Source organism: Podarcis melisellensis, assembly GCF_964234715.1.
Source record: "Podarcis melisellensis genome assembly, chromosome: 5".
Classification (NCBI taxonomy): domain Eukaryota; kingdom Metazoa; phylum Chordata; class Lepidosauria; order Squamata; family Lacertidae; genus Podarcis; species Podarcis melisellensis.
Genome location: NC_138537.1, coordinates 4,730,303 through 4,982,622, shown reverse-complemented (window position 1 = coordinate 4,982,622; position 252,320 = coordinate 4,730,303). Strand labels below are relative to the sequence as shown.

The following is a 252,320-nucleotide window of genomic DNA, read 5'->3' as shown; positions in this document are numbered from 1 at the left end:
TGAGCTCCCGTTGCTCGGTCCCTGCTCCTGCCAACCTAGCAGTTCGAAAGCACGTCAAGTGCAAGTAGATAAATAGATACCACTCCGGCCACATGACCCGTGCTGGCCACATGACCACATGACCACATGACCATGTGCTGGCCACATGACCCGGAAGCTGTACGCCGGCTCCCTCGGCCAATAAAGCGAGATGAGCACCGCAACCCCAGAGTCAGCCACAACTGGACCTAATGGTCAGGGGTCCCTTTACCTTTACCTTTAATATCTTGAACAGCTCCTATTAGCCAAGGTAACTTGTCTTTCCTTCTTCCAAACTTTTAAGATTCTCCCCCATCTTGTCTTGACAGTAATGGTGGACCAGCCATTTCAAGCCTCTCCCTTGCCCCACCCCCACTTTCCCTTCTTAAGGTTCTTTAATCTTTGAAATTGACTTTGACCCCCCCCCCAACAGAAAAGTTTGTTTACTGAGCAGGTTGAGTCACTGAGTGTTGTTGTTTTCCCTGCCAGCAAACAGTTAACTAGGAAGAGCTCCTGATTGGCCAGAGTTCCAAGGGAGGCAGTTGGAGGGGTGAAATATACCCGGAGTCGAGAATGGATTTCATGATTTATTCAGCTCGTAGTGGTGAGGAGGAATGGAAGTTCCCCCAGAATGTCTGCTTTATATACATTATTTACACAATGGGCCCCACGTGATTGGCTAATTCCGGGATTCTCCTGTAGGCCAATCAGGTTGCGGATTCATTTCCACCTGGAGCTGGATTGGGTGGCTCCTGTGGACCAATCAGACTGCTGCATTCTGGATCCTATTGTTCTAGGACCAATCAGACTGCTGCATTCTGAATCCTATTGTTCTAGGACCAATCAGACTGCTGCATTCTGAATCCTATTGTTCTAGGACCAATCAGACTGCTGCATTTTGGATACTATTCAACTCAGTACATAACAAGGGGAGTGAGAGACTGTATAAGAGCGATTCATGGGGTCTGTGAGGGGGATTTCTGTCAGGAGAGTTCGTTCTGACATGTGGTAGAGCTGAGGAGAGCCAAGAGTATATGCTCTCAGGTTCTGAACTGCATAACACCGTTAAAAAATAATCAAGACACAGTCCCACATGGTGTTCACAGGAAAAAGGATCCTCAGAGGGAATACAGTCATACCTCATGTTACGTTCGCTTCAGGTTGCGTCCTGTGGCGACCCGGAAGTAACAGAACAGGTTACTTCCGGGTTACGCCACTCACGCATGTGCAGACACGCAAAATGATGTCACACGCATGCGCAAATTGTGACCTGCGCACACGCAGAAGCGTGTTACATTCTTTTCAGGTTGCAAATGGGTCTCAGGAACGGATCCTGTTCGCAACCAGAGGTACCACTGTACTCTGACAGGAAAGGGCAGTAGTGGTTGATGTGTTGTGCGACAAGCACACAGAGTGCAATGAGATTGAGTGTTTGTGTGGGGGAGAGGGAGGCTTGGTTATTTTCCTTGTACACAGGTTGTACATGGACAATAAAGGTATTAATAATAATTAATTAATTATTATAATAATAATAATAATAATAATAATAATAATAATAATATTACAGGTGTAAAGAAAACAACACCATGCTTTATTCTTTGAAAGCTGAGGCTAAAGACAGCATCATCATCATTCATTAATATACAGTTGTATGCAATGAAGCCAAACAAATGAATGAACAAGACTGATGTTCCTTTGGGAATGTCCGGGGAAGCCAAGGATTTTCTAGGACCTCCCAGGTGATGGCCAGAGGTCTTTTGAAAATGAGCTTTCCAGTAGTGTGTGTGTGTGTGTGTCTTTCAGTGTCACATCATCAGCAAGAAAAGGCACGCCCAGAGTGCAAAGAGGGGTAGCGAGGGGGGGCGATGTGAGACACCCAGGCCAGGTGATCCAAAACCTTCAGTCCGGACCTGCTCAGGGCAGTCGGGGTGCCTGTCATATGGCTTGATGCAGCCTGCATAGGCCAGGACATGGGCGATGTAGTTCTGCTCCTGGATGCCGTGGAAGAGATGGGCCATGGGTCCCTGTGCCATGATGGCCACGTCCTCTCCGCCGTGGGTCTCGATTTCCAGGGGCACAGCTGCCTGCTGCCGGTAGTCCTTGTCCTCTGGGTGGGCGAGAGGCAGGAGGTCAGTCTAGACTTTTGGACAGTGGCTCGGTGGCACTGCGTGAGCCCATGGCACCCAGGGGGCACTGAGATGGGGCTCATCGGGAGTGGGGCATGGAGGGTGAAGGAGCCCACTGCAGTACCCCCATGCGCCAAAGGAGAAACAAGCTCCCTTGGCCGCAACACCTCGCGGGGTCAGGGCTGATGGAGCTCATTCATCTGAGCACCTGACGTGACCATGCCCCAGCCCCGAAGGCCAGCCCGGCTGCGGCTTCCCTCGATGAGGGAGCTATAGTGGGGGTGTCTGGTTACACCCCCCTGGAAAATGCACACAGGGCAACGGCCTTCCAGCACCCCCACGCTACACCACTGTAGTGGCACCCAAATTTCTGTTGCATAAGCTCATCCCCAGTGCCCCCTACCCTATCAAAAGCATTCTTTGCACGACCTGCTAAGGAAAATAACAGCGCAAATGGAATTCAAAACAGTAAGCATTGATGGAGTCTCTAGAACAAAGGAACTAGGAGAACAATCTGCGACTGGGCAAAGCACCGTGGGGCAGGGATGGTTGCTTGCAGAAACTCAGGCTGTGGGTCAGTCCTCAGAGGGAAGGGCTCCTAGGCCCAGGATGTGAGGGAAGGTGCAATAGAATGATCCATGTTTGAATCTACACTGAGCCAATGCAAGAAATGGTGTCGGCAAATGCGGGTACAGTGGTGCCTTGCAAGACGAAAAGAATCCGTTCCGCGAGTCTCTTCGTCTTGCGGTTTTTTCGTCTTGCGAAGCAAGCCCATTAGCGGCTTAGCAGATTAGCGCTATTAGCGGTTTAGCCGGCTTAGAGGATGAGGTGATAAGCGGCTTAGCGGATCAGCTGTTAAGCGGTTTAGCGGCTTAGCGGATCAGCTGATAAGCAGCTTAGCGGCTTGGGGAAAAGGGGGGGGGGAAGGAAAAAACCCCGCAGGAACTCGCAAGACATTTTCATCTTGCGAAGCAAGCCCATAGGAAATTCGTTTTGCGAAGCACCTCTAAAACGGAAAACCCTTTCGTCTTGCGGGTTTTCTGTCTTGCGAGGCATTCGTCTTGCGGGGCACCACTGTATAACACTGGTCCTGCTAGCTAGGGATGATGGGCGTTGTAGTCCAAAAACAGCTGGAGACCCAAGTTTGGGAAACCCTCTACTAGCTTATGCAAACCAGCCTGACCAGGCTAGCTAAGTGCAGAGCCATTAAGGAACAACGGCGAGCCAGGTACTGAGGCATAACAAACTGTCCTTCCCCCCTGGTTTTGTCACAGGAAAATGTGTCCTTTTTGAAATCTAAAGGAGTTTCTGGGAACAAAAAAACGACGTGAGCAGAGAGACTGGGAGCCATGACTGACTGCTGCTTTGGACCCAAGCTTGCTGAAGCTATGAGAGGGGCATTGAGAGACCCTTGTGGTATAATGTTCCACACCCCTTCTAGGTGTATATAGGTGTAAAATAAACCATATAGCTTAAAACACTACAGTCTCTGACGTGCCTGAATTCCCAATGGAAACACAACCACGGGTGGGCACCTGGAATCCCCTGGAATCTTGTGCACTGCTCAACAGAGATTGGGGGTGGCGTGCAACCTCTGTAACACTGGTGTCAGAAGTGGGATCCGTGTTTTCTCTGTATATACTGGCAGGCGAAACCTGCTTTCACCTGCATTTTCAGCTTGCTACCAAACCCTTTTCTTGTCTTCCCAGTCAAGAAGGAGTCCCAGCTTCTCCTATTCTGCACCTGTTTTCACTTCTCCCCCCTCCTTTGTCCCATCTCCCCTTGCACACAGACCACCCCCATGTTAACCAGTTGCATCTTCCCCATCCCACACGTCTTAACTTCTAGGAACCTTTTTCAGCTTCTGCCCTGCTATGACACTACCACCCTTCCTATCCTTGCACACCCGCCTTGCACACCCTTGCTTTCATCGGCACCCCCCTTCCCAGGCCACCCCTGCTTTTTGCAGCCCCTCAGTCCTCAAGCAGAGGTGGTTCTCCTGAGCTCCGCATCCCAAAGCTCTGCATACCGATAGCATCGGAGCTGACATCTGGGCGGCTGCCATTCCTGAGCTTGTACCCAGGTCCGTTCCCGTAGAGGATACTGGTGAATGCCCGCTTGTCTTTCGCTTGCTTGGGTGCCAGGCCTGTGGAGAAGCACAGATGATGCTCAGTGCTGGCTCTGACCTGACCAGAGTCAGACACACTTACAGCAGAGTGGAATCAATGGAAGGAGGGTCTCAGGCTGGCCGGATAAATAAATGTGCATTTATTTCAGCCCCCACCCCAAACCAGGTGCCCTCCAGATGTTTCGAACTACAATTACCAACAGCTGTATGATGCTGGGTTAATGGGAGTTGTAATCCAAAAGACCTGGAGGGCACCTGATTTATCTGTTTGTCCCTCACCATTTTTTAAAAATGCAAATATCCTGGTTTAGCTAATCTTAGTCAACTCTCCTTCCTCAGAAGGAGAGGCTTCCAGATCTGAGGAAAAGGTAAAGGGACCCCTGACCATTAGGTCCAGTTGCGGATGACTCTGGGGTTGTGAACCAGAGCAGCGCATGGAAATGTCGTTTTGCTTCCCGCCGGAGTGGTATCTATTTATCTACTTGCACTTTGACGTGCTTTCGAACTTCTAGGTTGGCAGGAGCAGGGACCGAGCAACGGGAGCTCACCCTGTCGCAGGGATTCGAACCGCATTAAATAGCCATGGTGGCTTCCCCCATGGAATTCTGGGATCTGTAGTTCATTAAGGATACCCCTACTCCCCCTCATAGAGCTACAATTTCCCAAGTTCTCTGTGAGGAGGGGTTTATTGCTTTCTCCTGCTCTAGGGAAGAGAGATTCTGATTAAACACCAAGAAGAATTTTTTAATGCTAAAAGCCATTTAACTATTGCCATGGGAGGTGGCGGACTCTCCTTCCTCGGAGGTTGGATGGCCATCTGTCATGGAAACTTTAGTTGAGATTCCTGCATTGCAGGGGGTTGGACTAGATGACCCTTGGGGATCCCTACACTTCTATGATTCTACGATTCTCAAACCACCCTGGGAATTGTGCTAGGGGGGCCTTTCGCCTCCTTCCTTATGTTTTTATCTGTGTGCTAAAATCCAATCCCTTACACAAGCCATTAGCTGAAAAGGTTTAACAGAAACTGGGTCCTTCTGGGATGTTTTTCCCCTCCTGGGAAATCATATGGGCTAGAAATTTGCTTTCAAGTTTCAAAAAGGGCAGTTCTGTTTCTCAGAAGCTATGTGATTGCTAGGGCATTTCACAACCACGAGAATTCTTGCATTGCAGGGGGTTAGACTAGATGACCCTGGGAAGCCTTCCAACTCTACAGTTCTACTTCCCCAGCCACTCTGGGCGGCTTCCATCCGAATATTAAAAACACAATAAAACATCAAACAATAAAAACTTCCCTAAACCGGGCCACCTTCAGTTGTCTTTTAAAAGTAAAATAGCTGTTTATTTCCTTCACATCTGAAGGGAGGTTGTTCCACAGAGTGGGCGCCACTACTGAGAAGGCCCTCTGCCTGGTTCCCTGTAACCTCACTTCTCGCAGTGAGGGAACCGCCAGAAGGCCCTTGGTGCTGGACCTCCGTGTCCGGGCAGAACAATGGGGGTGGAGACGCTCCTTCAGGTATATGGACTGAGGCCGTTTAGGGCTTTAAAGGTCAGCACCAACACTTTGAATTGTGTCCGGAAACATACTGGGAGCCAATGTAGGTCTTGGGGGCCACTCCCAGTCACCAGTCTAGCTGCCACATTCTGGATTAGTTGCAGCTTCCGGGTCACCTTGAAGGTAGCCCGATGTAGAGCACATGGCAGTAGTCCAAGCGGGAGATAACCAGAGCATGCACTACTCTGGCCAGACAGTCCGTGGGCAGGCAGGGTCTCATTCTGCATACCAGATGGGGTTGGTAGACAGCTGCCCTGGACACAGAATTGACCTGCACCTCCATGGACAGCTGTGAGTCCAAAATGACTCCCAGGCTGCACACCCGGTTCTTCAGGGGCACAGTTACCCCATTCAGGATCACACACCAGCCCACCCCCTGTCCCCCAAGAACAGTACTTCTGTCTTGCCAGGATTCAACCTCAATCCATTGAATTCTATTAATTCTATGAATTCTCAGCCTGGTGGCTCAGAGTATTTGGAGACTAAGACTTCCAGAAGAGGTGGAAAAGCTTCTCTGCATCAGTGCTGTAGCGTGGGGGGTGCAGGGGGCCCGGCCGCACCGGGCACAACATCTAGTGGTTAGGGTTAGGGGGCGCAAATCCACGGGTTAGGGGGCGCAAATTACTTGCCTTGCCCCGGGTGCTGACAACCCACGCTACGCCACTGCTCTGCATTGCCCCTTGCCTCTGAGATAGGGAGCAAAGTCTCGCTCTTCAAAGAGCCTGGAAACTTATTCTCACCAAAGATGTTGTTGCCCCGTGGTGTGTTGCCGCCTAAGGTGAAGACGTGCGAGTGGTCAGCTGTGACCACCATGAGAGTCTCTGAGGCGTCGGTCAGCTCCACGGCTCTCTCCACGGCCCGGTCCATCATCACAGTCTCGCTCAGGGCCAGCTTGGCTCTGCCCTTGTGATGCCCGTGGTCAATCCTGCCTCGTAAAGGAGAAAAAAGCAACATATCCAGACCTTTTTCTCCCCGCAAGAGACACCAACCCCACTGTTCCAGGCTCATGACCGAACATTCCCCCAAACATGAAAAGTAGGGTGTCAGGGAGAAAGGTTCTAGCGCAGGTGTCACCAAGCCAGGGCTCATGGGCAGCCTGGCACCCATCAAGGCTTCCAGTGCTGCCCCACCCAGAGCAGGTGACCCGGTCTCTGAGCGTTCATTTTCAAAAAGTCATCCTCTAGCCCTCCCAGAAAGAAAGTTATGAGGTAAAATGTGCAGGTAACCTATGAGAATGGTGTGGTATATTTTTCCTGGTACCAAACAATGTTCCCTGTTGCTATTAGGCAGCAGGAGCAGCAGGGTGTGAACTCTGTATGTCAGGACCAGCAGGAAATATCTGACATCCCATAGTAAGCATAAGGCGGCCAGGCTGGTTGTCTCTCTAGTTTTGTGTTCTGCCACATGTTCTGTTCTGTTTGGCTGCCATCTTGTGTTCTGACACATGCTCTATATGGCGGCCATCTTGTGCTATGCCACCTGCTGTGTATGGCAGCCATCTTGTGCTATGCCACTTGTTCTGTATGGCAGCCATCTTGTGCTATGCCACTTGTTCTGTATGGCAGCCATCTTGTGCAATGCCACTTGTTCTGTATGGCAGCCATCTTGTGCAATGCCACCTGCTCTGTATGGCAGCCATCTTGTGCAATGCCACTTGTTCTGTATGGCAGCCATCTTGTGCTATGCCACTTGTTCTGTATGGCAGCCATCTTGTGCAATGCCACTTGTTCTGTATGGCGGCTATCTTGTGCAATGCTACTTGTTCTGTATGGCGGCCATCTTGTGCTATGCCACCTGCTGTGTATGGCAGCCATCTTGTGCAATGCCACTTGTTCTGTATGGCAGCCATCTTGTGCTATGCCACTTGTTCTGTATGGCAGCCATCTTGTGCTATGCCACCTGCTCTGTATGGCAGCCATCTTGTGCTATGCCACTTGTTCTGTATGGCAGCCATCTTGTGCAATGCCACTTGTTCTGTATGGCGGCCATTTTGTGCTATGCCACTTGTTTTGTATGGCGGCCATCTTGTGCTATACTACCTGCTCTGTATGGCGGCCATCTTGTGCTATGCCACCTGCTCTGCATGGCGGCTATCTTGTGTTCTGCCCTGCCTCACAGCTGCCACTTTATACTATGCCTCAGGCCCTCCATGGCAGCCATTTTGTGACTGCCTGCCCTAGCACTCTCTCAAAATTCGAAAAAAGTGCCCACAGATTGGCAGCTCCTGTCTCTAGCATAACCTGCTAGAAGTGCTCATTTTCTAGGCGGAGGGAACCATTTTGTTTCTTCGGAGGACCACCCAGTCGCGTCAGCCTCAAGCTGCAAGCCAGAGTTGCGCAGGTTTGCTGCGCTAGCCAACATGAGGCTTGCCAGTCCCTCCTCGGTTCAGATGGGAGCCAGTGCAGGTTCCCTCACAGAGCACAATGGTCGCCATATCATCCCCGGGGTTCTCTGCTGCCCCTTTCAAGATGGGAGAAGCGGAGAACGAGGATACTCATCTTCCACAAAGAGGAAGAAGCCGTTGGGGTTCCTGCGCAGGATCCGTATAGCCTTCTCCGTCATCTCCACAATGGAGGGGTCCGTGTTGTTGTCGCGATCCAGCTCGTACGCCATGTCGTGCGGCTCAAAGAGACCTAGCGATTGGATCAGAGAAAGTGAGCGTCGCCGTGGCAGGAGCCTGACTGAGACGAGGGAACATTACGTTTTCATTATCATTGGCTATTCAGATTGGTGCGTGGGCCCAGTTGGCATTTGCTCCTTGCGGGGCCATTTCGGTGGTGGCTCCCCGTTTGTGCAATTCCTTCCCTGGGTGAAGAGAAACTGTCTCTCTCATGATCGAGTCTTGGGAGGAATCTGAAAACATTCCTGTTTACCCAGGCGTTGTGATGGGTGAAAGACAATGTTCCTGGAAACCCTCAAATCATGGGCTAGGAGAAGGTGATTGTTGCTCACCGTTTTAAGAAAACACACACACACACACGGTGCATTTGTCACCCTGGGCCATAGGTGCCAACTCCCTGGGGCCCTGGTTGCCTATTCTCCCACAAAATTCCCCATGAAAGAGCCAAACACCCACAAAACCCACAAAACACCCATAGTCGTATGACCAAGCTAGCACTCCTTTCCTGGGCTCCTTCACCCTGGTATTTTCAGATGGAGAGTAGTATGCAAATGTAATAAATTTAAAATAAATGCAAGTTATTAATATTATTAATATTAATAATAATACTATTGCTATTATTTTACATTAGGGATGGGGCAGCCCCTTTGATATGGTCCATGGCTTCGCCTCACCCCTGGCTACTACTGCCCATGAATTAGGTTGGAAAAATTGCTCTGCGGTTTTTTGTTCTTTTTTGAGAGTGGGCGTTAATGGGGATGGCGGCTGCAGAGAGAAATTTATTAGGCAGAGTAACAAGTGCAGAGAGAGAGATTGAGATGATTCCCTGCCTTGAGGAAATTTCAGTTTAATGTTGATTGAGTGGGAAATTAATGAAAGGACACCTTTGGGAAGCCTGCAGGCAGGACCTGAGCACAAACAGCAGTTCTCTCCACCCTTGCGATTCCCAGCTGCTGACATTTAGGCAGATTCTGCTTCCAACAGTGGGCTTGGACATTTCCCTTGTGGCTAGTAGCCATTGATAGCCTTACCCTGCATGAATCCGCTTTTGAAACCATCTGAGTTAGCGGCCATCACCGCATCTTGTAACAGGGAGTTCCATAGTTCAACTATGGGCTCAATCAAGATTCGGCTTGTCCCACCATTTCCCCCCAGGGAAACCTGCTGTTTACCGCTGAATCGTAGCAAATGCCAATTGGGTTTTCTCCAGATTGGTGTTTGTTTTGATTTAGTGCTCTCAGCACAGGACAAGTGGGGGTGTGGACAAGCCCTATGGGTTGTGGACTGAGGTCCAGCTCCGAGGGCCTTCTGGCAATTCACTCGCTGCGAGAGGTGAGGTTACATGGAACCAGGCCTTCTCGGTGGTGGTGCCCGCCCTGTAGAACGCCCTCCTATCAGATGTTAAGGAGATAAAGAACTATACAGAAGGCAGCCCTGTATAGGGAAGTTTTTAATGTTTAATGTTTTGTTATGTTTTTATATGTGCTGGAAGCTGCTCAGGGTGGTTAGGGCAACACAGTCAGATGGTCGGGATACAAGTTGTTGTTGTTGTTGTTAATTTCCAACATTCAGCTTCATTGTCCAAAAGTCCCCATATTATGGGAAAGGGATAAAAGCCCCCCGTCACTTCCTCCATACCATGCAAAGTTTTATCTATCATTTCTCCTATGACTCACCTTTTCCTTCCTACAAATAACTTTGGGGGTGTGAAACCCTAAAGTAATAATGATGATGATGATGATGATGATGATGTTATCATTTACAGTAATACCTCCATGAACATCCGCCTTGCCTAGTGTCCATTCCGGCGAACGTCCATGGCAAACCCGGAAGTACCGGAACGAGTTACTTCCGGGTTTGCCGCTCACGCATGCGCAGAAGCACTAAATCATGCTTTGTGCATGCGCAGAAGCGCAAAACACTCTGCGTGCTTGCGCAGGTGTGGCGCTTTGCTCTGCATCCATTTCGACTAGCCGCCAGGACTCCGGAATGGATCCCGGTCGCAAAACAAGGTACGACTGTATACCCTGCCCATCTGGCTGAGATTCCCCAGCCACTCTGAGCGGCTTCCAGCACATATAAAAACATAATAAAACATCAAATATTAAAAACATTTGAAAAGTAATGCTCCTAAGGGGCAATGGGGCAAAAAATGCTGAATCGTAGCTGTCAACATTTCCCATTTTTAAAGGGAAATTCCCTTATTCCGAATAGGATTCCTTGCAAGAAAAGGGAAAAGTTGACAGCTATGTGCTGAATAAAGGCAGAGTACACTCAATTAGGACTCAGCTATGCAGCTGCAAATATAACGTTTTAAGTGTGTTTCATGTGCATTATACAAATGTGACACTAGATGGCAATGGTGAGCTAATGGCAACTTCAATATATTTTTCAAAACTTTTTTTTAAAAAGCATTTCCGCAGTGTTTTTTTATATGTGTCTAGATTCCAACTTCGTGGCTCATCTTGTCTGCTGTTTATCTGTATCCAAACACAACCTCTCCCTGCACAGTTCACATTCCCTTGCGGGGTGTCAGGAATCAGGAAAAGTTTGCCCCCTTCCTCTGACCAGTAGGAGAGAAACAGGAAACCCCCATAGTACTCTTACCCATAAGATGGTTGGTAGTGTTTTCATTGATGGAGGCCAGGCCTGTTTTATTCCAGACATACTGAGCTCCCTAGAAATAAATATTGGGTTCATAAACGCCAGGAATCAACAGCATATTCATTACACCAGCCTTCTTGCACCCGGTGCCCTCTTAATGTCTTGAACTACAACTCCCACTGATATGAGCTGCAGTCCAGAACATCTAGAGGGCAGGGGAGGCTGCAAAAAGTGGATATATTCCCATTGTTGTTATGATTACCATTTAAAGCATGTTTGCCCTATTCTTCAGCCCAACAAAGGCTCCCAGAGTGGCATACAAAGCTCAGCAATAAGACAGATTCTGCCTTCAGCCTTAAAATCTAAAAGGAACAGCACAAAAGGAAAACGAGATTGGAAGGGAGGAAGAAGAAAGCAGGCAGTAGTTCTTGGTTACAGTCTTGAAATGGAAAGAGTTTGAGGAGAGGAGGAGTGAATGTTTTCTCTAAGCCACAACCAGGGTTTTCTCCCCCTGCCCCCTGCCCCCCACTCCATCCCGCTGGACTCCCAGCCCTTCCCCAGTTCCCATTACCATCCTGTTGCTCAACCACATTTCAATGAGGTTCAGGCCATCCTTCCTGGTCCCATTCTGTTTCGGATGCTCTGGGTCGCTCATGTTCCTAGGCATCATGAATTTCCGCCCTCCTCCGAGAATCACCTGCCAATGTGAAGAAGGCAATGTCACTGTTCATCGCCACCTCGCCAGAGTTATTTTTCTTTTTCTTTTTTAAAAATTCATTTTTATTAAATTTTCTATTCTAACAATCCAATCAAATCACATTAGCTATTCCAAATTATACATATACATATCAAATAATCCAAATATTCTGCCAAATTATAAATTTTTTAAGGGGACTTCCCATGCTTCAAGTTCGAAAGGTTCTGACCATCTCATACTGCATTTCATACTGCATTTCATAGTCACAGAGTTATTTTTCTTCAGAATTTTCATCCCGCATTGCAGGGGGTTGGAGAAGGGCCTTCTCGGTAGTGGCGCCCGCCCTGTGGAACGCCCTCTCATCAGATGTCAAAGAGATAAAAAAACTACCTGACATTTAGAAGGCAGCCCTGTTTAGGGATGTTTTTAATGTGTGACATTTTGATGTACCGGTATTTTAAATCTTTGTGGGAAGCTGCCCAGAGTGACTGGGGAAACACAGCCAGATGGGCGGGGTACAAATAAGAAATTATTATTTGTTATGTACTGAGTTGAATAGGATCCAGAATGCAGCACTCTGATTGGTCTTAGAACAATAGGATCCAGAATGCAGCAGTCTGATTGGTCCCCAGGAACACCCAATCCAGCTCCAGGTGGAAGTGAATCCGCAACCTGATTGGCCTACAGGAGGATCCCGGAATTAGCCAATCACGTGGGGCCCATTGTGCAAATAATGTATACAAAGCAGACATTCTGGGGGAACTTCTCTTCCTCCTCACCACTATGAGCTGAATAAAGAGCATGAAATCCACTCTCGACTCCGAGTATATTTCATCATCATCATCATCATTATTATGACATGAACTCTTAGGGTCCCTTCCAGCTCTACAATTCTATGATTCTATCATTGCTCCGGCCAGGCCCCTGAATGGGTCTCCCCGGCCTGCCTGGAGCAGCCACTCACGTTGATGTCTGTGTTGTGCACCAGTTGGTAGGCAATGTCCTTGCAGCCTTGGCTGGCGGCCTCCTTCGACATGTTGACGTCGCCGTACCACTCGCGGCTGGCCGAGTGGGCGTAGGCGGCAGCCGGAGAGGCATGCTGCACACGGGTGGTGGTCACGATCCCCACAGACTTCCCTGGGAGGAGGAGAGGGCATGTGGGAGGCAGGCTTGGAAAGAGGGGAATAGGAATGGGGCTCCCCCTCCACCCTCCCCACCATTCCCACTGCTGCCGGTTGGGGCACTGTCTCTTGTGCTTCACCCCACCTCAACAGCAGAGCCGTCTCCCTCGGGAGGTGGTGGACTCCCCTTCCTTGGAGGCTGATCAGCAGAGGTCAGATGGCCATCTCTCATGGATGGTGTAGCTGAGATTCCTGCATTGCAGGACTACGGGTACCTTCCAACTCTACAATTTTACACTTCTAAACTGCCATTTTGGAAAGAGCCATGTATCCATTGGCATGCCAGCATGGATTGGGTCAGTGTCATGATCCGGTTCACGGATGATTGAAGGCCCAGCTGGGGACGTCGGGACCGGGGCAAGATGGCGGGGTGGGAGCAGGAACGGGAGTCCAGGAGTCAGGAAGCCAAGAGAATGAGGGTCAGAGAGCTGGGAGTCAAGAAGCCAAGGGTCCAAGGGTCAGGAAGCAAGGGGTCAAGGAGCCAAACGCAGCAAGGCAGGAAACACGTTGAGCCGAAGGGAAATGCTGACCTTATATCCCTTCCCAGCTCTTGCCACCAGGTGCTGTGAGTTACCAGTCGGCCTCACCTGTGCGGCCGCACCTTGCCTCTCCAGAACAAACTTAGGAAGGCCCCAGTCCTGCAAAGCCCTACTGGTCACAGGGCCCGGCTCCTGCATGCACTCTTGACAGTCAGACACCGAGGAGAGATAACCTTTGAGGGGTTTAAAGTGGCAGGGAGTAGTCCTGCCGTGTGACCCAACATGCCTTTAAAAGAGACTCTTGTCATCTGTCTCCTTCATAGGAGGGTCATTGGGAAAGGCATGGAAATGGGAAAGCTAAATAAGCAGCGGGTTGGACCAGCATTCCAGCAGGGAGGCGTTTATGCCTGCTTTCCAATAATATACACGCTTTTCTGCGTGAAGAGCTACATTGCAAAATTCAGAGAAATGCAGGTTTTAGAGGGCAGTTGCTTTTCAGTTCCTGTATTTGGGAAATCAAATCAATTTTCTCTCCCCCATGTTTTATGGTGTTTTGAATATTCTGTTGGGAGCCACCCAGAGTGGCTTTTATTTTGCCCCAGATGGGCAGGGAATAATAATAATAATAATAATAATAATAATAATAATAATAATAATTGCTACTACATGGAGAAGGAGCTTCCAGTCCTGGAGAAAGGCTGATGTTTGTCAATGCCCCCCCCATCTGACCCACAATGTCTCCCTCTTTCCCTCAGCTCCTACCCGACAATGTTGCCCGATGCAGCACAGAGTGGACTTCGTTGCCAAAGGTGGTGTTGCATTGGCCCAAGGTGGCACGAGCACTCAGGCCCAGGGTTTTAGCATTGGCCTTTACCCCGCACAGGTAGGCAGTGGCGGTTCCAGCGCTGTCAGGCACCTGCCGGTCCACATTGTACGTCTGCAGATAGAAATGGAGAGATGCTGCGTTTCAGGGAGGCCTGGCAGAAGACTGGCAGGCGGCCGTGTAGCAAGGGGCCAGGAGCTCATCCTGAGAAATGTTACAGGAAAGGGATGCTTAGCAGCTGTCCAGGAGGATATGACTTTGTTAAGGATGCTGGGAATTGCAGCTCAATTAGGCCAGCACCTTTAAACTACAATTCCCAGGATGCTCCATGACTGTTCATTGGATCATAGAATCATAGAGTTGGAACGGACCTCGAGGGTCATCTAGTCCCACCCCCTGCAATGCAGGAATCTCAACTAGATTGGTCATGACAGATGTCCATCCAACCTCTGCTTTAAAAGTGCCAAGGAAGGCTTCCGGAGGCGGCGCCTATCGGCAATGGCGGATTGCCTCTAACCGGAGGGAGAAGCTCCGCGGAAATCGGGTCCACCGCTACAGCGAAGCGGAGGACCCTTAAAAAACCCGCAGGAAGACACAAGATCTACCCACTCTGGAAGAATGGCAGACGCAAGTTATAGACTATATGGAACTGGCAGAAATGACCGGCAGAATCCGAGATCAAGGAGAAGAGCAGGTGGAAGAGGACTGGAAGAAGTTTAAAGTTTATCTACAAAAACATTGTAAAATTTATGAATGCTAAGGGCATTGTAAAGGAAATGAAGGGGTTCTAGTGATTAAGATAAGTAAGAGTATAAAGGGAAGGATAAAGGATGAACTTGAATAACATGATAATTGCTGAACTAATTTTAAAGTGGAATACATGAAAGGAAGGTGGGTGGAAGCAAAGAAAATAAGATTTGGAAGGGTATTAATCTGAAACAGAGTTTTTTAATGTTGAATTTTCTTTTTATGTTTTTATTTTTTCTATTCTGTGTTTTTGTTTGTATTTCTGATGTGTGTGTTTGTTGGTTTTTTGTGATTTTAGTTAATTTTATTGTTGTTAATTTTTGTAAAACTCAATAAAATATCATTAAAAAAAAAAGTGCCAAGGAAGGAAAACCCACCAGAGTCCTACCCTTTGGAGCAGGAGAAAACAAGCTCCTTCCCTCTTTCATGTGACAGCTCTTTAGCTATTTAAAGATGACTATCATATCTCCTCCCAGTTTGCTCTTTTCCAGGCTAAACATACCCAGCTGCTTCAACCGTTCCTCATCAGGCTTGGTTTCCTGACCATCTTGGTCACCCTCCTCTGCACACTTTCCAGCTTGTCAACATCCTCTTTCAATTGTGGAGCCCAGAACTGGACACAGGACTCCAGGTGTGGTCAGGGTGTGGTCACACTCCAGGTGTGACCTTGGAAGGAGGTGGACTCTCCTACCTTGGAGGCTTTTAAGCAGAGGCCGGATGGCCATCCGTCAGGGATGCTTGAGCTGAGATTCCTGCATTGCAGAGGGCTGGGCTAGATGACCCCTGGGGTCCCTTCCGACCCGGCAGCCCTATGATTCTGTGAGCTAAGGCTGCAATTCCTAGGCACACTTACCTGGGAGAAAATCCCAGGTAAAGGCTTGATGGGAGGGAGGCCTTGGAAAATAGGCAGACTGGGCCCTCCTAAGGAACTGGCTGAGGGCGAACACAGCAGCGTGCAGCGGCACTCTCTTCCTTGGCACCGGCTCCCACCTTGGACAAGGCGACGTAGGGGAATCTCTCCATCGCCAGCACGCTCTCTTCCCCAGAGCCTCCTGCCAGCTGGCCCTTGTAGATCCGGGCGGCTGTGATGGTGGGCACCCCCATGCCTGAAAGGGCAGAAGGAGGGTCATTAGAAGAGTTGTCATGGGGCTAAACAACGGGGTGGAGCAGGTTCAGCGACTTCCTTTGGAGAGATCAATAGGAGGCACATTCTTCCACAGGGCCTACTTCCTACTATTTTGGTACCCGTTTAAGCAGTCGTGGTTTCTCCCAGAGGATCCTTAGCTATAGTTTGCTAAGGGCGCAAAAATGGCTGGCCTCAACTAGAGCCAGGGCTTTCTCGGCCGCGGCTCCAATCTGGTGGAACGCTCTGTCACAAGAGACTAGGGCCCTGCGGGACCTGACATCTTTCCGCAGGGCCTGCAAGACAGAGCTGTTCCACCAGGCCTTTGGTCAGGGCGCAACCTGACCCCCTCCTCTGGCAACCTGCACAGAATTTTGCTTGATGGTTGCCATTAATTTGATTTTAATTTGATTTTAATTAATTTTATAATGAATGTTTTTAGAATGTTGAACTATTTTGATTGTTGTTAGCCGCCCTGAGCCCAGCTTCGGCTGGGGAGGGCAGGATATAAATAAAATTTATTATTATTATTATTACTACGGTGCTTTAAATGTATGGAGCGAATGTGGCCTTTGTCCTTGCCGGAAAGAAAGGGACATATTTCATATTCCCCCCTGTTACAGAAGCACATGCAAGTGTTAAATAACTCTGAAGAGAAAGAAGCACATCATTAACTTTCACCCTCCTTAATGACACTAGCCTCCGCCAGTTAATCCACTGCAACTTAAGTTGATTAATCTACTAATCAAAGCTTGCAGCCCTGATGGTATAAATAAACACTATTGCATGAAGCAAGACCATGGTCTTGTTTAGCTGGTCCATTATTTACTATCTCCTTCGGAAGGTGGTGGACTCCCTTGGAGGTTTTTAAGCAGAGGTTGGATGGCCATCGGTCAGGGATGCTTTAGCTGAGATTCCTGCATTGCAGGGGGTTGGACTAGATGACCCTCGGGGTCCCTTCCAACTCTACAGTTCTATGATTTTTGTGACTTTGATGCAGTTTGTAGCCGTGAGTCCCAAGCATTAAAATGAATCGGTTTTAGCAGAACCAGGCACTGTTTTAAATGCAAGGGTAAATGGATTGAGAGCCAGACTCAGTTTCTTATTTCTTTTTAAATAAAAGCATCGCCGCTAAGAGGCTGAGCTAAGGATCAGCAATTCCCTTTTCCAGATCTCACCTGTGCTATGAACCCGCTAGGTGACTTTAGGCAAGACACCCTCAATCGCAGAAATGTGGGAGTCAATGGGATAATCCTGGCCCACATTACAGGGTTGGTGTTCAGGGTTACAAGAATACATGTGAAATCCTTGAAGCACTTTGTGAAATACTAAGGGTCACATCGGCAGCTGTGACATATAAACCTACAGATTGAATACATTGAAAGATAGCTCACAGGGCAGTAAACGTAAGTGTGAAGAGACTCCTGGCTGCAAGGATGTCAAGATGTCTGGCAAGACGTGTGAAGGAATTTGTTGACACTGACAGATGACTCTAGGGCCTCCTTCCTCCTTCCTCTTCAAAGCCCATGTCTGTGATATTACTTTTGCTCTTCTGATAACACTGCTGCTTAGGTACCTTTTCCTTATTGCAGGGATTAATTTCTACTGTACGTGGAGCTAAGACAAGGAAACACCTCTATAATAAGCCTGTGCAACTTATAGGGCCGTGGATTCCACTTTTGTGGTTTTCCAGCAAGTAAAAACTGTCTTATAACATTGCGGCTGGTGCATTTAATTGAAGAAAATCCACTACGTGTCTTTTTGTTGCTGAGAGTTTTGTCAAACCGCTGGACATTGAAATCTGTACTTTATTTTTTTATTTTTTAAAACTGCTCAATAAATGTCTCATTCTCCACCCACCAACCCCCACATGGGTAGAGGGGAATACCCTTCAACATCTCTCTGAAGAAAATAGGGATGTCCTGTATAATAATAATAATAATAATAATAATAATAATAATAATAATAATTATCCCCCTGCCATCTGACTGTTGCCCCAGCCACTCTGGGCAACTTCTAACATATATAAAAACCTTATAAAACATTACACATTAAAAAGCTCCCTAAACAGGGCTGCCTTCACATGTCTTCTAAAGGTTGCATAGTTACTTATCTCCTTGGCTCAGGGGTTGCGTAACTCTGATAAGAAAAGGGACGTCCTAAGGGAAAGCGGGACATTCCGGGATCAAAAGAGAAACCAGGAGGGCTTCTGTAAATCCAGGACTGTCCCTGGAAAAGAGGTTCTGGAGGGGCCAGCCTCTTGGGACGCTCCTGTGATGGCCTCAGATAACCTGGAGGCATGCAGAAGAAGTCGGGGGTTACAAGAAATGTGCAGGAATCAGTGGCCTCTGCACAGCCTTTCGCTTCTGCACGGAAGCGCATGGGCCACTGGGAGCTTTGGGTCTCCGCAGCGCTTGGCTCTCCTGGCCTCCCTCCTCCGATCCAGGAGTCTCCCCCATCTTGCCATCTAAGATAAGCTGCCAGAGGGCGGAACGACCTGGCAGTCAATGGCCTGCACTGACCCAGAGAGCCTCCCACCTGCGAGAGATGATGATGAGTGGGTCTTGGCGAGGTCTGCGGCTGCTCCTCCGCCTGCCAAAATCCACTTTGCGCAAACTCTGGGTTGAGTTATGCGGAGACGGCTCTCTGACGGCGCCAGAGGCAGCGGCCAAAGGGTGTAAATCAGCTTCATGTAGGGGAGCTGGAGAGCGGCAGGAGGGAGGCTGGGCCTCACCTTAGTGAGGAGAGAGAGACGGCTGGACCCCTGCCAGGTGGACCTTCGCTGGTGAGCCAGAGGGAGCAGAGACTGGGGAAACGCTCCCTTTGGAACTCAAGCACTGGGCCAGGGTCTTGAATCCCAGGGACACAAGAGGCTGCCTTATAGCAAGTCAGACCCTTGCTCCATCTAGCTCAGTGTTGTCTGCACTGGCTGGCAGCAGCTCTCCAAAGTTCCGGGCAGGGAGTCTCTCCAAACTCCACCTGGAGATGCCACCCCGGCATCTTCCGCATGCAAAGGCAAATGCTCTATTGCTGAGCAAAAGGTTCGGAGTGCCTTTTTGACTCAAAGCGGGGTCCAACTGTGTCCAAACAGAGATGGAAACTTGCTCATTGAACTCAGGGAGCATTGCACAAAGTTTGGTTACAACAGCTAAAGAAGTGTCCAGGTGCACAGCAAACGGACAATCAACTTTGAAGAATATATAGTAGAATTGTGTGTGTGTGTGTGTGTGTGTGTGAGAGAGAGAGAGAGAGAGAGAGAGAGAGAAATTGGGGTGGCAGCAGACCTTCCAAGTGTCCCTATTTTCCAGGGACAGTCCCAGATTTACAGAAGCTGTCCTGGTTTCTGATTAGATCATAGAGTGTCCTGCTTTTCCCTATTGTCATCGGAGAAATATTGGAGGATATTTGACCCCCAAACCATCTGAAAGCAGTCCTGTTTAGGGAAGCTTTTTTTTTAGTGTTTAATGTTCTGTTATGTTTTTATATATGTTGGAAGCTGCCCAGAAAGGCTGGAGCAACCCAGTCAGATGGGCAGGGTATAAATAGTAAAATTATTATTAATGGAATAATAATCAGAGAAATGCTGAAGGGTTTCTGGTCAGCAGATGCAAACTAGAATGTGGCTCCTGCAAGCTTAACAGTTGTGTGAAAGGGGGATTTTAGCAGCTGTCCTAACTTGTCTGGCAAAGTTGCACCTTTTGAAATGCCTCCTTGATTTTGTCCAAGGGAGCCCTCGGATTTTCCGGTAACACGATCAAAGAAAGGAATAGTTACAGGTAGGTAGCTGTGTTGGTTTGCCATAGTCAAAACAAAATTTAAAAAATTCCTTCCAGTAGCACCTTAGAGACCAACTAAGTTTGTTATTGGTATGAGCTTTCGTGTGCATGCACACAAAAGCTAATAATAAATAATAATAATAATAAATAATAATAATAATAATAATAATAATAATAATAATAATAATAATTTATTTATACTCCCGCCCATCTGGGCAGCTTCCAACAAAATATTAAAATGGTTCTGGTGGCAATGTGTAGATATGGACTGGGAAAAGATCCAAAATTAAACGTTTGCATTTGGCCTTATTATTACATTTCTCTCCCACCTTTCCTCTGAGGAGCTCAGTGTGGTATTCACACTTCTCCCCCTTTTATCCTCACAGCAACCTTGTGAGGTAGGCTCAGGTGAGAGGTAGTGACTCAGCAAAGGTCACTCAAGGAGCTTCATGGCCGAGTGGGGATTGGAACCCTGGTCTCCTGGGTCTTAGTCCATAACTCTAACTATACTAGCTTTCGCTTCACAGATTTGGAGACCCACCCACGCCCCATAGTTTTGTGCACCTATAAATCTGCCCCAAGACCCACTCTGGGTGCGCAGCCTTGTACACCCATGTGCAAACTCACCGTCTCCTAAGAAGAGAATAACGTTCTTTGCTCGGTGGTTCATGGGTTTCAGCTTGAGTGCTGATTCCAGGGTCTGCTTGGCTTTCATGTTCCAATATTCTGGGTCCTTTTCCTCTTCTAGAAGAACCAGGGGAGGAGAAAGTTACTGCTCTGTATGCCTTTGTGTTTTGGATTGGCTGGTCTGAGTGAAAACTCAGCTTCTGCTTAACACAGGGATGAAGCACGTTGTGGCTCTCCAGATGTTCTTGGACTCTAGCTGCCACCTCCCCTGGCCATTGGCCATTCTGGCTGAGTTAGATCCCCTCACATCTGGGCACAGGTTCCTCAGGCCTGGCCTAAGGCATTCAACTGTAGAATCTGAAGGAGCGTCTCCACCCCCATCGTTCAGCCCGGACACTGAGGTCCAGCGCCGAGGGCCTTCTGGCGGTTCCCTCATTGTGAGGTTACAGGGAACCAGACACAGGGCCTTCTCAGTAGTAGCGCCTGCCCTGTGGATTGCCCTCCCAACAGATGTGAAGGAAATAAGCAGCTATCTTATCTTTAAAAGACATCTGAGGGCAGCCCTGTTTAGGGAAGTTTATAATATTTAATGCTGTATTGTTTTTAACACTTGGTTGGGAGCCGCCCAGAATGGCTGGGGAAACTCAGCCAGATGGGTGGGATTTAAATAAATTATTATTATTATTATTTCTTAAGAAATTTTGAAGCTGAAAGTGGAGCAGGGAACCAATCAAGTGGACCTGAAGTAGCGCAAGGGCTCTTAGGGAAGTCTTTTTCAGAAATGTCTCTATACCTCTTGAGCTTCTGCCCACATGTTTTTGCTTCCCAAATCCCACACTTCAACTCCACGAGTCTTATCTCCTTGGCACCTTGACACCAAGGATATGCCTCTCCCCCAGCACCGGGTTTAGGGTGGCGAGGGCAATGCCACCACCGGGGTGCGAAGCCCAGGAGGCACAAAACCGAGAAGATCCATTATTGAGAAGATTCCTTTGAGGGCACCAAATTTTGGCCTCTCCCTGGGCGTCGCATTACAAAAGATTGCAAAAGTCTGCTGCTTCTCTCCCCCCTTTGAAGCTCGGAGCTGTGTATACATTTGGGAAGGAGCCGCTCGCTCATTTGACAAGGACATGATAAGCCCCCTGAGGCAATTTCCCCAAAGGAAATGGCCTCTTCAAAGACCAGAGCACCCCAATTGACATTCCTCACTCAGTCTTGGCAGCCACTAACTGGGACAGCTGTGAGCTAGCCGTGGCTAGTATGATAGCGACCTTCCACAGATGTTGGCAGTCTATCACCAGATGCCAGGAACTCAGAAGGAAGGAAGGCTACCACCATCTTTGTGACCTGATGTTCTTGTGAAGCCTTAGGAAATGAGATTCTAAAATTGCCCCATCAGCCTTTGCTTCCTGTGTTTGGAGGCAGGGGGCTTATGAATTGCCCAGGGAATTCTTATCAGCAAGGCTGCATGGGCTCAACAGATCCAGTTGGGACCTGACCTCACAAGGAGCAAAGGTCACAGGCATCAACCGCCTGGTTCCTAGCAAAACAGACCCTGCCCATTCACAACCCTTGCATGCTCATTAATCACCCATTGATCAGGGGTTCGCCTTGTAACTGATTGAGCCTCTTCGCTTAGGAGAGCTGTGCGATAGGCAAAGGAATCAAATAGGCAGAGCATCCACATTTGTTGTTTATAAAAGTGCCTGATATGAACAGACTCATTCATCCAGGGGGAGGAGTGTGGGCATAACTTATTTATTTTTAATGACAATTTCTGTCCCTTTCTCCCTCACCGAAGGACAGATAGCAGCCTAAAATGCAATAAAACCATGTTGAATACCCAATAATTAAAACGACAGTTATTAAAACTTCATCATCCATAAAGAAAGTTTGGGGGCAGGGAGAGAGAGAATCATATTCCTTCCCTTTCTTTACACACACACACACACACACACACACACACACACACACACACACACACACACCAACCAGATTTCAGATCCCATTTTATGATCCCTCAGGAAGTCTTGCTTCTCTGCCCACTTTCCTGGTGCAGCTGGCATGGAACACTGAGCCAAACTATGGTGGAGCAGGAGACTCTTGAGAGTCCCATGGACTGCAAGAAGATTAAACCTCTCCATTCTGAAGGAAATCAGCCCTGAGTGCTCACTGGAAGGACAGATCCTGAAGCTGAGGCTCCAATACTTTGGCCACCTCATGAGAAGAGAAGACTCCCTGGAAAAGACCCTGATGCTGGGAAAGATGGAGGGCACAAGGAGAAGGGGACAACAGAGGACGAGATGGTGGGACAGTGTTCTCGAAACTACCAGCATGAGTTTGACCAAACTGTGGGAAGCAGTGGAAGACAGAAGTGCCTGGCGTGCTCTGGTCCAGGGGGTCACGAAGAGTCGGACATGACTAAATAACAACAAATGGGGGAGCATGAATGAGCAAGGGAAGCTCTGCTTGCCCACAGTCCATTTTCTATGAAGCCAGGTGCCACCCCCCCCCCCAATTCCAGTTCTTTGCCTATGACCTCCCACCTACCAACTTTGGGCCAGCCTTGTTTGTGCCAACGTCCCCAGAACCTGAAGCAGATCAGCGTGCATAAGGACATAAGGAGCCCACTCATCGCACATCCATGACATTTTGCTTCCCCCAAACTGAGCCCCGGTCAAAGCGCAGGAGGCTCAACCAGGGTTGTCCTCTCAGACTGCTGGTCCCCTCACCACACACTTCCTTTCTTGAGGGTCAGCTGTTCTTTGCAACTTTGCATTGTGTTGGAAGCAGCTGACTGATTTCCTGCACAGTCTCGTTTGGCCCAGTTTGTTCCACAACCCTCTTGTGGGTATTTGCAGAAGATAACACAGGAACCATCTCAGCGGAGGTGCAGGGAGAGTGACAACGGTAGCCTCTGCTCTCAGCTGCAGCAGCAATGCCTTGCAAATCTTGCCCAACATCCTCTTTAAGCAAGACCAGACCGGACCATAAGATACCAACTGGAAGGAAGTGGGCAATTGGTTTCCAGGACACGCTCTGTGCATTGATGCAACTTCTCTGAGAAAGAAACAGCACAAATTCTGCAAAAGTAAAAACCGGAGTGGGGAGAACCTTGTGAGTTCACCTGCTGATCTTAGCCCATTTTATGATTATTATTATATGGGCTGGGTTTTACATTCTTGCCTTATGATTTGGACTAACACAACTTTCCTCCGTTTTGAAGAATGCTCAGAATACTTGCCTGCCCTCACCCTCCCTGCTTAGCAAAGGCTGGCAACAGAGCAAAGTGGGGCACAGACTTTCTGCAAACTAAGAAACCGTGGAGATCAAGTCGTACCTCTGAATTTGGACCTGTGCTCCTGTTCTTCTCGTAAGCAACATCCCTACCTTTCCTTAAGAATGCTAGATGGCCTTGCAGCTGGATCAGGCCAAAGGCCCATCCCATAAGGTATCCTGCTCTTCCAGTGGCTGACCTGCCCTAACAGCTACCTGGGGAGCAGGACCCAAATCTTTCCAAGAGTACAAACGGCAAAGCAGTAATAAGCACTATTAAAAACAAGATCAAGTCCTCAGACATTCAAATGCAACGGGACAAAATGTATAAAACCAGCAGAAGCTAGGACCCCTTAAGCTTGCTTTGTTTTTTAAGAGAAGTCAGCTCCTGGGGAAACACTCTGCACAAGCCCAGAGGCGTAATTTCCTTGGGTTGGGATTGAAAGCAGAAGCTGGTTCCTTTGCTCGGGGAGTTAGAAGTCGGGATCCCTAAAAGCAGGCATGCAGCTCCCCAGAACATGGCACACTCCCCTCCGTCCTAGCCAGAGCATCACCGCTGGGCAGAAAGCAAAGCCAGCTTGAATACTTATGTTACAGAACAGCCTTGGTTGGACTTTGAATGTCTACAGAAGACTCTCTGCTATCGTCAGATCAATCACCCACTGACTTAGATGGAGTTTATCTCCAAGTGAAGCAGAGGAGGGCCGTAACACAGTGGCAGAGTGCCTGCCTTGCATGTAGAAGGTCGCAGGTTCAATCCCTGGCTTCTGCAGGTAGGGTCAGGAAAGACTCCCTGGCTGAAATCCTGGCAAGCTGCTGCCAGTCAGTGCCGACAACACTGATCTAGAGTGGTCTGAAATTGTATAAGGCAGCTTCCTATATTCTCATTCTCTCTCTCTCTCTCTCTCTCTCTCTCTCTCTCTCTCTCTCTCTCTCTCTCTCTCTCTCTCTAAAAAACAACACTCTTTTCCAGAAACTTGGGCTGGTGGCCGATTTGGGTCCAGAAGACCTTCTTCCAAGCAGTGAAACAAAAACAGATAGCTTTGTTTCTCACCTAAGGATGTGGCAGAGAGGCAGGCACAGAAGCAGAAGAAAGCCTGGATCCTCAGGGCAGCCAGGGGCTTCATCCTGCAGCCAAGCCAAGGATGGAAAGAGTCCCTGATGAAAGAGCGCAGCTTCTGAGGCTCTGGGGTTTTTATGCTCCTCCTCTCACCTTTGGACCCAGGGGGGCAAGGGGCCAAAAGGCTGGGAGGGGTGGGAAAGGAAATGATGATGACGTCCCATGCCCTGTCCCGAGAGAAGTACCGGTAACTGCCCACAACACAGTTTCATCACAGCCTTCCAAGTCTGCAGTGGGGAGAGCATTTTTCTGCTGAATCGGCCAGCCTATCTGTAGGCTCCAAGGCTTCTCCCGGACACCTCTTCTGAACACCAGCTCCGGAAGGAAATCAAAGGCTACGGCCCTGTTGAGGAGACCACGCAGCCACTTGCAGGTTTCTGCAAAGAGATAGGGAATCTTCCTCCTGTGGGCCCGGGCAGTGGAGAGTCAGGCGGTTAGGGTCCTCTAAGACACAAAGGCTGCCCCAGAGGTCACTGCAGAGCTCATGCCTGTCTCCTTAGCTGCTTCCGCTGAACTGAGTGGCAAGGACACTTTGGGAAGTCAACACACATGGAAAAACCGAGTCCTGCTTCCTTCCATAGAACTGGGCAGATCTGGTCTGGTCTGCTGACGACTGGAAATTGCCCAGGATGAACGTTCCCTTCCTGCCCAGTGTTGCATTTACTCGCTTAAAACCAGAAGGGCAATGCAAAACGGTGTCTGAACATGTCAAACAATGGAACTTGAAAAACACATACAAATACATTGGAGTTTACAAGTCAAGGTGAATCCAAACAAGACCAAAGTACAGGGCGGAATGTAGCTCAGTGAAATGCACACACCTGGCATGCACAGGGTGCGATTCCTGGCATCTCCTGAGGGGCAGGAAAGAGTCTGGGACCCTGGGGGGCCTCTGCCTGCCAGAGTGTACCAGCCGCCCCCCAGATGGTGCCTGCCAGATGCTTCAGACTTCGATTCCCACCAGCACCATCTAGTAGAGCTATACTGGCCAGAGCTCATGGGAGTTGTAGTTTACAGCAGCTGGTGGGGAACAGCAGCCGCCTTGGAAAGTAGCTAGTCCAGGGCTTGAGAAGCTGACATTTGGAGGGCACCAGCTTGGCAGATTTAGTCTAACAGAAATGTAGAGCAAAGCCTCCTCCACCATCTCAACCAGGCATCACCTACCTGCTGGCCTCCCATCCAGATGTAATGGACTACAACTCCCATCAGCCGTTCCAGCTGGGACCGATGGGAATTGTAGTCCAAAACATCTGGAGGCGGCCAGTTTGGGGGAGGTCTGGAAACCAAGAACAGTTGAGGGGGTTAAAGGGGCAGTAAGATGCATCACACCAAAGGCAGCCAATGTGGTGGTCGGTAGTTGTTTTGGACTACAACTCCCATCCCTGACAATTGGCTTGGGTTGATGGGAGCTGTAGTTCACACGGTGCATAGTTAGACTGTGGAACTCACTCCCACAGGAAGCCGTGCTGGACTGGCTTTAAGAAATGATGAGGCAAATTCTTTTTTATTATTATTAAATTTTATTAAATGTTACAAAAAAATGAAAAGAAAAAAACAGAAACAATACATAACCAAACATTAAAACCTTCATCTACACTATTTTCCAGAATGCAGACTAGAAAAGAAGAAAGGCAAAAGAGAAAAGAAAGAAACAAGAAAAATAATGAAGAAAAAAAATACTTTTCATAATCAATTATTCCAAATTCGTACTTCAAACATTACGATATATAAATCCTAGCTAAAATATTATAAAAGACTTCCACCGCATTCACCACACGTCTCTTGGTTATCTAATTCACCTTTACATCTGTTCTTCAGTCACTTCCTTTCCTTAAATTCTTTCATAGTCTGACTAATCTTTGTATTCTCTATATTCTTCACAAGGTAGTCTAAGCACAACCAAATTTTCGTGTTTGATCCGTTTGCGTAAATATTCATTTAAGCATTCCCATTGTTTCTGTACCATAATTTTTGATTTATGCCTTATTATACCTGTCAATTTTGCTGACTCCAGATACTCACATAGTTTACTTAACCATTCCCTTTTTGGGGGATGTTATTTCCAAACTGCAGGAGGGGAGAGAGAACTCCTGTGCTCATGTTCTGCTCCCTGGTTTCTCGCAGACATCTGGTTGGCCACTGTGAGAACAGGATGCTGGCCTGATCCAACAGGCTCACAATTATCTGGATGGGACTTTCCTTGGCTTGTACTTTGAGGAAGGAAGCAAGAAGCAATGGCAGCTCCCCAGAGAAGGTCATCGTGGCAAGTTCCTGCGCAAATTTGATGGCAGCTTATTCCAGTCTTTCTGCTGTTGCAAACAATGGTCTCCTCGGTGCAGGGTGTGGTCCGAACGCACGACATGCAGCCGTCTTGCTGAAGCAAAGCAAGTCTGTGCCCTGGCAGTGCCAACTGTGAGCACCACGGGATGTCAATAAAAACAAAGAGCCTCTAGGTTGCATATGTCTTTGTGTTAGCTAGGAAGCAGGGAGACTCACAGTCTGCAAATCCTGCAATGCTATTAATGAGGCCTGACAGGGAGCTGTCTCAGGGCGCCTTATGTAGAGAGGACAGAGGAGAATTAAAGGAGCAATGTTCCCAGGTGTGTTGGGTTGAGTACCAGCGATGTGGCTGGAGCTCCACCACTTATTTCATAACAGGAACAACATCGTCATCTCCTGGGGTGCTATTTTCTAGCTGAATTAAGTTTTTCTTAGAGAGAAGCTAAGCAGGGGAAGAGGAAGAGGGCATCAGCATGCAAGGTGGAAGATTGAACCGCCTCTTTTCCCCCTGAAAAGTCCCATTATTATGGGCAACCAGAAAAATGCTACAAAATACGGAGCGAGCTTTAAAGCAGGATTTAACTCAGCTGACGCACAGGGAGCTAAATTCTGCTTTTCTGCAGTTTCACACGGACACCCCCCCCCCCAGCTCCATCCTTAGTTCAGACACGGTGATATCGGTATACCACAATGTTTAGCTGGTCGCCCAGCCCTAGCTGTGGCCTAGAATCATAGAATCATAGAGTTGGAAGAGACCACAAGGGCCATCGAGTCCAACCCCCGCCAAGCAGGAAACACCATCAGAGCACTCCTGACATATGGTTGTCAAGCCTCTGCTTAAAGACCTCCAAAGAAGGAGACTCCACCACACTCCTTGGCAGCAAATTCCACTGTCAAACAGCTCGTACTGTCAGGAAGTTCTTCCTAATGTTTAGGTGGAATCTTCTTTCTTGTAGCTTGGATCCATTGCTCCGTGTCTGCTTCTCTGGAGCAGCAGAAAACCTTTTCTCCCTCCTCTATGTGACATCCTTTTATATATTTGAACATGGCTATCATATCACCCCTTAACCTCCTCTTCTCCAGGCTAAACATGCCCAGCTCCCTTAGCCGTTCCTCATAAGGCATCGTTTCCAGGCCTTTGACCATTTTGGTTGCCCTCCTCTGGACACGTTCCAGTTTGTCAGTGTCCTTCTTGAACTGTGGTGCCCAGAACTGGACACAGTACTCCAGGTGAGGTCTGACCACAGCAGAATACAGTGGCACTATTACTTCCCTTGATCTAGATGCTATACTCCTATTGATGCAGCCCAGAATTGCATTGGCTTTTTTAGCTGCCGCATCACACTGTTGGCTCATGTCAAGTTTGTAGTCAACCAAGACTCCTAGATCCTTTTCACATGTACTGCTCTCAAGCCAGGTGTCACCCATCTTGTATTTGTGCCTCTCCTTTTTTTTGCCCAAGTGCAATACTTTACATTTCTCCCTGTCCCAGTCAGTCTATGCCCAGAAGGATCAAAATACAGATGACATTATTAATACAGATAAAGTAAATGAGTTTAACCAAGGGTAAGAAAAGTGTTGCAATATTTTCAGAATATTTTAGGTGGGGAAGTGTTTCCTGACTATACAGTTATCTCTGTAGCAAGCATGAAGCACATTCCTTGAACTGAGCAAGCTGTACACCCCCGTGCGGTTTTCGCTTGCCTCCAACTGCAAACAGTTTACGCTTTTTTTTTTTACTGCATTCAAAGTGATGGTGGCCCCTTGGCTGACTGCACACCCCCATCCCATTGGCATTTAGCTTCTTCTCAGGGTCATGAGTTCGAGCTCCGCGTTGGGCAAAACGATTCCTGCATTGCAGGAGCTGGACTAGATGACCCTTGTTTTCTCCATTTGCTGATTTCCCCACCTCCTAGCAGGTTTTTTTCTCTGGGTGGTCGTGGGGGTAGGGAAAGCTCTGACCCCCTTCCAAAATTCCCAGTCTTCTTTTAGTCCCCCTTCCACACTCACCAGCGCAGATTCAACTGGCTAAAACACACACAACCAGATTTATTGTTTGTCACCGTTGTTTCTCTCCCAGGCGACGGTGCTGTTTTTGCAGAGGATGGAGATGAGTGTGTGGGATTGAAAGAGGAAGAGAACAGCATCGTTGCTGCTTCACAACCGTTTCAGAACTTCCTCTCGTGTTGAAATGTCAAATGAGAAAATGCCAGCGAAATCAGGACAATGGAAACCTGCACAAACACACACGCACTCACGGGTGTTGTTGGCCAAGGTGTTTTTATTATTATGCCCGCACGGCCACAGCCACAAACACAGAAGCAAGGAATGCCTTAAGGCACAGGAATCCCACCACGGGCTGCTCTCAGCTCCTCTGTGTCCTTTGCAAGGGGCCTGTTTAAGAAAAGGAGGGTCTAAAAAGCCAGGAGCCGAGGAGGGTTCAGGTCCCTGCAGTAGCCGGGGGTGCCTGGAGAGCGGCCATCCCCGCTGCTGCTGGCTTGGGTTAAAATCCAGACATAAAACAAAACCCGTTCGCAAAAATTGATAATGAGAGGCCCACAGCCCGACTTTCCCCAGGAGAGAGAGAGAGTCACTGTAGGATGAGGCCCTTTGGGATGTTGCTTTGGCAGTGTCAGCTGGGCACAATCCATCTCCGGACGTGGAAGCCGGTCACTCCTCGCCGCCAGGCCTCTTCAGCACCGCACTGTACTTCAAGGGGACGTTGTCGGACCTCAGGACGACCTCCACCAAGGTGAAAACAGTAATGACCTTGAGCGACAAGGAAGAAGAAGAAAAAGGGCAGCAGGTTAGCTGGCTGGCAAGTGATTGATTCAAAAAGGCTGAGATGTCCCTGAAAGCCACTCCTTCTGGTCTAGAAAAGCAGGAAGTTCACAGAAGGTGATCTGAAGGTAAAAGGTAAAGGTAAAGGGACCCCTGACCATTAGGTCCAGTCGTGACCGACTCTGGAGTTGCGGCGCTCATCTCGCTTTACTGGCCAAGGGAGCCAGCGTACAGCTTCTGGGTCATGTGGCCAGCATGACTAAGCCGCTTCTGGCGAACCAGAGCAGCGCATGGAAATGCCATTTACCTTTCCGTCGGAGTGGTACCTATTTATCTACTTGCACTTTGATGTGCTTTTGAACTGCTAGGTTGGCAGGAGCAGGGACTGAGCAATGGGAGCTCACCCCGTCGCGGGGATTTGAACCGCCGACCTTCTGATCGGCAAGTCCTAGGCTCTGTGGTTTAACCCACAGCGCCATCCACATCCCTGATCTGAAGGTATTTGGTAGCTAAACAGAACCTCTCTACACAGAGGCAGTCTATCTTAGAATACCTGACAAGCACTACCCAGGCAGGAACGTGCAAAAAGGCCGGTGCCAAAGATTATAGTGCTAAGCCCCTTGTATTGTATTGTGTGTTTTTTTCTTCTGTTTTCTTTCCTTTTTGTCTTTCTTTTTCTTTCTTCTCCTTTTTTGTAACTTTTAAAAGTAATAAATATTATTTTTTAAAAAAGATTATAGTGCTAAGCCCCATTTAGTTTTGTGTGGATGGCAAAGGTCAACGAGGGGTGCAGGGGTATAACTCCGTCAGTATGTATAAGGCAGCTTCCTATGTCCCAGTGAATTCTTCAGGGAAGGACCATAGCTCAGTGCATGCAGAAGTTCTCGGGGGGGGGGGAGCAGGGTCTTCCTTTCTCTGGAGCTGATGACACTGGGGGCTGCGTGAAATGCAGCTGTGGGCCACAGGTACCATGTGAGCTGAAGGTCCTGGGAATTTTCTCTTCCGGCAAGAGACAGTCATATTGCTCCACCCTTTGGTTTGCAGAAGCATCTCCTCGGAAGGATTAGGGATCCCTTTGCCTTATGCCCAGCGTCCCTCGTTCCCAGCCAGGTGGCAGGACCAGGGGCCCCTTGCCAAGGACTGCAAAACAATTAGCCAGGGCGCTTTAGGGAGGGCTGCCAACTTGCGCTTGGCACTAGAGCAGAGCTTAATCAAACCCAACAAATGCCTCCCTGCGGCTGAGTTACTGATTTAATGGATGTGAGAGACACGCACAAGATAGAGGGAGAGCGATCGAGAGAGGTTCTATTAAGGCATCTGACACCACGTCGCGGGAAATCTGTTTTAGGAGCAGGGGGGTGGCATGCAAGGGTTCTTGAATCTGAGCACTGCCACGGGAATTGGAGGCAGAGCAGGATGCATGCTAGGACAGCACAGTGGGAAGAGTGGGGATCCTGGCAACAGGAGCAACAGCCTGGAAGGGGAAGGAGCAAACAATGTGTCAATTAAGTTTTTGGAAGAGGGCTTAACCAGGAAGGCATTGCAAAGAAGTCAGACAATACAGCTGCCAAGTGATGCGAATGAGCCTAAATTCCATCATTTTTATTAATTAATTTTACACCCTGTCCTCTTTCTGAAGATCACAGGGCGGTTTGCAACATAAACAGCCCTGATCACAGAAAGCTGCCTTCTGCAAAGTTGGACCATTGGTCCATCTAGCTCAGTGCTGTCTACACTGACTGGCAGCAGCTCCACAGTTTTCAGAGAGGAGTCTTCTCCCAGGCCTACCTGAGATACAGCCAGGGATCGAACCAGGTACTGTCTGCAGGTAAAGCAGATGGGCTACTATAGCCCTTACCTGTTCGGTTTGGGGGAATTGTCCCTAATGCCAGAGGAGCAAAGGGGGAACTCCACAAATTGGCAGGCTGGGAGGTAATGTGGATGGGCTTGAATGGAAGAGACAGTATTAGAGTATTTGGTTCCAATTACCCATTGAAACCCTTTTAGTATCATTAAGATTGTGAATCTTGGTTAGACAGCAGACTTGCAATCACACACACACACTGCTTGAGAATAAAAGTGAAGCAAGTTATTGTAGGAAATACATACAGCCAAACCACGCTTGTAGAATGTAGTCCTTTCTGGAAGCCCATCTGGCTTCCAAAATATTCAACAAATGAGGTGCAGCTTCTGACAGAATAGTGCCACTGTATTCTGCTCTGGTCAGACCTCACCTGGAGTACTGTGTCCAGTTCTGGGCACCACAGTTCAAGAAGGACACTGACAAACTGGAACGTGTCCAGAGGAGGGCAACCAAAATGGTCAAAGGCCTGGAAACGATGCCTTATGAGGAACGGCTAAGGGAGCTGGGCATGTTTAGCCTGGAGAAGAGGAGGTTAAGGGGTGATATGATAGCCATGTTCAAATATATAAAAGGATGTCACATAGAGGAGGGAGAAAGGTTGTTTTCTGCTGCTCCAGAGAAGCGGACACGGAGCAATGGATCCAAACTACAAGAAAGAAGATTCCACCTAAACATTAGGAAGAACTTCCTGACAGTAAGAGCTGTTTGACAGTGGAATTTGCTGCCAAGGAGTGTGGTGGAGTCTCCTTCTTTGGAGGTCTTTAAGCAGAGGCTTGACAACCATATGTCAGGAGTGCTCTGATGGTGTTTCCTGCTTGGCAGGGAGTTGGACTCGATGGCCCTTGTGGTCTCTTCCAACTCTATGATTCTAGGACTGGCTAGAGGAGCTTCCTGCACTCAAGCAGAAGCCATGTTGGAAGTTTGGCTTCTGAAAAACGTTCGTAAACCGGAACACTTCCAGGTTTTGGGTGTTTGGGAGCCGAAACGTTCCAAAACAAAGGTGTCTGGGAACCGAGGTTTTACTGTACTTGAACAGAAAAGTTCCTAGTTCCACCTAGTCTAAGCCATCTGTAGCAGAACAAGGCAGCTACACCGGCTACTTGCTCTCTCAGAGGATAGCTGCAGCCTGACCTCTGATTTTTAGGACGCAGAGAGAAGAAGGAATAAGCTGTAAGCCTGAGAAGCACCAGTCTAAACACCAAAGAGGTCAGCTCAAGAGGTTAAAGTGCAGGGATAGTCTGGGAATCTGGAGGCCCCCAAGTCCGTTTGTCTTAAGTCATGCAAGAGCCCTCTTCTGTGCCGGCTCCGTTGCACCCTAACGTACAACAGAGCGAGTGAGTGAGGGTGCAAGCAAGCGAGAGAGGCAGGAGGAGGGGCTGCAAGTGCAGTGGTAGGACACCTGCTTTGCATGTAGAAGGCCTCTGGTTCAATCCCCTGAGGGCACCCCTGGTTAAAAGGATCAGGAAGGAAGTAATAGGAAAGGCACGAGGCAACTTCCTGCATTCACCCACAGCCATGCCCCACACTCCTGGGGAAGGGAAGGACTGGGGCGGGCAGGGGGCTTTACCTGTTGGACAGGATCCTGCTCCAAGCTCTCTGGCTCCCACATCAGAGTCAGCTGCGGCTTCTTGCCCAGCTTCTGGAACTGGAAGCCCACCAGCGGCAGGGCCTGCAAGAGGAAAGAAGAGAGCAGGGGCTCTTACGGAAACATGCAGAACGGTGCGTGGGATCAGGTGCTGGTGCAGCCGTTGTTACGGCGGCCATTGATTGCGTTTACGTTATTCACGTTTATTAGATTTCTATCCTATCCAAGGGCAGGAAGCTCACAAACAGTGCAATCATCAAAACATGCCAGTCTAGGATCCTAGTACCTACAGGACCGCCTCTCCCGGTATGCCCCACAGAAGACCTTAAGGTCCATAAATAGCAACACCCTAGAGGTCCCGGGGCCTAAGGAAGTCAGATTAGCCTCAACCAGAGCCAGGGCCTTCTCGGTGGTGGCTCCGGCCTGGTGGAACGCTCTGTCTCATGAGACCAGGGCTCTGCAGGATCTGATTTCTTTCTGCAGGGCCTGTAAGACAGAGTTGTTCCGCCTGGCCTTCGGCTTGGAATCAACTTGATCCCCTTCTCCTCTTTCTTTTTTCCTTCTGTGATGGAACTCCTATTTGGGGACTTCCTTGGCTTTTTTCTGGCCCACGTAGGACCAGTCTGGAAAGTTGGCTTTAGGGAAGCTTTGACGTTTTCATCCCCCAAAAGTTTTTGATTTGAGTTTCTACTGAAATGAGGCTGCATTTTAATGTTGTATTTTAATCTTGTTTTTAAGTTGTATTTTAATCAATTGTTTTTATACCTGGTGTTAGCTGCCCTGAGTCCAGTCTTGGCTGGGGAGGGCGGGGTATAAATAAAATTATTTATTTATTTATTTATTAATTAATTAATTATTATTATTATTATTATTTATTGTTATTTAAAGTGGGTGTTCTGGTTGTTACATGATGGGACTTGTGATCCTATTCTTCTGGAAGGCACGTGAATGGTGAAGGCTGGGCTAGGCACATCCCTGGGCTCTCAGGGAGCAGAGGGGTCTGGAATGGGCCAGGTGTATCTTCCTCAAGAAGAGGCATCCCCTTGCCAACAAAGGTCCGTATAGTCAAAGCTCTGGTTTTCCCAGTAGTGATGTATGGAAGTGAGAGCTGGACCATAAAGAAGGCTGATCGCTGAAGAATTGATGCTTTTGAATTCTGGTGCTGGAGGAGACTCTTGAGAGTCCCATGGACTGCAAGAAGATCAAACCTCTCCATTCTGAAGGAAATCAGCCCTGAGTGCTCACTGGAAGGACAGATCCTGAAGCTGAGGCTCCAAGACTTTGGCCACCTCATGAGAAGAGAAGACTGACTCCCTGGAAAAGACCCTAATGTTGGGAAAGATGGAGGGCATAAGGTGAAGGGGACGACAGAGGACGAGATGGTGGGACAGTGTTCTCAAAGCGACCAACATAAGTCTGACCAAACTGTGGGAGGCAGTGGAAGACAGGAGTGCCTGGCGTGCTCTGGTCCAGGGGGTCACGAAGAGTCGGACACGACTAAACAACTAAACAACAACATCTTCCTCAAGTGTTTTCCTGATTTCACCCACCGCCAACCACCCTGGTTCTGAGAGACGGCTCTTGCCAAAGCTCAGCATACGTGCAGAACAACCAGAGAAAGGCTGGCTGCTGGTTTCAAAGGGATTGGAGCCAGGAGTAATTTACCCCCCCCTTCACTCCATTTCTGATGTTCAGGCATGGCTGCTGATGCTGATGTTGCCAAAAGTGCAACACCCACACAGGGGAGGAAGGTGTTAGCAAGCTGGAAAAATGGGGGGGGGGAGCCTCAAAATAGCCCAATGAGGAGTGGGTGGGCTCACTGGCCACAAAACACTGACTGACAGTTGGCGGAAACTGCCCCCCCCCCCCACAAAAGCCCAGCAAACCGAACCAAACAGAGGAAATGTAATGGAGTATCCAGGAATAGGGAATGGTCGACTGACTTGGACACCCAAGGGGAGCCTTTTTGCACTGCAACAATTTGCTGCAGGCACCCCTTGCTTCAAATGTAATTAAAAGGGGATGACTGAAAGTCTGCATTGATCAGATAGGCCGTCCTCATTGTGAGCGACGGCTTATAAGGCAGGAGAGTCTGCCTGTGTGCGTACAGATTCCATCTGCAATTAAAAAATAAATAAATCTTTTCTCTAAGTCCAGAGAGCTCTCTGTGCAAAGCACAGGAAACCCACAAAGCAGAAGCCCTAGGGGGCCCCCCTCTCGTCGTCCCCCCGACTCCCTTCCACGTCGCATAACCTTGTAGCTGGCAGAAGCTTCTACCTCTCACAAGTGCCAGGGAACAGCGGACCGAGTGCCCGGTGCCCCTGAGCTCCCGTTTCCGAAGCTGAAATTAAAACCAAGGTCTCCCCGTTCCCTCGTTTGAAGAGGCAAAAGCCCTCGCCACGCCGCCTCTCCTCGGTTTTATGGCTGCTGCGAAGGGATAACGACCCCCCCTGGAAGGGTCTGATGGAGGGGCAGATGGCGGGCGCAGGAGTCGGAGGCACCCTCTCGAGGCAGCTGCGCTGAGGACGGTTCATTATCGCCGAACGCCAAGGCACAAGAGCCCCCCAAACAGCAATTAGGGAAGGCAAACGTGCCGGGATGGCGGCAAAGAGGACTTACAGGGGACGGGGAAGGGAAGCTGCCTGGAGAAGACGGCTGCTGCGTCTCCAAGGATCCCCCCCAAAACCCCTCAGACCCAGCGCTTGCTAGGAATGGCAACCTAGCCCTGGCCGTGTTCGACTAAGAGGCATGCCTCTCTCCCGAGTGTGTCTTATACACCAGCCCTGTCTCACTCCCATTTCACAGATGGAGGAGCGGACACTGAGGAAACAGGCCTCAAAGAGAGCCAAGGGGAGAAAAGCGTAGCCCTTGAACCACGATGGGGCAAGACAGACTGCAGAAGCAGTTAAAGGGGCCCCTACACTTTTTTCTTTTTTGAAATCATTTTTATTTGATTTTACAAAGAACCCGGACACTGAGGTCCAGCACCAAGGGCCTTCTGGCGGTTCCCTCACTGCGAGAAGCCAAATTACAGGGAGGGCCTTCTCGGTGGTGGCACCAGCCCTGTGGAACTCCCTCCCACCAGATGTCAAAGAGAATAACAACTACCAGACTTTTAGAAGACATCTGAAGGCAGCCCTCTTTAGGGAAGCTTTTAATGTTTAATAGGTTGTTGTATTTTAGCGTTTTGTTAGAAGCCGCCCTTTTTGTTGGAAGGCAGCTCTGTTTAGGGAAGCTTTTATTGTTTGATGCATAATTATTTTATTATTATTATTATTATTATTATTATTATTATTATTATTATTATTATTATTATTATTAATTTAAACAATACCAAATATATATCCATATAAGGAGATTTCTCTGAATCTTGAGACTTCCCCCCCCATCCCCTCCACGGGTCCTATTGCCAACATTTTCTACTGTGTATTATTTCATAATCTCTATTGTATATCCATATTGTCCATAGTAACTGTAACCTTACAAGTGAGCTTCGCCCCCCCCCCCTTTAAGGCTATGCGACACCAACTGACAGGAGCATCTCTTGCACAAGGCCCTTGGAAGAAGCTACTAGCCAAGATGGTGTCAAAATGGGGAGGGGAGGTGGTTCTCAGTGCTAACAATTCAAAAAAATATATGTTCCTTGGCGTTCCAAATTCTGTAGCTGGGGGTGGGGTGAACATCTTGAATTCTTCAACCTTTATGTGGGAAATGATACTTCTCAAATAACTTCTTATGTTATTTTATTTTATTATTACAGCCATACCTCGGGTTACAGCCGCTTCAGGTTGCGTTTTTTTCGGGTTGCGGACCGCCAAAACCCGGATGTACCGGAACGGGTTACTTCCAGGTTTCGGCGGTCATGCATGCGCAGAAGCGCTAAATTGCACTTTGCGCATGTGCAGAAGTGCCAAATCACAACCCGCACGTGTGCAGACATGGAGACGTGGGTTGCGAACATGCATCCCGCACGAATCACGCTCGCAACCCGAGCATCCATTGTATTATTATTACTACTACATAAAATTAATGCACCACTTGACTGCGTTCTCCAGGGATCAAAGGGGTACCTGGGGCCTGCAAGGAGCTGCAGATGCCGCCGGCACAGGCCTGGCGGGGGATTTGCTTACAAACTGCCTCTCTGCCCAAGGAGCCCAAAGATGTACGACGCAGGGAGATGATAAGCAATCAGGCAGCACAGCACAGCACAGTTAAATCAAAAATCTATACCGAGTTAAAGACATTCAAGCCAATGTCATGATTGGATTCACGGGCGCCTGCACGGCTGGGAGAGGGACACTTACGTTACAGTAGATCCGCTTCTGGACACCAAACCTCAGAACCAGGACGTCGAATGCTTCATTGAGGACACCCATCACCATGGCCTCCGACTCCAGGGGGCCGCACTCCTGGGAGGGGAGACAGGGAGGGTGTGCTAAGCAGAGCCGACACAAGACTCTCCTTCCTAGCGGACCCTGGGATATTGCCCAGCCACACCCCAGGCAACAGAGACGGGCTGTGCAAAAGACCCAAGGAAAACGGGAGGAGGAAGCCTATAGGGAAGCCCCCGCCACACCCCCAAGGGCCGCCCCGCCTCACCTTGACAAAGACGGCAAAGAAGAGATCGGCGCTGAGCTCCTGCACCCGCTTGGAAGCCATTTTCCTGTCGTTGCAGTGCTCAGCCTGCTTCTGGATATCGGCCTCCTCCATCCTTGGGGCAGGGCCATCGCCTGGAAAAAGGGGTTGTCAGAAGAGGCAGAGGGAGCAGCAGCCTGCTCACCCCCTTTGGGGCTGCAGGGACTGTGCTGTGTCTGAGGCCAAACCAGGAGGTGGGGGCCTGCGGCTTGGATCCCAACTTGCTTTTCCAAGGGCTTGCTGCCAAACGCCTCCCCGTAAGAACATAAGCAGAGCCCTGCAGGATCAGGCCAAAGACCCATTTAGTCCAGCGTCCTGATCCCACAAGCAGCCCCCAAATAATTTTCCTGGCTGAGTTCTACAAGAGCAACCCTAAGATGCAATAAGTAGCACCACCCTGGGCAGGATGCCACCCTCGTTGGTGTGACCCAGCATGGCGGGTCATGCAGTCGCCCAGCCCCTCTCCCTTCTCCTGAGCAGCCCAGCCTGACCCCAGGGAGGGGGAGCTAGGGGCATCTCCCCAGGGAAACCCACCCAGGGAAGCAGAGAGCAGTCGGTGCACCATGATGTCCGGGTAGCGGCGGATGGGCGACGTGAAGTGGGTGTAGAGGGGCACGTTGAGGGCATAGTGGCGGAAGAGGGTCTCGTCCTCCAGGGTCCCGGCACAGAAATACACAGCCATCTGCGAGGAGAGAAAGGAGGCGGGTCAGAGCTGTTGCAAGTGGTGGGGGGGAGGCAGAACAAGGCCCAAAGAGGGGGCACGGTCACACAAGTGGCTCCCTAGGACAGAGCTTTGTGATCCACACGTGGTGGTGGAAATGTCTCCATTTCCTAATGTCAAGGAGCGAGCCGGCAGTAAATCACACCGTTCAAAGTTGGAGTTAACTCTTTATTAGCAAAAGCACAATCTCCGCAGACTTGGCTGGGTGTCAAGCCTAAAGAGGACAGCAACTCATCCCCATGAATCAAGTTGCCGAGACTGAAAAAGTCGCCTCGCCACAGCCCTCACCTCTAGGGCTTTTTTCCAAGCAACTGGAGACTGCGCCCGCGCGAAGCCTGCTGCTGCCCTGCCCTTTTCATGCCTCTTCTGGTTCTGGGAGACCAGTGGGGAGGAGAGCTTGTCACAGGACGAGTAGGAGACACCTGGGGCTCTTCACCAGCTGGACTCATCTCTGCCTCTTGGCCTCACCCCTTCCCCTTGCCTGCTTCAGTTTCTCCTTCCGAGTCTGGACTTCTCTTTGCCACCGTCATCCCACCACCACTCCCTGGGCTCTGAGCCTTCTTCACTTGGGGGTACCCCAGCTGGTACCTCTTACCAGGAGTGCCAGCTTGGCCCTGTGACTGTGGGTACCTGGGTCCGTGGGTGCCATGCAGCATGCATGGCCCTGGCACTGAAATTTGTGGGTGCCCGGTTCCTTCATGGGGAATTTTGTGGGTCCTCAGGCACCCAGGACCCCAGGGAGTTGCCCCCCACCATTTCTTTGTGACCAACCAGTCTGTGACACCTAATAGATTAATGCAGCGCTTTCCCAACCTGGTGCTCTCCAGTGATTTCATTGGCTGGGGTTGATAGGAGCTGTGGTCCAAAATCACTGGACAGCACCACATTGGAGAAGGCTGGATTAGTGCCTGGGACAGGATTCACCCCACCCCATTCTGCCCCACCAGAAAAGGGCTTGAACACCTATCTCTTTTCTGACAGCTTTTCCTCCTCCGCCGTCTTGCCGTGCTGACAACTGACTGACAACTGCCAATCAAGCATTTAATGAAGCAGAACAGCTACCGCCTCTTCCTTTCTCGACATGCCTGCTTTTGGAGAACGGACGCTCAAGGCAAGGAGGAGGCTGGGTATTGTTAAGCACTTGCTAGCTGCCATTGCTGCACTAATGGTTAGAAAAGGGAAGGGAAAAAGGAAGCTGCACGTTGCGTTCTCATCCGTGGGATTAGCAGTGGAGATGTTCACTGAGTGCAACCTCCTCTGGCTGAGAGGCTGAGTTGGGGACTCACTTCTTCATCAGCTTTGTCTTCCTTACAACCCTCCTGCAAGGTAGGCCCAGGTAGGTTCATAAGGCTGCTAATGGCTGCTAACAGTGATGTCTCTGCTCTGCTTCATGAATGTTGGAAGATTCAGGAGAGACAAAAGAGAATACAGTGGTACCTCGGCTTACGAACTTAATTTGTTCCGGAGGTCCGTTCTTAACCCCAAACCATTCTTAACCTGAGGCATGCTTTCGCTAACGGGGCCTCCTGCTGCCGTGCGATTTCCGTTCTCATCCTGGGGCAAAGTTCGCAACCCGAGGTACTACTTCTGGGTTAGCGGAGTTAGTAACTCGAAGCGTTTGTAACCCGAATACCACTGCACTTCTTCACAAAACACATCATGAGACTGCGGAACTGGCTGCCACAAGAGGCAATGATCACCACCAACACAGATGACTGGACAGATTCGTGGAGCAGGACACTCTCGTCCCAGCTACAATGGCTCTGCTCTGCTGCCCCAGGTGGCACAGGAGGGGAGAGGGCTCTTGGGCTCGGATTCTGCTTCTGAGTTACTTAAAGAAACGGTCTCCCTCCCTCAGGAACCTCCTTCCTTGGAGGTTTTTAAGCAGAGGTTGGATGGCCATCTGCCACGGATAATTCAGCAGAGATTCCTGCATTGCAGGGGGTTGGGCTAAGGACCCTTCGAGTCTCTTCCAACTATTTGATTTGATGTTCTGGGTAGCCAGTGTGAGAACAGGAAGCTGGACCAAATGGGTCATTGGCCTGTGGGGTTATTCTTGTGTTCTTAGCCCTGCCTCCGTAAATTACAGAAGGGGCGGCTGAGAAAAGAAACCCCTGTTCTCTTCACCCCTCCTTCTGAAATGGGGGTCCGGGAGTGGAGAGTAATAATGCGAGAGTGATCTACCTGACGGAAGAGCTGTTTGAGTGACAGGGCTAACATATAAATGAAAAAATAAATAAATGCAGCATCAGCAGCAAGTATCATTAGGATGAAGGAAACAGAACGTCAAAATGGGTCGTCTTTCTCCAGAGTTTTAGGCAGGCACTGTTTCTTCTCTCGTGTTGCCAAACTCAGGAGCGTGACCTCCTTTTGCAGCCAGATTTGTCCGAGGCAAAGGAGGCTGGAAAAAAGCAAAGCAGGAGGGACGGCTGGGCCTGTGAAGGGGCCGGGCAAGCCCAGGTGATGGATGGGGCAGGGGGACCAGGCAAACGGTTGAACAGATGGGCTTGCGCGTCACGGAAGGATTTCCGCTGGGGCTGCCATGGGCCTTGGAGCGAGGGAGTCGGAGCCAGAGGATCGGCCTTTTTCGGCACCCCAAATCCACCTCGGAGCGGTCCAAGGTCCCCTCGACCTTGTTTGCGGAGCACAGCTTCCCGCCGGCAGGGTTCCCGCGCAGCCACACACGCCCAGGCGCACACCTGCCTCTCTCGCCGTCCGCAACGGGAGTCATCCTTCATCTCCTGATGCAATCACTCACGGAGACCGAGGGAAGGACTTGGCACCATGCGCTTCCCCCTCCCGGCAGCTTTCGATCTAAAAATCAGCCCCGTAATAAATCAAGGCCCACTCAGCACAGACCGCCTTCCTCTGTGGAAAGGCGCAATCTCCTCGAGACGGCTGCCTAAACCGCAGGAGGTCAGGCTGCTTTGCTCTGGGGTTTTGGATAAACACAGCAAAACTCCTGCCATGGGGAGGCTTGGGCAGGAGGGAGCAGTTTCCAAACGCTGATATTCCCATGAGGAAGTGGGACACAGCCACACACCAGGAGCCGGGATCTAGACTGACCCCATTTCTGCTTCGGTTCCTGAGTTTCCCATGCTGGACAGAGTCCCCATGTTGTTGTTTTCCCCCCTACCCCACGCCCACATCCATTGGAGGGGAGGCTGGCACCCACAAGGAAGGTGTCCTTGACTGAGACCCCAGTGAGCTGTTGCCGGTCAGTGCTGGCAATGCTGAGCTAGATCAACCAATTGTCTATCTCAGTGTAAAGCGGCTTCCTAGGCTGTGGCTACCGCCACTCCTTGTGGCAGTGAGTTCCGTAAGCTAATCAGTAGAAAAATAGCCCATTTAGTCTCCACCAAGATTATTGTGGGAACTTAAGAGATGAACAAGCTTACAGAGGTGTGCACTTTCAGGGGTTGTTGAAAAATGAATCCACACGCATTGTGGGCTTGATTAGGCGCTGTCTAAAGAAACTGGGGAGGCAGAAGGGAGAGGGAGAAGACTGGGAAGAGGAGGCACAGAAGCTGAAGGGGCTACAAGGCAACTGATTTCATGGAGCAAAACCCACCAGGGATGAGCTGCTGGGCTCACTGGGCCTGACACTCAGCCAAATCTGTGCGGCAGCTAGACTGGTGATTGGGAGCGGCTGCCGAGACCATATAACACCGGTCTTGAAAGACCTACACTGGCTCCCAGTACATTTCCGAGCACAATTCAAAGTGCTGCTGCTGACCTTTAAAGCCCTAAACAGCCTCGGTCCAGTATACCTGAAGGAGCGTCTCCACCCCCATTGTTCTGCCCGGACACTGAGGTCCAGCTCCGAGGGCCTTATGGTGGTTCCCTCATTGCGAGAAGTGAGGTTGCAGAGAATCAGGCAGAGGGCCTTCTCAGTAGTGGCACCTGCACTGTGGAACGCCCTCCCGTCAGATGTCAAGGAAATAAACAACTATCTGACTTTTAGAAGACATCTGAAGGCAGCCCTGTTTAGGGAAGTTTTTAATGTTTAATAGATTATTGTATTTTAATGTCCTGTTGGAAGCTGCCCAGAGCGGCTGGGGAGACCCAGCCAGATGGGCAGGGTATAAATATATTATTATTAATTATTATTATTATTATTATTATTATTATTATTATTATTATTTCTGCTATAAAAAAGGAGTTAACTCCAACTCTGAACTGTGCGAGATTTACTTTTGCTCTGTGACAAGGATGTCGGTGGCAGTGACTGCAGGCCTCCCACTTACTTGCATGGGGCGGGAGAACATGTTGGTCAGCACCTCCTTTCTCGCTTCGGCATATTTGTCCTCTCCAAAGGTTTTGTTCAGGCTTTCCTGGTGAGAAGAGAAAAGGAAAAGGTCTCAGATAGCAGATGTAGCACAATGTCTAAGCCTGGGGGGCGGATGACCACAGGCCCTCCAGAAGTTGCCCGACTTCTCTCATCCTTCCTGACCCTTGGTGACACCAGCTGCTGGAGGGCGTCAGGTTGGGGAAGGCTGGTTTAAAAGAATGAGCCTGGGATCAAGGGAGTCCCTCCCTTAAGCCTGGCCTCTATTATGAACTCAAAGTAAAGGTAAAGGTACCCCTGCCCATAGGGGCCAGTCGTGTCCGACTCTGGGGTTGCGCGCCCATCTCGCTTAAGAGGCCGGGGGCCAGTGCTGTCCGAAGGCACTTCCAGGTCACGTGGCCAGTGTGACAAGCTGCATCTGGCGAGCCAGCGCACCACACAGAAACACTGTTTACCTTCCCGCTTGTAAGCAGTCCCTATTTATCTACTTGCACCCAGGGGTGCTTTCGAACTGCTAGGTTGGCAGGCGCTGGGACCGAACGACGGGAGCTCACCCCGCCGTGGGGATTCGAACCGCCGACCTGATGATCGGCAAGTCCTAGGCGCTGAGGTTTTACCCACAGCGCCACCCGCGTCCCTATGAAACTCAAAAGGCAGCCTTTTATTGGACTTTTAATGGGAATCTCCTCCCCGCCACCTTGGGCATTAATACTACTAATATTAATTACACAGCGATCATCATTGCAAGCATAATAACAGGCACTGCTTGCTCTCGCCTCTCTTGCAAAACGTGTTGCCGGCAGCCATTTCTCCAAGGGTCAGGACATTCTAGAAAGCAGCACGGCACAGGGAGATTATTAGCCACTGAAAAAACCCTTACAAGAGTCATTATTACTATTATTATTAATTGATGTAGCACTTCGTGCCAAATGTAGTTTGCAAGCACGAAAACCAACCGTGCACACATTAAAATATAGGCATCCATGATTAAAATACACAATAAAACAATCGATTTTTTGAAAAATAAAAAAGTTGTCAAGTCTAGGGAGAGGCAGCCGCATTTATCCCGCCCCCCCCCCCGAGCCCGCAGAGGCCCTGGCTCTCAGCATGTCCCATGCACAGACTCACATGCAAGGCCTTGGCAGAACTGCAGTCTATCTCCAGGCCCATCTGGCTGCAAAAATCCATGAGGTCTTTGAGCATCTTGCTCTGGGGCGGAGGATGACGGCGCAGCAAGGCCTTCGACGGGAAGGAGCGGTGCATCTGGTGGGCGACGGCCATGTTTGCCAGCAGCATAAACTCTTCTACCAGCCTGGAGTGGAGAAAGGAAATCTTAGGACAGTGGCTCTCAAAGGGAGGGCGAGGGTAGCAGAAGAGGGTGGCAAGGGTGGCAGGAAGATTCAAGGGCAATCAAAGAACCATGTAAGCATTTCACTGTAGTAAAGCACAGCACGGCATAGTATAGAAATCATCTTTCTTTTTAGTGGTTTTGGGTTAAACCACAGAGCCTAGGGCTTGCTGATCAGAAGGTCAGTGATTCGAATCCCCGCGACGGGGTGAGCTCCCGTTGCTCGGTCCCTGCTCCTGCCAACCTAGCAGTTTGAAAGCACGTCAAAGTGCAAGTAGAAAATAGGTACCACTCTGGCGGGAAGGTAAACGGCGTTTCCATGCTCTGCTCTGGTTTTCCAGAAGCGGCTTAGTCATGCTGGCCACATGACCCGGAAGCTGTATGCCGGCTCCCTTGGCCAGTAAAGCGAGATGAGCGCCGCAACCCCAGAGTTGGTCACGACTGGACCTAATGGTCAGGGGTCCCTTTACCTATGTTATAAATCACGCACTGCTGGGAGTTGCTGCTTTTTATTTGCCAATGTATTTCGTATCAATCAAAAAAAATGGTGTGTCATGAGCAAATTTTTATTCTGAAAGTGTGGCCTGGGGGGACGGACGGACGGAGAAGCACTGTATTAGGAGGAGCAGGCAGCGCTAAAGAGGACCAAAAAAGCGTATCTTGAGAATAATTTGAGAATTGCCAAAGATACTGGATGGCCGTCTGTCAGCGATGATTTAGCTGAGATTCCTGCATTGCAGAGGTTGGGCTAAATGACCGCCAGGGTCTCTTCCACCTCTATGATTCCCAGAAGCCCTTGATCTCAGTGTCTTCCCCTTCTCCTTGCTTTTCTATCTCCCTTGAACTGTCACAGTCAAAGGCACTTGATGGGCAGGGTATAAATAATAAATTATGATTATTTATCTCAAAACAGAATTGCTTTTCGCGACGGCTGGCAAGAGGAGGCCCAGGGGCTGTCTCCACGTTGGAAGACGGGACTTGGAGCAGAGGCTTTGGCTTGAGGGGTCGGATCCGTCCCCACGCTTGCCGTCCTGGCAGCACCCCAAATCTACCCCCCCTCCACCCCCACCTCTTATAACCCGTTCATTTACTGGGGCTTTTTCTCAGAGCAAAATCAACATTGCCAGTGATGTGGTGCAGAATTATTTTGCCTATGCAAACAAATCCTCGCCAGGTGGCAGTGTTGCTTCCTTTATGGACGCAAGAAAATGCCCAGCGGAATATGAGCAGCCCCTCTTCCTAGGAGTAAGAAGGAAAGAACAAGACATAAAAACCAGGCAGGAGAACCTGCTCAGATTTCCACCTGCGGCACAGGAGAGAAGCACACAGAGAGTGCCTGCAAGCTCCTCGGGGCAGGGACCTGTCCTTGTGGTTTAACGCTTCTTCTCTGCAAAATCCTGTCCACATTCAATCCTGCGCTCGCCCAGTCACAGCGGGGAAAGGACACAGTCACGCTGTAGTGTGAGGGAGAAATATAGGGGTCTGCCCCGCTCCCCCTGCAATGCTAATAACAATTAATTAATTACACAGTTCACACACCAGGTTCCCAATTGCACCTGGAGTTACCAAATGTCCACAGGACTGTGGCAGCCAAGCTGCTTGAGTGTAAAATTTAACACCCACCGAAACCTAGCACTGCCCATTGATTCCTTTTGCCCAATGCCCATGTGTGGTTTATGGGAGAATGGCAGGCAGAAATGCAATGGTCAAAGGACCCCCCCTCCCCCATTTATGGCACTCCTGGCCCAGCCCCCTCCTGCTGCCCCCCTTTCCCACTCTAGCCTAGTTTATCCTTTTCAAGGTACTTCACAGTCACTTGAAATGAAGACTGCTTTTTGCAGCAGACTGACCCAACCTGTGGGCCCCAAAGTTGCTCCCTGCCCTGATCAGATCACGGACATTCCCAGAGTTTGCAGCGCAGTTCGGGTGTGCAAAAAAGTGTGCAAAGTAATCCATATTTTTTACATTTATACAAAATGCACGTTGGACAGAGATGTGCATGGAAAGATGCGTATTTTTGGGAGGGGAGCATGTGTATGAAAAAGTGCACAATTTGAACGTGAGCCTTTCCACGCATTCTTTCACAAAGCCCACAGAAAATGGATCGGAAGAGACCTGTGACTGAGCATGAATGGAAACAAGACGAGGCAGACTGAAGCTGATCTGTTCATCCCTACTCGAGGTCACCGTTGTCCCTGTTTTATAGATGAAAAATCTGAGGTCAGAATGGCAGCAGCTTGTCCCTAGGGGAGCTGAGAGAGCCGAATGCAGCACTCCTTACCCAAGTGCAGCTCCTGAGCTGCTGTGGAGTCCACTAGTTCTCCTTTCCTCTTCCAGGGGCCAGAGGTGAAAAGGGTTCAAGGAAGAAAAGGCATGTGAGGCTGAGATACCTCTTCCCAAGGTGACCCCGGGGCTGAACCCTGCACCCCAGAAACAACACAAAGCAGCATGGATAGAGCAGACCTTTCCTGCCCTGGCCTGATCTCTGGTTATCCTCCTGTTCTTATCAGGACAAAACTTTGCTGATTGGGAAGAAAGTGGCCATATCGCTGGGCTTGGAGTCTTCCTACTAGACAATCAAGGAGTGCACCAGGCAGGCTGATTCCTACTCATGAGGAGCTCACAGTACTTCAAATGCAAAAGACTTAATTTAATACGGGGGCGAGTGTAGAGGGAGAATGTACCACTACACTGGTTGGGCGGGGGAGTTTATTTATTTATATTTACCATTGCACTAATATGCCACCTTAAAGAAGGCTGATGGCCGAAGAATGGATGCTTTAGAATTCTGGTGCTGGAGGAGACTCTTGAGAGTCCCATGGACCGCAAGAAGATCAAAGCTCTCCATTCTGAAGGAAATCAGCCCTGAGTGCTCACTGGAAGGACAGATCCTGAAGCTGAGGCTCCAAGACTTTGGCCACCTCATGAAAAGAGAAGACTCCCTGGAAAAGACCCTGATGTTGGGAAAGATGGAGGGCACAAGGAGAAGGGGACGACAGAGGACGAGATGGTGGGACAGTGTTCTCGAAGCTATGAACATGAGTCTGACCAAACTGTGGGAGGCAGTGGAAAACAGGAGTGCCTGGCGTGCTCTGGTCCAGGGGGTCACGAAGAGTCAGACACGACTAAACAACAACAATATGCCACCTTTTCCTCCAAGGAGCTCACAGTAGCATCCCCTTCTCACAGTAGCATAGGTGGCTTGCCCACCCCCATCAATTACTTCCTCACAGCAACCCTGTGAGGTAGGCTAGGCTGAGAGGCAGTGACTGGTCCCAAGGTCACCCAGAGAGCCTCATGGCCAAGTGGGGATTCAAACCCTGATCTCCCAGGTCCCAGACCGACACTCTAACCGCTCTGCTGCACCAGCTTGAGTGTGCTATACTTAACTCTTAAGTTAAGAGTTGCATTTAAGGGAGGCCAGGAAGAACATGCAGCTGTCAGAATCTAGAGAGAAGCTTCTACTGGGCATGCAGAGTTCTACAGATCGGGAAATACAGAGAAATAAGACGCTGGTTTCTAGCCGCCCGGGGTTCCCAAGGAAGGACGGGGCGGGAGGGAGGGAGCTTCTCTCTGCGTTTGGTGGGCTCCAGAAGCAGCCCTGATAAGCAGGAACGTTTGAGGCACACGGCGGGGCGCTGGGAATTTTGCAACTCCCTTAGCAGCAGAGAGAGAGAGAGAGATTAAGTCAGGAAATGCTGCTTTGTGGTTCGGAAAAAGAAATGGATCATAAGGCAAAGCTGGAGCTGGAGCCCGGCTGGCAGCGAGGGGAGGCTGAGCCGGATCCTGGCTCAGCTGTTAACAGGAGCAGAGGGCCGGAGCACTCCTGCCTGCCTGCCGTCCGCTCCAAAGGCAGGAGGGTTTCTTTCTTTCTTTTCTTTTCCTGAACACAGCCGAGCTTGGCCGGAGGACGCCTGGCAGGCCGAAGTGAGAAGAAAAATATTTCATGGCACAGGGAAGCAAGAAAACAAAACCAAACCCCAAAAGAATCCCAGAGACAGAGACAGAGAGACTAGGACTCTTTGAAATCGCGCTGAATGAATCCCATGTGAGAGGCACACTCCCAGGCCATTGCTCAGGTTTCCTCCGGTGCGACTGAGCCAGCCTTGGCTCCCGGCTCTGTGGCAGATCCCACAAAGTGGTGAGACCTGAACTTTTGCCCTTCGGGGCATCCAGGCAAAGTTTCCATCGCAGCTGCCCAGAGGTGCACATCAAACAGGTGCTCAGTTTTGCCACAAGGGGACAGAGAGAGCTGCGCTCCCCGCCCCCTCCGCCCGACAGAAGGACAAAGGCGTCCAGGAGACTCTCGCAATGTGGTGTCCCCCAGTGAAGACAGTTTGACATTTTACAGGTTATTTCTGGCTTTTCAGCTGCTTGACGTAGGATTGTATTTTCCTTGGTTCGGGGGGCTGCTCCATTGCCTTAGAGGAAGCTCGGAGCTCTGGTGGCGGGAGCACGGCATTTCAAATAAATAAAATAAACAGGGCAGCAGCAGTCTTCGGTCCCAGTTGTTTTCCACATTCACAAAAATGGGGATTAATTAATTAATCTGGAGGAATGGCCGCGTCGCCAGGCTGAGCATGCTCAGTGATTAGCACGAGGAAATGACTTCATCGGCGGGCATGCGCCAGGGTGGAAGGAAATACATTTCTCCTTTTCTACCACGGAGGAAGGAGGGCTAAAGAGTGCTTTGGGTGGAACTTGCCCAAGATTTGCTCCCAGAGCCAGCATCCCCAAGTAACTTTGCCCAGACACGCTCAGGCACAGAGGCGGCCAAATTCTGTACTCTTGGAAGGCGCTCTGTGCTCCAGGCAGTGGCTCAGTAGCCAGAAAGTGCGCTTGGCCATACAAAGCGACCCCCTGGGGAGAGGTCAAGCCCCTTAATAAAGCCACGGCCATGCGGCAGGGAGCGCTTTTCACAAATATGGAGCGCAGGGGCTCAGTCAGAACATTACACACTCCTATGCCAGTGCCACATAACGTTCATTCCACACTCTCAAGGAATCAATCTTTCAGCGTGCTCTGGGTGTTCCTGCCCATTAAGATGAGGCAAGCTGAACCTTCGCTGGTCTGCTTCTGACGCCTGCTATAAACCTTTTTTGTTTAGGCTAAGCCTACCCAGCCATGTAATTTTATTACGTGTATTTGTTTTTAAAACTGTTTGATTTTATCCATATTTTGATAAGTTTCTTAAGTCTAATGTTATATAAAAAAAATCTGTTTTTAGTGCTATTTTTTAAAATAAACATTTAATACTATTTTATGTAAGTGGCATATGCGTGTGGGGGTGTGTGCAAAGTATACAAAACTTAGTTATTAAATAAAAAAGCACAAATAGATATATTTCTTATCTTACATTCTGAAGGACATCAGAGGAGAGAGGGAACGAAAGAGGGACAGAGGCCAGTGCTGCCCACGGCACCCCTGACCATCCTTCAAGGCCCCCCCCCCGGTGCCACGGCACACTGGTTGACAACCACTGCCCGATGCTATTTAACATCTACATGAAACTGCTGAGTGGGGTCATCCAGAGTTTTTGGAGTGTGGTGTCAGCAATATGGCAACGACACTCAGATCTGCAGGTGAGGCAATGGAAGTGCTATACCATTGTCTTGCCTCAGTAATGGACTGGATGACAGCCAACAAACCGAAGCTCAACCCAGATAAGACAGAAGTAATTTTAGTGGACGGTTCCCTAGAACCAGGCAGCAGCCTTCATTATACAACTTTAGGCGCCAGGCGAAAACGTTCCTCTTTAACCAGGCCTTTGGCTGATGGACATCTGATGCCCTTCAAAATTTGGGAGGGGGGGTTATTGGGTTGTCTTTCTTCCTTTTTATAATGTATTTTGTGTTTTTTATATATTGTAATTTGATGTTGTGACCTGCCCTGAGATCTGTTGTTGTTGTTTAGTCGTGTCCGACTCTTCGTGACCCCATGGACCAGAGCACACCAGGCCCTCCTGTCTTCCACTGCCTCCCGCAGTTTGGTCAGACTCATGCTGGTAGCTTCGAGAACACTGTCCAACCATCTGGTCCTCCGTCGTCCCCTTCTCCTTGTGCCCTCCATCTTTCCCAACATCAGGGTCTTTTCCAGGGAGTCTTCTCTTCTCATGAGGTGGCCAAAGTCTTGGAGCCTCAGCTTCAGGATCTGTCCTTCCAGTGAGCACTCAGGGCTGATTTCCTTAAGAATGGAACGTTTGATCTTCTTGCAGTCCATGGGACTCTCAAGAGTTTCCTCCAGCACCAGAATTCAAAAGCATCCATTCTTCGGCCATCAGCCTTATGCAAATTTAATAAACATTTAGCTTTAGTATTTTTGTAAGCCGCTTTTAATTTATTGATAAAGAAAGGTGGCATAGGAACAAACAAAGCCTTGCTGCAGGTCTAGGATGCCTCTCGCTGCCAGATCTGGGAAGATGATGATGATGAAAATTTGTATACCGCTCTAAACCTGCAGGTCTCAGGGCAGACCCGGAATGGGGGAGGAGTGTCAGGATTTGCTTAGCAAAGAGGCTGCTTGTCTCTTTGGCTCTTTACAACAATCTGGCTTTTGAAAAACAAAATCACGCCCGGCTTTGCTGCGTTGCCAGCAGCTTTCCATTAAAACGCCGCTACCGCATGGTCCATGCCTGGCTGGTCCAGCCCTGCTGCCGAAAGGCCGTTTGTCTCTTTGCACAGCCAGGGATGAACATAGTGGAGCTGAAGGACGGGAAGGGAGCAACTTTCCCAAGATTGCTCCCTCAGCTCTCACCTCGAGCCGTTCGCCGCCAGAGCTTGATGAGGAAGGCATTTTGGGATGAGCGCTGATGGTTTCCCTTGCTAATGAACTCCTACACAGGAGCGTAATGCCCTCCTCTGTCAGCGGGAGCCGCTTCCCAGCAAAGGATGCCTAGAGCAAGCAAGACTTGCGTGACAGAGCTGTCCCCCCCCCCCCCGGGAAGAAAGCGAAGGCGGATGCAGAAAAATCTGGGTGTCACTGGGAGCACCACAGACCTTATCCTAGACAGCTGGGCCAAAATGTTCGCTGCTCGTTACCCTCAAAATGGCACAGAGCACACAAGGGTTACTTAGAGGAGAACAGCCTCTGTTTCTGCTGACACGGCACACTTTTTACGCAGAGGGTCCAACACGGCCCCTCAGTGCAGGAATGAGGCACAAGAATCTCCCTGCCTCCTTCTGTTGCCACAGGAACGCAAACCCAACCAGCGTACTATGATGAATTATTCAAATCCTTTATTAGCCAGTGCCTTTCTAGTGCCCAAAGGGCCATCCAACGAAGAAAAAAGCAGAGAACAAAACGGAACGGCTTGCAAAACCAGAAAAATAATCCCCGTTTGCTTCTGTTTTAAAAAGACCAGATGGAAGGGGCATGCTTTGCAACCTCTCCTGTGTCAACCAGGGAAGGGCCGTAAGCAGAGTGGAATCACAGATCCTCATAGGAAACTACCTTGCACCCTGAGCCAATCTAGCTCAGGGATGCTTATGTCAATCAGGGGCTCTTCTCGGACTCCAGCTACCACTGCCCCTGACCATCGACCATGCTGGTTGAGGCTGGTGGGGGTTCGAGCACAACTGCCTCTGGGGGGCACAAGGTTGGGGAATGATCTACACTGACTGGTAGCAGCTCCCTTGGGCTTTGGGCAGGAGCTTATCCCAGCCTAACCTGGAGATGCCGGGAACCTTCTGTGTGCAAAGGCATGCGCCCTGCCACTGAGCCATGATCTCTGTTGCAGCCATAAGAAATGGATGGAAAAGGCTTGCTCTGTGCCACGGCAGTCCTCACTTCGGGCAACTTGGAGCTCCGAACCATGTTTGATCAGAGCTGGGGTGGCAGGGCAGTGTCAGAGAGAGGTGCTCTCTGGGGTATGCGGTACCCAGGTTGCGATAAGGGTTATGTGTAGGTTGGTTGGCAACCGTCTGCCTTGGGAATGTGCCTTTGGGGGTGAAGGCAAGCTGTTGGGAGGTTGCAGCGCCTGCTGTGGCTATAGAGGCTGATAGAGGAGAGACATGTTTTGTTGCAGCTGGGGCAGATGAAGGCGTCTGGTTTCTTTTGTCTGTGCTCCTTGCAGCAAATTAGCAGACCGTGCAGCTGGAATAAAACTGCCTGAATAGCAGCATCTATGTCCATGCACAATGAATGAAGTAGAGGACTTCATACATTTCTTTTTCTACTGCCCTATTTATGAGCTAATAAGAACTAAGCTCCTCCTCTTGATCCCGTCCACCATCACATCTAAGGAAGACTGTTTGAAATCGCTTCTTGTGGACGCAAATCCCCAAATTTCACGTGGGGTGGCAATCTTTATAGTGCAGGCTTTGAAACTCAGGGCTACCCTGACTGGGTAGTGTGTCCTAGACCTGGACCTGTTTTAATTCTTTTTATTACCTTTTAAATTTAATGTGCCGAGCCTATTTTGGGGCCATTATATGCTTTATATACATCTGCATTTTAGATTCCCGGTGCCGGCAACTAAATCTTTACATTATTGTCTTAGGGTAATTTAAATGTCATAACGCCAGTAATATCGCTTTGAATCTTGTTTGGTTGCTTGTCTCTAGCATTTTTTTTTGTCTTATCCTGCTATGGCTGTATGCTAATGCAATAAAGGTTTGATTGATTGACTAGCTGAATAGCACTGCGCTGCCCCATATCCACAAAAGGAGCCACAGTTCTTTCCTGGAACAGTGAAGGGATCGGGAAGGGTCACAAGAGCACTAGGAACAAAAGGCACCACAGGCCTCTGGTTGGAGGGGATCAGAAGAGGATTCCTGCCTGCCCAGTTGCCAGCAACTGAGTGCAAATTCTCCTCTGAAGTTCAGTAGCCACAGGAGATTTAATGCAAGGGACTTGGAGCCATATCCAGTGTAGCGCTATGGGAACATTTGGTCTGCTTATGCAATGGAATGCCCTCCTCCCCACTTGTTTTAGTGGTTCTTGGGACCCTCTAGAGCAGATTTGGGGATGGCACAAGGTGTGAGGGCATTCCTGTTGCAAATTGACATCCTTGCACTGATGGGATGCATTAGCCAAATACAACCACAACAATCAGCAGGTGGTGGTGGAGAAGAAGAGGAAAGCGAAGGCTGCTGGCAGGCTGTAGTGCGCAGCCCAGCGAAGCGCTGAGACCCATTAGGCGAAAACACAGAGTAGGAAGGTTAACAATGCCATTTGATCTTTATGATCCTTAAATGCATATGGGGTCAAAGGCACCCGTGGGGAAGGGAGACACCTACCCGAGAGCCACTTCTACATTTCAATCAACCTGTGGGCAAGCATCCTCATTACAATTTCAACAGAGCCTTTGCCCAGCCTCTTTTAACATCTTCCTGCACCTTCTCTTCCTCTGAACACCCCTCTTTCGGCTGCCTGCTTTCCTCCTTTCCTACTCGCAGGTCTCTCTGCATCTCCATCGGTTAGCCTTCCCTCTCTGTGGCCCCAAACAGGCCTACTCTTCTCCTGCAACCATCATCCCTACTGCGCTCCCCTTCAGATCCCCTTTTCTGTCTTCTCTTCTGCAGCCCGTTCCCCTCTTTCCCTCCTCCAGTCTCTGTTCTTGTCTCCCTGCCTCAATCCCTACTTGCTGAATTTGGAAGCAAAAAAGCACACAAGGATTTCCCTCTCCCAGCAATTCAGGCACAGAGGGAATTTCAGGCCCCGGAGGGACAGACAGCATGGCTGGCTGGCTGGCAAAACTGGTGCTGAGTCTATCAAAAACATCTAAATCCAGGGAAAGGAGAAGCAATGCAGAGACAGTGCCATAGACAACCTCTCACCATCACGTTTGCTATATGCAGGTATTAGAATTCCACCAGGGGCTGGAAATTTTATGTTTGTATATGGTTGCAAGCAGATGTGATATATTTTTTACGATACAGTGGTATATAAATGTAAATAAATAGCCAAACACCAGGAGATGGGGGGAAATGGGCCTTAGGAGCTCCTTTATTTTGCACCAGAGCTTTCTCCATGAAAACTGGCTCTTTAAAGCTTCCTTGGAGCAAACAGCAATCTGCTGAAAACTCGAATTGACGTTTGCTGACTGAGCACTGAAAAGTGAGTTTTTGCAGGGAAAGCTCGGGCGCAATGAAACCCACCAGCAACACCACTCGGTCAGAGAGCTTTTAAGAGCGGATCTGTGCCTGGAACAAGCAGGTCTAAAGTAAGTGTGGAAAGGGCCCAAATGTATGTTAAAGGAGCAAGTGTAAAAATAGCCTGGGCTTTCCTTCGCAACCTTTGGCATTGCAGCTGTTTTCATGTGACAAGTTGTTGCTTGAGCCATTCGTTTCCCTCTGTACAATTGTCTCTGGCCCCTCTTTTTCCACCCAGCCTCTTCTCCCATACGCATGGGCTTCATCAGTGCAACACTGAGCAGATAATGTTATCAGCAATGCAGGCAACACATTAGTATCAATACAACACCCAGCAAATACAAACAGAGAATCCATTAGGGCCGTTGGCTGGAATATCTCGTCCCCAGCCCCGTTCAGAACCTCTCTGCTGAAATGTCATGGCCCTCGGGAGACGCCTGGAGCCGATTCCCAAAAGATTGAGAGCAGCTACTGAGCCGAGGTTTGCTTGAGATGCAAAATGGCTCGCTGGAAAGCTGTGCTGTGATCCCAAAAGATTAAAAGGGATTGTCAGGGGGAAGGGACTGTTGACAGAGGCACAAAACGAGGGTCATGAGGAAGAAGAAGAAGAAAAAGATCAGCTTGAACCGGTGTCCAGGGCCCTTTGAGAACACAAGCTCGGGATTAGGCTCTAATCTGATACGGATTAGTGCCCTCAGTGCCCTCGGAGAGAAAGACACGCAAAACAGCTGGTTCAAAATGGGCAGGCAGGAGGCCGGGGGAGGCGCTGGAAGCGAGCTGTGTACACACCGTGTCTGCACTAGCAGGGCCCAGCCAACTTCAGCAAGAGAAACTGTTTTGCATCTTGCAGTCAACTCTTGCATGTCGAAAACCTGGCTCTGAGAAGCCCTCGCTTAGCCAGCGGGCAAAGCCGCTCCAAAACTGTGAACAAGCGGCGAAGGGGACGGTACCAAATCTCGAGCGCAACCTGCCAACAGAACCTGCGGTGTGAGTGTGAGTGTGTGAAAGCTCTGCTCAAAAACCAGAGCGAGGGGTAGGGGCGATTGCACACGCGAGCCACAGACCCCATGCTTGCTGGGCCACCATCGCCACATCTCCCAGGCCCTCCCAAAAGAGCCAGGAGCGTCACTGGGCATGCGGCCCCCACCCCAGCATGGCAGCCCCTCTAGTCACAAGCTTCAGCGGCTGCCATAGGATATTGTGGATATAGTGGCTGTGCCGAATTCTCACTTCGCTGCTGAGGAAATGGGGCACGTGGATGATTTGTGCCGAAGCACCCTGGGACCCAGGCTCGCTTGATACATTTCCCCTTTCCAAAGATGTTCAGAGCGCACTCTTTACAACCCCGCAAAAAACAGCTGCTTCATGTTTCAAGCTCACGCCCTTTTGATAGGGGAGGGGACGCTTTTTTGGTACAAGGCAGCAGATTTACAGAGGATGGTGAAGGAGTGCAATGGTGCCGTGTGATCTAAGAAAAAATCATTTAAAATATGGGTTGGGTAGGTCGACAAAGGGCAAATGCAGGTGGAAAGGGACTTCCTAGCTTTATAGAGCACCTTGTGAGTGTTCAGGTTATTCCAGTCGGCTCTGCAACCCCTCTGCATGGGAGGCCAGGACCGTAACCAGACTGCAGATGGGCCACTGAAACTGAGCTTCTGCCTTAATGGTAGAGGCGAGATATGTTGGAGACTGATGGATGGCAGGAAACGAAAGGGTCCGAGAACAGCCTTAGGCATACAAGGTGCTGGAATCAGGCATCCTGGGGGAAGTGGAACATCACTGGCTGACAATAGACAGGCTTTTCCTTCCGTATCTTTGAGGAGGAATCAAAGTTGGGAGTGATCTTGGCAGCTCATCGAGTTCACAGCCTTGCCAAGCACAGGATCTGCAATGCAGGTTGAAACAGGAGCATCCGTGACAGGTGGTCTCGCAGCCTCACAAGAGCAGCCATCACCTGCCGTGGGAGCGTATTCCTCTGCTAGAGAATGGCTCCTAACATTCAGGTGAAATCTGCTTCCCTGCAAATTCCACCTGTTGGGTGCTCTCCAAGCGATGGAACTCTCCCTCCCATGCTCCCCCTTTTTCTGTCCTGGGTTTTTCACAACCTTCTGCAGCAGATTTGAGGAGGGAGCAGGGTGCTGGGGGAAACCCAACAGATTAGAGCCCATTCCCACACTCCTATTTGAAAAGGCCCCTGGACACTGTTGTGTGTTTACAATCTGATCTTCTCTTCTCCTTCTGCCTTCCACCATGCCAAACCTTTGCTCCATCTAGCTCAGTATTGTCTGCTCTGACCACCAGCACCTCTCCAGAGCTCCAGGTTTCTCAATCCAACCTTGAAACCAGGTTTCTCAGTCCGACCTTTCCCATGAAAACCACGTGCTTTCCCACTGAGCTACAGGCCTTCCTGTCTGTATCACCCCTCCTTACGTTCAAAACTTCCTCTGGGTGGCATTCCCAGGCCGCAGTGTTTTGCATGCTTCAGACTGCAGTTGTCAACTGGAGCCTGAAGGGGGCAGCATGAGCAGGCTGGTTAGGCAAACAAGTAGCATGCAGTTCCCCTGGCTCTTGGTTTGCTGATTCTGGGAGGGAGCAATGAAAAAAGGTTGATTTTGAATTGCTGATGTTTTTATTGTGAAATCACTTTGATATATTTTATGGGAAGTGACTCATAAATGGAAATAAATGAATGAATTCTGAAGTCCAACATCTAGAATAGCAAGAATGTAAAATCACTTAATTGGGGGGTGGGGTGGGCGGGGGAGATCACAGGAGGCAAGAAGGGGTTAAGAGAGGAGGAGGAGGGCCATTTGGCGATGGTGAAGGGGGTGGAAGTGGAGTTGGTTTATTTGTACAGTGACTGCGCAGGATTTCTGGACAAAGTCGACTTTACGGGGCACGCAGAAAAGAGGCCAAGCTTTCATCAGGTCCAAAGATGCCAAGACGCTGCATGCTCAGCCCGGCCAACCTTTTGAGTAAAGGCTGAAGACGGAGCCTCCCCTTCTTCTTCAAGGATTCAAGTCCTACCCTTAAGGCAAGCTGACAGGCTGCCAGTATGATTTGTTGAGCGTGCAATCAATCAGAAATCTCTTGCTAACTCAACACACACAGCGTCAAATCAGCAAAGAAGCAACACTGCAGTTGAACTTAGAGATTTCATAGAAGGCTTGTAAGATAAGTGAAATCTTAAGAAGATTGCGTTTCCGTATCTCAACAACAGCTCTAGGGCTGAACAACTCAGCTTATGTACCTGACTAGGGGATGTCTACATGCCATGATTTTGCAGACCACACAGTAAGGTGAGGGTGGCACTTAGCTGCACAAGAATCTGAAGTTTAACCATTAGCTGTTTCCGGGGCCAAAACACAAGGCTATCTGAACCCAACAGGCTGTGCAAGCAGCTGTCAGCTGCAGAATTCCAGGGCTACCAGGATAATTTGAAATATCTTCTAAGGAAAATAGAAATCCCCCCCTTGTAGCCCCAAGTTTTCCAAATGGCAGCCATTCACCTCCCCTCAAATGGGACAAAAGTTTCCTTGCACAATGTATGAAGCAGGGGAAAGGGTGTGTCATTGGGAAAACCACTGTTTACGTTGCCTAACGCCAGTGGCGTAGCGTGGGTTGTCAGCACCCAGGGCAAGGCAAGTAATTTGCACCCCCAAACCCGTGGATTTGCGCCCCCCTAACCCTAACCCCCAGATGTTGCGCCCAGTGCGGCCGGCCCCCCCTGCACCTCCCACGCTACTCCACTGCCTAACACAAGTCACCTCGAGACCCTTGGTGTAAGGCAATGAATAGATTGCAACTCAGCTTGCTGAGAGAGATTTGCTTGGGATTAAAAGCAGACAGGCTCATCACTGCTCAGCCAGTTCATGCCAGAGCAGCAGGACTCGCTTGCACTGTCTAAAACAAGGCCCTGCCATCCAAGCCCTGCTCTCCAATTTGTTCCCGGAACCTCAGGGCTGTGCCTGGGCTGCTGTAGCCTCTACAGAGCGAGGTGCAGCTTCCAGGGAACGCTCCTTGCCTTGGCCTGATTAAGAAAAACGGCAGCTCCCCTCATCTGAAGCAGCGCAAAGTGTCAGCCTTTGCAGTAAAAATTTAATAACCGCCCAGCATAATCAGTTTTGCTGATCTTGCCTTTTCACAGTCAAAACTTGACACTCGGCGCTTGGAAGGCTTTGAGTGTCTTTGGTTTGGCTGCTTCTCTTCCAACGTTTGCAACGTGGGGCAGAAGGTGGGGGGAGCCGCTACCCAAGGCTGGTTCCACTAAGGTCAGTGGGTCAGATGCTATCTCTTGTCAGGCCGGTTGAGAGCCTGTCTTTTGCACAGCAGCTGCCTATACTGGCTCAGTATTTTAACCAAGGTGCCCATCGCAAACCCAAAGACAGCTCCCTGGTGGTCAGTCACTGCCAACTCGGATCCCATCAGTGTGCATGTGAAATTGGGGGCCACTGTACCCCTGAATCCAAGTCCTGGGGCCAAACAACAGTGAAGATCTACTGTCTCCACGCCTTGCTTGTGGGCTTCCTAGAAGCACCAGCCTGGAAAGAAGAAACGAGACCTTAATCTAGTGCCAGTGTGGTATAGTGGTTAAGAGGGGTGGACTCGTAATCTGGTGAACCGGGTTCGCTTCCCCGCTCCTCCACATGCAGCTGCTGGGTGACCTTGGGCCAGTCACGCTTCTCTGAAGTCTCTCAGCCCCACTCACCTCACAGAGTGTTTGTTGTGGGGGAGGAAGGGAAAGGAGAATGTTAGCCGCTTTGAGACTCCTTCGGGTAGTGATAAAACGGGATATCAAATCCAAACTCTTCTTAATCTGACCCAACAGGGTGCTCCTCATTTTCTTAGAGAGCAGGTGCTCCCGCCAGCGTTTAATCACCAGCTTCCAATACTTTGAATCCTCAGGTAATGGGGTGGCCCGTCCTGTCTCTTGCAGGCTCTTTTGCTTCAGGCTGCATGCTGTTTCCATGTTGGGGGTCACTGGGGAAAGGGATCGAAAGAAGAACTGCCAATATACAAATCTATTGCGTGGCTGCACTTGGAATACCATGCGCCATTTTGTGCTCACCATATATATATTTATAGTATTTTTATGAACTTTTTGATTCCTTTTTTTCACTTCTATTTATTTATTTATTTATTTATTTATTTATTTATTTATTTATTTATTTATTTAAAAAAAGATATTGTAGTGCAGGAAAAAGGTTTAGAAAATGGTAACCAAAATGACCAAGGCTTTGGGCTTTTTAGCTTAGAAATGGGGTGAGTGGGGCATGACACAGATGTGGGATAGACAGAGGTTTTTCTTTATCACTCACAAATCCTAGAACCTGGGACCACACCGGAAGATTTAGGAATCAGTTCAGATGAAAGAAAGTACTACTTCATATAGCACATACTAAAGAATTTGCTCCTAACAAAATGAAGCAATTCATCTTGCAGAAGAGGGGTTTGCATGGGGTTAAGACACGTAGAGTTAGGGACCTCCAGATTCCCAGACTATCCCTGTACCTTTAACCCCTCAGCTAACTTCCCTATCTGCAAATGCTATATTCTAGGCTCCACTCTCCAATCACCTCTGTCCCAAATATCTCTTTTTTTTTTCTAAACTAAAAAGCCATATAGCTAGCATTCCAAATACAGTGGTGCCCCGCAAGACGAACGCCTCGCAAGACGAAAAACCCGCTAGACGAAAGGGTTTTCCGTTTTGGAGGCGCTTCGCAAAACGAATTTCCCTATGGGCTTCCTTCGCAAGACGAAAGCCCATAGGGAAATCTCCAGGGACAGCGGGGAAGTGCAGCGCGTCTTCCCCACTGTCCTCGGACCTCCTCCGAAGCCTGGCGATGGGGCGGAGAGCTCTCCGCCCCATCGCCAGCCTCCTCCGAAGGCTTGCGGTGGGAGGAGGGCTTTCCTCCCTACCGCCAACATTCAGAATGCTGTTCTGAATGTTGGCAGTGGGGAGGAAAAACCCTCCTCCCACCGCAAGTCCCGGGAACAGAGGAGAAGCGCTGCGCGCCTTCCCCTCTGTTCCCGGACCTGTCCTGAAGGCTTGCGGTGGGAGGAGGGCTTTCCTCCCCACCGCCAACATTCAGAATGCTGTTCTGAATGTTGGCGGTGGGGAGGAAAAACCCTCCTCCCACCGCAAGTCCCGGGAACAGAGGAGAAGCGCTGCGCGCCTTCCCCTCTGTTCTCGGACCTGTGCTGAAGGCTTGCGGTGGGGAGAAAAGCCCTTCTCCGCACCGCCAGCCTGGCAAGCGGTCTCCATAGGAACGCATTAATTGATTTTTAATGCATTCCTATGGGAAACCGTGCTTCGCAAGACGAAAAACTCGCAAGACGAAAAAACTTGCGGAACGAATTAATTTCGTCTTGCAAGGCACCACTGTATACCTGCTGTCTCACTGCATCACTCAGACCTAGTGCTTTGGAAACATGCTGGAATTATTCCTAAGAGAAACGACTTTGCTGTGTTCCGATGCGGCAGAGGCTTTCTCTAGGTTTGATATCCGCCCCACCTGCCTCTGAGCACTCTGCCAATCTTTGAGGGGAGCATAAGCCCCCCTGCCCCAAACCAACAGGAAAGCTTCAACTGGAGGGTATAAGCCCCTTCTCTTGCAAAGCAATCCAGGTCTACTCAATTAGCAAAATTCATAGGGGCTGTAGAATTATGAGCTTTCTGGTAATTGATAGCAACAGAAGCAACACCTCCCACAGACAGAGCACAAAATTCAAGCACTAAGGAAACAGCTGGAAGTGCTGACATGAAACTCAAGTTGCACTGAAGGCTGCAGGGTTTGCATGGAGAGAAAGGAGAAAGGAGGGAGGGAGGAACCTCCACGCTTCCTAGACTTTCTCTGACCTAACCTGTGTGGACCTTTTCTCAGATGCTAGACTGACACCCTTGACCTCGCTTCCTACTTTCCCCTCCTTCTTTGCTCCACCTTGCAGACGTATTTCTTCTGTGTCTCTCCTCAAAAGTCATAGAGCAAGCATGGCTGTTTGCACATCCACCTTAGCTAGCTAGAATTAGCATCTTCCCAATCTACTGTGTATTGCCTATAATAAGTTCGGCTTTTTTATTTTCCAGACTCAAAAGCCTCAGTGTGATTACATCAAGGGTAAAGTCCTCTAATCCAAGCTGGAAGTTCAAGGTATTCATTTAAACTCCATCAGAAACACCAATCCTAATAATGGATTTCTAAATCTCTGACAAGGCTGTACAGTAAAAAAAATTGGGCATCATTAGCGGCCTGGAAACCAAGCCTTAAGAGAAGGAGGGAGTTGTGTTGAAAGAGTTGGGTATCTTTAGCCTGGATAAGAGGAGACTGAGAGAAGATATGATAGCTATCTTCAAATACCTATTCACATGGAAGGTGGAGCAAATTTGTTTTCTGCTGCTCCAGATGGTAGGACCCGGAACAATGGATTCAAACAAGGGGAGTCCCAGAGGTTGGACCCAAACATTAGGAAGAAGTTTCTGATGGCAAGAGCTGTTCGAATCTGGAACAGGCTCCCTTGGAAGGTGGTGGACTCTCCTTCACTGGAGGTTTTTGAATGGAGGTTGGATGGCGACCTGCCATGTCCAATCTAGTTGAGATTCCTGCATTGCAGAGGGTTGGACTAGATGACTCACTGGGTCCCTTCCAATGCTACAATTCTACGATTCATCAAAGCGCAAACCTGGGCCTGGAGCATCAGAGTTCAGAGGAGGCTGGAGGAAACAGGGCCATAAGCGTCTTGCAACTCGCAAAACCCAGCACGTGCCGGAAACGCAGGCACAGACAAAGCCGCAACCTGCAACGGCTGAGCCTGCTGTTCCTCTAGAGCACATTTTCAAAACGACACTCCATCATAATGCTAAACCCACTTTGCTCGCTGCACACCGAGATGCCAGATGCCTAATGAATACGGGCCGCAGCGTGTGGCTCTCAGTGTGCCACTTCCTTGACCCCCCTTCTGCAGCACGAGGCCCCCTTCGGTTGCCCGCGAAGCTGCTCCTCCTCCGAGCGAGCGGCGGGAGCGGGAGATGAGTAATTACGATCTGCCGTTATTAAATGTTTCCTCACTGGCCAATTTAGCAGCTAATCTTTGTGAAATGTGGGGCCGGTCCCTCAGCAGCAGCATTTGCATGGCACAGCCGAGCCCGGCTATTAAACCAGGATCTGCAACAATGGCGATGCTGCCGTGCCCCATTTGCAGCCTCTCCCCCGGTGCTGCTATAATGAGGCCTACATACACACAGAGAGAAGGGGGGGCACAGCAGCACCCTGCCCACAACAGCAAACTGGGGACAGAGAAGCCTCACCCACATTGCATCTCTGGCCAGGTTCCTGTTCTGCCTGTGTGTAACAGGAAGACATCTCAGAAAGCCCTGGAATTCTGTGGCCTTGAACCAAGGGGTTGTAGCAGCCAGGAGTTACTCAGCGTACCATCACTGCTTTTGGGTGCAACCACTAAAAAAGGCACTGCAGCTCATCAGGTGGCACAAAGGCTCAGTGGCGTCTTACCTGGTCCTGAAAGGTAGGGCTGGGAAACTGGGTCCCTCTCGCTGTTGCTAGCTTGTGGCTTCCATCAGTCCCAATCAACATGGTGGCCCATGGACATGGATGATGGAACCTGTAGCCCAACCACCTCAGGATGGCCAAAGGTTCTCCATTCTCAGTCTATAGGGACCAACAGAGTCGGTCCTTAAGCTGCTGGGAAACCCCTAGGAAGGCCACTGACCCTCCATTCCTGCTCTTGCTGACTCTGGCAAGCCTCCTCGATCTCAGCAACTCAGTTTCTTGAGTGAATGGACAAGCTACAGACTCCTGGGAACCTGCTAGTTTGCTCACCTTCCAGGCTTCTTTGCCCCCACCCCAAGCTCACCTCTCCTGTATTATATATGTATCTATTATTCCCATTTATAGACCGCTTGAGGTGGTTTATATAGACAATAAGTACAATAAAATGGCATAAAATGATTCGCATAATATAAAATTTCAAACAACACAGCATACATACACCCAATCCATTCAATCTCACTTGATTCAATCCATTTGATATAAATGTTCACTACTTCAAATATTACATCTATCAAATACCCATACATAAATCACTCACACTCAACAATATTACAACCCAAGCAGACATAAATAAGATACCACTCCTAATACCCAAAGCAGTAATGGACTCATAGCCCCAAACTGGAGCGTCAAATGCGCCTTAGCCATCTCTCATCTGAAAGGGACCCAGACCATAGCAGAGCAGGATATCACCCTGGAAGGTACATAACCCCTTCCACCCACTGCAGCATCATAACAAACCTGGTACTGCACAACCTCAACATCTGATAAAGGAACAAACAGACACAAATACCAACCTCACACTTAAAAGGTAAAGGGACCCCCTAACCATTAGGTCCAGTCGTGGCTGACTCTGGGGTTGCGGCGCTCATCTTGCTTTATTGGCCGAGGGAGCTGGCATACAGCTTCCGGGTCATGTGGCCAGCAGGACTAAGCCGCTTCTGGCGAACCAGAGCAGCGCACGGAAACGCTGTTTACCTTCCCGCCGGAGGGCTATCTATTTATCTACTTGCACTTTGTGCTTTCAAACTGCTAGGAGGGCAGGACCTCACACTTAAGACGGTTGTAAAGATCACCATAAATTCCAATTGTTGCAACCAACCAGATGACCAAAGACCGTGATTGGGCCTGCTCATGCTCCAATTGCTTTCGTTAAAGATCTTCTTCTCAACTCTACCCCACCGGGGTCTCCAGATGACCCCCACCAAACAACCCTCTCCCTCTTTTTCTGCCTACTGTGGCCGAGTTTGGCCAGAGTCGGGGGGCACTCCTCCATGCCAGTTGCCACTTGGCTCCCCCTGCCCCAAGGCAGAAGCTGATCAGCAACGCTTGGAGAAGTGCCGGAAGTGGCGCACCGTTGGCATGGCCAGAAGGCGGCAATTCCCATTTCGCCTCAGGTGGCAGAATGGGACAGGCCGCACGTCAGCACGCAATGCATACAGACTTAGTTGTTGTTGTTTTTTAGTCGTTTAGTCGTGTCTGACTCTTCGTGACCCCCTGGACCAGAGCACTCCAGGCACTCCTGTCTTCCACTGCCTCCCGCAGTTTGGTGAAACTCATGCTGGTAGCTTCGAGAACACTGTCCCACCATCTCGTCCTCTGCCGTCCCCTTCTCCTTGCGCCCTCCATCTTTCCCAACATCAGGGTCTTTTCCAGGGAGTCTTCTCTTCTCATGAGGTGGCCAAAGTCTTGGAGTCTCAGCTTCAGGATCGGTCCTTCCAGTGAGCACTCAGGGCTGATTTCCTTCAGAATGGAGAGGTTTGATCTTCTTGCAGTCCATGGGACTCTCAAGAGTCTCCTCCAGCACCAGAATTCAAAAGCATCAATTCTTCGGCGATCAGCCTTCTTTGCGGTCCAGCTCTCACTTCCATACATCACTACTGGGAAAACCATAGCTTCAACTATACGGACCTTTGTCATACAGACTTACACAGCAACAAAGAACATGGGAGGCTGCCTTACAGTGAGGGGGGGGGGCGTTGTATTTGATTCCCTGCTAAATTTGCCCGTTTGCCCTCTAACGAAGAAATGACCAGTCCATAATTTTAATGGTAGGTTTATTGTAGCTGCGAGAGACAGAATAACAACAGGAAAAAAACCCCAAAAACCCAGAAGACAAAAGTCGGAGATGGATGTGCATTATAGTGAGCGAAATAAGTATTTGATCCCCTATCAACCAGCCAGATGTCAGGCTACCTGGTATCTTCACTGTATGTAACGAGCTGAGATTACAAGTACGTGCTGTAAGGAAGAGGTCTTACCTGTAATCCCAGCTTGTTATAGTACCTGTACAAAAAATACCTATCAACAGAAGCAATCAATCCAGCAGATTCCAAAGTAGCCACCATGACCAAGACCAAGACCAAAGACCATCAGCTGTCCAAGGATGTCAGGGACAAGATAGACCTGCCCAAGGCTGGACTGGACTACAAGACTATTGCCAAGCAGCTTGGTGAGAAGGTGACAGCTGATGGGCAAGACTTGGAGAAGGGCTGGAAGTGGCACACCATCGGCAAGGCCAGAAGGTGGCAATTCCCATTTCGCCTCAGGTGGCAGAATGGGACGGGCACCCAATGCCTACAGACTTACACAGCAACAAAGAAAATGGGAGGCTGCCTTATGCAGAGCCAGGCCATTGGTCCATCTTGTTCACTATTGCCTACACTGACTGGCTGAGGCTCTCCAGGATGCCAGGCAGGTGTCTAGCACAATGTTACCTGGAGATGCCACTGGGAATCGAACCTGGGAACCTCCTGCTTGCAAGGCAGAGACTCAGCCAGCCAGCTATGGCCCTTACAAAAGAGGAGAGTTGAGAAAAGGCCAGCTTTCTTCTCAGCCTTTAGAGGTCTTGGATTGAGTTCCGTCCGTGTTTTGGCAGCTCCCTCACCTGTTTGCAACATTCCCTAAGTTATTGATGTCTGCTCTCTTCCTTTTTCTTCCCCGCCTGCCACCCAAGATGATTAACTGGTGCATCTGAGCAGGCGAGGAACCATCTGGGCTGTTGGAGGGGAGGCAGGAGGAGAGCAAACACCAGTATTTTTTTGTAATAAGCACAACCAACAGGTGAGGGAGTTGCCAGAACACTGACGGAGCTAGATCTAAAGAGAGGAGCTGCAAGGAGCCCAAAGCTTTCTTTCTCTCCAGAGTTGGGCTTCTGGTGCCCCCAGGCAATCCTGGCGCAAAGGGGTGGTTCATCAGTCATCTCAGCAACAAAGCCCCTTGTTCTCTCCACAAAAAGGGCCGCGGTCCAGAGGTGTGTGTTATGTCAAAGTCTAAGTTGTTCCTTTACAGTCGTTGGGGGGGGGGAGGGAAGAGCCAAAAGGAGCCTGTGGCTTGTTGGCTCCCAGCTGGCTCTCAGGGGAGGCTTCCTCCATTGTCTGAAAGGTGAAGCGGACCGTTCTGCAGAGGGGGCTGCCAGCTCATTTGGAGCGGTGCAGAGCATCGTCCTCTGGGACCGATGACGAAGAGCCAAGTCAGGTCATAAGAACATCACAGGAGCCTGGCATACTGGATGAGGCCACTGGCTCACAGTGACCAACCAGACGCCCATGGAGGCCTGTAAGAACAGCCAAAGTATTCCTTGAAGGGGACCTGCACAGGACTGCCCAAACCAAGTTCCTGTGTGCCCGTTGGCAAATCCAGAGGCCAGTTGGAAACCTTCTTTCACTACCAGTTTTAAAGAGTGAATTTCTAGTTCTCGTGGCTTCGGAAGGAAGCTAGAGAAATGGTGTGCTGTGTTTTCTCTGCAGAATCACAAACAGGTCCCCATCTGCTCCAATCTTGCGTCCCAAGGCAGGTTCCCACATATCAGACCTGGGAACCCTGTAGGCTTCCAGGTGTTGCTGGACTACAACTCCCATCATTCCTGACCCTTGGCCATGCTGGCTGGGGCTGATGGGAGCTGGAGTCCAGCAATACCTGGAGGGTCACATCAGGTTCACCATCTCTGCTCTTAGGGAAGTGACTTTCGCTTCGATGCTGCCACCCATTCCCACATCTTAAACACAATCCCACCAGAAAGATCTGCTGGGAACGCGTCAAAAACACTGCCCTCAGTTTCAGAGCTAAAAACAGGCTGGTTTTTACTTATTTAAAAATATACATATGGTAGCTCTGTTACTGGTGGGGAGGGCAGGGCAGAGGGAGCACAAACTAAGGAGAGTCGCAGTGCTCCAACTCTTCCTGACCTCCTACCAGGTTAGGTTGCTGGGCTGACCCCCTCCAGAAGCTCAGAGCGGGCACAGATTTGTTGCAGGCAGCCAGAAAACCTCCCCCTCCCTCTCTTTCTCTCTCTAATCCTTTTAACGCCCAGCATCTTCCCCGTGATGGCAGCTGCAATTTTTCCTGGATGTTGCCTGTGTTTATGTCTTCAGGGAGCCTCATTCACCTCTCAGCCAGAACTTCAAGAAACAGGCCTGGCTTTGTCTTCAAGGAACTTAATTAGCAAGATGCCAATGTCTGCTGGGCTGTTGTTAATGAGACACTTCTCTTTCCAAACATCCTGGGGCTGATACTCATCAGAAATGTCAACGTTTCAAATGCCTTTCCTCTCCTGGTCCGCAGTGTGTATGTGCAAAAGCACAGCATTAGCCTGGCCTGTTGGTGCCCAACACCTACGCAATATCTAAGTTCACAGCAGGGGCAGAAGGGAAGAATGTGTGCCCTGCTTTGGTCAGGGGCCAGAGCAGCACAGAATTGGGGAGAAATGGAGATATGCAGCTGCACTGCCCCAGAAGATGCTCAGTGACAATTATCACGCAGCTCAGGCACTCCATCAGCCAATGGAGGCTGCTCCATTCGGACAGATGCGGTGCTGTCTCATGAACCTCAGTCTGCTCCCAGCCAGTCCTCAGCTGCCCACCTGTCCAGGGGGTGGCACTGCCTGTGGCATCTTCCTCCTCCTCCTCCTCCTTAGTCTCAGCATTGCCCGTGTTGAAACTCAGCAGAGAGTTGGCTGTGTCTGTCAATGGCTCTGTCTCCACCTGCTGATTGGGCTCCCCACCTTCTGCCCTGGCCGCTCCAGTGGGCACCAGCCACCACACCACCCAGCCACTAACTCAGGCTGGATCTATGGAGCAGCCCAGGAAACTCCAGCGAATCTTAGGGCCACATCTCAAGCAGAGGGCTCACTGAAGTGGGCAAGCCATTTCTGGACCATCCCACTGGCCAGGTGTGCATGCCTGTACAAAAACAATTCCCCGCACATAGAAAACCAGCTTTCAAGGAGAAGCTGCAAGCCAAACCTCCTGCCTGAGATGTTGGTTTCCTATGCATCAGTATCTTGCCAGGGCTTTTGGGGGGAGGGAGTGGGTGATTGACTCTAAAGCCGAGTTGAGATTTCTTTGCCCCCTGAGCTTTTGGCCTGTATTGGGTGGAGATTTGCAGCTCAAAATGTGTTTGAAATCACTCTCCTCGTTTTGTCTTCCTTTGCTACTGCCACTTGCATTGTGATGGCAGCAGGGGCAGGTGTGTTCCCCAAAGTGACTGCTATTCCTTCCCACCTCAATCCCGTGACAAATGCCCCCCACCGTGAGATGTTTGCCAACTTCTTTCCCATCCCAAAACTCTCCCCCTCCCAAGCCAATCCTCAGAAAGTTGCAGCATGTCCCATAATGGGCCTGGGCATTTTGACTCAGAACTAAATTCCTGTCATGGAAGAGATGGAGCCTTGGTACAGGTTGACCACCTGACTGTGGCTCTGTCCCTGCAGGTGGCCTCACCACCTGCATTTTAAACATCTCCTTTGCAGCCTTAAGATGATGTCCACAGCGCAAACAGAAGCCAAGTTTCAGATCGGTCCTTGAGCCCCAGGGCAAGGGACCCTGGCAGTGTACAGAGGTTTGTGTTCTCTTGCAAGGAATCACCACTACTCTCCAAAAACTACAATTCCCAAGGTGCTTAGGGGAGGGGGGAGAGCCCAGGAAATGAAACAGGTTTACTTTTGTAGTATTTGAATCCCATTCTTTAAGCCAACAAAGTTACAGGTGGGGAACTGAGGGTTAGAGGCCGCATTTGACCCAAGTTCGCTGTCAAAGCAACGATCAGGCCAACCCCCTCCAAAAAGGCCACAGTGGAGGTTGCAGTCTCCTTGCTATGGCTGGCCCACTGGATTTCTAGTGGATTCAGTACAAACATCACTTGCCATGAATATGGGAAAGACCACAAAATGCATTGCCAGCAGCACCACCGTAAAACTCAGAGCCAGACCTACTTAGAACTCAGCCGGCAATCTGGCAAAGGAGCTCCCCTGTTTGCAAGGAAGACCACTGAGTTGGAGGCTGGGAAGGGAGCCCAGGGGCTATGCCCTGACCCCAAGACAGGATCCGCATCACTTTAACTCTGACACCCTTAACCAGCAAAATCAAGGCTGGCTCACAAGGAGCCAAAGCAAAGGGCAAGTAGCTCCGGACGACTCGAGCGACAGAGCCAAGCCACGTTCTACAGTAGAAGGGGGGGAAGAAAACACACAGCCTTACGGGAAAATGCCTTCCCGACCCCAAATCTGCTGGATCCCGAGTCTGAAGCAAGTCTACAGTTTACCGAGTCAAAATCTTTGAAATAAGCACAGGGGACCTGTCTTCCGTTGCTTCCAAGGAAGAATGCAGGTGTTCAATGCACAAATTTGGTCCGGTAAAGTCCATGGGAAGACAGAGACTAGGGCCCTGATGGACTAGACATCTTTCCGCAGGGCCTGCAAGACAGAGCTGTTCCCCGAGGCCTTTGGACAAGGCACAGTTTGACCCCCTCCTTTGGTAATCCTCACAGAACTCTAGCCCAATGGTTGCCATTAATTTGATTTTAAATTGATTTTAAAATTAATTGATTTTAAAATGCTGTGTTGTTGTTAGCTGCTCTGAGCCCGGCTTCAGCTGGGGAGGGCGGGATATAAATAAATTATTTATTTATTATTATTATTACTACCATCTGGTATGTTTCACAGGGCTTCCCCACCTAGCTGTTCACATCAGCACAGCTTCCTTAGTGTCCGATTGGTTTTCGTTTGTATTCACACCAAGGGTCGTTGATAGTGTGAGGGTATCTTTATCCCATGCATGCTCAATGTTGTCCCCAGTGCATGCTCACAGAGGTTGAGGTCAACTGAGGTACAGGAGGCTGTGGTTTCAAATGGGGCAACCAGGGGTTAGAAGGAGGCTCTGTTGCGGAAGTCAAAAGGCAAGAGCTACTGAAAAAAACATCCCAGAATCTAAGACACAAACGAAGCAGGATTAAGGTGATCTTTGTGGCTCAAAAAGCAGGTAATTTAGCTTAAGTCAATCAATCTCAGAAAACATTACAGAAGATGAGACTCAAAGGCAAGCTGAGCAGCTGGGGGACTCAAATGGACAGGAGCCCCCCCCCCCCCGCTCCCCCACTCAAATGGTGTCAGGTAGTAAATCACCAAAAGGAATTAATCCAGTGCCATGAATTACTGACAGAACTTGATTTAATAACAGGCAACTGCTGTTGGAAATGAATTCATCGGAGCAATCAATCCCCAGTAAACCGACAACAGAAGCAGGCAGAGTTAACTGAGCTGCAGGCCCTGATCGGAGCTCAAGGAAACAATCCCCACGAGGGGAAGAAACACAAGACAGCAAGCTTTAGAGAGATGCTAATGCGTTCGCACCTCATGTGAGCACAGACTAAAAACCCAACACTGGAAATGCAGTAGGTGCACAGGAAATGGGAGTGTGAACACAGCCTAAGCCTGATTCAACGGCTAATTTGGTGCAGCGTGGGGTGGAATCTGAGTGGGTGCAAGAGAAGACGTGCTGCATCAAGCTATGGGAACATCCGTCTGAATAAGTGACTTCGGAATCCTATGGCAATATGTCCTCCCAGTTGCCAGGGCATCTTTGACCTGAGCAGTCAGCAGAACTAGCAGCAACATGATAACAAAACAATAATAATAAAAAAACCATCCTACTGATAGGTAAAGGAAAAGGGACCCCTGACCCTTAGGTCCAGTCATGGACGACTCTGGGGTTGCGGTGCTCATCTCGCTTTATTGGCCGAGGGAGCTGGCGTACAGCTTCCGGGTCATGTGGCCAGCAGGACTAAGTCACTTCTGGTGAACCAGAACAGCGCACGGAAACGCCGTTTACCTTCCCGCCGGAGTGGTACCTATTTATCTACTTGCACTTTGACGTGCTTTCAAACTGCTAGGTTGGCAGGAGCAGGGACCGAGCAACGGGAGCTCACCCCGTTGCGGGGATTCGAACCGCCGACCTTCTGATCAGCAAGTCCTAGGCTCTGTGGTTTAACTCACAGCGCTACCCGCGTCCCCTTCCATCCTACTGATACATGGTGGCAATATTACAAGTTAATCAATCAATCAATCAATCAATCACCTTCAACAAAAGCATATCAAGGCAATGTACAGGCCAGGGCTGAGAGATAAGAGGCCACCTAAAGCCATCCACACTGGAGAATGCATTTGAACTGGGGCCTCCTACAGACATGCACAAGTCCTGAATAAACTACAGGAATACAGGTGTGTACATATATGCACTATGAACACAAAAACCTAGACGTTACACACAGAGTTCAATTCTGGTGGTTGTTGTGTTTTCACTTTGCACAGCAATGCTATCGGTGAGGCACCCACAGTGGCCCAAACAGTGATGAATGCATTTCATTAAAAGTTCAATTAATTGCTGCTTGCTCGGTTTCCGTTACAGGCGACAACTGCTGCGCTTGGCGTGGCAGGCACAAGCTGCGTAATTTGGAACAGACTTGCTTTAAGCCACTTTAGAAATCCATGTTGAGACTGCAGATTACAATAAGCTGCAATTAACCAATTTGATAGGAATGCCAAAAGGCCGCAGTGGTTGAAGTTTTCCATCAATGGACTCCAGCGTATTTCGGGAGGGTGGGGGAAAAGAACAGATTTTCAATGGCAAAAATATTGTCAGAAAAATACCCAAGTTTTGTGAGTATGTAAGTTGCACAAGTAAGGAAGTTGCACTGAAAGCCGGTCTGTTTAGAAGATGAAGCTCAAAGCATCTGGGGGTGTCATCTGGCTAAAGTGCTTTCCAGACCTACTGATTTGGTAGAGTTAAGCCAGGTTAGGAACATAGAAAGCTGCCTTACACTGAGTCCGACAGGTCAGCTATGCTGTCTGGTACATGTTCTCCAGGCTTCCAGACAGGGAATTTCTCCCCATCCTGCCTGGAGATGCCAGGGATGTTAAGAGGCTCAGGTGCTAATGTGAAACCTTAACTACTTGCTCTGTGAATGACCCTGCTTTGTGAATGCACAAGCTTGGGACTGCAAGCTCCCCACTTCCCACTCCCCTTCTCTTTCACAGCCAAGTGGAGGAAATTCACCTGCTTTCAAACAAGCCATGGTTCCTCATCATGCCTAAATTCAGGAACTGTAGCTTAATTAATCTTAGCAAGTGAATAAGCCCAGATCAAAAACCATGGTCGATCCTAACCAAAGTTAAAACAAACCACAGTTCCCTGACTTCAGATGCAATGAGGAATTAAGCGAATTCAAAAGCAGAAGTGGTTGCTCCAACTTCCTTGCAGCTGAAAAAACCCCAAACAAACAGGGAGGGAGGAAGAGTATGTTTCTTTCCTGCACTGTATGAGAAAGTACTTTCTGTGTGTGTCTAGTGGGGAGCAGACGTACAAGGGGCAAATGTTTTCTAGATGCCAAATTCCTTCTCCTTATAACACACAGTATTACTTCACCTGTTGCCTATGGCTAAACTGGCTCGCTCTTTTCAGTGATGTGCTGGGAATTCCCAGTTCTTGCTTTGTGCTTGTGACACAGACGGTTGTGTTGGGTGTGGAGCACATTCCCTTGTGGAGGGTGCATCGAAAGTGGGCATGATCAGGCAGAGACCATACTTCATCCTGCACCCATGCATTCAAGAGTTTCAAGGTCACACGACAGCCGCGCAATATCTCTAGAGAAGGGCAGGGCCAGAGAAGGGCGTGGCAAGTCAAGAGTCCTGAGGGCCAGACAGAGAGGCATGGAGGGCCACGCTCAGGGCCTGGGACTGACGTTTTCCACCCTATCCTGGCCTGGTCTGGGTGGTAGAATGTTTGCAAGCACAGGCAATAGCTGTGCACCTTGAATGAGCAGAATGTTTCCTCTGCCTGTATATCCCACTGTGTTCCTGTATCTGGGCTGGGTTGGCAGTGCCAATCTCCTCTGCCCCCTCGCCTGCAAGCTTCCACCCCTCAACTCCCAAATTCGCCACCCACCAGAATTTTGTCTTTCAAGAGCAGCTAATGCTGCAGCTACTGCAGGCTACCTGCAAGGAAAGCGACAACCTCTAGTTGGCTGTGGTAGTCTTCAATGTGTTCAGACCTGGGATTCATCTTTCACCCAAGCATGCAATTGGGGATCCATTTAAACAAAACAAAACAAATATTTCTATGGTGGGAGTGCTGCTGTGGCCACCCATCTTAGATCCAAACCCACCAATAGTTTGCCGAACCCCCGGTAGGGGTGCCACATTTGTTTGCCTCGGAGGACATGCCTGGGCTGAGCTGCAAATGCAGTCGTTCCGAGGTTCCAATCCACGTTTAACTACGTGGCTCGTGAGGAGGCAAACAGTCATTGCCCTAGCCTACCTTACAAGGCTGTTGCTGAAAGGCTAAACTGCCACCCTGAGTTTCCAAGAGGAAGGGTGGGATGCAAAGAAACAGAAGGGAGTCCGAAAGCCACTGTGCCCCTTACGTGCCCAAGCAGTTCTGATTCCCCAGTGCCAGTGAGAAGGGGTCAGGCTTCTGCCTTGCACTCCTGTTCCTCCTACACACTTACACACACTAGCTGTGTAGGGTTTTTGCAGGCCTTACTTGTTGCTGTCCCGATACTGATAGATGTAACATCCTTGTGGCATCCCGCTCTCCTTGTCCAAAGTAAACGAGAGTTTCAGCTGCAGAAAGGAGGAGAACGAAAGAAAGGAAGGAAGGAAGGAGGGAGGTGGGGGGAAAGAGAAAGATTTTTTTTAAAAAAACAACACACACACAACCACATTTAGGCGATGTTCTCAGCCGCGGCAGCAACCCCATGAAAGGCTGAGGGGAGAGACCAACCTCACCAAGGCTGACACTCAACCGCTGAGGCCTGGAACATAGAGCAGGGCTCCAAACCTCAGGGAAGACAGAGTCACATGCCTTGCAGAAAAAGCACTGGCTTTTTCCACTCCTTTGTTGCTATAAAGTGTTTGCGGTTCTCCCGAAATGGCGTGGGTCATGACAGCTCCCTCCCCCACCACCTTCGAACACACTCCAAATCCACCACCCACACACATCCACGGCCCTGCAAGAAGCAGCTCTGCACCAACTCTGGGGTACAGGATTCTCCCCCAGCGGCCCGACTTCCCACGAGCCTCTTTCTCTGAAAGTTTCTGCCCTGCGGACCTCCAAGCACATTTGGGAGGGAGAGAGAAAGAGAGAGGAGGAAAACCACAAAGGGAAAGGCGACAAATTCTTCCTTTGGCACAGAGTTAATCCAAAAGCCAGTTGGAAGAGCTTGCAGTTTGGCCCCATGTCCAGCAGGGGGCTGCACAGGGTGACCTGGAAAAAACGTGGGGAGCCCAGGAGGAGCTGGGAGGGATTATTTGCTGGAAATCCAAGAAAGGGTTTCGGAATAGTGGGTCAAGTCCTGTGTTATCTAAGGCCAGTTCATTTGAGGCAGGGAAAACTCATTTGGCTACTACACTGAAGAAGAAGAAGAGGAGGAGGAGGAGGAGGAAGAAGAATGGAATTCAGTACAGCTCTGCACAGATTTTGATGTAGGACAGTGGAGTTTCTGAACAAGCAACTCGCTAATAAACACACACAAACTTAGAGCCACCCTCCCAACAGCTGGAATGGGTTTGAAAGGCAAAAGGGTGAGGAAGTAGCCATCCAAACCGTGCCTGGTCTAAGGAGAGAATGAACCACCCACTGTTCCTACACTTATCGCCCTAAGCCAGGGGCTGGGGACCATGCCACTATGTGGATGTCGTGGGACTACATTTCCCATCATCCTGAGTCATGCTGGCTGCTGGGAGATGGAATCCAGCAACACCTCGAGGGACACAGGTTCGTCAAACAGATGAATCGAGCAATTGAGCCAAGCCAGACAGGGACAAGAGTGTCAGGAAGGGGGAAAATGCGGGTGTGTGCAGGAGAGAGAGAGAGCGCACCCAGATTGTCAGGCCCATTCAATCTAAGCAAATAGCCTTTCTCCAACCCAAGTATGATTCTCCGAGAGTCCCTGAGAGCAGCGCTGGGCTGGTCAATTGTAGGCATGGAGGAAGCTGCCTTCTACTGTTCCACTGAACTCAATATTGTTGACTGCGGCTGATGGTGGTTCTCCAGGACCTCAGGCAGGGGGCCTTTTCCTACCTTACTTGGAGATCCTGGGGATCGAACCTGAGATTTCCTGCATGCAAACTCCACCAGTGAGCTATGGCCCTTCCCAGAAGAGGAGGAAGAGTAGCATGTGTGTTTGCGCACGCGCAAACAGGCCATGTTTTTGAATGCTTCGCCACATTAAAATAAAAACCCAGGGACGCGGGTGGTGCTGTGGGTTAAACCACAGAGCCTAGGGCTTGCCGATCAGAAGGTTGGTGGTTCGAATCCCCGCGACGGGGTGAGCTCCCGTTGCTCAGTCCCTGCTCCTGCCAACCTAGCAGTTTGAAAGCACATCAAAGTGCAAGTAGATAAATAGGTACCACTCTGGGGGGATGGTAAGTGGTGATTCCGTGCGCTGCTCTGGTTCACCAGAAGCGGCTTAGTCATGCTGGCCACACGATCCGGAAGTTGTACGCCGGCTCCCTCGCCCAGTAAATCGAGATGAGCGCCGTAACCCCAGAGTCATCTGCGACTGGACCTAACGGTCAGGGGTCCCTTTACCTTTAATCTAGCATATCAGGGTTGAAGATAGAGCATAGCCCTTTCCCTCATCCACTAGTCTATTAAATGCAGGGAGGCTTTTCATAGAAGGGTGTGTGAGAGCACCCTCTGCGCTGTCTGCAGTGAAGCAGCCCAGAATCCTACCACCTTGGCCAAATGCTCGCCAAAGGTTCCCTACAGATCAAGATTCACATTGGCAAACGAATGCTCTGTCAAACTAAGGGTGGCACGCATTACCAGCAAGATAGCTCAGTTGATAAGAGTGTGAACTCTTAATCTCAGGGTTGTGGGTTTGAGCCCCTCGTTGGGCAAAAAGATTGCTGCACGGCAGGGGGTTGGACTAGATGACCCTCATGGTCCCTTCCAACTCTACAATTCTACGATGTGCCTGTTTTGCATGTGTTCAATTACCAGCCCATTCGGCCATGCTTTCTGAACTTAGCAAAAGAGACATGAAAACACACATTTTAAATTGCACACATTCCCCCACCTCAAACACATTTTTGCAGCATCTTTTAAAGCCGAGAACAGAAACACAAAATTCAGAGCACAATCGGAAGGATAAGCGCCTCCCAATCTGGACATTAGTCTGGAAAGCAAACACTGGAGTAGACAACTTCGCTTACAAGTGCAAACCAAGTGAAATTCTCAAATAAGCCTACTTCAATCAAAAGCCTTTCCTGCACACACAAAACTGGTATGTCAAGGAGCACGTTCCTCATTTATCTTCTCCCGGACACATTGGTCTTGTGTGAGTGGGAATCTTTCTCCCCCCCCCTTCAATTATAGGAGTCCTGTCCCCCACCAAACACTCATGGCCTCCAGGGAGACTAACTGCTCTTAGAGAAGAAGCTCTTCAGGACTGGATAACCTCTTGGCAGTCTGCCTTGTGTGAAGAGGGAGATATTCTGATCTAGCCTGATGAGGTGTGGCGGAGATGCTAATGAAAGGGTTTTCACAAGGAGGACTCCTGGAGTGAGCCGCAGGTTGCCCTCAACGCTTCTGGACATTTTGGAGAATGGACGGCAGACCTGACCTTTGCAAAGGGAGCAAACACCACAGAGAGACTGGCTTTATTTGCAGACAGTTCCTGGACCCGAGGAAAAACCGAGAAGTAAAATTAACAGCCTATGAAAGAGCAAAGGCTTTATTAAGTCGCCCTTCCACCAGTGGGCCCTTTGCACAGCCAGCATGCCGGCTCATTAGACGCTGAGCCAATTTGCACTCCCCTACAAGGCACCAAGTGGAAATCGAAGTAGCCGAGCTCCCCTGACCCTAATTAAGACTGCCCAAGGTGCAGCCGCTGCAGAGTCCACACATCTCTGCACAGGTGCAAACCTGCAATTTTATTCAAACCCGGCTATTTGTGTACCAAAGCCCAATACACCCACAAGCTGGGTTCTCCAGTTTGTTCCGATGCCTCAGCCTCATCTGGTGCAGGTCGATCAGCCGCAACTTGATGTCATGCCAGTGGGATTCGTCAGAAACCCTCGTGGGACATCCAGGCAGATTTTGCATCAGGAGCAGCCTTGGGAGGATGCCCTGTGGCGAGCTGGGCATTTGAAACCCTGCCACCCTGGAAAGCTAGACCAGTTTTCTCATGGAGTAATGTAAGCCACACCATAGGGCAGGGGGAGGGGAGGCTCACACCATCCAGTTATTCTCCAAACCCAAAATAAATATAAAATTCAGTTTAAATGGGGGGGGGGTCTGCGGCGGAGAGTAGACATGGTGGGGCTTGTGAGGTCTGACTCAGGAGGAGGAAATTTCTAAATGTTACAATGCTAAACTCGCAGGCTGCGGACCATAATGAGTGACAGCAACTGGTCCAGCTGCCCAACACCCCACCCCGTATTTGTGGGGGTCCAGGTCCAAGTGAGCTCTGACAAAAGCCTCCGACGACGCCCCTCTGTTCACAAAGGCAAAGTTTACTGCTGCTTCCGCGCTTGGGGACCGCAGGAGCATCCCGCAGAAAGGAGGGCGAGGCGAGGCCCTGCTGGATCCCGTCACGGCAAGCCGTTTCTGGGATATATGCCTGTCGTCATTTTGTTCCGTCAACTTGCCACCAGGTTCAACTTGCGGCAGGGTAGAGAGACACGGAGCTCATCCATCACCCGGCTGCATTCTTCGGAGGAGAGCGCTGCGGCGCAGAAGTCTCCGTGCCTGACAAATCGCCCTTTCCAGCTCATTGGCACTGGGCACAAAAGGGCCGTTCTTCATGCCGGGGGGCGGATTCGGTGGGAATGAGGGGGATTGGGAAGGCTGAGAACAACAGAGGCTCACCTACCCAAGGAGGCTCGCTGATAAATTAAGATGTCATAGGCCCTTGAATAAGAGCTGACAAGACGACTAGTTGGGATTTCTTGAGGGTGGCAAACGCCTTCAGCCCCAAATGAGCAGAAAAATGCCAGAGGTGGCATAGGGGGCAGCTTGGCTTGACAGGAACATAACCAACGGTGGTTAAAGTTAGTCAAACATAAGTTTCTAGGTCTCCATTTTTAAACGCTCTCCTGTCCACAGGCCTGTAACCTTGAGCACACTGTCAGAAACAAAAGGAAGTCTGACGTTCTTCCAGTTTGCATCGTCTCTGTCTGGCTGCATGGAAGAAATTCCTATCCCACTCCTGGTGAACAGGTTGAATGCCTACTAACAAACCGAGGCTCACTTCCCATGTGTTCTTACCCCAAAGTTGTCTGGTGTCATATGCTGAAGATCAGGCCCTAAAACAGGGTGCATTCCTTCCTCTCAGCTTATCCCCACCTCCTAGTTTTGTGGTCCTGTGCAATAGACCAGGGTTGGGGTCCTCATTTCACCTACAAGCAAGCATTGAGGTGGTGGGAGAAATCGTATCGCTGCCCTGACTGAGAATTCAACAGGGCCATTAAAAGGTGTGATGTGTTGTGAGAGGTATCTACCCTGTCCATCAACCTCTGCAGGGCCAAAGGTGAACTGCCTTTGCAAGAGAAATACCTGCCATGCAGCCTGTATCTCAACAGCGGGGTCGGAAGAGGCAACGGGTGGAGGAAAAAGGGATCAGCCAGGCTGCCACGGGTTGAAGATCGTTATGCATTTTGGAAGAATTTGTTCTGATTTCAAACTACTATAGGTCTCGCTAGCTCCTGCAGCAGGTTTTGAGAAAGGGGGCGTGGCTTATCTTTTGCAAAGCTCCATGCACACAGGTGGCACCCTAAGGGCCCTTGCCAAGACTCTGGAGAGCCACTTCCAGGCAGGATGGGCAGCAAAAGAAGCTTCCCATGCTCCTGGGGGCAGGGGCCACAGCTCAGGGGCAGAGCATGCACTCTGCATGCAGAAGTTCCTGGGTCCATTCACTAGAAGCATGTACTTTTAAAATGCATTTTAACCTGTATTTTAAATTGGTTTTCCCCCCTATTATGTTTTTACTGTAATGTTACTGGTGTTAGTAGCCCTGAGCCCAGCTCTGGTCGGGGAGGGAGGGGTATAAATAACATTTATTATTATTATTATTATTATTATTATTATTATTATTATTATTATTATTATTATTAGACACTGCTACTGGAGGAGACTCTTGAGAGTCTTGAGAGTCCCATGGACTGCAAGAAGATCAAATCTCTCCATTCTGAAGGAAATCAGCCCTGAGTGCTCACTGGAAGGACAGATCCTGAAGCTGAGGCTCCAAGACTTTTGCCAACTCATGAGAAGAGAAGACTCCCTGGAAAAGACCCTGATGTTGGGAAAGATGGAGGGCACAAGGAGAAGGGGACGACAGAGGACAAGATGGTGGGACAGTGTTCTGGAAGCTACCAGCATGAGTTTGACCAAACTGTGGGAGGCAGTGGAAGACAGGAGTGCCTGGCGTGCTCTGGTCCAGGGGGTCACGAAGAGGCGGACATGACTAAATGACTAAACAACAACAACAACAAATTATAGACACTGAGCTAGGCCTGATATGGTAAGTGGCAGCGTCCGACTATTCCTAGCAATTCTAGGCACAAAAAGATATTGAGCAGGGCAGCTTCTTTTCGCTCAAGATTGCAAGAGCTGCTTCTAGCCAGAGCAAGTAAATCGTTCTGCTGTCCAGCAGCTTCAACCACCCCTATCTCGATGACGATCTCCTTTGCTCCGCTGACCAGAGAAAGCTTTAAGTTAAAAACATTCTGGCCCCAAGCCTGCTTTTCACTCGGCTGTGCCTGTCTTCAGTAAAGAATGTATGAACTTTCCCCTAAGAGAAGGGGTTTTGTCACAGTAAGCTTGGCTCTGCACCCAGGGCAACCTTCTGCACTTGACAGAAATAGAAGCCTGTCTTTCCTAAAGGCACGTCAGAGTGGACACAGCAGAGCATCTTTCCCCGCATGAATGGAAAGCGAGAACGTGGCTGAGTTACAGCCCCAGGGTGGGGGCAAAACCCATCCTTTTGAAAAAAGGGAAGTGTGATGGGGAAACATACAGGTGCCACACATCGGACAGACACCCAAACACTGGGCTGTCGGTGAGCCCTGGGGTTCTGTGAGCGACACCACCAAAGCTCATAGTATAAAATTCAACACCTCTACCTCAATAATTATTTTTTAAAGCAGAGTCTCTAGTCCCTATGGCCGTGAAACCAAACATAAAATAGTGGGGATGGGATGATGAAAGTTGTAGGAAACTTGGATGATTCGGTGCCTCTTTGTCTTGCTCTGCGCTGGGCTTGAGAGCGGATTTAAATGCAATTCATTTGCATAATCAATTTGGGCCCCCCAAATTCAGCTTTTCATCGGATGGAATTTGGGTTCCCCTGCAGCTGATTTTTAAAACTTGCTTAAGCTCAGAGCACAAAGAGCCCCATTTATAACCTTCTCTTTTTGAATGTGCTGCTTCGCTGGAGATTTAACATGGTCTCCTCCCCGCCCCCCCCCCCCGCCCCCGTTCAGCGGCTGTGGTCATGGTTCACAGGCAGGATCGCAATTTTTTTGCCAAACATTTTCTTTTCCATATATATAGATATACGCGCATGCCTCCAATATAAACGGTGCTTTTAGAGCCACTTGCAAATCTAGGAACTTTGACGTCACTCTTCCTTCCACCTACTCAATCTTGACCACAACAAAGAAGAGTGGTGGGAAAGTTCAGATGGAAAACCGGCCGCCGCGCGCCAAGCCTCAGCCAGAGGAGAGGATATTTATTAGGCGATCCAGCGCAGGGCAGCAGTTTGCCCATCAGGCTGACAGAGCCCTGGGTTCAAACTCCAGCCAAAGCTTCTCGCCGGCTGCCGTGCCTGCTTTGCATCATCAGGGAGAGGCGCACGAGGGAAGAACCCAGGGGCACTGCACAGAAATCTAGGGGGACTCTCCTCCCTGGGACTCCCCAAAACATGGCTGCTTCAAGCAATCCCTGCAGAGCACCACTGGACAGTGCCACGGCAACTCACTACATCTCTTGCCTCGGCAATCCTACCTGTGAACCGGGAATGTTGGTGGCCCACCTCTCAGGGTCATCGTGAGAACCGACAGTGCAAAGGCGGCAAAGCACATTAAGCGTGCGTGAGGTTCAAATGGTCAACAGGAACCCCAAACCCTGTTACGGAGGAGAAGAAGACAAAGACAAGCCTAGAAGCTGGGTCAGGTGTTAAGACAGGGAGATGCTTCCCTGGGTGAACTCTAAAAATACTCCTCGCTGTGGTGGCAGTGGGGAGGGAGAGAGGATTCTTTGAAGGAGCTCAGCCCTGCACTCGCTCTATTCCCAAGCATCCCACGCCTTTCTGCTGGCTGGTTTCACACATCTGGGGAACTTGGTAGGGTAAAGTCAGCCTGCAATTTGGCCAGGTTCCTTTTCAGAAGTAGGTTTTAAGGAGCAGAAACTAATACCACATTTAATGGACACTCGAGCTCTCAAAACGAATTATTTATCCAAAAAGTTTATTTTATTCTATTCTAATTTTTTTTTTTAAGGAGGAGATGAACGGCTCTCGCAGCAAATTTTCCATCCGTGGTGTTTTCTTTTAAGTCTTCAACCCGAATCCCGGCTCTTGCCCGGAAAAGCATTCAAGGAGAAATTCACAGGGCGAGGGAGAAGCAGGATAATTCAGCATTAGCGGCAGGGGGCAAAAACGCCTTCCATTAATTAGCCCCTATTGCTCCTGTGAGCACTCCAATGGGAGAACAGCCTTTACCGAAGGTGTCATGGGCTTTCAAGAAGCTGGAACTCAGGACAAAAGGGAGAAACAAGCTAAGAGGAAGACACGCTTGGCAAACGCTCACCAGGATCAACTCCCGCCCGGAAACCTATGTCCCCACTGTGGAAGGACGTGTGGATCCAGAATTGGCCTCCGGAGTCACTTACGGACTCACTGTTTTAAGACCATGTTCATGGAAGACAACCTTACTCGGCTACGAGGGATCGCCAAAGCAGCAGCAACAGCAGCTCCTGCAAACCCTTCCCTCTGCTATTCTCAAAATAGCCGGAATCGGTCCCCCCCAAGGACTCAGGGCCCTCTGGGAAGAGGAACAGAGGACCAAAGTGGGTGATTAAATTAGGGGATGCATGACTGCGCCCCAATGCGAATCGTCACTCAAGCACCGGACAAAAACTGCGGCAACAATGCAAGTCTCAGCCCCGGAGGTCACCTCTAACAAGATTAGCTATGCGTGCTGGGAGAGGAGACTGACGAAACTTCCAACGTGTTTGAAACCTCCATTGTTCAAGGGAGGGGGGGCCTCTTTGAGCTGCTGGCAGACCGCAAATCCTCCATTAAGTGATGTGCCCAAGGCCACTGACAAACAGAACAAAAAAAGCAAGGGAGGGGGAGGTTTGAAGAAATAAGTGGGCATTCAGTGAGCCTCAATATACCCCAGGGAATTGTTCCCGCCTTTCCGTAGCACCAGCAGGGGTAGTTCCCCAGGGTGCCCTGATTTGACAGCCCGGGCACACCATGAATCCTCCTTCACCCCCCGCCCCACCCCCAGCTCCAAGTTGACTTTTCAACTCCATTCGGCATCAGAGGCTTTGTGCCTTTGAAACCACAGAAAGCTGCCTCTCCATCCATCACTGACACGGAGCCCTCTAAAGTCTTAAAGCGGCCAGTTCGCTCCTTTGCAGTGCGAAAGGCTGTGTGGGCACAGGGAAGGAGACGCAAGAGGAGGAGAGCCCAGAAGTTCTCTCTGCTGCCAGGTGCTGGACCTGAGAGGCTGCTGCATCTGGAACGAACCAGCTTGTGGCAAGGAGAAGGGAGACGAGGGCGAGGGGCTGGCCTCGCAGGAGTGCCCTCGCTAGGCTGAATGAAGCAACAGAGCAGGCACACAAAGTGGGCGCTACAGGACAGGAACGCTCAGCTCTTACAGCAACACTGAACCCACCAAACGTTTTCTTTTTGGCTTGAAATGCCGAGGTGTGTTTTCAATGCACCCGCCATCCGCTTGCTGGTTGGCCTGGCAAGGGGTGAGGGCCAGGGCAGAGCGGCACCGCTGCAGCTGTGCCCCCGAGGCCTAACACAGTTTAACACATTCAGCCACTGAACGTAGCTGGTGGCAGAAGGGAAGGGGGGGTGACACAAGGCCTGTTGGTGTGGAAGATTGTGTGTGTTTGTGTAAGAGAGCCCAGAAGGACCACACTTCTTGCACATTATTGTAGACCCAGTGGAGAAGCACAAACCTGGAGCTTCAGTAGCAGAAACCATAAAAGGGTCCAAGTTAGATTTCATTCTTACAAAAGTTTATCAGTGATCTCAGCAGCTATCAACATTGATATCTATAGCTGTATATCTGGACGGGATTCGACTAATGAGCGCCAGCAGCAAACACCCTGCTCAGGGTCTTCCTCTCATGCAACATACCTTTCCTTTGTGGGGCTACCTTTGAAGGTGACCTGGAAACTACAACTAATCCAGAATGTGGCAGCTAGTCTGGTGACTGGGAGCGGCCAAGACCACATAACACCAGTCTTGAAAGATCTAAATTGGCTCCCAGTTCATTTCCAAGCACAATTCAAAGTGTTGGTGCTGACCTTTAAAGCCCTAAATGGCCTCGGTCCAGTATACCTGAAGGAGCGTCTCCACCCCCATCGTTCAGCCCGGACACTGAGGTCCAGCTCCGAGGGCCTTCTGGCAGTTCCCTCACTGCAAGAAGCCAAGTTACAGGGAACCAGGCAGAGGGCCTTCTCGGTGGTGGCACCTGCCCTGTGGAACGCCCTCCCACCAGATGTCAAAGAGAAGAACAACTACCTGACATTTAGAAGACATCTGAAGGCAGCCCTGTTTAGGGAAGCTTTTAATGTTTAACAGACCACTGTATTTTAATACTTTGTTGGAAGCCGCCCAGGGTGGCTGGGGAGACCCAACCAGATGGGCGGGGTATAAATAATAAATATATTATTATTATTATTATTATTATTATTATTATTATTATTATTATTATTATTCCTTCTCCCCGCTGTGCCCCCTGAAACTTGCTCTGGGGAGGGAGTCAGAAGAACCCACAGAACAGCCTGCAGGGGCAGAAGACGTGGGATTTTTCTGTCTGGCAAGCCGAAAGATCGCTTTACCATAATGCCGAATTCCTTCTTTCTATATTTTTTGCTTCTTTGACTACTGAGCGGAAGTGAACTGAGATGCACCTGCTGGCCTTTAGGTACACAGGAAGCTGCTTTATGCAGGAGTCAACCCCCCCCCCCGTCCTCCTACACTGACTGGCAGCGCCTCTCCAGGATTTCAAGTGGGGGCTCTCCTCCAGCTCCATCTGGACATGCCAGCAATTGAACCCGGGACCATCTGCAAGCAAGGCAGGTGCTCTGTCACTGAGTTACGGAGCCTTCTAGCAGACAAGCGAAAAGGGTGAGGGTTACCCACCTGTGTCTTCACTGGTTTCTGCAGTCTCCTTCCTTGTTATACAGGAGACCGGTTTGGGAAACCCTGTCTTATTGAATTGTGGTGTGAGCAGAGAAGCCTAATTAATAATAATACTTGTGTTGTTGTTGTTGAAGTAGATGTAAAGGTAAAGGGACCATTAGGTCCAGTCGTGGCCGACTCTAGGACTGCGGCGCTCATCTTGCTCTATAGGCCGAGGGAGCCAGCGTACAGATTCCGGGTCATGTGGCCAGCATGACTAAGCCACTTCTGGCGAACCAGAGCAGCGCACGGAAACACCGTTTGCCTTCCCACCGGAGCAGTCCCTATTTATCTACTTGCACTTTGACGTGCTTTCGAACTGCTAGGTTGGCAGGAACAGGGACCGAGCAACGGGAGCTCACCCCATTGTGGGGATTCGAACCGCTGACCTTCTGATCGGCAAGTCCTAGGCTCTGTGGTTTAACCCACAGCGCCACCTGTGTCCCACTGAAGTAGATATATAGCCTGCTTAATTTGCAAAGATACTCAACGCGGCTTACAATACACGACACAAAAACAACAATGCTATCACTACTGAACTAACCGATATGAAGGGAGTCACAACAAGGAACATCAAAGCCAAGCCCCCATAACAAAATCCCAAACAGCCATTGAAGCAAAGATGCCAAAAGATGTAAACGACACGCAGCAATGCGGTGCCTGAAGCTGTGGAAGTGAAACGGACTTTTGCTCAAAAAGGGACGCCTTCTTCCTTTGGAAGCATGCCTCGGAGCAAAGCCACAGCCTCTGAGAAAGGCTCCTGCGCATGGCTGCCAGCATGTGCCCCTTTCGCAAGGCAGCGTGTGCTGCCCACACAACAGAGGGGAAGGGGAACAAGCTGTCTGGCTCAACGGGAGAGCGAAGCAGCAGTGCCACCAGCCAGTCACTAGGGGGCGCCTCACGCCCCAAGATCTCTCCCTCTTTCGTAGAGATGCACTTTTGCTCCGTGACTCAAGCCCCACATTACTCGGGGCAATGACCAATTAAGCGATCTTCACTGGTGATAATTTAAAACACACACACACACAATGTCGAGGCTGAAGGTGGCACGCTGAGTTGTTCAGCAGGTGGACCAGAGGTTGGCTGAAACTCTGCCCTTGTTTGCCTCGCAAAGGCTAAATAAAGATGAAGGCCCGTTTCCTAGGAACAGCACATTCTCTGCTGCTTGGTCTGCTTTGGAATGCAGGTGAGGCACCTCCACCACTGTCGCCCCCTCCATCTAAAAAATAGTCACTTCATTCAGAAAGCCAGCAAGACAGGGAGGTGAGGCCGCAACACTTCCCCTGGCAAGCTTGTCTTCTGTGTGCAGGGACGCATATTTATTGTTTGATGCCATGAAGCACTCCAACTTATACAACATCCCCGCCCCACTTGCAGTCTGATGTGGTGAAATCCACATACAGGGTTTATCGCCTCTTTGTGATGACCCGGCACAAGTAAGAAGGTACAGTCCAAAGAAATTTGGTAGAATCAAGCCTAAGTTCTGTTCATGCTAGAGGGAAGGACTGCGGTGACAGACTCAAATAACTTGGAGGGCCAGTTCAGATGCCATAAATTTTACAGATAGGTTGAGCTGAGGCAGATGGAGATTTATTGGTTCTTGAAAGACCTACACTGGCTCCCAGTATGTTTCCGAGCACAATTCGAAGAGTTGATGCTGACCTTTAAAGCCCTAAACGGCCTCGGTCCAGTATACCTGAAGGAGCGTCTCCACCCCCATCCTTCTGCCCGGAGGCCCAGCGCCGAGGGCCTTCTGGTGGTTCCCTCACTGCAAAAAGCCAAGTTACAGGGAACCAGGCAGAGGGCCTTCTCAGTAGTGGCACCCACCCTGTGGAACTCCCTCCCATCAAATGTCAAAGAGAAAAATAACTATCAAACTTTTAGAAGACATCTGAAGGCAGCCCTCTTTAGGGAAGCTTTTAATGTTTAATAGGTTGTTGTATTTTAGCGTTTTGTTGGAAGCCGCCCAAAGTGGCTGGGGAAACCCAGCCAGATGGGCGGGGTATAAATAAATTATTATTATTATTATTATTATTATTATTATTATTATTATTATTATTATTATTATTATTGGTTCAAGCCCAAAGTGATGGTCAAGGCTGAACCCACATCCCTTCCTTATGTCCCAAGACATATAAACTATGTTTTGCTCATTTTTTTTCATTCCCTTCGTCTATTGCACCTTTCTGTCCTTTCTTCAGGGTCAGCTATAAACTGGAAGCTCCTTAGAACAGGGTTCTCTTGCCTTTTCATTCTCTTAAAGCACCGTGCAGACTTCACCATTGTCACTGAGGTGATAACGGAGATTGAGAGCCAAGCGTCGGCATTTCTGGGCGTGCAGGAAGAAAGGTTTCTTAAACCCTCGCCTCCTTCTCTCCAGGCCACACGTCTCCTTGCAATACTATGAACTTTCACCCAGACATTTGCTGGCAGGTGAAACAATGCAGACTTTTGACACCCGGGCGTCACGTTGCCACTTCAGTCGGCCTCTGCTCACATCACTCGACACGCAGTGACTCAGGGTGACAGAAAAGAAAACAGTGGCCACGTCGGCGGCTGCAATTAATACTTGGAAGAAAATCACAAGAGCCTCCTCGAGGCCCGGCCCAGATCCACGGGAAACCAAAAGGATGGAAGGCTTTCGGACCCCTTCTGGAGGGTGCAAGTTTCATCCGATTCCTTCCCCGGAAAGGAACTCATACTCACCTTGCCATTCGCCTCTCCACACATGCGCCACAAGCATTAGGAGGGGAGCCACTTCTAACACTTCTACCTGAAAACCAAGGCCTTTTAGCTACGGATGCTGAAGGAATCTGACTGCTGTGCGGATCAGAACGCAGCGTTATCTTCCGCAACCCACACGTCTCCAAACTTTGCAGCACAATTCTGAGCTGGAGAAAAATGTACCAACTCCCCACCTGCTTTAAATGCCACTTTAAGGGAGGGTGGAGAGAGATGTTTTAGAAATGCTCACACTGAGAAAAATATAGATATGCATTCTTTTTGTACAGTTTGTTTCTTTAAGAAAAACTGCACATTGATGAGGAAGTGGGACGGAACGGGCTTATGAATAAACTTGCTGAAACCTGGCAAGAGCTGGAAACAGGCTGGTCTCCAACTTCCACCTGAAGCATCTTCAAAGGCTGGAAATGCCATGTTTTATTCTCCACCTCTTCTTTGAAACATGACACTGCGCATTCCACCCACCCAGCCTGGCATCTCTAGCCGGAAGAATCCTAGTTAGGGGTCTTGGAATGTCCCTGAGGAACTGCTGCAGCCAGAGAACAAAAATCTGGTGGCTCAGCCAGGTGTGAGTCACCTTCACAGGTGAGCTGGGAGGCAGGAATGAGCCGGTGGACAGAGCTGCAAGTTTTCACATCAGATATGTTTTCAGCTGGTTAAACTGGATTTTCATAGCATTTTAAACCAATATTTTCATATTTGCTTTTTAAAATGTACGGCCCCACTGGGACAGCACAGGCTATCCGTTCAGAAAACACACCCATACATACATACATTTAATGACCACTATTTGCATTTTAAAGAGAAGGCAAAAGCAACTGAATGGGTAGGGGGAATATTGCTTCCTTGAAGACCCCCCTCCCCCTTTCCTTTCACACACCAGAAAACTAGGCCACCCATCAAACGAATGCAGTTCCAGTGTTTGAAATCACCAAGGGGAGCAGGAGGCCAGATTGCCTGTAGAGCAAACACCACTTTGCCTCCTCATTTTAATGAAATTACTGCACAGCCCCATTTCCCACTCATCTTTCCGCCGCGACTCATTTCGAAATGCTCCACTGGCTCCCCAGTGCCCGGAGGCCGGTCTCCGGCATCACTCAGCTGCTGCTGCTGCTGCTAATGTTAAACAGCCGAGCTCGAGAGGACAGGGCATCCCATAATATCAGAGCGCTCGTGCACTTTTTGATCATGCTCAAACGTTTGGCAACGGGGCGGGAAGGATCACCGGGAGATCTGAGCAGCTGGATCAGATGACAAGGCCTCCCTCTAGTCCCTCGGTTCTGTTTCCCAGCATGGTGCAGGTGCCTCTGGGAAGTTCGTAGGCAAGAGAGGCAGGCGAGAGCCAAGGGGAAGCCTGGAAAGAAACCTTTCCAAATCCCTGTGCAGTTCAAGAGCAGTGCAGCTGAGCTGCAGGACGGCCCTGTTTGGTCTCCAAGGGGAACCCAGCACTTCTGAGAGCTCTTGGGCCATCCCTCTTTCTCCTCCCAGCAGGTGCTCTTTGCTCTCCAGAGTAGGAACTCGGTCAGCTCCCAGCAGCAAAAAAAGGGTTCTCCGTTAAATCAATCTTGTGTGGACAGGTCGGCTGCAAGCGCCTTTCAGACGCTTCAGTGCCATAGCTAATGGGAAACAATGAAAAGCCCAGAGACTCAGCCACAAGAGAGGCGACAGCACTGGGAAGAGAAACCATAAAGGGGGGGGGACACAGAGAAGCCGTCTCCCCACACGCCTTGTCTCTCGTGTCTTTATGTGTTCCATGGTGTGGGGAAAGGCAGCTTCCCACGCCACTCATGCACCAAGACTGGCCTCTGACGTTACAGGCAGCGCCACTAGCCAGATCTGCGAGTCTCACCTGCAACTGAAACACTCAAACCCTGCCTTTCTGCCCTAACGACAGGACCTGGATATCTTCTATATGGTCTGACCTTTAGTCTCGCCCACCCCATTCCTCTCTTTGCAAGCTCGTTTTCTGATGGCTTACTGGAAATGCCATTAACTAAATAAATATCCAGGAGATGTGCTGGCCTCGTGGACAGTGAGAGGTTTCCTGCCATCCAGGTTCCCAATGCATCACTACCCCTGCTTATCTGGAAAATTATGAAACCACTGCCCTTATTAGAAAAGCGAATGAGCGATGCAGTTATCTTGAGCCACAGGATGAGCTGCAAGTTCGACATGCTTAAGACAGCAGCAAAAGGCCCGGTTTTGTAGTGCTACTCAGATAATTTGCTTGTGCCACCTCTTAGACGGCATCTCCCCTCTGCCCATGGCACCAGGCAGTCTAGATTGCAAACAATGTGTCCATGGTGCCCCCGTCATCAGTTACAATAAGCAGGCAGCAAGTCTATGCAGCACACCAATGGGAATTTCTCCCCGTGCTAGTTATTCACCTAAATGGTCTTCTTCAATTATTGTCACTACTATTATTATTACTAATTGAATTCATATACTGCCCTATACCCGGAGGTCTCAGGGCAGTTCACAATAAAATCACAGTCTATAAAATAAAAACAAAAAAAATAACCCAGTAACACTCCCCCCCCCAAAAAAAGCAAGATTTTAAAAGGGTATAGGATGTCAATCAGGTCAACCAAAGGCCTGTTGAGAGCTGACAAAGAGTAATGTTTTTGCCTGGCGCCTAAATGTGTATAATGAAGGTGCCAGGCAAATTTTCCTGGGGAGAGCATTCCACAGACAGGGAGCCACTGCAGAGAAGGCCCCGTTCTCATGTTGCCACCCTCCAGACCTCTTGGAGAGGGGGCACACGAAGGAGGGCCTCAAGAAGAGGGCCTCAGGGTGCGGCTAGGTTCATATGGAAAGATGCGGTCCTCTCAACATGAGAGATAACCTTCACACACTTAGCAATGATAGCCAGCATTTATACAGTGCTTTAGACAGCACTCAAAGTGCTTCAAGATGCCTTATCGGGTGCTAATCCTGACCACAACCTCCATAAGGTAGGTGAGCATCCTTACCCCAAATTGAGAAAGGCTGAATGTGGCTTGTCTTAAGGCTAACCTAGACTGATGTGGCTCCGCCCCAATGCTGTTAGGCTACCTCCCATCATCCCTGGCCAGTGGCCGTGCTCGCTGAGGCTGATGTGAGCTGGAATTCAACCGTTTACGGAGGGCACCGCACTTGGCGCATTCAGCACTGGTAGTATTTGCTCAGACCTGCCTTCCTTCCGAGGGCCTTCCTGCAGGTTCTGTTGTTAATCCCGTTTGCGTGAGCTTGCTATTGCTTAATCATCCTCGCCATAAAGCAGGGACGCGACTGACCTGGTCTAAGCGGAGAGCCCCGTCCAGGAACCGCTGCTCACGCAGCTGCTTGGCAATCTGGTGGAGGTTGAGGACTGCCTGGCGAACTTCATCTACCGAATGCTGGGGAGAGATAGCGGGGATTTCCTCTGCCGCAAACGCCTTCTCGGGGTTCTCAATCATGCTCTGAGCATGGTCATAGCTGAGCTTTGCGCAGGAGCAGATCACAGTCCGCCCAAACCACTCGTCAAGAATCTGCAACAACAAGATGACAAACGAGGAAAAGTGAGTTGGTTAGTGCTCTTTTTCAAGTAGAAGAGATGCTCCAGGAAAATTCATTGCAGGAATACGTCTAGAAAAATTTGAAGGGTGTGGTTCTTACCTTGCCTTACAGACATGGCCATATGAGAGTCAGTGCGTTTCACATGACCGAAAAATTCACATTGTCCAAATAAGTGTCTGGAACTTTACTAAGGTTGTAAGGATGGCACCCCATGGTCCATTGTTCTCAATACTAGCAGCGTCTTCTCGTGGTCCCAGGCAGAAGCTTTCTTAGCCTCCGGACCTGAGACCATGAGGTCTTGTATACATTCCAAAAGGAACAGGCTAAAGGTCCCTCCCACCAATAACTAATAAACACAGAGGATGAGATACTAAGGAAGTGAAGGGAAAAGTGGGCAGGCAGGGGAAGAAGAGAGGCAAAAAGCAGCTCACGCTCTAGTGGAAATTTTCTGCTGCCCCCCTAAACGTCAGGCCATCAGCAGGAAAAAGAAGAAGAAGCCAAGCCAGTGGGAGACAAATAATTAGCTAGCTAATGAGGAACACAGTTCCTATCTTTTGCTCCACATAGCACGGCAAGGCACTTTTCTTCCCAGGCCCCCTCCTGCAAGCTGCTGCGGAGGAAAAATGAAGAATTGTGTTGCTGGAGACAAGCCCTAATTGCCTGCAACCATATGAACTCTCCATGAAGAGAGGCATGTGCCCTCTTAGCGCGACACATTAAACGGCTCTTAAGCCCTTCCCTCCATCTTCTCCTCACCCTTCTTAATCCCTGGCTGTCAGGAACAGCTGCATTAAGCCAAGGTCCTCATTAATCTCGACCCGCGCCGTTACAGCTCAATGCAAGACATCTCAGAGCTATTGGAAGCATTAACATTGCCGATCTGTACATGAGCTAATTCCATAAATCCAGGCAAATCTGCCTCAAAGGTGTTACTGCCTGGGCATGGGCACGGGCAGAGATTTCCCGTCAAGTGCAGCTCTCCAGAGCCAAGGGCAACCAGAGCACAGCCTCTGGGCAGGATGAAATAAATTTTAAAAGGAGGAGGGAGGATGAAAGCGGCTTCCAGCCCAACGCGAAAGCTGCAGAGATCTGAATTCAGTCCAGGTGAACTGGTTGGGATGTAGAGCAACCCTTTGGCTGTTCAGTTTGGGGCTGATGGGAGCTGTGGTTCAAAGAACATTGAGATGGCGGTGGTTTGTGGAAATGACAGGGATTGGAAGCAACTGAGATGCAGGCAACAGTTGTGGTATGAAGGGGTGGAGAACAACATTAATTCATGGAGGAAAGAGATCAGTCTATAGCTATTAACCAGGGTGGCTGAATAAAGTCTCCGCATTCAGAGGAAATAACTCCAGGCTTTTCTACCCTACTGTGCACCCCAAGTGTTTTTTCCTGGCTTAAATGTGTCCTTGAACGCTGACTTTTGACTTTGGCCCTGCCCACCGCTGGGCAGGAGGCCCCTGGAAGATTGCATAGAGAAGAATGCAGCCCTAAGGCCTAGACGTGTCTTTGAACCCTGCAATGAATCTTTGAACACCATTTGCTGGGGTGCTGTGTGAGTTTCTGGGCTTCTTGGAGACAGCTGGTTAAACCAATCGGAACCAGGGTGCTTGACAAGATGGACTTTTTGACCGACCCAACGTGGAAATTCTTAAGTTTTATGTTCCACCCAGAAATGAACTTATCTGGACCAATTTGCACACAAGAGCTCTTGTGCTTCCTAACTAGCAGGAAGCCTCCGATTCAAGTCTCCCCCCTGTGATGTCAGCGCTGTCAACTCATACCTGCACACTTGATGTTGAGCTTATCTGCTCAATCAATGGGACAATCCAAGGGGCAATGCTGAATGATATATACCTAGTCCTGCCAAGCTGCTGGGGCTTACCTTGCCTTGAGGAGTTAGCTTCCATATGACGGAGAAGGTGAGTCTGTCTGTCATAGGATTGAGACTGCACAGCTGCTCACAGAGGAGTTTGGGGAGCATGGGGATCACCTAGGAAACAAAAGTACTGTATGTGAAAATGAATTCAGTTTCCCTGAAAGCAGTATTTTAGTTTTCCACTGACACCGGTGCAAAGATTTCTGCTTGTACAAAGAGACTTTCCTCCCTCTGTTCACCACCCCAACTGCTCCAGAGGGTTGGAAGAAGCCCCAAGGGCAGAGTTAGGAGAGGAGGAGGACGCTTGGTTGCGCAAGCAAATAAAGTCCTTGCGCCGATGGAACAATTGCCTTAGTGCTACATTGGATTCCACCCATGAGCAATAATATTGTGCTTCTACTACTTTGCCGTGCTATGTACACCGATTTTATTTTTCTTACTGTCTGCGCCATCTGTGTGGCAAATTTGCGCAGTGGCAGCCAAGAATTGGGCTTTTCCAACAACATCCTACTCTCATGTGGAATCTCCTTCCTCCAAAGGGGAGGAAAGATACGGTTCTTTGATGGCTTTTAGGGAAAGATGGAACGCACACCTCCTCTATCAGCCTTCTGGGTGACAACATTGAGCTGCTTCACGCAACACACTAAGCCAAACGTTGGCTTTGGGAGACCACACAAATGAGAAGAGCCTACAGCCAATTTGCTCCCCCCTCCCCTTGGCTTCGCACAGTCTCTGAGCTAGGACTTGTGGTTAATCTCCCCCCCCCCCTTGCTAAGCTCAAGCTGTACCTAAGGTTTGGTTTCAGGTGCCACATGAACAAGGCCATTGTTCTCAGTGTTTCTTCTACAGTTGCCTTTCTGTAGTGTTGATATTGCATTGCTAGTGTTTAAACTGCTGCTTCTGATGTGATATTTTTCTCCATTTAGGGGTTCTCTGGGTAAGCACGGGCAACAGCTGCCTTTCCCTTCAGCGGGGCTCCCCATACCATTTTGGGTCACTGGCTGCATTTACACGAAGTGATGCAAAAACCTGCCGATAACGTCACCACTATTGCTAAATGAAGTAAGCATGCAGGTTACAAAAGAAGAGGAAAACACCCAGTCCCGCCAAAAGAAGTGGGGTGGAGGATGAAAAAATCCCAGGACCCTGTGTAAGTTTCACAATGCAAACATTTTCTATCTACATGCCAAGCCTTCACGGGAAAGCTCTTAAAATATTTAATCACGTTTGTGGCTTGGCACCCAATCTCTGCTCATAAATCCACTCTAATTGCCTGGCAGAGTTTGGGATAGCAGGCCTGGCTGTTGAGCCTCCAGCCAGCCGGGAAAGAAATCGCTTTTCCATATGAATCAGCAGGGCAGGCTGAACTGGAAGGTCAGGAGGGCAGCAGGGTCCGATAAGCTGTTCCTCTAGACACAAAAGGCCGCCAGCTGTGTTATTCCAACGGCAAGGGAGCACGTTGACAATAGGAGCCGGCCCATAACTCACAGATGTCCTACGTGAGGCCGGCCATGCCTCAGCCTGCTTAATGGGAGGTTATCCGCTTGAGAAGGGGCAGAGCCCTTCAAAGAGTGTCAGAAAAGCCCACCGCCAATCAAAGATGGGAATGCTAGCTGCAAGGTATTGCAATCTCAGATAACAACCGGGAGCAAGCAGAAAGAGATTAGCAAAAAGCCCAGCTGGAGCCAAGGATGCAGCTGGAGAGCGACTCTTCGTGACCAGGAGGCACCTACTAAGACTCTTTACTGGTAAAAAGAAGAGCAAAGGAGGGAAACCTCCGCTGCCAAGGTGGGACATTTGGCTACTGATCGCTCATCTAAAGTGCCCCCGATAAGGGCCAGAGCTGCATGGTAGAACTTCTGTTTTGGATGCAGAAGGCCCAAGGTTTAATCCTGAGCATCTCCTGGTCAGGCTAGGAAACCCTACCTGAAACCCTGCAGAGCCATTGCCAGGCAGAGTAAGGTAAAGGTAAAGGGACCCCTGACCATTAGGTCCAGTCGCAGACGACTCTGGGGTTGCCAGCATACAGCTTCCAGGTCATGTGTCCAGCATGACTAAGCCGCTTCTGGCAAACCAGAGCAGCGCACGGAAACGCTGTTCACCTTCCCACTGGAGCGGTACCTATTTATCTACTTGCACTTTGACGTGCTTTCAAACTGCTAGGTTGGCAGGAGCAGGGACCGAGCAACGGGAGCTCACCCCATCGCGGGGATTCGAACCGCTGACCTTCTGATTGGCAAACCCTAGGCTCTGTGGTTTAACCCACAGCGCCACCCACGTAGACACTACCAAATTAGATGGACCAATGGTCTGGCTTATTATGATCCAATATTCCTCCATTCGTCTACCTTCAGAGGTGAGGTAGGTGGGGACTGGGGAGCGGACACCATTCATGGTGGCAGCACCCATTTGGAGAGAACTCTCCCACAGGCTTGCCTGATGCTGAAAGAAAGGTCTTTCTGAACGGCTTTTTCGCCAAGGCTTTTAAATCTCTCTACTTAGTTCCATTAAATGCTGCTGAGATAATGTTAGGTTGTCCCGCTGTTCCAACTATTATTTTGCAAGTTCCCTCTTTACATGTTTGGGCTACAAATTGTAAACCTGGAAGCTGTGACTGAAACTGAAGAAGGGCAGGGCATACTGTTAAATACGCAAATAAATGAAGTTATTTGGCCACCTGCAGTGTGCCACTGAACATCCTAGCCTCTCCTTAAGGTGAGAGCACAACCTGTATAGGCCAGGCTGCACACAGAGGCAGCAATCTGACAACAATTTGTGTAAACTGAGAGAGAGCACACCCACAGTTGTCATTCCTATCACTGGTGTTGCATTTTTAGAGTTACATTACAAGAAGCCTGCTTCTTACCAGATCTACCCAGCAGAGTAATGTTTTTCCTTGTTTATTTTATAAGATTTCTTACCCATCCTTCACCGTAAGGTCCCAGCAATATAATATAATTAAAAACAAGTAAAAAGTGTAACAGTTTATATACTATTTTATATAGATATATGCACACACACACACACACACACAATTCCAAGCAAAAGCAGCACAAGATTAAACGAAATAGGAGAGGTGGATCCCACCTTGTTTCTTGAAATCACTTCTACAGCACACCATCAGCCACAAAATTTCCTGGGTGGTTTTTAATAATAACAGCAACAATAATTTAAAAATGCAGCATCACAAAACAATAACAAAACAGCGAATTCTAGTAGTATTTAAACAATTAAATATTTTAAAGGGCAGAATAGAAAGGTGTTCGCTTGTCCCCCAAAATAAAACAAGGTAGGCATCAGGGAAGCCTCCATGGGGAGCGAACTCTAAAGGTGGAGTTCTGCCACAGAGAAGGCTGTCTCTCCTTCCTCCCATGCCTGGACCGCGATGGGTGGGTGAGGGAGTAGGAAGAAAGTTTGCAGATGACATCAGTGCACAAAGAGGACAATATGCTTTTGAACTGTACAATGGATCAACCCAGTTAAGTCATATCTTTGCCCTTCTGACGGGGCAGGAAGCAGATCGGGAGCAGAAGACACGGGGTGGTGGCATTTCTGAGATTCCCAAAAAGCCAAACAAAAGAGGGCTCTGCAACTATGCAGCAACGGCAGAATAAGCTCTGGGCTCTTTAAGGACTGCAGACAGTTCTCCCAGCCTTCAGAGCCGCTGAAAAGGGAGGCCCTGCCAGTTTTCAGGCGACTCTGGTCCTTTGCTATGGCACCACCTTTCATAGCTCAGGCAGAAGAATCCATTGGGAGCTGCCCAGGGTCCTGATCTGCCTTGCCTTGCCTGGACTTGCCCTGACCTTACTGGAAGAGGACCTGGCAACTGTCATCACCTCCCCTGCAAGCCCCATGAGAACAGGATACTTGTGGGGTAGGCTACACCAAGATACAGGCCCACCCAGGTTTGGACTGAGCGAGATGAGCGGGTGTCTGAAGTCCACCCTCCTCTGCCCAAACCCACCAACTGCACCATACCAGCCTTGACCTCCAGTTTCCCCAAACATCCCTCTCTCCTGATTTTTGCCTTGAGCTGTTATGCTTCCAGACTCTGGGCTGGTCCTGAGATAGGAGGGCTCACGGTGTGCATTGTAATCGAGCTCCAGGAGGGTTTGGGGGCCACCAAGTTCAAACGCAGGCCAGCCAGGGAAGGTCCATCCCCAGCGGGAATCGCGGTGGAGAAGCCTGGAGTAGATCAGCGCGGCCAAAGGACAAAACCCCTTTTCATGGAAAGTAAAATGGAGCGCTTCCATCAAGTCCCACTGACAATCCTGTTCCCACCGCTCAACCTGGCTGTCTGCCCTCACCCACTCAGTTTGAGGGCTCGTTCAGGCTTCCCAGAACAGGCCCTCCACCAGTGGCCTTTGAATCAGGTGGAGCCATGCTTAAGGCCTGATGGCTTCCATGGCTCTGAGCCCGTGGTTTAGGGAGGGGACTCGGAGACTTAATCATGGGGTGGCCTCATGCACTGAAAGACACTCAAAGGAAACAGGCAATTTGTTTGTGAGCCAAGAGTTCCCTTTCTTTCCCTCTTACTTTCTGTATCAACACTTCCATGAATTCAAACTTCGATCACCTCTTTGTTATTCCGCTTGAAGCTATCAAAATATCAACACCCCGACAACCTGCTGGTGTCAGAAGTGAACGTCTTGAGGCCCTTGGACTCGACATGAAGACTGGCTTCCAGTTCCGATCTTTGATCTCCATTATAAAAGAGGACCAGTAAAATATTGTAGGGATTTATGGCTGACCTTCCCCACTCAAACTACTTCACACCTAAAACAACACACAGGGACGTGCCAGAAGGGAGAAAACTGTTTAGGTTTGCCTGCTTTGTAGAACCTGATACACTCATCACTAAGCCTTGCACTTTCTCAAAACAAACCATTAGCCTTTTGCACAACTACTCCTTCTCTCCCAGACAGGCAAGTTCAAGTGGATTAGTTATGCAGATCTATTTGATTTCCTTGCAAGGTTCCCCCCCCCACCACCACCACAATGTTCAACTGGAGCTGCAACACTACCCACGTCAAGCCTGATTTTCTCCAGGGCTGCTTTCCCATGATATTTCCACCATACTGACATTTAGCGCTTAGAACAAAGAAGATTTGCATGGAAAAATACACATTTCTCCATTTAAAAAAAACCTATTGCCTACTGAATAAAGAGTATTTCCTATTTTCAGCTTCTGCCTCTTGGGATAAGCACTGGGCTTGGGTGCCCTTTCCCTAACAAAGAACCATGATCAATAACTTCCATGATCAATAATCAGCAACACACAAGCAGCTAATAGAGTTCTAAACTGAAATATTCCATTTTATTGTCCCTCCCCCTTTGTCTCTCCCTAATCTGAATGCAAGGTATAAGCTCCTGGCAGGTTTTATTTACAGATAGGTAGCCGTGTTGGTCTGCCGTAGTCAAAACAAAAAAAAAATCCTTCCAGTAGCACCTTAAAGACCAACTAAGTTAGTTCTTGGTATGAGCTTTCATGTGCATGCACACTTCTTCAGATACACAGGTTTTATGTTATTCTATAAAGAGTCAAATACAGCAGCTCTGCAATTAATACTAAGAATAAAGGAATAAATCACTAATTAGCAAAACATGCCTATTCAGAAGCGTCACAGTGTTGAATTGCAGCAAAATGGGCACCTGAAAGACGAAGACTACTTTACACAATGAACATGATTAACGTATGGACTTCACTATCAATTCTGCACCAATTGCACTGGCTACCAGTGTGTTCTGGGCCCAGTTTAAAGTGCTGGTAGTAATCACTCCGGCCTTAAAGGGTTTGCGACCGAGTTACCTAAAGGACCACTGGTACTCATATAACCTGCTTGTAATCTAAGATCTGTGTCTGGGGTCCCAGTTGTATAGGTACCATGCAGTTAACGCCTGGCTTGGCATTCCAGAAGGTCTTAAAAACCGAACTTGCTGCTATGGCCCAGGCTCAGGTGAGCAAATGCAGCTCCGACTGCTGCATCCAGTTAATGTTTCCTAGTCCGCCTGCACGTTCTGTTGCTTTTATTTCTCACTGGACACCACCTTGTGGAAGGCTGGCCTCTGAAAAGCAACTGCTAAATAACCCGTATAAATAAAGAGCCTGGAGGATACAAAGCTGTCAATAGCTATTAACCGTGACAGTTGCATGGGATTTCCCATTTGGGAGCAGTAGCCGTGCCCCCTGCCAGCTTTCTTATAAAGCACAGGAAATGTTTCATTTCCACCCAGTTTCTTAGCAGAAAACCATGATCTGTTTGGACTTGTGGGTAGCATCCAGAAGAATGTTATCTGCCTGTGTTTCGCTCTGGGGCACTGATGCGAATCTCACCTTCTGCACGAGGTAGACACTCGTTGCTCTCTTGCTCGCGATTTCATCCAGGGCCGTGTCCTCCTTCACAAAGTAGCTCACATCTGCAATGTGGACGCCCACTTCGAAGTTACCTGAAACGGCAGAGGGAAGGTGAAAGGTCAGCTGAGAAAAGGAAGCAACAGAAAATAAAACAAATGCACGGCCATTCTATTCTGCAGCTGTGAGATTCTTCAAAATGCAGGAGGACCAGATCTTTTATGGTACAAAGCTCAGGCACTGGACATTCACTACGTGACCTCTTCCAGGGGCAAGTGAATTTCCCTGAATTGACTGGATGTCAGTGGTTCATTCCACTCTAAGACTCCTGTTACATTTGCACTGGGGGAGCAGGTAGAAGGGCTCATCTTCCAGCGTTAAAACTTTGATATGCCTGTTGTCTTTGTCCATGGAGTTTTCTTGGCAGGAATACTGGAGTGGCTTGCCGGTTCCTGCTCCAGGTGGATCAGGTTTGGTCAAAACTCTCTGCTATGACCTGTCCATCTTGGGTGGCCCCACACGGCATGGCTCATAGCTTCTCTGAGTTATTTAAGCCCCTTCGCCACGACAAGGCAGTGATCCATGAAGGGACCTCATGAGAAGAGAAGGCTCCATGGAAAAGACCCTGATGTTGGGAAAGATGGAGGGCACAAAGAGAAGGACAGATCCTGAAGCTGAGGCTCCAATACTTTGGCCACATCATGGGAAGAGAAGACTCACTGGAAAAGACCTTGATGTTGGGAAAGATGGAGGGCACAAAGAGAAGGACAGATCCTGAAGCTGAGGCTCCAATACTTTGGCCACATCATGGGAAGAGAAGACTCACTGGAAAAGACCTTGATGTTGGGAAAGATGGAGGGCACAAAGAGGAGGGACTGAGGGGAGCAAAGTGGACTTTCTTTCAGCCAAGTTGCCAGAAGAGAAGGATTTTCTTACTGCAAATTCTCATGCCTCAATGTGTACCAAGGGCAGCCTTGACACCCTGGGCAAGCCCCCCCCCCCCCGGTCTGGAGGTGGAGCCTACTTCCGACTTCCAGGAGGCAAGGTGGCCAGATGCCCTACCTTTACAGAAAAGCTACAAACAAAACTCACAGGGATCCCACAAAACAAGGACAATTATACAACTGCCCTCATATATCAGAGATACCACATATTTCATCCAACAGGTAGAGGGATTAAGTACTGATAATCATGAACATTTTACTACATTGGATGCCATATATACTTCCGTACCCTAGGCAAGGTCCATAATTGAATACATTTTGATTTCTTGTTCCTCAGCTGATGAATCTACTCTTTAAAAAAACAACTGCATTTGATGGACATTACTGTAGAAAAGAACTATTTAACTGAAAAGAACTCAGTTTTCTTTTCAAATAAAAGGGGTCGCTATGGCTAATTTGGTAGTGCCAAGTATTTTCAATCTCTAAATGGCTGAGCTTGAGAATGATAGTATTAGTATAGTCCCCTAAGAAACATATCAGATGTTATGGATTGGAAGCCACCCAGAGTGGCTGGGGAAACCCAGCCAGATGGGCGGAGTACAAATAAATAATAATAATAATAATAATAATAATAATAATAATAATAATAATAATTAATGCCACATAGACAATATTTTAATTTTATTCTCCACGTTATATGAGGCTGGTGACTTTTTTGGTTGGATCAATTCCGTTAATGATAATGTCAAATTCACTCGCCAAATGGACCAAATACCGTATTTTTTGCACCATAACACTCACTTTTTTCCTCCTAGAAAGTAAGGGGAAATGTCTGTGCGTGTTATGGAGGGAATGCCTACGGGTGGCGGGGGGGATCTGCTGCAGTCGTGAGCAGAGGATCCATGGTTCCCCTTCCTTCCCTCCTCCGTGGCTTGCTTTGAAACAGCAAAGTGGGAGAAGAGCCGCTGAGTGTTGGAATTCTCGCCCGTCTCAGCGGTATGTGCCTATCTGTTCAGGCACCGGCTGAATTCCTTAGACCTCCCTCCGGCGACTCCCGGCAGGATAAAAACATACTCGACATGCTTCTTTAAAGGAGCAAAGCCAGAGAGGAGAGGAGCCACTTACACGAGTGTAAGGGGCGCCTGTCCAGTTGGTTCCTTTAAAGCAAGCAGGCTCTCTGTCCCTCTCTCCTCCCCACTCAGCTCGCTAAATAGCAGCAAAGTTTTTCAGCTCGCTAAGCCGGGGATGAGCGGGGAGGAGGGAGAAAAGCAGAGCCTGATTGCTTTAAAGGAGCAAAGTGGGAGAGGAGAGGAGCCTTCTCCCCTTATACCTCTTCTGCATTATTAGCAGCATCCTTCTCCACACACCCCACGTGTGCTCCTTGTCCCTTGAGTGCTTTTCCTTCCCTCCCCACTTAAAATGTGGTTACAAAGCACAGATCCACATGGATCCTCAGGATTTTTGTACTGGGTCACCCCAAATTCACCATCAGATCACATAGCATGTCCATGGCTACATCTTGCACCAAAAAAATCACGCACCCACTGTTGCCTGAGGCCGCAGTGGTGCAAAAATGTGGTTACAAAGCATGGATCCACATGGATCCTCAGGATTTTTGCATTGGGCTACTCCAAACTCACTGTCAGATCACATATCTGTGGCCACAGCATGAAGCACAAAAATCATACATCCACTGTTTCGTTTAGAATATTTTTTTTTCTTGTTTTCCTCCTCTAAAAGGTATGTGCGTGTTATGGTTGGGTGCATGTTATAGAGTGAAAAATACGGTAAATATTTTGTTTTTGGATGTGTTGCTGCCACAACAACATCCTTTGTGTGGCAAGGGATACTAAACCCACAGACAGAAGTTTGTTATTTACATCAGGCTTCTTAAGAATAATTGACTGTATGGACACTTTTCACATTTAACAAAAGACTTCACATTTGATCAAGTTTAGAAATCTCACGCCGATCAATTTTCTCACACTTTACACAGCAGGAGTTTCCCGAAACAGATGGTTTTAGAGTCCAGGTTAAGAGCAGATAGGGTCAGCACACGATCACTCAATCCAAACTAAAAGAAGTGGGTTATTTTGGACCTTGGACTTCAACCATGTATCCCATAATATCAAACGTATTGTATAGAAACACTGGCGTATTGCTCAAGGTTTGCTAGGGTGCCAAAGGAGTTCCTTTTGTGGGATTCTGCAGAACTATCAGTTTGGCAGATAAATTAGCCAGTTCAGACATTATGCACATGAAATCTCTTGGAAACGATCAAATCAGTCACGGTAAGTGTGGTCACTGTACACGATGTCCACAAAGTCTGGAAACGAAATAGTTTTTATCTTGTTCATATAAAAAAAATATGTTTTGAAAGCTTTTTCTAATTGCAATTCATGTTGTATTATGTGACCATGTTCAAAATTATATGTTGGTCAGATCATTAGGCCTCTTAAGCTGAAGTGAACTGAACACAAGCCCAACATTCGTACTAGAAACCCCATTAACCATGCATTTTCTGGAATGGCATCACAGGACTTCTGGTTATTATTATTTTTTGCTCTAGAAAGAATTCATCCTAGTCCATAAAAAAGATTATCTTTGGACTTGCTACTTTCCCAATGAGAAGTATTTTGGATACACAAGTTATTTCCAGGTCCTCTGGTGGTTTAAATGACAAAATGGATTTAAGTGTATTTCTACGATCATTTAATAAATGATTTCTTTTTAAAATAGTAGCTCTACTCATAAGTAATTGTTCCACTCAAGTCTAATGGCCATTTTTGAGATTCACATCTGTAGGTGGTACACGGATTGGCAGCTGATTTCTATCCTCCTTTATAAGACCTCAGTTACATTATATTTTGCGCATAGAAGCAAGTTTTCTTTTTAAAGCAGTAACACAGCTACCTCTTTTTTATATTTTGAAACTTTACCTTTGGATGGTAGGCTTTCATTTTTATATCATACAAACTTTGTATGCAAGAAAGATTCACAAAAGCTATGCAACCTTTATGCTACAGTCTCAGGGTGTTATTACATTATATATTTTTACCTAGCGCAGGGACTAGTGTTGCTGTAAGAAGATTTTCACACCTCCCCCCCTCAAAAAAAATTCATCCCCAAATCTACTATGCAGGGTTGGGGGAGACCCAGAGCAGATTTAGGGGGTGCACAGGGGGGGGAGCGGAATGATATTTTGGCTAAAAACCTGTGAGCAGGTGGCTTGTGTGCCTGTTCTGTCTGCTGTCCAGGTTCAGTGTTTTTCGAATCTGACACCCAGCTATTTTGGACTGCAACTCCCATCATCCCTGACCATGGGTCCTGCTAGCTAGGGATGATGGGAGTTGTAGTCCAACAACCAATGGAGACCCAAATTTGAGAAACACTGCCTGCTGATGGGCAGCTCCAAGATCCCTGTTATGTTCTCAATCCTTAAACCAGATCTAGACAGATACACAATTAAAAAATAAAATCAAAAACATTCTAAAACTGATTAAAACAATCTAAAAACAATTGCAATTTCTTTTTTAAAAAAAGTTTAAAAGCAGTTATGGTTAAAAACATTCTTCCATCCAATTATCTTTGGGGTTGCCAAGCACATTTCTGTTTGTCTCAGGGTCCACGTCCTGGCCAGGTAGAATTTTAGTGCCCTCTTAAATAAGTGTCTGTCTGTCACTGTGTTCCAGATTCTGTCGAAAAGCAGTACAAACTAATCTTGAAGGCTAGAGCAACAAGGAATCTTCCTAAGGCAAGACCAAAAGAGCTAACCTTAGCACCAACTTATCCTTAGGAAACTCAACAGGGGCAAAAACCAGGTCTGCAATAACTCACACGGTGTTGGTGAAATTAACCCTTTATTCAGAGAAACAAACAGCTTGGGAGGCCAGGCCTAGTGGGCACAGCAACTGTTCCCGGGAGATCTTGCCGCAATGAGAGAGTCACAAGGACTAGAGGTCCCTGCCTTCCTGGAGCTCTCTAACTCTCCTCCTTCCCCAGTTCCTTCCCTAGCAATCAGCGCTGAGAAGAACAAAAAACCCACCCTCGTCCTCATTAGAATGGCCTGCTGAGAGAATAATTAAAAATGTGCAAGGGGAAAGAAGGAACCCCCATCCCACGGCAAGGGATGCATACCACAACTCTTCAGAAACGGCCTCCTCCCCGTGTTATCACAGGCTCTGAAAGCTCTTCCACCGGGAGGCTGGCGGGTCAAGCCTAAAACTACTTAGATGGTAAGCCTTAGACCAACAGCGAGAATATTGCAAGCGACGGGAGCCAAACAGTTGCAGGAGGCGAGGGAAAAAGACACCCCTTTTGAAGTCTATATTCTAATATACCGACCCTACAGGACAAATATTGATGGAAGGAAAAGGAGGGAGTCATTACATCATGGCGTTAATCGCAGCCTAATCCGATATCCAGGCTCTTGCAGATATGAACTCTCTGCCCCAAACCGAATGTTGACAAACCGAGAGGGATCCCGTTACGTGTGATAACACAACGCAGAAGCTGCCAAGAAAAACAACACCGAGAGAGAGAGTTCGTTTGGTGCTTGGGGTTCCCATCTCAGGTTCTTAAAGCGAGGGGGCAGCCTAACACCTCCTGATTCCCACCCCACCCTTCACACTTGACCTCAAAGTGGCAGATCATCTGCCTTGCATTAAGAGGGTCCCAGCTGCAATCCCCAGAACTCTCCAGGTGGGGTTGGAAGAGACTTCTGTCTGAAATCCTACAGAACCGCTTCCGGCCACTGTAGACCAGAACTTTCCAAAGTGCGTGCCACAACACGTTCATGTGAACACTTCCCGTGCTCCTTTTGGGGCTGGAAAGGGGTTAGTTATGTCAGCATCGCCCTTGAGCCAGTACCACCAACTGGACTCATGCACTTCAGCCCCGACTGGGCCAGGCGAGCTGGGTAGCACTTCCAGAGACCACCTTCTGCACAGGAACAGGTCAAAGTGCTGTGGACTCACAGCTTAGAGTTGTGAGCACCGGATTCACTTCCACAAGAAGACAGTCGTTGCACAGCAGAGTATAGCAGAGCATAAACGACTCGGAGAGCAGCTCTGTAGAATATCTTCTTTATTCTATCTACAACTATAATACAACTATATACAGAGCTTAATGAGGTCTAAACATAAATGAATGCTGCACTACACTGAGTGTCTGCAGCTGCTCTTAGCAGCAACCTTATCTCTACACACGATCACTAACACTCAGTCTCTCTCTCCCCCCCCCCCCCCGACACACTGACTGACTGACTGACTCTTTGACATGGTGCTGGAGCAGAATAAGTAGAGAGCAGAACACTGCCCCTCCTCTCTGGAGAATCAGCAGACTCATCAGGAGATTCTTGGATATGGGAGGGGTGAAATCTCCTCAAGTTATACCTCCAGTTTGCTAGTAAAACTGAATTAAAACTGGATAAAAAGTGTGTCATTGATATGAAAAGTTTGGAAAGCTCTGCTGTGGACAATACTGATCAAGACGGGCCAGTGGTCTGACTCAATATAAGGCAGGCTTCCTAAGTGTCTATGTTTGCACCACAGTCCATTATTATTAGAAGTAGACGTAGAAGTAGTAGCAGCAGCAGTAGTACCCAGTCCATCTGACTGGGCTGCTCCAGCCACTCTGGGCAGCTTCCAGCATACAGAAAAACATTAAACGGTAAAGGTAAAGGGACCCCGACCATTAGGTCCAGTCGTGGCCAACTCTGGGGTTGCGGCGCTCATCTTGCTTTATTGGCCAAGGGAGCCAGCGTACAGCTTCCGGGTCATGTGGCCAGCATGACTAAGCCGCTTCTGGCGAACCAGAGCAGCGCATGGAAACGCCGTTTACCTTCCCACTGGAGCGGTACCTATTTGTCTACTTGCACTTTGACGTGCTTTCGAACCGCTAGGTTGGCAGGAGCAGGGACTGAGCAGCGGGAGCTCACCCCATCGCAGGGATTTGAACCACCGACCTTCTGATTGGCAAGTCCTAGGCTCTGTGGTTTAACCCACAGCGCCACCCACGTCCCTTGACAGAAAAACATACTAAAACATTAAACCTTAAAAGCTTCCCTATACAGGGCTGCCTTCAAATGTTTCCTAAATGTTATATAATTACTCATCTCCTTAACATCTGATGGGAGGGTGTTCCATATGGAGGGCGCCACCACCGAGAAGGCCCTCTGCCTGGTTCCCTGTAGTTGCAGTGTGGGAACTGCCAGAAAGCCCTTGGTGGTGGATCTCAGTGTCCAGGCTGAACGATCAATCACATCAGTACAGTAAATCTGACCCAACTATCACAATGAATTAAAACCTGAGCCAAACTCCTTAGAGAATACCACATACCTCTTGAGAATACCATATCTGATCCCACTCCCTCTATCAGCTCCCACTTCAGCACATAGTTACTACTTTTGTCATTTGCCTAATTTTTAAAACATCTTTTTACAGGGTTTTAAAATCAAGGACCATGGGAATAATAAATGATACAAATAAACATACCATCTCATTTGCCTGATTAGCCCCAAAGCCCAACTAATCATGAATCACATAACAAATGGAATGCCATTATGAGTCTTCTAAATCCACCAAATTTGGTCACACGATGACATCGCAGAAGAAAAATCAGCTGAGAGCGAGAGCAATGCCTCCTGGATTATTCACACGGGTAATCTCAACCATAATTCAATTTTTGAATTATGGTGCTGGAGGAGACTCTTGAGAGTCCCATGGACTGCAAGAAGATCAAACCTATCCATTCTGAAGGAAATCAGCCCTGAGTGCTCACTGGGAGGACAGATCCTGAAGCTGAGGCTCCAAGACTTTGGCCACCTCATGAGAAGAGAAGACTCCCTGGAAAAGACCCTGATGTTGGGAAAGATGGAGGACACAAGGAGAAGGGGACGACAGAGGACGAGATGGTGGGACAGTGTTCTCGAAGTTACAAACATGAGTTTGACCAAGCTGCGGGAGGCAGTGGAAGACAGGAGTGCCTGGCGTGCTCTGGTCCAGGGGGTCACGAAGAGTTGGACACAACTAAACGACAACAACAATCTCAACCAATCAAAGACCACAGAATGAACAAGGTGGCATCCTTAAGGGAAAACAAACTGCTGAGAGAGAGCAAAAGGAGGCAATGGAAAGAATAGGCCAAACATCTTCACAGTCACTGCTGAAAATGTTTCAATGTTCCCTCAACACTGCCAAAAACATGCCCCCCAAACAGTAAGCAATTTTGGCTTCGCCCTAATCAACTCCGATGTCATATGTAAACTCGCAATGATTGAAGTTAAAAATGGCACCCATCCATTGGAACAGTTTCTTCCCATGTTACACATGGTTATACAAAGGGCTTGTTGAGATCTGAAAAAAGAATCTAATGGGTTTGAACCCATTCCAGGATGCTGTGCGTAACCCCAATCCTATGTGGCAACTGAAGGAGGAATGATTTATACAACACACCTATGAGAAGAGTTTAAAGCAAGCTGGGATTTCAACTTCTCCACTGATGACCTCACCTCCCCGAACAAAAACAGCCCAGAGAACTCAATTTTCCTTTATTACCAAAGAAATAATAATAATAAAACAGGATGAAGAAAGAGAGGGAGGAAGGGTCTGTAAGTACTCAGTAAAAGCTGCCAACGCAGCAATTTGAATCAAGTGTTCACTCTTGGAATGGGGAAACTGGAGTTTAAGTTTGTGTGAACAGCTGGAGCAGGAAGAGCGGGAAAGATACCCTGGTGGTAAATTCACATTCACTTTCCTAAGCAACCTTTTCACCATCCAGATTAAAACAGGGAAAGAGAAAATTAGCCAGTTCTGTGAGAACAGATACTGGCGCTGAAAGGTATTACAGTGGTACCTTGGTATCCATTCCGGAGCCCCGTTCGCATCCTGAATGGAACGTAAGACGCGACGGCGCATCTGCGCTGTTGGTTTCTGCTTCCCTCACTGAGCAGCAGCTGCAAGTCATGGGACTATGTTTTCATTCCACAGTCCAGATACTGTTGGATTCTCATGGGAAAGGGAGACTGGATGTGACATTCACTGGTTTCCTTTTTCTTTGTTCTGTCGTTTCTTTGTTGGGAGTTGCTCTCTGCTCTCACAGAGGCAAGATGTACATTTGTGTGTTCTCGGTATAGCTTAGAAATAAAGTTTAGCAATGTAGAACTATACCTGCTTCATCCTTTCGTTTGCGGACTGGGATGTTGGTTTCTGCTTCCCCCTTGAGCTGATACAGCTCATCTTGACTTGTGGGTCGCGTATTGCTGCTTCCGCACATGCGTGTGACGTCATTTTGAGCGTCTGCGCGTGTGCGAGCAGCGAAACCCGGAAGTAACGCTCTCCGTTACTTCTGGTTTGCCACGGAGCACAACCCGAAAGTGCTCAACTTGAAGCACATTCAAACCGAGGTATGACTGTACATCCAGCAGGACTATGAGATGCAGAGCTCTGAAAGCAGCTTGAAAGACTATCACCACTACAGAGTACGCAATTAAACCTTATTTTAAGTCCTATTTCAAGATCTGAGCCATGCTAACAGGCATGAAACAAGGATGCCATCAAGACAGAGACTTGGTTTTCCAAGGCTAACTTTAACCTCTGTTGACAAGGAACGGCTGTGGCTCAACAGCAAGAATTCTCCTGAAAGCATTCAAGCACACCTCAACTTTTCTCATATGGAGTTGGGGCCAATCCATCCTCAAAGCTAGCTATGTTTATTTATCACTTCTATAGCTGCTGAAGGCATTCACCAAGGTACCCAGAGTTTGCCAGTAGGAGACCATGGGCCCCTGAAATCAGCTGGCGTTCTGAAGGCCGGCAGCCCGGTCCCTCTTCACGCCAAAAACCATGCCAATTCATTGTTCAGGGCTTTATTTGGCTTACATAAACCTTCCTTGCCTGGCCGGGGGCATTCTGGTTTTCGCAAAGTGCCAAGGAGCGGAACGTGAATTGGCGGCTTTGTTTACCAGACCACGGTAAAACTGAATGTCACAGAAGGCAGATTCAGCCAAGGGACATGGAAGAAGGCAAGCCCATTCCATCCACTCAATGTCCCCCCCCCCAAAAAAAAACCTGAACTCAACAGTTACCAACTTCCCCCGCCCCTCACTCCTTTTGACATGAAACACTGAAGAAAAACACAGCGAGAACAAAACACCCAAAGAGAACCCAATGTTCTTGGAGTGTCAGAATCTCCAGGGGTGAGCCTCCAAAACAAAGAAGGGGGGGGCGTGTTTAGAAAAGGTCAGTCTCTCCAGGGCTTCCCACCAACTTGACCATCAAAAACGCACTTCCTCATAGCATCTCAAGGACAGTTTCCAAAATATCTTGCTTGGTGCGGAAGACCAAATGGCACCTTCTCCATTTCGCATGCAGAAACGGATCGGAGCTGCAGCTGAATCTCACTTCCACACTGTGGGTGGAATAGCATCTTCCAGCACACCTGAGGACCACAGAGCTCTATCCTCCAGCGCCCCTGAATCTAATGCCCGAGACAGCTCTCTACCCAATGGTTGGGCCGGCCTTGCTCCAGGTGGATGGGAAAACAGAGCTCTCTTTTTTTCACCAAAGGAGGGCTCACTGGGAAAACATGTTCAGAGGAGGCTCGAGGAGCTCCGTCTCCTTGCGCCAGTAAATGTATACACACCCACCCACTGAAAGCACATGGAGGTGGCCACAGAATTCCCAAGCCTAACCACGGACACATTACTGGAGCATATGCGGAGTTCCATGTCAATGAAGCTTCTCAGTAACAGATCTCAGTTTGCAGATACCAGGAAACACCTTTCTCTGAGTGATTCCCGGTCAAATCAGACAATTCGTACCTGGGTGGGCAAACAGCCAAATAGCAGGTTAGCTTCTTCTGTTCTTTTGATGAAGGGCAGATAAATAATGTTCATAACTAACAGAGGTGTATGTGGGTAAGTCACTCTGGAGTTTTGCTGTGAAGCACTGTTGATTTTTATATTTATTTAGAAGTTTGTACACTAGTATGTGCAAGCATCTGCACAACTCCGCCTCAAAAAGCAGAGTGCAAAAGAGGACACAATCTGAAATACCCCCTCTCCTCCCACTTCGGCCTGGATTAAAACGAAAACTGGGCCTCACAGGAATCACTTTTGCATGCTCACACACAGGCGTGTCACCAATTTTTCTGCGCGCGCACACACACACACACACACACACTGAATGACGACCCTGGGCCAACGTGGCTTCTGACTGTCCCCTGATCCCCAGAGTGGCTCTTTGAGAGGGATGAGGAACTAGATCGGGAGGTGGAGGGGAGATGCAGTAGGGGTGGGATCAGCCATACACACTGTGTGTGAGCGCAAAGGTTTCCTCCTTGTCCACGCAGCTCTGCATAGCCCAGCTGATGATCAGCAGCAGACCGAATGGAAAGTCACCAAATAGCAGAAATGAAAGTGGAGCTGAGGACCGTGCCTTCGAAAGACGCATTTTCAAAGTTTTCCATGAGGCACTGGAAGCCTCTGAAGTGGGAGTTGTACTGGGGGAGGAAGCCCCAACGCCGTGCATTACAAAATTAAAAGCCTGATAGGGTTACGTGCGTGTTTTGTCTGCAGCAGCTAATAAATCAGGCATCCAGACTCCTAAATCCCATTATGAAGCAGCATTAAGAGATATACTTCACATTGCAAAACAAGAGGTGTATAGTTGCTCCAGCTCTATTCGCCAGCACCTTAAGCCTGACAAATAATTTAGATGTGGGACAGGTCTGGCCTTTGAAGCCTCTGCAGAGAGTGATTTCCACATGCTCCAGCCAGCTCAAAAGCATGGGTGCCAAATGGACATAGGTAGAACATATGGCTGAGGAACAGACAGGATGCGGGGTACCCTGCTGTGAGCACAGAAGTGAGGTGCGCTGACTTGTGCTAAGGATGGGTGCTGAACATCCAGATCCTGCCATTAGCCAGGCTGCAGGATGCTTCAGCCAGATCACTGCTCTGTAAATAATAATAATAATAATAATAATAATAATAATAATAATAATAATAATAATTTATTATTTATACCCCGCCCATCTGGCTGGGCCTCCCCAGCCACTCTGGGCGGCTTCCATAAAAACCAAAAATACAGTAAAATATCACACATTAAAAACTTCCCTGAACAGGGCTGCCTTAAGATGTCTTCTGAATGTCAGGTAGTTGTTTATCGCTTTGACATCTGCTGGAAGGGCGTTCCACAGGGCGGGCACCACTACCGAGAAGGCCCTCTGCCTGGTTCCCTGTAGCTTTGCTTCTCGCAATGAGGGAACCGCCAGAAGGCCCTCGGCGCTGGACCTCAGCGTCCAGGCAGAATGATGGGGGTGGAGACGCTCCTTCAGGTATACTGGACCGAGGCAGTTTAGGGCTTTAAAGGTCAGCACCAACACTTTGAATTGTGCTCGGAAACGTACTGGGAGCCAATGTAGGTCTTTCAAGACCGGTGTTATATGGTCTCGGCGGCCGCTCCCAGTCACCAGTCTAGCTGCCGCATTCTGGATTAGTTGTAGTTTCCGAGTCACCTTCAAAGGTAGCCCCACGTAGAGTGCATTGCAGTAGTCCAAGCGGGAGATAACCAGAGCATGCACCATTCTGGCGAGACAGTCTGTGGGCAGGTAGGGTCTCATCCTGCATACCAGATGGAGCTGGTAAACAGCTGCCCTGGACACAGAATTGACCTGTGCCTCCATGGACAGCTGTGAGTCCAAAATGACTCCCAGGCTGCGCACCTGGTCCTTCAGGGGCACAGTTACCCCATAAAATATGTCACAGGCTTATGAAGTCGTGGCGCTCAGGACATGGGCTGCTTCAGAAATGCCCCGAGGTGCTTCCAGGTTGCCATGAATGAAAATGTAAGCAGCTCTTCCTGGAGACGGATGGAGCAAGCAGCATCAAAGCAGGACCAGGGGAAGGTGGAAGAAGGCCAAAAGGAGCACAGGCAGGGTTGAGGGCAGGCACGTCAACAGGCGCCACTTCACTCTCCCACATTGGTACTGACTAGCCTCTCCTTTCTGAGACAGCCCCTGTATCCAAAGAGAAATCACTCAGACCATGAGCCCCTCTAGGGCAAAACAATCCTGCTCCCTTTCCCTAAGAAGGGGCATATACTCAGCACATTCTTGGCTGCTACCAAGTCCAACACCTCCCATGCCCCACACCATGTTCAAATTGGCTGGAAAAAAATAATATCCCTCGTTTTGACTATTCTGTGTAAAAACGCCCTCGTTTTCACATTTTCCCAGCAATCAGAGCATTCTTGAAATGTATGTGCTCTAAATTTCAATTTTCTGGGTGGCTTGGAAATATCTTAATCATTTTGTAGTACGCTTTGGGTCCCCAGTTTTGAGATTTTTCTGGCAATTGGGTCATTCTGGGCTGCGCATGAGAAGGCAGGAAGTTGCCCATCTGTGCAGCACTGCTCATTCCTCCAAGCTTCCTTTAGAGACTAATCCACGTTCCCTCCATGGACCGCAGGATGCTTGTATCACTCCTCTCCCACCTGAAACTCCTGTTCTGTTCCTGCCCCCGCCCTAAACTATTAAACTGCCTCATTCAGGCTTGCCCTCAGCCTGTCCTCAGGCCTCTTTCCCAACACAAGGCTGCAAAGTTCAAAATAAAAAACCTCGCAGAAAGAAGACAAGCAGCTAAGAAAGCCATATCCAAGAGGCAAGAGTGCTTCTGTTAAGATCAGATTTCTCTCTGTGTGTGTGTGTGTGAGAGAGAGAGGGGGGGGGGGGGAATATGACAGCTCTGACAAGGGGAGAACTTTTTGAATTTGGCTGATGCTAGAAGCCCCCACTCAACATCAAGGCTCTCAGCCAAAGAGATGAAGAGAGAAAGGACAATTTCTGGCAAATCACACCTCAAGCTGCTTTTATTACTATTCCATGCTCCATTCAAGAGGCTAATTCTACCAGGAAATTAATACTCATTGAATTTACAGAGATGGGAAGTGGCACCCAACAGCCTTCGCAAATTGGAATCCTTCTGGGTGTAGAGGAAGTTAATCCTGTTCCTGGAAGGAAAGCCCTGGGGTCGGGAGGGCGCAAGTCCTCCATTGAACACTGCTCAGGTCGTGCATGTTGCTTGGTCTTTGGCCTCTGGAGATGTTCCAGGATGCAGGGCGCCAGATGTGAAACGAGTTCTTAGCTCAAATACTATTTCAGTAAAAGAGGCAGGCAAGGTCTCCTTGAAGCTCTGAGAACCTCCCTGGAAAATTTTGCTCTGATTTGGTTTTGCAGTCTCTGGAGAAGACGCATTAATGCCTCTTGTCCACGGGGAAAGCGGCTGTGCCCTGGCTCTCACCCTCGGACACCGTAGTCAGACTTACGGCTCGAGGAAACCCAAAATCTTTACTCAAGAAATAAGCACACTGTTAATTTTGGGAAATGATATACAATGAGCTGAAGAAAAGGTTCCAATTAACATTTGTAAAAAAAGCCCAAAGCTTTCTTGTTAGGGATTGTAGGAAAAGACCTGCCAAGGAAATTAAAAAACATTTTCATGTATGCGACAGCGGCGGCAAGAGTCTTCATAGCACAAGGATGGAAGAAGGAGGAAATCCCGACTAAGGAACTGTGGCAAGAGAAATTGATGGACAATGTGGAACTGGCAAAATTGACACATAAACTACATGACAAGGATAACTGTGACTTTAAAGAAGAATGGGAACCTTTTACGAAGTATTTAAAGAAACAACAAAATCAACTGGACTCCTTGGCAGGTTTTGAATAAACACTCACAAATTCTTTATTGGTAACATAAGGTAAAGGTAAAGAAACCCCTGACCATTAGGTCCAGTCGCGGACAACTCTGGGGTTGCGGCGCTCATCTCGCTTTACTGGCCGAGCGAGCCAGCGTACAGCTTCCGGGTCATGTGGCCAGCATGACTAAGCCGCTTCTGGCGAACCAGAGCAGCGCACGGAAATGCCGTTTACCTTCCCGCTGGAGCGGTACCTATTTATCTACTTTCACTTGACGTGCACTTTCAAACTGCTAGGTTGGTAGGAGCTGGGACCGAGCAACCGGAGCTCACCCCGTCACAGGGATTTGAACCGCCGACCTTCTGATTGGCAAGTCTTAGGCTCTGTGGTTTAACCCACAGCTCCACCTGCATCCCTTATTGGTAACATACAGATAGATAAATTGAGGATCTTTACAATTTTATAACATGCAGAGAATAACATGTGCTGAGAAACCAGAGAGAGGAGCTGAGGGAAGTCTCAGGGAGGGGTGGGAGGGTAGGTTTTTTCTTTTTTAGGGGGGAGGGGGAAAGGGGGGAATGTGGATGATGTATTTTTGATAAATTGTTATGTTGAAATCCCTAATAAAAAATAAAAGAAATAAGAAATGAGCACACTGTTTCAGCATCAGTTCAGAATACTGGGTACACCTCTGCTTGGGGCAGCGAGGGAGCAGGGAGTTCAGAGGCCAGGGGTGGCAGCAGCGCCTACCCAGAGGATTCTCAAAGAGAGGAGGCTGAGGGAACGCTCCACAAGGGAGGGTGTTTGAAAGAGGGTGAGGGGCTGCCAGCTCTGCTGGCAAGGGGGGACCTAACTGGGCTCCTGAGCCCCACAGGGGTGCCGCAGAAAGAAGGTAGTTGGTCAAGGGAGCCGTGGACTCAAAAAGGTTGAAAACCTCTGATCTAAGTTGTCACAGATTCCAGTCCCAGATTTTCCAGGTTTCAAGGATGGAAAGTGCAACCCGGTATTAACATTGGTAACCAGAACCGACACCAGTCCGGGGCTAAATGGTGAATTGGCCTTTCACAGCAGCCTCCTAAGACATTCCTCCGAATGAATGAATGAATGACTGTCCAGCAACAGGATGAGGACATGTCTCCCTCAATTGAATTAAGCTCTCAGCCTGAGATTTTGCTCAGATACAACCTGATCACTTTGACAAGCTGGGTGCAATATGCAGAAATATGTGGGCAAGCAGCCTTTTAAATTAAACACGACAGAAATATTCACCAGTAGGAGCTACACAACGCAGCAAGCATTATTCGGGAGAGGGCATGCGGCGAGCTGTCATTCAAGACCAATTCCTAACTACGCAGATGCAGAGACCTGTTTCCAATCTCCGTAATGTACTGCCAGCACTCATTTTCTAACGACAAAACGCAGGCCAAGGAAGCTGCCACTGCCCTGGCCATCTTGCAGCACTGAATCAACCATCCCAGGAATTCGGACGTCACTTGCGGTACCTCTGTGGGTTTCTCTCCCCTCCATATTCAATTGCACCCCCATCACGGCTGCATCCTGTTATCCAGCCCCTTTGCCGAAAGGGCTGCGCCAACTGCTGCGACGCTACCAGCCGAGTTTGACATTGGCATATTAAAGCTCAGAACAATTTCAGAGCAGGTTAGCCATGGGAACACCTTGCCTTGCACTTCAGTCCTTCAGCAGAGATGCTTGATTCCTTGCTTGCTTGATTTATTTATTTAAATTTATACACTGCTTGATTGTACTACAACAACAACAACCCTCAAAACATAAAGCAGTAAAATCAAGCAAAATTCACAACCCTACTTTAAACCATACAAAGGTTAATAAGGAATGGGGGAAATTTATAATTTATCTTAAAAATCATTGTAAACAGTTAAAATCATTAGCAGGATTGGAATAGCACTGGTAGTTTAATGGTGAGTTTTGGATATAATAGAGATGCAAAAGATGTGGATTATTATAAAACATGCAGGAGGAAAGGACTAACAACAGGACCCACAAAGGGGAGAAGGGAATTTCAGGAGCTTCTGTGGAATCTTTTTATGACGTATGTTGGACATGCGATTGTAGAACTTTAATTTGAAAAACCAAATAAATAAATGTATAAATAAAATAAAATACTAAAACAGATTAAAATTGCCCCAACTTTCTAAGCGTCTGAATTCTTACAAATGCAAAACGGGTACAGGACCCTCAGCCATCTGAGTTAAGTTCACCATTAGATGGAACAATACTTAAAACTGGAATCAGGAATGCACTTTATTTCTGCGTCCTAAGATGCGTCTCCTGGAAGGAACTGCAAGGCCTGGAGCTGAGCATCTAGGAGACCCCACTGCCTCATCTCTTCCATTAACAGAAAGGCCTCGTTCCATCTGCCTCTGCAGCCACGGGTTTTATTTACTAAAATAAAAGGCCAGCAACCTTCATTAAAGCTTTGTAACAATGCAGAGGCAGCGAGGCAAACATGACGGCTTCCCATTTTAGTTTATTAACAACATAGTCACTGCTTACCTCATTTCAAGAAGTTCCCATCACTGGAAAGTGACTCAGCCCAAGTGGAAAAGAAGGAGAGAGCTTTTCCAGCTGCTTCCCTGCCATTCTAGCAGCACCTACTTGAACCTCACACCACGTCAGATCACTGGTCTGCCTGGCATTTGCCTGTCTATAAGCAGCCTTCCCCAACCCAATGCCCACTCCAGATGTTTTGGGCTACAACTCCCATCACAAAGTTGCTGGTTGGGGCTGTGGACTGAAACATCTGGAGGGCAACGGGTTGGGGAACACAGAGTGGCAGCCGGACCCAGGCTTTCCAGCAGGAGTCTTTCCCCATCCTCCTTAGGGACGCCAGAAATTGCATCAGGGAACCTTTTGCATACAAAGCACATACTGAACAAAGAGGAGATGGGAGACAATGAGCATATACAGGCAACTCCTAATGGACGTGCATCCAGTTGATGTACAATCGCACATGTACACATCACTTCGAACCTGGAAGTGACTGTAAAAATGGCAAAAACAGCCCTAAGAGAGCCCAGAAAGGGCAAATAGGCACGAAAACAGTGCCTAGCAATCCCACAAGCCTTTGCAAGGAAAATCCCAGGAGCAATTGCACTGACCATTGAGGCCTGTGGCAAGTTGGAATTTGAGCGATTGTGGTGGGGTTTGGCATCTGGTAGTCTCCTCCAGCACCATAATTGATGCTTCTGAATTCTGGTGCTGGAGGAGACCCTTGAGAGTCCCATGGACTGCAAAAAGATCAAACCTATCCATTCTGAGGGAAATCAGCCCTGAGTGCCAACGGGAAAGACAGATCCTGAAGCTGAAGCTCCAATACTTTGGCCACCTCATGAGAAGAGAAGACTCCCTGGAAAAGACCCTGATGTTGGGAAAAATGGAGGGCACAAGGAGAAGGGGATGGCAGAGGATGTGATGGTGGGACAGTGTTCTCGAAGCTACCAGCATGAGTTTGACCAAACTGCGGAAGGGTGTGGAAGACAGGTGTGCCTGGCGTGCTCTGGTCCAGGGGGTCACGAAGAGGCGGACACGATTAAACAACAACAAGTGCTGCTGTTTTTTTCTAGGGTTGCCAGGGGTCAGAGGGTGTTTGCAGGCTTTTCCAATGGTGTTTCAAATACACGCAATTTCCCGTAAATACACGGTGCCTTGGAGTGTAACGCCCACGTAAATTGAGAGTTGCCTGTACACACAAGGCTTCCTAATAATCAATCAGCTCAATGGCCAAGCTAACCTTGGACCGTGCACTCTGACCACTAGTGGCTCTCACAAAGGACTCTTGGCAGAGATCCTTTTAAGCAGGGCTGCTAGGGTGTGAACACAATTATCGTTCATCCACATAGGGTCCTGTTCAAGTTCTTAACGCCCCTGATGAGCTACATGTTTGAAGACACACAGCAGCTGCTACAAATGGACATCCATGTGCACAGACACTAAAGTGACGTAGAAAACGCATCTTACCGTCCGGAAGTGGCTTGCAAGACAAAGCGTCGTCAAGGTCCCTGGCGGTTGACGGGTCAATGGTGAAGATGCATTCTTGCCTATCAAAAACAGGGAAGAAACAAAGAAAACTCAGCACCCGGGGCAGCAAGTTCATCTATTTGAAAACCAGCTTCTGAAAGGGGCATGGATGTTATAGGAGGTGGACTTTTGGTCTGGTCCAGCAGGGAAATTATTAGGTTCTTGTGCTTTGTTCAGATCACATGTCTCCAAATTGAGGGATAGTATATCACCAGGGCTGAGCTGTGAGCCAGGAAACTTCAATTCAAATATTGCCTCCTCTGCTATTTATTTAGAATCATAGAACTGAGGAGTGGGGTGGGACCCCGAGGGCTGTCTAGTCCAACCCCCAGCAATGCAGGAATCTCAACTAAAGCATCCATGACGATAAATAGGAGTAGCTGGGAAAGCTTAGTAGGTGGAGCATGAGACTCTTAATCTCTTTTTTTTATAATAATATTTATTTAAAATTTGTTTGAACAATAAAAAACATACAGAATAACATAATATTTTCCAGTATCCACATTTCATTCTCATCATTGGACTTCCTCACAACTCTTGTTCCTGCATTCCAAATTCTTAAATTTTGCCAGCAATTTATTAACTTGTTTCAATTCATGTAGTGTAATTTTCCAATATTAAGTCTCAAATTTTAGAAAATTTAGATCTTTCTTTTGGAAACTTAGTTTTAACATACTATTAATCCAAAATTTGTCTTTTCTTTCAATTGCATTTAGATTTCATATTCCTTATAACTAATTTGTTGGAACCGTGTTATCTAATCTTACATCTTTCTTAACATTCATACAATTTACAATGTTTTTGTAGATAGTCCTTAAATTTCTTCCAATCCTCCTCCACCAGTTCTTCTCCCAGACTCTTAATCTCAGGGTCGTCGGTTCTAGCCCCACGTTGGGCAAATGATTCCTGAAATGCAACTCTACAATTCTATGGTCTGCAGACCACTTAATAACAATAAAGAGATCACTAAGTGGTTTACCTAAAGTAATATAAAATATTTATAAGAAAGCATCTATGAAATCAACACTTTAAAACCAAGAAGAGATTACAGTGGTACCTTGGTTCTCAAACGTAATCCAGAAGTCCGTTTGACTTCCAAAATGTTTGAAAACCAAGGTGTGGCTTCTGATTGGCGCAGCCCCCCCCCCCGAAACAACAGCCTCATCAGACGTTCGGCTTCCAAAAAACATTTGAAAACTGGAACACTTTCTTCCAGGTTTTCAGCATTCGGGAGCCGAAATGTTTGAGTACCCAGGTGTTTGAGAACCAAGGTTCCACTGTATAAAAATTATCATAGCATAGAACAAGCATGCATAATAAAATGGCATGCCGTGAACCAACTCCCTCCTCAGTCCCTCTGTCTGTAGCTTGGGGCAACAGCGCTCGCCTGTCAAAAGCAGTGTATAAATTTTACTGCACCTACAACACACACATTTATTTATGTATTTCATATGAATAGCAGGTGGGGGCTCTTTTGCCAATTTTTATTTGTTCATGTTTGCCCTTCACATTTTATTGTTGTTGTTAGATTTGCATAACCTGCCTCGGGCTTTAGGTTATGCAGCTCTAGAGCTAGCGAGAGAATTCCTCTTTCATGTGCTCGGAGACCCGCTATCCGGTGACAAACCGACTGCAGCTATAACCTGCTTCCACAGATACATATTCCTTCAATTAAAAACCCATTAATGAATGGAATTTCAAAAAAGCAACCGCATTCCAAGATACACTGCTTACATAACGTCTCGATTTACAGTCTTCGGCAGAATCACGTCCGAACGGAGAGGGAATGCCCCACTCATGCAAGGGGTCCCACGTGCCCTTATCAGGCCGAATTAGAGCCTGGGGCACTGCGACTGTGACCCCGGACGCCAGCCCTCCGACACTTTGAGCTCGGCCGGGCAGATGACGTGCAGCGGTAGACAGCAGGGAGCTTAAAACAACTGCTCTTTTGTGCTGACAGGTCTTAAGAGAAAGGATTAAGGGCTCCTCGAGAAACCAGAGGCCGCATGGGTTTTGTTTCAATGGAACAGGTCGCTTAGTCCAGCTGTTTGGTGCTGCAACCGCAAAGCCCTGCCACCCATCGCGATCTGTAGCTGCAGGCAGTTTAGAAATTAATAGGCTGGCAGCGGCAAAGGGCCTGCGTTGGAAATGAACGGAACATAAATACGCCTGTGCCAGAACTCTCAAAGCACATCGAGGGAAATGTAGCAACAAGCAGGCGCTCCGCTTTGAGACGCTCGGCCAATTAAATCTATTAGCGAGGTCAACAATGGGGCCCCGGTTCACGAGAGTCCATGCCTGCAGGGAGTGCGGTATGGAATCCCAGCTCCGGACCACTGAACGCCCAAAACACATCAGGCCCCCTTTTTCTCCTGTGCAAGAAGGGAGAGGCAGCATGCAACAGATCTGCTGACGGACTTGCAGGGCTGAGTTTACGGCAGCTTATTTAAAGCATCCCTGGATGCAGCCTTCATGGGCTTGTTCGCAATTGTAGCCTACTCCATCCTGAAGCCTTATAGGGTGCGGGAGGCCAAGTTACAGGGAACCAGGCAGAGGGCCTTCTCGGTAGTGGCGCCCGCCCTGTGGAACGCCCTCCCATCAGATGTCAAAGCAATAAACAACTACCTGACATTCAGAAGACATCTGAAGGCAGCCCTGTTCAGGGAAGTTTTTAATATGTGACATTTTAGTGTATTTTTCATCTTTGTTGGAAGCCGCCCAGAGTGGCTGGGGAAACCCAGCCAGATGGGCGGGGTACAAATAATAAATTATTATTATTATTATTATTATTATTATTATTATTATTATTAAGAAAAACTAAAACCCCAAGCTCACTCCTAATGCAACTTATTCAGGCTGTAATAACTGGTGGGTGGGTGGGAGCTAAAACTTCTATCTCTGCCTCTGGTGACTGATTGCAATGAGCAGATGATGTCCGACGGTCTTGTTCTTATGAGGCTTGGTGCTTATTGCAAAATATTTACTCAGACAGAAGCCAAAGCGGCTTGCAACAGAAACAAAAGTGGTCAAACGGCCAGGCTCCTAAATCATTTCAGGCAGCAGCTGAGAGCTAACATAGTTGAATACTCCTCTCCAAACACATTCAAACAAAATCCCTGCATACGGAAAAGCAGCACATTGGTGTCCTGGCTCCTACTCCAAAACGCTCACGCAGAGGCTCTTACTTGCAAGTAAGAACGATATATTTAATCAGGCAAACAATAGTATAGGCTCAGTGACACTCTCAACTCCACCCCTGCTCCTTTGGAAATGACCATGAAAGGCCCAAAGCAGTATTTCAACTTGAAATGTAGAATTGCATCCTGAACATGCATGCTAGCTCCCATTCGGATCTCCTAGCACAGCATGGAGGCCATGCAGGCATGCTGAACCAGAGGCCTCCCTTCACTCAGTCAACTCATTTCACAAAGACAAAATGTAAACTATAAACACACTTCAGCAACAACCGTCATCCACGAGAGGTGAGAGCTCAGCTATGGCCTTTTGTTTACTACAGTTTGGATTTTGTGGGTCTCGTTTAAACTTTAACAAGGCACCGCCATGACATTTAACCGTAAAAGTGACTGCATGTCTAGACAACTGCATCTTGAAGCTGGTCTCATTTCTCTTCCCATTGTGAGCAGACACAAGGGAACGCTGACCTGCGAGGTATTCAGCCCGGCACCCAGACTTCTGCGCACTTGCTCTCTTGACTCAAGAGGGCTGGCATTTCAAAACTGGGTGTGGTATTTTTAGATCCTTGAAAGTCTCAATCATTGTTTCTAGGACCTTGCTGAGCTCCTTCTTGGAACGATGCATCTCAGGCCTGGAAAACAACCATTTTCACTCGGGAATAGGCGTCCCTCCTTGCTTCAAGCATGTTTTATGCATGAAACAGTATTTTATAGCAACAGCAGGAATACACCCCAAGGCAGGAATCTAAGCTCAAGCATCCATAACAGATGGCCATCCAAGCTCTGCTTAAAAATCTCCAAGGAAGGAGAGTCCACCACCTCTCGTGGTAGAGTGTTCCACTGTCGAACAGCACTCACTGTCCGAAAGTTCTTCCTGACGTTTAGTCGGAATCTCCTTTCTTGTAACTTGAAGCCACTGGTTCAGATCCTCCCTTCTGGAGCAAGAGAAAACAAGCTTGTCCCTCTTCCATATGACAGCCCCTGAGATATCTGATCATATCTCCTCTCAATCTCCTCTTCCCCAGGCTAAATATACCCAGCTCCTTCAACTGTCCCTCATCAGGCTTGGTTTCCAGACCCTTAACCATCATGGTTGCCCTCCTCTGCACACCTTCCAGCTTGTCAAAATCCTTCTTAAACCGTGGTGCCCATAATTGGACACAGGACTCCAGGTGTGGTCTGACCAAGGCAGAATAGAGCGGGACTATGACTTCCCTTGATCTGGACACTAGACTTCTGTTGATGCAGCCTAGAATAGAATTAGCTTTTTTTTGCTGCTGAATTACACTGTTGTTCTTTAAAAAAGAAAAGATCTGGCTATGCTAACCCCATCTATCATTTTTTACAGACACCAGGACTCCTATCCTGCCAAAAAACGTAACAGAAAGCACAGCTATACAACAAATCATTCTGGTTAGAGTGAAAGCTAAACCTGTTTGTGACTGCAAGGTACACACATCCATAATAATCTAGCTATTGCGACCCAGGGAAACATAATATGTCCTCCTGCTAGATTTCTGTGGGTTGGAACTGGCACCCCATCAAAGCACCAGTCTGCTCCATAAGCTGCAAGCCACCAGCACTAGTCTACAGCTAAATTTTCTTACAGAGGCAAAGAGGATAGGGGAGAGACCAGGAAAGCTTCAAGAAGCAAAGTTTCAGCACCATCAATACTCCTCAAATGTCCACCTTGACGTAATAAAGGAATCTGGCCCTGCTATTTTTGCTGAGATAATGAGATTTCTGGGCTCCTGTGATCCACTTATGCTCCCACTCTCACTCCTACACAGGAAACCCACTTGCATCATCATGTCAAACAACTTTTAATCAGGAGACACCGGCTCATCTAATCCTGCTGGGCTGAGACAGGCTTTCTGTCAGATGGTTTTGTGCATCTGAAAGTCTTCCGCCTTGTCTAGGCTGAGAAGCTGGTGAGACAGGGCTTCAGGGCTGCCATTTTGTATTACAGCTCAGAAGTTAAGACCTGCTCAGGCTTGGTCCCAAGTTATCAAGAAGCTGTCATCAACTGCAGGAGATGGGGAGGAGAGTGGCTTGTTAAAACCCACAATTGCAGTCTCCTAGGTTAGATAGAATTAATCTATTGATATCACGGGAGAACAGGCCACTGAGACCATTTGGTGTCATTCTCAGACTTGTTAACTCCACTGCTCAGCCCTAACGCCACATCATTTATTAATAAGTTAACTTCCAAGTGCAGATTCTTGGGAGAATACATTTCTCTCCATTGCGAGAGCCGGCCGTTTACGCCAACTCTCTTCTCCCTCTCGCTTTCCCAGTTGCCATTCCATTGGTTTTGCCAAAGTTTGTGCTCCTTTCTGTTCTTCTCATTTGGGCAAGCCTTGTTTCCTCAAAGGAGCCTTCTTTCCTTTCATAGCTTCCATCAGGCGACAGAATGCTCCTCCATAGAAAACAATATCCCCTTAAACAGAACACAAGCACATCAGGGAGAAGGATCCTAAGCCTGGCTCCCAACATGCTGGTTTTCCACACAGAGGGTTTTATTCCGGCCGGCTGAAATTCAATTCCATCTTGCGATTCCCTTGCTTGTCATCTGAATTGGCAGCACCCCAACCCAGGTCAACCATCTCAGGGAGAGCTAGACACACCGGCAAATTATATACATGGGGGTACTAAGCTCAAATAAATTGCTAACATGAAGCGGCAGGCCTGAATAGCTCAGTTGGTTAGAGTGTGGTGCTGATAACACCAAGGTTGCAGGTTCAATCCCCCTATGGGGCAGCTGCATATTCCTGAACTGCAGAGGGTTGGACCAGATGCTCCTCAGGGTCCCTTCCAACTCGACAGTTTTATTATTCTTTAGCCCCCTTTCCATGCCTATGAACCAACTTATATCCCATTGTTTCCACCACCACACTATCCCTTTTCCTTAACTCTAATTTAAAATGGCTTTTAATGCTGTTTTGATACTGTTACCCACCCTGGGACCTTAAACAGTGAAGGACAGGTAATAAATATAATAGCAGCAGCGATAAACTACTCGACTTGAATGAGACCCATTAATTTGTGGTTTGGTGCACCTCCGTTGGAGAACAGGTTCTGACAGACGGCAGCCAGGCTTAGCAACCTCCACACCACCAGTCGTCGTCCCCACAACTTATCAGTTCCCTGCACATTTCTACACATCCTGTTCCAGGAGCATAGGTTTTGCTGTTCCTAGAGTTATCACCAGCTTGTGGCATGGACAGTTTCCAGGCACTGAGCTATTTTATCAGATCTGCGCCTTCCACCTGCTGAGGGAACCCTCTGTCCCCGGGAGCCATGCTCCTTCCCTTCCAGCTCCCTGAGCCAAATCTGTCCCCTCCACCTCTCCTTTTGTCAGCTGACAAGCCTCTAAATATTAGCGTTGCTAATCCCAACGGGCGGGCAGTGCTACAATGCAGGGACTTTCCCATTGCCTGGAGTTTCCAGCTAGAAACAGTGCTGAGAACAGCACCTCCATGCCTAGGACAGAACAAAAGCCAGGCGAGGAATGCTTTGGCACGCTTGTTCGACTGACACTAAGGAAATCTTTAGTCCCCTCGGAAGATCCTGCTTGCCATTTTAAGTAACATCCATAATCACCTGGTGCCATATCTCTGAACCCATGCAGATTTCAAGTGGATCACCTTGATCCATGTCAGAACACCAGGGAGTGGTGGGTGCAAACTGATGAGTGGGGCAGAGGGAGAAGCAGGGCTGGAGACTGACTTGGAAGAAAGTGTCAGTGGATACAGAGGAACCTGTATCAGCCGGAAGACGAGAGGCAGAGGCAGGAGAAGCTGCAGGATGGAAGAGCGAAGAACAAGTGCAGGAGAAGGGAGAGGTTGATCAGGCTGGTGGGAAGTCAAGGGCTCCCAAACCATTTATTTATTTGACTGACTGACTGACTGACTGACTGGTTGGTTGGTTGATTGATTGATTGATTGATTGATTGATTTACTACCCTTCATCAAAATATCTCAGGGTGGTTCACTGTCTCCTCCTGCCCACTGTCTCCCAGGACCAGAGGAGAACTGAAGAGGGAGGAGCAGAAACAGGGTGCAATTGGGCATAGTCTCTGCCTGCTTGCATGCAGCTTGGATTCTTCCCCTTTCTATCAATGCCTCTTTAAAAAAACAAAAAAACTGTTCACTTAATGGACCCTGCCTCTATAACCCTGACAACAACCCTTCAATGTTGGCCAGCCTTATTCACATGCTGCAGCTAAGGAGACTAAAGCTCAGGAAAAGAGGAGTAGTGCATTAGGCCAGCTCATGTATTTGTGACCATGGGCCAGACCTCACCTGTCTCACAGCTCCTAACTAACCAGCAAACTAACTCAGTCAAGAATCCTCTGCCTCTAAACTTCTCTCAAATGTGGGTGGGGAGACCCCCAGAACCACAGGGGGTCCTCCTTGGAGATTCCCATCTATGAAAGCAACGTTTCATTAACTCCGCCTACAGGGATGCAGCAGGCTCATTAACTACTGCCGGTTTTAACAGAGCTCCTCTTCTGGGCTTAGGTCTCTCAGGCAACAATGCTTGTTTGCTTGTCTGTTGTATTCAAAGCCTGGCACCCCTAACGTCTGAGACAGGGTTTCAGGGTGGCTTAGAACAAACTCCCCATTTCGGACGGCAACCCACCTCACAGATCCGTCCGATTTCCTTGCCGCAACACCCTTTTAACTGCACTAGGTATTTTTAGTTCATTGTTTTCTATTTTGGCAGCTGAGAAAGTGCAGTGTGTAATTCTACCTCCAGTTTCATATTCCTTCTTAAAAGTGAATACAACATCCTGTTTATAATAATAAAATCACTGGTTGGCAGGATGACACTCGGTGGAAAAAAGAGGGAGAGAGTGAAGAAGAGAGAGAGAGAGAGAGAGAGAGAGAGAGAGAGAGAGAGAGAGAGAGAGAGAGAGAGAGAGAGAAAGCAACTGGAAAATTGAGAGCCAGCACATTTTGGTGCCAAGTTTCACATTTGCAACGGTCCAGAGGAGGTCACAGGTCTCGCTCGCAACCGAAGGCGAGGAGTGAAGAACGATCCCCACAAACTCTCCCTTGTTAGACCATGTACGCCATCTCCTTTCGAGCAAGGGATTTGCCCTTTTCAGGAAAAGTGACGTGAGGCTTTTCCCGCAGTCATCCGAACAACAGGAGACATGGAAAAGGCAGTGCGGCTCAGCCCAGAATGACCCTTATTTTCTCTCTCTCTCTCTCTCTCTCTCTCTCCAGGATTTGGGGTTTTCTTTCTTTTCCCACTCTGGGAGGACTTTCCTGGCTAGGTTGCTTGCCCCAGTTTAGCAGCAAGAGAAACAAAAAGATATGAATGAAATTAAAAACACTTGGAAGAAGCCACAGAAGCAGCTCTGGGGTTTCTTAGGTTCACTTAACATTTCCTTCCCCAGTGTTGCCCCTGCGCCCTGGGTGGAAAGTTGCGCTTCAACGTTTCCTTTGACACACACCCCTTGCTTTTCTCCTGCACTCTGTGCCATAAAAACTGGCAAGGGGGGAGGAAGGCAAGGAAAAAGACAGAAGGAGGTGGAGAGGAGGAAGAGGCCTTGGACCCTGCAACTTTGGCCGCTCCATCCCTTCAGCCTTCTCAATGCCGTTTGGAATTCCAAAATAACACATCGCCGTTTCCACCTTCGCCTTTGCTTGCTTTGTTCAGCTGTGAAACATTGGCTCTAATCAATCCAGCCAGAAGAGCAAAAAATAAATGAAACTGTGCCCCCCGCTTCCTTAAATGAAGACATATCGGACATGAGAAATGCAGCAATTTTATTTTTCACTGTTCTCAGAGAGGACAGGACAAGAATGGATGGACTCCTATTGCAGGTAAAGGTAAAAGGTAAAGGACCCCTGGATGGTTAAGTTCAGTCAAAGGCGACTATGGAGTTGTGGCGCTCATCTCGCTTTCAGGCCAAGGGAGCTGACGTTCGTCCACAGACAGCTTTTCCAGGTCGTGTGGCCAGCAAGACTAAACCGCTTCTGGCGCAACAGAACACCATGACAGAAACCAGAGCACAAGGAAATGCAGTTTATCTTCCCGCTGCAGTGGTACCTATTTATCTACTTGCACTGATGTGCTTTCAAACTTCTAGGTTGCCAGGAGCTCAGTGGTTTAAGTAGAACTTCTACAGGTAAGCAAAGGAACAAGCTGCCTTCCTCCCTGGAAGGGATTTTCTCAAGAGAAGGTGGAGGTGGGAAAGGCATTTTAAGGAAGTCTGTAGTACATGGTGGCTTACGTAGAGAGCAGGGGCTGCGTCTCCTGGAAACTTGGCAACCTGGAACACACTGTCTGCAGCAGCAATGGGCTCTTCCGCCCTGAGGGTAGAAAGGTCTTGGGCTATATCACTACAGACTGCAGGTGGGAGTTTCTGCTGTGTGTGCATACACAAAATCCCTGTACATATTAGATTAGTGTAAGAACATAAGTGTCCTGCAGCTGGATCTAGAGGCCAGCGGCTGATCTAGTCAAGCATCCTGTTCTCACAGCGGCCAACCAGATGCCTATGCCCTCAAGGGAGAAGAGTTTTAATCTTTTTCAAACCCTGTTCATCTCCTTGACATGCTGGTTTTCTATATGCAGGAAGGGGTCCTGCTTTGTTGCACGAAAGAGGATTCAACGATACAAATCCCCGCTTGTAACATGAAGTGAAACAGTCCAGAGACAGGGCTCTCGCCACGGTGAGAATTAGGCCTGAGCTCCCGTGGGCACTGGCGGGTTCTGAGGCTCTGCCAGCACTGAAGCAGGAGTCTTAAGGAACAGGGGTGTACGACAAGCAGCACTGACACTCCAAGCAGTGTGGTTTGGAGGCGCTCCTGGACAAGAGCACCGAAGGAACATCACCAGCAGAGGCCTCTCCCATGCTTCGAAGGTGTCTGCTGCCCTGATCAGCCTAATAGATGGGCCAGGCACCCATTAGCCAGCTAGTCAAAGCAACTGTTCCTGGCGCTCTAGGGTGCCCAGTCGTGCCCCAGCCCCCAGAACTCACACTCTGGTTTGGAGAAGAAGGCGTGCAAGAGCTCAAGCACAAGAGCACTCTCCCCTTCTTGCAGTTTCCAGCAACTGGCATTCAGATGCACTGCTGCCTCTAGCTCTAGAAGGAGAGCCCTCGATCCCAGATGCTTTCCGCGTGCCGCAGAATTTGAGGAAGTGGAATACCGCAGTTAGTGCAGATAACTGCAGCGTGATTGCTGACAGGAGTGAAGCCTTGCCAGCATGTTATACTCCTGCTCAGAGATCTGCACTGGCTGCTGATTCATTACTCTCTGGAACTCTCTGCTGTATTGTTTTTGGCATCTGTTAAAAACCTTCATTTCAACAAAGCTACCCAGACATGTCAAAAGCTGCATGTTACAATCACTTATGGTTTTATTGCGTGCAATAGTTTTAAAAATACTGATTTTCTTTATCTTTCGTTAACATTTCGTCTCAACTTGTTTTTTAAAATTTTCTTTCGTCTGACTTTTTTAAATGAACCTTTTAAGTTGTTTTATGTGATCTGCTTAGAGGCTGGCTGGCAATCCGAGCCAATATCTGTAGACTCAAGAGATGGGCCTCTGATGAGCTACGCAGCTTATGAAAAGGGAGGAAGCAAAAGCTGCTCTCAGCGCTTTCGTTGCAAAGAGTGCATGAGCCACCGAAGCCCACAGGCAGGTCTGAAGATTTCCAACAATCCTCGCCACGTTTTCTGCTTTCCATACGCTGGTCAACAGACACGACCCATAAACCGTGTTCTACAAAGTTGACAGTTTTATTATCAAAATGTGCCCGGCAAGAAGGATCCACGCTACTGAGAAACCTGCTACTGTCGCAGTCACAATTAGATCCATGAAAAAGAAAAAGAAATTAAAGGTACTGTCTGTACATTTTGCACCCCACCATGCCAAAAGCTGTAATACTGGACCAAAAATAAATAAGTAAAGGCCCCAAAGTTCTCCAGTCTGAGCCTTTCGTTCGAATATGCCCTCCTGTCCTCACAAGTCCTTTAAAGGCAAAACTTCCCAAACACAGTAGCTGTCTTCATCCAACCGAAACTCGAGACAACTTGGCCTATTTTCCCTGTGAAAGAATCCCAGACCAACTGCAGCCCCATCCCAAGGCAACCTGCAAGGGGACAAGAGGCCTGAAAGAAAACGGCTGAGATTTTTACCTTAAATCTCTCCTCTTGGCAAATTCTTCTGGTGGGATAACCCAGGGGAGGCTCTGGGGGAGGCACTGCAGGACGTCTGGCTGGAAGTCCGAAAAATCCACGCCGTATTCCGTGAGGATGCCTTCCGTTTCCGGCTCAATTTCACCAGCCTGCCCGAGACTTTGAGCCAACTGCCTATGAAAAGGAGACACAGAAGTCGAAGAAGATGGGCATAATCATTTTGAGCAGGTTACAGGATACTTTAACAACCCCCAATGGAGCATGCAGGTGAGGTGGCGGGGTTGTTCTCTATTGAGCTAGAGGAGAGAGGGAAACGGTTAAGAGGATACAGCAGCCTGCTCCATCCTGATGCTGTCCAGACAATATAATAATAATAATTTATTATTTATGCCCCACCCATCTGGCAGGGTTTCCCCAGCTACTCTGGGCGGCTTCCAACAGAATATTAAAATACAATAACCTATTAAACAGTAAAAGCTTCCCTAAACAGGGCTGCCTTCAGATGTCTTCTAAAAGTCTGGTAGTTGTTCTTCTCTTTGACATCTGGTGGGAGGGCGTTGCACAGGGCGGGCGCCACTGCAGAGAAGGCCCACTGGCCACACAGGCTAAGGGTGACAGGAGTTCTATTCGAAAACATCTGGAAGGCACCAAAATGGGGGAAGGCTGGGGCACACTTTTTGCTGGATTACAATATGCATGAAACCTTGCAGAGCAGCAGAAACCAACCTGCCTATATTCTACACTTGGGAGGGGAGGCCCCACACAGTAGACAAGAAAGTCAGGTCTGAACACTAAAGACCCAGGCTCAAATTCTTCGCTCAGCTGGAAGGGAATCACCCTGGCTACTGCTTGATCACACGACTGCCTGCTAGCTTGTAAACTAATTGCAAGCTCTGAAACACTTTCTGGGCATTGTATTAGAAAGAAAGATTAGAAATCTTTACCCTGCGGCAAAAGATTTGAAGGAAGGGAGAAGTTCTTCCTTAGGGATTGCCACATACATGCAAGGATTAGTTACAAAAGTGGCCTGAATATAAGCCTCACTTTTTCCCAAATTCCGACCATGAAAAGTTAAAGTGCATCTTAATTTCACGACCTTACAAAAACTGGCCTTTACGATACCACTGCTGAAACAGATATACAGTAAAATGGAACGGGTGTGAGTGCCTGCAGATTTTTAAGGGAGCGAGTTATATTCAGGTATTGTCTTTTCTTCTTCTTTCCTCTCGAATTTTAAAGGTGCGGATTATATTCGGGTGCAGCTTATATTGGGGCCAATACGGTATCTTGATGCCGGTGGCCAACAAAGTGGTTCTCTCCAGCTCAGGGAGAGACGAGGGTGGAGTCACTCTCCTGCTACAGATCTCCATTTGGCTTCCCCTGGCTTAAAACACACCGGTTCAGACTTAAAGAAGGGGAAGGGAGATTAGTAGCAAGGTTCAAAGACCTATTCTTGGATAAATTCAGGATTAAGTTGCCCAGCACATTGCTGCAGGTGCTTTTTACATCCAGCAAGAAAGGGCCACAAACAATGAGATCTTCCCCACGGGACAGGACAATACGTTGTGCAGACCTGCATCAGACAGAGCTAAGAGGCAGACATGACTGGTTCTTGGAGAAAATGGGTTGCGTAGAGCAGTCTGGCCTGGCAACAAGGATGAGTCATTTGAAAAAGAAAATTATTCTATCATTACGTTTGTTGGGGAAATCTCCGAGACAAATGGCGAAGTTGCAAGTTACAGGAAACAAGGAGGTTTCCCAGACGCAACACTGAGGACTCAAGCAGAGCTGTTCTGCGCAGAGCTGAATTGTTAGAGGCAGGCAAGCCATCTACCCTGTGCAGGAAAGAAAGCTTTTTCTACACCTAGGTGAGACATGTGCCTTAATCCTTGGCACATCCAGGCCCCTCCACGGTTATGCATACCGTATTTTTCGCCCTATAGGACGCACTTTTTCCCCTCCAAAAATGAAGGGGAAATGTGTGTGCATCCTATGGGGCGAATGCAGGCTTTCGCTGAAGCCTGGAGAGCGAGAGGGGTCGGTGCCCCACAAGGTTGGGGGACAGCTGGGAGGCGCAGCACGTCCTCCCGCTGTCCCCGGACTTGATCTGCAGGCTGGCGGTGGGGAGAAGAGCACCTCTCCCCACTGCCTGCCCTGCAAGCTCCGGGGACAGCTGGGAGGCGCAGCGCGTCCTCCCGCTGTCCCCGGACCTGGTCTGCAGGCGGGCGGCGGGGTGAAGAGCGCTTCTCCCCGCTGCTGGCCCCACAAGCGCCTGGGGGGGGAATTTTTTTTTCTTTATTTCCCCCCCCCAAAAAAAATTGGTGCGTCCTATGGGCCGGTGCGTCCAAATGCAAGCACTTTTGTGCAGGAAAGGGAAAGAGAAGCAAAGTCCAACACCAACGCCGGCCTGAGCCTGGATCAAGGGATTTTTTGCAAGCAGCAACAGCAAGTGTTAGAGACTCAGCAGAACTATTGGTAATGAGGGCCAGACGTATTTGCACTATCACAAATGGTGTGTGTGTGAAAAAACTGAACTGTTCACAGTTCTTATCCGTTCCCTTTTTGTGATGCCAGTCTTGGCATTACTGCTCCCCAGGGAACTTCCTTAATACCCTTCTGCAGATTCCCAGACAACACTGACGTCCTGCTACAGAGAACAGCAAGAGGGTATCTTAGGCGGTTGGAAAAGCAATGGTAATGTTGTGTAGATGCATCCGTATTAACTGGCAGATCTCAGCCAAAGGGCCTCAATAACATCGAACAACTAGGAGCTACTCCCAGTTTTTCACAAGTGTTTCCAGTAATGCCAAAAAGCACCTCCCCTTTGGGTGATTTGTCCACACTCCATACAAAAATATTTGAATACTCACTTTTATAATGCCCTTCACTTGCCCTCACTGCCCAACTGCACTCAGTGACCTCATTTTGTAGCCACAGCCAACTAGGTAATTAGCAAGGTGACCTCACTGCATCACCCAGGTAAGTAATTCAGGAAAGAGGGAGGAATGTTGCCAAAATGCAGGCAACAAAGGAAACAATGGCACCAGGCAAGAATTTTTTTTAAGAGGACAATAAATCTTCGTAATATCTAAGTGGCTGCATTTTCTACATTTTCAGGAAAAACGCCTACGCCACTGAATTTGGTATTGCAAAATCGAAACTGGAAAGCGTTCGCATCAGCTCTTTCTCAGCTCAAACTGACCCAAGCTCTATCAATCTCAGGCACTTGCCCATGTTGAAGGGCAAAGTTTGGTGGGTGGTGGGAGCCAATGCAGCTTGGGGGCTCAGCTCTGACTGATTTGCCAAGGGTGCCCTTGCTCTCAAAAACCAAAGAGGCAACAGAGGTCAGGAAATGATAGTAAGGTCAGTGTCAAGACACTCAGTGAGGCCTCCAGATCTTCGGACACTTGCACCCAGGAAACCTTGGCGTATTCCGGCCAAGTGTCCCAAGCGATATCTCTAAATCCTGACCCCTCCAGAGATGCAAAATGCTTAAACCTGAAGCACCTGCACACCTGCCTCTTATCTGCCTCTTGCAGTTGCTCTCTTTCAGGTGAAGCTATGAGCCAGCCAAGGGCAGTGCAGGTACCACCCTAAGACCTGTAGGGGGATATGATGGGATTCTTTCACCTTCAGCTACACACACACACACACACACACACACACACACACACAACCCATTACCTTTCCTCTGCTGCTACTTTCCCCACGAAAAGCAAACTGCAAAAAACAACAACACCCTCCTCTGTTCACCTGTCAAAGCAGCCACCTTCCAAGAGGAAGGACCTTTCGATTGACCACCAGGTGGCACCCAAGAGTTGCGGAAGTGAACCCCCCTCCCCTAAAAGCACACCACCAGGACACAGTCCAGGTTTCACTCGCCCCTGATCAGGATCCACTTCCAAGGGGGATTCGGAGGGCACAACCTCAAAGGAAACCCCATTCTCTTTTTCATATTTCTTAGGGTAAGCGGCAGGGCAGGCAGAGAAGGTTCGTACCACTCAAGACCAACGTCTTCCAGGTGGGGCGGGGCGGGGCAGTCCCTGGCAAGCTGCAGGCAGTGACACCATTGGGTCACCACTAGGCAGAGGGCCTTCTCAGTAGTGGCGCCCGCTCTGTGGAACACCCTCCCATCAGATGTCAATGAGATAAGTAACTATACAACCTTTAGAAGACGTCTGAAGGGAGGTTTTTAATGATGTTTCATTATGCTTTTATATTCTGTTGGGAGCCGCCCAGAGTGGATGGGGCAACCTAGTCAGATGGGTTGCATATAAATACTAAATAATAATAATAATAATAATAATAATAATAATAATAATAATAATTGCCACTTAATCACTTAAGATGATGATGATGATGATAAATTTATACCCCACCCATCTGGCTGGGTTTCCCCAGCCACTCTGGGTGGCTCCCAATAGAATATTATTATTAATAATAATCATAAAAGCGATAAAAGATCAAACATTAAAAACCTCCCTATACGGGGCTGCCTTCAGATGTCTTTCAGCCAGCAGCCACATGCTGGAATGACTACAATGTGCTCCATGTGCAGCTTCACTTGGCTTGGTCCAGAAGATGCAGCCAGTGCCGAATGCGGCACCAAGATTGCCATGCTAGGCTCCTGCTAAGGGAGCTGTACTGCTTACCACTATGTTACCAGTGCAGTTCATGATTTGACCCTCAGCCCTGAATAACCTGGGACCAGGTTACCTAAGGGACCACCTTGCCCAGTATATTGCTGCCTGGCAGCAGCACTCCTCAAATGGTTGACTGCTGAGAATGCTACATACCCCCAGCAGTGGACTTCATGTACACTAGGAACTGGGCTTTTAGTGTTGATGCACCAGTCCTCTGGAATCAGTTACCTACGGCTGCCTTGGGCTCCTTCAGGAGGAAGGGCAGGATATAAATTAATCAGACAAGTGCCCAGTGTTTTTGACATTAAGGCATCTACTGAAGCATCTTTTTGTTTGAGAAGGCTTCCCCCTTAAGTGTGACCCAGTCATTTTATAGGAGTATTAACTTTAAAACTGTAGGTATTGCTTTATAGCTTTTAGCATACTGAGTCTGTAACCTCTTGTGCTTTGATTTTATTCTTTTGACTGCCAAGGTGGCTTATGAAACCTGCAAATACATAAATAAATACAGTCGTACCTCGGGATAAATACGCTTCAGGTTGAGCGCTTTCGGGTTGCGTTCCGCGCCGACCCAGAAGTAATGGAGCGCGTTACTTCCAGGTTTCGCCACTTCTGCATGCGCAGACAGTCAAAATGACGTCACGCGCATGCGCAGAAGCAGCAAAACGCCACACGCGAAGATGCGTCTTACGTTCTGTTCGGGATGTGAGCAGGGCTCTGGTACGGATCCCATTCGCATCTTGAGGTAACACTGTACCTATGTGCACATACCCGAGGGCAAAGTTGCTGTCTTCCCTCCAGTCCACAATACGGCAGATGAACAGCGTGTTGGAATAGTCCTCAGGCCTGGTGATGAAGTCCGGCGGGCAGTCAGCCAAGGCCACGTACGCACGAGGCACTCTGTGGTCCACAGGAGAGAACATGGCGCACTTCTTGAAGAGCTCGCTGTTGCGGTCGGTCAGGAGGCGGATGAAGCCGGTGGCTGCCCTGGAATGCTTTTTCTCCAAGATGTAGACCACCTGCAGGAGCCACAGGGAGTTGCGCACGGGAGCGCAGGAAAGGGATGCATTTAATTCCGAACAACAGAGCAAAGGAGCCAAGCCCAGACCAAACCCACGGCGTGCCGAAATGCTTTCACGTGGGCCATGACTACTCCTCTTTTTAAAGAACACTCCCGAGGGGGCGAGAAGCAGCTGGCCGGTCTTGTGCCTACAGGGCAGCCACGGCCACATAAGAACAAGGAGGGGAGGCAGCCTGTTCTGGACTGGACATTGCAATCACCTGGAAGGAGCAGCTCCAAATCTCTGGGGGAACTCCAGGATCCAATGCTCTCATGGGAGGCGCAAGTGGTGACATCAGAGGTTAAGAGTGCCTATTTCCACCCACAGCTGGTTTGGCAGCTACAGCCCCTTGACTTGGCCATGGCACTCCATGCTCTGATAACCTCCAGACTGGACTACTACAATGTGCTTTGCATAGGCTGCCCTTAAAGACAACTTGGGAGCTTCAGCTGATCCAGAATGCTGCAGCCAGGTTACGTTTAGGACTCGCATAACCCGGTTTAAAATAGCAGCGCTGGTTGCCAGTTTGTTCACATGACCCAAACAAATCAGGTCCCCCCAATATCAGATGTCCTTGAGCTGAAATAGGATTTTATTTATTGCACCGGCATCCTGCTTTTCCTGCAAGGAGCTCTAGGATGAGTGCAAAGATCCCCACGGGACAGCCCTGTCTGATGACCTCAACAAGAACGGTGTGGTAAGTGAGGCTGAGAGAGAAAGACCGGCCCAAATGAACCCAGGGAGCGCTTCATGGCTGAGTGGGGATTTCTTAACATGACCCCACTTCAACATGTCGGCCTGAGCATGTCTGGCACCCAAAGCTGAGCATCTCACAAACAGCCAGTGAGTGGGTGATTGGAAGAAGCAAAAGGCTTGGATGAGAGTCTTATGCCCAAGGAGCTGGAATGCAGGAAGTGACATTATACCAAGCCAGGTCACGGCATCCATTTGGCTTAATACTGACTACACTGACTGCCAGCAGCTCTCCATGATTTCAGGGTGTGGGGTTCTCTCCTAGCCCTACCTAGAGATGCCTGGGACCTGGGTGGGACCTGGGACCCTCTGCCGCTGCGGCCGTTCCCCTTGCTTTCAGGGGAATGGAAACAAACCCTTCCGACAGCACACTGAGGTCAGTTACAACGGGATGCTACCTTGGCAGTCTTCTGCAGGAACTGGTCCGGATCGTTCGGCTTGGAAGAGTCTTCCTGTTTCGCATGGCGGGGGCCGCAGGTCTCCAGGTCCCTCCCTACGGAACACACACATAAAAGCGCACACATTACAATTGCTTCCTTCCCTTCCTTCGAGCCTTTTAATGTCCCTGCCTGGCAGTCCCGAGGGGCAGCTTGGAGCGCCGGCCCAGACTGAAAGAAGCCAAAGGAAGAGGAAAGGGCATGTCAAAATTGCCTTGGAACAAATAGTGGCATTGCAATATCCCTCCAGGCTGCAATGGGAAACAGATATATGGTCAACGTCCATTGTGCACATCTGCTAAAATAAAAATAAACCCCAAAATTTACAAGTACATCTATACCAGCCATAATAAACAAAATGGTGGAAAACACGCTCTATTTATTAAATGCAAATAAAAAGCGTTAGAGTTTCCTGGCATTTCTTGCGTTGGGGTCACTTTAACTTTTCGCATTACATAAATAGTCCCCTTTAAGTGATCGTGTTCATTAAAATATTTAATTTCCTTTAAAGAATGTTATGAAAGGTTATAAAATGCACATTTAGCCTAGAATTCAAAACCGCACCTTGCAAGGAGATAGTCTTCGGCGAAGGGCCAGCCGTAGTTATTTCATAAAGCTTATGAAAAGCCCTGCATCAGTCGTCCAGGGCTGGGTGGGGGACGTGTGGCCCTCCACATGCCGCTAGGCTCCAACTCCCAGCAGCCCCAGCAGCCAGCATGCCCAATGGGATGGTCAGAGTTAAACAATTTCTAGAGAGCCGCAGGTTCACCACCCTGCTCTAAGGGAGGGAGGGGTGAGAGAGGATGCCAGCAAGACGTAAACCAAGAGGCAACGGTTATCCATTTATTTACTTATGAATGTTCAGCCCCAAAGGCTCCCAGAGTGGCTTACAGAACAAGGAATTGTTCTGTAATCTTTTTCTTTCTTTCTTTTTAAAAGCCACAACATGCAAAAAGTGAGGGACAGGGAGGGAAGAGGAAAAAACCAAGTTCAGGCACCAATTCTTAGATCCAGTGTGGTACAATGGTTATAAAGTTTTGGAGTAGGACCTGGGAGAGTAAGTTCGAATCCCCACTCAGCTATGGAGCAGCTCCCTGGGTGACCCTTGGCCAGTCACCATCTCTTGGCCGAACCATGAGATCTTGGAAGTTAAAGGTGGCATATAAATTAAATGAAATACTTTCGTTCTCATAATGCCCAGGCAGCAGAGAAACAGCTCATGGGCAGGAGGTGCCTATGGAGGGAGCCCTGCTTCCCATCTCTCCCACTGAGGCTGCCAGGTGGAATTGCAGCCGCCAGGTGACAGGACAGGTGACATGACACAGGTGACGCGCTTGTGCTCTTCCAATTCATCTCCCAGTCCACTTAACTTAATTTCCCACCCACAATCTTAATTGTTCTCTGCTCCACATGGGTGTGTGAGAAGAACCAAAAGAACCAGAGGAATGCCCCAAACTCAAGCTGCCACTCTTGAAAATTAATACTGCTGCTGTGGTGCCCCTCCTATTCCTCTCCCATTTCCCACTGCTGAAGAACTTCCAAGTGTTCCTCTTTTCCAGGGATATTCCTGGATTTACGGAAGCCGTCCCGGTTTCTGATTTTATCCTGCAAAATCCCGCTTTTCCTTAGGACATCCCTATTTTCATCAGAGAAATGTTGGAAGGTATGGAGTTATGCAGCCCTCAAGCCAAGGAGATGAGTAACTATACAGTGGTGCCTCGCAAGATGAAAAGAATCCGTTCTGCAAGTCTCTTCATCTAGCGGTTTTTTCGTCTTGCACAGCAAGCCCATTGATGGATTAGCGCTATTAGCGGCTTTTAGCGGCTTAGCAGATAAACGGCTTAGCGGCTTAGAAAAAGGGGGGGAGGAGGAAAAACCCGCAGGAACTTGCAAGACATTTTCGTCTTGCGAAGCAAGCCCATAGGAAATTCGTTTTGCGAAGCACCTCCGAAACGGAAAACTCTTTTGTCTAGCGAGTTTTCTGTCTTGCGAGGCATTCGTCTTGCGGGGGACCACTGTACAAACTTGAGGAGCCATCTGAAGGCAGTCCTGTTTGGGGAGGTTTTTAAATGTTTATGTTTTGTTATGTTTTTTATATACGTTTGAAGCTGCCCAGGGTGGCTGGGGCAACACAATCAGATGTGTGGGGTATAAATAATAAAATGATTGTGATTATTTAGGATGTCTCTATTTTCATTGGAGAAATATAGCACAAGGAGACCATTCCATCTGCAAAAGGACTCCTGCTTGCCCAGTGGATCAATCATCTCCTCTGCTCCCCCTGCATGATGTTCTGGGGGGGCTCCCCTGTCCCCCAGAGCAGATTTTGGGGAGACCCAGGGGGCATGCAGAGAGAGGGGCGAAAGCATCCTTACAGTAGCAAGAATCCTTGCACTAGCTCAGGGGTGTGCAACCCGCAGCTCCGGAGCCGCATGTGGCTCTTTTACACCTTTGCCGTGGCTCCGGGGCAGATACTAGCGAGGGGAGGAGGCGCATTGTGCGCCCCGACACTCCCCACTGTGGCGGGCGCTGTACTGGCTGTGACGTCGCTTGGGGGCGGTGCGTGCATTAGTCACGCACCATCCCGACGTCACCTTCCCACCCACTGTCAGATCAGAGGGCAGCGGCGCGCATGCTTTAAATGTTGGAATGGTTTTGCGGCTCCCAGGTTTTTTTCCTTCGGAAACGGGTCCAAGTGGCTCTTTTTGTCTTAAAGGTTGCAGACCCCTGCACTAGCTTATGCGAGTGGAGCGAGTTAGCTGAATCCGACCCACACGGCCTACGGCTGTGCAGGAGGAACTTGGCACCGTAGAAACTGGTGCTGGGGGGATGTCCAACACAGCCTCTCCCTCTTCCTTGGGTTTATCTAACATCCTTGAAAAGCCATCTAAATCTGATGGCCGTCCCTGCATTTTGTAGCAGTACGCTCCACAAAACTGATTACGCCTTGTGTTTCGTTTTGCTTTGCTTCTTTTTATTCCAAATCCCTTGCCCATCCGTTCATCAGTGAAACGTGCACCACAGCAAAGAGATCTGAGACATTAAGGAAGCAGCAATCATGACCGGGCATTTAACTGGGTGCTTTCAGGACCACTCTAGGAAGAGTGCTGCTCCCTCGCCAACCTTGCATGCCCACGCTGCTTATTAACAACAGGCCAACGCTTGCATCCATTGCTCCAGCAGTGAATGAGGGGCCACGATCAGGCAGAGGCAGAGTAACTTAAAAAGCAGCACCGGCAGCCCACGGCTTCTATTGGCCTCCAGTGGTGGGGAGTCACGTGGGCACATGCCCAATGAGAACTGCAGTGCAGACGAGTCTGGAGCAGCGAAGATGCGGGCGAGCAAAGGGAGAATCAAGGAAACTGGGAGAAATCCCAGACAGCTGAACAGGGAGGTAAAAGTGTGGGGATAAGGTGGGGAGGGGCATAGAAAAGGAGGCAGCTGCCATTTGCCAAACCAGAAATAAACTATGCCGAACCTTTGCTGTCGTGGTTATCCGGTGACCATTCAATATTTCCACCCTGGGCAGCGCTGTGTTTGCAGTGGGAGATTTACTATGTTAGCTTGGGCAGGGCTTGCTAAGCTTATCTTACAGTGAAAACACCCGCCAGGAGCTCCAGCCCAGGGAAAAACCGGTGCTTTAATCCCCTTGTTTTCCTTTTGGGTGATTACCTGACAAAACCGAAAATTGTTATAGCTTTGCTGAAAAGAAAATTAGGCACTAATGGCAAGAAACCTCCCCAATTAGTTCTGTTATTAGCAGCAAATTAGAATTGCAGCGTTAGCACCCCTCCGAGACGGCAGCTTTTCAGAGGCCTGGTAAACTGCGCTTGAGCCACCAGCCCCTCCTCCTGCTCCAAGACGGAGAGAGGTTGTATTCATATATGTACATATTTAAACCTTTTCATGAAAGTCTCTTGCACAAATTAGATTAACCAGGACAGCTGAAGTGGCCAAAACGAGCCCTTAAAGCCGTCAGATTAAAACACTTATTAACCATGACAGATCCAAAGTTATTTTTTCCAGGCTTGCTGCTGTGGAAATTTGCGACTCTCTCCAAGAGGAGCACAATTAATGTTAGCAATTCCCACTTCCAAATGAAAATATATTGTGTTTTCTGACTTTTTTAAAAAAGAAAGAAAGAAAGAAAGAAATATCCAGCAAACAGTGGGAAAATGCATCCTCCAGACTGGATGGAAAGGAAAGCAGTGAGGAGATGCTCACTATCCCAGTTATAACATTCTGGCAAGAGTAATGGTTGTGTTTGCCCAAGATCCAAGCTGTGCTTTTAAAAAAAAAATGCAGTACCTGATGCAGTTAATGCTCCTGAGTTTTCTTGCCCATGTGAGCAAGAAGTAAGGAGCAGGTGTGTGCTTGGTGCTAACCCCAAGCGCACTAAGATCAGGTAAAAGGAAAAAGTAGCTCAGGAAAGACATCCCTGTCCTTTCCTCCACCTGCTGCATCCACACACCTGGGCCTTTAAAGGACTCAAACAGCTACATCAGAGGTGGGGAACCTCACACACATGGGCCAACTGAGATGTGTGTGTGCGCGCACACACACACACACAAACACACACACACCAGCACCTCCATTTGACCCTTGTGACTCGCATGGTTGAGAAACCTTGAGATACCGTAATTTTTGCTCTATAAGACTCACTGTTTCCCCTCCTAAAAAGTAAGGGGAAATGTGTGTGCATCTTATGGAGCGAATGCAGGCTGCGCAGCTATCCCAGAAGCCAGAACAGCAAGAGGGATTGCTGCTTTCACTGCACAGCGATCCCTCTTGCTGTTCTGGATTCTGAGATTCAGAATATTTTTTTTCTTGTTTTCCTCCTCCAAAAACTAGGTGCATCTTGTGGTCTGGTGCGTCTTATAGAGCGAAAAATACGGTACTTTGAGATAGGTAAAGGTAAGGGACCCCTGACCATTAGGTCCAGTCGTGACCGACTCTGGGGTTGCGGCACTCATCTCGCTTTACTGGCCGAGGGAGCCGGCGTACAGCTTCCGGGTCATGTGGCCAGCATGACTAAGCCGCTTCTGGCGAACCAGAGCGGCACACGGAAACGCCATTTACCTTCCCACAGGAGCGGGACCTATTTATCTACTTTGACGTGCTTTCAAACTACTAGCTTGGCAGGAGCAGGGACTAAGCAACGGAAGCTCACCCCGTCACGGGGATTCGAACCGCTGACCTTCTGATCGGCAAGTCCTAGGCTCTGTGGTTTAACCCGCAGCGCCACCCGCGTCCCATAGGTAAAGGTAAAGGTAAAGGTACCCCTGCCCGTACGGGCCAGTCTTGCCAGACTCTGGGGTTGTGCGCCCATCTCACTCAAGAGGCCAGGGGCCAGCGCTGTCCGAAGACACTTCCGGGTCACCTGGCCAGCGTGACATCGCTGCTCTGGCGAGCCAGAGCCGCACACAGAAACGCCGTTTACCTTCCCGCTAGAAAGCGGTCCCTATTTATCTACTTGCACCCGAGGGTGCTTTCGAACTGCCAGGTTGGCAGGCGCTGGGACCGAGCAACGGGAGCGCACCCCGCCACGGGGATTCGAACCGCTGACCTTTCGATCGGCAAGCCCTAGGCGCTGAGGCTTTTACCCACAGCGCCACCCGCGTCCCCTCCCGCGTCCCATACTTTGAGATAAAGGTAAATTTAATAGAACTAAGAGAGAACGACAGGCTTCAGCATTCCTTGCTGAACCATTTTTTCTTATTTCCGTGGGGTGGGGGGCAGAGCATGAAGTCTCCCAGTGTTCATGGTGGGCAGGGAAAAGGCAAAGACAAAGGGTTTCATCAAGGAAGAAGAAACTGCAAACAGCACAGATAAGAAGTTGCATACAGAAGTCAATCCAGGATGAGACAAGGCAGTAGTTAGCTCCACACGGAACAGTTACATCTGCACTCAATGCTTATTTAAAAGTTGGGGGAATTGGAAGATGCCATAGGCAAAGTCAGGCCATTGGCCCCCACTTAGCCCAGTACAGTGGTACCTCGGGTTACATACACTTCAGGTTACATACGCTTCAGGTTACAGACTCCCCTAACCCAGAAATAGTACCTCGGGTTAAGAACTTTGCTTCAGGATGAGAACATAAATTGTGCAGCAGTGGCGCAGCAGCAGTGGGAGGCCCCATTAGCTAAAGTGGTGCTTCAGTTTAAGAACAGTTTCAGGTTAAGAACGGACCTCCAGAACAAATTAAGTACGTAACCAGAGGTACCACTGTACTGTGACTGGCAGTGGCTTTCCAGGTTTTGGGAGGGGACTCTCACAGCCTCACCTTCAAGATGCCCAGGACTGAACCTGGGCCCTTCTGCATGCAAAACAGATGCTCTGCCACTCGGCTACAGCCTCTCCCTCAACACAGGTAAGTCTGTATGTTGTATGGCCTGAGATTCCCAAGCGCAGTCCAGAAGGCAGATCCCTTCTCTGTGTGCCTCCTCCACAAGAGGCCTGGAGAGTGGCAACATGAGAATGGGCCTTTTCTGCAGCGACTTCCCATTTGTGAAATGCTCTCCCCAGGCAGGTTCAGCTGGCATCTTCATTAAACACCTTTAGGCACCAGGTGAAAACATTCCTCTTTAACCAGGCCTTTGGCTGATCTGACATCCTATAGACTTTTAAATGTGCTGTGGGGGTGCATGTGTGTGTTGTTCTTGTTCTTGTTTTTATTGTGTATTTTGTGTGTTTTTTTCTTGTATTTTTATGTTGTGAACTGCCATGAGATCTACAGATGAAGGACAGAATATGCATTAAATATCAATTAACCAATCCCTGCAGGTCCTGTATGGCAGCACAGCACCAGGCAGGGCCGGAACATTTAATTTCCAGTTGCTGGATGCAAATAGACATTCCCTGTGAGGGAATTTGTGAACTTCTACTTGTGATATGCTGCTGTTAGCCAGACATGAGATACCTTTGCACCAAATTCCTGAACTACAACATCCAAGCTAGCCAACGAAGCCTAATTCTTGGTTGTATACACAACCTCATCCTGTTTTCAAGACCAAGCTCAGACTCCAAAACTTCTCCTTAAGAGGTTCAGATTCCTTCATCAGCTGTGACATTCCATGTCTTATAGATCCCATGGCGAGATTGGAATTTCCAGCTATGTAATGATAGGGCCAGGAGGCTAGAAGCAAACCTGGTGAGCAAAACATGGAATATCCCCTTTCCCAGAACCAGGAAGTGCCAGACCAACGTGTTTAACCACAGCGTCCTCTTACCTGGAAACGTTTCTCAATTAAAGGTTTAGCTCATCTTGCCTGAAATCGCCCGATCAGGCAGTGCAGAATGCCACCTACCTGCCATGTGCATTTGGGGGGTGGGAGGAGAAAGGGAACACCAGCCAGGGCAGTCTATACAATGCATTCCCAAAGTGTTCAGGCAAGTTTCTCAAAAAAACCCCACCAAACGCAACTTCCCTGATGATGTTTCCTTCCAACTCTTTCTTTGGAAATCCCATCTTACTACCTCTTTCCTAGTTCCTGTATTTGCTGTGCCTATTTAGCTAAGAGAGTTTACACAACTGGGAGCACTGAATGAAAATGCAAACGATGTGGATGAAACGCCAGGCAGGCTGGAGGATCTGACAAATGTGTGCATCTCAGGGCTGGGACAAGCTCAGGTGCTAGGACCAGCCTTACTACAAAGGGAATGTACAGAAAAGAGTGCTGTTTTCCTCCCATCTGCCTCTGTGTGTAGGTTGGGTGGGGGTTTTAAAGACTCCCCTCATTCCCAGCCAGCACATCCATGCGAAGGCTGCTTTAGCTAGAAAGGCCAGAGAGCACTTCACAACCAAAAGTGTCACTCACAATAACAGCTCCTGGGTGTGTTGCTAAGAATGGCTTCAAAATCAGGGAAGCTCGCATGAAGTTTTGGCTGTATCTGAGCCCAGCTAGGCTTGCTGCATAATAGAGCCCTGAACGCAGCATTTTCTAGGCCTCCCCCGAGCTTGGGCAGATTGAAAATTTGAGGCTCACTGAACACTCTGCATGCAAGAGGAACCCACACAACTGCAGTATCTTCTCCTACCAACATCACAATCGCAAGTGGCAAAACATCTACATCAAAGTTCAGCTACCCAAGCAGCGTCAGTCGTGCTCTGCAAGGAGCTGCCCTTGAATACTGTTTCTGAACCATCTCTGAGCAAAACCAACCACAAAAGCAGAGACAGAATTCAGTGGCAGGCAAAAAAAATCCAGGTGCTAGGACTGAGAATTACTCCAGGCACAATGAAGGGTTTTTGAGGGGAGGTGAGGGGAGGGTGGAATTTTTTTTGGGGGGGGGCACTAATAATACAGACAAATAGGAAATGAGGTGATAGGTACTAAATGTAATACATTGCAATACTCCCACACCCAATTAATGCCAACCTTAAGTTATTTGGCTACATTCTGCAAAATAAAAAAATACTGCAAGAATTTAAAATGTATAAACAGATGTATTGAGAAAACTTGAGTAACAAAAACAAAGTAAGCAACAGGGCCCCCCAAATTTAAAACAACCTGTAGAAATTGAAAACTACCCCAAAAGCCTGGTTAGTGAGGCTCAAATCGTAACAGAAAACTCTTCAAAATATATACAGACGCCTAAATAGTTGCATACACACCTAAGAAAGTTAAATAAAAATGTCTAGCTGAAATTCTCAAAAGGAAAGGACGCCAGAGACTTGTGTTACAAGAGGCATCCCAAATGAAACCTTTTATATCAACTGGAACCAACTGCCTATAATAGTCCAGTGATATCAATGGAAAGGAACTCTGGAATGGAGAACTTTTAATGTGTACAATGGAATCAAGGGAGGGCTTTTGACCCTTACTGGCAGAAAGCCAGAATAAATAGGTAACGGAGTGGAAGACTCAAAAAGTAGCAGGAAAACAGTGACAATGAAAGAGAGAGAAACATGCATGCGGATATTCCCAGCAAAGAGAGAAAATCCATTTCCTCACTGAAACCTTTTGGAGTTAAATTTCGTAGGGCAAAAGATCTAATACAGCTCCCTCCCTTATCAATGGCTTGGCATCCTGCTCACATGCCCCTTCAATGGCCAGGTCAAACGTCGGGTGCTGAAGCTCTGCAGAACGTCCCACCAGATCTACAAACGCAGACGTCTCTGATGTGTTCCATTGCATGTCTTTTCAAAGCTCTTGCAGCCTGCCCTGTTTAAATCTTTCCACGTGACCATTTGATGTCACAAACCACAAGGGTGCTACTACATGCAGTAACTTTTATATAAATGCATCCTATTGGTGTGTCTACAGTGAATAAAGACAATAGCAACAAGGGAATCAAAGCGATCCCAACAAAGTGGGCCCCTAAAATTGGGGTCCTTTTGATATGCAGTTGTGGGTTACTTTCCACAGACTGGTATATTGCATGGCAAGTGCCAATATTTGCTTAAACAGCATTGCAAGGGTATGCTTACATGATTAAATGTCAGGCTGCAGGTGAGTCTATTCTGGGCTCCATAGAATCACTCCTGCCACACAAATAACTCTTTCAGGGTCATTGCAAAAATGCATTCAGTGGCTCCCCACTGCCTTTCAGACACAATATGACTCAGGCCCAGCAGCCCTTCAAGTCCACCCCACATTGCTTTCTTTATATTTTTAATTTTTTGTGGTTTTGTTTTCAGGTATGTTTATAGACACCTGTCCCTCCCTGCCCCGCCCCCAGCCAAAAAAAAAAAGTTATAGGCTGCACAACAGTACTAAAGCAATTTAAGCTCCTGATTTGCTTTTAAAGGAAATGGAAGTGGAAAAGGCGGGGAAGAGCAGCTGGCTCTACCATTTGCGGCTGAACCCCAACTCACCATTTTCTCCAGCCCCCAGGGACAGCTGCTTCTGATCCTTGGTCTCCCTTGAGCCATCTTGCTTGCCCTCAACATCTTCGTCATCAAACTGAGCCTCTATAACAACGTCCGGGCTGTTAACATCGCCTTTTCCTGGATCACGAAGCACACAAGCGCCCGGGGAACTCCCAGGAGGATCTGATCCTTGAGCTGTTTCTGTTGTTTCATTGTCACAACCGTCCGGCTTGATTACCTGGAGAGTAAAGAGGGAGAAAAGTTGCATTCTGAACTGCATGGTCCAGCATGGCTGAGGGGGAGCCGTACACCGCTTCCAACCCTGCTAAGTCTCCCCACCCCTCCAAATCCTTCATCCCAAAGGCCTTTCACATTGACATGGGAGGGGTGACTGCCAGTGGGGAGCAGCAGCAAGATGGGACCGGCCTGGATGGCAACTCTTCCAGGTCAACTTCACCCAGAAAGCAATACTAGCACACAAGGAAGAAACACACCATGTGTCCCAACACACCTTGGTGCCAAATTATGTGAAGGTCATCATGCCGGGGGGGGGGGGGACATTTCCCCACCATTCCTTCTTCACAACACAAAAGGTCTGAAAGGGGAAAAACTGGGAACTGTGAGCAGGGGAGTGAAAAACCCTCCAATGGCATAACTCTTTTAGAATGGTGACTGAAACAGTTTTAAAGCTGTCTTTTAAAATCACAATGTTAAATCGTCGTGATCGGACCAAGGCTGCAGAGTTAAGAGGGGAGAGTGCCTGGGATAGGCACACACCCCCTCCCCCAAAAGTCCCACGAGAGTCTGTGGGACGTCGAGATGTCCAGCGGAAGTGCCAATCTCCCGTCACTCCCCCCTCAAAAAGTACTGCCAAAAGGCATGGGGGGGAGTGGTCAAGAGCGCTTAAGGCGGCAACACGACCCTGCGAGCTGAAGCCACAAGCTGCCACCAAAAGCAGGAAATTTTCCTAACAACACTATGGAGCCGAAGAAAGAGTAAGAGGTTTTTAATCTATTTTCTGAGAAATAATTGCAGCAATATCACCTTTGACTGGGTGATGGAACAGGCAGCGCTCCTAGGATTCAGTGGTGGAAAAACTACTTTCAGATGTTGCAGAGCACAGAACATTGTCAGGGGTTTGGGGTAACTGTGAAGAAGACTCCGTCTGCGTCAGATCCAAGGCCCATCCAGTCTAGCATCCCATTTCCTACAGTAGCTAAGCAGATGTCTTTAACAAGCACAGGAGCAGGGCATGAAGGCAACAGAACTCTCTTGCTCATGTTCAGCAACTGGCATTCAGAAGAAAACTGCCTCCAACATGCCAGTGGTACAGAGTCATCATGACTAGTAGCCATTGATCACCTTATCCTCCCTATAATTGTTTAACTATATATTACATGAAGCATTTCCTTTTATCTGTCCTGAATCTGCAACCATTCTGCTTTGCTAGACGGCTGTCGGTATTTGTATGATCGTCCACAGGACTAGTGTCACTTCGCGTTTGTTAAACAAACCACAGTTTAGTGTTACGTGCAAACAGGACCAATTTCAATCATAAACTGAGGCACCTACAACTCCAGATGTGATCTGACCAGTGCAGAACAGTTTTCATGGGGAACTGTTCAAATCCCCTATATTTTTATCAGCTACAGGGCTATTGATGCATCCTGATAGACAGAGAGTCTGCTGTGAGTTCAGAGTGAGGAGCTCAACAGGAAAATGGTGAATGCTTCTCAGCTCACCCTGTTGAGCATCTTGAGATAAGCAAGCCTGTGAATATGGAGAGTGAAATTGATGGACTATGCCGAAAAGGCGAAAATGACAGGGAAGTTCAGAAACCAAGAAGATAAAAGATTTTTAAAAAGAATGGACTAACTTTGCAGAATACCTGAAGGAGCACTGTAAACACTTAAAAACATTAGTAGGTTTAGCATAGTTAAAGCTATGGTTTTCCCAGTAGTGATGTAGGGAAGTGAGAGCTGGACCATAAAGAAGGCTGATCACCGAAGAATGGATGCTTTTGAATTCTGGTGCTGGTGCTCTTGAGAGTCCCCTGGACTGCAAGAAGATCAAATCTATCCATTCTGAAGGAAATCAGCCCTGAGTGCTCACTGGAAGGACAGATCCTGAAGCTGAGGCTCCAAGACTTTGGCCACCTCATGAGAAGAGAAGACTCCCTGGAAAAGACCCTGACGTTGGGAAAGATGGAGGGCGCAAGGAGAAGGGGACGACAGAGGACAAGATGGTGGGACAGTGTTCTCGAAGCTCCCAACGTGAGTTTGACCAAACTGCGGGAGGCAGTGGAAGACAGGAGTGCCTGGCATGCTCTGGTCCAGGGGGTCACGAAGAGGCGGACACAACTAAACAACAACAAGGTTTAGAATAGCACCAGTGATATAATTAGGGTAAATTTTGAAACAAGGGAAATGAAATAAATTTCATAAAGATATAAAGATGCAGAAAAGATAGTAGGTAATGATGGGAAACTGGGGAGGAGGGTGGGGAGAAGTCTGGGGGCTGAGAACTCCCAAAAGATAAATGTTTTGCTGAACTGATATGAATGTAAAAATGTAAGCAAAAAAATCCTTAAAATAAAATATTTTTTAAAAGCAAGCCTGCAGACAAGGAACGGGATTGCATCTGCCTCTGATGAGTGGGCATCAGGTTTTTAAAGACTGATAAGTAGACAGACACATGCACACTCTTAAAAGCGTACTAAGTCCTGCCAAAACGCTAAGAACCTGAAAACATCAGATACAAAAAGGGGAGGGGGGAGGAAGGAAATGGGATAAGGAAAAAAGGAAGAACACTAAGTAAGTGTGAAAGGGGCAGAGCACACCTTGCGAACAAAGCACCTTTAACAAATAGTTGGAAGGTACTTCCTAAAATAAAGAAAGAGAACGCTCAAGGAACATAAGAACTGCCTTGCTGGATCTCATGAGGGAGCCATCTAGTCTAGCATCCTGTTTTCCTCGGCACCTGGGCTCCCCCGTCCTTCTCACTGGTCCTTGGGGCAAGGAAACACAAAGCTCCCCGGTGCAACGTTATGCATCGCCCCACACTCACTGTAGCTGGCCATCTCTGTAGCGCTCAGAGAGAAGGCAAAGCTCTCTGGAAGGAAAGGTAACCAACAGGTTATGTTGCCTGAAGAGCTGAGACAACCGGTTTGCTCAGGTGCTGCTCATGAAGAGGTGAGAGTTTTGGGAAGTCCAGGTGCAGCCCTTCTCTGGAGCCCCCGCTTAGCGTGATTTATTGTCTGATAAATACACCCTGTGGGGGGAGTCCAGTTCATGCTCCTAGATAGACCAACACCAAACAATTTATTGCAGGCCATTAAAAATGTTGACCAAATAGATCTTTTCCACCAAACCACACAACACTCAAGAGTAGTACGAGTTCTACTGTTGCTTTCTCCTTCACAAATGGCATTTGCACCAACCAGAAATATGTGTAAGTGGTTTGAAAAGAACCGTTCTCTCTCTTTTTTTTTGATAATATTTATTAAAGTTTCAAAGAAGTTACAAAAATGAAAGGAAGAAAAAAAAGAAACAAAAAATACAAAATACAGAAAAATAAAAACAATTAAAAACAAATCAGTCTTTCCATGTCTTGTCTTTCATTTGCTTGTTTCCCTGACCTCCTCACACCTCCCTTTTTTGTATTCTAGTTCAATAGTTGTTTCAGCAAGTCCTTACCATTTTTGCTTTTATCTTGATATTTTATCTTAATATACTGTAACTGTACATTTTCACCTGTTTACAATCCATTTTTACATACCCCTTTGTAACATTATTGCTAAAACCACATAGCTTCATTCCAGCATCCTTCTAACATTCCTTAATTTTAGAATGTTTCTGTAAATAGTCTTTAAATTTCTTCCAATCTTCTTCTACCGACTCTTCTCCCTGGTCTCGGATCCTGCCAGTCATTTCTGCCAGTCCCATATAGTCTATCACCTTCATCTGCCATTCTTCCAAGGTGGGTAAATCTTGTGTCTTCCGATACTTTGCGATGAGTATTCTTGCTGCTGTTGTAGCATACATAAAAAATGTTCTGTCCTTCTTTGGCACCAATTGCCCGACCATGCCCAGGAGAAAGGCCTCTGGTTTCTTCAGGAAGAAAAGAACCGTTCTCATTACACTCCCCTCCAGGAGACTCTGCCATGCTTCCCCCCCCCCCCCCGGGAGGTTGCTCAGAAAGGAATGAGGCCCTTGAGCTGGAAAAGATTCCCATCCTCTGGCCTAAAGCAAGCTTTGACCACGTTCCATTAGAAATCCGGTATTCCATTATCAAGCGCAGTTCTCATAAATGCAAATGGGCTGGGCCAAAGACGATAAACGCAAAATCAAGAGGGGCTTCTAAAACTGCTGGAAGGGGCCAGGTGAAAATCAAGGCAGGGGCCGGGGAGTGATCAAAAGGGTGAAAATTGTCATCTCTCCCTCCCGTGCCAGCCTCTGGACTGACATGGAAATTGGTACCTAATGCAAAGGGAATGCACAAGAGTCATGATGAGTAGCTGCGGAATCAATGACATTGAAAAACTATGGTCTGCCCACGCTGGTACCTTTTTTAAAAAAAAGTTACAAAATTTAACTTAATTTGTACCACAAAAATGTAAGTGTTCTCCTGCAGCCCTTAAAAAGAAAGGCAAAAAAAGCCTTTCAGCAAAGTGACAATTGACAGAGTTGTTGGTCCTCCAAGATTGTGTAAGCGCTCAGCTCAAGAACTGAACATGGGGATTTAGAGAATAATTCAGCAATCCAAGAATTTGACTTTTTAAAAGAAAAAAGAAAAGAAATGCAAACTTCTGCCCCTGAACTTAAACATATGCAAACAATGCCTAGTAAGATCTCACAGGCCAGAGGAATCAGTAAGCAGGATTTCTAGCATCTATGGGGCAGGGGATGTTCCTGCCAACCCCCAGGTTGAACAAAACCAGAATAAATTACAAAAAGTAAAAGGTACAGTTGATGTCAATCTTCACGAAATATACCAGTAGGTTCAAGTACATTATGGTGGTATGGGAAACTGTCGTGTGACGGGCCAATGGCCGTAATAAAGATCAATCCAATCCAATACCAGTAGCAGAATTTAGCTTTCTGTGCCACGGAAAATGGATTGCCTTGGTGCATAATTTTCTTCCTTCCTTTTTGGCTCTATTCTATTCTGCTGCTTTAGCAGAGGATAATACACTCCTGACCTTTAAGGAAAGAAAATTGCTGTGATGTAACATATTCAAAAGCATGGGGGGGGGGGATTTAGTCTTGGACCATCGCAGGTCTGTAGCGCCAAATCAAGCTCATCCAGACAAGTTCCAAAGCTGGGCGGGCGAGCCTTGAACAGCCTTTCCCCAATTCCTCTGCCAAATTCAGAATTTTAGGGAGCTGATGCATCAAAGCAGCAAAGACGAGAAGCAGGCACAGCTTGGTGCAAAAGCCAGCCCTGCAGGAGCTGTCCTTCTGCTCACAGGTGGTAGACTCTGCAGCAATTAGCAGAATTTCACTGGAACAGCATTGCAGATTCCGGTTGTTATAAATACGATGCCTCCAGGGATGTCACGCATTTATGAAACCCAAATTTAATTACACTTCATGTTTCTATTACTGCAGCTCGTACATGCAGCAATAAAACCCAAGGCAACTATAATTATTAAGGAGATACCATTTCGGGCTGCTAGCTCAGGCAATTTGCAGCCCTAACTCCGCAGACGCCGTCAAGAGAGAGCGCGCAGCCCCTGCCCATTATTAGGCTCTGCCTGCGTCAATCGTTTTCTATAAAGCAATTTTGCACTTGCTCTGAAGTTAGCAGCTTTCCAGCGGACGGCTGGAAGTGCTCAGCAAGAAAACAGCCCCTGAGTGAGCCATCCGTCAGCTGCGCTGTTGCTCACCCTCTTCCCAGTTGCAGGCTCTGGCCCTTTAGCGGACACTTGCCTGACCTACTTTCTGTGCCTCAGTGCAGCCCCTCAAAGTGCATTCTAGGAGAAGGCAGGTTTGGTTAACAGCCCAGTGGATTTAATCAGGAAACCTGGAACTTAACCCAAAAGTAGGGTGAGGGCGGAAGCAGTTTTACAGCCCAGGGAACGCTCTTTAAGGTCTGTGGCGTTGCTCTGCTACTGAACCTAAGTACAAGCAGCCTGGGCAGGAGATCTGCATTGGGAACGGGACGTAAGCTGCCTGGAGAAGGACGAACAGGAAGGTGCTGATAAAATAAACAGCAGGCAAGAACAGCTTGCTCTGCTGCGAGAGATCTTGAGATAATTGGCTTGGGGGGGCTTGCCAGAATTCCTACATCCCCACGGCCAACAGGTACTATTTTGGCTTTCGGCCCCCAGTTTCGCTCGCAAGGCATGTGAAGTTGCTCCTAAGGGGGCGTGAAAGGCACAGAGGACCATCAGCCTTGAATGTCACATCTTTTTCCGGGCATCGTATGTGACGTCCCGGTGGGTTGACAGCTACTTGGAGAAGAAAGAAGACACCGGATGCGTCACGGGCAAATTTTATCACGCTGCTATCTCAGTGTGCTTCCCAGGAAGCCCAAGTAGCCACTGCCAATCCGTTTCTTGAGAGAAGAGGAGATTTGGAGCAGGACAATCACTCCTCAGCCCCAACTGATAAGCCTCCTGCCACCTGCACACATGGGATCCATAGCTGTGAGGTCCTAACTCTTAGATGAGATTGACTTTATTATCAAAGTCTGGCCACCTCTTGGAGGATCAGGTTGACCAGCAAAATATGTTTCCTTAGATGGCCACCGGGCCATGGTCCGGAGAACAGTCTGGACCCTGAGCATATGGAACATTGCTGCTTGAGGTACGGGGGCCAAATGTGCCTCCTTCCAGTTTTAACAAGTTCTGCCCTCTTCCCAAGTTTCCAGCTCAGGGGGAACATTGTGAGCAGACTGCAAGCCTCTGAAAAGAAGGTCTGGAAGCACAGAGCCAGCAGCTCACAGCCATAATTAACGGCAGGAAAGGGGAGCAGGGAGAAGACTCCCTGCAGGAGCAAGAGAAGACCCAAACCACACAGGGGATCTCTCTCCGAATTGTGCTCCAAGAGCACTCAGTTCTTCTTGAGAAGGAATTAGTTTTAGGCCAAGAACAAAGCTTTGCTATCGAGTTTATTCAGAAGCTGAAGGAATCCACTCTCACCTCTGCTTTGGGGAGAACATGACTTTTCCAGGACAGCTCCAAACAGTTAACTTGTAGTCCCTAAATCTTAAAACTGGAAATGGGGGAGTGGACGACACTTTTAATGTCACCAGGGAGCTGGAGGCTTCCAAATTGCAATTGACACACTCCTGGTGCAAAGAAAAACAAGTGGCTCAGTTCACTGGTTTCAAAACCCATCCTCAAGCCATGGTTCGGAGCAGCCTGCTCTAACCTAATGCAATCTAGATTTTTCTGGACTAGAAACAACATCTTCCCTAACCATTATCCATGTTGGCTGGGGCTGATAGGAGTTGTGGCCTAAACATCTGGGGGACTCAATGTGAGGACGTGCTAGTTTAGAAACTGGAAATGAGCTGCAGATTCTGTCCTCGGGTCTCTTGCCCTCAGGTGCCCTCCACCCTTCCCTTGATTGCTCCAATCATATCCTGATGTTCCCTCCCAATCAGACGTGCTATGGTTACTGCTAACCAGAATTCCCTCCAAACCATTGTTTGCAGACCTGCCCCACTGCAAACTATGGTTTGGAGGCAATCTCCACTGTCAGACGCAGGGTGCCTCTGACTATCACCAGTTGGGAGAGTGCTGTTGGATGCTTCTTGTGGGCTGCCTGTAGGCATCAGTCTGGCCACTGTGAGAGCAGGATGCTGTGCCATGCTGAAACTTTGGCCTGATCCAGCCGCAGGGCTCTTCGTAGGTTACTATGCTGCTCTGGAAATGGCTCTGTAGGAAATTCAAAAACCTCCGCCAACATTGCCCACTGCTGCAGAGAACAATCCCAAAAAAGGCATTTTAATTCCTGCCCCAAAAATAAAAATCTTTAGCTCCCGTCTGGATCCAAATGCCTCATATACACCCCTGCAGCAGGCCAGCGTGTTAATAAAGCTAACACAAAAACCAGAAGAGCTGGACTTCAGAAGGGAAGAGACACTGGATCCAGCACGCCAACTTGACCACAAGGCTTTCTTTTGGGGGTGGGGAGGGGACACCGGATGCTTTGGAGAAAACTGCTGCCTCAGCAGTCATCACAGCGTTGCCACCACAACACACCACAAGAAACACAACACACCATTCCTGCCGAGCACCTGCATCCATCAACCCATGAGGTTTTGCCATCTCGTCCTCCCCCACCGAGTTGGACACACGTCCCAAATGCCCACTGAGTGGGGAAAGCGCAGCAGGGCCTGGCCGGGAGAGGAAGGCCAGGGCTTGTGTGCCTGCGAGCTCAAGCCAAGCAAGTTTAAAGATTAGCATCTTGGAAGGAAGGACCGCGGCTCTGCCGAAAGGAAAGGACACCAGCTCTTGTTTGTTCCCACCTGGCTAAATAGAGAGGGGCTGGTTCCAGTAAAGGGAAAACCACCTGTCCCCTGTCCCTGCACTGCCAGAGAGGATGGGCAGCACAGTACAAATGCTATAGGAATTTGTATGGGGGGGGGGCGTTAAGGCAGGCAATGGGGGGGGGGGAATCTGGCAGCCGAACCCAGGCTCCCAAGTCTGCACTGCCAGAAGCGGGTGCTGAGAACTTCATTTTTGCTACAGTGCAGGATCACTACTGTCAACGGCGAGAAGGCACAGCTACTAGCTCAGCAAATGACAGGTGACAGGAGAGGGTTCCACCAGCTTCTCCTCAGATCCTCCTGTCTTAGCAATGTCTCTTGTGAATAAAAGGAAGCTACCAGCATCAGGGTGGACCCCACTTGCCAGCCAACTACCTGTCATCCCAGTTATCTGTCTTCAGACCTCCGGGCCTGACAGTACGCACCTGATTTTGCAGGGGTGGTGGACAGGGGATGGGGAAAGGCAAGCCCTTAAGAGCCTGGTGGAGCGTATGGGGTGTTAGGGGAGGGCTAGTACCTCTGGTGGAGGACACATTGTGCTCCTTCTGGGGGAGTTTGTCCACCTTTGGTCCCTACCCTGCACTCAGCTCTCACCTGCGGCTCTTAGAAGCTTTCAGCACCTGACAACGGCCACATCCCAGGAACGGCTTTGTCTGGCTACACCAGGTGAGGGTGGCCGATGGCTCTCAAACCCTTGGTGAGTTAGGAATGTCTCCTGCAAGCAAAGACAGGCTCTGGAGGATTGAGTGGATGAGACCAAGAGTGGGTCCAGCGGTCAAGAAGGCAATTTCTGCACGTGCTATTGAGTAAAGTGAGTGGCAGATGGGGCTCCTCCACTTGGGAAGGGAGCCCATCTAGGAGAAGGAAAACTCTGATCCTAAACCTCTGGTGCCTTACGGGATAAAAGGCTCAGGGGTGAACCCTACACAAATCCAGAGTGGATTTGCTGGATGGTGCTTTGTGTGCCTCCTTCCTTCCGGAGACTCCTGAAGCCAAACTAGTGCCTAACGTATTGCTCTCCTTTCCTTTGGACCACATCAGTGAGGCTAAGAGCTCTTGTTGTCTGGGCAACCCAGGACCTCCAGACACATTGCCCAGGCTTACACCCCAGGGAGGTCACTTTGGTGCTGCTAAAGCAACAGTTTGACTTCACCGCCTCCGTTGTCTCTTGAGATAGGTAAAAAGGGGAAAGGTAAAGTATCCCGGACAGTTAAGTCCAGTCAAAGGCGACTATGGGGTGCAGCAATCAGGCTGGGGGAGCTGGCATTTGTCCGCAGACAGCTTTCCGGGTCATGTGGCCAGCATGACTAAACCGCTTCTGGCGCAATGGAACACTGTGACGGAAGCCAGAGCGCACAGAAATGCCATTTGCGTTCCTGCCATAGCATAACTGCCAGGGTGCCAAACAGCACTCTCCCAATGGTGCTCTCTGGACTCAGTAGGACCACTGTAACAGATTGCCCCAATTCCAACAGAGCCTTACTAGTAGGAGACCATGGCTCCATAGTATCAAAAGCCACAGAGAGATCCATGAGGAAGAGCAAGGTTGTCCCGTTCTCAATAGAAGGTCATCCATCAGGTTGACCAAGGCCCTACTTGACATCTGATTTGGCACACCAGTAGCCAAATCTAATCAAGTCACGTTCAGACATCCCATTCAGGGTACTGCTGGATCTGTTGGTGTCCATGAAAAACAGGGGGTTTTTCTGTGTTCTGTGTAACATGCTTTCCAAGGAAGCTTATCTTGGGCAGGGGGTGTGGATGGTCTTCCTTCTTAATATTATGCTCTGGACCACTCAATTGACTAAACCCTTACACTGCCATCTTCGCCAATCCGTATAAAATGCCGAGCAAAACCATGAGATGCGCTTACATAAACTCTGAGCGTTACATATTCCTGTGCGTTTTACAAGCGTGTTTATTTAGGAAAAGACATTCACCCCCACCCCACCCCCACCCATTCCCAAAGATATTTGCTGGAGACTTATTTAACACTTATAAAAGGAGCAAGCCTGCACCAGCACATGCCCGGAGGGGGGAAATAAACTGACAATGCTAACTGGGCCTAATGGTGGGGTACCTCTCCAAAATGTTTGCATAAACCTGCCTCCTAAGGGCTAAAAGCACACAATGAAGAGATGTGTTCAGAATTGCTATGCTGCTCTTTGGAGTTAAAACTATCACAAAAGGCAGCACACATGTTTGCCTGTTGCCCACACAAACACAGCGAACGTGAGCAAGATTTACAAAGGGGCAGCTTAGCACAAGGTACATGAAACCACTTGGTAAGCTGTCTGTCTGTGTTGCCCTGAAAAGTACTGAAAAGAATCTTAAGAAGACTCTGGATTTCTGCTCGAGAACAGAACTGCATAGATTTTTGATTTAACTGAGCTTTGCTGCTTGATTGCTGAGTGTCTCCCTGCATTGTACATCTTTGGGCTCCTTGGGCAGAGTGGCAGTCTATAAGTAAGTCCTCCACCAGGTCTGTCCTGGGCGGCATCCGCAGCTCCTTGCCAAGCCCAGGTACCCCACTGACCCCTGGAGAACACAGATAGTTGTATCAATTGATCCTGGCTCAGGGTGGGCAGGGGTTTTCAGTGCTAACAATTCAAAAACTTGTGTACCTTGGCATTCCAAATTCTGTAGAACACCCCTGAATTCTGCAACCTTTATAACTTAGAATCATAGAACTGTAGAATTGGAAGAGACATGCAGGGGTGACCTAGCCCCCAGCCTCCTCAGCTAGAGCATCCATGACAGGTGGCCATCAAACCTCTGCTTAAAAACCTCCAAGGAAGGAGAGTCCACCACCTTCCACTCTCAAACATCTCTTACCATCAGAATGTTCTTCCTAAAGTTTAGTCGGAATCTCCTTTCTCATAATTTGAATTTATCGGTTTGGGTCCTACCTTCCAGAGCAGCAGAAAACAGGCTTGTTCCACCTTCCATGTGGCAGCCCTTTAAAAGCCTGGCAAGACTCTCATTGGGGTGTGGCAGGGCAGTTCAGATGCCCCCACCACAAGCCACCACTTGGCAAGTGTCAGCTGCTTCTGTGTGTGAGTGAGTGCACAGAAGCGCACCTCCGAGCTCAGGATCAAAGCACTTGTCCATGCTTTACTGCTGTGTCGGCACTTGGGCTTTTGATGGGGCTTTAAGTGCCAGTTCCCGGGGGTCCCCACCGCTGCACATGCCTTGACACACTTTCATAGGCCAGAATGGCACACCTGGGACAAAGCACGCACTGCTCAGGAAACAGGCTGTGGCCAAGGAAAGCAATAGAAATTTCCACAGTTAACTCGCGCCACTGGCTGCCAACAAGAAGGCTGCTGTGATTAATGAAAAAGAGAGAGAGTGAGAAGAGAAAGAGAGGGGGGGGGGGCATAATTGAAATCTGACATATTTGGAAGCTCCTCCAAAAAAGTGTGCAAGCATCAGTGGGAAATTTCCCCAATTGCTACTTGCCACCCAAGACAGACAGACCAAGCTGAACCGTAGCATGAATTCCCCAAGCTCCTTCCACTCTATGAAATGCACCCAGTCAACAGCTAGGCTGCATGGTTATTTTAATCTGGAAAAATGCACATTGTTGTGATGGGTGTGTGTGCTTGTGGCAGAAGGGATTAAAAAATAATAATAAATCAGGGCTGCATATCACAAGAGTCAAGTTCTAAAATCTGGAGGGACATACGCCATGGTGGGAGAGCACACAGAAGTCAAGGAGCCATTAGGAATAGAAACGTTGACAAAATTGGCGAGTTCCTGCTGGTGCTTGCAACATGGGCGCTCTTGCATTTTTGTGGCACACCGAGAGCTCAAAATAAACAATGTGAAACTTTTCAAACAGACCCAGAAGTGGTGCAATAGAGGGAGGGAATCGTGTCCCTTGACAACAATGCAATTAGTTAGTTGGTCCAGGTGACTCCTGTCCAACCACATTCCATTAACCACCATGACTTCCATATCAGCCCATACATTTCGGGGGGAGAGAGATCACAATTGTGACCAGTGTCAAAACAGTGGGTTTCCGTTCCAGATGGAATCCAGTGGTTTCCCCACAAATGAAGCAACAACTTAAGGACGAAACACTGGATCCCACACTGAAATCTGTTCTCAGCATCCTGGAATCCAGCTCCCAAGTTCTGCCTTATGAAGATGCCAAAAAACAGTTGCAGACTTAAAACCATACAGATCAGAATGTTTGCATGGCAGGAAAGGCCAGTGAGGATGGGCAACTGAAGCAGAACAACAAGGTGAACTGCCTTCCGAGGTGCTTTCCTGCTGCTAAGAGAGATGGCAGGAAGAAGTGTCCTGTCTGCTCAGTCCAGCCTGATGCAATTCCTCTGGCTGCATTGTTTCTGAGGTCAGGGACATTCCTGCTTTCTAGGAACTCCATGCTCTTTTGTACTAGTAGGGACCGCCACACAACTCCAGAGCCCATTTTGGTTTTTACAGCTGCAGGCTGGCGATATTTATAGCTTCTGCCGCTGCAAGACGGGGAGGTCGCTGTTTAGTTTATTGACAACTGCTGGTTGAAATTAGCAATTTATGTGAAAAATGCACCAAGACAAACAACAGTAGCATCAAACGGTGCAAGCTAAATATTTTGCAAGCTGTCCCAGATGTCAGGGAGGACAGGCCGTTTCTCGCTGAAGCTTCCATGAGTTTCAAAAGAAGAATGAAGTGGGCAGAGAGCAGACAGGGCATTATGTAAGAGGGGCTTACTGAAGCACTGCAGACTGGGAAGAAGAATCAAGCATGAGTACAGGTTGGAGAAGTGGGGAGAGATTAGCATAGCACTTCCATGAATGATTTAAGGCACAAGCTAAACTTCACTTTAAACCTATACTGGTTTTATGGCAGTTTGACTAGCACAGCTCTTCCCACACCCAAACAATTCAGGGACCTGTAAGAGCATAATAAGATCTGTGCTGGATCAGGCCAATGACCTATGTAGTCCAGCATCCTCACAGTGGCCAGCCAGATGCTTGTGGGCAGGATCCCTCTCCCTTCCTGTGGCTTCCAGCAGCCGGTATTCAGAATCATTGCTGCCTCCAACTGTAGAGGCAGACCACAGCCATCTTGACTAGTAGCCAATGATAGTCTTCTCGTCCACAAATTTGTCTAATCCTCTTTTAAAGCCATCTATCCTATCTATTCTTAAGGGAATCAGCCCTGATTGCTCCCTGGAAGGACAGATCCTGAAGCTGAGGCTCCAAGACTTTGGCCACCTTATGAGAAGAGAAGACTCCCTGGAAAAGACCCTGATGTTGGCAAAGATGGAGGGCACAAGGAGAAGGGGACGGCAGAGGATGAGATGGTGGGACAGTGTTCTCGAAGCTACCAGCATGAGTTTAACCAAACTGCGGGAGGCAGTGGAAGACAGGAGTGCCTGGCGTGCTCTGGTCCAGGGGGTCACGAAGAATCGGACACCACTAAACAACTAAACAACTAAACACCACCAACAACAATCTAGGTTGGTGGTCATCCTTGCTTCCTGTAGCTTGACAGGGCGCAGAGAGGTCTGTTAGAGATACCTAGCCCTCTCCTGCAAACAGTCCTGCAATTCCCAGTGTTCCCTGGGAAGCAAGGAAGGTTGTTAAACTGATTTAAGGCTGTAGGTGGACCACATGGATCACCACGGTTCTTAATGGCCAAAGCCCCGTTTCCAGCACCCCAGGCGGTGTTCTGTAACTGGAGTGGTAGAGGTCATGCTCTGCATGCAGAAAATCAAGTTCCAACCCTGGCAGCTTCCTTTCCAAGGAACTCAAGAAACAGGATGGAGAGAGAACCTCTGCTGGAGACCATGGGCAGTCACTGCAAGCCAGACTGGGGAGCCCTGGGCCAGCTGGACCAGCAAGTCTATCTAAATGCAACTTCAGAGGTTCATCAGCCACTGCTGGTCGCAATTAGCAGGGCTATGGAGAAAGGCCAGCAGCACTGAGTTGGGTACCAGTGTTAAAGGAGGGTAGGCTGGAAAGATGCAGAGAAACAGGAGGACGATAAGGCCGCAGAAGACAAAGCAGACCTGGACTTTGTTTAGCCAAGACTGAAGGAGTGCTCTCATTAGTGACCGCTGGGTTATTTTAAAGGTTTCTCAAAGAAAGCAGCCTTTTCCTCGGAACCGGGGATAAGGCAAGAAGCATCGCAGGGATCCAAACGAAGAGTATTAAAACAGCAGAGGGTAAAGAAATTTAAGAGCACTTCTGCAATGGAAGAAGCTGCTCAGGGATCGTGCAGAGTCTCCCTCCACAAAGGAAAAGAAAGTTGGGCCAGGACCAGAAATGCTTTTAGGTGCAGGATGTCCTTACCAATTGGAAACCAGAATTTGAAAAGGGATTGAAAAGCACAGGGAAAAAATGCCTGGATTCTGCATTCTGGTCTAGAAAGGGAATGATCATTCTTCCCACCGGGAACTTGGGAGAGGCAACCGTGGGTGGCCGCCATCTCCTCCATGCCTTGGAATCAGGTTCACAGAATCAGAGAACTGTAGAGTTGGAGGGACCCAAAGGGTCATCTAGCCCAACCCCCAGCAATGCAGGAACGCCTTGCTTCAAAGGCTTCTGGAGGCACTTGCCTCCCATGGCAACCAACAGAATGCCCAGACTAACTGGGCTGTTGCCCACGCAGGGCTTCTGTCCTTATGGACTAGAGCAGCAATGGATGGGTCCCTCTTGGACCAATTTCATGCAGGCAGTGGAAGCCTGGAGGTGTGGGGAAGAGGAGGTCGGATATGGGGCCAAACCCAAAGGGGCAATGGGAGGAGGAGGAGCTGGGGAGGGAGGGGAAGTGTTCTGCCAAGGCATCCTTCTCCATTCAGTCAATGTGATGGTCTGGGATTCGGACCCGGATGCTGAACCTGAGGGATCCCAGCCTGCACAGGATTCCCCACCTCTAGAAACAGCTGAGCCGGGGCTGGGGCATGAGCGTGAAGGGTCCTCACCTGTGCTGGGTCCTCAGGTGCAGGCATCAGCTGAGCCTGCTCTGGTTCCTGAGGTGATGAAGGACCCATTGCCTGCAGGTGCTCCACTCTCGGCCCCGTCAGAGGAAGCTGAGGTTGCCTCTGGGTGCGGTAACCCTCCAGCCTCTCCTGAGCTGCAGAGGCTCAGGGCAGAGAGGCAGAGGGAACTAAGTTCTCACAGGAGGAGGGCTCGCCTCCAGGCCAGGAGAGGCGAGTCACCAGAGGATCGGGGCCGCCCTATGCCTCGGGGCAGATAAAAGCCAGCCCGCCCCAGTCCCAAGTTGCGGGAGCAACATTGCTGGTTGCCAGTTCCTGCCTGAACCCTGTCCTGCTTTTCTGCCAGAGCTCCTGACCTGCCCTGGCTCCTTGCTTGCATGCCTGTTCCTGACTTCACCCGACTCCCTGCCCTGCACCCAGCTTCAGCTACTATGGACTGCCTCCACGTTGTACCTTTGACCACGGACCGGACGTGGACCTCAACTCTTGGATAACCCACAGGACCAGCACAGTCAGTTCTGTGTGCGGAAGAAGAGGGAGGGAGGAAGATCTGGGTGGCAGCAGCTGCCCTGTCTTGCCTGGCCTGGGCATTGTGGTCATCTCTGCTCCTCATCCTATCGGGGGACTGCTTCCAAAAGGAACTGCTCTTTCTCAAGGGGCCAAGGCAGCCAGAATAGCCACTGACACATGCAAAGAGCTGGAGGCTCTTCTAGGCAGCCAGAACCTGCTGGAATTGGCACAGAATACCTGCTCCGCATTTGTAAGAACTCGGTCCTTTAGTGTGGCAGCACCGACACTTCGGAACTCCTCGCCTATTGATAGCGCCTTTGCTGTACACTTTCCTTCGCCTGCTGGAAACATTTTTTGTTTAGACAAGCCTACTCACATATATAGGCAGTGGGTGGGTGCAAGTTTTAATGTGTTTCCAGTCTATCGTTATTTTAGCCTTTCAAAAGCCTTAAATGATTGCTGTCTTTTTTTTTCTTAGTGATAATTTCATCGTTCTATCCTTTTTGTAAACCGCTTCGAGGTTGCAGGGGTTATTTATTTATTTATTTATTTATTTATTTATTTATTTATTGTGATCACGTGTCGCATAAATATTATGAAATAAATTTAATTAATGAATCAAAGCTGAAATACATGCTTGGATTATATAAGAAATGTAACTTGAAGAACTTGTGCTTAAACAGGCTTTCCCCTCCTCCTCCTCCCCATCCCTTTTAATTCGTGTGTCCTTGTCTTGTTTAGATGGTGAGCCTGAGGGCAGGGATCGTCTTGGTGACGGGGGTTTTCCATACAGAACCCTTTTGGGGTAAAAAAAAAGCCACAAACAAACAAGCCCCCCCCCTACTGACTTCAGCCAGATCCACCAGCAGGATGCGGTCGGAGGCAGCAGCAATGCTTCTGAATACCAGTTGCTTGAAATCGCAGGAGGGGAGAGTTGCTCTTGTGCTCGGATCTTGCTGACAGGTTTTCCAGAGGCATGTGGCTGGCCACTGTGAGAACAGGATGCTGGACTAGATCCAGCAGAATCTTCCTATGTTCTTATTCCCCCAGCACATCACTTGAGGGCAGGCAGGCTTTGACAAGGGAGAAAAAGCGTTCCCCAGCCCTGTACTAAGACCCTCGGCTCCCCCCCCCCCAATTGAAGCACAAATCTTTTGAACGTGCATTAAAGGGGGGGAATGCTAGCAAAACCAATAAAGAAGGAAAAATCAGAATTTAACAAAAATAATTTATTATAGAATGCAAGGGGGGGAAGGAAGGAAGAAATATAAAGAAGTTGAATTGCTGTGGAGGGAAGTAGAGGGTGGGTGGTGGGTTTTCTAATTAAGTGTATAATTATGCAGCTGTTGTAATTTAGATATTATATTTTATGTGAAGGAATCATTGGGATTTTGGTTATTATGTATATATGTTAAAAATCTTTTGGAAAAAGAAAAGGGAGGGGAATGCATGCAAAGACCCCTCCACCGGCACTGACATGGGGAGTGTTTTGAGCTTGTGCCCGGAAAAATGAAAACAAGACGCTCTGCAACTCCATCAACAGCCCAAATTGTTTGCGCAATTCTTTATCCAGAAGCAGCAGGTTCCTCCCACGCTTCTGAGGCGGCACACACGTCACTTCGTGACCACTTGTAATGAATGAAGAGTAAGTTACCTGGAAAAGGACGTCACCTGCATTTACCAAGCAAGGTGTGGCCCCACCAGACTTCAAAGCAGGGCTTCTTAGGAAGAGCATCAGTTTACCCCACCAGGCCTCCTGGGTTTCACTTCTTGATGTCACTATCCAAATTTGTTTAACTCAAAAGAAAACACACTTCTCATTCCATTTTAGTAGCCAGCCAGCAGGGGAAACGAAGCCCAGGAGCTGAGCCTGTCTCATATCAGCTCCCTCAAAAGAAAGGCCACAGGCATTCGAGGCTCATGAAAAAAAGGCCTAGATAATTGTCTATGCAGCTCAGCATTCTCATTATGGAAAGCCAGCCAGGTGCCACCAAGAAAATCAGCAGCTCCCAGGTAACTGAAACCATCTCGGGATAAGAAAAGCCCGGTAGGATTAGACCAAACACCCACCTAGTACAGCATCTGGCCCCTCGGAAGTTCATACAGAGGGAGGAAGAAAAGGCAGCCAACTTCTCAAAGCATCTGCCCCAAGCATCTGGTGCTCAGAGGGAAAGTGCCCCTGAAGCTGGAATGGCAAGACTGACGTGTGTTCTCATAACCAGAAGCAGCAGAATAAAATATGCTTGCAAAATGTGCATATACAGACATGTGAGCACACTCAATCACATGTGCTTGCATGTATGTATTTGGCTTCCTTCGAACAGACTTTGGGATACCATGCATCGGACTTCTTAAGTTTTATTTTCTTTATGACAACATACAGATGACCATGCACATCCTCTGCAAGAACCATGGTATCTTTTAAATTCATGTACAGTGGTACCTCGAGTTACATACGCTTCAGGTTACATACGGTTCAGGTTACAGACTCCGCTAACCCAGAAATAGTGCTTCAGATTAAGAACTTTGCTTCAGGATGAGAACAGAAATCGTGCTCCAGCAGCGCGGCGGCAGCAGGAGGCCCCATTAAAGTGGTGCTTCAGGTTAAGAACAGTTTCAGGTTAAGAACGGACCTCCGGAACAAATTAAGTACCGTATTTTTGCCCCATAGGGCGCACCTAGTTTTTTGGGGGGGGAATAAAGAAAAAAATGTATTTCCCCCCCAGGCGCAGGGCTGGGGCGGGGGAAGCCCGAGGTTCCCTCAACCCCAGCCCCCAGAACAGGCTGCTATCCGCAAGCCATGGGAGAGCTGCGTGAAGTCGCGCACCTCTCCCACGGCTTGCGCATAGCTGCCTGAAGCCTGGAGAGCGAGAGGGGTCGGTGCGCACCGACCCCTCTCGCTCTCCAGGCTTCAGCGAAAGCCTGCATTCGCCCCATAGGACGCACACACATTTCCCCTTCATTTTTGGAGGGGAAAAGGTGCGTCCTATAGGGCGAAAAATACAGTACTTAACCCGAGGTACCATTTATGTAAATTTATCCATCGCAATGTCCTGTGGCAAGGAGGCTAAGAGGTTCACAATGAACTGGGTGCACAAGTACGTTTGGGTTCTCTTAAAGGTAAAGGGGCCCCTGACTGTTAGGTCCAGTCACAGACGACTCTGGGGTTGTGGCGCTCACCTCGCTTTACTGGCCGAGGGAGCCGGCGTACAGCTTCCGGGTCATGTTGCCAGCATGACTAAGCCACTTCCCGTCGGAGTGGTACCTATTTATCTACTTGCACTTCGTGCTTTCAAACTGTTAGGTTGGCAGGAGCAGGGACCGAGCAACGAGAGCTCACCCCGTTGCAACCTTCTGATCAGCAAGCCCTAGGCTCTGAGGTTTAACCCACAGCACCACCCACGTCCCTGGGTTCTCTTACCTCCCAGTTATCAATTCCAGAAGATGCCATGAGTTTCACCCATTGAGAATGAAGGCACCAATATTCCCTCTCCACAGTGCTTCTTCTCAGTTACCCACAGGAGATGGTGCTGGTTTAGCTACCCTCTGCCAGGACCATTCCCTATCCTCCCTCAACATCAAGCAGCACATATAGGGGGCATTGTGCATGAAAGCTATCCTCTGAACTAGGCCAGTGTAACTTGCAGCCCACCAAGCCAAACACAGCCAGCCATTCTGCCCTGCCACGCTTTTGGTATCCTCCTTGCTTTTGCAATCCAAGGCAGTGAGCAAAACCAGGAGGCTTAAATGAAGATCCCCAATGAGCTGCCTACCTCACATTCAAAGCAGCATGAACGTCCCAGCAATATCTTGACTTTGCTAATACAGCTGGCCAAGGGAAGTGAACACATGAATTGATTTTGTGACACTGGATCAGGGCCTTCAAGCAGGGGATTCTCAGCGACACCAGCACAGCTTGGATATCCCAGAGGCCCAGATTCATGAGAAGGCTTCTTCCTTAGTAGAGAACCCACCAAACGAGACTCTGGGGCTAGAAAACCCTGCAGCTCAAGGCTTCGCAACTGAGTTCTAGCCTGCCACAAACACAAGCTCCACTAGGTACGCGGTCCAGAACTACGCTCTCAAATTTGATTTGATTTTTTTTTAAAAGCACGCCTGATTCAAATGGACCTTTTGTATATACCATTTCATCCAAGAACAAATTTTTACAGAGGACTTATAAATCCCCCTTAAAAAAAGCACAGCAGTTTATAATGGAAACAGTGACGGGGCGCAGAGCTATGCACACTTAAGGTCTCTTCCAACTCTACAGTTCTATGATTCTATAAGACCCATTCATTATTGCAAGAGAGTTGCCTCCCTCGTCTAAAAGAACTGGGAGTCCCACATGGGAGTCTTGCAACTCAAAAACAACGTGACAGACCAGGAAGGGCAGGTGCAAGCAAAAAAGCTTATGGAACTTAAAGATCAGGATACATGTGGATAATGCTAACTTCTTAAGACTCGGGCTGAGTAAAGCAAAAGGGCTATAAGACCGTTTCTCTAATTATTTCATTGCAAAAAACCTTCCGGAGGAGAAGGTGGGGTGACAGCATACAGAACAGCGTATCTGCCCCAGTTGTTTACATTGCTTATTGAGTTGCATAAATGATTAACGGAGTACTCTATAATTACCCCGTCAATTTTATTTCATAACTTGCCCCCAGGAGCTCCACAGCTACTCTTCCTATTTACAGATGGATTCCAGGTTAGAAAGGAATCATTCGGTTACCAAACAACACCTGTCACCTCGACAGGGCTCCGTGATCCAACCAGCCTTCCAGGATCCCATTGTCTATTGTATGCCCACAGCAGAGGAAGAATCAATGGCTCAAACACTGGGCTTTCGCAGATCATATTATTTGCTCTGGAAATGCCAGAATTAGATTTCTCAGCCGTGAGGAGGTTTCTAAAAAGATGTGGCGTTCTAAAAAGATTCCAAAGAAAGGTCTGAGAAACTGGTAGGACACAGCTTTGAAACACCTATGGCTAGAAAAAACTGCTCTAATTCATAGGATACAGGTCACAGGCAGCCCAAGACATTTAGCTACCTGAGGCAAAAGACAAGATGGCACACACACACCCCTCCCATTTCACGTACAGAAGCTGACCAGAGTGGCAGGTGAATCTTGCCCCAAACACAATGGTGATGGGTTGGCACCTTCCACTGCAGCTGAAAACAGCAAGTTAGCATAGAGGCCACATGGCACACATAGCTCAACCCTCCAGTGCTTTGCCTTCATTCCCCACTCACCTGTACCAGCCGCCCGAAGCAGCTGTCTCACTTTGCCTAACGGCAGAGTCGGCCTTCTGGGCAGGAATGAGGAAATCGATTTCAATTTCAAGGTACCAGCGCTGGATTAATCAGAACTTGGGTGGCCAAGCACTTAGGATAATTTCCAGCAATTATATATTTTATTGTGGGGTGCAGTACTTGTACATAATTCTAAGTATTGTAGATTTCAAGCCCTTATACTGGGGTATAGAAGAGAGAAGAGGAGTTTGGATTTGATATCCCGCTTTATCACTCCCCTTAAGGAGTCTCAAAGCGGCTAACATTCTCCTTTCCCTTCCTCCCCCACAACAAACACTCTGCAAGGTGAGTGGGGCTGAGAGACTTCAGAGAAGTGTGACTGGCCCAAGGTCACCCAGCAGCTGCATGTGGAGGAGCAGGGAAGCGAACCCGGTTCACCAGATTACGAGTCTACCACTCTTAACCACTTCTCCACACTACAGTGATGGGCAGTTGCTCTCCAGGCAGGAGTCTCCCTAGCCCAACCTGAACCTTCTGTATGCAACGCAGAAGCTCTCCCCTTTCCCCTGCAGCAATATTGAAACTCCCTACGGACCAATATAGGATGGGGGAGACCTGGCTTGGCAGTAATAGATGTGGAAAAGATTGAGGTACATTACTGGATCACAAGCTCACCTCCCACCAGGTGGATTGGTGGTCAACTTGGATGGTTTTAAGAGAGGGTTAGGCAAATTCATGGATGATGAGGCTTTCAATGACTGCATTCCATCTCTACTGCAGGAAGCAGCATGTCTCTGCCTACCTATTCCAGAGAAGAGGGCTGTTTTAAATGTTGCAAGCCGCCTTGAATCCCAACACAGGAGAAAGGAAAGATATAAATACATGAAATCGCCCTCACGCATGGCCTTGGAGGACCATTGATTGAGTTGTAGACAGTATTGGGGAAGACGAACCAAGGATCCGAGCGCCAGGATACAGCATCTCGGCAGGTTCATAAGACAGTCCCAACAAACATCTAGGCAGCTAGCGGCTATGGTGCAGCAAAAACCTTCTTGCTCTCTTTCATTTGGCACTAGTCAGCAGTACCTTCTCACTCGGTGCAAATCTGCACTGAGAATCCAATCAAAGCCAGTAATCGGAACCAACATTAAAAGCACGGACTGCTGATTCAGCAGGAGTCACCAGAGGCTTTGAATATGAGCTCGTTCTCCCTTGAGCAACACAGCCACCCCTTCCATACCACCCCTGGCTTGGAGGAGAGGCCTCGCAAATGTAGTGTTCCTAATAAACCGCATGCCATTCCTTTAATTGCCTCTTACCGAAATGAATCCCCGGTTTTTATTTCACAGATGGTTGAAGAAGCTCTTTCAGGCCACCTGATCCAAAACAAATTGAGGTGGCTCCCACACCCAAGGCACACATCCGGTGGCCAACACAAGCTGGCAGGGGAACAATTGAACGCCTGGCAGTGAGCAAAAGGTTATCAGCGACGGGAGCAGCTGGCTTTGTTTTCACTTCCGCTGCCCTATCAGAAAAGGGCACCTGTGCTACCACAGGGTGAGAAGACCCACAGCCGGCCCTCCATTTCCCATTACGCTGCTACAACAAACAGCCGCACACCTGGATTGCAAATAAGGAAAGGCTCACATGCTCTCTCGCACACAGACAATCCTGCTTGGCAATGAATAACACATCGGTGCCAGAGTGTGCGGCTCGAGGGACTGGATCGGGGAAGAGCACGACATACATTAAAGACGGCAGAAGGGCTAGCAAACCAGAGAAGCACAAATTAAAAAAAAATATCATAGGAAAACTATAACAAAAATTAGGCTGAAAAACCTAAAAGGGAAAAGGGACACATTGGGAGAGAAAAAATAACATTCAGAATTACGAAGCTGGCAACTATGGTGTTTTGGGGTTTTGTTTAACTCTTGCTCTCAACTATAGACTTGGACTGTTCTATAGCTCCATGCTACCTTATTTTGAATTTCTGAAACTCCTTCCCGATCAATACGACAGGTGCTGCCTCTATCGTCTTTTTGGTACCTGTTGAAAACCTTCATTTTCCAGCAAGCCTTTTAAAGCAGAGGTCTTTATCCCACCGGGTATCTTTATCGGATCAGAAATGGTTTAAGTATGCCATTGATATTTTTTTAACTACATGCAAGTGTTTTAATTGTTGTTTTTAATTGTTAAAATGCACTGCGATGCTTCAAAGGAATCACCTTAATAAATGAAAGGGAAATAGAACAAATAACACCTGGTGGGGGGGGGGGAGAAAGCTAGAGCAGTGTTTCCCAACCTTTTTTGGGCAAAGGCACACTTGTTTGATGAAAAAAATATCGAGGCACACCACCATTACAGCCCCGTGACGTCAGCGCGCAGCGTCACTTGAGCTCCTTCTCCTGCTCGTTCAGGGCCGCAGTGGCGTAGCGTGGGTTGTCAGCACCCGGGGCAATGCAAGTAATTTGCGCCCCCTAACCCGTGGATTTGCGCCCCCTAACACTAACCCCCAGATGTTGCGCCCGGTGTGGCCGGCCCCCCCTGAACCCCCCACGCTAGGCCACTGATCCATAGCTAAAAGCAGAAGTCGACAAATGTGTCCTGTTTTTTGCTCTTCAAAATATGGCAACCCGAAGACCCCCAGGGACCGTCCAACCAGCCTAGGAAGTGTGCTCTGGTCGCGGGGGAGGAGACACGAGGCATTGCCATCCACACCTGGAATTGAGGAGGAGCTGGAAAGGTCCTTTGGTTTCACACCCAGGACCCATTTTTTCTCTCTTCTTTTGAGAAAGGGGTGGGAAACGGGATTTGGAGGGCGCATGTGTGCGCGTAGCTGAGCTCCAGTTGCTCTGGGCATTTCTGGACGGTGCCGGTAGCGTCTCTCCTAACCCCTCCCCACCCCGGTCTCCACCCCCCCCGCCCAAAGGCTTCCCCCTACCTGGCCAAAGTTCCACCCGAAGCTGGAGATGCGGTTCGCGCTGCCCACGAAGACGACGCCGAACTCGGAGAGGACGTATTCCTTGCGCTCAGCGCAGCGGCGCAGCTAGCCGCTCAGGGGCCCGGGGCAGCGCGCGCGTCCTGCAGCCAGGGGCAAGTGCCATGGGGGCGAGCCATGGCAGGGCGCGCTGCGTGGAGCCTCGCTGCAGCCTCCCCCTCAGCTGTAGGGAGGCTGAGGCGGTGGGCAGAGGCCAGAGCGGAGCTTGCGGGCAGTTCGCCCGCAGACGCATGGCTCAGGCACGCTGCAGGCGCCGAGGTGTGGCGCCCAGTGCCCCCCCCCCGCCTTGCCTAGCTACCAGTGGCATAGGAAGGGGTCTGCGGTGGGTGCGGGGCTGAAAGGACATGCAAGGCTCCATGCTGCTGCCCGGACATGCCGGCCTCCTCCTCGTCCGCTGTCTCGCGCTCCTCCCTTTTGCGCGCGCTGCCCCGCCGCCGCCCCATTGGCCGGGTCCTGTCAGCTGATCCTGTGTTATTTCCTGTGTGTGTGTGTGAGGGGAGAATGGAGAGAGAAACCTCGGCACCGCCACCGCGGAGCCGCCCCCGGCTCGACGCGGATCCTCGCCGCCGCCGCCCCGCCTCTCGCCCGCCTCCCTCCCACGGCAAACCAGGCAAGGTCTCACGGCACACTAGTGTGCCGCGGAACACCGGTTGGGAAACACTGAGCTAGAGAACTGAGGTGTGAAGCCGGAGCTTAAACCAAAGAAAAGGTTTTTGTTTATGGATACACCAAAACAAAATGCATCAGTATAAGCTAAAGAAGTGCTGGGGGGCCTGGGGGGCTCCAGGGTTGTTGAACTACAATGCCCATCATCGCTGGCCATTGGCCATGTTGGGAGGGGCTGATGGGAGCTGGAGCCCCCCCCCCCCATCTAGAGGATTGACAGCTCAAGGAACAGCACCGCTTTAGGAGGATTTGAGGGCAACTGCATGCGATCAACATTATATGAGCATGATACAATTTCAGTGCGACGCTTTGTCAGCTGCAGAACCAAGAGCAGAACACAACTGCCTCTTTATGGAGTCACAAATATTTAGTATGCACGTTCAAGCTGCTTGGCAATGGCAGTCATCCCAAGACATTGCCCACAGGATATTGTCCACCCCATTATTGAGGGACCACTGTAAACCCTACACAAATCCAGAGTGGAGTCCCTAAGGCAGTTGGATGGTGCCTTGTACACCTCCTTCCAGCGACTCCGGCTTTCCTTTGGACCCCATCAGTGAGGCCAAGAGGGGGGGTCTTGTCTCCTGGAGTGCCCAGGACCTCCAAACTGGGCAGCCCAGCTTGAGCGCCAGGGAGGATGCTTCAGTGCTGCTAATGCAGCGGTTTGACTTCACTCCCGGAGGCGCACTCCATTGTCTCTCGAGACGGACGGGTGCCAACAACCACCATCTGGCAGAGCTGCACATGGGGATTCCCAATTCTTATACGTGCCAGCATCCAATTCTTAGGCCTCTAGGCAACTAGGATTTTCCCCAGCAGATGTCTGATCAGTCAGTTGATGAAAATATATACCAGGCACTATTATAGCTGCCCCACCACCTCCAACAAGGAGACTGATCTCCACATGGAAAAACATGGAAGTGCCAAGATGCTAGCCATAATTCTCCTTCTTCCCATTTCAGCATTTATACAGCCCTTCAGAGAGTTAGCATTCCTGACCATGCATTATCTTCTTGGAACTTATACAACAGCCCCCTAAAGTCTCGTATGGATAAGGCTGGATTCTGATAAAGTGGAAGTGCTGTGGGTTGGTGGTTCCTGGGAATTACCGTATTTTTTTCTCTATAAGACTCACTTTTTCCCTCCTAAAAAGTAAGGGGAAATGTGTGTGCGTCTTATGGAGCGAATGCAGGCTGCACAGCTATCCCTCTTGCTGTTCTGGCTTCTGAGATGCAGAATATTTTTTTTCTTGTTTTCCTCCTCCAAAAACTAGGTGTGTCTTGTGGTCTGGTGCGTCTTATAGAGCGAAAAATACGGTGAGTCCTGTTCTGGGAGGGGCTGCACTCCCCCTAAAGGAACAGGGCAGTCTGGGAGTACTTCCTGAATTCCAGCTTCTCAATGCAGTCTCCAGGAGCTTCAGTGTGGCTGGAAGTGCTTATGCCCAAGCTTAGGCTGGTTCGCCAGCCACGGCTGTTGCCAGGATAGCTTGCCCTCAGTTCCCCTTAGAATAATCGAATTGTAGAGTTGTAGAGTTGGAAGGAACCACAAGGATCATCTAATCCAAACCCCTGCAATGCAGGAACCTTGCTCCAGTGACCTCCCGTTAAGCTCCCAGTACTAGCATATAAAGTCTTAAATGACTTGGGGCCCAAGCACCTCAGTATCAACCATCACAGCCCCTATGATTGGCAGGCAAGGCCCTCTTGGTGGTGCCGCTGTTGGGGGCTGTCTGCCTGGTGCCTACCCATGCCAGGGCGTTTTCAGTGGCAGCTCCCTGTGCGTGGAATGCCCTCCCTGGTGAAGCGGGCCTGTCATCCTCATTTAAAACCATTCCAGTTTACCCAGGCATCTGACAGCAGAAAGATACTGTTCCCCAAACCCCTAAGCTTTCTGAATGTTGGGCGTTTGCTTGTTTCCAATCCTTTATCATTGTTGTGTTTGCTGCCCTCAGCAACGCTTGGAGGAACAGCAGGTTATAAATCGAATAAGGAACAAAGCAGGCCAGTATTATCATCTCCATATTGCAAATTTGGGTCTGACGCTGAGGGTGCCCTACCCCACCCCAAGTCAGCCTGTGAGTTTGTGGTAGCTGTAATGGTCAAATGAGAGACTTCCTGATTAGCATCTCTCTCTCTTTCTCTCTGTTGTCTTTGTCCATGGAGTTTTCTTGGCAGGGATACTGGAGTAGCTTGCCGGTTCCTCCTCCAGGTGGATCACGTTTGGTCAAAACTCTCCACTATGACCTGTTCATCTTGGGTGCCCTGCTCGGCATAGTTCATAGCTTCTCTGAGTTCTTCAAGCCCCTTCGCCACGGCAAGGCAGTGATCCATGAAGGGGTTTGGGCTATGGTTTTCCCAGTAGTGATGTATGGAAGTGAGAGCTGGACCATAAAGAAGGCTGATCGCCGAAGAATTGATGCTTTTGAATTATGGTGCTGGAGGAGACTCTGGAGAGTCCCATGGACTGCAAGACGATCAAACCTATCCATTCTTAAGGAAATCAGCCCTGAGTGCTCACTGGAAGGACAGATTCTGAAGCTGAGGCTCCAATACTTTGGCCACCTCAGGAGAAAAGAAGACTCCCTGGAAAAGACCCTGATGTTGGGAAAGATGGAGGGCACAAGGAGAAGGGGACAACAGAGGATGAGATGGTTGGATAGTGTCTTCGAAGCTACAAACATGAGTCTGACCAAACTGCAGGAGGCAGTGGAAGACAGAAGTGCCTGGCGTGCTCTGGTCCATGGGATCACGAAGAGTCGGACACGACTAAACGACTAAACAACAACAACAACTCTTTCTCTCTATGCCATTAAAAGCAACAGATTTACACTCCCCAGGGACACGGGAGAAGAAGCTGGTTTGGTAACTTTCGGCTTCTACCCAGCTCCCTCCTGTTCCAGTGCGCTCCCCTCTCTTATGGATCAGCACAAATTCCACCCAGTAAAACGCAGTGAGATTCAAAGGGTGCCATTTCTAAGAATATCTGATGAGCACTTGAAGCTACTCCACATGCTGGGTTTATTTTAACTCAGAAACCACTCAAACACATTTATCAAGTTCTGCCCATAAAAAGAGCTGGCTCCCAAGGCTGGTCGCGGGTGCCAACTTTCTGCCCAGAACAACTTTTACAGTAGTTATACTCCATTTTCTCAGAAGATTGTAGCACGGAAAGGCTGACTAACCTCGGCTATAACCATAATGTTTATGCAAGTATGCATGTACAATATTTCACAACAGAAGCGGAATTACCTTTAAATCCTCTCCGGAGGAAAAGAAGGAATGTGTTGGCCGCGAGAAATAGTGTGCTCACCTTCACACTCTCAACTGTCATCTAATAATATCTGGCGTTTGTTCAACAGCAAAATGCCCCAAGAGTTCTTGAAAATGCTCGGCCCCTTTCTTCGTTACAGACTGGATTGGGGACCCAAGAAAAGTGGGAAAGGGGTAGCATAGAATCGGGAATGCATGCACGAGAATCTCAAATACAACCCTAGGCACCTCCAGTTATTTATCAGGCATTCTGAAAAAGCACCCACAAAGTTTCTTACAGAATATTAAGACAAATTGATGGAGGATCAGCTTCTAGCCCTGATGATTGCTTTCTATCTCCACTGCCAGAGACAATACACCTCTGAATACCAGCTGGGGTTAGCGCTGTCACGTTCAGCTCCTCCTGGTTCGCTGTTGTGAGAAGAGGACGTTGGGCTATGATGGATGTTTGAAGGATCTACCGGGCCCTTCTTACAATCTTAAAATTAAGGGAGGTCTCTCAGGTAGCAGATACGGAGAAGTCCTCAGTGACCCCAGCAATACTCAGGGCGTGTTCTGCACTGGAATTGTGGCCCAGGTGACTGGATGAGAGCCAGACCACATTCTCCTACCTACGAGCACCCAGTGTGGGGAAGATCACCGTTTCCCAGCTCTCAAAATGCAAATTTGAATTGCTGACAGAAAACACCCTTCCTTCCACGTCTCCCGAGAAGAGAAGCCTATTTGGGATGCACGTATACCATGGCTACCAGTTACACAGGTGCCTGTGACATCACCTATAACCTGCCAACTCATTCCTGCCTTCCCCACCTATAAGGACACAATTCCCAAGGTGTGCAATCAGCTCCTCCACTACCGGAGAATGTGCACATCACTACTTCTTTTTATGTGGCCAGCTGGCAATCCAACAGCTCAACTGCACCCACAAGCCACCCATCCCTCCACACCCAGCTTCCACCTCGCTTACCCCTGGGTACCCCTTGGTCCAGACAAGCACCATTCCAGCAGCAACAGAAACATTTGCTATTTGCAGACATCTGGATATGCCTTCAAATAAGTATCCTCACATCTCAGTAGGCTATCCTTCAGTTATCCAACCAGCATATTTTTGTCCATAGCTCATAAGCACATTTTTATATATATATAAAAGTGGGAAGACTGTGTGTGCTCTTTTCTGATGTGATTTATGCTTTCTCAAGTTCAAATAAATACAGCACCTTTTAAAAAATTGTTAATGCAGAGGCCTACAAGTTCTGATCGTACCACTGGGGTTGGGATGGCGGGGGAGAGAGAGAGAGGGAGAGAGAATCATTTCCAGGACTTGTTCTGTTGTTTAACTACTGAAATATAAAATAAAATTACATTTTTTAAAAAATAATAATTGATAACCGACCAATCCATTAAAAAGGAATGGTTGGGGGAACCCATCCAGATGGGAGGGGTATAAATAACAAAATGATTGTTTAAAATTATTATGATGATGATGACTAATCTAACTGATCAACTGAACACCGAAGCCTGATTTTTCGAGGGCTCAGCCGGTAGAGCATGAGACTCTTAATTTCAGGGTAGTGGGTTTGAGCCCCACGTTGACCAAAAGATTCCTGCATTGAAAGTTTTTGGACTAGATGACCCTCACTGTCCCTTCCATCTGTGTAATTCTAAAAAGCAGGTTGTGTTTTCATTTTGCCCTCTCCAACTCTGGGGAAGGCTCCAAGATTCTGTGGGCCTAAAGGGCAAGAGAACCCCCTCCCCCTCCTCTACACATGCACACCCAAAAACAGCATGGGCACAGGACCTACGCATTTCCACAATCCTGCATCCATTCTGCCAATCCCATCTCCCACATGTCAGGAGTGCAGAATAGAGTGAAGCTCCTACAGAGCCCTGCGTTCACCTCAATACGTCCTTCAGCTCACCAAGGACCCTGGGAAGTTGCCCGACCTGGTTTGATGCTGATGCCAAGCCCTGTGAATAGTGAATTAATTGCTTTGTGCTCCACCATTGTGCCACATCTGCCAGAAAGGCTGCTATAGCCACCCAGGCTGGATCACCAGCAGAGAGGTCACGCCAGTTAATGCCCACACGGCACTCCTTGGCCCTGCTCCTGGGTTCTCTCATGCTAGCGTGGTGTGACTCGTGAGATTACACCATGGAACAAATGCCCGAAAAGGTATTTCATGGAGGTTACGTCAATCCGTGACGCCTCTGAGTCCCCGTTGCTGGGCAGCAACAACAAGAGAAGGCCAAGTTGACTTCTCGTGCTGCTTCCGGCTTTCCGGAAGCACGTGGAGGGAGACCGGGCACTGGGGGAGACACATCCTTGGTCCAATCCGGCAGGTCTTTTCTTACTATGCCCTGCCACCGTTGACAGGTCGAAGAAGCCAGGCTGGAAGAATTCACAAGGAAACCACTTCAGCAACTGCCGGCGGCTGTTTGCTTACCTGGAAAGCATTTAAATTGCAAGTGACGCAATGCAAGTCACAGCACTTGGTTCCCGGCATCACAGAGAAAAGAAACCATTGCATCGCCCAGTGATGCCATCGCGTACATCTGCTTATTTTAGCAGGCAGCCAAACAGAGCATTCCAAAAGACAAAAGTGGAGGCCGGGGGGGGGGGGGAGGCGGAATGTGTTCCCTTGGGAAAGGACTTCCCACCACAGAGAGGGAAGAGGAAGAATCAACTCTGGAAGACCCACAACTCACTGGAAAAGCTTGCGCCTCGCAGGCTCAATTTCAGGCGGCAGCACTGAAGAAAAAGAGCCTGGAGGGTCACTGCCAGTCAAAGACAACAGTACTGGGTTAGATGGAACAAATGCCCAACACAATATAATTAGATTTTGAATCTTTGTTTTTATATCTCATTATGAATTATGTGGGAATTGTTCACCTTGGTCGTTTATTTCTTGATGTGTTTTATTGTTTATTACTGCTTTGATTATGTTTGCAATAATGCAAATATTTTCATGTTGCAAGCCGTTGTGTGCGTGGCTTTACCTATGAAAAGGCATCACGCAAATAAAGAGATGATGAAGATAGTTTAAGCAAAGGTTCATGTGTCTACTCCATGCCCTTCAAAAAGATGTCCAGATAAATTAACTGCAAGAAACACAAAGCAAATATTCGGCCTTTGTTTTAACTTGCCCTCACACCCCCCACCATGAGATGTCATTGCCATTTTACAGATGGGGAAAACTGAGGCTGAATAACAGCAACTTGCTCAGGGCTGCCAAATGAAACTACAGCAGTAGTGGGACCTAAACCGCATGCCTGAATCTCTTCTTATATCTGCAGCAACCCAGTCGTCCAGTGTCCCAAATATCTCAGTGGCCCCTGCCTCAAACACTCCTCAATTCTGCAACCCTGAAATGTGCTTATGGGTTCAACCAGCAGAGAGGCTGCTCCATCTCCCTCATCAGATCACCAGCCACCAAAAGCTCCCCACTCCCCTGTAGAACACACACATACCAACAACAACAGAAGGCAATTTGCGTTCAGAGGGACCTGAACTCTCAAATGAAGACTCTGTTCCCTTTAAGAACCTTCCAGTTCATAGCTGGAGGGGGGAAAGCTTAGGCATCAATCAGCCCCCTCCCTCTGCTTTTTAAGAGCCAAGTCTCAACAGCCAAGCAGTCCTCAGAGCAACGTCTGTCCTCCATGGGCGCTGTCCAATGTCCTGCATCTAAAATCCTGCTATTTCCACTACCAGCCACTGTCTTCCTATTATTCAGCACTCCCAGTTCAACACTTTGGGTCTCTCCCGGAATCTGGGATCTTTCTGGGTCACTTTGGCCTAGGGTCACACTCGCATCCATTTTGCATAATGAGAAACTGGCACTAACAATAATGTCTGCTGACATTAACAATACTGTAAAACTATACCATCAATCCTGATTTAAGCTGCCAAGAGTCTCTGTCATTGACTAAGGTTGCTCAGTGAGGAAGCATCATGGCTTTGTCATCTAGCTTTGGAGCCAGCCTGGAAAATCTCACATATGGCTTCTCCAATTTGGCTTTATTTTTCTAAAATAAATCATGACACGGTGTAATATTTCATATGCTGTTGTTCATCTGAGTTTGTATTTACCTAATTTTAAGACCTGCTAAGGAACAAATGGTTGTTATTATGTCCTGAGATGTAAAATTACAGAATTCAAAGAGGGTGTACTTTCTTTTTCCCATGACTGTATATTCCTGCAGTATGGGGATGAACAGCAGGACAACAAAAATGGACTCTGCAAACCCTTGTGGTTGCTAAATGACTTATACTTCAACCCTGGTATGATTCATACCCACCGTTCACTACAAAGGTCACTCCCCTGGCTACATTTGAACATATTTCATATAGATGTCAATTTTGCATGAATACCTACCTGGACATTTGAAGAGCTCATATTAACTTATACGTTTAATCTAAGCTGCATGTACAGATGGTTATTGCATTCAGATTGTGAAATGGGTTTTGGTTATTAATTATACACTAATTTTTCTTTTAATTATTGTCTTCCATTTTTAAGTTTTGCTAAAATTGCAAATGAAACAAGTTTAAAAAAGGATTTGTAGCTGACAGAGCTTGGCCAGGGCATTTAAGGTCTTCAGAAATTCCTACTGGGCCTTAGAAATTGAAAAACAGGGAAGAAAGAAAGAAAAAAAGAAAGTTAGTTTACGGTACAGAGCGTCTCAGGATCTTCTACCTGCGCACGCCCATAGTCCATTAGGCTCTCCACGTTGATAGCTGTGGGAAGCGCCAGTTCAGCCAGATGCTAAATCTGACTCCAAGATTAAGTGGTTCAACTGAAAGGCTTGCAGTTGGCCAATCAAGGCCACTTCAGAGATAAGGAGGAAACAATAAGAAATGAGAAATGCATTTTGAAAGCAGTGTTTGCCCAAGCCCCAAAAAGCTCAGAGGAAATTACTGTAAAGAAAAGCATGACCCAGCCCTGACAAGGCCACTTCCGCTCTCCCTGCCTTTCCTTTATTTAAGTTACAGTTGAAGCCACACCTAGGCTGGACCTCTGCCATATCTCAAGAACTGATGGGATGCAACCCATGGGAAGGGATGACCTCAGAAAATAGCTAGAGCTTTGCTTTCCACACACACCCCCTCCCACATCTGGGCCTTACAAAATCTTTGAACAGCTCAGAGGTCGACCATCTGCTTCTGTGCTGTTTGGGAAGCTTGGCTGCTAGCGTGGCAGCTCCCAGCAGATGTGCTGTTTTGACTGGTCATGGCGCAAAAGGACAGGGCATATTCATAAGCCGAGCGAGGGGCAAATTTGCACCACTGCATTTTCGTGGCGCCAATGGAAGCTTAAGACCAGCAGATGCTCCCTATCTCTCTCCAGTAGGTGAGAATAAAGGGCAACCAGATCTTCTAAAAAGAGGCCTCCGCTACCAGGTGATGGCCAGATGTTTTGGATTACGATTCTCAATGGTCCCAGCCAGCACAGCTGAAGGCTAAGGCTGATGAGAGCTGTTGTCTCAAACATCTGGAGGGCACCTGATTGGGTAAGGCCGGTCTGAAACGACCTGATAAGCAACCAGTGGCCAAAAGACTGGCTTGTCCATCACTGGTAGGCCCGTTTTCAGTCATCATCCCTCAGTGTCTACAACAGAAGGAAAAGTCTCCTTAGAGAAAGAGAGAAAGAGTTCCATTCAGTATCGCTGTAAGTGGATGTTTTCTTTTTCCAGCAAATCTTTTCCTTCTCCAACAAATGCAGCCATTATGACCCACCATATCCCAGTTCGATTATTGTAATTTCCCAAGGCAATAAAGTGGGATACATTTCCTAGGGAAATGATATATAAGGAAATGAAAACGATGTTTAAAATAACCTTTGTAAAAATAAAAACCAGAAGCTTTACTTTTGGGAATTATAGGGAAAGAACTACCTAAAATGTATAGAAACTTATTCATATATGCTACTACAATGGCAGGAATGTTACTCGTCCCAGAATGGAAAGAAGAAGACGTCCCAGCAAAGGTAGAATGGATACAAAATTTGCGGAATATGCAGAAATGGCGAAACTTGCCAGAAGAATAAGAAATCAAGATATCAATTTTTAAAATAAAAGAATGGAAATGGCTTATTGTATATTTACAGATAAATTGTAAACAGATAAGAACATTGGCAGGATTATTGCAATAACCTGCAGTTTCATAAAAGTATCTATTTAAAGAAGGTGAATAAATGAGCAAATTAAGTTAATTCGGATATGCCATTTCCATTCTTTTATAAAGTTTGTTATCTTGATCTCTTATTCTTCTGGTAAGTTTCACCATTTCTGCATATTCCAGATCTTTCTGTTAACCTCCAGGTTATCTTTCTGTTACCCTCCACACTATGGGGCATCCCCTCCCATTAACCTCCAATGCAGATGGCGACCCAGCCCACTTCCCAGCTAATAAAAGGACGGAAAGGAAGTGAGAGTGTTCACTTGGAAGGACCACACCCTTTGCCCTGGGAAAAGACTTGACTTCTGCTGCACCTTCAAAAGGAATCGCAGGCCGGGAGCAGCGAGAGAGGTCAGCTGGGCTGACAACCGGTGCTTGGAAGTAACTGTCTACATCCTCACAGGCCTTTCCAAAAGGACGCCAGAAGAAGTCTTCAACGGCAACCAGTTGCAAAGCAAAGAACACTGCATTCTCAACCAGCAGATCACAACAGGCCTCCAAAACCCAGATTCCAGAGAGCAGCCCCCAATCTGCACAATCCAAGGGGTGAGAAAGATTTGCAGGCAGAGGGATAAACAGAATATCTTGAGCAGGAGGAACTCCACAAACAGGGAGTGGGGAAAGGTGTTAGAATTCCTGCTCCATGGTTACAGTCATGGGGTTGTTGTCTTTCACGTGATGGTGTATGTTTTGACTCCACAGAGTGGGAAGTGACGGAGACAGGATGTTTGTGTTACTGTGTTCCGTGCAGTGGGACTGTTATCCTTTGTTCTTTTTCTCTTTGCTGCCTGATGCTAGAGAGAGAGGGAGCCATGTTGCAGTGCTCCGTGTGTGTTTATATGTAAATAAAGTAGATTAGCCAAAATGCTGAGTTGCTGAGGTCTGTCACGCAAGCTGCGAAGACTCTGCGGATCCCTAAGTGTGCCGGTGTCAGTTGGCATCGGTCGCTGTGATGTTCGGGCTGAAGAAAGCTTTTGCAGCTCCCAAATGAAAGACCAGGAAGAGGAGAACATGCCAGTTGGGCATGTGTCTCTGCCAGGGTCCTACTCACATGTAGGCTGAACTTCTGACAAAAGGTCCACTTGGTTCCTCTGCGCCATTGCCTAGAGCTGCTGAAAAGACCATAGCTCTATAGAAGGGCATCTACTTTGCATGCAGAAGGTACCAATCCCTGCAATCTCCAGAGAGGGTTTAAAAAGACGCCCTGACTATAACCCTAGAGAGCTGCTGCCAGTAGACCAAACTGAGCTGGATGGACCAAGGGCATGACTTGATGTAAGCCTGTGTTCATTCCTCATCCAGCCTACCAGAACTTCCAAACAAGTAGTCTCTGTGCCAATGCCAGCCAGATTCATCATCTCATTCATTTATTTACTTCTTTTCCATTGTTTTAGACCGCCTCTCAAGGCTACCACTCCCAAGGCGGCACACAAAATTAGAACCCTTCAAGCAACAGGCCATAAAGCTGCAACGACATAATGTCTTTATGTCTGCTGTCAATTTTATGCCAACAACAGAACTCCCTTTTTACATTGTGGTGGTGTTTGTTGTTTGCATCTTCTTGGCATCATTTTGCATGTGGTCATTCTGTAAAACCTTTCATCATATATCACTTCCATTTTAATAAAATATATATGAAGCAATTAATGCATTCTTCAAATAAATAAAAAGAACCGTAGCAGCAGCAAATAGAACAGTATCAGCTAAAGAGGCGCTCTCTCACTCTCTCACTCTCTCTCTCTCTCTCTCTCTCTCTCTCTCTCTCTCTCTCTCTCTGTGTGTGTGTGTGTGTGTGTGTGTATGCAATAAAATCCCAGCATAAACATCATATGAAAGCAGTTTGGAACAAAAAGGTCTGGAAGCCTAGGCAGAAGATGCATGAAGCAAAAGCCGCTAAGATCAACCAGAATTTGTTGGAACCAGGAAGAAGTCAGAATTCACCTCTCAGTGCTTTTACTGGTGCTCACGGATCTTGGATCTCGATTTTAAGAGTGCTGGACGCTGTTTCTCAGGATATTGTATGAAGAGAAGGATATTGTATTGTCAGAAATCCTACTACAGTTAGAGGTTCCAAGGCAATGCTTAGGACTTTTAACAGCCCGTAGAAGTAGGAAGAGCTGCAAAATAAAACTGGGGGTGGGAAGCCCTACCAAGGCAGACCAAAGTATGTTAGACTGTCCACAGAGTCAGCCCAAAACTCAATCCTAATCTGGTAACTATCAGGGATTTAGCTCCCTGCAGAGATACAACTTTTTCATCAATGTAGGACCTGGCAGTCCATGAAGAGGCACCCAAAGGTGCTATAGCTGAGAAAATTGCCATTCGACACAAGCAGGTAAGGGGTATCTAAACGGCAAAATTGAAAATGACAAAATAATTGCCATCTGATCCGATCTAATGTCTAAATCTAACTATCAGCCATGAAAATGAGTGCCTCTCTATTTCCAAAGGAAATAAATGATCTGTGGCAAAATATTAATCTTGAGTGTATTAACTTTATTCCAAATTCTAAGTAATGACCATCTTTCTAAATCATGAGTTATTTCTGTCATCTACTTCCAGCTCTACAATATTCTATTCTATGACTCTACTTAAATTCAATTTAATAATTTGAGAAATATGTCTAGGATCCAAAACATGCCTCCAGGCACCAACAAAATTGTCAATTAGTACATAAACTGGGTAACTTAATTTCGACCTTAACCAATTAACTGTATAGCAAGAAATTGCCTCAAAATAATTAATAAATTCTGTTAGCTCAGATGTGGATGATTCAGGCCTACTAATAAATAATAATAATAATAAATCATCTGCATACACAACTATTTTAAATCCCATTTGTTCATGCACAAAACCACAAACCTCTAGTCTGCCTAACTGCATATGCCACCACCTTCAAATATAAATCAAATATCGAAGGAGAAAGAGACTAGTTCTGCCTTGTATCTCTCTCTAAACCAAACACGCTTGAAAGAATTCCATGTGTTCTCACCTGTGACTGAGGAGACAGGTATGAGAGTCTAATCCAATTCATAAATTCCTGAAGAACCTCAGTTCCCCCACCCACCCAAGTAACAGAACTGCCAATATATTTTGTTGAACTCTTTTTCAGCATCAAGAAAATGAATAGCAGTCACATCAGTTATATTACCATATGAAGCAACAAAATCTGCTACCAACCTTACAGTATCTGCTCTCTACCTTTGACAAATAAAGCTCACCTAATTAACCTGTGTGTATTAAAGTTGCTACCACAGCCCAAAGTCTGCTAGCAAGTATTGCTGATAATATCTGCACAACTAGCCAGTCCTTTACCAGGCTTAGGAATAATATAGATACGAGTATTGCGCATTGACGAGAGAAGGGTACCTTGATCAAGAGCCTTTATGTAAAGGCAAAACAAATAGCAACTTAAAAAAACTGAATATACCTCCTACCATCCTATAGAAAAACCACATGGCCCCAGAACTTTCCTAGCCTTCATACCATTAATGGAATTCTTGATTTCATCCCTCTGCAAAGTCTCTGAAAGAAATTCCCTTTGCCGCAAATCTAACTGTGGAAGGACTGACATTTCACATTCCACAGTCTCAATATCCTTCCTATAGAGTAGTACTTTTGAAATCTAAATTTATATCCTTTGGCGTTGAGACCACATTATTGCATACACCCTGAATCATAATTCTGAGTTTTATTGTCCTTCTAAATGGGAAGCCAAAATCTCACCCAACATCTCTCAGCTTTCCCGATACTTCTGGCACAAACCAATTCAACCTGAGCTGAAACTAAATTATTTAGCTCACATTTAGCAAGTTGCAAGTTTTGATAAAGATCCGGGGGAAGGACATGATTCAAACTGACTTAATAAAGACTTGTTCTGTCCAAATTCTTCTCTTGCAAAGCCCTAAGCTGCTGTTCTATGATCTTTCCCCACAGGACAAAGTGGAACCTTCAACATTTACACAATGATGCAGAGCACTGGAGGGACTCCTTCCAATCGTGATCCCCCCCCAAAAAACATTTTTAGTAGAAATCAAAGTAATCTTTGTTATCTTTTAATGCTGAAGAGGACATTGCTACATTGCCTTTTAATTTAAACAGTTCCTGGCTTTCTTGAAAACTAGCGGAGCAGAGTTTTCAACATGAAACGGAGACTTGTTTTCTGAACATGCAAATGTAATGCAAATATCTCAATTTTCAACATGTATATTTTGTTTTGGTTTACTTTATATTTTCCTCTGATTTTGTTTTTTTTAATATCTTTTTATTGAATTCTTCACTACACAAAAAAAGACATAAAAACATTAGAAATAAAACGTAACAACACACAAACGAAAAAGAGAAAACCGAAAAAGAAAAAACCGAAAACTAACACACATAACATGTTTTGGTTTACTTTATATTTTCCTCTGATTTTGAAAAAAAAAGCATGACGCTTAAGCTACTATTTGAACTTGAAGCACAGAACTGTTCCTTGAACATGTACACTGAGTTTCCTTCAGATATCTCAGTGTGCAATGGAGTTATTGCATTTCAAGGAAACTTACAAGCCAATGAAACGCCAAATAAATCTCTCATTTCGCTTAGATAAGCAAGATCTACCCATAAATAAAAATCTATAAGCAAAAGACTGTCCAAAGTAGGAAGTTTTTGATCTCCTTCAGAATATGCTAAGGCACAGATTTTGAGGCTAGGAAAGTGGAAGAGAGTTCCGGAGATGGGAAACAACTCTCAGCAACCCATCTCTGCGTGAATCTCTGTAAGTACAGGGTGCAGCAGTTACAAAAATGAGAATAAAATAAAAAATTCCTTCCAGTAGCACCTTAGAGACCAGCTAAGTTTGTTACTGGTATGAGCTTTCGTGTGCATGCAGAATGGCATTCTAGGAACCATTAGGAAAGCGAATGAAAATAAAACTGCCAATTTCATAATGCTGTTCTACTAAACTGCAGTGCAGCCGCATTTGGAATACATTTGGAAGCTACAGTATACAAGCCTGGTTGTCTCGCCTCAAAGAAAAAGGATATTATAGAATTGGAAGAGGTTGAAGAAAGAGTAACCAAAATTATCACAAGGGTGGAATGAGTGCCGTGTGAGGAAAGGATGCAGACGCTTTAGAGAAAAGACAAGAAGGAGGTGGCATGATAGGTGGTTATGAAATTGTGCATTGCAGGGTACAAACCAAATAAAAAGAAACTTTTCTTCCTCTCTTTCTCATAAGACTAGAACTCACGGACATCCAGGGAAGCTGAACGTTGGAAGAGTCAGGACAGGCAAAAGAAAAATGCTACTTCACAGTAAGAATACCGTATTTTTCGCTCTATAAGACGCACTTTTCCCTCCTAAAAAGTAAGGGAAAATGTGTGTGCGTCTTACGGAGCGAATGCAGGCTGCGCAGCTGCCCTGAAGAGGCTTCGCGCAGCTATCCCAGAAGCCAGAACAGCGAGAGGGGTCGCTGCGCAGTGATCCCTCTTGCTGTTCTGGCTTCTGGGATTCAGAATATTTTATCCCTTGTTTTCCTCCTCCAAAAACTAGGTGCGTCTTATGGTCTGGTGCGTCTTGTAGCGCGAAAAATACAGTAGTTAAAACTATGGAATTTGCTCCTGCACAGGATGGTAGTGATGGTGGCCACCAACCTGGGTGACTCTGAAAGAGGACTGAACTAAAACACAAAGAATGGAGCTGTCAATGGCTCCTAGCCAAGTTGGCTGTGTTCTGCCTCCTCTGTCAGACACAGGTGCCTCTGGAAACCAGTTGCTGATAATCACAAGTTGAGGAAGCACTGATGCTGAACTAGGCGGGCCTTGGGCCTGATCCAGCATGGCTCCTCTTGTGTTCGTATGCTATTTCAGCACAACGTGAACAAGACACACATCAAGATCTAAATGATGTTCGACGTAGTGGTAAAACATTTGGAGGAGGGTCTCTCGGATACATGAGGTTCATGCTGTTGAGGATTAGCTAAACACTGCAGTCTGTTTTGGGAAAGGCATTACGTGGAATATGTGCTTCCCATTAAACTATTGTTCCATGCTTCTCTTCCTTTAGCCATTTTATCATCAGAATAGTTAGCTTCTCAAACAATTCTTCTTTGGCAGATCCAAAAGGATCCGAGAACAAAGGAACACTGCAAATACAATAGGGGCGAATTTTTAATGCGGAACATTCGATTGGGAGCAACAGGTAAGCGGACTTTTCCAAAGCGTGGATTCCAAGACACCCATACAATTCAATTACATTGCAAATGAGTCCATGCTGGTAGAAGAAAAACAATTCTAAGAAAAATTAGTTCCATGAGAACCAAAGATGCAGATAGGCACAGAATGACAACAGTTATATAAGAGATTGGATTAACCATAATCTAGCGTAATGTGTCCATGTTTAGAAAAAGGCTTGGAAGGGAAGGACTTAAATCAATCGTTTCACGAAGAGCTGGATGTTAAAGGAAGCAAACAATCTGTTGTACTCAAGACATCATTCCTACAAGCAAAGGGGGGTGGGGGTGGAGGGGTGGATGAACAAACCATAACAGAAGATTAAGTATTGTGTTGGCTTGCCCCTTGTTTTCAGATCAGTTACACCCATCTGCACTTCCCTTCGTCCTTCAAAATAGGAAGACCTTTAACTCAAATTAACTCAATCCTAATAATATTCAACTCTATCTGGGCAAACCCATCGCCGCAGGCTTGTCCCGCACTCTCTCACGGTGGAATTAACACCTCAACACATGGGACTGCTTAGGGAAACGAATCCCATTTCCCCCTCGGATTTACAAATTACCTAATGTTTGGTTGCTAACCTCAGGGTGAGATTGAGATATTTACTGTGCAAAGCACACGCAGGCACCCAAACAAGAGTCTCTAAGCAATTATGGTCTGGGAGACAAGACGGCAAGGGCGAGCGAGCAGACAAGCCAGGGTTCTCTCAAGGTAATCTTTATGCCTGTTCAATGGCCAAGAACTCCTATCCAGCGCAGAGTCAAAAAATAAGGTTAAGGCGGTTTAAATGCACCACAGCAAGGAAAGCAAAACCAAGCATTCAAGGGCCAGTGCAGTAGGGTAAGATCACAGAATGGACACAACCACAGTCCTCTGCCCTTAAAAAAAAAGCACTGCTATATTCTGAAGCAAAAAATAAATAGGAAAATAGAAAGCATTATCAGAACAAGAAGTTCCAGTTTTTTGAACATGCAGAGGGACCCACATGAAGCTGCATAAAAAGCAAAGGTACACGGAAAAGAAAAATGACAAGGAGGTTAGAGCAACCATCACCACAAGGAAAACATTGAGAAGGTGATAGTTGGCTGAACTGGCATATAAATTTGAAAAACAGCCCTATTCACGACTGCAGTGGACTCTGCGAGAAAGGGTCAGAGTCTTCTTTCCAAATAAATTTAACTGGTAAGGTTGAGCACTGACCTTCCACTGATCTTTCGGAAGCAGAGTCACCACCACGATGTCACCGTTCAGAGCTCTGTTCCGAGCAACGACGCCATCAATGAAGATATCTCGGGTGCTGTCCTGGAAGAGACAAGGAAAGAAACGGCTCTTACACAGAGGAAGAGGTTTGGGAAAGATACAAGCTGGTTTCAGAATGCATCAAATCTCGAGGACAACAAACCAAGGGAGGCCATGGGAGTCTTTTCAGAGCCTGCACCTGAGAAGAGGGGAAGTCAGGAATAGTCAGTCTCTAGGTAAAGGTAAAGGGACCCCTGACCATTAGGTCCAGTCGTGACCGACTCTGGGGTTGCGGCGCTCATCTCGCTTTATTGGCCAAGGGAGCTGGTGTATAGCTTCCAGGTCATGTGGCCAGCATGACCAAGCCGCTTCTGGTGAACCAGAGCAGCACACAGAAACGTCGTTTACCTTCCCGCCAGAGCGGTATCTCCTTCCACTTTGATGTGCTTTCAAACTGCTAGGTTGGCAGGAGCAGGGACCGAGCAATGGGAGCTCACCCCGTCGTGGGGATTCGAACCGCCAACCTTCTGATCAGCAAGTCCTAGGCTCTGTGGTTTAACCCACAGCGCCACCCGCGTCCCTAATTCTCTAATTTAATTCTCTACTGCCTCTTAAAGGTTCCCTTGGGGTGCATACAGGAGTCAAAACCCCAAAACAAGAAAACTGCCCTTTGATCTGCAAGGACACCCAGGGATTTTTGAAGGTAGTAAATGGTCTGCGACTAGAGGGGAAGCAACAACATATTCACATTGTGACATGTGCTTCTACTGGCTGACTACTGTTTGCACAGACACAGCTAAGACCCTCCTTTTGGCCTCAACTGTGTCTCAGAAGAACTTCCTTTTCACACCGGACAGCTAAAGCAGAGATGGGGGGTCTGTGGCACTCCAGATGTTGCAGAACTATAAATCCCCATCATCCATGAAGACCTCCCTCATTTGTGCCCAGCAGGATATTATAATTATAATTATTTTGTATACTGCCCTAAACTGCAGGTCTCAGGGCGGCTGACAGGATAAAATCACAATATAAAAACAAAAAATACATCATCAAAATAAAAACAATAGCCCCTTGTTGACTCCCCTTGGAGAAGCTCCATAGTTCAGTGATGAAACATCTGCTTTTGCTTGCAGAAGGACCAGCTTCCATCTCCAATGGGAGCTCCAGGTAGGGCTCAAAACTGTCCCCCGCCTGAGACCCTGAAGAGCTGCTGCCAGTCAATGTACCTGGTCACCCCATAGGTCTGGCCCCCCTTCTCCCCTGGCCCCAAGCCCTTCACGAGCAGAAGCGTGTTCACCGAAACAGCCCAGGAGAGAAGGCTTCTCGGTTTCACAGTTCTGGAACAGAAGGGCCGTGCCATGCAGCCTCATGGGGCTGCCTTGCGGTGAAGCCAGAGGGAGTCCTCCGTTGCCAGGAATTCCAGGCCGCTCCCAGGCATGAAATCTGGCAAGTGGTGTGAAATGGACAAGATAGCACAGCGCTCAGGGAGAAGGGCAACCATCGCGGAGAGAAATTGGATCCCGAGCAAAAGCTGTGCTGGACCAATCCCACCAATGGGATGAAGGCACAACCGACGGATAAGTAGCTGGAAATGAGATGTGCTGGTGAAAATATCTTCTGCGGAGGCAGAGAAACAATGGAACCCGTCCTCATTCATTTCACAGAGCCACGGGGAATCTTTTCAGCAGCGGTCACCTCTGTTAAATCTCCATTTCAGCCATACCAAAAGTGGGGTGAGGACATAAGAGAACCAAGCCTAAACCGCAGCAGTCATTTGAGGAGGCAAAGAAAGTGAGGTGCTGGGAGCAATTTCAAAAGCATGGGAGCAATTTCAGAATCACACCAGCAAAGGAGAAGCTAATATATGGCACCTGTCAGAGTAACACAAACTTTCGGGTACGAACTACCAAAGCATCGCCAGCTATGACACCTCCGTTATAAAGGAAGGAGATCTTTGGTATATGGATCTGTGCTGGGGGCTAGGTAGTAAGCCTCCATGGGGCAGAATGAGACCACTAGTTACCTCACTCAGAGCACTTTGCGCAAGGACCCCCATCATTTCTATATGGCTCATAGATGTTTTCCTAGCACATCACAAAGCTGCCTGTCACATGCACCTGGAAGAAGAATCAACACCTTCATTAGAAGAATTGACTCTAAAAGTTGCATGCTGAAGAGCCAGATGGGCGGGGTATTTTATATCATCATCATCACAGGATCAAAAGCAGTTTTGCCCCATGTAGACTCTCCCCAGTGAAACACCCAGCACTGTGACCCAGGCCAAGAAGTTTAATTCTTACTTGGTTTTTTTTGGGGGGGGGAAGGGGGAATCCAGCACATTAGCACATCTGGATCCCTGTCTGAAATTGCTTCCGCTTCACAGAGTTCTGCACATTTCAGTGTGCAATGTCGGTAGTGGGTGACAACACATTAAACCACTCAGAACCAAAGAAAGCTTCCATCTGTTTCCAGAAGAACATATAGTGATTTGGATACCCTCGGGGGGGGGGGGATGTTTACAAGGATGCTTTAATCAAGTTGGTTCTCCCTTTTTATCCTGATGCGAATAATGAAGGCTTTGAGAAACAATGGGATTCAGTGGCCTGATTCACAAGTCAAGCTCTCACTGATCTGACTTATTATAAGCCTGCGGTTCCAAAACCCTTAGAAAATCCACAGACAATTACAAATTGCCTGCCCTCCAAGCACCTTCACTGCTGCCATGGGCTGGGAAGCGCTCTTATCCGTTCATCTCCCTGCCCCCCCAGAATTGCACGTTCACCATCTCCTCACCCTGGCAGTGAAAGTCTGGAGCCGCAATGGCCTGACGTCGGATGGCTTTTACAAGTAGGGGCATTGCTAAGGAAGTTAAAGGCATGGGGCACAGATGCACGAGGACACAAATATGCCTCTGGGGAAATTAAAGAGGAAGAAGGCTGTGGTCTCAACAGCCTGCACTATCCACCCAGCCACCCTGAAAGGAAAGCTCTGTGTTTTGCTTTGTTTTAATGGCTCTTCAAAGGAGGGAGGGGCAAGAGATGCAGAGCCCAATCAAGGCTCGGGTCCAATGGGCCACCCCTGGACAATACCCCTCTGCATGCGTGTCCCCTGAGAGTAGCATGAAGCTCTCCAGGCCACCACAGCCCCTCCGTCTGTCTGATGGGTGGGCAGAAGCAGCATGGAAGGCAGGCAGACCCCAGGGAGGAGAACGAGGACTAAAAGTTACACCAAAGACTTCAACAAAGGGGTAGGTTTTTGAGGGATTTAAAGAGGGAGAGTGGTGGCATTATACATATGGAGAGGTGCAGTACACAAGTAACTGATTTTCCACAACAATAAAAGCAAGAAGATTCAAATAATGGCATTCAGAAGCCTTCCAGATTCTGAAATGAGAAGCAACCCCATCAGTCTTTTGAACCACAGTAAGATGCCACCACTCAAATGACGAAAAACAGGAGTTTATCAGTGAGCAAAGCACTATTAGATTCTAGCAGTATGGAGTCTCTTGTTTTTCTAAGGCAAGCTCGGCTGCTGCCTTAATTATCTGCTAATTATTGCTGCCAGCCAACAGACGCACCACTTTCCCTTGCTGGCAATAAAAATCCTCTTTCCTTAAAATTGGTTCAAGCCACGTAGACTCGGGGGGCTTGATTTAGAAAAAGGAAAGAAATTGCACTGTGAAAAAGACACCAGCATGTGAAGAGTGGCAAGGCATCAAGGTAAGGAGCAAGTCAATGGACAGCAGCAGAAGACATGCAGGTAGAAAGCTAACAGCTTAAGGTACAGAACGTCACATGTCTGACAATCTGCCTGCTGGGTACAAGTTGTGGGTGTTTGCTTGGTGCAATGAGCTCCTGGCCCTCAGAGAACAGCTTCATCTCCTTGAGGCCAAGGTGGCTGACCTGAAGAAACTGAGAGGGTAGATGTGGCTCTCAGGGATGCAAGAGTGGGATGCCACCTCCCAGGGTGGCAGGTCCCCCCCCCCCCACTGTGGGGTGGGGGAAAACGGAGTGTGGGGAGAGGCTATGGAGAGCAGATTTGAAATTCACAGCATGTTGTACACTGAAAGAAAATTATATGAAAATGATGTACTGGTGGTATCTGACCATAAAGAAGGCTGATCGCCGAAGAATTGATGCTTTTGAATTATGGTGCTGGAGGAGACTCCTGAGAGTCCCATGGACTGCAAGAAGATCAAACCTCTCCGTTCTGAAGGAAGTCAGACCTGAGTGCTCACTGGAAGGACAGATCCTGAAGCTGAGGCTCCAATACTTTGGCCACCTCATGAGAAGACTGCCTGGAAAAGAACCTGACGTTGGGAATGATGGAGGGCACAAGGAGAAGGGGACGACAGAGGACGAGATGGTTGGACAGTGTTCTCGAAGCTACAAACATGAGTTTGACCAAACTGCGGGAGGCAGTGGAAGACAGGAGTGCCTGGCGTGCTCTGGTCCAGGGGGTCACGAAGAGGCGGACACGACTAAACAACAACAACAAAGTTATTCAAAATGTATAGAACAAGTTCTAATATTTGCTGAAAGTATAAAGAAAAGGAGGGTACCTTTTATCATATGTAGTTGTCATGCAAGATAACAAAGTCCTTTTGAGAAATGATATACAATGAATTGAAAAAAATGTTTAAATAACATTTGTTTAAAAACCAGAAGCATTTCTATTAGGAATTACAGGCTCTGATATCCCAAAAGACCAGAAAAGACTGCTTATGTATGCAACAACAGCAGCAAGGATATTAATAGCCCAAAGATGGAAAGAATCAACAGTTCCAACCAAGGAAGAATGGCAAGCCAAACTGCTGGACTATGCAGAAATTGCAAAACTAACTGGGAGACTCAGGAATCAAGAGATATTGACTTTTAAAAAAGAATGGGGGAAATTTAGAATTTACTTAGGAGACCATGGTAAACAAATAAAAATGTTAGCTGGACTTTAAAAATAACTTGCAAAGAAACGAAAAATATAAATACAGAGAGATGAAAACTGTGGAGAACGTGATGATATATAGTTTTAGAAAAATTATTTTAAGGACCCATGCTGGGGACAGGGGGAAGTCACAAGATTCAGTGAATCTCATTTATGGATATGGTAAAAGTTTTTTCTCTTTATTATTTTGAATTTGTTTCTCTCTCTATATATATATATGAGAGAAGACATAAGCAGAGTTATAGGGCAATTTGCAAGGCTAACTTAGGGGTAGGGATCTATCTTATGGGTTACTGTGCTGGCTGTCAGAATAAAATACGGGTTCACCCAAAAAAAAGGAAAAGGAAAAGAAAGATGAACTGTGCCTTTTCTCATCAAGATATCGCTGGGGGAAAGGCTGTCTCCTTTGCAGCAAGTGTGCCGGGGGAAGAGCTCTTGCACCACCACCACACCTGCAAGAACTGTGCATTTATTACACAGGAGTAAATGATTGCCTGGGAAGGCCCACCTTCCACGTGGCTCCAAGGCTGGGATTCTTTGCTGAAGAGGCTGAAGGCCGCTGCCCTGATGTGAAACGGAGGCGATTCCACAGCAAGACAAGCGGCCCTCCGTAGCAGCAGCTCAACAGCTGTGCAAAGGCTGCCTCCCATGACAAGATGCAGAAAAATTGCAAAGCTTCTTGGACTAGCGTAATTCCGCCTGGAAGCTGTTCCTCTGACGAGTCCAGATTTTCTCTTCCCCATCCCCCTCTCACCTCAACTCCCCAAGTAATCCCACCACGTCCTTAAAAAATGCTTTACATCATCATTCGGGAGAAGGGCCCTCTTATTTCAGTCATCACCCGTGTGCTGCAGCAACCCCTCCTCTGGCAAAGTTAGCCATGCCAGGAGGTGACGGATGGCAGTCTCTTAAAAAAAAACCCACAACCCATCGTTTAGCTCTTTGTCTGTAAGGGAAGACATAAAAAGTGAGCTTGCCATCTGCCAGCTGCAGTGCCAGAAAGGCCACCCCAGCCAGGGAGACTAGAAATGTCTCTTCATTCTGTCGTTTATCATAAACAGGTTGTTTGCACAAAAGAACGGGGCCTAAGAGGTTAAATCACACGGTCCCCATACGCCCCCAAGAGTGGATGGGATTTCGGGAATGGATTCCTCCTCAGCAAAGCCTAAGGCTACAATCGTATGCACACCGAAACACAGCGGGAGCTGCTTCAAGGAAACTCAAATTTCAGTTTTGCTTTTAATATATTTTTATTAAAGATTTATTAGTTTACGAGAAGTATGTGCAATGTCTCTTTTATTCAAGCTGCGTTTTCTACAGATCAGTTTCATTTGCTGTGAGACGTTAGTGTTACATTAGGAAGAAAAGGGGGGAAGAGGTGGAGGGGGGAATGGGGAGGGGGTGGGGTTGGGGGGCAATGCTTCTATTCTACCTAGCGGATGTGTGGGGTTTTGTGTCAGCGTCAATTAAATTTCAGTTTTGAAAAACATTATTTCATTCTTTGCAGACCTCGTTTTATCCTGGTGCCACTTTAACATAGGCCCACTGGACTGTTGATGACTAAAAATTATAAACGAGCATAGGATTGGGTCTTAAGGAGAATGGCTGGCTTTTCTCGAGATGCCAGCTGTCACAGCCTTTGACCCCTTGGAAACACCTGCAAGCACTGGGATGCTGCCCAGCCTGTGGTGAAAAGCAAAGTGAAGGATCGCAAGGCCTCTGCACATATCCATGCACCTGTGCTATATAACACTGGAAAAATAAGCTCTTAAAATTCTCACAGCTAATGAGCAACAGGAATTATCTACAAGGCTGTTTTGTCTGTTTGAAAAATGAATATACAGTCCCCTCAAAATGCAAATAGGTGCCTTTTTATGCACCAGCATAACTGCATATTCAAAACAGCATGCATTTCAATATACCGGATTTACTAATGCCAATTTTTTGCCAAATTATGTTGCAAAAATTAAGGTGTGCATTAGATTTGCTGGCACGTTTACATTTGCCAGCAAATACTTTTTTTTGGTTTCAAGGTTCTGAAAACAGAGGTGTGCATTAGATTCAATGGCACATCAGTAAATGTGATACGTCTACCGCCTAGTTCATGCATCCCTGGGCAAGTGACAAGGAATATGTGAACTAGCGCTAAGAAGAACCCATTCAGATGCCCTCTTCCACACACATTATTAAAGGGGGAAGAATGGTGCAATGTGTGAAGTCCTTTGAGCAAGGACAGGATTATAAGCAAGCGAAGCAGCCCGAGGTTTGTGGGAGGGGGGAACGGGAGTTATTGTTTGGTTTCTGTTCCTATTTTTATTGCGTATTTTGTGTTTTTATCTTGTATTTTTATGCTGTGAACTGCAGGCGAAGGGGTGGGCGGTAATACAAAATTAATAAAGAAAGAAAATAAAAGCAAGCTTATGAGAACATAATAAGAGCCTGCTGGATGAGACCAATGGCCTGTCCAGTCCAGCATGCTGTTCTCACAGAGGCCAACTAGATGCCTATGGGAAACCAGCAAGAAGGATTACAGCAGGACAGCAGTCTCTCCCACCTGGGGTTTCCAGAAACTGCTGTTCAGAAGCATTGCTGACTCTGATTGTAGAGGCAGAGCAAAGCCATCCTGGCTAGTACGATACGATACAATAATCTTTATTGTCTTCGTCCCATACAGAACGAAATTGAAAAAAATCTACATCAGACATTAAAAACCAGCAAGCCTGCTATCCCAACCTGGTTAACCCCCTAAAAACTCTGATACCCCATAATTAAATACAATATACTCCCACAGAGACTACTTTACACTGCGTTTAAAACCAAAATCGCATTTGGATAAAAACTGTTTCTCAGGCAAGTAGTCCTAGTCTTTATAACCCTGTATCTTCTTCCAGAAGGCAGAAGCTGAAAGAGATCATTTCCGGGGTGCGCACTATCCTGCACTATCTCTGCAGCTTTCTTATGGCACCTGGAAGCATAGATTTGATCCAAGGTGGGAAGAGTGCACCCAATTATTCTCTCCGCAGTCTTTACAACCCTGGACAGCATTGTTTTTTCCCTGACCGTGCAGCTCCCAAACCACACACACAGATCATAAGTTAATAAACTCTCAACAGTACAATAGTAAAATGCCATCAACAGGTCCTTTGAAAGATTATTTTTCCGGAGGATTCTCAGAAAATATAACCTCTGCTGTGCTCTCTTCATCAGGTCTTTACTGTTTTCTCCCAGGTTAGGTCATCTCTCAACTCCATTCCCTTGATGGCCCTCTCCTCCTCCACAAATTTGTCTAATCCTCTTTTAAAGCCATCCAACTCGGTGGGCCTCACTGCCTCCTGTGGCAGTGAGTTCCATAGTTTAGTTATGCACTACATAAAGAAGTGCTTCCTTTTATGTGTCCTGAATTCTCAACATTCAGCTTCACCGGATGAACAAGTTGGCTCCTACGAGTGTAGCAACGTGCGCACCCCCTGCATTCACAAGGCACCGTACAGCCGAAACCCCGGCGTCCCTAATTTCTCTTAACCAATGGCCCCGCAAAAGAAGAATAAGAAGAAAGTAGAGGCATGCACTGTCCATGATTGAAGGAGGCTTCACAAACCGCACGTGGTTTGGCATTCAAACGCAAGAACGTTAAAATGCAGCATGCACATTACTTTGATATCAAGTTCGCAAATTAGCTCATGCTGCAAACCAGCAGCAGAGAAGCACATTTGTTTGGGGGAGCTTAACTTAAAGTCAGGGGAAAATCTGTAAGCCATCTGTAAGCGTAATCATAAACCCTTGGGTTTAGAGCTAGCCGGTGGTCTCCAACCTGGGCTCAGCTGGCTTCGCCAAGCTCAGAACGAACATCACCTCTAGCACTAAAAGTTCGGATCGCCGTGTACCAGAACACCCATCTCCCCTCCTGCTATACTGGTGTTCGTTTCAGCGAGGTTTGCATAGATCAGAGGCAAGGGAGCAGCAATGCTTCATGGACTGCGCCCAAAGGTTTGGCATGCTCTGTGCACGTCTTGGGACTTAATTCCTTGGTGCTCCAGCCGTTCACCTTCTGCACATTCGCTGATTACTGTGTTACACATTACTTACTGGAGATGGAATGAAGGCCTCGTGGTATTTCTTGGGGTTTATTCTCAGGGGTCCCTTAAAAAAAAAAGACAAAAGAACAGAAATTAGATCAGGGGAGAAACGAGTTGTTTTAATGCAGGGGTCAGCAAGGTTTATCTTGCCTGGGCCGGATCATTCCCGCGGAGAACCCTCTGTGTGCCGGATAGCACACGCCTGTGATTTCTGGCATCTGCACATGCGCAGACACAATTTCCAGCACCACGGAAGTTAGTCCCCCACCGCGCTGCACCGGTTTAGCGCAGCGCGCAAGCAGGCAACTCGATTTGGCAGCGGCTCGTGGGCCAGTCAAACGACTTCCGCGGGCCGCTTCCGACCCATGAGCCTTAGGTTGCTGACCCGTTTTAATGCAATACAGTGGTACCTCGGGTTACAGACGCTTCAGGTTACAGACGCTTTAGGTTACAGACTCCGCTAACCCAGAAATAGTACCTTGGGTTAAGAACTTTGCTTCAGGATGAGAACAGAAACTGTGCGGCGGCAGCAGGAGGCCCCATTAGCTAAAGTGGTGCTTCAGGTAAAGAACAGTTTCAGGTTAAGAATGGACCTCCGGAACGAATTAAGTTCTTAACCTGAGGTACCACTGTACCAATAAAACTACCAGAGCCAATTTGCTGCTTTTTGCTTATTGTGATGATGCCACCTTAACCCTCCCTTCCATGTTATAGTCCTGGAAAAAGACTGAATAATAATCACACTGATGTCAGCAACAAGGGCTTTCATCAGAAATAAGACCAGCAAGGGGTGGGGAAAGGTGATGGGCAGGGGAGTTTTTTTTTCCCCACATGGGCACACCAACAGTGGCCAAAGCCAGAAGTGGGTGGAGTAACAGGTGCAAGTCTCACCTTTCTGCAGCAGGCTGCATTCCAGCCATGCAAAACAGGAAGGTGTTGCAATGGAGCCACTTCTCTCTATCCTCCAGCCAGACAAGCAAAAGGCACCATCAGAGTTCAAGGACACGTTCTAGCTCGGGGGGAAAGGGATTTGGGGAGGCCACAGTGGAGGTCCTGGAAGTGTCCCGGCCTGGGAAGAGGGACATGGAATAGGGAACACCCCAAGGGCAGTTACAGGGGCATGGGTGGCTGGATTCAACCTGCAGGAGCTGGGTGTAAGTCCAGCTCTTCCAGCAGAGATGGAGACTTGCTCCTGGCAGCATCAGCAGCCCCCAAGTGGCTTCACTGGAAGAGAGTCAGGAGGAGCTCCAGAGGAGCCAGCGCTACAGCTACATCAAGGCCGTAAAAAGCCAGTCAAGCCCCTGCCCAAAATGTTTGCTCCCCAGAAAGTCAAAGGACGGGGCCCTGCCACTAACCATGCATCTTTCACGGTGGCCTGAAGTGAGGGCCAAACCTGGCCACAGGAAGGGCATTTCTGTCCAAGGTTCAGAGCTTGAAGTAAGGAAAAGGAGGTTCTGACCTCTGGCCCCAGCTACACTAGTGCTGCGCAACTCTGACCTGCAGGCCTAACTAGGCTCACCAGGCACCTCCATTTGGTCTGCAAGGCTGTGTCAGCCCAGCCATGCCTATGTGTAATAGCTTGATTCCAAACTGGGGGGCAGAGGGATGGGTCACCTATCAAACTTGGCCTGCAGCAGGTGGCCAGATCTAGATCCCCGCCCCCAATCTAGAGGACCAAGGGCCACCAGGAATCTGCGCCCTCCTCCTCCCAGGAAGAATGCCGCAGCCTCAGCCATTAGCCAGAGGAGGGGCAGCAGAGATCTTGCTTTCACCTCCTCTGCCAGAATGCGCCCGGCATCAACCGCCAACCGTCCTGAGGCTGCAGAAGCAAAGGAAGGGCACCAGCCAGGGGAACAGGGATTACTGGGCCGTATTGTTTTTGTGGGCTGCCATGGAGATCAAGAGGCAGGGCATCAATCTTTTTAAACAAGTACAATCCGCACCCAGAAGCAGGTACATAAAATACCCAGCTGTCATGAGCATTAGCAACCTCCTGGCTTGTATGAATCATTTTTTTCTAATAACGGCCAACACTGAATGTGCCTTTTTCATGTCCGTTGTGAATCAAGTAACCTCAAAACTAGACTTCAGAGAGGCATGGGGCTGTGTCTTGGTTCTTGCTGAGGGAACAGTGCCCTAAACCTGCCTTCGCCAATCTGCTGGAAGTTTCAAAACACCAGTTGCTGGAAAATGCAGGGGAGACGGCTCTTGAGCTTGAATCCTCCTTGCCAGTTTCCCACTGGGGCATCTAGTCGCCCACTGTGGAAGCAGGATGCTGGACTAGATGGGCCATTGGCCTGACCCGGGAGGGCATTTCTTATGTCCAGATGTTATGGACTACAACTCCCATCATTCCTGACCACTGTCCATGACGGCTGAATGGACAGAGTTGTAGTCCAGCACTTGGAACCCTCCCCGCACCCGCTTCAGCCTCCCCACTGATCAGAGAATCATAGATCATAGAATCACAGATTCGAAAAGGACCCTGAGGATCATCTAGTCCAAGCATCCCCAAATTCAGCCCTCCAGTTGTTTTGGGACTACAATTCCCATCATCCCTGACCACTGGTCCTGTTAGCTAGGGATGATGGGAGTTGTAGCTAGAGGGCTGGGTTTGGGGGGGCCTGACCTAGTCCGATCCCCTGCGGTGCAGAAATATGCAGCTGTCCTATACGGGGAATCAAACCTGCAACCCCGCTGTTATCAGCACCATGCTCTAACAACCAGGAAACAAGCTGGTTTCTCCTGCTCCAGAGGATAGAACTAGAACCAATGGCTTCCAGTTACAAGGAAGGAGATTCCGACTAAACATACAAAAAAAAACTATCTGACAGCAAGAGCTGCTTGACAGTGGAACTGTCTCCCTCGGGAAGTTATGGACTCTCCTTCCTTGGAGGTTTCTAAGTAGAGGTTGGATGGCCACCTGTCATGGTTGCTTTAGATTCCCACATTGCAGGGAGATTGGATTAGACCCTTCTAATTCTATGATTCTATGATTTAAACTGAACTATCCAGGATGATCTTTATGGCTGAGTAAGGATTTTGTTTCTGCAGTTCAAATGCTTTTATTTTAATAAATAAATGCCCATCTTTCTTGTCCAGAGGTGGTAGCTACTGCAAGCATCTTAGACTGGTATGTATCCACTAAACTACAAAACTATTTGGTATGTACAGTGGTACCTCAAGTTAAGTACTTAATTCGTTCTGGAGGTCCGTACTTAACCTGAAACTGTTCTTAACCTGAAGCGCCACTTTAGCTAATGGGGCCTCCTGCTGCTGCTGTGCCGCTGGAGCACGATTTCTGTTCTTATCGTGAAGCAAAGTTCTTAACCTGAAGCACTATTTCTGGGTTAGCGGAGTCTGTAACCTAAAGCGTATGTAACCCGAGGTACCACTATATCTGCAAAACTATAGGACTTTTCTTGCATTCAAGCTGAAATCAAGGAGTTGAAAGTGAAGCAAGCATTTCAAGTTATGATTTATATGAATCTATAATGAAATAAAACAAGTGGAATCCCAACCCTCTGGAGAAAACCTGGGGAGGGTATGGGGCGCACGTCAGGGGGTGTACCACTGAACAACCAGAAATCCTTGTGCTAACATTAGCAGAATAGCACCTAATCTCTCATCTCCCCTGGATTTGATCATACTCATTGCTTTACTTGAGAAACCTTATTTTATTATGGGCAATTTTTAGAAGTAAACTCATAAAGCATTCTGGAAAACATAGCAAGTGCCTTCAGTTAAAAACTGCATCTAAGTTTACATAAAGCATTCGTGTCAGCATTTGAAATTGCAGCCAAACTTTAATCAGAGGCATTTAAGTAGGCTTTAAAGTGGAAGTTTTCATAATTATTCCATTTGCGATTGATAACAATCATGGAACAAAAACGTTTTATCCCCCCATATAAATTCACTGTAATGGGTTGGGGGGGGTGGCATTTTGGTAGGACTTGGAATGTGAGTGACCATACACGAAAAATATGCTGATTTATGGGGGGGGGGGAGCAGCAGTTCTGAGATTTTTTTCATTCACACAAGGGACCCACAACTTGAAAAAGGACACATTACTCATCCTCCATACTATACGTCTATAGAAAAGATGCTTTGTTTTGCTAAAAGTCACTTAGCAGGCACATTCCAAACCATTTGAGGAACAAAGATATTGCGCTGTAGCCTGGCACTAGACCCTTTTGGACATTAACGTTCTTTGCTCACATGTGGAAAAGAGAGCGGGAGCTTTGAGTCATGTATGCAAGGAACTGTGCTGCAACAGTAAGCGTGTGCGCGCACACACACACAGAGAGAGAGAGAGAGAGAGAGAGAGAGAGAGAGAGAGAGAGAGAAAGTGATTTTAATGCTAAGAGCACAAAGCGTTGGAAATTCCTGCTGGAACTAGCATAAGAATGCATATGTGCAATTCTGTTTCATTCCAATGAATGGACTTGAGCCCCTGCCCCAAGGGGGTAATGAATGCCCTCTGAATACCAGGAGGTGGGGGTCACAAATGGGGAGAGTTTTTGCTGCTCTCGGGTCCTGCTTGCAGGCTTCCCTGAGGAGGCACTTGTTGACCAAGCTGAGAACAGCATGCTGGACGATGGGCCTGATCCAAGATGGCTCTGCTCACGTTCTCAACCAAGGAAGCCTCCTGACACCAACAGTCCAGGAGAGATGACGTGTGACTCCCAGGCACTTCTGAATCAGGCTGCTCAGAGGCCTGTTCTTGCTGGCTGTAGGCCCCCTTTGCACACTTTAACTGTGCAGGAACCAGATCTGGCAGAGGCTGGTGCAAGAGAGGTTCCGAGCGAACTACCCACCAGAGATAACCAGCATCCTTGGACAGAGAGAGAACATCTGAAAGGAACTCTTCTTTCAACCCATCATTCAATTCTAGTTCTTGATGTGTAAGAAGCTTGCAGGGAGCATACCTTATGTAAACCCCCATCACCAAAGGCCAACAATTCCAAGACTGCCATACAGTGGAGTCGTAGGGAGGCCACCAGGACAGCTGCCTCAGGTGCAAAATCGTTAGGGGCACATAATTTCAATTATCGGTGCTGCCTCAGCACAGCTACTTGCTTCCATCACTGGGCTCAGTTGAAAACGGCTTCTCCTTGTGAACCAGGAAGCAACCTCTCCAGGCAACAGAGCAACTCTTATTTTATTTTCTCTGTGGCTGCCATCTCCCAGGTGACGCAGACATCCTTAGGCAGTTGAATGCGCATGCGTACTCCGTCCCGTTTCCCTCCCACCCCCTCCGTGTGGCCCCGGGCACTGGCAACCCAAGCTATGCCACTGCAGCCGTATGACTGCAGCCCATCTGCGCAGCAATAGCAGGCATTGCATACGTGGCAGGCGCATACCTAACATGGCCCACCACGTGTGTCACCACCCAAATGTCAACAAACCAAAATAGAAAGGGCTTGTATACTCCGCCCCACCCCGAAGCAAAGACAGTCAGCCTCGCAACGCACGCATATGCACCTCACTTTTTCCTCCGGTGCTTTTCTTCTGGAAAAAGGGAGGAACTCCCCACGTTCCTCCTCGAAAGCAGATGGGCCTTATTATCTGTGCCTATGAAAATCCTATTTACAATGTTGTGCATTTCACGCTGTGATATCATATCTGGAACCAGCCGCTCTCCCCATCTGCAAAGAACAACTGTTCTCACATGTGTGTCAGGGGCCGAGGCTCTGGCTGCAGAATCTCATGATGTCATCCTTAACCCGCATTACTTTGCAATCACTCACAAACAATAGCTGCTATATTTATCGGTGGAGATTTTTGCGTTTTCCTCCCCCAATTGTGCAGGAAGAGGCAGGCATTCAAGAGGGGGAAAATGCACTGAACTAATGTTCTTCTGACTCTTCAGAACAGGTTACCTCCACACCTGCCAGAGGGTGTCAGTACTCTCAAGACTGTAGGGCCTCAGTCACAATATCCTGACTTTCTCCTTCAAAAACCATGACCATGACCACAGAGCTGGACAGGATCCACTAGGTCATTTAAGCCAACCCCCTGAGAGTGGATAATCTATGCCTCAAACATCCTCTGACAGATGCCTCTTTGGGAAAATCTCAGAGGAAGGAGATCCCAAGCCTCCTCAATAGCTCTGTATTCTGCTGCTGATCTGCTCTTACTAGCTAGACCAGGAACGGTGAACTTAGAGGAGCTGGACGGCTAATTTATTCCACCAGCAATAATAATAATAATAATTTATTATTTGTACCCCGCGCATCTGGTTGGGTTTCCCCAGCCACTCTGGGCGGCTTCCAACAAAGATGAAAGATACACTAAAATATCACATATTAAAAACTTCCCTGAACAGGGCTGCCTTCAGATGTCTTCTGAATGTCAGGTAGATGTTTATGTGCACATGCAACTAAATGTTAAGTATTTCTAACTTATTCATGGTTTTTAAAGGTATTCATGAGTAAACATGGACAATAAACATCATGAGTGAATTAGTTTTCCCATTAAATTATGTACCCACCAGATTATGGTAAGAGATCGATATTTGTTTTGTTTTCTTGGCAATATCAACCCTGCATGAATTCACCACCACTTCTGCTCTGATTAACCCCATCTCAGCCTCTCATCTTTCATACCGGCTTCCTGTTTAGACAGAAGAAAGGGGAGCAGACAGCACTTGTTCCTAGCCTTCAAAATGGCTTAAGAAGTTATGTGGAGTCTGGGAAAGGGGTGACGCAGTAGGGACTCAAGGAGGGCCTAACGTTTGAAGCCCACTAACTTGGGAGATTTATGTTCAAGGTTAGGCAAGAGCATCGCACCTTCCTGCACTATAAAACCATTTGTTCCCTGTCCTCAGTGAAGAGGCAGAGAGGAAGAGAAGGAAAAGGTTTCCCCTCTTCTGCCTGAAATAGTTTTAAATACCGAAAAGCTACTCTCCAATCTGTTCCGTTGATTAACATGCCCATCTACCAATTCAGCCCATTGATGCCTGCAGTCCTACCTGAGAGCTACACAGGTAAACAAGCACTGGGGAGGAGGGGGAATACAGAAGGACTGCCTCCATCATAGCATCCCCAAATGCAAATCCACAGCAACAACAGCTTGCTGCTTTTGCAGTCGTTCCAAGTTCCAAGTACCTGGATAAGTGTTTTCCTTTTCAGTCCTGCTGAGACATCCTCCCTTGACATGTAGGCTTCAAATACTTTCTTCCTCCCCCGAGTTGGCTTGCTCCGATTCTTTCTGTCGCCAGGGGCCAAGCAGGTGGTGTAGGGACCGCCTGGAAGAAAAAAAAGGCAGAATCACTGCCTCGCCATATATAACAAAGCTGTTTGTTTTTACAGAGACCAATGGCTCAGTTCAGACATGCAAAAACCATGGTTAAGGAAGCTTAATTTTCCAGCAACCCAGAATGATCATTTAAGAGAGCCCTTTCTTCACACTTGTTTGCACCAGCCACCAAACAAACCGGGAAGCCTTCAATTAACAGTTTACCTGTTCAAAGAAAACAGGAAATGGTTGTCAACAGAAGATATCCTGGCTAGTTCCCTAGTTCACCCAAAGGGCGGATCTCAGAGTTGTCATGGATAGCTCAGAGAGGATGCTGGCCTGGTGCACAACTATTGTGAAGAAGCTAAATTCCATGCTCGAGATCATTAGGAAAGGGGTTGAAAATAAAATGGCCAGTATCATAAATGCTCTTTTAAGAACCTAGGGTGCTTCTGCACTGTGTCCAGTTTGGGTTGCCTTGACTCAAAAAGGACATTGAGGAAGGTTCAAAAAGGCCAACCAAAATGATCAAGTGGTTGGAGCATCTCCCTTATAAGGAAAGGTTGTGGTATTTGGCGGGAGGGTAATGAGTAAGCGGGGGCATGACAGAAAGGTCTTGATGCTGCGGAGAAACTGACCAGAAAAAAGTTATTCTTCCTCTTTTGTGATATCAGAATCCTGGGTCATACAATAAAACATCCAGCAGAAGGTCAGGGACAGACAAATGGGAGAACTTCTCCACATTTAAGGCATAGTTAAAACCAGTGCTTTTTTTCGGGGGGGGATGCAGGGGGACACATACCCCTAAACATTTTGTGAATCTAATGGGAGAAGAAACAAAAAAAAATTAAAAATTTTAGTTTCTTCTCTAGCACGGTGAACCGTCAGTTCCGTTGCTACCCCCGATGGCGGCCCCATTTCCTGTCACAGTGTTTCCTGAGTCTCAGATGGAAGCGAGCGTTTAATGTGTGAAGTAAGAGCTGAATGTAGGAGGGAGGATGTTAGTGCATACAACCTCATGCCAATGCGGAAGTTACTGTCAGCTGTGTAATATGAGGTAATGTAAGTTCTTTGCACTTTTGTCCATTTACTATATTTATTTTTCCCAATCTGAACTATAAAATGGTGGTTTTCTTGAGTCAAAATGAGAGTACCCCTAAACATTTTTTTTAGGGGGGAAAAGCACTGGTTAAAACTATGGTATTCTTTACCACAAGTTGGGACAACAACCACCTCCTTAGGTGGTTTTGAGCTCAAACAACTTCATGGAGGATCAAGGTTATCAATGGCTGCTGGTCATGACATCAATATGTTTACTCCAAAATCAAAGGCAGCATGCTCTGAGGGCAGAACCTCCAAAGCCACTCTAGGAAAGAGGATGCTGGACTTGATGGGCCTTTGAGCAGCAGGGCTGAGTGCACAGAAATGAGTTTGTTCATATCAGGGCTGATTAAGCTGAGATATAATGACCGTGTGTGATCAAACGTGGTAACTCCTTGATATTTACTCCTTGCTGTTTGTCGCTGTGATGGGATAATGAGCTGCTTGTGCGTAAAAGCTTGATCCCTCTGGTGTTTGGCAGTTCAGCCAAACCGAGGCACTAACGGAGCCTCCCAAGGCATGACTCCGTTAGTCGCTGGTAGAATCTGACAGTGGGCGTCTACGAAATTTACGCCAACATAAAAGTTGTTTCACGGACATGCGCCTTCGTGACTCTCTACGTGACAGCTTCCGGCGAAGGGTGGGAGTTGCCAACGGGGGTCTTGTTACCTCTGCACTATTCTCACTAGAAGTATCCCAGAGCCCTCCCTCCTCCGACTCCCCTTTTGCCGGAGCTTCTGCTCTCCCCCTGCTGGTTCCCTCCTCCGCTGCAGAATCTCTCCTAGTCTGCTGGAGCCTCTGCACCAACTCTCTTTCCGATGGCAGTTCCCTGACATCCACCTCCCCCTCAGGGCCCCCTTCACCCCCCGCGTCCTCTCCCACTGGCGGTGAGGGCGGAAAGCCCCTAAAGGAACTCTCCTCGTCGTCCGAGGATTCAAACACTTCTAACCATGGCGTACCGTCTCTCTCCCCGTCTTCCTCTTCTTCGTCGGAGTCGGCTTCCTCACCCACCCCTGACTCTGGGAACCCTCCAAACTCTCCTTCCTCATCAGTGGTCCCAAAGTGTTCCCTTCTAAATCGTGCCACGGGTTGCGGTTTTTTTGGGAAACGCCGATGAAATGTTTCTATTAGAACCTCGTCATTGACTACCTCAGCGGGTACCCAAGTGTTTTCCGACTCTACTTCCCCCTCCCATTCTACCAGATATTCCACCTGATCCCCCTTCCACCTGGAATCAATGATTCCTGCCACGTTCATGTCGCGTTCTCTCTCTTCTATCACGGGCGTTCGGGAGACCTCTCTCTCACGCTCCCCCCCCCATTCACGTCCCTCTCGGTACGGCGACAGTAATGACCTGTGAAATACTGGGTGCAATTTCATGTGACTGGGCAGTCTGAGTTTGAATGCTACTGGGTTCACCTGCTGTATGACCTCAAAGGGTCCCAATCTTTTGGGTTTCAGTTTCTTACAACCCCCCTTGAAAGGTAGTCCCTGGGTGGATAGCCACACCCGGTCTCCCACCCTTATAGTTTCACCTTCCCTCCTATTTTTGTCTGCTTGCTTTTTATATTCTTCCTTGGCTCTCTCTAAGTTAAGTTGTAGCTGACGGTGGATGGCTTCCATCTCTTCAACAAAATGTTCCGCCGCCGGCACACTCCACCTCTCCCCTCCTTCCCCTGGAAATGCCCTGGGATGACACCCATAATTTGCCAGAAAGGGACTCAGCCCTGTGGACACGTTCTCAGCGTTGTTGTAGGCAAATTCTGCCAGAGGTAACTTATCTACCCAATCATTTTCTCGGTCCTTTACATAACACCTCAGGTATTGTTGTAAAATCCCGTTTGCCCTTTCCGCTTGCCCATTTGTTTCCGGGTGCCGGGCAGTGGAGAAATTGATTTCCACGTGCAGTAAGCTCATAAGTTTCCTCCAGAACCTGGAAGTAAACTGTTTCCCTCTGTCGCTGACCACCCTCAAGGGGGCGCCATGCAACCGGAAAATATGCTCTACGAACAACTTGGCGGTTTCCTCCGCTGTGACCGCATGAGAACAGGCTATAAAATGACACATCTTAGTTAATAGATCTACCACTACCATGACCGCCGTTTTGCCCTTGGATTTTGGCAGGTCCGTCATAAAATCTATGGAGACTGCCTCCCATGGCCTTTCTGGTGTGGGTAAGGGTTGTAAGAGCCCCGCTGGCGCCACCCTCTCCCCTTTCGCTCGCTGGCACCTGTCGCAACCCCTGACATATTCCCGTACATCCTCCCTCACCTTGGGCCACCAAAATTCCCTGGTAACCAACCACATGGTTTTGTGCTGTCCAAAATGCCCCGCTGTGGGGCTATCATGCAACTGCTTGAGTACTCTGCCCCTCAGTTCCCCATCGGGTATGTACAGTGCCCCTTTGTAATACAACGCCCCACTCTTTTCTTCAAACCCCCCTGTGTTCTCCGCTGTCCTCCTGAGTTCTCTGAGTTTCTCTTGGGCGTATTCGTCGTTCTCCGTACCCTCTAACAGTTCTTTCTGCCCCACCAAAGCCGCCCCACACACCCAGCAGTCTTCAGGGATTACGTGCCTTGCTTCCGGCGCCCCCTCCCCCTCTAAGTACTCAGGCTTTCTGGAAAGACCGTCCGCCCTTACGTTCTCGGACCCTGGCACGTAACGAATCTCAAAATTGAATTTGGAGAACTCCTGGGCCCATCTCACTTGTCTCTGGTTCAGAACTCGGGCTGTTCTCCAGTACTCCAGATTTTTGTGGTCAGTCCGGACTTGAACCTTGTGCTGCGCCCCAATCAGCAAGTGCCGCCATCTCCGGAATGCTTCATGAATGGCGAGCAGTTCTCGGTCGTATACTGTGTAGTTCCTCTCGGATTTGTTCAACTTCCGCGAGAAGAATGCACACGGTCTCCATTCAGACGCATCTTTCCCCGGCTGGAGAAGCACGGCCCCTACCGCTCGGTCTGACGCGTCCGTCTCCACTCGCATTGGTTGCCGTAGATCCACGTGCAAAAGTTGCTCCTCCGACGCAAACGCTGCCTTTAAGCGTTCGAATGCCCCTTGCGCTTCTTCCGTCCAAACAAATTTTTTCTTGCTGCTAAGACAATCCGTGATGGGCGCTGTTAAATGGGCAAAGTTATTGATGAACTTCCTATAGAAGTTTCCGAAGCCCAGGAACCTTTGCACGTCCTTCTTGGTCTTTGGTGTTTTCCATTCCAGTACCGCTTGAACCTTGCCGGGATCCATAGCCAACCCCTTGTCAGACAACCGGTACCCCAGGAATTCCACCTCCCTGCTATGAAACTGGCATTTCTCCAGTTTCACCCACAGCCGATTTTCTCGCAGTTTGCTCAGTACTTCTCTAACATCTCGCACATGCTGCTCCTCATTCTCTGAGTACACCAGGACGTCATCTAAGAACGCCACGCAGTTCTTGTAGAGCAATGGCCCCAGGACGTGATTCATAAATGATTGAAAGCAGGCGGAGCCCGCTTGTAATCCAAAAGGCATAACTAAGTACTCAAACGCCCCCAAGGGGGTGAACATAGTGGTTTTCCACTCATCCCCCTTCCTCACATGTATCAAGTTATATGCCCCCCTAAGGTCCAGCTTGGTAAAAATCTTCCCTTTTCTCACCCGTGTCAGAATGTCATCAATTCTGGGCATAGGGAAAGTCACTGGTTCTGACACAGCATTTAGGGCCCTGAAATCACACACAAGCCTGGGTTTGCCCGTGTTTTTTTTGTCCACAAAGAACACTGGGCTGCCCCCCACCGCTCGTGACTCTCTGATGAAACCTCGCTTGAGGTTCTTGTCAATGAACTCCCTTAACTCCTGCATCTCACGGTCTGACATGGCATACAGCTTGCCCACTGGCAATTGTGCTCCTGGGAGTAAGGTGATTTGACAGTCAAAGGGTCTGTGCGGGGGCAGTTTATCTGCTTCCTTTTCACTGAAGACGTCAACCAAATCAGCGTATTGTGGTGGCACCTTCCCCTTGTCAGTCACTTCCATCCCTGCTAGAGTGGCTCTGGCCCCTGCCTGACCCTCTCCCTCCTTGCAGTGTTCTAGGCAATGTGCTGAACCAAAGGAAACAACCCTCTGATGCCAGCCTACTAGCGGATCGTGTAGTGCCAGCCAGCTCATTCCCAGAATGATGGGAGCTCCTCCCAAGGTGGCTACATTAAACGCTATCAGTTCTGTGTGTCTTGCCACCCTCATAATCATTGGTACAGTCTGTTGGCTCACTTCTCCCCCCAACAGTTCCCTCCCATCAATCGTGGTTACTTGCAAAGGCTTACTTAATGGGAGAGTTTGTATCTGGTGTTCAGCAGCAAACTCCTTACTCATGAAATTACAGGAGCTGCCTGAATCCAATAGCGCTTTTATCTTTAGTGGGTGTCCGTTTGGCAGTTCCAGCAACACCTCTATCACAAGCGCTGGTCTTGGAGGTTCCGGCGTGGGCACATTCACTACTCCCTGGCCTGGCTGCTGTGCCCTGATGTTGGCAACCAGGCGTTGGCTTTTACTTGCTCCTCTATTTCTCCTTCCTCCTTTCCCCCAACAGTTCCCGCCATGCCCTGCCATTCCTTCCTTTGCGGACAAACTCTGGCAAAGTGCCCTGGCTGTTGGCAGAGATAACATCTCTTGGCACTCTTTCCCTCCTTCTTCCGCCCTTCACTGGTGTTTGAAACTGCGCGCGCGCGCGCTGTTCCCAGTTCCATCGGCTCTGCGGGCGGGAAAGACTGCTCCGGAATCTCTGGAATGCGGAAGTCCTTCCAACGTTCCCCCTTTCCTTCCCGCTTTTCCAAAGCTCTTGCTTCTAGGCGCGCTCCTATGGACAGTGCAGATTTAGTCAGCTGGTCCATAGACTCCGCCCTGGGCGCCCGGGAAAGTTCATCTTTCACGGTCGGAGAGAGCCCTTCTTCAAATAACATTTGAATAGGTTCACTTGCTAGATCCCACCCCAGTCTATGAATAAGCATAGTGAACTCAGTCCAGTACTCACGTACAGATCGGCTCCCCTGTTTGCACCCCATCAACTGCCTCCGCACCACCCCCTGCTCAATCTCGCTGGAAAACATCAAGTCCATGGCGCGAAAAAACTTCCTCGTGTCCTTTAAGATATCATTATTGGCTGCCATCAGGGGTCGAACCCAGTCCCTCGCCCCTCCCTCTAGATGGCTAATTACGTACGCCACTCTAGAGTTCTCATCGGTGAAGTCATCAAACAGTAGATTGAGAGCATATTGCATCTCCGTTCTAAAGGCTTGATAGTTCCTGGGATCCCCCCCAAATCTCTGCACCAATCCAGGCACCTTTCTGGCAAGTGGGGCGGTTTTCCCCTTATCCGCATCTTGAGCCCTCCTCTCCTCAAGCCTCGCCGTTTGCAGCGCGAGCTGGACCTCCATCGCTCTGTACCTTTCCTCCAGGCTTGGACCTGCGCCCGCTCCAGCTCCTGCGGTTCCGGCTGGTTCGCTCATGATGCCCTCTGCTTGCACAAGCAGCTTACAAAGACTGTCAGATTGCTGTGATGGGATAATGAGCTGCTTGTGCGTAAAAGCTTGATCCCTCTGGTGTTTGGCAGTTCAGCCAAACCGAGGCACTAATGGAGCCTCCCAAGGCATGACTCCGTTAGTCGCTGGTAGAATCTGACAGTGGGCGTCTACGAAATTTACGCCAACATAAAAGTTGTTTCACGGACATGCGCCTTCGTGACTCTCTACGTGACAGCTTCCGGCGAAGGGTGGGAGTTGCCAACGGGGGTCTTGTTACCTCTGCACTATTCTCACTAGAAGTATCCCAGAGCCCTCCCTCCTCCGACTCCCCTTTTGCCGGAGCTTCTGCTCTCCCCCTGCTGGTTCCCTCCTCCGCTGCAGAATCTCTCCGAGTCTGCTGGAGCCTCTGCACCAACTCTCTTTCCGATGACAGTTCCCTGACAGTCTCTATTCCATAATTGCGCCAAATGATTAAAAAAACAACAACCACAGGTTTACCGTACTTTGCAACAGTCGGTAACCTGGACATTTTAGCAAGAGGGAAAGGAAGTATGGGGAGACATGGAAATCAAAAGGGAAGAGGAGAAGAGAAGGGGCTCTGCAGGACAGGTGTTCTGCTTCCTCTACAACCTTGAGCACCAAAAATTTGTTGGCTGCCTGAAGAGAATAAAGGACCCGAGATTTTCATGAGTTCTGGTTCTGGATTCCTACAGATGCACAGGGACTTGTAAAGCTGATCTGAGACACCTGAATTAGAATTCAGAATCACAACATCAGGGTTTGAAAGAGCACACAGCTGATCATCCAAGGCGATTCCCATTTCTGAGCAGACTTCCATGCAGCTCATCTTTTATGGGCATTGAGAGCATGCACGAAGAAAGAAAGCTTCACTTTTCAACTGCGGAACCTCCCCATTCATACCTCTGGGGGTCCCCAGCTGCCGCTGGCCCATTCGGCAGTCATTGTTGCTCATGGTGTCTGTATGTGATTCAGAGAGCTGCCGCCTCCTCTCCACATTTGGGGGGGCTCTGGCCGATTCAGAGTGGTTTCTGGTCCTCGCCAAGCCTTGCTTGTGTGCACCTAGAAAAATCAAAGCACACGGGTGGTATATAGGCAAAAGAGTCTCAGAGCAAGGCCTCTTGCTGGCTATAATCCTGCCCCTCCTCATTAGAGCCTCTCACTGTATCAATCAATCAATCAATCAGTTTATTACAGTCATAGACCATCAGTCAGAGAATAGAATATTAAGTGGATAAAAAAACCTGATAATTAAAACAGATAACTGTATTGGTTTTACAATGCTCCCAAGAAAACTAACGATGGCCACCAACTTGAAATGGCTTTGGAAAAGGATGAGACAATTTTATGGAGGATAAGGCTATCAATGGCGACTAACCACAATGGTCGTGTTGTCCCTGCCCTTTGGGAAGCAATATGACCCCAAATAGTAGTTCCTGGGAATTGCCGGTGGGAAAGGGCACTTGTGCTCGGATCCTGCTTGTGGGCTTTCCCTTGAGGCCTCTGTTTGGCCACTGCGAGAACAGGATGCTGGGCTAAATGGATCTTTGGCCTGATTATCCAAGCGGACTGCTCAGTCAGTTAGAGTGTGGTGCTGATAACGCCAAGGTTGCAGGTTCGGTCCCCGTGTGGGACAGCTGCACATTCCTGCACTGCAGGGGGTTGGACTGGAAGACCCTCAGGGTTCCTTCCAACTCTACAGTCTATGAACTTAAGCTGAGCTTTGCACCTTTAATAATAATAATAATAATAATAATAATAATAATAATAATTTTTATTTTTTTTTATACCCCTCCCTTCCCAGTTCAAAAACCGGGCTCAGGGTGGCTAACAACAAATTTAAAACACTTTAAACCACTTAATTATAAAAGCAGCATAAAATACGGTATAAAAACATGAATAACAATAAAAATCAAAAATCAATTAGATAATCTCCAGGGCTAGCTGGCTGAATTGGTCCTACTTGGGCCAGCGAGGAGGCCAGGGGAGAATTAGCTGTGGGGTCTCAGAGTGGGTGATCTTCATAAAAGGGGAGAGGGAGGGAAGAGAAGGGAAGGGAAGGGAAGGGAAATAAAAGATCAGGCTGAATTCAAATTAAATGCCAGGTGGAATAGCTCTGTCTTACAGGCCCGACGGAAGGAGGTTAAATCCTGAAGGGCCCTAGTCTCATGGGACAGAGCATTCCTTTACACTTGCGGGGGGTGGGGTGGGCAATCATCAAATTTCACAGCAAAACCTGGCTCCTTTACTATTCATCTATTTTGCACAGATGTCACACACCAACCACCACCACCAGAGTCAGCACTTTAACACATTGCTGTACTATTGAGACGTCGATTCCTGTCTTCATACATTCCCCACCACCAGTGCCGCCTGAAGCAGATAAAACTTCTACCTGCAGCATGGCAGTGCCAACCCACCCACTCACCCACTTCCATGTGTGTCAAAAATGATGGGGGGAAATCTCTCTTGCAAAGGAGGAAAGGAGCACACATGTGGAATCTGTGTGCCTGTGGGCGTTGACAGGAGGGGTGGCTGAACCTCTTTGCCCTGGTCCTGCTGTGCCAGTCCTGTTTAGCAGGGATGCCACGGGTTCAGCCTGGGGTGTTTGGCATGCAAGGCACACGCTCTGCGCCAGAGCGACAGCTCCTCTATTGCACTGCACCTTGAGAAAGGAAGGCAACCCAAAGGACAGAAGGCCAGTCTCGGGTTCCTAGAAAACCTTTCACCCGGCACACAGCTTCAGTCGTGAGAGACAGCAAGCCAACTGAAGTCAGAGAAAAGAGAGGAGGAGAGAGAGAGAGGTTCTCTGCCCATATACAATCTTGCAACTCAAGCGCTGGGCGTTTTCGCCTGCCGATGAACTCTCAGCTTTGTTTACATTGCAGTTATTTATGTCTTTAACCCAGATCTCCCAGGGCGAGAGGAACCAGGCGAGGGCATCGTTAAAGGCTTGTACAGTTCCCAGGTGACTCCCTACCAAGCAGAGCAATGGATTCCGACCGGCAGCTCACAGCACTAAATTGTTCCTTTTGATTTTTAGACACAATTTGGCGTAGAAGTGTTTGAAATGGGGGGCGGGGGGAGAGAATGGACAAAGTCTCCCATTGTTCGGTAACTTTCCCCACTAAAACGCTTCCATCTGCAACCTTCCAAGGCTAGTCCATGACTAGGTGTCAGGCCCTTTCAGTTTCTTCCACTTGCCTTCAAGTAGCGTCTCATTGTTCTCAGTGTTAGATCATAATCTAATTATAAGCAAAGTGAGCCTAGTATATGCACACACACACACACACAGAGAGAGAGAGAGAGAGAGAGAGAGAGAGAGAGAGAGAGAGAGAGAGAGGATTTTTATATGTTTTTTTAAAAAAAGAAAAACTTCCACATTTGCTAACAGCAACATGGGAGGAAACAGGAGCAAAGCCAAAGGACTGATAAAACAAATTAGAAGAATTTGCTTTCAGGTAACAAGATGGATTCAACACATCGTTCCCTAGATAGGAAGGCTCCTGCACTGTTTCCAAGTATGTCCTGCAGATATGAGGAGTTCAAAGGAGCCTAGCAAATCCCTTTGGCTTTAACTCACAGCTGTCCAATAATATGCAGGAATTGGGGAGGGGGGTCCCCTGGTTTTTGCAACAAAGGGGTAGGATGAGGAGTTTCAAGCCCTCCCATGGCTCCCTAAGAGCCTTGCCCTGAGGCCCAGAAGTGAATGGCAGCCCTCAAACGCAGCCCACCTGACCCTGCCAAGCCCCGCCCTCTCACAAGGCCACACCCTTCACAAGTGCGCTCTTGAACCATGATGCGTGCTGGGATGAGGGAGGAAGGGGTGAGGGTCCGTGGACTGTGAGAGCATAGAGACCACTGGCTTTTGGGTGGCTGGGGTTCACCCTAGCACACATAAAGGCAAGAGTCGCACCTGTTGCTTCTCCCACTTTCCTCCCCCCCACCCCTGACCCCTTGGAAGTCTGCCCCACAGCGAAGGTGCTGCACCCTTCTGTTGCAGTAACCATGCCACAGCCAAATCCCTTGTCCTGGCTTACTTCTGCCGTCAATACAACATGACTCTTAACCTTACCGTGTGGAAATTTACTTATTTCAGCTTAAATAGAAATCTGCCACTCGGCCAGCAAGGCTCACAGAGCAGCATACATGAAACAGATAAACAAAGCCGTAAACACAAGGAAATGCCTCCAATGAAAAAAGCAGCACTTATATAGCCAAGATCGCTAAATGGATTTATAAACCCAGCATTAGAAGGCCTGGGCCAATAAACTATTCAACTGGTGCTGAACATAAAAACAGAGACGGAACCAGGAGAGCGTCTCAGGGAAGGAGGCTCCATAAATGGGGTGCTACAACTGTAAAGGCCCTGTGGCCAGTCTCCATGGGCCTTACTGTAGCTGGTGGAGGAATAGAGATACAGGACCGGAGGTTTGTGGTTTAAAAACTGGGCAAATCCATATGCATGAAGTTTAGGTCTTTAGGTGCCATGGTCCTAAGCCATTTAGAGCTTTATAAATTTCAGAGTCCAGAAATATTGACTTGGTTACTAGCCAGACATAATTTGTGGCTGCCACAAGTCGTCTGCACATGCCAGGGAACTGTAGGGTGGGGGGGGGGCTTGCCTTCACATCACGATGAACGTGGGAGGTGGCAAAAGCAGAGCAAGAATCTGTCTGCGGCAAAGCCCAGAGCAACACGTGAAACCCATCCTCCCTTTTGCAGAGCTGGGGTTGGAGAAGGGGCTTCCCATACTGTGCTGAACACAAGCTAGCACCAGACAATTGGGGCAGGGAACAGATTTGTGAAGATTTGCTTGAAGATACTGGAAGGAAAAATCCCCATGTAATGTAGGGGGGCGGGATAATAAACTACCCAAAAAGAGAGATGCCACAAGGATGCAAACAGGGCATGGGCAATGCAACATGTAGGCTGGTCCTCAGTTCTTAGGGCAATTCCTGGGTGAGAATTCACTACACTTCAAGAACGCCTTTGTCACGGCCACCCAGGACGGGTCCCAGCTCACAAGAGACCTCACTCCGTTGCAGTTTATTTACAGGAAAAGTTTATTGAAGATTTCTGCTTCTCGTACAGTTCAGCATCGTGGCCGTACGTCTGTCACGTTAGACCGCTGAAGTCCCCTCTGACTCCTCCCCTCTTCCACACCAACTTAATAGCCTGGCTCTAGACCACCTCTTCCTCTCCTTTCTTTTCCGCAGGGTCTTCCTGCCCCCCTGGGTTCCCTCTCTCCGTGACTCGCCTGAGGCTGAATCCTCTGCCGCCTCTTCCCCCCTCCTTCTGGCTTTAGGGCCGGGCTCCTCCCCTGAGCTCTCTCCACTTCCGCGCGCCTCTACGTTTGAACTTGGCGCGCGTACGTTGCTGCTGACCTTTCTTTCGACCGCTACACCACCCCTTGTTCTGCTCTCCACCCTTTCCGGCTGAACACCTTGCTCCAACCCCCTTTCTCTGTTCTCTCCTAATCCTGCTCCCTCCGAGAGGCTGACGACTCCACCCCCTTTACTCCGTTCCGGCTGAGACGCCTCTTGCTGCGTCTGTCTTCCACTGGGCTCCTCTCCGCTTCTCCCTTCTCCTCCCTTTTGCTTGATTAAGGTAACCCCCTTTTGAGAATCCTCTGACTCGCTGCTCAGACTCGTGGATTCCCTCAGAATTCCGTCATCTTCTTCCTCATCCTTCTGCCCCTCCTCCCACTCGCTCTCCGTCTCCTCTGTCATCTCCTCCTCTCTCCCAGAAACCCTGACATCCATCCCCCCCTCGAAGCCCCCCCTTCCCCCCTCCCGCTCGCCGGGTGCAGGTTGAGGAAAACGTGGTTCTTCCGGGGTCGGTTCAGGATACAAGTTGTCCACTTCAACGTTCTCCTCTGTCATCTCCGTATATGTGTGTTCGAACTCGGGTTCCCCACCCACAGACCTCACAGTCTCTTCCTCCATCACTGCTTCTCCTGGCGCTGCCTGCCAAGGACCTACCATCCATCTCTGACTCCATGCCTCCCTTGGCTGATCCACCCACCAACAAGGGCCTGTCTCCTCCCCCCCCAGTCTCGGATCCCTGGTCGGGCTTGTTTCGGGCGTATGGCCCTCGGGTGAGGAGAAACCCTCGAACGTGCTGTCTGACAAAGTGGGCGTGAAAAGCCAATCATCAAAATACTCCTCGGGCATGGGCTTGTGCGGAAAAAGTGCATGGAACTCCTCCTTCAACAGGGGTTCGTCCAACGCGTAACCCGGCACCCAGCTATTGGCAGAGGCCGGAGTGCCTTCCCTGGCTAGAAAATATTCAACTCCCTCCTCCCCCCATCTCGAGTCCAGTATCTCTGTGACCTCGTTAAGAGGTTCTGGTCTTGGCGATTCCCCCCCCCTCAGGCGCCCTCCTACGTGGCTCTGGGAGTGCTCCTGACTCTTGAAACCTGTGTGGGGTTTTGTAGGGAGTGAGCACCGACCTATGAAAGACCGGGTGCACCCTGGAACCCTCCGGAAGGGCTAGACGAAAAGCCACCGGATTGATCTTAGCCTCAACTTGATATGGCCCTAGCTGCCTGTGTCCTAACTTCTTCTTGGCCAATGACCTGGCCGGCATCGCGTGGGCTGCTAACCACACCCAGTCCCCAATCTGGATGTCCTCTCCCGCCCTCCTGTGCTTATCGGCCTGCACCTTATACGCCTGTTTTGCCAGCTCCAAATGTCTCCGCAGCTCCTCGTGCACCTCTTGCAACTCCGCTGCAAACTGGTCGGCATCTTGAGGCCCCCCCCCTCCTGGTGCCGCAAATCTCGGGAAGGTTCTGGGATGACGGCCATTGTTCGCGAAGAAAGGCGTCACCCCGGTGGATGCGTGTTTCGTGTTGTTGTAGGCGAATTCAGCCATCGGCAGATAGTCCACCCACGCCGCAGGTCGCTGGTTGGCGTAGCACCGCAGGTACTGCTGCATGATCGCGTTGACCCTCTCCGCTTGACCGTTGGTTTGTGGATGTCTCGCCGATGTCAGGTTGATTTTGACGTGCAAGATGCCCAGAAGCTTTCGCCAGAAAGTGGAAACAAACTGGCGCCCCCTGTCGGACAAGACGGACTGCGGAAGTCCATGCACTCTGAAGACGTGATCGATGAAGAGCTTTGCGGTCTGTTCTGCCGTCGCCACCTTGGCACAAGGGATGAAATGCGCCATCTTGGTGAACAAGTCCACCACCACTAACACCGCCGTCTTACCTCTGGAGCTGGGCAGGTCCGTAACAAAGTCCAACGCTACCCTCTCCCACGGTTGCTGCGGTGTCTCCAGCGGTTCTAGCAATCCCGCCTGCTTCTGGTGCACTGGTTTGGACCTCTGGCAGATATCACACCTGGCGACGTAGTCCGCCACCTCCCCTCTCATCTGGGGCCACCAAAAGTCTCTAGCCACCAACTCCATCGTCTTCTCTTTGCCGAAATGGCCTGCACTAGGGGCGTCATGCAATTGTTGCAGAACCTTGGCTCGAAGATCGTCGGTGGGCACGTAAAGGGCACCCTTACGAGTCAAAAGTCCATCTTGCAATTGGAACTCATCGTTGTCTCGCGACCCTCCGCGTAGCTCCTCCATCTTGGACTGTGCAAACTGATCCCTTTGCAACGCGCGTCGCACCGCGTCCAGGTCGACTGCGATGGTAGCGCACGTCCACGCCTGCGGTGCGAAAATGTGCTTTGCTGCGATTGGAGCTGCTTCCTCCAAGTATTGCGGCTTTCGGGACAGCGCGTCTGCAATAACATTGGAGTCTCCTGGGATGTATTCTATTTTGAAGTCGAAATCCGCAAAGAACTCCGCCCAGCGCATGTGTCGCTGGGTCTGTAACTTAGCCGTCCGCCAATACTCTAAGTTCTTGTGATCCGTGCGGACTTGCACCGTGTGCTTGGCTCCTATTAAGAAGTGTCGCCACGCTTTGAAAGCTGCATGAATGGCCAACAACTCCCTGTCCCATATGGTATAATTGCGCTCCGTCTTGCTGAGCTTCCGGGAGTAGAACGCACCCGGTCTCCAGTTGCCTTGTGAATCCTCTTGCAAAAGAACGGCCCCAACCGCTCTGTCTGACGCATCGGTCTCTACCCGCATGGGTCTGCCGGGATTCACGTGGAGCAGCTGCTCTTCGGAGGCGAAAAGACCTTTAAGCGTCCGGAAGGACCGCTCCGCTTGTTCGGTCCAGACGAACTTCTTCTTCTTGGAACTGAGGGTGTCAGTGATAGCCGCCGTCGCGTTCGCAAAACCTTTAATAAACTTGCGGTAAAAATTGGCAAAGCCGATGAACCTCTGGACCTCTTTCCGATTTCGAGGGCTTTTCCAGTCCAACAGCGCTTGAACCTTAGCCCTGTCCATGGCCAGTCCCTCGTCGGACAACTTGTAGCCAAGGAAATCAACCTCTCTGACATCAAACTGGCATTTTTCCAACTTGGCGTACAGCCTGTGGTCCTTCAGCCTCTGCAGGACCTCCCTCACGTCCTTATCGTGATCCTCCGGCGATTCCGAGAAAATCAGGATATCGTCGAGAAAGCAGACACACTTCTTGTAGAGGAGACCTGCTAGCACGTGGTGCATAAATGCTTGAAAAACGTGGCTGCCATTTTGGAGACCGAAAGGCATGACTCTGTATTCGTATGTGCCCAGAGGGGTGAACATGGCGGTCTTCCACTCATCTCCTTTCCGGATGCGGATGAGATTGTAAGCTCCACGTAGGTCCAGCTTGGTGAAAATCTTGCCCCTCCTGACGGTCGCTAAAAGGTCGTCAATCTTGGGCATGGGGAAAGCTTTGGGCTTAGTCAAGCTGTTTATGAACCTGTAATCCACTATAAGCCTTTTTGGGGGCGTGTTTTTCTTCTTCACAAAGAACACAGGGCTGCCACCCGCTGCTTTAGATTCCTGGATGAAACCTCGCTTGAGGTTATGGTCTATGAACTCCCGAAGCTCTTGCATCTCGTCTTCCGACATGGAGTACAGCTTGGCAGCAGGCAGTTGCGCCCCTGGCACTAAATCAATCGCGCAGTCGTAAGGTCTGTGAGGCGGCAACTTGTCAGCTTCCTTCTCACAGAAAACCTCCAAGAAGTCCTGGTACTTGTGAGGCACTGTTTGCACCATACCCAGATGCAACTGCTGCTCGGCTTCTCCTCCCTGATCGGTCTGAAAGCAATGCTGAGCGCAATACGATGAACAAAAGGTGATCTGCCGCTGGTACCACGCAACCGCGGGACTGTGCCTCTCCAGCCAACTCATGCCTAACACGATGGGTGTGTCCGATAAGTGGGTGACATTGAAACTAATAAGTTCTCGATGGTTGCCAATCTGCATCATCATGGGAGGGGTTTGCTGCACCACTTGCCCCCCCAGCAACTTCCTGCCGTCTACCGTGACCACGTTTAGAGGCGTCGTTGCAGGCAGGAGCGCCATGTTGTGCTGCTTAACGAACTGCAGTCCCACGAAGTCGGCGTTGCTTCCCGAATCGATCGTTATTGGAACCTCGAGGAGTCTCCCATCAGGCAACTGGAGTGTTGCTGTGAGCAGAACTGCCGGTCTGGGAGGCAAAGGGTCCACGCTCTGCAGTGATGCTGGGGGCTTGTCTACAGATCCGCCTGGCTGAGCCCCAGTAGCTCTGCTTCCAGCCAGGCACTGTCGTTTCCCTGAAGCTGCTCCCCTGGTTGCACCTCTGCTGTTACAGTTGCCAGTGCTGCAGTGTGCTTCTGGAGCCTCTGGGGGCACTCTTTCGCCATATGGTGCGCACTGTCACAGATGTAACACTTCCTGGTTCCTCTAGGAGGCTTCGCTTTGGCTGCACCAGGGACAGGGCTCTGGGATGGCTTCTGAGCCCTAGCACCACCAATCTCCATTGGCTCCTCGCTGTCCTTCCCCATTGGCGAGGGGTGCGCACGGCTGAAATCCCTGTGCACAAAAGGGAGAGTCCTCGCTTGCGCACGCGCTTGGGGCCCGTCCTCCTCGTGCCACGGACGTCCCTCATGTCGAATTCCAATAGCTAAAGCCCGTTGCACCACGTCTTCTAGGGTCTGGGGTCTGTCCCCCCTAGCGATCTCATCCTTGATGGGGGGGCTCAATCCCTCCCAAAAAAGATCTCTGACCGGCTTACTGTCCTTTGGCCAATCTAAGGCGGTGAGCAATGCAAAAAATTTAGAGTGGTATTGGCGCACAGTCGCTTTCCCCTGCCTCAGCCCGTGCATTTGACGGCGCGCAATGTCCACATCCACAGAGGATTGAAAACAAGAATCCATCGCTTTGATGAACGCAGTTGAATTGCGACGGGCCGGTCCATCTTCGCGCCACAGATTGCGTAGCCAAGCCCTGGCCTCCCCATGCAGGTGCGAAACAATGAACCCCACTTTCTCCTCCTCATCTTTAAAATCGTGACGGAGTAAATGCAGTGCATATACGACGTCCGCTCTGAAATTGGGATAGTCTTGCAAGTTGCCATTAAAATGCGGAACCAGGGCACCCCCCCTCCGTCCAAGCGCAATGCCCTCCGCTCTGGAACCTGGGGCCCCCGCCCTGTCCGCGTGTTCCCACCTTGCCTGCAAATCCTGGCACGTCTTCTCCAAGTCGTCATTCTTCTTCTGCGAAGCAATGACTGCCGATGTGAGAGCGGTAACCTGATCCCGCAGTGCAACCAGCTGCTCCTCAGCACTCATGGCTGCTCCCGTTCGTGAGCTTCGCAAAAAAAATTTTTTGCTTTCTGAGAGGGGACTTACTGTCACGGCCACCCAGGACGGGTCCCAGCTCACAAGAGACCTCACTCCGTTGCAGTTTATTTACAGGAAAAGTTTATTGAAGATTTCTGCTTCTCGTACAGTTCAGCATCGTGGCCGTACGTCTGTCACGTTAGACCGCTGAAGTCCCCTCTGACTCCTCCCCTCTTCCACACCAACTTAATAGCCTGGCTCTAGACCACCTCTTCCTCTCCTTTCTTTTCCGCAGGGTCTTCCTGCCCCCCTGGGTTCCCTCTCTCCGTGACTCGCCTGAGGCTGAATCCTCTGCCGCCTCTTCCCCCCTCCTTCTGGCTTTAGGGCCGGGCTCCTCCCCTGAGCTCTCTCCACTTCCGCGCGCCTCTACGTTTGAACTTGGCGCGCGTACGTTGCTGCTGACCTTTCTTTCGACCGCTACACCACCCCTTGTTCTGCTCTCCACCCTTTCCGGCTGAACACCTTGCTCCAACCCCCTTTCTCTGTTCTCTCCTAATCCTGCTCCCTCCGAGAGGCTGACGACTCCACCCCCTTTACTCCGTTCCGGCTGAGACGCCTCTTGCTGCGTCTGTCTTCCACTGGGCTCCTCTCCGCTTCTCCCTTCTCCTCCCTTTTGCTTGATTAAGGTAACCCCCTTTTGAGAATCCTCTGACTCGCTGCTCAGACTCGTGGATTCCCTCAGAATTCCGTCATCTTCTTCCTCATCCTTCTGCCCCTCCTCCCACTCGCTCTCCGTCTCCTCTGTCATCTCCTCCTCTCTCCCAGAAACCCTGACAGCCTTCTTGTTGGTGTGGCAAATATGCGTGTAAGCACACAGCTCCAAAATACAGTGGTACCTCAGGTTAAGTACTTAATTCGTTCTGGAGGTCCGTTCTTAACCTGAAACTGTTCTTAACCTGAAGCACCACTTTAGCTAATGGGGCCTCCTGCTGCTGCCGCGCCGCCGGAACACAATTTCTGTTCTTAACCTGAAGCAAAGTTCTTAACCTGAAGCACTATTTCTGGGTTAGCTGAGTCTGTAACCTGAAGCGTATGTAACCTGAAGCATATGTAACCTGAGGTACCACTGTACTTTGAAAAATCCCACAGCTCAGAGGTAGGAATTACAGTTTGCTTGTAGGAGCTGCTGGGTTCTAGAGCCCCCACCATCCTACATAGCAAGACCTCTGCCAGAGACCTTGGAGGCAGCCTTCAAAATTAGCCAGGCACATTTTGAACCTTGCTATTGGCCACTTGCGACCCAATGAAAGTGCCTGGGCACCAGGATGGCGTCTGACATCTCCACCATCTTGAGGTGCATGCCTGGGGATCCTTGGATCTGGATTGTTTTCCCACACCAATATCACATCCTGTAGAATTCAATTAGTTATATTTTATCGGAACAAATTTCAGGAACTGAAATGCTTTTTCTGTGCAACTTCAGCAGGAGCAGTGAACAACCTTACAGTTAATTGTTGTCGCTTGTCTTCACTTCCCCCCACCGCACTGCCCTGCTCTCAGTTGTGAAGAATATTCTTAAATTATGAATGGTCCTGGAGAAGGAACTGGCAAATCACTCCAGTATTTTGGCAAGAAAACTCCATGGACACAAAAAAGGAGAAACTTTAAGAAGAAGACATGCTCTGGTTCATGGGGTGATGGAGAGTCGAATACGACTAAGACAACTAAACAACAACAACAATGAATGGCCCATGTCACCCTTAAGAAAGAGGTAGGAATAGGCCAATAGATATGTGGATTGTCCCTGGATCAAGGGACTTTTCTTCTTTAAGTTCTCAAAGTTCTTAACGAAGCTCAAGGCTGTCATCTGAACTAGCCAGATGTTTAACTGATAATCAATCACAGTCAGTCCATCATTGAAAAATAAGACTTTAGAGCAGTCTTGCCCCAAAATGGCAACTAAACATTGTGTTTAAGCAACCTTGGTTTAAGGAGCCATTTGGCGCCAGCTTATATATCTGAGTTTTTAACACTGCTTGGAGGGCCACTCTAAGTAGTTTATACTGGGATCAATGGACAAAAGGCAGCTTCCAACATGAAATTAAATACTCTGCAAGGAAGAAGGAACAGGTCTGGGGTGTTGCATTTCCTAACCTTCCACCCGGCTCACTGCTGATCCAGCCATGTGCAGCATTACCTAAGGAGAAAAAGTTGCCAAATCAAAATCCCACAACGAGTTCCCACAATTACTCGTGCGCCTGGTATGAAGGAAGCCGGCGACGTCAAGCTGCGCAAACCAGGCAGAACAGCAAACACGGGTGCCATGGTCTTGAATGTGGATCGCAGCGGCACACACAGATTCTGTTTGACAGATCAAAAGTGACCCTCTTGTTTTATCAAAATAACTCGAGAGATCAAATGTCCTGCCTGAAAACCCCCGTCAAACACAGTTTTTTTGTAAGAAAACAGAGGCAGCTGTTGGTTGTGCTGTTTTGATGGGAAGCAGTCACGGAGCCAGGCTTAACCAAACCAAACTCACACACACAGATGCAGCGTTCTTGACAAATTCCACCTCCCCTCCAGCTCATGTGGTGATGGCCTCTGGCTCAAGTGGCTTTAAAAGGAGATTAGACAAGTTAATAGAGGAGCAGCATGTGTCCCGATGGCTATTAGTAAAGATGGCAGTGTGGAGCACCCATGTTCAGAGGCAGCATAACTCTGAATACAGTGGTGCCTCACAAGACGAAATTAATTCGTTCCGCAAGTTTTTTCTTCTTGCAAGTTTTTCGTCTTGCGAAGCACGGTTTCCCATAGGAATGCATTGAAAATCAATCAATGCGTTCCTATGGAAACCGCCTTCAGACCAGGTCCAGGGACAGTCTGTCCCCCGACCTCTTCAGAAGGCTGGGGGGGGGACAAGGGCTTTTCTTCCCACCCCCAGCATTTTAAAAAACCCCGGGACAGCAGAGGACTTCTCCACTGTCCCAGGGTTTTTTAAAATGCTGGCGGGCGGCAGCGAAGCCTTCGCTGCCGCCCGCCAGCATTTTAAAATCGCCCCGGGACAGCGGAGGACTTCTCCGCTGTCCCGGGGCGATTTTAAAGCCCCCGGGAAGGCAGGCGGGGGGGAGCAAAGACTTTCGCCCCCCGCCAGCCTTCAAAAGCCGCCCGGGATAGCGGGAAGCGCTTCCCTGCTATCCTGGACCACTTTTAAAATGCTGGCGTGGGGAGCAAAGCCTTTTGGCCCCCGCTGGCCTTCCTGGACCTCTTCTGAAGGCCGGAGGGGGGGGGAAAGGCTTTGCTCCCCACCGCCAGCATTTAAAAGAGGTCCCCGGAGATTTCCCTATGGGCTTTCTTCTTGCGAAGCAAGCCCATAGGGAAATTCGTCTTGCGAAGCAACTCGCAAACGGAAAACCCTTTCGTCTTGCAGGTTTTCCGTCTTGCGAGGCATTCGTCTTGCAGGGCACCACTGTACTTGGTGTGGGGATAAACAGCGAGGGGAGGGACGTTCCAGTAGTCACTGGTGGAAACAGGACTGGACAGACTATTGATCTGATCTAGCATAGCTTGTATATGCTTAAGCTGCTTTCACAGTTGCATTGTAGTCTGGTTCGGATTTGCATCCCTATCAGTGTTAAAAACTTAGATATAGAAGCTGGGCATCAAATGGCTCCTTAAACCAAGGTTACAATCACCAGAACTGAATGTCTAGTTGCCATTTTTGAGCAAGACAGCTCTGGAGTCTTATTTTTCAAATGATGGACTAACTGTGATTCATAATTATCAGTTAAACATCTGGCTTAGTTCAGATGACAACCTTGATCTATGTTAAGAACTTTTGAGAACTTAAAGAGGAAGAATGCGGCTGCCAGACTAGTGACTGGGAGAGGCCACCAAGACCATTTACAATCGGTCTTAAAGGATCTACATTGGCTTCCAGTACGTTTCGGAGCACAATTCGGAGCACAAGTGTTGGTGCTGACCTTCAAAGCCCTAAACAGTCTCAGCCCAGTATACCTGAAGGAGCGTACCCACCCCCATCGGTCTGCCCAGACACTGAGGTTCACCTCTGAGGGCCTTCTGGCAGCTCCTTCACTGCCGAGAAGTGAGGTTACAGGGAACCAGGCAGAGGGCCTTCTCTGTAGTGGTGCCTGCCCTATGGAACACCCTCCCATCAGATGTCAAACAGATAAACAACTATTTGATTTTTAGAAGGTCTCTGAAGGCAGCCCTGTTCAGGGGAGTTTTTAATGGTTGGTGTTCGATTGGGTTTTTAATATTTTGTTGGGAGCCACCCAGAGTGGCAGGGGCAACCAGTCAGATGGGTGGCATATAATTATCATTATTATTATTATATAAGTCAAGGAGAATAGAACCATGTGCCACTAACCATTAATGAGAGAGAGAGAGAGAGAGAGAGAGAGAGAGAGAGAGAGAGAATTGTCCTCCATAGCCATGCAGAAATGTATGGCTAGTAGCCCCTGGTCTTCAGGAGGACACAGGCAACCTGAGCAAATACAGAACAGAATATTGTAGAGAGCAAGGAAGTTATGCAAGGCCCACAGATACACCATCCTGGCGTGCTCGGCTGAGGCTTGGCCCCAGAGCCATTTAGTAGCAGGGGGCCGAAAGTTTATCAAAACAGTTCCCGCGCTCCAGCTGAGCGCAAGGCAACATCTGCTTTGTCAGGGAGGGGCTGCGGCACGCCAATGGTTTTTCAGGACTCTCCGTGAACCTGCTCCACCCTGCTCGTGACCCCCTGGCCACCTCCTCCGCCTGCTAGCTGCTCTCCGTCGGTCAGTGCTGGGCTCTGAGATGCAGCCGGCTGTAGGTCTCTCCTTCCAGCTGCTGCACAGGCTCCACCCACCCACCTGCCCCGAGACACTAGCTGAAATTCCCCCTTTTTCTCTTTTGCCAAGGGCAGGCCCGCTGCACTATAAAAAGCCTCAGAGATGGTTCAGAATGCAAGCAAAGGAAAACATGGCCAAGGATACTTCTCTGCTTTCTTTGGACCCAGAAAGAAAGAAAGAAAAAGCCTACAGGAAGCTCTTAAAAGAAGGCAGAGAAAGAAGGCAAAAGGGAGCTTAAATATTCCAGAGCACGGTGAAATGTGCAATTGTGCTGTGTGACAGGGGCTTGTAGGCTGCAAGTGGCGGGGGAGGCACACTAAAATATCATGCTCTGAAGACACATGAAGCAGCAGCTGTCTTGCTGAAAACCAAGCAGGCCTAGATCTGGTCACTAGGAGACAGTGTGGGAAACCCAAGTTTGCTGCCCAAAGTGCAGAAAGGTAGAATAAAAATAAAAATAAGTTACGAGTTTGGTGGAATGCTCCAATGTTTAAAACAAACAAGCCTCTCTTTGCATGCAGAAACTCAGCAGGACAGGAAGAAGAGTAGGCAGGAACCTTTTTCCCAAACAGCTTTCTATACTCAAGGAGGTTTGCTTTTATTTTTATGGAAAACTGTCAGCAACATTCAGCGGAGATGACAGAGGGACCAGGAAGGCTGGTTGAAGGTCTCCCAACTGCTGGGAGAGGAGACAATGTGTGCCAAGAGCACACAGATTCACCCAGAAGCCCGCAAAGGAGATGGCCATAGCAAGGAGGTATGAAGGGGCAAAGCTAGCAGAAAGACAGATGACATCAAAGTCCAAGAAGCCAGTGTTAGAAACTCAAAAGATATATGAAGCTAGGAGCCAAATGGCTCCTTAAACCTAGGTTGCAGTCGCCAAAATTGCAGTCGTCTTGTTGCCATTTTGGGGCAAGACTAAAGTCTTATTTTTCAAATTATGGACTGACCGTGATTGATTATCTGTTAAACATCTGGCAAGTTCAGATGACAACCTCAAGCTTGGTTAAGAACTTTGAGAACTTAAAGAAGAAAAGTTACTTGATCCAGGGACAGTCCATGTATGTATTGGCCTATTCCTACCTCTTTTTCTTAATAGTGACTGCACAGAAAAAGCGTTTTGATTCCTGAAATTCGTTCCAATTGTGCAGATAAAATATAACAGATATAAATTTGAACACTGTTAGGAAGGACAAATTGTGAAACTGAAGATCCAATACTTTGACCATCTCATGAGAAGAGAAGACTTCCTGGAAAAGACCCTGATGTTGGGAAAGATGGGGGGCACAAGGAGAGGGGGAACGACAGAGGACGAGATGGTTGGACAGTGCTATTGAAACTACCAACATGAGTTTGACCAAACTGTGGGAGGCAGTGGAAGACAGGAGGGCCTGGAGTGCTCTGGTCCATGGGGTCATGAAGAGTTGGACAAGACTAAACAACTAAACAACAACAACAAGTAACCAACAGTTGGGGATAATGGTGGAGACGGAGGAGGAAGAGCAGAGAGGATAAACAAGAACTGTCAGGTGTTTGGCATACTTCCTAACAACCCCAGCAAACAAGGCCTTGCTGGCTGGGGCTGATGGAAGCTGTAGTCACAAAGATATGGAGGGCATATGATAATGCACCTTTGGGAACACTGGCACAAGTTCCTCTCCTTGTTTGAGACTTTCACAGGGCTCCAATTGCTGACACTGTGTTTTGAATATGTGGTTTTAAGAACGGTAGCCCTGCACAAGAGCATGATATAAGCTCCCAAGAGAAGATCTATCCACTGTTGTACTAACACTGTTCTTGGTGCAAGCCAATAAACATCACACCACAACTGCGCAAAGTTTAGGAATGCATGCATCCCTTCCCTAGCAAGAAATCAGGAGAGAAATTTACAAAGACATTTTGAAACAATTGGAGAGTCAGTGCCATGCTATAAATCCAGACTCCCTTCTTTTCTGTATCTTATTACTCTGATTAACGTCATTTACAGATAGTAAACTGGATTTAAAGGGGGGAATTGTTTGGGGCTTGAAGGTTTCCACACAAACTGGTGCTCTGGCCTTCCAAGAAATTGGAACCTCACAGGTCTTGGCTAGATAGATGGTTGTAGTCCCAGTTAAAAAGGCCCAGAGTCTCAAACTCCTGGGCCACCCCAGACCTAGAGATGATGTCAGGCTCAGTACCCTCAGCAGAGGCAGCATAAGATCCCACAGATCTCAGCAGAGATCAGTTTCATGCCCACCCACCAGCAATGGAACTGAATTAAATCAGCTCACTTTCCTAAGCACTTCCATTCGATCAGGAACCGGGATTAAGATAAATCTGAACAGTCTTCAGATAAGACCGGTCTAAACAAACACAGAACGGATTTTGGTCCCTTGCGCCAAAACGTTGCTCTATAAATTATGACTCCTGGCACCTGCATGGGTTCGATAAAGCTGGGTCTGTTGAGCACATTTTGCGCAACCCCTGAGTCAACACTTCAGAAAAACTCACATTTAGTACCCGAGGACATAAGGTCCCCTGGCCCAGTTTCCACAGCAAAGAGGGCTTCACATAATATGGCATATGACTCACCCTAAATGGACCAGAGATGTGCAATTTTGCAATATGAAATTGTGTCCAGGGTTTATTAGATTTCTGTCTTGCAAACTGTTAACAGGGAGCTCCATCACCCTGCCAGACTCAAAGTAACCTGAATAGCCAGAGAAGCCTTCTCCAACCGACTACCCTCGAGACCAGTCCTAGTTCCAAATATCTGGAAGGAACTGGGGAAGAGGCTGAGTCAGAAATTACAGCATGTTAATATATAGCAGTGTATAAGCCATCTGCAGGAAACAAACCCCAAGAATTAGTGGTGTTCAAAGTATCTGCTCACAGATGCCAAGTTCTCATCTTCCCATGTGAACAAGCTATAGCTTGATTTAAAAGGGGTCAAGTTTAATCACTGGTTTAAACCAGCTTTCTAATTTGTATTCTTTATTGGGTACTGTGTGTACCAATAGGTTGCTATACGAATATATGTGTGTATCTTTGCTATTAAATACAGTCTTCATTCAGCCCCGAAGCGTAACCCAAAACTTCTGGTCATACAGTCCACAGACCTACTGCACTGCACAAGCCTTCCTCAACCAGGGGATGTCCAGATATTTTGGACTTCAACTTCTGCCTGGCCTAGCCAATGCAACTGGGCACTGCAAAAGGATATCCAAAGTGAGGAGACAGATTTCTGTTTGGTTCTCTATTTAAGCAAGATCACTTGAAAACCAAGTGTCCAGAACAAAGACTGTTAGTTAACAGGGTTTTTCCAAGACACAGAAGCTAAATATTGAACATGGAAGTGAACCTCCTCATATATAAAGATGATCATTGGAGGACCCGATCCATTCCCCTCCATCATCTTACAGCAGGTGCCCATCAGGGCAAAAGTCCTTTCAATAGTGATGCCAAAACTGTAGAATTCCCTTCCTAAGTAGATGTGTCTCACTCCATTTTTTTGGCATTTGAAACTGCAAGTAAAGATGAATCTTTGGGGGTTCACTGAGTTTGTGTGCTACTGTACTTTTACTACCAGAGCTGCAGTCAAGTTAATCAGTTGCAGAAAACACAACCAAGTCCTATGGCAACTTAAAGACTACCATCTTTAACTATCACTACTGCTTTGCTAAGAACATGAGATGAGCTTCGCCAATGAACCAGACCCAAAGATTAGATTTCTGATAGACTAAAACAGGGTTTCCCAAATTTGGGTCTCTGGCTGTTTTTGGACTACAATTCCCATCATCCCTGAACACTGGTCCTGCCAGCTAGGGGTGATGGGAGCTGTAGTCCAAAAACAGCTGGAGACCCAAATTTGGGGAACGCCGGGCTAAAATATTGCCATGGTTAATTGAGCATGAGAATGTAATAAAAGTCCTGCTGGATCAGACCAAAGAACCACCTAGTCCAACAATCTGTTCTCACCAGCAGCCAACCTGATCACCAAGGGAAACCGGCAAGAAAGATTCGAGTTCAACTGCGCTCTCCCGATTTGTGATTCTCAGCAACTGGATTCAGCGGCCATGTCTAACAGAGAACATTGCCATCTGGGCTAGTAGCCACTGACAGCTTTACCCTCTTCAAATTTGTTTAAACTCGTTTTTAAGCCATTCAGGTTGCCGGCCATTACTCCACCTCGTAGCAGCAAAGTTTTAACTATGCTCTGTCTGCCCTGAACCTTCATTGTTTTGGTTGCCCTTTTCTGCCACTTCCTGACTTCCATCTATTAGTTTTTGTTGCTGTGCTGTTCAGTCTTTATTTTGTTTTTCGTAAGGATTTCAAATATGCTGTCAGCTGCCTTGTGGATCCACAGATCAAAAGGTGGCAGTATTACTATTGCAATGGGCTGGAATCAAATATATTACACAAGATTTCAAGGCACTCAATTACTCAACCCTTCACCGGCATCATGAGAATTTCCACCTATCCCCATCTTTCCGCCATTCACATCTTTTCATCTTCCTGGTTAGAACAACTAAGGACTCTCCCATGGAAATTTGCCTGCCAGGAAGCTCATTTCATACCACAAAATAGCCAATAGTTTGAAACCGTCTCTCAGCATCTCATCTCCCTGTCCATTCTACAGCCAGCTCAACCTGTGCAATCCACACCTCAATGTGTCTTGTGCAGCAAGCAGGAGCAAACTAAGTGCCCCACCTACGCCAAGGTGCGCCTGTAGAACAGAAACTCCATGCGGCTTAAGCAAGCTTGACCTGACTGGCCGCCTGCTGCAATGGAAGGCAAAAGTCACCACCAAGCACAACTGGTGCGGCGGAATCACTGCTAGCCAATCTGAGCTGTTGCTAAGGGAGGGTTCTACAAAACATCAACAGTCACTGGTCCTAGAGCTTTCTACAGCTCTTGTTCCTGGTAAGTAGCTCTCCCAATTTTGCCACCATTTTGGGCTGATGCATTTTTTAAAAAAATAATGTGGCTGGCGCAAGCTTCTCTTTCATCCTCACACACTCTGTTTATCCACTTAGTTTAACTTGCTGCTGAATGAAACCTAGTTCTTATTCTCTTATAAGGGCAATCACACCTTGACGGGAAACGCTTCCAAGGGTCTTTAAAAATATAAAACCCCTGGAAGGCTAAAAAGCTTGGCATGTATTTGAAAAATAAAAATTAAGAAATATAGATGAGGAAAGAGAAGTGTTGCGGTCAGTTTACTTCGGAAATCTGCCCATGTAGAACAGGCGATCACACAACAAATAGATATAGCAGGCAGAGGAACTTACAGAAAAGTCAAAACCCTTAAGCGGGAGAGGCAATGATGCTTAGTGGCTAGAAACAAGCACAGATGTGTGCCCCGATTTTGCACATAAAATAGCTGGAATGCTTCCGTCTCAAACACAAAAGACCCAAACTCCTAAGTGTACACATATACATTTAAAGCACATTCTTCCACCACCCCAAGAATCCTGGGCACTGTAGTTTTGTTAAGGGTGCTGGGAACTGTAGCTCTGTAAGTGGTAAACAACAATTCCCAAGATTCTTGGGGGGAGGCAGGGAGGGAATGTGCTTTAAATGTATGGGGGGTGGTTTCAGCTAACTGGTCCTGCCAGCAAAAAGGCTTTCACCAGCTCAAAGGGGCTTTCCCACCTCCCCTCTCCCTGTGCCTCCCCCCAAATTTGCTTGGGAGAGGAGTCAGAGAACCACCAGAACAACACACAGTGGGATGAGAGGGGAGATTATCCATCAGGAAAGTGGAAATGTTTGCGCTGATGGCATGGTCTACCTAGCACTACACTGAATTCCTTCCATGGTCTGCAGGCAGACACCCACCCACCCCTTGCTACCAGGGCTGCAATTAGCTCAATGGGCTTGGACAATGCTTAAAAGAAGAGGAAGGGCCAGGAAGGAGAGGGAGGGAGACCCTCCCATCACCCTGCCCACCCCAGTCATCGAGGGGAAGGGGAAAGACAGCATGTAACAGATGCTAAGAATAATCATTGGCATCTGTGTAGCACATCAGAATGCTCCAAGGGAGTAACACACAATATTTTGTCATGATCCTTACAACAATCCTGGGAGGTAGGCCAATATTATCCCAATACTGCCGATCTACGGGTGCTGGGAGAGTGTGTGACTTGTCTGAGGCCTTCTAATGTGTTCATAGTAGAAGCAAGACCTGAGCTTCCCAATTTAGCTCATTCTCTAGGCTACTATGCTGCGCCGCAACATACCTCGTTTGTGGTACCCTATGCCTGAAAACGAGCTCCTAGACTCAAACTTGACAGCAGCAGGATATCATATTGGGGTGCTGCAGCAGTAAGATTACACAGGCAAGAGTGACAGGACCCCCTATATGCAGAGGCCCAGCGTCCCCTACAAAGCCGGCAACTGCTGGGACATGCATGTAGGCCTGATGAGACCAGGGTGTGCCCCTGTTTACAAAGAGGTGCTCTGCGCGCCCTGTAATAACAAGCAGGCACAAACAAGCTCGCTGCCTTGACGGCAAGCCCAAGCAAGGAATCACTGGAGCTATCTGGGATCTTGCTGATGGGTAAAGCTAGCAATACAGACCACATGGCACATGGATGAATGGTGACAGAGAGAAAGAGGGCTGAAAAATATTCCAGACACCCAAACATCTGAGGCCAACGCCTAACAATTTGGTTAGAGGTGGCTTCTAAGCAACCGAAATCTATATATAACCTAGTTGTTCCTTGCTGGGGATGCCAGCAGGTTAAACCAGCTACAAGCCTTCAGCTGCTCTTACCACCATCATCCTCATGCAAGCCCGGGTAACACCAGCTATTAACACGGCACTCAAGCTGTAACAATCTCAGGTTACACAGATAAGCCACACACTGCTATTCGCATCAACAACTGCAACCATTTAAGACACTCAGTAGCTCACCATGCATTTGGCTGGAGAAGGGACTGGCCTTCCTGGAACTCACTGTGGGCAAATCCACGCCGAACTGTCCAGCAGATACGGATCTGTCTGCTCTCTCCAAAGTGGCAGGACCGTCACTGCCACTGCACTTGTTCCTCCAATACTCCTCTCTGCCCCTCTCTCCAGAGCTAGGGGTTTTCGGCAGAAAAGAGGCCGTTGTGGACAACGTCCTGTGGCCCCCCAACACCTGCCCTGCCCTTGCAGAGGCAGCTGCATCACCGTGGCGGTTAGGAGAGACGTCATCATCCTCTTCCTCCGCGACATCCTCCTCGTAGTCACCTTTGCCAGCCTCGCTTGGACGGCTCTGCCTCTTGATCAAACCTTCCTCATTCAGGCGTTCAGACTTTTCCGGCTGGCCTGGATGCAGGGCTCTGGCCAGCAAAGTCCCGGGCGCTTTCACCCCGTTTTTAGACAGGGCCTCCCTCACCAGGCCTCTTTTCAAGAACGGCTCTGTGTCCGAACCCGAGTCGTTGAGGGTCCCCTCTTCCAGCTGCAGCTTCTGAGCGATGTGGTTCAGGTAGGAGCGGAACCTCCCGCTGTGGTGCTTTTGCACGAGCCTCGCGTACGCGTTCTTCTGAGGGATGGCGGGCTTGCTGGGTCCATCCCTCGGAGCATGGGCAGGAGCGCCTCGTGCACATCCTTGCGGTTCCATATCCCGGGAGTGTCACCTGCCATCAAAGGAGCGCAAACATGAGGTCGGCGTTGAGCAGAGGAGCAGTTTTACTTACTAGCGTCAGAACTACGCGACAGGACTGCACGAGCAAATCAGAAACAAAGAAGACAGGCAAGAAGGAAGATGTGAACGCCACGAGGACAGAGATTTGACTCCATTATTTTAAATGGCCCTTCTCCACATCCTTCCCCACCAAGGCCGCACAGCTGCTCCTGTCTCCAGGTCAGCCTGGTGCCCCCATAGATCACTTGGATTACAGCTGTGCTAGCTGGGGTTGATGGGAGTTGTAGTCCAAAGCTTCTGGAAGGCACCAAGTTGGGGAAAGGTTGCCCTAGGTCCTGTATGAGGCTCTCATCCCACACTTCCCTTGGTTCCTTGGCTCTCAGTTCCCCCAAACCGCCTGTTTCGCAGCCTAACCTACCTCACAGGGTTGTTGTGGGGATTAAATGAGGACAGGGAGAACCATGAACGCCACCCTGAGCTCCCTGGACAAAACGGCAGGATATAAATGCAATAAATAAATTCATGACAAAGGTGATCAACAGTCTGGAATCTAAGCCTGTTGAGAAAGGGTTGAGGGAGTTAGGTATGTTTGGCCTAGAAAAGAGGAGACTGAGAGGAAATGCAATAAATATCTGAAGGGCTGTCACATGGAGCAAGCTTGTTTTCTGCCGCTCCGGAGGGTAGGACCTGAACCAATGGATTGAAGTTATAAGAATGGAGATTTTGACAGGACATCTCCTTCCTTGGAGGTTTTTAAGTAGAGTTTGGATGGCCATCTGTCATGGATGCTTTAGCTGAGACTCCTGCCCTGGGGGGTTGGGCTGGATGAGGTCCCTAGCAACTTTCTATGATACTATGGTTCTAAAAATAAACAAGTAAAGCTCCAATAATTGTTATAAGTGCCTTCTTCTTGGGGATAAGAATATTTGCAAAGCAAATGAGCTCAAGACTTGGAAGAATGGCTTCTGTTTAAAGAGATGCTTAAAGAGCGTGCAAGTGGAGGTCCTTATCTGGAACGCTGGGCTTGGGATTCTCCACTGCCAAACATGCTTTCCACTACAGAGCTACAAACCTTCCCTTTCGTCTTTCTCTCTTTTTCATTTGTGAGGAGAGTGGGGAGAGAGAGAGGTAGAACGTGGTAGCAGCGCTTCAATTTTAAGTTCTGTAGTTTTATTACATCAGAAGACTCACAATATTTAACTGGGGCAGGAGTGACCAGTTTATGACCCGAGCAGTGCATATGGCAGTGTTCCAGAGAGGGAGAGACAGAGAGAGGCATCTGAGCCAAATATTTTCATCCTAGCCGAGCACAAATCATTTCAACCCACTCTGCTCCTAAGAAGAAAATGTGGCCAAGCTAAAGGAGCAGCCATCATACAATAACAAAAACCCGACCATGTCCATTCTCAGGCTCTCCAAAAATAACCATGTTTCTTTTTTCTCACTCTCTCTCTCTTTCTGAAACTCTTACGACGGTTTCAACAGGAAGGGTGGAGATTCCCTCGTAAGTGGTGGAGATAGATAGAAACTTTGTTTGCATTAGCCACTAGCCATAGCAATAAGATAAAATATACTGGGGATAGAGCTAAATAGTTAGCTATACAAAATAAGTTCTGGAGGTTTACATCAATACAAACCTCGTAAATGGTAAACTCCAGCAACTGAGGACAGCACCGTTCCTCAGTCCCATATGAAGGACCACCCTGATCATTTAATCGCACAGCAGTGTCGATCAGTGTACAGGACACAGGGCAGAGTAAGACAAGCAGAAGATAGTTCTCTGTCCCAAGGAACTTCCAGCCAACTTTCGATTCAGGGGTGGAGGCAGGACTGAAGGCAAGAGGGTTCGGCCAAGTTATTGTAACCTTAAAACAGTAGAAATCCTCAAGGGAGCTCAGCACAAAAGCACTAAAAATGTAATTATTCATCAGCAGTTAAAACCAATACACACACAATACAGGAGGTAGAGGCTCTTTGCAACAGAGTCATACCAGCTAGCTATCTTCCTTCCCTCTGTCACGAATGGGCAATCTTTGCCACTTCAGATATTCTTGGACCAAAGATGCCATCATCTCTGACTGTGGGCCTGCTAGCTGGGGCAGATGGGACAACATCTGAAAAGCCACAGATTCCCCTTCCCTGGTATATATTAAGTAAAACTAAATGGAAATGGAATGAGCTACAAAGTTAGGATCAAACTGCACAGAAAACACCAGGGCTGGGTGATGTATCAATACACAGTCCAAAATCGGTTGCAGTCCACATCGTGATAAGTTTCATAATACTGTATTTGACATGGCGATAAATCACAGGTCACGATGTGTGCCTGCGCTATGTAAAAATCGTGATATGGGAAAAACTGTGAAGCTAGTCACCACTTCTCTGGTGATTCCTGCTGCCCCTGTTGTTCTGTATTATTTTTATTAAAAATTGTTGTAACAACAGGTTAAAGGCAAGTAAAAATGTGTCAGTTTTGGACCCTTAAGTCTACGTAAGTTACACATCCTTATTTCAGGCGTCATGAGATATCGGCATAATGCAATGTTTAGCGGATGATATATCATGATGTTGAAAAGCAGGTATCACCCAGCCCTGACAGATGTCTGCTCCAATCACATATAAATTGGGGGGCACCTGAGAGAAAGGAGCTGAACCCTCCCTTTCATTCCCAGCAATCTCTCGCCTGAACACTCCTTTCTCCTTCAGGCACACCTTGTGGTGCCAGGGTCAGACCCACTCATCCCCCCGTGGGACTTCATGATGTCAACATATTTCAGAGATGTGTGACGTTCAGGAGGAAAGCTTATCACAGCAGCAGATATTTCCCAGTGACCTACACCTCTGAGCTCAACCAGCAACTACTCTTTTACTTGCACACACAGCTGCATGCGGGTAGATATTTACAATTCCAGGAAAAAGCAATAGGGGTCCACAGCCACACAGCCCAACACACCTGCCCCCACCAACCAAACACAGGTCCATTGGCTCACCAGCACATGCAGACCAGAGAGTTTCACAAGCAGAGTGAAAGTATAAAGGAAAAGGCAGCACCTTGCAGAGGAAACGGTTCTGCGTGTCTCACAAAGGAGTATCCAACTGCATACAAGCCATCAAGCTCCCACACAAACACACACACACACACCCAGAGTCTCTATCTCATTTGACTGGGGGTGTGGGTGGGGGCAAGGGGAGGGATTCCTTCAAACCTTTAATATCGTCCTCAAGGAGGCTCAGAGTAAAAATAGAAAAGGTTATTAAGTATGGCCAGTGCTATAATCACACCCAGATACTTAATAAAAGTATTCCCAAAACAAAATTATACAGAGGATGTAGTGTTGCCCCACCCAACTTCATGCTTGTATGTTGTGGCAGTAAAGGATGACCCAAAAAATGGGTGGAGTGAACACACTCACTTGTGGTGCAAAGGAGATCAAAGTTCTTCCTAACACAGCAAGCCATTATAAATGACTAGACACTGGAAGATAGCTCCTTTTTTGTTGTTTCAAACTCAGTGGGGTTTTTTGCATCCCACAAATGGAACGTCTATATACAGTGTACTTCGGAATACCAGATCCTGAAATACTAGAAAATGGGCTTTGGCCTGATCTACATTTTCAGTTCTTTGGGGATATCCCAATCAGCACAGGGGCACACAGGCTGCCCTGATTAGGAGAAAGTTGCTGTCACTCACCCTTTTGACCCAAGAAAGAAAGAAGACAGTCTAGCAAGGGAAAAAACACCCATCTCCCTGGGCAACAATGCCCTCCTTTCTAGGAAACCCATCTCAACACACTATAACCCCTTGCAATGAAAAATACTAGGTGTCCCCAAGGCAGCAGATCAAAGCTGCATTAGGCCCAAGTTGCAGCCTTTGCTGTATGTCGTAACAGGTAAATATAATGGACATGTCCCTGCCCTTCAGAGTTTGCAATCACAGGGGAGGCAAGAGACAAAGGGGAAGAAAATGGAGGCAGGGACAAACAAGGGACGAATATGTATTTATTTCAGTTACAATATACTAAAGTCTTACCTACGGTATACCACTTTTATAGTAGGGTAAGTCCCATGCCTTGCTAGAGTATAACAAGTGGAAGCAAGCAGCAAGCAGCCACAGAAAGGGAAAGAAAAGAGTTTCGGCACATTGTTGTGGCTTGTGAGGAACCCACTGAAGAACTACCAACAATTCTGGCCAAACTATAATGTTTTAACCCCTCTGGAGTACAAGAAATAATCACAAATGGGATTAGATAGACCCTTACATATTTCTCATACCCTGGGGGTCAGTCTTAGCTTTGTGGCACAGGATCTGCTTTGCATGCAAACATTCTGAGTTCAATTCCTATCAGCTTCTCCAGGTAGAACCCATAGGGACTCTTGCCTAAAGCCCTAGAGAGGCATTATGTCAGTGTAGACAATACTGAGTTATATGGCCCAACAATACAAGGTGGTTTCCAATGTTCACACCAAGAATTCCCTATACCAGATGCCTGGAAGGTTGCCTGCTCCTGAGGGAGTTACTCTCCCTCTGAAGGAGCACGTAGGCAGTTTGGAGGTATTTCTGCATCCATTGCTGTCGCTTGAGGCTCAGGTGGCCTCAGTGGCCTGGAGTGCCTTCCATTGACTTGGCCCAGCTGTTCCCTTATCTGGACAGGGATAGCCTAACTTCTGTCTTCTGTGCTCTGGTAACCACTAGGTTAGCTTACAGCAACACATTATACGTGGGGCTACCTCTGAAGGTGGTTCAGAAATTACAGCTGGTGAAGAATTTGGCAGCCAAATTACCCACCGGGACAAAATGGTTTGAGCATATTACACCAATACTGGTACAACTGCACTGGCTTCCAATGGGTTTTTGGGTCCGATTTGAAGTGCTAGTTTTGTCATATAAGCCTTAAATGGCTCAGGACTGCAGTAAATCAAGGACTACCTCTCATATGAACCAACCAGGACCCTGTGATCATCATCTGAGGCTTTTCTTCACGTGCCTCCTCTGTGAGAGGTCCAAAGGGCAACAACATGAAAACAGGCCTCTTTTGTGGTAGCACCTGTTTGAGGAATGCTCTCCCCAGGGATGCTCACCTGGTGCCTTCATTATACACCTTTAGGCACCAGGCAAAAACATTCCTATTATCTCAGGCCTTTGGCTAATTAACCAATATATGGCCTTCAAACTGTGGGGGTATTGTTTTTGTTTGTTATTATGGAATGCATTTTGTGTCTCTATATTGTAAACGGCCCTGTGATCTTTGGGCAAAGGGTGGTATAGAAATTTAAATAATAATAATTAATCTTTGCGTTCTCTCTCCTCACACAGGCTCCTCCATCACATATTGCACAAGACTCGTATTTGCCTGCTATATTTATTTACTCAGCAGCAGCTTGCCCTGCGCAGCCTTCTTTAGAGGACGGCACATGCCCTGGAACTGACACCAATAGCTTCCTTTTGTTTATATAGATAGTATTTCAATTTTACAGTAGTTATTATCTGTATGCCTAGCTGTACTTTTAGCTCAAAGACATTCAGGCACACTGCTATTTAGGAAAAACAGTTTCAGAAGGAGATGGGTAGGAAGGGGTTTGTGTGCTCAACCACATGTGTGAACACATTAATTACACTTTAAAAAAATCACCAAAGGAAAATTAGGGACTGAGCTCGAGCACCAGAAAACAGAGCTGTTGCAGGGACCCCTCCTCCATCCCCGCAATTCCACTCTGGTCAGTGTTTTTCTCTCTGCTGAGTTGTATTAACACCACCTTTAACATTTGTTTCATGTTTTATGTTTGACATTTTTGGATTTCACTGTCGATGTTGCAAACTATTCCAGGCACACAGTAGAAACAGGCAAAGACAAGGAAAAACACACTCTGAAGTGAACAGGGGCAAACAGGCAAGACAGACATCATGCACGCATAAGGCAACACAGAACACCAAACAGTGGCAGGATAAGACAATGCAAATCCCTTTTTAAAATAGAAAGAAAAAGAATAAAGGTAGAGGGGCAACTGATTCGGTACCCAGGACTACAGAAGGCCCTGGGAAAACGCATAGCTCAGTAGGCAAAGCACCTGCCTTGCATGCAGAAGGCCCTTCAGCCTTTCTCAACTTGTGGGTCCCCAGATGTTGTTGAACTACAACTCCCATCACCCCCAGCTAGCAAGGCCAGAGCTCAGGGATGATGGGAGTTGTAGTCCAACAACATCTGGGGACCCACAGGTTGAGAACCGCCTAAGTTCACCCCCTGTTCAGCACCCCCAGGTAGTGCCGGGAGAGACAGACACAGGCCCCCGCCTGATACCCTGGAGTGCCGCTGCCAGTCCGTGCAGGCAATACTGGGCCGAGTGAGCCAGTGGCCTGACTCAGATCAAGGCATAAGAGCAGAAGCCTAATGGTTAGCGCACCCCAGGCCCAACCCCCACGTGGCATCTCCAGGGAGGGCTGAGGGGGAGACCCCGGAGAGCTGCTGCCAGCCCGTGCAGGCAATGCTACGCTAGATGGGGCGGCGGCCTGGCTCGGTGTGAGGCAGCTTACTGGGGGAAAGTGGGGCGGTGGGCTCGAAGCCCACAGGGGTCCTTCCCCCCCACACACCAGCGACCCAGACCCAGCCCTAGAGCCAGCCGGGGAAGGCAACGCGGGGAAAGGAAACCCGCCCAGCCCCATGGCCACAAGCGGCGGCGCCCCCCACCCGCAAACGGGCAATGAGCCCCCCCCCCACCCTGCCCCTCACTCACCTGCCCCAAACTCCCCACTCGCATCACTGAGGAGCCTTCAAAGGTTCCCCCACTTCCTGCCTTCCCTCTACTTCCGGGTCAGGCGTGGCTCTACGGGCAGCGGCAGGGCCCAAAAGCCCGCGGGGCGCGAAGCCGCACCTCGCCGCGCGAAGGTTCGAGGAGAGCGCGCAGGCGCGAAGCCCCGCTGGCCTGGGGTGGCCTCGGGTGGCCCGGCGCCCCTTGCAAGCGGACATTACCGTATTCCCTCGAAAGCAGGAGCTGCGCAGCTCGCTTCGTTTGCACGTGCGTTTTTGTATTTGTTTACTTAGCTTCTATCGTTTTATTTGTGCGTTTACGTTTATTTCGCTAGCTTCCAGTTATATATGTATATGTTTATTTATTGATTGTCTATACGTGTTCGGGTGTCTGTGTTTCTATTAATATATAGGTTAGGTTGGTTATTGGTTGGTTGGTTATATATTTATTTACAGCCCGCCTTTCTTTCCCTCCTGACAGGGACTCGAGGTCGTTTACAGATTACAACCAAGAACTGCTAAAAACAAAGGAGAAGCCATCGTTGAAAAAGCAAACTTTTGTTTGTTTAAATTAAATGCATTTTTTGAACTGCTTAATATTATTTTTTTTTAAGAAAAAGCGCCCAAGCAGTTTGCAAAAATAAGTTATGAAGGGCCTAAATAACAGAGATAACCAGATACATTTTTCCAGGAATAAGTCCCTTTAGATCTCCCAATATGTTTGCTGAGGATCCTTGTTTATTGTTTATGGAATACCAGTTCCGTGTGGCTTGATGAACTGCAAGGAGTGTGTTTGCTGCAGCATGGAAGAATGTCCTGAAAGAAAAATAAATTAGACACCACTAGGAAAACGTGGGAGTAGCTGAATGTGGTTAAACTAACAATGTTGAAGGATAAGAAAGAACATGTGGGAGTGTTGAATCAATGGAATCCGGTGAGTGTGCGTGTGAAAGAAAACAGGGAATATCCAGAAGTGGAGAAGAATATTTGTTACTACAACTGATGACTGAAGATCTATGAATGTAGCACCTTGACAAATTCTTTTTTAGGGTGGAAAGAACATGAGCAAAGTACATGACATTAGATATCAGTTATGTGAAGAAAAACATGTTGAATGTTGTGCAGCTCTGATCACATTTTGACAAATTATTATCATTATTATTATTTAAATCTGTATACTGCCCTTTAGGGCAGTTCGCAACATAAAATCACGATATAAAAATCACAAAATACATAATAAAAAGGAAATCAAAGGCAGACCCAATCATTTCCACTTCCACAACACATTTAAAGGGGCATTGAAAGACAATCAACCAAAGGCCTGGTTAAAGAGGAACGTTTTTGCCTGACGCCTAAAGGTGTGTAATGAAGGCATCAGTCGAGCATCCCTGGGGAGAACATTCCACAAACGGGGAGCCACTGCAGAAAAGGCCCTGTTCTCATGTTGTCACCCTCTGGACCTCTTGTGGAGGAGGCGCATGAAGATGGCCTCTGATGATGATCACAGGTTCTGGGTCAGTTCCTATGGGGGGAGGTGGTCCGGTGGTCCTTGAGGTATTGCAGTCCGGGGCCATTTAAGGCTTTATAGGTCAAAACCTGCACTGTGAATTGGGCACAGAAAATAATTGGCAGCCAGACCAGGATCAGTGTACAGTGGCACCTCGGGTTAAGTACTTAATTCATTCCAGAGGTCCGTTCTTAACCTGAAACTGTTCTTAACCTGAAGCACCACTTTAGCTAATGGGGCCTCCCGCTGCCGCCGCACCACCAGAACACAATTTCTGTTCTCATCCTGAAGCAAAGTTCTTAACCCAAGGTACTATTTCTGGGTTAGCGGAGTCTGTAACCTAAAGCTTCTGTAACCTGAAGCGTATGTAACCTGGGGTACCACTATAATATGCTCAAACTGTCTTGTCCCGGTGAGCGACCTGGCCATTGAATTCCAGCTGACGTTTCTGAACTGTTCAGAGGCAGCCCTACATAGAAAACATTGCGGTAATCTAACCTAGAGGTTACTAGAGCATAGACAGTAGTTAGGCTATCCCTGTCCAGATAGGGGAGTAGCTGGGCCACAGCTGAAGCTGATGGAAGGCACTCCAGGCCACTGAGGCCACCTGAGCCTTGAGCAACAGCAAATGATCCAGGAGGACCCCCAAGCTATGTACCCGATCCTTCAGAGGGAGAGTAACCCCATCAAGAGCAGGCAACCTACACAACATCCAGTCTAGGGAACTGCCCACTAACAGTGCCTCCATCTAATCTGGATTGAGCTTCAGTTTGTTAGCTCTCATTCAGTCCATTAGTGAGGAAGTCCAGCACTTCCACTGCCTCACCTGCCGATGTAAAGGAGAAGCAGGGTTGTGTGTCATCAGCATATTGCTCACAACGTACTCCGGAACGCCAAATAACCCCACTCAATGATTTCATGTATACTTTAAGCAGCCTAGGCCATGGGTAGGCAAACTAAGGCCTGGGGGCCGGATCCGGCCCAATCGCCTTCTAAATCCAGCCCACGGACGGTCCAGGAATCAGCATCGTCTTACATGAGTAGAATGTGTGCTTTTATTTAAAATGCATCTCTGGGTTATTTGTGGGGCATAGGAATTCATTCATTTTTTTTTTTCAAAATATAGTCCAGCCCCCCACAAGGTCTGAGGGACAGTGGACCAGCCCCCTGCTGAAAAAGTTTGCTGACCCCTGGTGTAGGGGATAAAAACGAACATGAGGAACCCCACACTGAAGGCTCCATGGAGCTGAAGACCATTTCCCAACCAGTGGCGTAGCGTGGGGGGTGCAGGGGGGTCCGGCTGCACCGGGCGCAACATCTGGGGGTTAGGGTTAGTGGGTGCAAATCCACGGGTTAGGGGGCGCAAATTACTTGCCTTGCCCCGGGTGCTGACAACCCACGCTACGCCACTGTTCCCAACCATCCCCCTCTGGAAATGCCAATCCAACTGAGTCTATTTAGTAATACAACTCTCTGGTCTTTATCCTCTTCATGTGCTAACTAGCAGCTATGCATAGCTATGTTTGACTGCCATCTCCTACAGTGACATTGTCGTGCTTTAAACATATGGTACAGATGTGGCCACAGTCTTTGGAAGAGCCAGACTCTGCCTCCCATTCCGCAAAGTACGATAAGTGAAGAAAGATGAAAGCGGACTTGGATGGCTAGCTGTCTTCCATACAGTAAAACAAACAGAAGCTGCCAACGACTCAGATTAGGACACTTGCCTCTGGCCAGGGATCATCCCATATGAGAAGGTTCTTTCCCGGCAAAGTTAAGTAATGTTCAAGTGGTGTCACCTGGGTCTTAATCATCTGTGGCTGCAGGATATCCACCACGGTGGTGCTCCCTTCCATGTGTGCTTCGTAAATGCAATGGCATAAAGGTGGTCACTAGTGCAAAACAATGAAACCTCCTCATCTGAGTATCCGTGGGATCAATTGCACTCTGCAAAGCAGCTGTTGTTGGAAACATTTTCAAAGAAACTACAAATCGTGTCATTTTAGTGTGTGACGCAATGCAGTATATTTCTATCACTTTTTAAGTAAAAAAAAAAAGAAACTATTTGGATTGAAATGTTGTTTTGTTTTGTGTTTTTGTTTTTGAGCTACTGTCAAACCAGCCAGTTAAGTACAACTGCTATGCAAGTAACCATTAGAACACTGATTGTAGCTTGTATTCATGCTGCTCTGCCGCCCCACCCAAACTATTTCCTTTAAATGAACAGGGCCTTTACATATATAGATAGATAGATGATAGATAGATAGATAGATGATAGATAGATAGATAGATAGATAGATAGATAGATAGATAGATAGATGGCATTTATACCCTTATATATATATAAGGCATTATAGCAGCAGCAGAAGAAGAAGAGTTTGGATTTGATATATATATCACTACCCGAAGGAGTCTCAAAGCGGCTCACATTCTCCTTTCCCTTCCTCCCCCACAACAAACACTCTGTGAGGTGAGTGGGGCTGAGAGACTTCAGAGAAGTGTGACTGGCCCAAGGTCACCCAGCAGCTGCAGGTGGAGGAGTGGAGGCGCGAACCCGGTTCCCCAGATTACGAGACTACCGCTCTTAACCACTACACCACACTGGCTCTCAGAGCAAGAATGTTCTCAGAGCAACTTACAAAATTCAGGACAAAGAAGATCCCTGCCATGACACACAAAGAAAAGAGAATGGGGAGGGTAGAGGAAAAAAGCAAGCTCAAGTACAAGTTCTTAAAGGAACAATTATTCTATATCGCCCTGTCCATGCTCATTCTGGCTAACTAGAAGAACAGCAGCTCTTCATCAGTGTCTGTAGAGAGGGTGCTAGGATGGCTGGGGTCAATTAGTCTTATAGTCCAAAGCATTTGAAGTGCACCAGGTTCGGGAAGACTACTTTAGAGGGAGTTGTGGGGGAAGCACAAACTTGGCCACTCCACCGTCTCTCCTGCAACAGGCTGAGCTCTGCACACGTATCACATGGGTGTGGACTACACAGGGCCCAAACCCACAATTCTGACAATAAAAGTCTCACGCCCTACCGACTGAGCTATCCTAGCTTTTAGAGCCTCCTGGATCAGGCCAGTGGCCGACCTAGTCCAGCACCCTGTTCTCACAGTGACCAACCAGATGCCTGTGGACAATGCTTTTTTCTGGGGGTACGCATACCCCTAAACATTTTGTGAATCTTTGTACTTTTGTCCATTTACTGTATTTATTTTCCCCAATTTGAACTACAAAATGGTGGTTTTCTTGAGTCAAAATGAGAGTACAATGGATGCTCACAATGTGAACGTGATCCGTGTGGGATGCATGTTCGCAACCCGCACCTGCGCATGCGCGGGTTGTGATTTGGTGCTTATGCGCAAATTGCAATTTAGCGCTTCTGCGCATGCGCAACTGCCGAAACCCAAAAGTAACCTGTTCTGGTACTTCCAGGTTTTGGCAGTCCGTAACCTGAAAAAACACGACCCGAAGCATCTGTAACCTGAGGTATGACTGTACCCCTAAACATTTTTAAAGAAAAAAAAGGAACCGCCTGTGGGAAACCAGCAATCAGGATTTGAACACAAGACCACTCTCTTCCCTCCTGTGGTTTCCAGCAACTGGTTTTCAGAAGCATTTCTGCCTCCAAATGTGGAGGCAAAATAAAGCCATTGTCCATTGATAGTATTACCCTTTTTGAATTCAGTCCTCTTTTGAAGCCATCTAGGGTGGTGGCCATAACTGCCTCCTGTGGCAATGAGTTCCATAGGTCATCCATGTGCTGCGTGAAGAAGAACATCATTTATCTGTCCTGAGCCTGCCAGTGGTCAGCTTCATTAGATGTCCACTGCTTCTAGCATTATGAGAGAAGGAGAAAAACTTTGCCTGCTTCCTCCATGGCTAGGACAAATTTATAAGCTTCTCGTGTCACCAGTTACTCAGCTTTTCTCGTAGGGGGAAATCACCCCCATTCCCCTCGAACATTTTGGTTCTTGATCATACTTCAGGGGGTGACCCCCCCCAAGACTGGTAATGGGGTATTTCCATTGGTAGAGTATGAGATTCTTAATCTCAGGGTTGTGGGTTTGAGCCCCACACTGGGCAAAAGATTCCTGGATTACAATGGGTCGGACTAGATGACTTCGTGGTCCCTCCTAACTCTACAATTCTATTATTTCATGTTGCCAGACTCCAACTCCCAGCAGCCAGCATGGTCACTGGTCAGGGGTGTCAGGAACTAGAGTCCAGTACAGTGGTACCTCGGATTAAGAACTTAATTCGTTCTGGAGGTCCGTTCTTAACCTGAAACTGTTCTTAACCTGAGGTGCCACTTTAGCTAATGGGGCCTCCCGTTGCTGCCGCGCGACTTCTCATCCTGAAGCAAAGTTCTTAACCTGGGGTATTATTTCTGGGTTAGCGGAGTCTGTCACCTGAAGCTTCTGTAACCTGAAGCGTCTGTAACCCAAGGTACCACTGTACCAGCTAGTGACCCACAGGTTCACCCAGCCTGTGACCTGCCGTCTGAGCAGAAGTGTTGCTGGCGGCAGGTTTTTATTAATGCTTGGTGGGTTCTCCTACGTGAGACACACCACCGTTGCGTCTGACTCACAGCTGCGAGGGGTGACCCCCAGGCCACACCGCGTGCTTTCCAGGAGACGAGAACAGCCACCCCTACTTATCAGTATTAGTTCATGCGCTAGCTTTCTCAGAAAAGCACAACCATTCTTCTCCCTCCCATTGTTGTGCTGTCTGGCTGCAAAAAGGGAGGTAGGTGGCACATGGCACGTCCGAGACCCAGGATCCTGAGAGAGGCAGGGAGGGGGCCCTGTCCCACCACACCGTCCCCTCGAAGGATGGGAAGTCCGGCACCTCTGCTTCCCAGGCATGTCTGAAGCTCCAAGGACCCTCACTGATCTGGAGAGAAATTCTCACACAGTAGTTGCACCCAGAGCTCATAAATCTCTTTCTGTCTCGGCTCCTGCACCTTGTGAGTTGAGGACCTGCCACCCGCATAGGATTATAATAAGACACAGTAAAGGTAAAGGGACCCCTGACCATTAGGTCCAGTCGTGACCGACTCTGGAGTTGCAGCGCTCATCTCGCTTTATTGACCAAGGGAGCCGGCATACAGCTTCTGGGTCATGTGGCCAGCATGACTACGCCGCTTCTGGCGAACCAGAGCAGCGCATGGAAACGCCGTTTACCTTCCCGCTGGAGCGGTACCTATTTATTTACTTGCACTTTGACGTGCTTTCGAACTGCTAGGTGGGCAGGAGCAGGGACCGAGCAACGGGAGCTCACCCCGTCGTGGGGATTCGAACCGCCGACCTTCTGATCGGCAAGTCCTAGGCTCTGTGGTTTAACCCACAGCGCCACCCGCGTCCCATATAATAAGACACAAAGACACATTATTTTAGGTTAATGGGCAAAATTAGACCACAACTTTATTGGTTACAGCATGTGAGTAGTATTGGCTTAGGCATTGGATGAAACAGCAATACAAGACTCCAGGGGAGTCATATCAGGGTTAACAACCAATGGGAGGAGCTTGTTGATGCAAATACAACTGGAAGCTCCCCCATGACGTAACCAGGTGTAGTGCCATGGCCCTACCCACCAGCAGGGCATTGGACAGGATCCACAACCGCCAGATTCCTTTAAAGGAATACCCAAAAGATGAGAGGTAGATGATGGTCCATACCCAATCCTCCACACACACACATACTCCAATGCCTAACCGCCAATACCAGAAAGTTGTGACAAATTGCTATGAGGTAGGCGAAAAAAAGGGACGTGGGTGGCGCTGTGGGTTATACCACAGAGCCTAGGACTTGCCGATCAGAAGGTTGGCAGTTCGAATCCCCGCAACGGGGTGAGCTACCGTTGCTCGGTCCCTGCTCCTGCCCACCTAGCAGTTCGAAAGCACGTCAAAGTGCAAGTAGATAAATAGGAACCACTCCGGCGGGAAGGTAAACGGCATTTCCATGTGCTGCTCTGGTTCGCCAAAAGCGGCTTAGTCTTGCTGGCCACATGACCCAGAAGCTGTACGCCGGCTCCCTCGGCCAAGAAAGCGAGATGAGCGCCGCAACCCCAGAGTCGGCCACAACTGGACCTAATGGTCTGGGGTCCCTTTACCTTTACCTAGGTGAAAAAACCAAGAGGCTGGTGCCAATTTGCCATATGGATAAAAAAGTCCTACCAGGCCCCTTGGACAACCAAGGCAACCAACTGAAGTCCAAAGCAAGGTCAAAACACAAAAGAAGCTGACCTAAGAGTGAGGGAGGGCGGGTGGTTGTTGTTGTTGTTGTTATGGAATAGGACATCCCTATTTTCATCGGAGAAATGTTGAAGGGTATGCAACCTTACCGAGGCAGGTGGACCAGTGCTCTGACCTGGTTATAAACCAACTTTCTCTGTTTCTGCATTTGCGTCTTGGGCAACTTGCTTCAGTGGCATAGCATGGGGGGTGCAGGGGGGGCCGGCCGCACTGGGCGCAACATCTGGGGGTTAGGGGGCGCAAATCCATGGGTTAGGGGGCACAAATTCACGGGTTAGGGGGCGCAAATCCATGGGTTAGGGGGCGCAAATTCACGGGTTAGGGGGCGCAAATTACTTGCCTTGCCCCGGGTGCTGACAACCCATGCTACGCCACTGACTTGCTTGCCTCTCTGCCTTTTGTGAAATGGATTGTCGCAGGGAATTCCCAGCAGCCAGGCTGACCACGTGGTAACTGGAGATGACGAAAGAGTGCGGGCATTTGTTTTGGCTCCTCCGTGGCCTGCATGCATCCCTTCTTATCTACTCAGACGGATCTGGGATGGGCACCCAGAAAAACCATCGGCCTCAGGCACGTGCTTGAGGCTGGTTGGTTGACGGAAGGAGCCCATGAGAACATAAAAACATGACTGTTATGTAGTGTAGTTTCACCCTGGGCCAACAGGGGAATACTGTATATAGTTTTCACTCAGGTCTGTAGATAGTTTTCACTCAGGTCCGCGTCAGTTATTTTAGGCGGGAACTCTGGGCTGTTGTTGTTACAATGTTGACAGCCGGCTGCCTATAAAAGCAGGCCGGCTGAGCTGTTTGGAGTCAGTTCTATTCCAGCTTACAAAATAAAGAGCTACTTGGAGAAATCGCTGTGCCGGCTGCTATGTCAACCCACAACTTAACAATGACGCTGGCCCATCCTGACCAGCATTGTGTCTTCATGGTGGGAGATGCCTGTGGAAAGCCTTTAGGCTGAGAAAAAAAATCAGCCTCACCTCCTGTGGCTTCCAGCAGTTGGCATTCAGAAGCAATGCTGCGTCCAGCTGCAGAGTCAGAACATAGCTCAACTGGTCTGCTCAATAATAATAATAATAATAATAATAATAATAATAATAATTTTATTTTTTACCCCGCCCTTTCTGATTCAGAAAACCAGGCTCAGGGGGGCTAACAACAAATTTAAAACACTTAATTGATGCAACAAAAACAGCATAAAATACAGTATAAAACGTGAATAACAATAAATTCAGAGTTCAATAATCAGTTTAGGAGGAAACGCCATTAAACAAACATTAGATGATCACCAGGGCTAGCTGGCTAAATTAGTCCTATTTGGGCCAGCGAGGAGACCAGGGGAGAATTAGCTGTGGGATCCCAGAGCGGGTAATCTTCATAAAAAGGGAAGGGGGAGGGAAGGAAGGGGAATAAAAGATCAGGCAAAGTTCAAATTGAAAGCCAGGCAGAATATGTCTTTCTTACAGGCCCTGCGGAAGGAAGTTCAATCCTGTAGGGCCCTGGTCTCATGGAATAGAGCATTCCACCAGGTCAGAGCCATCACTGAGAAGGCCCTGGTGGAGGATAGTCTGACTTCCTTAGGGCCCGGGACCTCTAAACTATGGTTATTCGTGGACCTTAAGGTCCTCCGTGGGGCATACCAGGAGAGGTGGTCCCGTAGGTACGTGGGTCCTAGGCCGTGAAGGGCTTTAAAAGTCAAAACCATCACCTTAAATCTGACCCTGTACTCCACCGGGAGCCAGGGCCGCTGGAAAAGCACTGGGTGAATATGCTCCCATGGCAGGGACCCCGTGAGGAGCCTCGCTGCAGCATTCTGCACCCGCTGGAGTTTCTGGGACAGCTTCAAGGGTAGAGCAAATTACAGTAGTCAAGCCTGGAGGTGACCGTTGCATGGATCACTGTGGCCAGGGCGGGGCGGGAAAGGTAAGGGACCAACTGCTTAATGCGGCAAAGGTGGAAAAATGTCGCCTTGGCTGTGGCTGTGGATGCTGCTGGGTTGACTGACTAGCTGCATCTATATCTCACCTTTTTCTCCAAAAGGTGGAGAACGTGATTGTGCACTTCCCACAACAACCCTGTGAGGTGGGTAAGGTGCTGAGCACCCAAAGTCGCCCAGGGAGCTTCATGGCTGAGTAGGGATTTGAGCCCGGGTCTCTCCCAAGTCCTAGTCTGACACCCAAACCAGTGCACCACACTTGCTCTTTAATTTAATTGGCAGCAGGACGCTTGTCACCAGCCACACACGCTGGCACGTCCCACAAGGACTTTCACCTCAAAGTTGCACAGGAAGAGATCTCTCGGGACGCACCTCTTTATGGGGGACGACTGCTCAGTGCCTGCCGTCCACAAGACCCGCTGGAGCACTCTTCCAGTCAGAGATTGCCAACAAGACACTGTTGATATATAATTGATTATACCCCACTTCCCCCCTCCAAATGTTGTTGTTGTTTAGTCGTGTCAGACTCTTCGTGACCCCCTGGACCAGAGCACGCCAGGCCCTCCTGTCTTCCACTGCCTCCCGCAGTTTGGTCAAACTCATGCTGGTAGCTTCGAGAACACTGTCCAACCATCTCGTCCTCTGTCGTCCCCTTCTCCTTGTGCCCTCCATCTTTCCCAGCACCAGGGTCTTTTCCAGGGAGTCTTTTCTTCTCATGAGGTGGCCAAAGTCTTGGAGCCTCAGCTTCACGGTCTGTCCTTCCAGGGAGTACTCAGGGCTGATTTCCTTCAGAATGGAGAGGTTTGATCTACTTGCAGTCCATGGGACTCTCAAGAGTCTCCTCCAGCACCATAACTCAAAAGCATCAATTCTTCGGCGATCAGCCTTCTTTATGGTCCAGCTCTCACTTCCATACATCACTACTGGGAAAACCATAGCTTTTACTATACAGACCTTTGTCGGCAAGGTGATGTCTCTGCTTTTTAAGATATTGTCTAGGTTTGTCATTGCTTTTCTGCCAAGAAGCAGGCGTCTTTTAATTTCGTGGCTGCTGTCACCATCTGCAGTGATCACGGAGCCCAAAAATGTAAAATCTCTCACTGCCTCCATTTCTTCCCCTTCTATTTGCCAGGAGGTGATGGGACATGCTCAAAATGGCTAAAAGTACTTAGCCATCTCCCTATTCTTGGGGAATCTAGCAGTTCGAAAGCATGTCAAAGTGCAAGTAGATAAATAGGTAGCGTTCCGGCGGGAAGATAAACGGCATTTCCATACGCTGCTCTGGTTTCGCGGCTTAGTCATGCTGGCCACATGACCCGGAAAAACTGTCTGCGGACAAACATCAGCTCCCTCGGCCATTAAGCGAGATGAGCGCCACAACCCCAGAGTCGTTCACAACTGGACTTAACTGTCAGGGGTCCTTTACCTTTTTTTACTCAGCCATCTCCCTATTCTTGGGGGTCTCAGACACACACACACACACCGCCAAGGACACTTGCCCCTTCCCCCCAAAAATTATTTTAACTTTATTTTAATTTTAAAAAGAAGTTGTTTTCTTTGGTTGTTTGGTTTGGGAAGGGCTTCCTGTTTTTTGACCGGTCATATATGTGCTTTATTTGTTGCGGTGAGGGGAAAGTGTTTCTCCTGGATTTTTTTGCCTGAAGTTTTCCTTCCATGACGTGGGTATTTTGTGAGGGCCATGGTGGTTTCTTAGATCTTCAAATGTGCCCTCAGGACAAAAAAAAAGGTTGGGAGCTCCTGCTGTATTCCCTCTCTCTCTCTCTCTCTCTCTTTCTCTCTCTCTCTCTCTCTCTCTCTCACACACACACACACACACAGTCAAAATATAAACTGTAAGCAACTTGAGGTTGAGGAAGTGAACTATGGAGGATTTGGGACAGGCTAAAGACATGACTTCTTTGTGCAGCACCTATGGAACTCACTGCCACAAGAGGCAGTGATGACTACCAGACTTGGAGGATTAGACAAATCTATGGAGGAGAGGGCTACTGGTGGCTACTAGCTTCACAGTCGGAGGCAGCAAAGCTTCTGAAGCCTGAATTTATTTTTTAAAA

General features: G+C 48.5%; 2 protein-coding genes and 1 long non-coding RNA gene across 7 annotated transcripts; 1 reads left to right on the top strand and 2 right to left on the bottom strand.

Annotated features, from left to right (window-relative positions):
* Positions 1-1,588: 1,588 nt before the first annotated feature.
* LOC309369791 (alkaline phosphatase-like) lies at positions 1,589-25,292 on the bottom strand. The gene is made up of 11 exons (XM_081911111.1): positions 24,835-25,292; positions 20,505-20,621; positions 15,969-16,084; positions 14,171-14,345; positions 12,713-12,885; positions 11,623-11,748; positions 11,055-11,124; positions 8,326-8,460; positions 6,568-6,759; positions 4,174-4,290; positions 1,589-2,125 (listed from the first exon to the last, which is right to left on the bottom strand). Exons 1-11 carry the CDS (start codon positions 24,905-24,907, stop codon positions 1,824-1,826), a joined length of 1,596 nt encoding a protein of 531 aa, XP_081767237.1. The 5' UTR covers positions 24,908-25,292; the 3' UTR covers positions 1,589-1,823.
* Positions 25,293-29,441: 4,149 nt separating this feature from the next.
* Positions 29,442-240,626, bottom strand: DIS3L2 (DIS3 like 3'-5' exoribonuclease 2). Of its 5 annotated transcripts, none has more exons than XM_081910808.1 (22): positions 240,525-240,626; positions 233,081-233,787; positions 211,587-211,745; positions 203,940-204,079; positions 196,841-196,894; positions 187,775-187,876; positions 146,037-146,268; positions 136,181-136,275; positions 134,740-134,987; positions 129,326-129,499; positions 117,914-117,993; positions 99,255-99,367; positions 92,927-93,034; positions 90,780-91,013; positions 73,872-73,951; positions 44,183-44,366; positions 43,014-43,100; positions 38,580-38,727; positions 38,010-38,140; positions 37,715-37,819; positions 33,393-33,494; positions 29,442-29,949 (listed from the first exon to the last, which is right to left on the bottom strand). In XM_081910808.1, the coding sequence occupies exons 2-22, from the start codon at positions 233,769-233,771 to the stop codon at positions 29,851-29,853; spliced, it is 3,366 nt and encodes a 1,121-aa protein (XP_081766934.1). In that variant the 5' UTR covers positions 233,772-233,787; positions 240,525-240,626; the 3' UTR covers positions 29,442-29,850. The 5 variants fall into 5 exon arrangements, with proteins under 5 accessions (XP_081766934.1, XP_081766935.1, XP_081766937.1 ...); XM_081910809.1 differs by lacking the exon at positions 240,525-240,626 and adding an exon at positions 236,479-236,878; XM_081910811.1 differs by lacking the exon at positions 233,081-233,787 and having other exon boundaries at positions 240,525-240,624.
* Positions 240,627-240,683: 57 nt separating this feature from the next.
* Positions 240,684-241,133, top strand: LOC309369990. The gene is made up of 2 exons (XR_014168317.1): positions 240,684-240,806; positions 241,020-241,133. It is a non-coding gene; the product is annotated as an uncharacterized lncRNA (long non-coding RNA).
* The last annotated feature ends 11,187 nt before the right edge of the window (positions 241,134-252,320 follow it).

Bases quoted from the DNA above. Each gene is read 5' to 3' on its own strand.
- LOC309369791 (XM_081911111.1), bottom strand. From the start codon at position 24,907: ATGAAGCCCCTGGCTGCCCTGAGGATCCAGGCTTTCTTCTGCTTCTGT. The intron at 20,622-24,834 runs GTGAGAAACAAA...TGGTTCTTCTAG, and splicing joins CCTCTCTGCCACATCCTTAG to AAGAGGAAAAGGACCCAGAA. The intron at 11,125-11,622 runs GTAATGGGAACT...ATTTATTTCTAG, and splicing joins TGTGGTTGAGCAACAGGATG to GGAGCTCAGTATGTCTGGAA.
- DIS3L2 (XM_081910808.1), bottom strand. From the start codon at position 233,771: ATGGAACCGCAAGGATGTGCACGAGGCGCTCCTGCCCATGCTCCGAGG. The intron at 211,746-233,080 runs GTGAGCTACTGA...TGATTTTTCTAG, and splicing joins CTTCTCCAGCCAAATGCATG to GTGCACACAAGCAAGGCTTG. The intron at 43,101-44,182 runs GTGAGTCTGTGC...TCTTCTCACCAG, and splicing joins GTTCTGCCAAGGCCTTGCAT to GAAAGCCTGAACAAAACCTT.